This window comes from Sciurus vulgaris (genome assembly GCF_902686455.1).
Source record: "Sciurus vulgaris genome assembly, chromosome: 11".
NCBI classification, from domain to species: domain Eukaryota; kingdom Metazoa; phylum Chordata; class Mammalia; order Rodentia; family Sciuridae; genus Sciurus; species Sciurus vulgaris.
Genome location: NC_136472.1, coordinates 124,359,778 through 124,562,367, shown reverse-complemented (window position 1 = coordinate 124,562,367; position 202,590 = coordinate 124,359,778). Strand labels below are relative to the sequence as shown.

Genomic DNA, 202,590 nt, shown 5'->3' with positions numbered 1-202,590 from the left:
GAATCTGTGGGGAATTGGTTCCAGGATCCCACAAGGCTACCCAAACCAGTAGATGCTCAAGTGCCTTGTATTAAATGACATAGCTTTTGCATACAATCTATGCATATGTCCCATATATTTTAAATCATCTCTAGGTTACTTAAAATACCTAACAAAATGAAAATTTTATGGAAATAGGTATTATACTGTATTATTTAGGGAGTAAAGGCAAGGGGGAAAGCCTATACTTGTTCAGTAAAGAGTCAATTGATTTTTAAAATATTTCCAGTCTGCAGTTGAATCTACAGATGTGAAATCAGTGGATAAAAAGGACTGACTGTACTTTATTATTTTGTAAAAATTTCTCTACTAACCAATGCCTTGACTTAGCAGTGGGCCTTGGCTTGGAGTGGACAAATGCTCCTTTCCTTGGTGGTGTTCTGGACCCTCCTGATCTCCTTTATTCTGAACAAGGGATATGCAACCCAAAGACCTGCCCTTCATACATTACCCATGGATAAAAAAATGTATTCATTGTTGAATTGCATGCAAATATCATTGGTTAAGTAAAATAATGGTAATTTTCAGTGTTATTAAATTTCTAGTGATCATTGACCATTAAAAATATTTGGAAACAACATAAATTGAAAAGATAACTTCTTTTTCATGGGAATCATGGGCTTTGGGAGGTAATTAGGTCATGAGGGTGGAACCCTCCTGAATGGGATTTGTACCTTTATAAAAAGGACCCCAGAGAGTTGCCTTGCCCCTGCCACCATATGAGAACATAATGAGAAGCTGCTATAATCGAAAGTGAACCTTACCAGACACCAAATTCACTGGTGCCTTGATCTTGGACTTGCCAGTCTCCAGAACTGTTAAGCAACACATTTCTCTTGTTTATTAACCACTTAGTCTATGATAGTTTGTTATAGTTGCCTGAGTGGACTAAGAAAACCTCCTATTTCAGGCTGTTGACTAGTCTCCTGAACTGTGAAGAGGATCAGCTTTCCTTAGAATTGCTCATAGGTTTGCTGAGAACTTCTCTGCTTGGCTTTCACTGTTTGTTAGATAACATAAACTTCACGCTACAGGTACAGAATGATTAAGTAGGGAAAATACTGGCTAGCAGCGGAGAGGGCAAAGAGCCTGTTTGCTGGGGCAATGAAGCAGCTGGATGCCTGTGAGCCAGCAAGTAAACTTTAAGCCTGGGCATTATAGGGGACTAAATGTCAGTCCTCCCTCAGTACAAATGCACGTGAGGGCATCCCAGCCCTGTCAGTGAGTGGACTGGCTTCTGAAATGTGGAATAAATTACTGTGGAACATATCAGGATGCAAGATTTGGCTAAAGTTTTAAGACTGTGTATAGGTAATAAACATAAGCCAGTGTTTGAATAGGACATGTAAAGAAAACCTCCTAAAAGGGTAAACTCCTAAAGGTATGAGAATCTGTTCTTGTTAGAGCAGTCAGAAATGTGTGCCTCTGTTTTCCCTAATGAATAGTTTGCAGAGTTTAAAATTGGTGTGAAAATTCCTTGCCTGAGATGGAGATTTGCAAATGAATCCATCTAGACTATTCTTAAACATATCTGGCTTTCATCATTTTTGTGTGTGTGTGTGTGCTTGGGCCACTAATATCAAGTTTTTATTTTCTCCTTTCTTAAAAGGCACTAGAAAATCCATACAAGTACATAAACATACACATTGATACAACATAAAGAAGATAGGAAGAAAACAATGAAATTTTTTTCAATTTATTTTCATATCACCCTTTAAAATATTATGTTTTGTGTTTTATAATACATTACATGTATTATTTGCCCCTCAGTATCTGTGGGGGACTGGTTCCAGGACTCTTTAAGGACATCAAAATCTATGGATGCTTAAGTCCCTTATGTAAAATGGCATAGTGTTTGCATAGAACCTATGTACATCCTCCCCTAAATCTCTAGGTTATTTAAAATACCTATACAATGTAAATTCTTTGTGAACAATTGCTTAGGGAATAATGACAAGAAAAAAGTCTGTACCTGTTCAGTATAGACACAATTTAAATTTTTTTCTGAATATTTTCAATACATGGTTAGTTGAATCTGCAAATGTGGAGGGTTGGTCACCTGTAGTAATAGTGTTACAGTTGTGTATGTTAATGTGCACACATGGAGAATATGTGTTTAACATATTTTTTAATGGTGGGGTGCAAGATGAAAAAATGGAGACCAGTGTTCTGGAAACATCTCTTTTCATTTGGTAGACATGGACCAGCATGTACTCCTTGTTACCTGGGAAGGTCATAGGATGCTAATGCTGTGAATGTCCTTTCAACCTCAAGGACTTTTAGGGTTTCATTCCTTTTCATTGTGTAATAGAAGAAATGAAAACAAACTACGTAGCAGTTAAGCAATTTGAAGCAAGTTTCTTCCCTGGGAAGGAAAAGGACCTTAAAAATCTGCATGGTCCATAAAATCTTGGAATGGGACCAAAAGGAAGCTGGGATCTTATTCTCTTTTGAGAGTGTCAGGAGGTCGACCACCTGGTTTTGAAGTGCTTGGTGGGTGCAACGGAATGAAGCCTAATGGACAAGGTCCATCCTGGATGAATCTGTTTGCTTTGTTCTGGTCCTTGGACACAGATTATCCATGACCTTTGCTTTCCTCTTATAAAACCATTTCAGGTTGAAAGAAGATTTAAAGAGCATTTTAAATGCTGCCAACATTGTCAACAACAATGCAAACTCATATGGATTTCATACCTTCTACTGTATGGCAGTGTGTATGCATTTCAAGAAATTCTTGATGCTCTAAGAGGTAAATAGGAAACTTGCTTTGGGTAAACCATTTGACCAAGGGGTAAATAAGAAAACAGTGTCCTCTATTATGAGAGAAGAAGGCACAATTTATTTAGTCAAATTATTTTACAACATAGTCTTCATTGACAGTTGTCAGCTTAACACTTAATATAGTTTAAAAAAGTCAACGATTACCTGCAAAATTATATATATTTTAATGTCTAAAAAATATATTGCATATATGGAGCAGGAAAATCCCTCGCCTCCACAAGGGAAAGTTTGATTGTTCTTTTCAGAGTTGAGATTATTGTAGTTCTGTTATTTACAAACATTTCCAAAGCATTAAAGATTTAAATGGATTGCCCTTTCTTGCCTGTGCATTTCTGTTAAATAACTGTACCAGTGCTTTTCTTCCCAGTAAATCAGTGACTTAAACGCCCTGTTTTCTTTTCAGCAATAGTCACATTATGCTTTTTTAAAAACCAGCTATAAAAACGTACAAATAGCCCAAATGTACAGATTGACAAAAGATGTACAAATTACATTAAAAAAATAACAATGACTGATTTGATAGTAAAATTGCCTTTGTGACCGAGGTCAACTCGTTTATTTATTCTTTTTAATTTTTTTATCTATTTATTTTTAATACTGTGAGATATAGGAAAATAACTCTGCATAATTTATACAGTAAGTTGCCTTCTGAATGGTTGACCCTGGTCTGATGGTCTGACAAACGCACAGCGCTTGCGAATCTGTTCAAGTCAGAAATCCCTATGACTTTTCAAAGTTCTGGGACCCACTGTCATTAAAAAAATTAGTTATTTAATTCTCTGTCTTTTAGGAATATCTGTATTTGCATTCAAATTTCTTAGTTCATATTCTCGACTATTTCTAGAGACAATGGTCAGTGAGTACATATTGCCCAGCAATGGGGATTTTGCAATGCCCACGGCTTCTTAAATACACACACATACATGTTCCTTTCAAATTCCAGTTGGGTGAAAACATCACTGGCCTAACAGCCAGCGTTCCAGTTGCCATCCACTGAGTTAGGTTTCCCAAAAAAGATTATAAACTTCCTGTGTCTATTTTCACTAAGTCTCAAACCAGAACATGACTGGTTAAGTCCGTGATTTATTATTGTACTGAATCCTACAATGATGAGACCCGTGTGTTGATAAGAAACTGCTTTGGTCATAAAAATATAAAGAAAATTTACAGCTTCTTTCTCAGAACCATGATATAACCATTCCAGTAATCTAAATACTCAACTCATATGGTGATAGGAGATTGAGAATCCAAAATGGCATACTGGCCCATGGAATGTTCCATCTCTTTGTTCAGGTAGAGGAAGCAAAAGTTACTGACATTAAAAAAAAAATGTTTTTAAAGAACAAATACAAAAGTTCTATCCAATGAGAAAGAACATCCAGTTTTGTTTTCTCTTCAAGGTCACATATGCCCTTTAGAGTCCAAAGTGTCCAGGAAGAGTGAGGGTTTGGGGCTTCAGCTAGAAGGCCACTGATGGTTAAGCTTCTAGTAGTAACTGCCTAAGTGTGAAGGCACATGGGTGTTAGGATGGCGGGGGACATTGGGGTTGGGGTAGATCCCACCGGTGGGAGAGGTCCAGTATTGTGACGCCGCTCCAAAGAAGCTGGAAGAAGTGACAGGCATGGAGGATGGGTGGGGAGGGACAAAGTTCACCTTCTGTTGGTGGGCGTGGTAGGAAGGCATGTAGGAGATATCAGAAGGGTACTTGTACATGGACGACTCGGTTGGATGTGGTTGCAGAGCCTGGGCAATGCCGTGGAAGTCAAATTTATAGGCATACCTTTTGCCATGCACTTTGGTCATAATGTTTTTATCGTAGTAATATCGGAGGGCCCGGCTCAGCTTGTCATAATTCATGTTGGGTTTGCTTTTCCGCTCTCCCCAGCGCCTGGCTACCTCATCGGGGTCCGTCATTTTGAACTCCCCATTGGTCCCCTCCCAGGTGATACAGCTGGCGTTGGCACTGTCAGAGAGTAGCTCCAGGAGGAATTGCCACAGTTGGATCTGCCCACTTCCTGCAAGCAGCGAGGTAAACAGGAGAAAAGAGTATCTCAGCCTGGGGAACTCAGAGCCCAGCTCCCTAAATGAAACCTCATTTCCTTTGACATCGAGAACCACCTTGACAAGCCCTTCTTACCATTCTTTTTTGTAAAAGATGCATAACAATTGTACATATTTATGGGGTACAGGGTGATATTTCTTTACATGCAATTTACAATAATTTTGATTATTACAATGTGTAATAATCAAATCAGGGTAAGTAGCATGTCCATCACCTTAAACATTTATCATTGCTTTGTGGTGAGGACATTAAAAATCTTCTAATTAGTTTGAAATAGACAATAGATTATTGTTGTATAGTAGTTGCCACTAAGATGGGCATAATAAGTAAGGTTAGATCTTAAGATAATGCGCCCCAGGCCTGATAATAAAGTCCTGACTTTGCCCCAAACTAGCTATTGTGAACTTAGGCAAATCACTTTCCTATGTCCCTTTAGGCAAGATTTTTGATCCTCTTATCGATAGACTTGAATCACTGTCTTATTTCTACTTAGTGATGAAGTCACCCAAGTTCTTCCCTGTCAGCATGAAAAAGTGTCAAGGTCACAGAACCAGCTGTCATAGGGAGAAGGCACCTCATAAGCTCTATGTTGACCAAACCAGGTTCCCTAGTAGAGTTCTAGTGTTTGGTTCTCAGCTCTAAGTTCTATGCAGAAGAACTTGAGCAAAGGGAAAATGAGTAGGAGATGCTGGGTTGCTTCTTTACCTTGGTCAGGTATGAAAGAAAAGGTACCCTGCAAGGGAAAATCTGTGAGCCTCATGGTTGCAAAGGGTCGGTTAGCTCCCAGTTGCAGTAGTTTTTGTTTAGAAGGACTCACCTGAGGGTTATTCTTAATAATAAACCCTTGACACAATGTTAAATGTACTTTATCTGCAACTTTTCAGGAACTTAGCTCTTTCAGAAGGTCAGATAATTCTACAACACTTTCTAAAATCAAAACTGAAACACTAACTGGGTACAGTGGCCCATGCCTGTAACCCCAACCATTTGGAGGCTGAGGCAGAATTACAATTTTGAGACCAGCCTGGGCAACTTAGTGAGACCCTATCTCAAAATAAAAAATAAAAAGGGCTGGGGATATAGCTCAATGGTAGAGCACCCTTGGGTTGAATCCTCAGTACCATAAAAAACAAAAACAAAAGCAAAAACAAACACATCAAAACTCTTTTGGAATATTAATCACTTGGGTCTTGCATGGGTGGGATAAATGAGAGCTCATAGGAGTTCTTTCCTTTCTTTTTCCCCCTTTTTCCCTACTGAAACATCTACCTATGCCATTTTCTACTAATCTGAACCTCAGCAGAGATGTTGGTACCCCATGGAACATGTGTTGAGCAGTTCAAGGGAAGAAGTACATACAGGCACACCCCACTCAGGTGTCTGCCCTTAGGACAGAGGTCTCCATGACCACCCAAAGCTTGGAGACATTCTGGAACAAAAGATTTGCAGGCCAGTGTAAACTCACCAGGGTTGGCTAGACGGCTGCTGGTGGGGCCCAGGATCTGATATGGATCTAAGGAAACAAAAAAGGAATTTGGCTTCACTGTTAATAAAAATGTAACAATAGCATCAATGATAACAAAATTCCAATGGTTCATATTTTTATTTCTATATTATAGGAAAGTCTGACTTCGGAAAACTTCATTGCTTTTATTTAAAGACTTCCAAGATCTTGATCACAGTATGGTTGAAACATCATGGAATAGTGATGGCATCATTTTTTCATATTTCGTTTCTAAAATTTATAGATCATACTGTCATTACCCAAAATGAAGTCATGGAAATGTTTGGAAAAAAGCTGATTAATATTCAACCATACAGTGAATAAACTGAAAGATCAGTTATTCAATGGGCTTGAAGAAGGCATGTTGATAACTGGTCTTTAATAGTTCCACCTAATACTAAAAACATTACTGATGGAGCATAAAAACCACATGCCTGGAAACCAAGCCATTTGAGTTGTAGCCCCAACCTTGTTATAAACTAAATAATTTGTTGGACAATTCTGGGTATCAGTTTTCTCATCTGCAAAATGAGTAGGTTGGGCTTCTGGCCTCAGTTCTTGTCTAGGACAACACTCTGTGATTTTCGACTTGGAAAGGTCAACACTAACCAGAATTTGTATTTTAGCTCTAAAATCACTGTTCTTAAAATCTCGGTTTACTTACAACTTATGTGATTATTTAGTCATAAAAACGTCTTTGCAGTATTGGTTTAGGTGAGATTTTTATTTTTATTTTTTTCAGTCGAGGAAATCATGGAAGAGAGCTGGGTCTCAACTTGGCCATGTTAACTTTTCTGCAGAATTCTTCTATTTTTACAATTATAATTGCATTTTAAACAAATAAGTAAGACTTTTAGGTTTCGACTTAGAACAAGGAATTAACCTGAAGTCCATTTAGTCCACTTTTTTTCGATCACACCTTCAGTATGATAAATAAAATATTTTTGGTAGCTGGTGTCTAATATTGTTGTTGCTAGAATTTGTTTGAACTTCTCTACATCTGATTTGAGTTTCATAGCAGGTTTTGTCATTACCTTCCTGTGCAATTTTCTCTTGTTCTGTCTTTGGTGGAGATGGAGAATGGTATCTGATCATCTCAAAGCAAATGGCTTGTTCAGAACTTAATCTCAGTTGTGTCATGTAAAAATGACAGGGTGAAGCTGGAGCCTGGGCTTGGACAAAACAGCTGTCTTCAGATCCATGAAGGACTTTCATATAGGACCTTGCTCCAGAGGGCAAACTAGGAATTTGGAGGGGAAGGAATTGGGAGGACTTTGGCTCAGAGAGTGGAATTGAGCTGAACTGAGTAGTCAACTCCCTGTTCTTATGTACGTATTGAATTAGAGATGAGGTAAGCATAGGACCAAGATATTATAGAAGTATCAGAGGCCTGAGTCCCTAAGTTCTATTCCCATACTAAGAGTCTCTAAGTCCATGGTTTAAAAGTTCCTATGTCTTAATTGTTAAGTAGATCCATCACAGGATGAGGGTATTTTTGGAGAGTATGGTTTGGTGACACATAAAAGGCTCAGACAAGGATGTAGGATGCTGGGTGATAACACTAGTTCTTTCATACACCAGCTGTGTAGTTTTTAACAAATTACTTTACCTCTCTGAGCATCAGCTTTTTTCTTGTGCCAAGTTAGGCAATGGAACATTTAATCTTCAAGTTCCCTTCATCTCTACTAGTCTGTCTGATTTTAATACTGGTTACTTAATTCACAGATGCATTACAGGGAACCAAATACAGACTCTCTTAGAAAGAAGAAAGACACAACATACGTAGTAGTTATCTTTCCACATACATGGGGGATTGGTTCCAGTTGCCACGCCTACTCCCCTGCATCAAAGATACCAAACTCCGCGGTTTGCTCAAGTCCCCTGTGAAATGTAGTGTAGTATTTGCATATGACTTACGCTATCATCCCATATATTTTAAATCATCTCCAGATTACTTATAATGCTTAGTACAATGTAGATGTTATGTAAGTTGCTGTTATACTCTACTATTTAGGCAATAATGACAAGAAAAACATCAGCACATCTACAGACTTTTTTTCTGAACATTTTTTGTTTTGAGGTTGATTGAATCCCTGGATGCAGAACCCACAGATGTGGAGGGCCAACTGCATATTGTCTAAATCCTCCATCCATCAGTTGACAACATGGAATCCGTAAGAAGGAAAGGAGAGATTGTACATCTAAGTCAGGTACCTGGTTGGGGCCGTTGTTCAGTGTTCTTACTCATCGTCTGTGCTCCTGCAAGGGGAGGACCTGTGCAGAGGAGAGGAAAAATGGTAAGTGGGACATTCTCCATGAGGAAGAGAAACATCTTGTCAGAAGCCAGGAGGAGGATGCATGTGCTTCCATTCACTCACTCTCTATTGACTCATCTTCATTCATCTTATAAATATTTATCAAGGATCACTATGTACTGGCACTGTTCTCCACTCAGGAGATTCAGCAGTGAAAGAGCAATTCCTGTAGAACTTACATTTTAACAGGGAGACAATGCTACTCTGGACACACACACACACACACACACACACACACACACACACACACACAAATCAGTAAACCAATACATAAATAATTAAAAAGTAGCTGGGAATGGGATTATAGGCATGTGCCACCATGCCCAAATCCTAGCAACTCTGGAGACTGAGGCAGGAGGATCACCAGTTCTAGGCCAGCCTCAGCAGCTTAGCAAGGCCCTAAGAAATTTAGCAAGACCTAGTTTCAAAAAAATAAAAAAATTAAAAAAGGACTGGGATATTGCTCAGTGGTTAGGTGCCCCTGGGTTCAATCCCTGGTACCAAAAACAGTAAACCAATGGTATATAGTACGTCTGTTGGCACTGGGGTGATGGAGCTCATTTTAAAACTAGGACATTGAGAGAGGTCTTCAATGAGAAGATGACATCTGAGCAAAGGTCACCTGCATCCCATGATTCCATGTTTTGTGAGTTCCCCTCTGGTAGTTCTGACCTACACCCACCGCATTCCTACCCTCACTTCTCCATTCTGGATCTCCGTTTTTTCTTGAGTGGTCTCTGGCTAACCTGAGTGGCATCCTTACCACCCTTTAACCTTCCCTTACACCCGTCATCCTTTACTGTTCAGAACCACAGTGACTCCTGGTTGCCTAAGAATTAAGTCTATCTTCATAGCATCACTCACAATCCCCTTCTTACCTTTCCAGACTTCTTTTCCATCCCACACACTGAACTCCAGGAATTCAGGGTTCTTACCAGATTGTTAGACATGCCAACTTCAATGCCTCCCTCCTATACCCACCCTCTACTGAATTGCCTGTCCACCTCATCTCCCCAGGTGCAAACCCTGCCTCTCCTTTCAGAGCTAACTCAAATGGTAGCAGGTCCATAACGTCTTCCTGGATACCATCCAGATGAAGAGTGTATGTGTGTATGATTTCTGCTCTGCCTAAAGGACCCATCCTTGTCTGGTTCATCCTTGTGAGTCCCATAAAGCCAAGTGCTGGGTGCAGAGTAAGCAATTAATGAATACACATAGCTGAAAGGGATCTTGGTTATTGCTTGGGCATTCATTTGTAATTGTAGGTGCTTTCTTCAAAGAAATGGCTTCACCACCTATTCATCTGCTTGATATTTTGCTTTCTAGAGACGGCAAGATTGACATACTCAGGAGCATGAATAGTTCAGGAGTTTATGAATCACTATCTTTCCTAATTCCCTTAATGGGAGATATTGGGTAGACTTTAATTATCACCACCTCACCAGCTGATGGACAAATTGATGACTCTGACCCTTACCATCTCCTCACCAGGTCATCCTCCATCTCAGTTATTTGCAAAATGAGAATAGGAACATTGATATGGCTAAGCCTCATCAATTGGAGGAACAAAGTCATAGAGGTTCATTATCCTGACATTACAGAATCCAAACCCAATAACCTTTCATTCCTACAGAAAGTTGTCCCAAGAAAGTTTCAAACTTCAAAAATCCTAAAACAAACAGCAAAACAAACCTCAAAACAACAACAACAAAAAAATCCCATATTATCTTTCAGGAAGTGGATATCATGGATATGTTCTAAATTGAAAGTTATTTTTTTTTCTTTTAGTGCTGGGATTGAACCCTGGGCCTTGTGTGTGCTTCATCACTGAGTTACACCCCAGTCCTTGGAAATTAATGTTTCTATCTACTCATAACACATGGAAACAAATGCTAGCTCCTATTGTTTATCTCATGACCTATTCTCCACCCCTGTCTTCAGAAAAATGTTTTCCTCTCCAAGTATGTTATGACATTTACTTACTTTTGTTGAGGCCAGAATTCATGTTATTGCCCCATCCTCCTCTCCTGACTGAGTCATAAGAAGGATCTGATGAAAAATAATAAATAGGGATATGTTAGCTTTGCTTGCTTTGCAAAAAGGTTGCATGAAGATTATCTCTTAGTGATCAGAAGAAATTAGTTTAGTTCAGTAATAGTTTTTTTAAGCAACACTAAATTCCTGAAGTGTACCCTTCCCCTGGGGTTGGAGGTGGGCTGGTGGAAGAAATGTGAACACCAATTTTCAGAAGGTCTCAGTCTTATTTGGAAGCTGAATATATGTGGATAACCCTAAATATGAAGTTGGAGGAATAGTTCAAGTTCTATCCCTGTCTTATTTGTTGTGATTAATGAATCATAAGACTGCTTATGAGCCTTAATTGTCTTTAATATGAAAATAAAATTTTACCTTATGGGGTTGTACTAATGACCAAATGAGATTACATATGAAAAGCACCTTATACAATTTTCTACAAATATAAACTAACAAGGGGTTAGAAAGAAAATGCATCCATAGTTGTATAGCAAAGTCCCTTGAGCAGCTCTGAAGAGATGGGGAATATCCAGAAGAAAAGTTCCATGGGATTAATGTCTCAAAGTCCAAGCCCTTGGTGTCCCTGGGAGACCACCACCAGCTTCTTATTTCAGTACACCAATGTTGTGGGACGATACTTACAGGTGTGAGCACATTCAAGGTTGTCTTAGGTCTTTCAGACTTTTCTGCTGGTAGTGGAGGGGGGTGGGCCAGAAGTGTGGTTCCTGCCTGGAAATGACTAGCAGCTTGCTTCTGGGCTATACTGGAGAAAATTCCTTGGAACCTGAACTTTGGTGATCCCCAATCTTTCTTGAAAGAGTCCAAATATCTCCATAACTGTGCTCAAAAATTGCTTAACTATCTGGCTGGATATTTTCGTCATTTCCTTTCTCATGGTGTGAGTCTCATTGAGACATGGAGCAGGAATAGCAGGAGGGCTTAAGGATACAGAATTATGACTTTCAAAGTCTTTCCACGAACAACAAAGAAACCATAAAAACCATCCAAACAAATGGAGCACAAACCTCATCAAACAGCAGTCTGACAGGGTGAAACACAAACCATCCCTTTCGACCCCTTCTGAGCCTCTCCAACAAATTAGAATAAGAACTGGGAATACGGATGGATGCATCCGATTGCCTGTTCTCACTGTTACTGGCTAAGAAGAACCAAAAGACAGGGACAATTTTCTTGTGGAAAAATCCACGTGCAGATGCACATTCTTCATGGCTCTGGAAAAGTCAGTTCAGTTTTTAAATTACAGTCTTTAGCAATTGGCATGAAAAGCAAAACAGAAAGTGAGGGGGATGGGGATGGAGAGGAAGGCCAGGGAAGCGGACGGACAAAGGAACAAAATTTAACTCCTTTAAGTCATCCGTTATTATTTCCATTTGACTTTTAAAAATTTCTTTTGTGATTCCTCCTGAAAATAGATTCTTCTTGTTTAAAAACAAACCAAGAAAATGGAAAGCCATCTTGAGCTTGGAGTGAAATTTCTGTGGGCATTTCCTGAAGGGGTCTGCAGAGGTCTGTCAGTGGTGGGATTAAAAAACGGGAAACGTGAGAGCCATCCAAGATTTGTCTTTGGGTGGGGAAAGGAGGAGGCTGTTCTTTTGGCCTCCAGGCATTTATTTGGGACCAACTCCTCTGTATTGTGCTCAGCCTTAGAGTAGATGTGAAAGAATATGAAGCAAATTTCCTGGCCTTGCACTTAGATGAGAGACAATCACCAAGATGGTGAGGAAATGTGTACCACGCTAAAGGGATGATGGACATTTCAAGGGCTGCTGGAGGTTAAGAAGGGAGATGCAAAGGGTCCTTCAGGGGGATGATGGACTTGAATGAGACCTTTCTGGAGAGCACAGTGTGAGCAAAGCAGCAGCAGGAATTTGTAGGGGTGGGTAGTGTGATGTCAAGGGCATGACCAAAGAGGAGGGATATGGAGGGAGAGGAGAGCAAGGAGAAAGAACCAGTCAAGGCCAAGTTCAGTAAACTAAGCAAGCTTTGTTAATTTGGTGATTCAGACAGTGGAAGTCAAAGAGGGAGGGGATTTAGGAATGCAGTGGCACCTGGGAATCGGAGTGCAATGGGGAATCAGGTGGTGTATAGGATGCCTGATGGAAGGCCATTCTGTAGGAACGCTACAGAAAGTGAAATTGAAAGTGACACATTTCAAGCAAAAGAAAGAAAGAAACAAATCCCACTAAGTTCCAGGAATCTGTGTGTGTCATCTTAAGTCCTGACTTGGTTTCTGACTTACGGAAACTTACTGCATTGATAAAAATCTGTTTCAAAATTTTCTACTCAATCACTAGTCTACTTAAGGCTTCAATCCTATCTGAAAACTGTGCTAAAAACATTCAGAACTTTATTTTTTGAGCCCAAATTATGGCTCATCATGGCTATAGTTGCCATTGACTTCTTATTAGATTTTCTTCCTATTCTTTTATCTAGCTGCAGAGACAGAGCAGACCGGGAAAATTCTAGAATGTACGAATGCATTCCCTCTTACCAACAGTGGGTAGATGATCAATGGATTCTTCTCTAATTCTAAGACACCAACCACAGTTCAAATATGGCGCTTATCAGCAAAGTGTCTTGGGAGTCTCATCTTTTCTGTCTTAGCCTTAAGGAGGGATGCCAAAATTTATGGCGGGTACTCTCGCAGGCCTATCTCAGCAAAAGCCTAGAAATCCCAACAAACCGTAAAGTCCTCCCAAAAGTTAAAAAAATAAAAAGGAGGGGGGAGGGAATGACACATATAGAGAGGCCACCCAGCAATCCAGCCTGAACTGTGTTCTCACTGTGAAGTTGATAAAGCAATAAACAGTCACAGGCCATGTGGTCTGCGCCTCTTCAGCCAGCGAACAAGTGGAGTTGTATGTGGAGTCACCGCAACAAAGATCACAGGCCTCCCTCCCTTTTGCTTTTTCATTCCTCTCCATTTCCATGGAAAATCCTACCAAAATCCACAAAGGACAGCCAGAGCCCATTTACTAAGGATTTTAACCACTGTTCTCTGGAAGTGCTGGGGTTCTTGGGGACATCCACTCAATGAAAGACTGAAATTAACACCAATATTTTGGGAGCAATTCCTGCTACAAAGACAAAAGCACAAAGATGGAGAAGGCTGAGGCTGAACGCTAAGGTCTGGCATCCTGCTTCAGAGATATGAAGAACGGACATAGCATGAGATGAAATGAGGTAGCCAAGTGAACACTCTACCAAGTGCCTAGTGTGAAGGTGGCCTCCTAGCAGTCAGCAATCAATATGAGGCTCTGCACCATTAGTATATATCTAAAAAACATTCACATCCAGAAACATGTCAGCCAGTCTGCCAAATACCAAATCTCCCCCTTTCCTTTCTCCTCCTTACTCTTCTTTTCTTATTTTTCCAGATATAGCCTAACTTAACCAGTAATCAATTCATACTAGCTGTCTGTGGTTTGTATTCCCCACCCGAAAGTCAGGTCTCCAAGGGCAGGGAGCTTGGTTGTGTTCTCTGACTCACACGGTAAGCATACGCTATTGGTTGAGTGAACGAGTGAAGTAGGTCAACATTTTCTCCTCGCTAAATGTACATCATTCCTTTCATTGTTTATTAGCTAAAGAGAATCCAGGATTCCTCTCTTGACTTCTTCCTACCCAACTAAGTCTTCAGGTGACTTAATCTGGGTGATAAGGGATATAGACTGTCAACCCTGTGTACCCTCTGTCTGTGCTGAACAGCCATCCACATCCTTTGAGGCAGAGACTAAAAGCTTATCTCCACAGGGAAGTCAAGGATTGGGTGCCACTGATTGAAGTGGCCTGCATTTCATTTCATATACAGTCATGCATCACATAACCATGTCTCAGTCAACAGCAGATGGCATACAAAAAAATGGTCCCATAAGGTTATATTGCGTAGCAATGTTGTGGTTCTCTTAGTTTGTCTATATACACTCTGTGATGTTCTTACAGGATGAAATCACCTAACCATGCATTTATCAGAACCTATTCCATTTTTTAAATTGATGGCATTATAATTATACATAATAGTGAGATTTATTGTGATATATTTTTATAGTCATGTAGCATAATTTGATTGCTCTCATTCCCCTTCTCTTCTCCTCCCTCGATCCACTTGCTCTTATTATGCTTTTAATTAGTGCATTATAATTATATATAAAATCAGGATTCATTGTGGTATATTCATACATGGATGTAGATTTTGTTCCCCAGTCCTTTCTCATGTCCTCCTTCTTCTCCCTCTCAATCCCCTTCCCTATTCTCTATTAGTTTCCCTTCTATTTTCATGAGATCCCTTTCTTATTCCTCTCTCTCTTTCTCTCTCTCTCTCTCTCTTTCTCTCTCTCTCTCTCTCTCTCTCTCTCTCTCTCTCTCTCTCTCTCTCTCTCTCATATGAGAGAAAACATTAAACCCTTGACTTTCTGAGTATGGCTTATTTTGCTTAGCATGATATGGTGTGTTCCATTGTTAAGCAGTGCAATGTCATTGCTAAAATGAGGGTTTGTTGTATTGTTTTTCCTACTTCATGTTACACAGGTGCTTAGCAGTGTGATCAGTTCTGGTGCCAGACACACAAACAGAAATATGACTATAACCAGCATGGGAAAGGTGGACAAGGGACTCAGCAGCTCAGTTTCCTGAGCAAACCCTCCCCTCTCGAGCCTGACACCATCTGCATCAGCTCCTTGGGCACCCAGAGTTCTCCAGTGGGGTGTACCAGCTCTACCAAACAGCCTGAGTGTGAACTATGGTGGTCCTGAACGTGGTGTATGCAGTCTACATTCTGAAAACTGACTTTTGAGAAGAGAAACTTCAGGCCAAAGACACAGTATGCAAAAATGTGCCTGTTGTAACCAACACGTGAGTTGACAATCTCAGAACTTCCTTGTGGTGGCAGATGCTTTATCAGCAGAAAATCACACCCTGGTTCTGACAAACTCACTTTTTACTTTAGTGAAGGCTGACACTCCCTGTCTTTATGGTACCAAGATAACAAATCCTATTGTGATTCCTTTTCAGAGGAGTCACCAAAGAGCTTTGCCTGGCATTTCTGGTTTCAGGCAGTCCTGAGATCAGATTTTGCCAAAACCCAAAGACCTGAACCTGGTTCTGGAGAATCAGGGCACTGCCAGCCATTGCGGATAATTCAGCCTCCCATATACGATGGCCTAAATAGTTTCTTCATTATGCAATGCTCGGTGTGGCTGAATTTGACACTAAATGCCCTTTAGATTCCAGGAGAGCCTCCCTGGATAGAGAAATATGAGCTTGGAGACTGTCTTCCTGCAAGTCCCTGTTGGAAAGGGAAGGATTTTGCTGGATGTGACCCTGGATGTGACCCTGGCATAGACATACCAGTGCTAAGTCACTTTCTGTGTGAAGCCTTTAAACCTGTCCTGGAAATATGGCCAAATGTCTCAGGAGACATTTCTTTCTGCCTCGATGCCTACAGTGAGCTGTCTGCTGGCCCAGATGTGCCAGCCAACGTGTGGTTCTTCACTTCGTTATGACCTCACCCCGCAGGCAATGAAGCAGGGACACCAGCAGCACACAGGAGCCTCACTCTTCGTCCCCTACAACGTAAGGCTTCATTTTCAATGACTTGGTGGAAAAAGATGCATTTTCCCTGAAACTTCTCATTGAATTTCTGGTTGCTGCTGAGAAGCCTGGCAACATTGAATCCTGTTTATTCTCGGCAAGCCCTGCTTCTGAATACAGGCCTTTCAGCGCAGGAATGGGCAAACCACTTGTGCTCCAAGCAGAGCAAGGACCTCTAATTGCCAGATCCAGATGTCCTTTCTTGAGAAAGTGAGGTTGCCAAAGGAAAATAATCCAGTGAATTGGGGTCCTGAGACCCCAAGCCCTCTACTTCCAACCAAGAGCCAAGCCCACTATAAGGAAAATACATCACTCAGCCTCTGACAAAGAACCATGTAGGTGAGAAATGGTCTTTGTTGTTGAATAATCAGACAGATTAGGACACATACTAGTGGAGGATAGACAAGGTGACCCCCTAAACTACATCTCCATCTGATGTCCTGTGCTTCGAATAGGCTCTGACTTTGAAGGGGAGCAAGCTGTACTAGCCGCCAATCCAATTTGGGTGCTTTGTTCTGAGCTGTCCTTACACTATGTCCCTCCTGTGAAAATCTGTTGTGCTTCATGAACCTTCCAAGCCCACGACTTGGGGCTGGCTTCCTGCCTGTGATGGTCTGTGCTACAGCCCCTGCCCTTAGCCCTGTCAGTGGCCACACCAGTCCTGACATTTTCTTGTCTTACCTACTGGCCTGGCCTCCCATTTCAAAAATAGTACAAAGACAAGTAAAGCTTAAGCGGGACTTAGGGCTCCACCATGGAGGCTATCTCTTCTCTCTGGTGGGCTTCAGGATTATCTCAGTGACTACAACCAGCCCTGACATCAATTAGCACTGGGTTCCAGTCCCAGCCCTGCCATTATTCAGCTGAGTGATCTTGATCACGTTGCTCTGTCTTTTGGAATCTCAAGTTCTGCTTCTCTAAAAAGCATGAATAAGAAATGCTTTATAGAGTTGCCATGAAGACCAGACAAGCATTTGATAAATGGTAACCTAAAAATTCACACCATATATATGTATCATATTCCATCTTATTTGTATCTCTAAAGTGTTTATCTTGGTGAAATGAGGTTAAAAATCTCCTCCCGGGAGGCCTTGAAAAGGAAGAGAAGCCCAAGGATCCTAATGGGAAAGGGATAGTTCCATTCCTGTGCCTCTGGATCAGTGACTCCCAAACATGAATAAAATGTGGCATGAGGCCCAGGTATTATCCAGCCTCTTCCTTCCTCCCTATCAGCTCCTTGAGACCCTGCCCAGGAGGCCCTGAAGCTTAGGTCTGGGACCTCACCTTATTTCAGTTCATTCTAATGGGGTCACCCCAGCCTTTGCTTCAGTGGCATCTTATGTCCCGAAGAATCACAGAGGAACTTGGCTTCCACTGAGACCTCAGGAGGAAGAAGCTATCCAGGCAGCTTTTTCCCTTTCCGTGAGCTTGGAACTCAAAGAAGAAAGAAAGAAAGAAAGAAAGAAAGAAAAAAAAAAAAAAAGAGAAACCATCCTGGATCATATTTCCTTCACTCACAGATCTTGTCCTGGAATCCAACATCCCCTTAGTCTCAGAACTGGCCTGCTGCGTGGAGTATAATGGTGGTAGTGTTTAAGACATTACATGTGCAGACAGGAAAAAAATAGACATATGAGCAAAATGCTTGAAAGAAATGGATGGTTTTTAAATAAGAAAAGTTTGGAAAGGTAAGTGGCGTGCGTGCCAGGCCCAGCCTTGCTGCTGTCATGTGAGGCGCCCTGCTGAGGCTGGGTCCTTCTTTCACCGTCTCTCCCGTGGGCTCTGTGTCCAAATGACACAGATGTCCAAATGAGCTACTTATTTTGATAAGACCTCAAAGTGGGGTTTGGGGACCAGCCTTATGTGGAAAAGCGATTCATACTGACTAGATGAATTGGGTGTTTGCCAAAACTCCCTTCCACTCTGCGCCATGTAGATTCAACTAAATTGCATACTTCTTTGGTCAGATTCGCTTCAGGTTTAAGAGAATTCCAGGTTGCAAAAAGAAAAACACAACAGTTCACTTAGCTAACCCGGCTTGAGAATAAATGAGAGGTTCAATCTCTTCTACCCTGCAGACAGCCCTGATCCGACCTTCTCAGGCTGAAATTCACAGCCAGGTGGCCTCCTGCTCCTCCATGTAGGATCCAATTCAGTGTCTGCCTACCAATTCAGCTTTTCCATCCTTGTCTACATGTCACCGCTCCCTAGTGAGTCGTCCTATGTCTATTGCCCTTGTCTTGCTAGTCTTCTAGTGGCATTCTTTATGTACTTGTCTCCGTCACTAGGCAATAATCTTTTGGAAGAGAAGGACAGTATCTTAATCACATTTGTTTTACCCCAAAACTAGTTCTTGCCCTCCCCCAACACCAGCTTGTTGGACTTAATTGATATATCCTATCAGGAATTCATTCATTATCCATTCAGTTTTGTTGAATGCCTGTTATGGTGCCAGACATCTTTATGTGCTGAGAATACAATGAGGGCTAGACAAACATCCTTCCTCTGTGGAGCTTACACTTAAAACATCAGTAAACGACATCGTAGATTAAAAGGTGATGAATGCGACAGAGAGGAGAAAAACCAGGAGAGGGGTGTAGGCCACAATAGCGTGGGAGGGTCTAACTAAAAATGTATAATTAGAGCAAAAACTTGATCTGTCTAACATGATGAAAAAGACTTCTAAGGCTCCATGATTTTCTGTTGAAACATGCCTGAATGGCCCTATGTTGATCTCACAATCCTGGAAAGTCAATTCCTTTATATTAGTTCTTCATGTAGTGAGAATTTCTTTATGTTGGAGGGTAGCTGAGAAGCTGCTCATAGCATCTCTTTGATGTTTTGATGAGGAATGGAGAAAGGTGAGTTGGGCCCAGCCCATTGCTTAATAGAACAATAGTTCTTCCAGTTTTTGCATATTTTTAAGCAGGGTGACTTTCCAGTCTGTGGTCTTAGACTCACATTGATTTAGAATTGCCATTACAATCAAGAAACTTAAAACCTAACATGTCCTAGGATTTGCCTTTTGACTGATGGCTGAAGTGGTTCACAGGAAAGAACAAGTCTCTGGGGTCAGTGTGGGGGAAGTGGACAGGTGAGTTCATCCCTAAAGAACATTCTGACTTTTTCTGTGACCTGGAAGGTGAGCATGAAATAAATCAGGTCCAGAGCCCTGCATCTGTGTATCAGATAGAGGCACAGTAGTTAAGATAAAATGAACCATCCATTCTTGGTAGGTGAAATGTGGTCTCACTTATTATATCATAGAATTGGAGACTCTGTTTCAGACTGCAAGGACCTCAGACATTATCTGAACCAGACATGCAAATTAGCACAGGCCTGGAGGCCCAAAGACTGAGAAAAAGCACATGTGGTCATGTAAGAATTTTAATAGAAATTGAAAATATGAGTCACAGCATCAAAACTGTGTTTCTCTAAATTCCTCTATGATATTGGGCAGGACTGAAAAGTATTTTGCAGGTAGGTCAAAGATTTTTTAGGTTCAAAGATTTTTCAAAATTATATCAACAGTGATTTTCAACTCTTTGGAAGAGTGGTACCTGTCTTATCAAGAGCAGAATTATTTGTGCTGTTATTAAGAGCTATGAAAAGATCATTTCTCTAATTCAGTCTGGAGAAACAGCTAATTGCAAAGGGAGAAACTCTAGATTGGGGGTCAGAACTCAGTCTGCCTTTGTCTCTGTCAGTTATGTTCTGTGTGAATTTAGGCAAGTGATTTAACCTTTCTGCATTTCAGTTAGCATATCCTTAAAAACTAGGTAAAAGGTAGGAAAACAATTGATTATTCCTAAATTTAACAGTTTGTAAAAGGAAACAGCGCATTTAGTGTTTACAGGGATCTTTAGAGAATAAATAAGGTGTGCTTGTGAGAGCACTTTATATATTTCAAAATATCCTGTGGAATTGCTACAATAGTAGTTACATACTCTTCTTCTCCAGAATTTCCTTCACAGGAGATAAGAAGGTAATCTTTCTTATGCCAACCAAAGCTAATATCATCTCATTCTTTCTTTAGTGGAGAAGAAGACTGAGTAAATATTTAATTAAATTGACAAAGACTAGATTTTTTGTTTCTTCCCAGTAACTCCATCAACTGTCAATGGTATTTACAGGATATCTACAGAGCTGGAAGAAAGAGTACAGGACAAAACTCTCAATTAGAGATTATAAGGTAATCTGTAATTAGGTTCATAAATAGCTATGGATGTGGGGAGTTCAGTGAAGAGACTATAGTCTGAGAAATAAGGAAAATAGAGCTGGAGGCTGAAGGAATGAATCAGGCATTGAAAGGGATGTTGGATTTTGACAAAGTAATTGTCCCACTTAATGTTATCATAGTCTCTTTAGATTATGCCTGACAAAAATTCAAACGTTACTAAAGAGACATCCTCTTGTGTGGGAGCTTATTGATCCCAAAGACCAGAGAGGGATAGACCATTCCCATCCCTGGTTAGTGTAGCCCCAGGATTTCTTTCTCCAAGACTTTATCTTCTCTCACAGGGATATTTCATAATAAGTGAGCTTCCTACCGTCTTAGATTGTGACTTCTTTGAAGAAAGGAAGTTGTTACATCTATGAAAAGAGCTTAGGAAAGGTTTTGAAATGAAAATAGCAAATGATGTTATGTATACCTTGACTTTTCACTAGAAAACCCTGAACCCAGGTACTTCTGACTGGTCTGAGAGAAGCTCCTCTGTCTCTTTTTCCCCAGATAGATAGTTGGTAGATCAAGAGACAAACAGACAGATAGATACGTAGATGGTTGATGGATAAATGATAGCTAGCTAGTTAGCTAGCTAGAAATTGGTTTATGAACATGGGACTACACAAACTTTTCAGAAATATAGGCATCCCTTTATACCCTCAGGAGTTGCTTCCAAGACCCCTCTTAAACATCTAAGTCCACAAATGCTCAAGTCTGATATAAAAGGGTGTAGTATTTGCACATATTCTATGTACATTTTCTCATGTATCTTAAGTCATCTCTGGATTTTTCATATACCTAATACAATGTAAATAGCTATCATACTATATTGCTTAGGGAATAATTACAAAGAAAAAGTCTGTATCTGTTCAGTACAGATGTACTTTTTCTACCAAATACTTTCAGTCAACGGTTGGTTTAATCTGTGCACGTGGAACCCTTGCATATGAAGGGCTGCCTGTACTTTCCAGTAACCATTGCCCACAAACAACCTCCCTATCATGGGATTTCTAGATCAGTACACAGGCAGAACATGTTTAGGATATTCTTTGAAGAGGTGGCCACCAGGGGGTTATCAGGAACACTTGTGGACCCATCCTTTTTCCCCAGGTATTTTGGACCCCTGTTCCTTAACACAGCCACTAGGGGCCACTTTTAGTACAAAGTCAGACCACGAGGCAGTGCTGACGCAGCTAAGTTAACTAAGGCCAATTTCATTTTGAGTCTTAACTTTGTCATCTGGACTGGGAAGAAAGCCCAAGTCAAAGTGAAACCTGGTAGACATGGCAGAACTTAAATAGTCATTGGCCAGAGTCTAGAGATGAATTAGGAATGCGAAACCTGGAAGGTCTACTTAGCACGTGTGAACCACCACTGAAAAACGAGTCTATCAGCGCATTAGAGCTCCAGCCTGCTGAGCACCACAGTCTGAGGGCCCCTGCCTCTCCGTGTGGGGGGTGTAGTCCTGGGGCTGCATCTGGTTGGAAGCCTGCTCAGGGGGCCAAGTAACCCACAACTACTTTTCCACCACCTCGAACCTTTCCCTCACCCCTTCAAAGCTCACATAAAACCACATTCTTTTACTAAAATGCATCGGGGCTCATACATTTATCGTCATTGTCATTGATGTTGCAGAGCAAATGGGTACCTGTGAGGTCCTTTATTTCTCCAGTGAGCATCTAAGAACCCTTTTGGTAGGCATAAAGACCAAAGAGAAGCCTAAGGAGAGAGGAAGGTCTACATGGGGACTTTTGAGTAGCCAGGAATGTTGCCAGGGACCTGATGCCTTCTGGTACATGGGGGAGAAGAAATAGATCTACGGTGGCAGGAGGGTGCTGATGTGAGCTAGTCTTCTCCATTAAGTGCTGATTAAAGCCCTGGCTCTCAATGATGCAGTGGAGAACATTCAGAAACTGCAGAAGTTGCTTATTCTAAGAACACAGGTGCTCGGCTCCAATGCTGTGCCTGCTCTTTCACCTACCAGGTACACTGCAGAATTCATGCAGGAAGGTGGGTGAGGCAGCGTAGGTGCCTGCAACATCCTGGCAAGTGTCTTTAAGATGCATCCCCAAGTGACTCTGATTTCCTTTCTTTCTCCTCCTTGAGAACCACAGGGCTATGAAGCTTACAAGGACAGAGGGTTGCTTGCCTGGAATTCGAGGGACAGGGTACAACTTGATTTATCAAACTACTATCTACCCTCAGCCCTCATTTTTCAAAAGAAATGGATTGCAAAGCACCTTGGGGAAGGGGCTGATGGCACTGTAAGTAAGGCAACACCATCTGACTGGAGCTTTAAAGGTGTGTGTGGCTTCCTAGAATAAGGAAGGTGTGAGGTGTGAAGGTGAGGCAGGGGAGGAAGGGTATACTAGGCAAAGGGAGAATGCTGAAGTAGTCCAAATCATACTTACAGATAGACTACAGGAATCGATTCATATTTGAAGGGCAAATCTTTTGGTCAGAATTTAAACAGGCAAAAAAAAAAAAAAATCCTATTGGGCAAAGCTGTGGCATCTCTAAGCTTCGGGTCATCTAACTGGTTCTGACACATATGCCTTTACAGGTCCTGCAGAGCTGCCTCTGCATATGAACAGACTGGAAGGGTGAGTGTGCAAGTCCCTCCCAGCCTGGTGACAGAGTTGGCAGGGCCTGGTGTGGCCCCAGTCCCAGGCAGAGCAGGGTCCTCTTTGAACTCTAGCAGTCACCTCTCATTGTGCCTGTCTGACCCCCATAACTTCTGCTTTGTTGTGGATGTGAGTGTACATTTGAGTTTCTGCTACAATAAAATGTGTAGTGACATGTTTATTCAAAATTATCATCTGTCACTCTATGCAGAGGCTGAGGGCACTGGTCATTGGAGGGTATTTTTGTCTGTGTATGTTTCAAAGGAATTCTCAAAGGAATGAGATGTATACACGCAACACCCCAACAAAATTCCTCTTCTGCTGGAATAGGCCTGCCTCTAACGAGGCAATGGCTAATACTGAAAGTCTTTTGCCTCATTATCCTGGAACAAATTTACACTTGTCTTAGAAAACATGCTAACTGTTTCCAATAATTTAGAGAAAGTGTGTCCCCGTCACCATATAACCACACGTGTGCAATAACAGTGCACACAGCACACCCACGGAAAGGAATAACACTTCTTTTACTTAGAGAAAGGAAGGATAATGGTTACTTAGAAAGTGTCCCAGACAAGCTGTCAAATTGAATTCAGAGAGCTGGAGTCTGACTCCGGGACAGGGCTGGCTGGATAAATTCCCTTGGGATTGGGGTTTCCTGCCTGCTAGGGCTTAGAGACAAGGATTCTTTGTTTCCAGTCTCTCTCTTTCTCCCTCTCCTTCTCTCTCTCTCTCTCTCTCTCTCTCTCTCTCTCTCTCTCTCTCTCTCTTTTCTCTGCAATCTCTCTTTCTGGTGATTAAAAAAACAACAACTAATAAACCAAAAAAAGAAGAAAGAAAACACACACACACACACACACACACGCACACACACACACACACACACACCTCTCCAAAGAGAGTTAGATAGAAAGCAGACAAAACATTAGCTCTGGAATTCCAAAGGAAAACAATTTTTAAAACTAAAATGGAGAGAGCAAACTACTGTCTATTCCATAATCATAAATCTTGCCTTTGGACCACAGGAACAACTCACACACAGACACACACACACACACACACGCACACACACACATATCCAGCAACCATCCCTGCTATTGCTAAAAATGGATTAGGGGTATTTAATCATAAAGGAAAAACATATAATGACAAAATTCTTAGCAGGCTCTCCAGTGAGGTCTCCATACCTCACAGTTTAAGTGCATGCTGGTGATGTAGACGGAGCCTGTACAGTCACACAACCTGCTACACAGGAGATGTTGTTTACTCCCTGAAAAGAACAGGAGATTACCTCACAGTATTACAGGGCTTTTCCTCTGGGTGCACATGTTCCATGCTGATCTCCCCATTGCTGAGCTACACAGGCCACACACTCACATACACACATACGTACACACATAACCATGTCTGCCCTGAGCTCTAGACTCACTGCCTTCCCACGCACACACAAATGCACTCTATGCTGCCGAATGCTGTCCTCCCAAAGTGCTGAAGCTGAAAACACGTTGCCCTCTCTCACTGTGTCATCTTTAAGGCACATAGAGAAACCAAGATTCTCTGCTCGTTCCGTGTTCGCCCATCAAACCAAAACTTCTCAAGACGTTCTTAAAACTATGGAAAATTTCAAAGATACCTAAAAGTAGAAAAGGCTAATAAAGCTCTGAGGGCCCTTCACCTTGCCTGAACAATTACAAACTCACCACCAATCTTACTGCAGCTCCGCTGCCCACTCTGGTCTTGATGATTTTGAGGGAAATCTCTGGTTCCTGGCTCATTTGCTGAGCTTCTTGTCTCACAATGTGACAGCTAACCTCACTCCATCTCCCAGTTCCTAGGGAGTTTCTGTTGTTTAGGTCCTCCAGGCGCTCTTCCTCAGGCCCAGGTCACTCGTGGGCCTCACTGGTTCCCACAGGGACTCATCTGGGCTCTCTTCTTCAAGATCCAACATGAAAATGACAAAGTCACCCATATGTGATGCCCACATATGCACCCAGTCCCACACCTGCTGGTTTCTTTGGTGTCCACCCTTTCCTTTGTTTATCCATCTCTAGCTCTACCACACTACATTTCTCTAGAGATCTCCATCTTTCACCATGACCCCCAAACCACCGAGGATCCCTCCCCTGGAAACAAAAGTGCGGGGAGAATGGAAAAATTTGGTGATATATCATCCATATTCTAACACACAGTATTTCTTTCCTTCCTTCCCTATCTGTTTGACTGGAGCCCCTTGAGGATCAGTACGGGGCTCACTATATTTTCAGGGTTCAGCCTGGTGTTCTGTACTAAGTAGATTCTTAATATAAGAAGAATGGCTGACTGACTGAATAAATGAATGAATGAGGTAGAGGAGGGCATGACTCCCAGAATTTAGGTCTGCTCCTGACTAAGGTATACCAGAGATCTACAATACCTGTCACTGTCTAAATATATTTATAGAAATTGAATATCCTTTATCTGAAATGCTTGGGTCCAGAAGTGATTCAGATTCCTGAGTTTTTGAGATCAGACATGCATGACTTACATATAATTGTTTTACTCCCTGTGGGACCTCAGCTGAATCCCCACTTTCTCTGGTCTTAGATCTCTTCTGTCATATAAAAGGTTTGGAGAAGCATGTTTTAGTAGATGTTCAACTTTAGCACTTACTGGTTTTTTCTCCCTTCAGTATCCTCAGAGGACTTCTCGCCTGTAGTATGCATTTTTATATTTGATTCATGCAGTTTTGTTATTCCTATTTCATAGGCGTTTCTCCCTAATAAGTTTTTAAACAACCCTGTTGTTTCACATATGACTTAGTATCCTGCATGGCCCTTCATGACCCATTTATGGTCCTTCACAATGTTAGCAGCTGGTAAACCATCAAACATATTATATATTTGCAATAATAATGTTAGTTACTATTATAAGTTTTACTCTAGATAATAGCACCTTATTATAATTTTTGTTGAGTGTGTCAGATATCATGCTGATTTATAAGAACCACATCATCCTTGAAGGGGTCCTACAATTATCCTCATTTTATAAATGGGGAAACTGAGGCAGAAAAATATAAGGGCCTGGGCCTGGGTCACAGTCTGAGCCCAGAGCCCAAGTTCTTAATATGCTGTAATATTGAAATATGAGATGAACACCTGCCCTTGGTAAATTGGGGCATTAATTAAAGAATGTTTAAGATGCTGTCAGATGCCTGAATTAAATATGTCGAGATAATAATGTGGGAATCAGCCTGGAGGGAGAAAAGAACACCCAAGACCTGGGGTAACTTTTAAGAAATGGGAATAATAACAGCAGCAGCTTTATAGTACTTGCCATCTCATGGATGGCAGAGGGGCTAGGCACCAATGAGTTAATAGACAAGAAAACATCCTGCAATCAATAAAGGGCCGCAAAAGCGGGGCTGTTAGTATGTGCACAGCCCCTGCCATCAAAGAACTCTTTTTAAGAGAAGCAGGCTCTTGTTAGTCTGGTCTTCAGTGCAGGTTAGATTCACTATAGAGAACACAGAGAGGTAGTTCCTGCCCCTCTTCCCAGCCTCCTCCGTCTCCTTTCCATCCTTAGCACATAGAGACAGACTTTATATCCATTAGCTAAGGCAATTGCTGGTGATGGTGATTCTGCAGGCAGACGATCTACCCTCAGTGGGCCGTGGTTTTTGGTTTTTGACTCAGAAGCAGGTTCTGAAAGGCTCCCAGGCTGGGGCTAGCAGCTCAGTGCACCGCTGGTCCTTGGCGGGTTTATGAGTTCCAGGAGTTAATAAACAAAGAGCTCAATATCCTCTGTCTTCTGGGGAGTCAGAGGTATTTAAACAGATTCGGCATGAGGAGCTAAGGAAATGAGGGCTTAGGCGTGCACAGCAGCCCTGAAGAAGACATCTGCTGATTCTTGCCTACTGCTACTCCAGCCGAGCAACCGCAAAGGCCCCCAGGCTGGGTTTCCCCAGAAAAACAGAGCTCTGACCTGCAATCAGAGCAGACACGCTCAGCTCTGCATCCTGGAAAACCTGAGAGAAGCAAGTGCAGATTCAGTAGCTCTGGGGCCTTGAATACTCAGATAGATCCGTTAATTTCTAGAACCTCAGTGACCTGTAAAATCAAGTAAGCAATGCAATATCTCCTTTTTAAAGGACCAAATAGGGGTATAGCAGAAGGGGATTTCTGAGAAGTGAAGTGCTATATGAATACAAAGTGTCAAAATTGATAATAAGTACATCATCATCAATGACAGCGGTGGAAAAACTAAGCATGCTCAAGTGGTCCCTTCACCCCTGCCATGTCTTTATCAATATATCCATAGGTCCTTGGTTAGGGATGATGTGAGGACAGACAAGGTCAAGATCAATATCCCAGTGTATCTCCAAAAACACCTGGGGTGGTTCTGAGATGAATCTGTCTCCTTACCCTCTTTCTGGTGTGTCCGTGTGCTATAAAGCTGGGCTGCAAGGCAGGAGTAACCTGGAGAACTTTAAAAAACAAATTCCAAGGCCTCAGAGGCACCCTTAGAGATTAGAATTAATTGGTCATGTTTGGGCCTGGTTTCATTATTTTTTACTTTTTATTTTTTTGCTTTAGCAAAATATACATGATCTAAATTTTATGATTTCCATCACTTTTAGGTGTACAGTTCAGCAGTATTCTCCTTCCCTGCAACCTCTGGTAACCTCCGTGTACTTTCCATCATTTTGAATGTGACCGTTCTAAGCATCTCCTATGAGTGTAGTTATATAATCAATATATGTCCTAGGACTCAGTATTCGCTGAAGATCTCCAAGTGTTTGTGCAGTCAATATATGAAATACATTGTGCACTGATCAGATCAGGGTAATTGGCACATCCATCACCTCAAACATTTACCATTATTTGTATTGGGAATATTCCAAATCCTCTCTACTAGCTATTTTGAAATATTCAGTCAATTGATTACAACCCTAGTTAGCCTACTGTGCCATACAGCATAAAAAGCTATTCCTCCTCTCCAACCACACCCCACACGCATCAGCAATCCTCTCTCCATCTTTTCTCCCCACACCTTTCCTGGTCTCTCTGTCTCTCGTAGCCACTATTCTGCTTCACTTCTGTGAGATCAACATTTAGGGACTGAGGGACTTTTAATTCTGTCATCAGAATTTGAGCCCTGCCATTGAATAAGCTATGAGTCTCTTGATATCACAACACCTCACTTTCCTTGCCTACAAAATGGAGATGATAATAACTAACTCACAGGGATGATGGAAAGCTCAAAAGAAAAGCACACAAAAGTGTCTGCTGTTTTCCAAAGTCCTGTAGAAGTGACCGTATGCCTACTCTGGCAAATGGGCAACGGTCACTTCCATCCTCATTTATTTATTTCTTTAAGTTCATTAACTTGGATGACCAAAGATGGGGAGAGCACCTCTATTCTAACTGGGTCTGATCCATAGCCCCAGAATATTTAATGCAAGATAATACAGATTGCTATAAGTTAATTTTTTAAACCAAGTCTTAAATTTCACAAGTAACCCTTAGAGATTGCAGCTATGTTTTAAAAAGGCAAGCTAGAAGAGTGATTATGCCATTTTAAAGTAAAAAGTCATTCTAATTTGATAAGCTCTTTGAAGACACATTAATAGACATTGTTTCCTCAACTTCTTTGCTTTGGCCTGATCCCAGCACCTGCCCTTTGTGGAGTGCACGTGTGTGCATGCACCCCCCAACGCCCCATGGCTCTGGTGCTTTTGCTGAACTTCTTTGGGGCTATGTATGTGTATTATTCAAAGAAGATGGAGCCAAGGTTGCAGGATGGCTCCTCTTTCTTTTTCCATTTAATATTTAAAAAAATAAACATAGCTATTAGAGAAGAGAGATGGAGAGGTGGTGGGGGGAGGGTGAAAGGGAGGGAGAGAGGAGCCGGGTAAGCTTTGTCTTGCTAATGCACTTTGTTTTGTGGCTTGCTGGGTCGTTCAGACAGATTCAGACCATCTCTCCAGGGGGGAGGCGATAGCGGAGCAGGGCGGCTCAAGTGGAGAGCTTTATAGGGGACAAAAGATGCACCTGCAAAGCCCAGACTTAATCGACTCTAGAGGCCAGGGCTGATGCTGGGAGATAAATGCCCAGCACCACCTGAATGAGGCCCTGGCTGCATGCGTCTGCCTGGATACTCCAGTTAATTCATTTCAGAAGAGGGGTTGCTACCCAGCAAGAGTGGGCTGTTCCTGCAGTCAGCCTGAATAAGGCAGAATGTGCTCCCCAAATACAAAAGGGCTCAGGGACAGACAGGGATGCACTGTTGCAGGTAGAGAAGAAGGCTGAGCGTTGACACCCTAGAGAGGAAGAAGTGGGTTAACAACACATATCAACTAACCTAACCCAGTTTCCAAACTAGAACCTGTATTTTAAGCCCAGTATTACTAAATCCCCCACTGGCTCTGCCTGCCCCAGAGCCTCACTAGTACATTCTGAGGTGATCAGTTGCCTGTAGGTTGTAACCTTGAACCTTCACTTAGCAATTGGAAAGTTTAATTTTCCTTCACTCCCTCCCTCCTTCCTTTCTTCATCCTTTCCTTCATTCCCTTCTCCCCTCCCTCCTTCCTCCTCTTCCTTCCAATAGTTCCTTTCCTTTGTCTCTCTCCCTCCAAATCTGCAAATGAAATAAAACTTAATAAGTAAATGAAACTCACTAAGAGCTCCCACATCAGGCTAGGCTCCTACTGACTTAGTTCAACCCCTGCACTTGACAGGCAACTGAGGTTCAGGGGGCAGAGTGGTTTTCCTAAAGGAAGTCAATGCTTCCCTGACCTCAAATGTATTTGCCACAAAAATGAATGTTCTCTCTTATAGACATTTGAAACATGTTGTTAAAATAGGTCATCAAGTCAAGTTTGGCTTAGGATGTAGAATGCATCAATACAACTTCAGTTTTCGTGGCGAGATTCAGTAGATCTGATTTGGAAAGGCAGAAGCAGGACTGGCCCGGGGTGGGGTAGGAGAGAAGGGAACAGTTGAAAAACACCAATGTTTAAAAGCAGATTCATTATATTCTGTATTTCTTCCACTAAATAAATGTTCTGATCATTGTCAAATTATGAATTGTTAACAATGAACACCAAGTCCTGTGCGATTGGAGATGAAAGTCTTGAGCAAGACATGGGGGCTGTTCGGGTCTCTGTTTCCTCCTTTCCCCATGAAGATTTTGAACTGTGGTCTCTTCCCTCAGAAGAGCCTTGTGCATCTCTGAAACATTGTGCGGTTCTGCCCAATATGCCACACACATTGAAACCTGCCTTTCTTCTATTTGACGACAGGTATGAGTTAAAGAGAAAATAGGGGAGGAGAGAGAATGTGGCTGCCATACTCCTGTCGTTCTGAAAATTCCCACTCAAGAGCCTTTCCTCTGAGGAATTTTTCTTTTACCATAGGAAGATTTTTTTCTTACTCTTTCTCCAGTTTCTAATAACTCTTTGTTCACATTTTTTCCCCTCCATTAATCAGGAACCATGAATTATTCACTTGTTTCAGTGACTAAAATTTAACACAGTATCTGGACCAATCCTCACGACATCATTTGATGAAGATGCTGAGAAATGCTATCGTGATGTGTGCTAAAATCCTTGTTGGCAAAAATCATTTGCTGAGACAGATTTCTTTCTCTCTCAACCAAACCAAACAAAATCAAACCAAACCAGACTAGATCAAATCCTCAAATCACCATTCGAACCATGAATTTATACTGCTAAAATTTTGTGAGGGAAAAAAACCTTAAAAGATGGGTATGCTAAAATCCTTGAAATCTTTATTTCATTATCTTCAGAAAAGAAAACCCCCAACTTTCAGCTTTGAAAGTAAGAAGTATTCATTTCATTCCAAGGACAACACATTTTCTTTATGGAAGAGTAACTTCAAGTTTTATCTTTCTGATATAATTACAAGATATTTAGAACCTTCTTCAAAGTAGCTTCGCAGTTGGTGGCATGAGCGAGGAAAGTTTTGGTTTCTTGTCTTGCATGCTAGGAAAGACTGAGTGGAACAAGGAAGTTGGTGTGCAGACCTGAAGTATTCCACCCAAACTTAACAGTGTGGGCCTGGACATCTGGCACTGAAGAAAATTCTAATTGCTTGAGAGAACAGACTCACCTTCTTTGACACTCAGTCGTGAGGACTGGTCTGTGTGGGAGGTTGTGTTATAGGCCAACAGTGAACCTGAAAAGCAAAGAAAAAAGACATAGATGATACCATAGCTTGAATCTAGTTCAGCTCCCAGTGTGGGAACTATTGGGAGTTGGCAGAACCTAATTGAAGAGGCGGGGCCGTGGGAGAGGTTGTGAAGTCTCTGGGGGGTGTGCCCTTGAAGGTGACACTGGGACTCTTGTCCTCCTATTTCTCTTCTTTGTTCCCATTCATGAAGGAAGCCTGTATTCCTGCCATGATGTTCATCCACAGGCCCAAAGCAACAGGACCAATGGATCACAGACTGATATTGTAAGCAAACCTGATATTGTAAGCAAAAATAACCTTTTCTCTTTATCAGTTGATTATCTCAGGTATTTGTTACAGCAAAGAAAAGCTGACTAATACAGGTTAAAACCAAATCATTGCTCTGTGATTCAGAGTAGGAGATGGCATGAAAAGGGAGGAGATTACACTTTGATGCATACCTATTCTGCACCAGGACCTGTCAGGGCATTTTAAAGGGATGTCAGTTTTTGTTGCTACATGTAAAATACGTTCTACCTTCTTTCCTAAAACTAGATTTATTCTTTTGTTGAAAGTGGACAGAGGACTTCCAGAGAGCAAGAATAAGCTCAAGTGACCCATATGCTTAGAGCCAATCATGCAGGAGTATGACAGCTTATGAAATTTGGGCCAAAGTAAGTCAAAACAGATTACTTTTTGGGGAAATAAGTCTATGCCCTCCTGAGTTGACCATGTTCATACCCTGAAGTTTCTTGGGCACCATATCATGACCACGTCATGGAAGAAACAGGATTGAGAATCATTCTACCCAGGTCTGTGCTGGATCTATTACCAACTCACTGACTGATGGTGGGTAAGTGACTTCACATGTCCAGATGTTGATTTATTTCTTCATCAGAAAAATGAAGAGGTTGCACTAGAGCAGGGGTTGGCAAACTTTTTATATAAAGACCATTTAGAAAATATTTTAGGCTTTATAGACTAAATGTAGTCTCCTTTGTGCATTCTTCTTAGTTTTTGTTTTGTTTTATCTGAAGGCCAGATTTTTGATCTACAGCTTGTAGTTTGCCACACCCTGGAGGAGAAACTGGTACTGGTCCTTCCTGACATATCCTCTGGGTTTCTGTACATGCAGGTCCTTTTACAGGTGGGAACCAGGTGCTTGAATATTAGTTATTGGTGGAGAAGACTCTGGGACTTGGGAATGGGGGTAGGATGGTGGTAATATAAGCAGGAACTTCTGCCTCCCTTTTCCTATGTCTAAGGGTACATAACTAAACATGAGAATCCAGGCACTGAGCTTCCTGTCATCCCAGGGTACTGATACACAGTCTTTTAAGATGACACTTTGATGCATACTTATTCAATACCAGGTCCAGCTGAGGCATCTAGAAGGGATGTCAGTTTTTGTTGCTACATGTAAAATACATCTCCCTTCTTTCCTAAAATGAGATTTATTCTCTTGTTTCAATGGAAGGCAAGAGTTTTATTTTATACAATTTAAGCATTTGGGGAATTCTTGTCAGGATTCTCCTGGAGAAATTTTAAGAAGCCATCAGAACTAACACTAGGATCTGCTTTTACAAAGGATACCATAAGCTCGACACATGTGTTTGAGGCTGAGAAAGTTTTTCTGAACAACCCTTTCCTCTGCTGCTGTGGCTGAGGGGACTGACTGGGTGCCAGGCTGAGAACGGGCTGTTAGACACACCTATTTTTAGTTCTGTCATGGAGGGGAAGCAGAAGCAGAGTTGCTGCCTCGCCCAGCTGTGGGCGTTTGGTTGTGTGCCTCAGAGAAGTTGTGAGCCTTACCAGATCAGACCACGAGGAACAGGATTTTATAAGAATCTTCTAGCTGCTTAGGACATATAACTTTTAGCTTGGGTGACTTTTCCTTCTAGTCCTGAAACAGTTCTTGACTCAAACCAGGAGTGGGGCAGGGGTATGGAGACTGCTATATGCCAAAGTGCAGGTATGTGGAGACGGTTTTATAAATGACACTGTCACCCAAATGCAACACCAACAACCGGCTATGGTTTGGTGATTCCGTTCTCAAGAATATCAAAGACAAAATGGGGATAGGACAACTTCATTTTGGGGAGGTCATTATGCAAATGAGTTTAAAATTAGACCTGCTTCTTATCACTGATTAGCTTTATGACCTCCATCAATTTATCTCATCTCTCTGAGCCACAGACCCCTCAACTGTACAAAAGATTAACAACCTTCCTAATAGGGATGTTTTGAGGATTAAGTAAAATCCTGTGTGTGAAGTGCTCAGAATAGATCCTGGTTCATAGTAAGTGTTCAATAAATGCTAGTTATTGTCATTACTATTTTTATTTCCCGTCTTCCAAGACACCACAATTACATACAATAAAACCCTTTATACCAGAACTTGTTGAGCCTTGGTCTTACCCTCTGAAATTAGAGTTATGAATGGGTTCTGCTGCAATAAGAAATAATCCTCTGTGACTGGAAGGAGGTTAAGCAATGGAATCAAACGTTCCAAGGGAATTCAAAAGAATTTCAGGAATAAAAGAATGTCTGCATCTCTGTCCCCGACATTCTCTCCCTCAGGCTGAAACCTCACTGCTGGAGCAAATAAAGAAAAATGATGGTCTCTGAGGAGCAAAATGCCTGAGTCATTAGTGCAAAGTTAGCCGAGAGCACGAATCTTAGATAAACCACATTTATTAAATTTCCCCCCCTGGTGAAAGTACTTCCTTGGGCACACGTGAATTCCACAGGAAAATCCCAGAAAGCCAAGAGAAAGGGTCGTGTAACCTTTCCAAAGCTTGCATGAAATACATATTTCATGGCAACCTAGGAAAAGGGTTTTGCCCCAAAGATTGTTCTTGGTTCAAGTTTCATTCCTGAACAGGGGCAGGCCAGGGGCTTCTGGTCTCTCTCCAAAGGGACACACATTCCTTTCTCTCTCTAATTTTTTTTTTTTTTTTTTTTTCCTATCAGAGCCTCAAGATACAGAGGATGGCACAGACACTCTTAAGGGAACTTGTTCTGATGCAGGAAAGTCCTTCCTAGTCTGGCCCCCTTCCTAGTTGCTTTGAATTTGTTTCTCCTGCTTTGAGGATCTCTTTGGGCTGACCTGGAGTCAGCCTAGCATACTGTTCACCTCCTAAGGTTTCCTGACCCTCACTTCTCAGAGTCAACAGGTTAGAATAGGAAAGACAGAAACCAATGCTTTTGGACCCTGTATGGTGTGCCAGACACTTTTCTTTTCTCTCACTTAGTCTTTGCATGAGTCATGCAAAAGCCAGTATCACATTGATCCCTCTTTTACAGACGAGGAGATCAACATTCAAAAAAGTCAAGTTTTTTGCCCAGGATCACATAGCCAGAAGTTGTAGAAAGCAGGATCCCCATCTTGTTCTCTCTACAAATCCTCAGTCTACCAGCTCCTGCAGCCTTCAGGCTAAATCAAAGAAACAGGCAAAACTCACATATGCTGTTGAAAGGCAGGGTGGTGGTTACCTTTGGGGAGGAGAGTTAGTAGTGATAGAGAGACAGAGTAGGGTCTTCTTTTCTACTCCATGACCTGGGGTGGGTGGTACTTAGACAAGGAGTGAAAGCATTTTGTGATAATTCCCCCAAATGTGCCCTCGTTTTATTTGCAATATTCTGTATGTTATACTTCAATTAGAACATTTGTTTACTTGGTTATGAGTATGTATGTGTACACATGCACATATGTGTATGTGTGTAGATATATACACATGTATATATTTATTTATTCAGGACACATTTTGCTCTCAAAAGCACAAAGCAACTGCTGCTGATTGGAATGGCCTTCCCAAAGCAAGAGCATGAGGAAAAGGTAATTTTCCATTTGGGGGTCCATCTGTCCCTGGATACAGAATCTGGGATCTGAAAGGAGATAGGAATGGGCACTGTGAAGCTTTGCAGGTGTGGGGCAGCCCTCCCGCCCCTGGGGGCCGGGCTGCTTCAGTTCCATATTCCCTTTGCCTAAACCACTTTTCATCTGGGACACCTGGAGCATGGGAGACACCTGGAGCAGCGTCCCAATGCCAAAGCCTTTGTCTGGGCTTCCCTGTTGCCATAGAATCCACCGGCGCCCCTCATAGTCAGCCCATCGAGTGGAGTCTCCCTTTTCTGTGCAATGCAGTCAATGGCTCTGGCTGCGTGAGGGTGGGAGGGGATGGAGAGGGCGGGGTAGGGCAGTCGGACTCTGCTCTAGACCACAGGCCTGCCCAAGTGTTGAGTCCAGGGTGATCTGGCCTTTTGTCCTGCTGGAATCCTGTTCTTTCCTGGTCAAACTTGGACCTGGAAGGGATAATTCTTCACCAGCACGATTGCCCCAGGCCATCACCTTTGCCCGACCATCTGAGGTTGCAGGTGGGAATACTACAAAACGCAAAATGTGTTTTCCATTAAGTTTAAATTAAAAATGGGAGTCAAGATAGATACCTTTCCTGTGGTCTCCCTGTCACACAATATATTTCATTCTCTTAAGCCGCCACTGTTTGAAAACACAGTTTCTTAGGTCAGACCCAGATAGACATATAAACCTAATTCGTTTGTTAAATGAAAACCCAACCCAAACCAAACAAAAGAAATCTTTTTCCTTCTGCTTCTGGCTGTCCCCTCCACCTAGGAGCTGTTGGACTCTGGGGCATCCCCCAACTCCCCCCAGTGGTCCTGAAGCTGAACTGCCAGGTCCCAGCCTTGTCAAGGGGCCCAATCTCATTTCCCACAGCCTGCCTTTTGCAAACACAGCCTCTGGCCCCAGGGTGTGTCTGGGAGAGATTCTGGTGGGGCTGCCAATCAAGTACAGAGCTTGGGGTTCTGTGGGGAAGAGAGAAGGGTTGGTGGGGGATAGATTTGGCTTAATCTGCCTCATTCCATGAGGCCACAGGAAAGTTTTTTTGGAAAGCACTTATCTCTTGGTACAAATAAAAACAGAAAACACTGTGGGGTAAGTGGCCTGGCCCTTGCTGTGGAAGCCCTGGAAGAGTAAGGCTAACTCTCACACTGGGAAGAGGAGGCAAGCGTGGTGCAGGTTGACTTGCTGCCGACCCTGGGTCCAGGCATCTCCCACCAAGATAGATTTGTCATCTGCAGTAACATGAGACTGGGGGGCAGGTCACAGGCTGGGAATTCAGAGGCCTGAATCTTAGAGGCCAGGACAGGGACTTTTCACTGCTTAATGCCTTTGAACCAATTTCTAGATTGCCAGACCTCAGTTGCTTTGGCTTTGAAATGGGGATTATAAGAGTGGTCCACTTGGTGTCCACTAGGGGGCACCCTGTCTATGTAAAGTGAATGACACCTGGGCAGATGCTGGCCTGTCCAGGAGATTTTAGACTAACCCCAAGAACTGGAGGCATCCTAACCAGACCCAGTCCTCTCAGTCCTCGAATTTCAAGTGTGGGGGTGTTACAAAGTCACTTTTCTGGGACAGTCAAAATGCCCAAATGTGAAGACAGGCACCTCCAGGTAGTTTGGATAAATCCTAGCCTGAGGGACTTGGAACATTGCTATTTCTTCCTCACCCTGGAAAATTCATCTTTAAATTCAAAATCGGGCATTTAAAACTTAAAAGTAGAGCTCCCCTCCCCAGACGACCAGAATAAACAGTCAAGCACCTTTGTGAAAGTATAAATTTGATGCCAGATCTTCTTATCCTGCAAGATGTCCCTTTTTTTTAGTACAATCCAGAAAGATTAGATCTGAGTTTTGACCTATGACAATCCACACATGGGTTCTGGTCCCCAGTTTTCCTCTCATGGCTATCCTTTACCATTCTGCACTTCTTCCATCTGCATCCAGGATCTCCACTATCTTCCTTCCATTTCTTGCTAAAGCGTAAATGTTTGCATTCAGTCCCCCTCTCCAACAAAAGGGCAAGATGAAAGACACAGGAATTAGCTCCCCTTCCCCTTGTCTCAATTCAGTTGACTTAACCTTTTCCTCAAGGACTGGCCTCCCTCCTAAGCACAAATCATCCACTGGAAGTCAGTCTGGAAAAACTATAAAGTGTTTGAAGACAGGTTGGTCAGCCTGAGGGAGTTTGCAGCACTCCAGAGAGCTGACTGTCACTGGCACATGGCCTCCTGCATATGTCCTAGCAGCCAACCACCATCCAACTAGAGGGACCCAGAAAGACACCAATGAGGAAGAAACATGAATGAGGAAGATTCAAGTTAGATTCCTTAACAGGCTCTTATAACACTATGTTGGGGCAAGCTTTCTTTTTTTTAGACTTGATATAACTGTCTTTGCTTTGGCAGCAGACATGGCTTTTATGTCGATGCACAGGTCACCTTATAGTGAGCTCTCTCACTCCAGCTCATATCATAAGCACTGCTTGAGTTTTTTTCACGATAATGCCAGAGCAACTTTCCCATCATGCACTGCTGTTCCAACCATCCTCCAGGTTCTGGAAATCTGTCCTGTGCTTCTCAAGGTCTTCCATAGCCAAACTTGATTCCATCTCCTCTCAACTTTGAAAGTTGCTCTATTATTAATCCCCTTTCTAGAAATGTTGTATTTTGATAGCTTTGGGGGCTTCTTCTTTGATGCACATGTGTTCTTAGAAGAAATCCCTTTTTCATGCCATGTTTTAGCCTCCAAATTTCGAGCTCTGTGCCCCCACTTTATTCACTACTGGCTTACTATTCACCCTTGCCTCTGCCCTCCTCCAAGTAGAAAGTCTCCTGAGGGTCACCAGTGCCTCCCCCTCACATTCTTGGGCCTTCTGAGCCACAGGTGTTTGTCTTACTTTAGTGCCTGTGACTTAGGTTCTTGGTGATAGGAAGTACTAAGGGGATTTGGGCTGTTTATAGACCAGTCAGAAAACCAGACTTATGGGTTCCATGGCCTGAGTGGGCTTCCCCTTTACTGACACTGAATGTACTTGGACACACTCCCAACAAAGTTCTTTCTAATAGAGCTGAAAATTACTAGGCCCTTTATATTATACATAAATATGATGCTATATATCATAACATATCATATCATATCAGTCATAAGTGATATCATGTGACCTATGTGATATAAATATCACACTGCTGTCATCTCTTCTCCCACAAAGAAGGGAAAGCGTCAGGAATCCCAAACTCCTGCCACAGCTGATGCCAGGAGGGGCAGAAAGACAGACTTGCCTGGTGCTTTGCTTTGCTGGCCTCTTCTTCTCCTGCTCACCTTCTGTATGCCCACCTCCACCCCTGCCCTGTGTAAATCATTGCACAACTCTGTTCAAAGACCCTTTCCCCCGTCATTCCATGAACACTTAAAGTCTGAGAAATATAGATCCTTAGAAAGAGGCTAATCATCCAAAGCTTAGAGAAACTGGGTGGAAAATGGCCCCTTTTCTGAAACTGCTGCTTCTTGGACTGACCTCATATTGCAGCAAGACTCAGACATGAGGTCATTGCTCTGGTGCTAACATACACTGCGTCATCCACTCTCACCCACTGGTTCCCAGACGCCTGGGAGAGGTGACCGGATAGCCCGCAGGGATAGAACGGGTGGAAACTTCCAAAGACATTAAAAAAAAATTTTCCAGCTAGTGTGTGTTGCCCACCCCCCGCACAGCGCACTGTTGTGCTGTTGCCCTGAGACAGCAGATCACAAGGGGAGCGGGGAAAAGACCCAATGAGCAAGGGAAAGCAAATAAGGCACAAACCAACTCAGAGGCCACCAGATCAGGAAAGACCTCAGCTTTTGAAGGTCAACAAACACTTTCCCAAAGCTTAAGTCTTTCAGAGTCCCAGCCAACGCTGCATCCCGAGTCTGCCCGCTGCCTTTGGATGGGACTGGCCATATGGGCACAATGGGCACACATTGTCTGCCCCAGGCTTCAACTCCCTCATCCTAGTGCCATCACGTCAGGCCACAGAAAAACCCCAAAGGAATTGGGAGTGACACTGCTGTGTCACCTGGTAAAGAGTTAAGGCTGAGATTTTCAGAGCAGGTCCCATTCTCTGCTCTGTCTTTAGTCCACATCAAATGAAATTCACGTCAAACTGATGGACACTTGGTTCTGGGGAGCCTCATATAGGATAAGCCCTTCATTTCTTAAGCTCTCCTTATGCAAAGCTCTTTTTGTTCTCTAGGCTGTACCAGGGGAAAGCTTCCTAGCACCTGGTGGCATGAGCTACTCCCACTGGTTAGCAAATAAGTGTGTAAGAAGCAGCCTGTAAGGCAGGGTCAGCGAGCAGCAGAGTGACCCCAGGATAAGAGGAAGTTACTATGCCAGTTTTTAAAACTTTAAATCCCAAATGCGTGAACCCAGTTTCCTGTGGGAGCTTTAAATCCTTTCTTAGGAAAATGTCAGCCAGACCATCCATCTCTACATAATTATGAGCAGAAGTAGCTTCCAGGATGAGGATCTCATAGGACCAGGGTAACTAGCCTCTGTTGATGCCCCAACCCTGAGTCACAGCACCCTACTTTTTCTGCATTGCCTGTTTTGCTTCCATTGATACCTCAGGATTGTGTCTGCTCCTTGCAGGAGCCCACATGACCTTGGAGGGTTACAGCCCCAAAGGTGCTGCTCCCTGGCCTCTGCCCCAGATGACTAACACAAAGGACAGTGACCTCCTTTCCTGACCTGTGGGAAACCCACTGACCCCAGCAGAGCTTCCTCCCAGACCTGGGCCTTTGGCACTTACTTTCCCTGAGGTAACTGAGGTGTGACAAAAGCACTTCCGTGTTGTAGAGCGAGGTGGCTCGGAGGAAGTCCTCCTTGTTCATTTTACACAGTTCCTTGCCGTCCATGTTCTGGAAGAAGGAGGTGTCAATCTCCATCAAGCCATACTCCTTTATTGCCCACTCCAGCCACTGCCGAACATGCTCCTGTGTCCACAGCGTGGGGTCTGCAGAGGAGAGGAGAGGAGGGGTCAGCAGGGAAGTCTGCTCACACAGTCTCGAAGTCCCCCCTTCTCTTTCTTCCCTCTCCTCCCTCCTTCTTCTCTCTCTTCTCTCTTCCCTCTTTTTCAATCTTCCTCTCTTCCCTCTCCTATCTTCTCTCATTTCTCTCCCTCTCTCTCTCCCTTTCTTTCCTCTTTCCCCTTTTCTCTCTCCATCTCTTTCTCCTCTCGCTCTCTCCCTTTCTTTCTCCTTTTCCTCTCTCTTTTCTGTCCCTCTCCTCTTCTTCCCTCCCTCCTGTTCCCCCTTATATATCTTTCTCTGCTTTCTTCCCTCTTTCTTTCTCCTTCTCCCCTCTTTTTCTCCCCCTTTCCCTTCTTCATTTCTCTCCCTCCTTTTCCCTTTCCTTCCCCCTTCCTCTCTCTCCCTTTGCCAGTTCCCTTTTAGATGACCCCCCTCAGAGCAGCCCATGTGACTCCATGGCATCTGGTGCTGCTTGAACCACTTAGCTCTCTGGGAAGGCTCTTAGCTGCCCCCTGACAGGACACTCCTTAAAGATCTTGGAGGGCAATTGAAACCTTTGCCTGAGAAATACTGGCATCAAAATGAAAATAGACACATTTGCATGGATCCAGGGACCAGTGTCTCTGGAAAGGAGAACCATCTGTATTCTTAAGAATATTAATGATTTTGAGAAAGAACACCAATCCCTCAGATGGCTATAGAAAAGAATTATCCATGTATGCACTTTTATTGCAATCCCATCTGCGTGGTTGGAAGACCCAGTGGTGTTAGTGTTTGACATAAATCCAATCTGGGTTTTCCCCTTTTGGGGACAGCTGCGTTGAAATGTCTACTAGATCATTCCTCAAACATTTCTAGGATATTTAAGTGCTCAAAGATTGGAAATGGTGTTAAAGACAGGAAACTTTTAGCTGTGAGTGAACATGAACCATGTAGGGACAATGGCCGTGCCCACAAGTCTTCAGCCAGGGGTGTGTGGGATGCACTTTCAGGTTCCATACTGGATAGGACTCTTATTCCTCATCCCTCATCCCATCCGGAACCCATCTCTTCACTTGGCAACCAATTGTTATTAGGTCCAACAAACACCTTAAATATGCTCATCACAGAAGAATGACTATGTAGCTCTTAGCCTGCCCCCACCCAATACCTATCCTCATGAAACAGTAGCAAAGCAATAACTAAGCAGTGGATTTTGTGGTGGTAAGCTCAAGGGTCCTGAGTGGCAGGGAAGAGTGTGAATTTGGAGAGTCCTAGCAGGTTTCTGGAGGAGGAGAGACCTGAATTTTATTACAAGGCAGTGGGTCACCCCTTGCTTCTACATAGCCTGTTTTATTTAGCATGCTTATTTGGCAGGGATATCTGTGCTTCCTCACAATCAATTCACACACTCATCCTACAGTGTTTGTGAAGGCTCTTGGCAAAGATGGGAACTGGGTTTGATGTGTGCTGGGGAAGAAGGCAAAGTCCTATTGCCTCACCAGAGGACATCGCCCAGAACTTTATGGGAATCTTCTACTGACTGCACTCTTTTGACAGGGTTCTCCATTTCACCTTGGTTTTTATATGAAAGAATCTGGGTGGCAGGGACTGAGTGTGCTTTGCAACGTGCCCAGCACCAGACATGCCTGGGAGCAGTGCTGGAGGAGGAGGAGCTGGCAAAAGACAGCTGTAATGGGAATACTGTTAAGAGGAGAATTTGGGGATGCAGGTCACAGGGTGCTGCTAGGGTGCATGTCACACTAACAATCCAGGACCCTGTAAGCAGTGACAGCACAGCTTGCGAGATGCATCAGCTCCTTCAAATGCCCAATTTTTACTTATCAAAGAAATCCAGCAAAATGGGTTATCCTCATTCTACAGAAGGAAAGTGGAATCTTAGAAGTTCAAGTCTCTTGCCCAAAGACCCATGGCTGGTAAGAATCTGAGTTGGTGTTCCAATTGAAGTCTTCACAGAGCTTCACTTAGTTGAAGAGGAAGCTCTCCTCAAAGACCCCTCCCCTCTTGCCTCCTCACGGTCCTCAATGACTCACCTGTAAGTTACAAAGCCCTTGTGCCAAAGAGCAGAGCTCCTCTAAAGCTTCATTGTACAAGTACGCATTTGTCTCTTTCAGATAAATTTCTTGCTTTCTTTACTTTTACTCTCCAGCAGCAATTAGGCACGGATCATTGGTAAATGGAAATACGTTTGCACCATTTCAGGATTCTAAAGAAAAATGTCCTGGAGGGAGTTGGATTTTGTAGCACATTATTTCATCCTTCACTTCTCCCAATTTCTCACTTTTAGTATCCAAGGCCTCAAATTCAATTTTATAACCTATATTTTATTTATTTTATTATTTCCTCCCTTGCTTTGGACTCTATCACAATATTATTTCTCTCCCTCTACAGCACAATGAATTATAAATCTTCCACTCTGGATCATGCTAAACTCTTCCAAATGTATTTTCCTGGATGATTTAGTCCTAGTTTCTTCCCATTTGAACATGGAGCTGGTGATTAACTAGGGCGCTCGTTTATACTTGTCTTAAAATCCCGTCATAAATTCAATTGGTTGTTCCACTAATGCTTTATTGCCTTGATTTGTGGACTTGCCCAAATGAGACTTTCCCTCATGTCCAGGAGGCTGACCAGAAGGAAGCCAAAATGTCTGAGGATAATTCTTAAAGATCTAGTTGGTGGCCAAATAATGAAGCAAATCCTTAGGTCATGAATTCCTTAGGCGAAGTGCTTTGAAAATGGTTTGATATGAATTACACTATTTTCATCATTACTGTTAGAGTTCACTTGGCCCATTGAAGTCCAACATTGTGCTATTCCCTTTGAAAGCATGTTAATACCAGCTAGGATGAAAGGGTCAATCCATAAGTCTGACCATTTGTATCCTCTTTCCATAGCCTGCCTGAAATGTCTACCAAAATGAGATGGGGCCAACAAGTTGGTTCAGAGACAATCTGATTCCCTCATGCTTTAGTCCCTCAAGATTTTCTTTTTGTGCTAGTTGGTACTAGACTGAAGCAGGAGAGATTGATTCCCAGTGAGCAAAGTCCTGGAAGGCTCTGCTTTGCCTTGGGAAGTGCTGAGAGTTCCCGCCAGTTAGTTTTAACAACACAGTTTCATTGTCTGTGAGTAGCGAGAAGATGCACCTGGGCTAATCATCACCAGCTGGTGCCCTGAGGGAGGTTGGGGACCAAACATATTAAATGACATAAGAAATGTACATAGGGCTGGGGAGATAGCTCAGTTGGTAGAGTGCTTGCCTTGCAAGAACAAGGCCCTGGGTTCAATCCCCAGCACTGCAAAAAAAAAAAAAAAAAAAAAAAAAAAAAAAGTAGATAAAGCAAATTACATAGTGCCTGGCACTTGGAAAGCACTCCAGATGTGAAGTTCTTCTTCCTCTTCTTTTGTTAGCTCATACACTTGTGGAAGAAGGGACTTGAGCAGTTTTTAAATGTTGTAGGATACAGAACAATTCCCACAAACCCCTTCTCTCCTGCTTCAGTCTTCCCTACTTTCCACTTTTGTCCCCACTGAGTTTAGCCCAGAACACATGGATGGGCTGTGGTCCCAGAAGATGGTGAGGTACAGCCTTTCTTAGAAGGAGGGACCCATCACAAAATCATGCCTCTACACCAACGAAATTTTAGGACTACCTCAGAGAGATGTCTAATCCTCTGTATCAAGACGCAACTGCATTTTCACTGTTACAAATGGAGGGAGTTAGCCTCTTTGGTGGAGTTATTTTGGTAAGGTTAGTTTCAGTCCCTCCCTGTAATTCACTCTGTTTAAGATCTGGACATTCTTGCTCCTACTACCTGGCACCCGTTCTACACGTGGCAGTTTTCAAACTCCCTTTGTGTCCGGGTGGCAGATCTTGCTGCTGCAAGCCCAGGCAGAGTGTCCGGCCAATGGACTGAAGAATTGAACAATGGTTTTATTTTCTGTAACCAACAGCACCAATACCTAGGAAAAAGAGGCTATTTTTACATAATGACATAACTTGTGGCACACGTGTGAAGGCACTCCATTTGTTAAATATAGTTATTTCTATTTTAAAACTGAAAGAGCTGGCTGTAATTTTGGAAAGGTGGAACCCAGCAGATGCCAGGAAGTACATGCCTGAAGGGAAGGGCAGGCATCAGTAACTGCCTTCCTCCTTAAAGACAGGGATGGCCAGGTCTGAGTGTTCATGGGACTTCTTTTGGGATGAGGTGGCTTTGCCTCTGAGTCTCAGCAGGTCTCATCCTAGGGGACCAGGCCACTGGTGTAAAGGATGTGGTGTGCTCTGTTTGAGAGTGGAGCTTCTGAAATCAACACTTCAGTGTTCTGTTGAAATTTGGGACCCTATCTTGAATGGCAGCTAGGGAGTCAGGGAAGATGAACAGCTTTCCTAATTTTGCATTTCCATGGAGACTAGGGTACCAGGTAAGGTTTCAATGCCCCCTGGAGCAGGCCTACCCTTCCACTACAGCCCCCAAAGAGTGGCAAAGTGAATGCTGGCCAGGCAGCCTGGTTCCCAAGGTACCTGCGGGCACAATGACTCTCCTCTCGTTGGTGGTCATGTTGGGAGGAGGGGGGCCGTTCTTCTCGTCCATGTAGCTGTTGTAGTTCATAGGGTTGGACTCGCCTCCGCCTACAAGCTTGCTACATTTGCTAACGCTGCAGTCGACCGGAGACTCCCTAGAGTGAGAGGAGACAAAGCCCAGAGGAAGTCATTCCCGATGGGGGCAGCGTGCCCTAGCCTCAGAAGGACAGGCCATCACTCAGATACCCCTGGAGCCACTTCCAGTCCACCTTAGTGCAATGATGATGGTGGAGACGAGGAAGCTCTACTGCCCTCCTCCACAGTGCCACCAGAGCTTTCTGCAAATCCCAATCCTATAATTAGGGTTCTTAAAAATGTTTGGCAGCTCCTGAGTGAACTGCTCTGTATGGCCTTGCGGCCCTCCCAACCTAACTGCAGCTTGCAGTTTTCACCTAATTTCCAGGCAACCTTTCCTCTTTCCAGTCCCTGCTCCCAGTCACTCCTTCTCCACAGTCCCATAGCTCTCTGTCTGCGCTGGTCATAGGACTTGTCACACTGTGTGATTGTTAACTTGGCATCAACCTTCCTCCTGCCATATTATTTCTTGAGGTGACGTCATTACATTCTTTATTTAATCTAGTAGCCCACATGGTGCCTTACAGGGAGGCAAGTGATAAATGTTTTCTCCGTGAGCTATTTTTATTACACATACATCATTTTAACGCATCTGTCACATTCTGTTATATTTGAATTTCCCAATAACCCTCCAAGATAGGTACAGCAAGGTTACTATCTCCTTCTTACAGTTAAGGAAATGGAGAGGTGGGGGTGACTGGCCCAGAGTCACAAAGATAGTAAATGTGGATGCAGGCTAGGGATGTTGCTCAGTGGTAGAGTGCTGGCCTAGTGTGCTTAAGGGACTGGGTTCAATTCCCAGTACTTAAAAAAAGGGTGGGGAATGTAGGCTGGGAGTGTGGCTCAGTGGCAGAGTGCTTAGCTAGCATGTACAAGGCCTTGGGTTCAATCCCCAGCAACACACGCGTGTGCGCGCGCGCACACACACACACACACACACACACACACACACACAACTTAAAGGATGCAGGACTCAGTGTTAAGTTTCTCTACCAAAACCCATGTGTCAAAGAGCTGATTGATATGTGAAGGAGGAATAGAATCCAGGAACTACAACTTGATAGAGGTTGTGGCCCAGATAGAGTTTTGCAGCCCTGACCACCAAGTTCACAGAGGATGCAATCTGAAAATGCACAAGAGAGAAAGCACATCACCCAACTTGGTCATGATCCAATTAACACCTGGTATTTTGCAGCATAGTGATAGAGCAACCCTCTGGAAAGCTGGGCTGACACACCCCCTGTGGCCACCTGGTGCCCCAGAGCCAGTAGGCAAAACACTCCAGTTATCCCCCAGTCCGTTGTGGTGGACCTCCCAGCATGTCTGGGGAGGGGCCATCTTGCCATGTCTAGTTCCGACTCAGATCCTCTGGCAGCAGGACCAGAAGAGACCCCTGGAAGTCCAAGCAGGGGCTGCAGGCACAGTTAGACCAAGCAGCAAGCATCGGCTCTGACAGCCTGGGAGACAGCCAGTTCTCTGAGAGCTCCAAACCAGGCCTTCAGACCAAGGAGGTCAGATAAGGTTCAGATTACAGCTTTCCAGCTCCGTGCTGCTAACCTCTCCAGACATTCCAAAGGGCTGGCTGCTGCCCTCTGTCACTCTGCCGTGGGCAGGAAGGGACCACTGAGAGGCCTTAAGGGGCAGTGCTGTGCCAGATAGGGACCCACCCATCCCCACAGCCGAGGGGAGCAGTTCCCAGCCCAGAAAGAAAGGGAACAGTCCAGGGCTTCCAGAGACTTGGGCAGGGCGGGGGAGGCCTGAGCACATTCAATAAAGAAAATTAAATGAATTTGTTTCTTAATCTGAAAGGAAAAAAATATTGAAGATCACTTATCATAGCTGGGAGATAAATGCTCCACTGAGATATTAGAAGTCAGACGGTAATTTTTTCCTGATGTCTTACAGAGGGAACATGGGCTGAAAATGAAAATAAGATGTATAACTTACACATGTTAGAATTTAAGGTTTTACTATTCGCCTACTGTTTTTCCAGGCAGAGAACCAAGAACCAGCCGTCAGAGTCCCAGATCGTTGAAGGTTTAATGTCCCCATGGCAGTCGGAGGGGAGGCAGTAGCACATCAGGGCTTTTCACCAGCGCTTGGCCCTCTGGCTTCTGCTGTTGAAGGACTTGGCCTGAGATGAAGCAGTCCCAGTCAACCCTGGTGCCGCGTCTGAGCTGAGCTGGCCTGAGCACGCGGTCCCTCCACCCTCCCCATGGTTAACCACATGTGCGCATGCACCCACGCACACACACGCAGAGACACTCCAACATACACACACCTAAACACACAACACACATACACAGTGCAAACATGCACACACTGTACCCTATGTGCACACACAAACTCCACTACATGACATACACACACAATGCAAAAATGCATTCTGACACACACTCCACCACATAAACACACATTCAAATAAATATGTACACACATACTCCACATCACTCACTCTACCACACCCATGCACATATACCTCATACAATGCAAACATGCACATACTACCATGTATGTGTGAATATGCACACACAAAACACACACCCACAAAACAAACACAATGCAGATGTGCACATAGTCCACCTCCACCACACATGACACGCACAACACACAAACACTGCAACATTTACACTTTAACATGTATTACACACTCCATCGCACATAAACAATGCAAACATGCATTCATGTGCCTACATATTCCACCACATACACACACATATGCACATGTATATACTCCACCATACAGTACATAATGCACATATATGTGCACCCTCCACAAAACATGCACACATGCATTCACACATACACACATACAGCACACACTCACTCTGTCCCATAATACAAACACACACACAGTACTATCTTCATGCATAGAACACATAAGACATTTGTGCACACACATAACATACATAATACATACACATACACTCACATGTGTACACAAGTGACACCACGTATGTGCATGCACAAGTGCACAACTCACACACACCACATAATATGGTAAGTTTTCTCAGATCCTTGTCAGTTCTGAAACCATCCAAGTGCCAGAGAAGTAAGGAGGATTAAATTGGCCTGAAACCAAGAGAGCAAGGTTTTCATTGGCTGGGGGATCTCTGTGGGAGAGGGTGGAGTTGACAGGACACACACTTCCCCTGGAGGGTGCCCAGAGCCAGACTCCATGGGCAGGGGGTAGCAGAAGGGGAGGTGCTTATTCCATAGGCTTCTCCCTTTATGAATATGGGGAGATAAATTTTGAAAAATTCTTCTCCACATCAGCTGGGCCTCTAAGGATTTCTGAACTTAAAACTGAGCTCTTGCCATGTAGAGAAATTAGAACTTCAAGAACCACCAAAAGAAAGTGATTGTTAATGGCTTATGGCCACACACAGTGGGTACGAATGGCAGGGTTGGTCCCTGAAGCTAGGAATAGAGGAAAATAAGTATGAAAAGATGAGACATTTGGTAAAATCTAACTAATTCAGGACCTTGGAAGGAAAGGAGTAACAAGCATCACTTGAGAAGTGGGTGCAGATGAGGAATGGGGTTCTCTTTCTTGGACAGCCATTGGGGCTGTCTGGCAAGTGGAAACTCCTTGTTCACTAGCCCATAGAAGTTCTGGCTCTGCTTTCCTCCTCCCTCCCTCCTCCAGCACTGGGTACACCTGCTTCTTAGCCAGGCAAATGATCTGTCTGCAGGAGCAATTTCTGGAACAAGGCCCTGTCCTTGGTCCCAGTTCTCTGTGCTAGGTCCTGAAAAGGGTAACCTTATGGAGAAGCCCGGACACCCACCCACCCTTGCCCATTGCCCTTTCCTGGCTGGCCCTCCTCCAACTGCTCAGGGCAAGAAAGAAGGAAAGCCATACCTTTCCCGCTCGCCTGCCAGACTTCCCTCCATTCTCTGTGCCTCCGCCAGACAGTGTGGCCATGGGGCTCAACAGCTACTGCTAAGGGTGGGTACAGGTGAAGCCCAGCATAAAGACTGCTCTTTAATGAGGCAGCTGGCGCCTGTGAAGAGGGCGGGATGAAAACAAGAGGGAGGAAAGGAGGGGGAGCACAGACGGGGGAAGAGGCTTTGCCATTCAGCCTGCCTGCATTGCTGCTAATTTGTATTGAGAACTACACTTGCAGCTAGTAAGGGGTTGGGGCCCACAAGCAGCTGACAGTAGTAGGACAGGTGACAAGAAGGACAGGGGCTGCCACAATAGAGCAGGGAGGACGTGGTGGCTCTGAGAGTATAACCCAGAGTCTCTCCATCTCAGGGCAGCCGGAAGCCATGGCTCAGCAGGCCACAACTAAACTGACCAGGGCTCTGTAGCCCTTACCGTTTGTCACAGTCACTGGACATAAACTCTTTACTCCTCTGCTTTTATTTTTTGTGTGTTCAATGAACACTGCTTTTAACAGATTATTAAAGATTTTCAAAAGTGCCTTGCAAACTGTTAAGCTTTAAGACAAGGATTAAAATCTTGGAAGTTTGGATGAAAGGACGTTTCAAAGACTCCTCCCAAAAGTTACCCCTTTAAACTACACATTCAACTTAGAATGACTGAACTCAAGTTATAACATCAGGCCCACAAATCTGCAGCCAAGGCAGACTGTGAAGCGACTCATTTCCACACACTGCAGAGGCTGATAACATTTCCAGAAACTTGAGGATGGCTCCCCATCCAGGTTATGTGTGGCAAGGTTCAGAACATGGGAATTTGGGAAGGTGCTAAAGAGAGGCATTCTGAGAGGCACAAATTATAGGGTGCAGGAATCTTATATTTCTGAGTGTGGAATCTGAGTCTCTGGGTGTTTGACGCATCCTGATACTGTTGGCCAGTACAAGGAGTATCAGGGCAGGCTGACACTCAGGTCAGGTTGTGAATGCCAGGCTCCTAAGGCAAGTAAGCCCTTGCTTCTCTTCTATAAAACATAATTCTTTCTTTCCATGGGATGTTTTCCCCAATCTCTGTGGTTGAGACAGGATGCAGCTGAGAGTTATTTACAGACCACAACTTGGATCAAGTTGCTGAAGTCTTTATCCAACATCGTACCTATGGACCAAGGGTAACCTATCCTACCAGATTCAGCCACGACGTAAAGACAGGAAGCGCGTGCGAGAGAGAGAGAGAGAGAGAGAGAGAGAGAGAGAGAGAGAGACAGAGAGAGAGACAGAGAGAGAGAGAGAGAGAGAGAGAGAGAGAGAGAACAGACCTCCCATGGACTGGGCAACCCAGACCTGCTCTAAGCATCTCAGACCTTAGGCTCTCCACTTGACCCTTTGCTCCTGGACCAGATGGCTTGCTGCTGGGATGGAAAGCAAAAGGGCATTGCAGCATCAGGCATACAGACTACCTCCTTCCTAAGAGAGACACAAATATCTATGAGGCCTCTAATATACATGAAGGAGTAACTCAGAAACCCATGTTTATCAAAGATCATGGAGGGAATGCACTCTGAATCACAGGGCAGACCAAAACATTCTGACCCAACACTGTCCAGTCAGAGCAGATTGTGAGTCACACATATGAGCCACACAGATCATTTTAAACTTTCTAATCATCACCTTTTAAAATTAAAAAAATAAGTGAAATGAATTTTAACAATATATTAACTCAATACAGTCAAATGATTATTTTAGTGTAATCAATAATCTACAAGATGTTTTACATTTTTTTCCCTCATACTAAGTCTCTTAATCCCAGTGTGTAATTTGTAGAGAACATCTCAATTTTGGATTAGCCATATTTCCAGTGCTCAGTTGCAATACAGGGCTAGTGGCTATTGCACTGGACAGCAGAGGTCCACCCATGAGCCAAGCTATCCCAAGTTGTGAACGTTGCTTTGGTTTTCTCATCTGAAGTTAGAAACATGTACAACAACCTCACCTATCTTCTGTGTTATGGTGAATTAGTCCACCAAAAACAGTGAAATCACATGTAAGTGACAGAGTACCATTACCAGTAATACTCAGAGAATAGGAGCAGCTCATCTCATGTGGGATGAGAGATGTAAATAGTCTGATATCTATTTCTTCATGTTATTTCTTTTTGCACAATTAAATAATGAGCTCTGACATGGCTTTACCTTTTCTTTCTAAAAATCCTTTCTCCTTGCTTCCGCCGTATGACTCACATGTGAGTGCTTAAATATTTATGAGGTGCTGGCCACTTCTGTGCCTAACTTGCTTGGCTCTGAGAGTTCACCGGATCACCTTTGTGTCCCCAGGCTGGGTGAGAATACTTCCAAACCTACTTGGTCCCTTGCTGATGTTCTGCATCAGGACAGATAAATCTTAAGAAGAGGCTGCTTTGTGCAACCAAAGTCAGGTAAATATCCAGGTGGCTCATGGAGGTATTTGTACAGACTTCCTCCAGCTGGATTCTGGTGACCAGAGTTGGGTACCAGCTGGTGAATGGGTTCTAAACATCCATTTCCTTGGGGGCCCCTCTTTGCCCAGGATTAGTATCCTTGAGTGCTTGAGGTTTCTCTAGTAGCAAGGGAGGGAGCAGTGGGCTCATAAATACAGCCTTTGAGCACCAACCCAGAGTCAACATGATAGGGGTTTAGTCAGTAGAGCTGCGTTTCTGCCCTGGCTTATTTACTATTTGTAGGTTGAGTGTCCTTATTTCAAAAATCCCAAATCCTAAATGTCCCCAGTTCCCAAACTTTTGAGCACTAACATGACGCCACAAGTGGAAATCTCCACATCTCATATGACAATCTCATATGACAGGTCACAGTCAAAATGCAAAAGCACCAAAAATATTGTATAAAATTACCTCCAGGCCATGTGTATAAGGTGTATATGAAACAGAAATAAATTTTGTGTTTAGACTGGAACCCATCCCAACATATCTTGTTATGTATATATGTATATTCCAAAATCTGAAAAAAAAACAAAAAAACAAAAAAACAAACAAACAAAAAAACCCTGAAATCTGAAACACTTCTGGTCCCAAACATTTCAGATAAGAGAAACTCAACCTGTACCTGCATAAACTTAAATAAACAACTTCACCTTTGAGTCTGCTTCACCCTGCATTCATTTAATCATGTATTTAAACAAATATTGATGCCATCATGTGTCAGGCACTGCTCGGTGAACAAAAGGCCTGCCAGTGTCTTAGTGCAGGAGGTGATGAGAACTAATTCAAGCAGGTTAAAAGGAGATGACGGGGTGCTACTTCAGATCAGGTGGTCAGAGAAGGCCTCTGAAGAGGCAGCATCTAGGGAGACCTGGAACTTATAAAGGAGTCACATGACTAGATAGGATAGGAATATTCCAGGAAGAAGGAATTCCAGAGTCCAGAGACTCAGGCAGAAGTGTGCCTGGGGGTGCAGGAGCTGCTAGTGTCTGCCGGCTGGTGTGGAGGGAGGAATGAGCTAGAGAGGGACTGGAGAAGATGTGGGAGGGACGATTGGGCCATGCTAAAGGATTTGGGTTTTGTCATAAGCCATAAAAGGGTTTTGAGCAAGAGGGTTAAATATTTTGAAAGGATGACTGGCTGTTTGCTGTCTGGAGAATAGACTCAGGAAGGTAAGAGGAAGAACAGAGGACTGGATGCTCTCGCAGCAGCCCAGGAGAGGCACTGCTGGCTTGGAAGGGGTGCAGTGGAGGTGGGCAGTGGTCAGATTCAGGTGCCACAGACCAAAGAATCTCCAGAGGTGGGATCTGGATTTTCAACAAGCATTGGAAGCTCCATGTGGTCAGAACAGTTTGGCAGCCATTGTTGATCAGGTCTCCTTACTAGCAGGTATTGGCAGAAATGAGACTTTCGTACAAAAACATGCTGTACAGGCAGAGAGGAAGAAGCACAAGATGCCCAAGACCCCAGAAAGCCAGCATTAGCTTTGCCTCTTCCAGATCCTTTGCCTCTTCTAGATCCTTAAACAAGGGGTTTTCCCTCAGAGTCCAATGGGCCTTTCTTGGTAGTAATGGAGTTACAATATCTGCCTCCTAGGAGGGGTGGGGTGCGAAGGAATAAGAGAATATGGCAAAATGTTTGGCCAACTCTGCCCTGTGACTATTAGGAACTACAGCATGGTAATTTTTCCCTCTGCCAAGAGAAACACATTTGAGGGGTTCCTGTCCCAGAATCTCTGAGCTTTACTAAAATCCTAGAATATGAGATCCCAGTCACTGGTTTTAGTTAGTGGATTGAAATGTGGGAGGGCTAGGGCTTCAGGTCTGAGACAGGAGCTCTCCCTCCCTTCCCCTCTCTTTTCTCTTCTTTCCCTGGATCTGTTTCCTCCATGACTCATCCACTTGCACTGTTAAAGCTCCTAAAAGATGACACCCAAACCTACATTCCAACCCCCAAATATTGTTAGAACTTTGATTTCCAAAACCTAGTAGACATTTTTATCTGAATGTTGTAGTAATTGCTCACAATGCATCTCAAAGGGAACACTGATGTTCCTCCCCAAAGCATTTCTTCTCCCCACCTTCCTATGTCTGCGAACAGCATCATCCTTCAAAAAAGTCGAGGCTCCAGACATCTCTGATTCTTTCCTCTCACTTGCTTTAATATTTACTTACATAAGCCCTGTTAATTATGTCTTTGATATATACCTTTATGTATCTATTCTTCTTGATATTTTTAATTATTAGCATCACACTAGTTCAGAACTTTATTATTTCCTATCTGAGATATTTGAGTAACTTTTTCACTTATCTGACTTTCTTGTCCCCACCCACTGTGCACCATGATTGTCAGCTCGCTAGTCTCTGATGATGCTCAGTGTCACGAATGGCCTATTTTCTTAGTTTGCCAGTCAGGACCCTTTCTTCCTTTTTTTTATTTTTATCTCCTTGTTCTTTAGCCCAAGTGGGTTTGTAAGGAATTATCAGATAATTAAAGAGACTAATATTTTCTCTCTTTCAAGACTTTCAGCATGATTGCTATCACTATTGAGCATTTTCTGAGTCCTAGGCACTACCCTGGGTCCTTTCCTCGTTGTACCACAGTTAACAAGCTCATGAAGAAAGGCTGAGAAGACTTCTAGACTCTGTTTCAGAAATGAGAAAGCTAGTATTCTGAGGAAGTTAGACTGTTTGTCCCAAATGGTGAGGCAGAACCTGAAACCCAGGTTACCTATTCACAAGGCTGGGCCCTTTCCTTGCTCCTCTGATTTTTCTCTCCCTGGATTCTCCTGTCTCCATTTCTACAAAGTTTCATCCACCCTGGACATTTTTCCTAGTATCCTTCATAACATACCATCCAGCTGCAGCACTTTCTCCCTGGCACAGGCAGCGCGATGTGAGCATTGTCTTCTTACCAGTTCTCCCCCTTACTAGAATGCTTTTGTCTTTGCTCTGGTGAGACTCACCAAGAGACATTAAGTATCTTCAACAGGAGAGAAGGTAGTATCTTATTGCTAATTTTTTCTCCAAAGGGGCCAGACCTGTGCTTGGTTGACACAAAATTGGTATTCCATGAGTATCTGCACAGGGTCCTGACTATCACCTGGCCTCTATGGGATGCATCTGAACTCAGAGATCCAGGTGAGTTTTCTGACCTACTTCAACTCCAGAACTTCTGCAGCCCATCTTGCCTCAGCTCTCTGGGGACTGACACAAGCTCCCCGGCCAAGCACCAAAGCCTCATCTGCTGCAAATGCCCTATGTGCCAGCAGCTGCTTAGTGAAGATCTGCATGACTGGGTCACCTGGAGCTTCTCCCAGCTCCATGCAGATCTGGTGGACTTACCTGGATCCATTCATGTGGTCATATTCCCGCTTGACGTTGACCCTCACAGGTTGATTGATCCATTCCTGTTGCGGTGGAAGGGGGTTGATTTTGTGGGGCTGCCCGTAGTCAGGACTCCCCGAAGCGGTCATGTCGGCCTTGGGGAGATGGGCCGCCGCTCCGTATGCTGAGTCAAAGAGTGACTGGTCGTCGCTCACCACCGACAGAGCCTCCTGCAAGGCCAGAGAAGAGACAAAGCCCAGTGTCACTCTTTACCCGGGAGCGTGGCTCTCTCACTTTGAGCTGGCAGGGTGACCCAGTGCTACCTGGGAGGGCTTGCCCGGAAGTCCCCACTGCGCCATGGTTGATTGACTCACACCCTCAGGGGCACGTTTACCCATATGCAAACTTGAGTTCTCTGTTAGTTACCCTGGAGTTGGAATGGAAGATCCTTAGAAGTGGGCTCATTTGTTGGGGCTATAAGCTGGGAACCCCAAAAAGGTGAGTGGGGTTGTGGGAAGCCAGAAACAGTGGTTACACCACATGGAATGTAGTGTTGGGGTGGGGCTTGACTATGGGATCCTTTCAGACATAAGCACTAGTGCCTGGTATTAGCTGTGCAGAGTAGTCAAGCTATGAGGGGGAAACGAGAATGAGAATTTATTTTACATCTGAGGCCAGTGAGACCTAATGAAAGAGGTCATCTAGCTCAAGGTCATACAAGAAAAGAGTGGCACTTAGGACTGTTACTGGTTCAGTTTCAGGTTCCTTATCTGTAAACAGGAATAAGACTAGCTTTTTCACCGAGTTTCAGGCTCGTTCAATGAGAAGATCTGGAATAGCTTAACTAAATGCCCAGGAGTTCGCTGAAATCTCTGCAGCATGTGCTGGTGCATCCTAATTTAATTTTTGATGATTCAGCCTGACAAAGAAGATGGGAGTAAGCACAGATATATGGAGGGACAGTCAGGGCTGCAAGTCACCCTGTTTCTATGGCCTAGCCACCCACACTCTCCCTGAAGCAGGTTCAGCTTTTGGAGGTCATGGGTTGAAAAAACCTTGCACTTTCCAAAGATTTCCACTAACCTAAGGATGAAGACAGGAATCTCTCATTATTCCAAGTCACATTAAGCCACAGGGATTCTGGAGCAGAGCATTCACCATTGTTAGGTTATTACATCAAATTAAGTTTACCATTTTTCAGAAAAAATGGTTTATAATATATATAACCTATTTGTGTATACTATATGATTATGAAGAAGAAGATTATGAAATAATCCATGACGAGTGCTTACAACAATCTTTGGCACATAGTAAGTGAAAATAAATGTTAGCAATGATGATTATTAGTGTTGAAAGATTCCCTTAGGCTATCCTTTATGTGCTGAATTATGCTCCTAAAAATTCATATGTCGCTGTCTTAATCCCTAGTACTTCAGATTGAAACTATATTTGGGATAAGACGTTCAAAAAGGTGAATAGGTTGAAATGAAGCCATTCGGTGGTAAAAGGAGATCTGGACACACAAAGAAATAGCAGGGATGTGTGCACACAGAGAGGCGAGTGAGCTAGTTTTCTGTAAACCAGGGCAACAAGTTCACAGGAAATCAATCCTGCTGGCACCCTAATCTTAGGCTTCCAGCCTTCAGATCTGTGAGCAAATAAATCTCTGTTGTTTAAGTCACTTAGTCTTTACTATGTTGCCATGGCAGCCCTAGAAAACATATACACTGCTTTTACTTAAAAATATAGTAATAAATGAATAGCACCTTTTAAGTCTGAGATTTGTCCACATTTCTTGTGGAATTCACATTCCTGCCTTGAAGGTGTCCTCCAGAACAAATGCCTTCCAGATGGCTGAATATCCCTTCTTTCAGACCTGAGATCTGCTGGAACCCTTCATTTTCCTCCTAATGTCCTTATCTAATGTTTAGAGGAAAGCTGTGCCTTTCAGGATCACTTTTCTTTTGGTTATTGCATTCACTGTCCATTTTAGTTAGGGGTCAACCTTACATCCACATCCCAAACAAATTTTGAACTGTTACCTGGGTACAAGGCATTATAGTTCCAAGTTGAAAAGTGTGACGTTATAACTTCTCAGAGGGCTGACCCTGAAAATTTGAAATTCCTGGGTTCTGCACAACAGGACCAGAAGACTCATGACCACCTAGGACCCACAAGTGCAATTTTGATGATAATGGTGAGGAATGATTCTCACAGTTCTGTTATGAAAGGCGAGAACATTTAGCAATCAGATGTTGTCCTTTGCTGTGGAGAGTGGCCTATGCTCTGGGTTTATCATGCATGAATCGTGGGGTTTCCAGTAAAATAATTTCTCTTACCTCACTCCTCTGACTGTGGGGAGAATGTAATGGAATAGCAGAGGCAAAGAGGCCCAGGAGGCAGACCAGGAGGAATGATCTGCTGAAAGGTAAAAGGATCCTACCGTCATTACCACAAGAGGGTAGGCCAAAAAGCAAGAGAAGGCAGAATTGCCAAGTCCAAGGGTGTGACATACCAATGGCAAAACCAAGATTTGCAGCAAAGAGCTTACAATAGAGAACAGATAAGGGGAAACTGGGGTCTGGGAGGTAGACCTTGGAGAGACTGCTTAAGGAAGTAAGCAACGCACAGTGAGAAAAAAATATATCATGGGACAGAGTGTAGGTGCAAAGCTTGTTCAAACTCATCTCAGAATTGAAGTCTCCTTTAGAATGTAGTTCACAATCAAAGGAAACTTTAGTCAAGGGGCAATGTCAGAGGAAGAGAGTGATCCACTCAGAATGACCCTAATTCTGTCCAGTCCATGTTCCTGGCCAGGCACAGGCCCCTCCTCAGCTTTCCTCTTGCAGACTCCTCCTTGCTGCACACTTATATACTCTTCCCTCATCTGATCCCTAGTGCACAGTGCCGGGTCAGCTCTAGCTCCTTTGAAAGTTGTGAATACTGCTGTGATCCAGCCACGATGCTTGCTCAAACCTCTCCAAGACTCACTTGATACCTACCACGGCAAACCTGCCCTTTCCCACCAACTCAGCTTTGCCTTACCATCTGCCTACCCTTATGTTGCATGACCTTCCCTTTGCCACGACTTCTGGCTAATTCTAACTCTTCTCACCTGCTTCGCTAAACAAAACCTACTCATATGTACTTTTGGGTCGTGGAATTTATCCTTTGGCTGTGGTATCCTTTCTTTGCCCTTTCACCTGGATGCAGTCAGTCCTTGCCATTCTGTGAATTACGTGGGTCTTCCTCAGTCCCTGAAACCGTCTCTGAAAATACTTTGACTCTTGTGACCTTTTAAAAGCCTGGTGAAAATACTGCTTTGAGCATATGCACATGTGTGTGGGCATTACACACACACACACCCACACAATGGAGAGAAAAGAAATGATCGATGATGGAAACTGGAAAGAGGGAGAAGACCAAGGCAGGGTTCCCTGTCTGGTTTACTGCTCTGAATTTGAAAATCCAATCTAGTGAGGGGAAGTTGGTGAGGGTGACAAAATAGGAATTAAAGACTTGGGGAGATGGGATCCCAAACAAGCTGACTTTGGACCCAGGAAAAAATTAAGAGTTGGGGAAATTATTCTTGCTGCCTTTGCAGGTAAATTGCACCCTTCTGCCATTCAAACCTGAGCCCATGTTCTTAGCAATCACATTGTCATTTTTAGGTTGGGCAGTGGCAGTGAGATTCTCCAAACTGCTTTGGGGATAGTAGGCATCAATGATGGGGACAGGGGTGGAGCAGGTGGAACAGGGGAATTGCTGAGGGTGATGTCAGCTGGCCGCTGTGTCACGACTGAGGACTCAAAGTCACCAGGGTAATTTGATGTGGGTGCAGGCACTGGGGGCAGCTGTCATCAGGCGAGAAGCCACGTGCTGAGGCACTTCCAATGCAATAGTTGCTGCTTGTTACACATGTGAAGCCGTGGCTACTTTATGCGTCTTTTAAAGCTCTTTACTTAAACTCTTCCATGTTTATAAAGTTTAAACTCGACACTCTGACTTGTACCTAAAACTCTTTACAGAAATGAGCACCCTGCTGATGTTCAAGAACTTTCCACTAAGTTGTCAATAAACATTTAACACTGGCACAATAGTCTGGATGCAGGACGAACATTTACATACAAATTCACAAACCATTTTCAGAGAGAGTAAATTCCTTTAGTTTTTAATGAGTTTGCTTCTCCTATGGACTTGGGGCACTGAGGATCTAATTCATAAAAGGAAAGTTATGAGTCCATTTTGCTTTAGATCATACTACATAAAAACTGACTTCAAAGTGAGAAAGGCAGGAGGAGTGGCTCCCTGTCCCTGTGTGCACCAGCTCTGGAGTTTCTTCTAGCCTCAGTAGTTGTCATTATGAACTAGTTCAGTAATTTGGATCCATAGAAGCACCTTTCCATTGCTGAATGCTGGCAAGGCTGGGACTATAGGTCAGATGCTCTGGTCCCTCAGCTGCTGAGCCCTAGACCAAAAGGATGGATGTGGTCTCTGCTCCCAGCAGGGAAGTATGCCCATGCATTAGTATTCCATGGCACCCCTTTCCCAGAGGGCTCCAGCAAGGGGGAGTTGCTTGGGATGGCAATTTTGAGTTCTGAGCCAAAGCAAATGATCTATATTTGGTCCACAGAAATGCTTCCATCACATAATCTCCTGCTGGCACGTGAGCCACAGGGTATATGTGGCTAATGACATATATGTCTGGGTGAGGACACTCCTTATTACCCAATTTGGGAAAGATGCCTTTAGCATATCAACTTATCACTTATAATACACCTATGTCATCATTACAGAAAACAAATAAAAGTAGTGGACAATTAGCAAACACCTATTAAGTGTAAAACACTGTTTGCATTAATTTAATACTCCTCGCAATTGTATGAGAGGTATACTTTTATCACCTCAGTTATTTTTTAAGGATGAGAAAATATATTCCCAGGGAAGTGAAATAATTGCTCATTCACACTGGAAATGAGTGTGATCTGGGATTCAAGTCCAAGTCTGCTGCCATCATTTACTGGTTCTTTCCTAGGAACTTTCTGTCCTCCCAATTGGATCATAAGCTCTTTAGGGGTAACTGTCCAGACTTGGGGGTCCTATTGCCTGATTCCAGGAAGGTCCTTGTATGCTCTCAAAAATCTCCCCTTTACTTAAACTAGCTCCAGTTTGACTAAGACCCACATTGCCCTTCATGGACGCATGTGCATCCTTCAAGACTAGACACAAATGTTGGAGAGGTCCTCTGACACCTTCAGACAGAGTAAACCATTTCCTGCCATGATTCCTGTACCACCAAGGTCATTTCACACCTTACTGCCACAGTGATATACGATCACTGCTCTTGGGCCCATGAGCATTATTTATTTTCTGATTATTACACTTGAGCCCTTAGGTTACATAATAATGTCCTGCTTGAACTTCCTTTCCTAGTGCCTAGAATGGTGCCTGGTATCCAACAGGTGCTAAATAAATATTTCCAAATGAATGAGTCAGTTGAGGCTGAATTCATGAATGGAAAATTGCTTGATTATTATTCACTGACTCATTCAACTATGCAGGTTTCAAATCATTTTAAACTGCATGTAAGAATCGGGATGTGAGCAAAAGAGTAGCTGTTCCTTGCCTTGTCAACAAGGAGGCCCCAGCACCTAGTATAAGACCTGCCAGACGCTCAGTAAGTGTGTGTTGCATAACTGAGTTAGTTAGTAGGCATTTAAAGAAAGATAAATAGAAGGTGTTTGGAATGCAAAACAATGATTCGTAAGTCTCCTGTAACTTCTTGTCCATGGATGGTAATTTTCTAAATACTATGCACACATCTTACTTTATTATTTGCATTCTCTTTTAAATAAAGCCCATGGAAGGAATTCAAGTTGTCATTCAGAGTTGTGGACATCTGGTGTCCCTATCACTGCTCTCCTGAACAAGGCAGATGGTCCCCTGAAGTTCTGCTCCTTGTTCTTCTTCTTGCTTTTGACATCTTGGAAAGATTTCATCTCTCTGATAGCACCTTTCTTTCCTTGCAGAGGAAGATGTCTGTCTCTCTCACTCTGCACTTCTTCCCTCTCACTGGTCTGGTGCTTGCCATTCCCATGTTCCACCTTTCACCATTAATTTTGACCAGAACACCCTGGTAAATTATTTGTGTGGGCTCTGGCTGAGGTAGAGAGAAGAAGAAAGTACCAGTCCATTAATCCCAGTAACAGATATTTACTGAATACTCACTATGTCTTGCATATTCAGGAGCCACTGGAAATAAATACTCTTGTGTTTCATGATTGGAAAAAAAAAAAAAAAAAAGATCAGCTTTCAAAAGGTTCAGAATTAGTGGGTTTGGTGATAAGAGGTAGAATCTGAAATATGAACCTGCTGACCTCCTAAACCAGGCCTATTTCTCCATCCTGCATTTCCGTTTTTCCTTTCAAACCATGAATGTTGTTCATGGCTCAGCCCTCTCCATTGCTCATAGTCATACAAATGAGAGAGGGAAGCATCTATTGCCAAGGCAATGAAAATTGTAGGTGGCCAGCACCTGCTTACATTGCTGTTTACACAACATGTGCTCAATAAATATCAGAAGAACGCTCTGTGTCTGATTATGAATTCAACAACAAAATCTTTCACTTATTTTGGAATTTAATTATATAAGTGTGTTTGTGTATATACATGTATACACATATATATGTCTTTTAATACTCCCAGAGTTATCTTCTGTTATTTGATTTCTTCAGGTTAAGTCAAATGCAACTTTCCATGTGCGTGTCAGTTGAGTGATGGAGGATGTGGTCAGGGCTTTGCCACAGGATGGCCTGGCTGATTATGAATGATGAGCCAGAAAGCTCGCCAAGCAGCTTAGCTAAAGCCTCCCCATTCTATTCACAATACACAAAAGAAATCTTCATCATCTCAAGAAGGACACAAATAGGATTTGCAGGTTCAGGTGAAATGGTTAGAGGAGAAAAAGTCCCAGGTACCCTGATGAAGGGGAAACTTCCCTTTGTTCATCTTTATACTTAGGTTGAATTTTTATTTCCAATACAGGGAATGACTCAAGACATGGGGCCTAAGAAGGACTCATTTCTCATGGTATCTTCTCCTTTTATTCCCTTCTGCCCTGACCTGAATCTCAACAGAAGGGTTTTCTGTGACTGAGGAGCTTTGCTGGAGGCAGTGGGTGAAAGGAATGTCAAAAACAACCAGACCAAGTTCCCTGCTGCTGCCCTTGCTCAGTGGGTCCACGTAGCTGCTCCCAGTACAGGGCTCTGGAAAGCTAATCTCTGGCATATCCGTTACCCAGGTCACCACAGGGAGCACAAGGGCTTTGGCTCTTTATTACATTCTTTGCATAATGACATGAAGTCCCTTGTCTTGCCAGCCCCAAAGCATACAAAATGCAGACAAGATTCTTGGGAGCAAAGCCCCGTCTTCTCTGCTTTGGGAATCCAGCAGACCGTGCAGCAGGAGGAATGTCCAATCTAGAGTGGGGGAGTCACTCCAAGGCACATCTCAAGTTCCAAGAGAGGGTGTCTGCTTTTAGCTAGGTCTAGCCTTTTGCTTCTTCACCCTCAGTTACCAGCTACGTGCCCATTTCTTGCCCATTACTGCCATTCTCTAGAGGGCAGATGGAAAAATGGAAGAGAAAGTAGTTTTTGTGGAAAGTTGGATAAACAATAAAGTGGGAAACATCACCCAGATATCAAGTATTAAGTGGAAATGCCTCTGCACAGGGCATGGTTGTCTTTTCCCCAATGGCCATTGCAATATTTCTCATCTTTGTTTCTCCTTATCAAGAGACAGGGTTCATTTCCTTCCCCTTGAACCCAGACAAGAGTTTTTGATTAATTCTACAAATAGAACATTATAGAAGTGGCCTTGCCTAACTTCCAAGGTTAGATGGTAAAAGGCAATACTATTCCCACCTGCTTATCATTGTCTCATTCTCTTGGGGGCCTTGGAAGTGAGCCACCATGCTGTAAGGAAGCCCAAACTTGCCCAAGCAGAAGAACGGTATGGAGAAGTTCACTCAGAGAGGCGCTGAGGCCACCAGGCAAAACCCAGCACCAACTTTCTGACTCGTGAGTGATGTACCTCCAGATGAAGGTTGATATAACTCATGAGCATCAGAGTTGGTTTATGCCACTAGTCATTTCTTTGTAGAACATATGCTATGAAAAACCAGTCACCACAGACCCCATATTCAAAGAACACAGAGGTGACAGAGTATTCTCTCACTGGATTGTTTGACACTGGCAGGAATCAGTACCATGGCTGGCTAGTGGAGAAACTGAGACACAAAGCATAACCATATTAGTTTCATACAGTGAAAGAGTCTCAATCTCAGCCTGACTTCCTCAGATAACCATGTAGTGGAATTATGTTCTGATAAACAACAACAAGACAAACAACATCAAGCAAAAATCAAACAAGGACCATGTTTGTAAATTAGAAAGAATAAGTAGAACAAGTATTATTTGCTAAGATGAAGTTTCCAAGGAACTTTTACAATCATGACCTCATTCAACCTTCTAAGATATGAGTTAGGATGTTCACATTATTGAAAAGAAAACCAAGACTTTAGGAGGCTAAATACTTGCCCTAGATCTCTCAACAAGGGAGTCTCCACACTGGTTGCCTGACTGCAAGGCTTATACTATTTCCCACGACCATTTCCAGTTTGCCAGTTCTAATACTAGGCTGCATGAACCACAACCCAATCTGCCACGGAGCTCAGAATACCTGGCCAATTTCTAAAGTCATCTTATTGAACATCATCTCCCCTTTTAAATGCTCTCTCCCTCTCTGCTATGGCTTGAATGTGTCCTCCACAGTTCTTGGGCTGGGAACTTAACTCCCAGTATAACAGTGTTGAAAGGTGGGAACATTAAGAGGTGATTGAGTCAGAAAGGCTCTGTCTCATGAATGGATGGATGTCTTTATTGCAGGTGAGGGTTTGTTATGAAAGCATTCATTCCCCTCTCACTCACAACTTCTCTCTCTCTCTCTCTCTCTCTCTCTCTCTCTCTCTCATGTACTCTCCTGCCCTTTTGCCATCCACCATGGAATGCCACAGCAAAAAAAAAAAAAAAAAAAAAAAATAAATAAAATAAATAAATAAATAATAATAATAATAAAGAAGTAAAAAAATTAAATTAAATTTTAAAAAGCCCTCACCAGATGTAGTCCCTTGATTTTGGAGTTCCAAACCTCCAGAACCATGAACATTTCTGTTCATTATAATGACCCAACCTGTGGTGTTCTGTTACAGCAACACAAAATAGACTACCACACCCTCCTTGCCATTTTAATCTCCACTTACTGGGGAAAGAGCTTCTGCAGTGAATGACCCACATAAACACAGCCAATCAAGTTTCCAGATAATAGGCTTAGAATCCTTTGCAGATGAAAGTACTTTATTTAATGGGGTTTAATAAATTAAGGGAATGAGCCTAAATGAGTTCAGAGAACAGGATCTCTGAGTTCTTTAAGGGCATGCCACGTAACAGAGTCCAGAGCCATGGCCTTCTGTTAATCACAGACTCCCACTAGATGCTTCTCCTGATCTCCCATGGGTGAGTTGTACCTTTGCCTGTTGCCTTTGAGCTTTCGTCTTTGACCCTAACCACATTTAAAGGGCATCTCTAAAGATCAAAGCTAAGTTCTCCTCCCACAGAGAATGATTTTTATTGCTGAAAAGAAAAAAGTGCTGATTGTGGAAACTTACAGGAAGGGGGATAGGAAACTTGTGCGAACCCCAAGAAGAGAGAATTTTGCAGTACATTTTGCTTTCTGTTTCTTTACAATGGGTCTGACCACTGAGCAGGCTGCCATCTCTTGATGACAATGAAAATAGTAAAGGGGTGGGCAATGGTTTGTTGTGCATGGCTTGTCACACATGACCATCTGAGGAAGAAACTCCTCTCAGATAACAAAGTAGGGGTGACTTAAGGTGGGACCTAATGTTGTGGAAGGGACAAGGCAGGGAGAGGGTGGCATGCTGAGCTTACTGTGGTTAAGGAGTCTCAGTGTTCTCTTCTGTTTGGTCTTATCAATCCAGATGAGCAGGAAGGGTTAAATAATATCCTCACTGGCTCACAGGGTGATAATAATAAGGAAACTCCAACCATCTCAACAAAACCCAGATGCCATGGGTAGAATCAGGGTGGCTTTAGTCTCAGAAGGCTACCAAGATGCCCCAGAAGAAGTGTTCCCTGTGTTATTTTGCTTTGGGACTCTTGTTATTTCTGATTTCACTGAAGTGGTTGTACCAGTCATTAAAAATAGCTGAATACTGCCTGCCATGGCCTGGGTGCTTGTCCCCTCCAAAACTCATGTTGAAACTGAATCCCCAAAGTAATATGTAAATAATATTTGGAAAGGAGGCCTTTGGGAAGTAATTTGGAGTATATGAGGTCATGAGGGTGGTGCCCCATGATTGCGTTAGTGGCTTCATAAGAAGAGGAAGAGAGACCCAAGTTCGTTATGTGAGGTCCCGCACCATCTGGGGACTACACAGAGTCCCCACCAGCAAGAAGTCCTCATCAGCACATGCAAGTGCCGTGCTTTAGACTTCCTAGCCTCCAGAATTGTGACCCAAATAAACCTCTATTCTTTATAAATTACCCAGACTTTCATTTTCAGTTATGGCAACAGAAAATAGACTGAGACATTGTCACAGATAGAGCTAAATTGCTCCTTTGCGAGCCCCCACCTCTCCCACTTCTCTCCTAGGACAACTGGAGGGCCAACAATTGGCAAAGTAGTCCTCCAGCACCCTGTGCCTTCATGGGTGTGTGCCCTGGTGCCTGTGCCATGTGAGTCGCTATAGGTTTGAATGTATCCCTTACCTGGAGAATGTTTTTCGGATACCAGCAACAGTGCTGAGGATGGGGGAAGACAGGCTAGGCTCAGTCTCTTCCAGGCACAGGAACATAGTTAAGGTTAAGGTTAAATTAAGGCAGGGATCAAGGAAGCAAATCACTTCATTGCTTCTTCATTTTATAGGTTGCTGCTTTTAAATCTTGTTATAACAAAAGGTAACAGCTACCATTTGGGTCAACGCAAAGTTTTGATGGTTCTGGGACTATGGGCAAGTTACCTAGCCTCATGATTTCTGGACGGTTTTAACTGTTTCCTTCTGAAGGTTTCATGCTCTTCAATGATGAAAAAGGCTCAGACTTCCCTGACCACAGAGGGCCAAACACTTGGAAGAAGTGTCCTCTGGCGGGGTGACTTCAGTGCTTCCTCATAGCATATCCCACTGCAGGGATAATAAAGCATGGCAGAGAGGGTAAAGATCCTGAGCCTTCCTATTGCTTGAGAGAATGGGCTCTAAGAAGTTCCCTTGAGACCTGGTCTTTATGGGTCTGACCTGAAGGGACAAGAGAGAACTCAGAGTGACAAGGGAAGGGTGTGAGTGAGGGCTTTTAGGTCAGAAAGGATGTCTCTCGCAGGGAACAAACAGACATGTCCACCAGGGGTGAAGACAGCACTTTATGCTGTTTTTCCTGAGCACTGGGAGAGAAGGAAGCATAGGTGGCATGTGCCCTTGGGTGTTTCTTTGACTCCTGTGGACATGGGAACTTTCCTGTTCTTTTTCTCAAAGACCGTTTCTGATGCTTCAGGCTCCCTGCAGAGAGGAACCACGTCAAGCTCACTTGTCGTTTTCATCCCCAGTTGCCTGTCCACTTCCTGGTACCTAGTAACTGCACAATAATTGTTTTTAATGACTAAAAACCTTAAAGCATGATGGGAAATGCAGAGACCCTCTCTCCCCCACAAACACCCCACTTTAGCCAAACTTCCCATTCTCTCTCTGCTTTAAGTCATTTCAATGAAGTCGGAACTTTACCCCCTCTCCACCCTAGGTTTGTCTTTTTTTTTTTTAACCAGCCATATTCAGCGACTTTATCATTTAAATTTAAACATGGAGCCAATGATAACTCTTTCTAAACAACCACTTGAGATCCTATTCAGAGAAGATATGATTTTATGCAACAATTTCCTCAGGTGACAGTTGCCATGGCAACTGGAGCCCTCAGAATCATAAAAACTCCAGAGCAAACATGCACACAAGGGAAACCCTCTGCTCCCATCTTTCCAGAAGCCCCCAAGGAGCAGCATGGCAGAAGAATGAAAGGAAAACCAGTCTCACAGTGCAGGGTGGTCTGCCTCACATGTACACAGTGGGGAGTGTCTGAGGCATTTGGTGTGGCTGGCACCAGCGAGGGAGAATGCCACTTCAACCTGATGGGCAGAGCAGGCACAGTAGAAGAGACTCCATTTTATTTCATTTCCTCCCAGGCCGTGGGGAAAGGGGGAACCTCTCAATCCTCTCAGCTCTTCATGGCTGCTTCCTTTCCATGATTCATGGCTGAGGAGGCAGGCTTGGTGACCTCATGCCCATCAAAATGGGAGGCAGCCCTGCCTTGAGTCTGAGGGTGCAGTATTTCCAAGTTGCACATCTGGATGAACCATTCTATCCAAGGTGTTTAGTTGTTCTGTGGCCCCAGGACATATGGTTACCATATTGTTGCAGAGACATGTGGCAAAACCTTGTGGATAGGAGTAATGGAAGGAGGTGGTGCCTTCTGAGGTCCATTTTTGGGGCTGGCTCAGCAACTTTGGGCCCTGTCTCTGCCTGACTTCTGTGCTTTGTTTGTTCTGGTCCTCCTTCCCTTCAGCATCCTTTGTTCATTTCCCCATCTGTCTTCTTCACTTACTTCCATCTCATGCTCCTGTTCCTTCTCTCTCTCTCTCTCAGTCTTTCTCAGGCATTCTAATGTCCTGTTTTTAACAGTTTCCCTTCTCATTATATCAGATCTCCCACCCCTTTCTTGCCATCATTTCATACCTTTAGACACATATTTGAGATACTGACATGCATTTCAAGATGGCTGTTTGGGTGTCTGCAAGTACTGATGTGAAAATCAGCTCTCCTTTCCCTTTGTGAGATCCAGTTTCCCCCATAGGATGCCTTCTGCATCCCCTTTGCCTAATCAGTCTCATTCATTCCCCAGACTGTCTCCAGGTCAAGTCATGCTACCTCCTCCAGGAAGCCTGCCTGCCCTCTCTGAGCCTCTCATTCTGCTGAAGTATTCTGCGTGTTCTACCTCCAGCACTGCTATGGCACTATGGAGTTGACAAACGTCAACTCCAGTGATCCCAGATGTCCATGTCATGTTGTTTTCATTCTGTGTAACTCTTGTCTTACCTTGTAGTTGTCCATAGGTTTATTTTCTGTCTCTCCAACCTGAGGCATTGTAAGTGCCTTTAGGATGGATTTCATTTGTGTTTTTCTGTAGACCTTATTACCACTTACTACCTGTGTGCCTTGGCCTCCACATGCATAAAATGGGCACAATGACAGAGCCTCCTTCAGAGGTTGATGTGAGGGTAGTGTGAGTTACACATGTAAAGGGTCCTCCATTGTGTCAGCTTATGAGAGAAAAGGGTGTACTGTCATCTGAGACATTGCCCATGGAGTCAAACTGTCAGAATCTGAATTCTACATTTACCATTTGTTAGTTCTGTGACCTTAGGAAAGTTCTTTAATCTCTCGTGCCTCAATTTCCTTTTTGGTAAAAAAGGAAAATAGGGATAATAGTACTATTCTAACTCATGCTTTCACATAGTAAGCCTTTCCTAAACATAATCTTTTTATTTTAATCTATAGAGTTCTAATATAGGAAAGACTTATTCTCTCTCTGGACTTGTTTCCTTGCCTATAACATAAAAGGACTGAGCTGGATAAACTGCAAGATTCCTTCCAGGGTTTTGACCTTAAAGTCTGCTGGTAGAATGATTCTATGATCCCATTTGCCTAGAACAGTGCTACTTTATGCCTACCATCCCCAAAAGTACTTATTAGTGCCTCCTTTGACTTCAGAATTACCCCAGTGTGAATGATGCATTATACGGCCACCCTGTCTATGAGCAAACTTGGATATCTCAGTGTGCCTTAGTTTTGTGGGTCCATCAGCTGTCATACTTGATCTCCTTTCCAGGGAGGAGGTGAGGGGAACCGAGGACAGCCTGGTCTATACACAAGAAGCCACGCATCCTCTCATCATGGAGCTCAGACTCCATCTCCGGTACACAGCTGGTCTCTCAGCTGGCAGTCATCCTCAAAGCTGTTGCCCACTGAGTTGGCCTTCGTTCTTGTTTGACTTAAGTGCCAAACCTTGGCAGTCTGGCACAGGGGCCTCCTGTCTCTTGACATCCATCTATAGGAAAAGTAGATATTTTGTGAACAAGTCCTGCCAGGGTCCTCCAATGAAAACATCTCAGTGGGATTACATGGAGATATTTTCTTTGTCAATCTCAATAAAACTATTTGTGCAGAAAACCCTGCTGAAACCCACTGACAGTTCCTAGGGGCTTGGGACTGGTTTAGTTACTTCATAAAGGGCACTTAGTGTTCTACTCTTGGAAGCTTCTAGAGGTACTGGCTTTGCCCAGCAGGATCCATTCCTGTCTGTCTCAAGGACTTTTCATGGTGGCAGGGAAAGTCAATTCCTGACATTCTAAAAATTAACATGGAATTAGAAACTAACCTACCAGGTGGAGATGCCCTAAGGAGGTGCTCCGAACCTCATCAAAAAACTTGTTAGCATTTTTCCCTGCTCTGTTCTATTTACTTTATGATCCATTGTTGAAGGCCGTCAAGTTCTTATATTACTACTTCTACTTGGTTTTCTGCATGATTGAGATTTTTCCCGTTCATTTTGGGGCTAATGATTTTCATGAGAAGACAAACGTCCATGGTGGCAACCTTTCTAATCCTGTTCCTCTCGAGAAATAGTGGAAGCAAATTTCCCACGGAGGACCTTGAGATTGCCTTCCTTCTTCTAATCCTGAACCGAGAAATGTCCCAGGTCTAACATTAGCCTGGATGGCTTCTAAAACACATTAAACGTTCTAGAAAAGACCAACAAATACATAATCTTCAGCGATAATCTTACAATAAAATTAAAATTAAAAAACAAAAATAATTTACCCAAATCCCTTTTTTTTTCCCATAGAAAAAAGTTAAATCCTTTAATTTGGTCTTCTAGACCAGTGCTGCCAGGTGGAAATTTCTGTAATGATGAAACTATTCTAAAAATCTGTACTGTCATGCAGAAGCTAGTAGCTATGTATAACAATTGAGCATTTGAAATATAGCTGATGTGACTGAGGAACTGAATCTTAAATCTCATTTAATTTTAGTTCATTTAAACAGCCCCATATTATGAGTGGCTACCATATTGAACAGCACAGGTTCTAGACACTCATGCTGGGAGGCCAGACTATGTGCTACTGAAAACGTACAAAAGTCACTGCATATTTCTTAAACATGTGCATTAAAGACAGAGATTGTGAAACATATTTGTTTTGCAAAAAAGCACTTATCATTGGTGCAGTCATTCACTTAACAAATATTTATTGAAAACCTATTACGTGCCAGGCACATAAAAGTCACAAATTCGTCAATTTAAAAAAATGGCACTACAGAATTTTAATGTCATCTGTTGATTATAGTTGTTTCTCCCTATCCCCTGTGAAATTCTACATCTGTGGATTCAAAAATATTTGAAATATTTTTGAAAAATATCGTGTCTTGAACATGTACAGACTTTTCTTGTCATTGTTTCTTGTATTGTATAATGTAACAACTACTTAGGTAGCTTTTATATTGTACCTATAATATATTTTATATTGTAGGTTATAAGTAACCTAGAGATAATTTAAAGTACGTAGGAGGATGTGAGTGAGCTATATGCAAATACTTTGTCATTTTATATAAGGGACTTGATTATCCACTGATTTTGGTCTCCAGGAGGGGTTCTAGAACCAATTGCCCACAGATACTAATGAATGTCTACCCTATGAAATTAAGAGAACTGTAGGAATTTTTCCTACTAATGTGGTTATGTGTCTGCAGTGAACTAGATAGGTGACAGGTGTGTGGGTTATTTTGTGAGTATAGATGGTTGTTCTGGACAAGTAAGTGACCTTGGAAATATGTTATGTAAACTGTTATGGTTTAGATATGAGGTGTCCCCTAGAAGCTCATGTGTAAGACAATGCAAGAAAATTTAGAGATGAAGTGTGGGTTATGAGAGCCTTAATGTAATCAGTGCATTAATCCCCTGATAGGATTTAACTGGATGGTAACTATAGGCAGGTAGGGTGTGCCTGGAGGAGGTGGGTGGTGGGTTCCTGGGGGGGTACCTTTTGAGTATATATTTTGTTCTTGCTGAACAGTGCTCTCTCTCTCTCTCTCTCTCTCTCTCTCTCTCTCTCTCTCTCTCTCTCTCTCTCTCTCTCGCGCGCGCGCGCGCGCGCGCGCGCTCTCACTCTGTCTCTGTCTCTGTCTCTCTCTTTCTGCTTCCTGGTGCCATGTTCCCAGGTGCTTTCCTCTGCCACACTCTTCTGCCATGATGTTTGGCCTCATATCAGACCCCAATCAATAGAGCCACCTGTCTATGGACTAAGACTTCTGAAACTGAACCCCAGTTAAACTTTTCCTCCTCTATTCTTGTCAAGTTTTTTGGTCTTAGCAGTGAAAAAACTGACTAATACATAAACACAGGCTGTACTCACAGGTTGGAAGGTGACAATAGGAAAGGAGAAAAGAGCCTGAATTAAATGTGGTGGGAATTATGTGATCTGTGGGAATTCAATTAAATAAAAACAAGATCCTCAAAAACAATCTGGAAAGCATAAGGCATTTACAAATCGAAGCAGTGCATTGTTATGTCCCATAAGCTCCTTTTCATAAAAAAAAATATTTTTAGTTGTAGGTTGACACAATACCTTTATTTATTTATTTACTTTAATGTGGTGCTGAGGATTGAACCCAGCGTCTCACACGTGTGAGGCAAGCGCTCTACCACTGAGCCTCAACTCCAGCCCTCCCATAAGTTCTTAAAACTGTCTGGAGCAATGGTTTCTCCAGGCACCCCATGCAACATGGTGTCTTAGAATGAATCAAGCAACTGACCCCACACCTCACAAGAAGGTGGCAAGACACGACATAGAGAGATGGCACAACCGACAGCCAAGGAGGGGAATTTTAGAGGTGAAGGCAGTGAACCGAAGAGACATGCTAACACTTCATTGACCAAGGGACTTTCCTGGTCACAAAGAGCCAGCAAGGATCTTGGGTGAACATGCCATGCCATCTTCTACCGAGCACATATCAGGAAGAAGGGGATTGCTGTGGCTTAAATATGTACTTCCAAAGTTCATGTGTTGGCAGCTTAATGCCCAGATTCATACATTAATGGTATTTGGAAATGGATCCTTTGGGAAGTAACTAGGATTAGATGAGCTCATGAGGATGGGGCCCCCAGGTTGGCATCGGTGGCTTTCTAAGAAGAGGAAGAGAGACCTGAAACAGCACACTTGCTCTCTCACCACGTGAGGCCCTAAGCCAAGTAGTGACACGGCAAGAAAACCCTCACCAGATGCTGAGCAGATTCTGGTACCATGATTTTAAATATTCCAGTTTGAAGAGCTGTAAGAAAGAAATCTATACTTTTATAAATGACCCAATCTATGGCAATAGGCTATAGCAACAGAAAACAGTCACAACAACAGAAAGCCGATCAAAACAGGGACTGAATCTCATCACCATCAAAGGCCTATTGCTGAGGCACTGTCTCCATTGAGCACGAAGTTGTGGTTCCCACTGCGAGGCCCTAAAACAGTTCTTAGCTCTGGAGTGATGTGGAAGGGCCGTGGTAAGATCCTGCAGTTAGATGCCTGATGGGCTGGTGACTCAGGGTCCAGAGCCTGAGTCTGAGTGGGTGAAGTGAATTTTAAACCAGGGTTTATAGATAGGAGGCTTTTGGCCCCTTAACACATCACTGGTGTTCTCAAAGGTGAAGCCCTTAGGACAACAGCACTTTTAACTTGTTCAGCCTGGGAATTCTGGCATGCTACCTATGCCTGGTAGTGCTTCCCTTTTCCCCTCTGGTTAACAACAACATTGGCAGGAACAGGCTCTCAGCTGTTGTACGTTCTCTCCTTCCTCTCTCTTCCTCCACCATCTTTTCTGATCGCCCAGTTCCAACCCCTCTGAGATGGTGGCTCAGACATGACCTAAGAAACCACTCACCACCCCCAGCTTAAGGAGTGACCTTTGACCCTTGTGATGCTTCAGTCTACCCACCTCTCTGAAGGAAGGACGATATCATGCTAATCCACTCCAGATATCAACCGTGGACATTGTCTTATCTAATTAAGAAAGATCTGATCTGAACCATTTACACTTGTAACCCTAAGGGATTACTGGATGATAGTTTTGGAGGACCTACTCCTCTCTCCCAGCAGATTTACCTTCCTAATTACTTTTAATTTAAGCTAATGTTAAAATATTTACCTTCTTTATGCATTCACAAAACTAACTGGGGTAGGTGGGAGAAGAGGGGGACAGAGCATTTGGGGAGCATGACCAGGCCAGTCTAGGAGAAATGAGGTTGACCATATTTATGCAGTCTGTCTTTGACAATGCAATACTGTTCAAGAATTTCCCTGATCCAATTTCCAGACTCCGAAGACTATGACTTCCATAACCACCAAATAAAGTAAGGGCCAAGAGAGGAATCAAATAGAAAAGGTATGTCTTCAGACACCATTATTTGTTGTAGTAATAGATTCACTCTTTCAGGCCTACCTGAGTCCCTCAGGAGTTTTGTGGAACACACCTTTTAGTCTGGAGACAATCTGATCGCTCCCCACTGATGCACACACATGTACACATTCTCGAATAGAGATGGTCCTGGACACAACATACACAATCCATACACCTTCATAGAAATTATGCTCAGAGTCTAGAATTTTGATCTTTCCCAGGCTAGTGATATGTGGCATAACCTTTTTCAAGGTGCTGGGCAGCAGCTGTGAGCCACAACTCCCATCAGTCATGCAATCCCAAAGGGAACAACTGAGAGCAGACAGTGCATTGTATGGCTAAGCTAGAATGCTTGGTAGGTTAGTGTGTTAAATGCATTTTCAGCTTACAGTGGGTTTATCTGTATACAACCCTACCATAAGTTGAGGGGCATCTGTATGAATCCATTTCAAAAGCTTCTTTTCCAAACTCCACTATGGGTCAGAGGGTTTCTTAGAAGACTTGCTCTCTGCACTTCTGGGGAACAGACAAGGGGTAAATGCCAGTGACAAGGAGGTATCTATTCCCTTCTACTATCAGGCAAGTGAATCAAGGCCCATGAGTCCCTCACACATGGGAATGAGAGGCCCAGCCAGAGGGTCTGGCCAGACCTGATGCGGCTCAGACATGGCCCTTTGCTCTTGCAGCAAGAGGAAAATCCTGTCAAAATGGCTTAACGATCTTCTAATATTTCCATGCAATTAAGGCCACATCTGTCTCCCAGGCCCCCGCACTCCTTTGCTAGTGCACAGACATGAACCAAACGTCTGTCTTGTCGATCTGGAAGGTAACAAAGAGCTCCATTCATAACTGTAGGCACTTTCGCCATTTTTTTTTTTCAAAGTAAAATAGAGTTTTCACTTTGAGAATAACCTGTGTGGCAAGAAAGTGAAGGATTTTTCCCCCCTAATAAATCAAATTCAGCAGCCTAATAAAATACTGGCCTCCCCTCCCCCTCCTCTCTTCTCCCTCCCTTCCCCTGTCCCACTCTGCCAACAAGCTTGGGGATAAAGTAGTGGGTGAAATCAAAGGAGGCAGGAAAACTGGGAGCAGGTCAGACACTAGGATGGGTAGGGGTAGGGGATGAGGGGTGGAGGGGGGGGGCAGTGGCCGATAGGCAGTCTGTCTACCCTTCCCCTTCTTTACCCACTTTCTCAGCCTTTCTGGACTTGTTTCAAACTACTTCTTTTCTGCTCCAGCTCTCCCTACTCCATTGCCCATCCTCAAACATCCAGCTAGCCTTCCTGTTTCCTTCCTTTGCAAGCACTTCTGGATCACACCTGGCTGAAACCTGGTGGGGTGCTTGCTTCTCCCCAGAGCAAGGTTGAGAGATCTCCCCCTGTCTTTGAAGCCTCCAGAGAGTGAGTTTGCAGGAGATAAGTGCTGATAAACATCAGGCTTGGTGCTTATCCGGCAGCAAGCACAATCTTTTGAGGTTCTCTCTGCACTCACAGACTCTAATCAGAAAACAGAAAGGAAAATGCAAAACCAAGCAGTATGTGCTGCTGCTTTTTCTTCTTTTTTGTGTTGTTTCAGTTTACACGCTGGAAAGCTCAACGCAGATACTGTGATACAGGGGACTCCAGAGAAGAAACGCAGCCCTGGGGCTTTGCTTTGTTCAATTTTTTTTTTTTTTTTTTTTTTTTTTTTTTGGTTCTGACATCAATAGAGAAAATCTTTTCAGTCCTGGATGTGAAAAAAAAAAAAAAAATGAGCTGAACATTGAAAACAATTACTATCTGCATATAGCATTTTTTTTTTCTTTTGTCCAAAGTGCTTTTATAGCCATTGTGTTATCTAGCCCTCTTGACAACTTAGGACAACTAAGTAGAGAGGACAGATGATTTTCAAGTAAAGAAACTGTTGCCAGAGTTAGGGTAAACGTTGTGCCCAGTGTCACAGTGGAAGAGTAAAAGCCAGACCTTTCTGGTTATAAAGCTTAGTTCTGTTCATTCTATCCCATGCAGAGACTCAGCAACTAGAAGATAAGCAGAAAACAAAATGACCTTGAACTTGGGTGTCCCACCTGGAAGCATTTGGAAAGACTGGGCAGCAATGGATGAAGGCGGGTGGAGGGGACCTGAACTTTACATCACTTGAGTAATGAGGAAAATCTGGGGCTTTGGCTGCCTTATATTTTTCAATACATTAGTTATGTGTTATTTTTTAGGAAGGGATATTAGCAAGAAGCAGATGTTGAAGATATGGGCAGAGGGTCTAGAGTTCTGTTTTCTGCTCTACTTGAGTAACTTTTAGGTCTTGGGCAAGGATGATTTCTCCAGCTTTCAATTTTCCTTTCTATAAAATCACAGTGATGACATCTGAGGCAGGAGGATGGAGGGAAAATCAGGGTAACATGGAGAGTGTTTGCTCCCCCTGAGTATTTCTCCAAAAATTATATGACAGTAATGATGACATTAAGGTGGTCGTTGCCATAATTTAAGACTAAGGTGAAAAGCACAATGATAGAACTTGGATACACTTGTTCAAACTTCCATCTTCAAAATCCAATGGTACTGATATGGGAGTCTAATGAGGGGAATTACTGATGGCCATTTATGTCCATAAAGATAACAGGCTACTTTCACAAAAGTGTTAACGAAGCAACCCTGCCTCTGATTGCCGATCCCTTCAGGGTTTCCTGTATACAATAAGCCTGGGTGTCCAACTGCATTTGGATAAAAAGTAAGCCTTCCACAAAAACATCACAAGAAATGTAGCAAAATCACTGGAACTCAGCCTAAAAGAAAGGTTGCAGAGGGAAAAAAGTGATTTATCATTTGAATGAGCAGACTTAGGCACCCACCTCCATAGACCTTTGATGGCCAATTCTAGCAGAGAAGTGAGATGTGGGGCACTATGAGACTATCGGGCTTTCCTTGATCTCTACTTGAAACTTTTAAAAGAACATATTCGTGTGTTACTTATTTCATTCAAAATCAATTTTAGAAGAAGAGGAATGTTCACAGATGTGTTCATGTTTTAGAGACAAGGCTGGACTAGCTTCTCACCAATAGCTAATTCAAGTTCTGGGACTCACTGACCTGAGAGAGGAGTGTCGTGTTACGGAGAGCTTGTCTGGAGACAGGTGAAGCAGGCCTCCTGTATGCCTATCTTCGAGCCTCATGTATGCAAATCTTACTGTGTGCTTCATATTTTGCTTTTTCAGCTCCGGTGAAGGTGACTGTGATAATAATCCTTCGTGGTGAGTCAAAGATTGTGCCCATTTCAGAGATGAGAGGAGGAAGCTGAGCTGACATCCAGGCCCGCTCTGCCTCTCTCTGTCAGGCAAGATTTTTCAGGTTCCCACTCAGTGCGCATCATCATCTCCACACTGAATTCAACGAATTCAGTTTGAAAAGATTCCTCAGAGGTCCGTGCCCATTTACCAGTTAAATTTACTGCAGAAACAGGCCTCTTGAGAGTCAAAAACTACCCGTATTCTTTTATATAAACCTATACCTTTTGAAAATGTCTGGTTGGAGTTTGGGGACGGAAGTTTGACATTGTCATTTGATCACTAGTTGTGCTTCCTTTAGGGCACAAACTGGGGACTGTTCTAGGGTGCTGAGTCAGAGACCCCAGTGACAAGGGGTCTTTGTCTGGTTCATGGTCCTTTACACACAGCTGCATATACACAGATAACCCCAAATTACACTGCATTTTGAAAACTACTGAAAATTGTGTTATAAAAATTTAACTTATGCAAATATTATTATAGCAGAATGTATGCACACAAAGCAGTAGCTCTCCCTTTTTTCTAGAATCCGAAAAATAGTTTTCTATTCATCACATAAACAGTGTTTGCTGAACATTTGCCCCAGGAAACCAGTAAACAACAGAATTTTCTGGTATGCTGTTAGTTATAGGCTTCTGTTTTGAGATATTTCAGAGATAGTGGACATTTTTATCTGTACCTGGCATATTTTGGGTGTGAAATGGGCGTGTCTCCAGAAATCTCTCCAAGTTCCTATATTCTTAACCAAAGTTGCTCAAGTGACAAACTGACTCAGGATATCTATCAAGCCATCAATAAGAATTTCAAATGTGACAAACCTGCTACATGACCTCAAGGGTTTGAGAAGCTAGCATGCTCATACCACCTTTCGAAGTTGTAGCTTATCAATTCACATTTCCCCTTCCTTTGGAAGTTTCCTATGTGTAAGATTCCAGAGTGTAAGAATTACTACCAGCTCTTTTCTTTCCAAGAGTTCTAATTATCAGGCAAATATTAAAAAATGTGTACAGCTCATCAGAATGGAAAACAAAGAATAATGTACTGAAGCTGGGTAGGGGTGGGAGAGCTGGGGCCTTGGGAGGTGGTTACATGTTCGGCTCTAGTAGCTTGCATTTCCTGTTTAGTAGGGTTGAGTGAAGGGTTTAAGCAGCAGTCTCAATGCTACACTGATACAAGGCCTCAGTGAGGTTGCCCTGGGAAACTTTGCAAAGGATGATCAGTTTGGCTTCTGGATGTCATGCAGAGGTTAAGAATCGAGAAATTTTAGAAACAACCACACCCAAATCCTAACTACTTCTTTCAATTGTCCCTTGTCCTGTTCTTTCAAAGTTCCCTTTGATATTGCATTAAACAATCTTGCATGAGACTCCTAAAGAGAAATTTGAAAAACATCTCATACTTAATATTATTTCATTTGCAAGAATCATGAGTGTTCAAGGGGATTCAGCATCTAAAGGTGAGAGAAGGCTCAGAAAGGTCTAGGAAATTCATATGAACTTCACAGTTCTTCTCTGAGTTTATATGCTGGCTTCATTTAGCAACCTAGGAACTGAATCCCAATGTGTTAAAGTTACCTTGTGTTTACCTGTCTTACCTAGACACTGACATCATGGATAATCATGATGCTTCATCATAGATTTGTCTTTCAAGGGATGGCACCAACTAGAATAGTCACAAAATTCTGAATTGGGGGTTTGCTCCCCCAAAATTTAAACCAAATGGTATCTTAGGAAGTACATTACTTTCTTAGATGTCTCCAAGTCTTAGAAAAAATTGCACCCTAAACCTTTTAATAAAATGATAACCCCAAATATCTCTAGGTTATTAGGAAATTAAGCACACGGGGAGAGCCTAAACTAAATTCTGGGCTCATATAACTTCTATTTGCAGTTCAGCTTCTGCTTCTGTTTCTTTCTAATTGAAAAGTCAGAAGATGCATTTTCTAGAATTATTTCCTTCTATTCAGTTATGATAGCAATACTAATAAGTGAAATCTGTAGACTATTTCATAGTTTAAGGCTGATCTTAACAGGAGCCTCCCACATCTGTAATATCATTTAATCACCCAATAAACTGGAGAAATAGGTAAGGCTATTCCCCTCCCCAACTTTGCTGATAAAGAAGCAAAATTTTGGGGCTGGGGCGATAGCTCAGTTGGTAGAGTGCTTGCCTTGCAAGCACAAGGCCCTGGGTTCAATCCCCAGCACCGAAAAAAAAAAAAGAAAAAAAAAAAAAAGAAGCAAAATTTTGGAAAAGCTAAGGACCACATTCAGGGTCACAGAGTTGGTGATGGAGAGTGGGAGCCCAGGTCTCCAGATTCGAGATACCAGGCCCTCTCCACGGGGGACGCATTTTCTCTGATGCATTTTTGGCCCACAAACACTGTGGCTATGGGTACATTTATTTTTCCATATTGATGCTACTTTTCTTTTCCTTTTGATCTTGCTCCTTTGGTTAGATTGTAGGCAGTATTACGGCAAGATCTTTATCTCTCTGTTACTTACCGTTTGAACTTGCAGCGGGCTCATTAGGGGTCCAGGGACTTTTGCTGATTGATGGCATGCACTGGACATGAGCCTGCTGGCTTTGACATTTTCAAACTGCACACTTCCTTCAGTGACAGCATGCCCAAGCAACAGGCCTCACAGCCATTTTCTAAAAAACCAGGAAACGAAACTGGCCACCAAGAGCAGTGACCGCCAGTCAGGGCACTAGTGCAAACCAAGCAAAACACACCACGGTGCAGGCAGCCTGGGTCACAAGGATGAACCTATTTGATTTGCAGTTATCTTTGAAGAAATGTGTGTTCCTTCCTCTCACCCTGGTTTCAGTCAAAATCATCCTGCACTTTTAAACAGGTTAAATTATGTATCTAGGTATGCATTTGTACAAAAAATTCAAACTTAGACCCATCTTCTGCTATAATCTTGGTCTCTGCACACATACCTTTTCTAAATGTTTTAGAGGAATGTTCCGAGGAGGGCAAGGCTGGGCTGTTTAATGTGCAGGGCACTTTTTTTTTCTCTCACATTTCCTTTCTATATCTCTCCTCCACTCCCCTTCGCCCCTGGCCGTAGTGTGCCTTTTAACCAAGTCAAATCTCTGGCAATAGTATTAAGAATTTTTGTGGTGTGTGGCTGCAAAGGTATTTTCTGTCTGCTGTTTGGAGCTCTGGGGAGTCTGCCACTGCACAGGTAGCAGTAATCTGAACCCCTGCATCTCAGCTGCAAACCCTGGTCACGATCATGTGCTCTGTCACCCTTCTCACTGTGCCGATTGCAAACCAGATAGGAGAAGCACGTGGGGGCTGACTCCTCTCTAAAATGAGCCAATTTCGCTAGACTTTTTTTCATTCTGATAGGTTGAGAGAAAGAGAGAGAGAGAGAGAGAGAGAGAGAGAGAGAGAGAGAGAGAGAGAGAGAGAAGGGGGGAAGGGAGAGAGAATTCTTTGCATATTAATGCATCAAGATGTATCTTCTGTATCTTGTTCCATTTGAAAGAAAGGGATGTGGCCAAAGAGATCAGGTTAATTAGGAAAAGACAGATGGGCAAATACAGAACACTGGATTCTGTATTTGCACAGCTTTGGGAATTCTCGACATGCAGCATTTATAATTTATACCACACATGATGTTCCTGCCAACTGAGTTCAAATGTATTCTTTGTAACTTGAAGTGTGACATCCACCAGATTCTAGCCTCTGGTTGAATTTGCTGTTTGTGATTTACTTTGCATATTGCTGTTATTATTATTTTTTAAGCTGCTCTGAACCAATAACTTGGCTGTGTTCACTCAGTGTAAACAGAGTTAAAATGAATGAGGAAAAGTCAAGACAGTTCTACAGCTGGAAATGCATAGAATGACTCAGGTGCTCTTTGGAACAATAGTCCTACTTGATTTTCTCAAAGTTTGGGTCCTGAGCTTGCTCCATCCAATTCACCTGAAGCATTGATTTAAAATACAGATTCCTGGGACCATTCCAGACTGAATGAATCAGAATCTCAGGAGCCGAAGCCAAAGAATCAATGTTCTTTAGGCTCCCAAGTGAGTCTTACAGATGCAAGTTTCAGAACAACTGTATTAGTAACTGTGAGAAAACTATTTCATAATCAAATGTTTGGAAAATGCTGCAGACTACATGGCTCCTCCCCTTCCCTTGGAGCTTCAAAATATACATTAGCATATTCAAGGCTCTGATAAATCCTGAAGCAAAGAGACTTTTTATGTTTGTTTGAATTTTAAATTTCCCAGACTCATTTGAACACAGATTCCTGTTTTCTAAAGTGCCTTTGAACACCTCTCAGACACATTTTGGAAGCAATGAAATGTCATCACAGAACCATTATTATACAGTCATTGAAAGACTGTATCTGCCCAAGTCCTTTTTTTATTCTTTCTTTCCTCTCTTTTTGCCCTAAACCTTTGCCATAAACCTACCAAACTATTGGAAGAAGAAAGCATAGTTCCCTGGTCAAATGCAAGCCCAAGAGATCATCTACTTTTCTTTTTTCTTTTTTAGTATCTGGTAGGTTCTGAGAATCATAACATGCTCTGGTTATGCGTTGGAAGCAATGAAGCATCTTCCCTCCTCCCATCTTAATGTAAATGTCCTATTTTAGAGGGGCTTTCCTGAGTCCTCTGACCTAAATTATATCCAATCTTTCATTCTTTCTTGGAACACTCTGCTTTTTCTTTATAATACTGACCACTTTTATAATTATATATTTATTGGTACAAAAATGTGCTCAGGGTCTCTCTCCCATTAGACTAAACTGTATGAAGGTAGGGGTTCATTGATTCTGTCCACCTTTTAGCACAACACCTGGTCAACAGTAAGTATCCCACAACACTTTGTCCCGTGAATGAATTACAAAGTTTTTATTTAGCAACTCACATAGAACACCAGACTCTCTACACATCAGAATTTCCTGAAGAGCTTTTTAAAAATACATGCTTCTGCCCCAGATCTCCAAAATGAGGAGGAGAGGTGGAGAGACTGGGAATAGTCACTGGTTGAGTGGATGGAGAAAGGAGGGTACTAGTGAATTTTATTCTGGCCTGCTATTGGTTTTTGGACAAATGCCTACATGTTTTGGTGCCTTAATGTCACTGTTTGGTAAAGTGGGGTACCCATTTGCCGCCTAGTTTTTTCACTCCAAAATTGCACTGTGAAATGTCTACTTAAGCATTTTGAAATCCTAAGATGAGAGGCGATACTGAAGTTCGAATCATGGTTACTATTTCTAGCGTGATGGGTTTCCAGCCACATGGCTATGAGCTCTGGGTTTTGCCAAGTGATTTTTCATACAATTTCACTACGGAAGTTTTTTTTTTTTTTTTTCCTTGAGACTGCCCCTTAAACAGAAAAAAAAAAAAAAAGACTGCTCAATTTGTTAACCGCCCTTTTATACTTGACCTCTTGTTTGCGGCACAGAAGTTGCACAAGCAGGCCGTTAGACACGCATGCTGCCTTGCCTGTGTTTTTTACACCAACATCTACTGCAGCCAGGTGACCTGTGCCCAAAGAAAGGAGATGACAGCATCCTCACCTTGCCCACTGCCACATTCAGGCCTCAAGGGCTCCCTCCCCTTGGGCAGCAGCAGGGTTAGTCCGGCTGGGTTTGTAAGCAGCACAGGAAGCAGAGGGCATGGGCTAATGTACATGACACCATGTGGCTTATGGTCACAGCCTCACCCCTACCTTCAAGCCTGCTCAAGCTGCGAAAGCAACAGGAAATGGCCAAGTATATATAGCCACATTGTGTTTATCCAAAGGTGCTGTTTTGCACAGATTATCGTGAGCTTTTTACATTGGGAGGGGACACAGCATGTGCCTTTTCCTCAGGGCCTCCAGAGGTACTTGTAAAATGAATCACTCCCATTGAGAAAAAAGAGGGATGTTAGGCCTTTTTGGTTTCTTCATTTTCAAGGTGAATAGACTTTCTTTTCCAAAGGATTTCCGGATACATTCAGCAAAGCCTCAGAGAGGATAGGAAATGGCAATGGAAAAAAGCAGGATTTCCAGGAGGCTCTCAAGACAACCCACCTGGGGAAATCATTTATTCCACAGATTTGAGTTTCCTGCTCCAAAATTCATTAATTAGGTTCTGCTTCCCTCTATTACATTTCCCTGGCAAATAACTAAATACATCCCTTCATGGTATATCTATCACACAGTCCTTGTTGTAGCTCCCCCAAGATCCTACAAGAGACAGTGGCAACAGAAAAGTCATAGGTGTCAGGACCTTGTTCTCAAAGGGAGTCATCAAAAGAAAAGAAAAACATGTCGACCGGATTGGGTCCACCCTGAACACAGAGTCCTCCTCCTTCACCACTTTGGAAGTGATTTTCTTGGCACTTCAGTATTTATCAGTGTCCTAGAATCAAATGCACCTTCTTAATGCTGGGCCTGGGCTTTAGCCATGCTGGTTCTCTTTACCCAGCCCCTATTAAATAAGCATGGAAATAAATCAATCTTTTGAACAGTGGAGCTATGGAAAAACCAGTGGTTTATATGCTTTGGTCTTCATGTGCATGCTGGGTAATCTGGGACAAGTTAGAGGACCTCCTTGGGAGTTAGTTTTCATCTGTAAAATGGGGACAATGGAGTTGTGAGGACTGAGAGAATATAAATGGAGTTCATAGCACAGTTCCCACCTAACAAATGCCCAATATAAGACAGTCATAGTCAAGGAAGTAATAATATGAAAATTATTAAGAGGGACTTAAAAGCAGAAAGAATCCTGTGGGTATAAACCCCTGAATTCAAGATTTTCAGCTCTTCTGTGTCCTAAAACTTCTCATGCTTGATTGGCTGGCTCACTCAACACATATAAGCCATATTCTGCTGTGGGAAATGCTTTGTAGTCAACACACTTCCTTCAGAGCATTCTCTAACCTGGTACCTTTTAATAAATTGGATACCTAAAATGTTTGGTTCTTCCCATTCTGAAAAGACATTATAAAAGTCATTTTAAAAAGAATAGGCATGACTTTAGCACAAATATTATGGGGAACAAGTTTAGAAATTTTCCCATCTTCCCAGTCCCACCAGTCAATGCCTGGGGCACATTTTTCCAGGCTGGTTCCCAAGAGTCCAGCAAAGCAAAGATGAATGTTTCTGGCTTCCACCCTTAAAAAAAGGGAGGAGGAGGAGGAGGAGGAGGAGGAGAAAAAGAAAGAAAGAGAAAGAAGAGAAAGAAAGAAAGAAAGAAAGAAAGAAAGAAAGAAAGGTAGGTAAGGATCTCTGTTGAGTGCATTTTATACCTGGTATGAGAAGGTCAAAGGGAGTAAAGGGCACCCAGGTTATCCTGAGCTCTGTATGCATTCTAGGGTCTGTGTGGTAGACTGGCAGGTTTCACATGAAGCCTTGTATACCTCACAGACCTCAACCTTGATCCTCCCCCGCACCTCCCCATACTTGTACGGAGTCCCAAGCCATTGTTTGGTCTCATCACTGAAAGCTGTGCACACAGTGGCAGAAGGGTCTGAAGCCTGTGGCTGCATGTGCCTGAGATTAAGATTTTATCTGATCTTTGACAACTTGCAGAGGAAATCCTGCTCCAAAGCTCAGAGCCTGGAGAGAAGACTTGCCAGCAGTTCTTCCCTCCCACCTGTGAGATAAATCAGGACACCTGAAACGTGAACGTGGGTTCATTGTTTATAAATATAATAAGCTCACTTCCTGTCTCCTATTAATCAATCCCTCCTGTACCTTTTTTTCTTTGAAACACAGAACATAACAAAGTCTCCTGGCAGAGCTGGTTGGGAGTCCTAGTGTTGTCCTTACATGCACCCGGTGGCAAGCAGAGGAACCCGGCAGACAAAGTCCCCTGAAGAGAAAACTCAAATTGCTGTCTGATCTTTAGGATTCATGCAGAAGCTCAGCAGGTTCTCTACCAACCAGGACAAGCATGAGCAGTTGTGTCCTGTGTAGATCCAAAGAGGTCTCCACTCATTGAGTGAAAGAACATGAAGCAGAAGTGTGTATTCTCTGGAGGTTGCATAAAGTTGTCAGTTCCCCTCATTTCCCTCACCCATCGCCCAGTTAGGGGACTAAATGAGTGTTGTTAGTTTTAGGTGGCTCATCATATCCCTCAATTTGGTGTAGACAATGATGATTTACTTGTTAGTCAGATAAAGTTGGTGGTGACTGCTAGGGTAAATGAAGAGTAGAAACAAGCTATTTGTGTACCCAAAGCAAGAAATTCCAATACAGAATTTTCTGGGGAATTTGTCCTGACTCTGCTCCCTTTACTGCTAAGCCAGAGAAGATCTGATCTACCAGTTGGCCCACAAATATGCCCAGGGATCTGCTAGGTGTTCATGGACAATGTGTAAGGAACAGAAGGCACAGAACTTGTTCAAGATAGCTTATTTTCATAGGGTCCAGAGCAATCGCAGAAGAAGTAATGTGAGAAAAAAAAAATCTGCAAGTCAATACACAGGAGCATTGCCCAGCAGCAGGCAAGAGAGGGGGATGTTTCTCTAGATGTGACACAACAGAAAGGTCTTCATTCTGGCCTCAGCAGCACCCTGACCTATACAGCAAGGGGGTAAGATCTTTTTGGCTGTGGCATTCCATAATTCTGTGACAACCCCTGCCAGACAATTTATTAAGGATGAAGCCCAGTTCTCCCTGATGCTACCCTAAAGGGAAACTGGAAGTGTACACCTGTGCCCAACTGTGGCTGCGTCATGGTTGCTCCACTTGCGGGGGTAAATGGGTGGCAGCAGTGTTAGCTCCCTGGAATGAGTGTGGTGACAGATTGTGAGACTCCACTGCATTTTGGGCTGCTCCTTCTGTTTTCTCTCAAAACAGAGCTACTTTGCTAAAGATGCACTGGAAAGGGCCACATTTTCGTTTTGCCTTGTATTCTTTCAGCTTGTAAGGCAAATAAACTTGCTAGTCAGTATGGAACTGGCCTGAGGGGAAGTGGGTCCTGGGAGGAGAGCTTTACTTCTGCCCGGCATAGGACTCAGAGAAGGGAGCAGGAATGTCTAATTTTCCCTCCCTTTCAACTCCTTGCCTTTCTACAGAAACAAACAAGAAGTGAAGTGAGACTGGGTCTAGAGGACAGGCCCGCTTTGCTCTGAGAGAAGCTGCAACCAGCCCCTGGAGTGGGTCGCTGGAAGAGGGGTATGCTGGAGCTGCCTCTTAGGGATTCCTGGGAGCTGATGGGGTACACCTCGTCCCAACTCCACATCCAGGGACATCAGGTAGGCTGAAATTGGCCTCAGTGGGACTATTTACAGCATGGAAATAGGTGAACATTATACAAACCTAGAGAGCAAGTTGGTGAACATTTAGCAGCACATACAGCTGGAGGTCCCTGCTTCTTACTCAAACAGGACTCAAACCAGATACCAGGGGCTCAGCTACAGCGGGTTCAGATTTTGAAGCTGATCCACCAGCCCTATTGACAACCACAACTAGAGATCTAGAGCTTGAGCTGTATTCAGAAGTCTTAGCTGACATCATCACATGGAAATGTTGAGACTGGGCCTGACATGCTGAGCTCAGCATCCAGCTCCTTATACTCTTCCTCTTGAGGACTTGAAGCAGTTTGCCATGACTGCTTTTCTAATCCATGAGCTATAAAATATATACTATTAGCCACCGTGGATTTAGAAGCTACTATTTGCCAGGTACAGAACTAACTATTTTGTGTATGTTGTATCATCTAATTTCATTCTCAACATGGCCTTATGAAATAATTTCCTCATTTTATAGTTCAGAAGGGTGAGGTCTAGGAGGTTATCCAGCTCATAAATGGCAGAGTTAATAGCTGAATTTAGATCTGTCTGACTCCAAAGTGTGTTCCTTCAAAATCTATTTTCTTTCCACTGTACAACACGCCTATCATTAATATTGAACGCTATTCTTCTTCCTTGAGAATATATTCCAATGACATTAACTCTGGGCAGGACCATCAAGCATAGCACAGCTCCCTGGGCCACCATGCAATCAGCATTACCCTTTCCAAAGACAAGCCACCTCCCCCACAGTACACACTTCCTCTTCCCCCTCTTCTGCCCCAGCGTGTCCCTCCCCTCCTTCAACCTCTACTCAAAACTTACTTCCTCCTTGAAGCTTGCTCTCATTAACCCCACCCAGTGTTGATCACTTCACAGTCTTTACTTCTCCTCAAATATTCATGCTCAGATTCATTCTAGATTTCTTTTGTTTTGACAACTGGAGTCCAGTTGGGTCTTATTGACTAAACTGTAACTTCATGTCAAGTATCATAAGACACGTGGTCTACAGTGGCTCCTTGACCATGTCTGTGGGCCTATGAATGACTTGCCCTTCCTGTGCAGAGCAGGGCAGTCTCCTGACTATCTGGTCAAAATAACTCAAATGTCTACCTTGTTCTGGCCAAAAATGCCATTGACATGGAGCTTAGGCAGGAGGACAGGAGAAACAGCCCAGGGCAGTTAGTGTCCCTCACTCTCCTTTCCAGCTTTCGTATTTCATGGGACTTCTGAAGACATTCCTTGTCCAACTTGCAGCCAGACAGGAACCTGATTCTTCCCAAGAGGGTCTTCCCTTCTTCCCTACCATATCCTCCTCTTTCCCATTTAGATGGAGTTGTAGGTTGAAACTAGCAAAGGAGTGGGAGTTTGGAGTTGAGTGTGTGTCTTTCTGTTGAATCAGGGGTGTTCTGTTGTGTGAAATATAAGTGGGCATAAGTGAGCAATGGTTGGGGTTGCGGGGGGCGGGGGGTGACCAGGAGTGAAGCAACAGCTATGTCAGGCATGCTTCAAGAGCTCCCAGTGGACTTAGAAGGGAGGCTGGACCTTGGGTCTGCTGGAAGAAGATACCAGTAATGTGATAGTCACAGCTGGTCTGATTTGCATTTGGGAAGCTGACTGTTTCAGAGAGCTTGGTGATATTGGAGCCATTCCTGAGAGGGCCCCTCCTAGCCTGTTGGGGCCCTCCCTCCTTCCAGCTCCCTTCTCTGCCTCATCCTTGGCCCCTATTCCCTGTGCCTAGGATAGTGAGCATTCCTTTCCACCAGAAAGACCCAGCTATTTCTGCCTCTGAACATTAACAGGTTTTCCTCCTGTATGGACTGCCACTTTTAGACTGGTGCACGGTTTTCACAAGACGGGGTTTTGTGGTTTGGTTTTTTTTTTTCCTTCATAAGTTTGCAGCTGCTAGTTTTGAAACCACCAGCCCTGAGGCACCTCAGAGAGAGAGAGAGAGAGAGAGAGAGAGAATGAATAAAAGAAAGGGATGACAAGATGTCTTTCTGCTCATCATTTATTATATCCCAAAGCTCTCTGTGGCTGCCTCCTTCTTGCTTTGTCCCCACCTCCTAGGCTTCAGTTGGCAAAAGGCTCCTAGACACATTTAAGGGCCTGTTGGGCATTTGCGTCAGACTGACTTTGAAGCGGGAACCTTCACATGCCTATGCCCATGGCTGCCTGAGGGTGACAGGTGAAGTGTGAAGGGTCAAGACTGTGTAGTGATCTGAAGTGGCCCTCAGCTTCCTATGTGCTGCTTGAATGTGTGTGCCTGTGCAGATATAACCAACATGTACATGTGGGGGACAAGGCAGGGTGAGGAGGAGGGAGGCACTCCAAGATCCTGATTGAGTTTGTGCTTTGCATAGGGATTGGGCTCAAGCCCATCCAGTGGGTCATTTTGCATATACAACCATAAGTGTGGAGATGAACACAGATTCAAGGCAAGAAGAAGAGCCAGCATGTACTGAAGCCAGAAAAAAAGAGTCACATTCAGGTACTCCCTTCCCCCTCCCACATCACCTGACATTTGTGGTGGTTAATTATAGTTCTTATTGTAAGCAAGAGCACACCTAGAGTAGGCACCTGGAGTCATACGCTGGGCAGAGTATGGGAGACTAGCAGGAGGGTGAGCTAGCAAATCGGTTTGGGGTGGCATGTGTGTGTGTCAGCTGTTCACTGGCTTTCTGATTTCCATGGTCCTTTGTGCCTAGTAAAAGCACTTTTGCTGGTGGGAAGAGGGAGAATCATAGTGATATTAACAAGGAAAGGAAAGAAGAAATAGCTGGGCCTCCAAATTAAGCCTGTGTTGACCTAGAGGGTAGGAACAAAACTAGGCTGTTGGGAATCTCTACGTCTGTAAACCTTTGTGCCTCTCCTAGAACCACAAATCCATTCTCCTCTTATACCCAAATTATTTGCATCCATCTTTCTTCTCACTATTTCTCCCCACTCACTCCTTCCCAAATTTATTGGGGGTCTCCTGAGGGCTTGTAATAGGATTTTTTTTTTTTTTAATAGCTCACGCAACTGTCCAACACGGTCAATGTTCTGCATGTAGTGGTTGTTCTAGAAGCACTTATTTAGTGGAATCAATGTTTGCTGTCATACTCTACAAAAACATGCAGATTTTGCTGTCATCAACAACAAAATTCAAGAAAATTCAAATTCTCTATAGTCGGGTATAAAAGATTCTTTAGAGTCAGGCTTCAAGCTGTTTTCCCAACCTCGCACCTTCATTCCTATGTGAATCCTCTTGTTCTTGCTAGTTCCTTTCCTGGAGTACCTTTAAAAACTAAACCCCATTGGTCCCTTCTCTGTGGGCCCATCTGTGACTCCTTTGGCCCTTCCTAGTGGAGACAGTCCTTCCGTTGGGTGTCCTCTTATGATACTTCACATGGGCCATTATGAAAGCTCTCCCTGCTTTTAGCTTTAGTTCTCATTTATGCCTGTTTCCTTCAGAGAACCGTGATTTCATCAAAGACAGGTTCCTAACCTGATGCACAATTGCGTTTTTAATGCTTCTCACTGCCAGAAATCCCTGATGAAATTAATGAGGGAGTAAATGGGTTCCATTGATCTATTCTTAGAATCTCAAGCACAGAATTCCTGTACCTCTCCTCTTTCTTTATCTTTTTATCTTCTTTCCCACACGTGGCTACCTCCTGGAGCTCAGCAAACATATGAAGCTAGGAATGCACTTTTTTTATTTCCATTTCTGAAGTATTTCCATCCTTGTGCCCAAGTTCTGTAAGACTACCCCCAGCAATTCCTGCTCACCATGCTCCTGGGCTTCCAATGCTTACAAGACAGTGATTCATGACCTGCAAAGATGAGCCTTCCTATGTCATAGGGCACCTCCTTCATGAAGTCCTCCCACCTGAGTCCAAGCACATAGGGATTTTCCTTTTCTTCTGAAATTCTTTGTCTGATCCTATTTACACTCCCCAAACCCTGCTTGCTCCTCTGTTCTTTTTCATTATTGCATTGCTGTTTTGTACCTGTATACAGTTGCCATGGTGGTATGGACTAAATGTTTGTGATCCACTAAAATTCATATTAAATCCTAACCCCTGACATGAGGGTATTAGGAGGTGGAACTTTGGGGAGCTGATCTGGACATGGGGTAGAATTCACACAAATGGGATTAGTGGCCTTATTAAATGATCCCAGAGAGCTAACTCACCCTCTTTCTACCATGTGAAGACACAGGTAAAAGTCAGCAGTCCATAATCTAGAAGAAACCAGGAACTGCTTCATGCTGGGACCCTGATTTTAGACTCTCAACCTCCAGAACTGTGAAAAATAAAATTTTGTTGCTTATAAGCAAACAAGACTATGACATTTTGCTATTACAGCTGAACTGACAAAGACTTGGATATTTTTCTTCCTGATTTCTTGGAGATTCCCTGAGTTCACAGTTTCCAGGGCTTAACAGAGGGTCAGAATGCAAAATCATTGACTGCATAGATATTCCTACATTACCATTGTGCATGCTTATGTCCATCCCTCATCCCCCAGCAATGAGTTTTCCCAAAGACCCTGGACCTCAACTAATTAGCGCCTGCTCTAGCAATATTAATTAGTAATTCTCAGTGATTGTGGTTCTTGTTAATGAAATAAATCTCTAATAGTTTACACATTTTTACTGCATAATTGCACTTTCTTGTGGATGCCATACAAAGCCCTTGACTTAAATATTGTTAAATGGTAAAATTCTGCCTTGAAGACGGAGCTGCATTCCCTGGAAGGGAAAGGCACATCCCTGTAGAATTTGCTGGCACCTGGGTGGCAAGAGTAAATCACCAACATGAGGACCAACTCTGGCTAAGGAAGCCAGGTGGTGATTTTGGTGTCCACAGTCACCAGGCTGTTCCTCTGCCCATCTGAGAATTCTCTTCCTGCCCTCCCTTCTCTGGGTCAGGCCTGTCTGAGAAGCATCCCTGACCTAAATCAGCTTCTCCTCTGTTTCTTCCCTTCCCTTACTCCATACCCTGCCAAAATTTGCCAGGTTTCCTATATTTCCAAGACCTTGCTAGACTAATCTTATACAGTAGGTATCATAACATTGTATGTCAGATAGCAAATAATTAAATTGTGTTGGGGTAACTCTTCTGTTTTTGACATGAGCTCTTGAATGTTCAAAGGAGTGAGCACATAGTGAGGATTTTAGGCAGATGATAGGAACTGGTGATGGAGACACTTTGGGGTATGGATCTTTTGGAGTGTCCCCACACTGCTTGGCTTGCCCACATCTAAGGCGAACTGTGGATAGAGGAAAGTTTTCCTCCTTCTATCCATGGGATGAAGATGAAGCTTCTGACTCCAAAACCCCTTTGAAAGTGGGGAAGGGGCTTTTCCTTAGGCAGAAAGGGAAGGGAAGGCAGGTCCCCCCAGTTAATACCTGAACTGATTCATTTGGCTTGGTTTGGAAAGTCACTCAGTTGCTTTTATTCCCAAATCCGACCTTCCAGAAAGTTTAGAGCTGGCAAGTTTCAGATTCATTTGCGTCAACATGTTGTTTAGTTAATGCAGCTGAGCATCTAAGACCATTTTCTTAGAAACAGGAAATCCCAGTGTGCCAAGAGTAAACAGATTCCAACCCCCAAAGGTTTGAGTTCATTTAGGAATTCCCTGACCACAAGGGTCTGCAGGGCCCTGTGCTTGAGGCATACTCTGCAGCCCATAATTGATCTTGTTATAAAGAGATGGTCTCTCTGTAGCTCAGTGGCTGAACTATGAGCTTGAATCACACTGGGGGCTGGTCACAATTTCAAACATACAGCAAAGAGTATCCAGGGATTTTATGACATGGCGGGCATTTCTCCTGTGATCTCCACCATAGACTCTTCCATTCTAGCATTCTAGTTGTTTCTCTTTTCCTTCTTAAATCTTTCATGAGAGTAGGGACCTTGTCTGTCTTATTCTTTATTCTATCCCCACACCTTAAAGCAGTGTCTAGAATAGGAGGCACTAAGTACAAAGTAGGGAATTAATGAATGACTGAATAAATGGCACCCTGAGAACCAAGGCAGCAGCAGACGGTTTGAATGAAGGGTTTGACTGTTGCAGCTCTCCGAGAGGCATTCTATAGGGGCGGGCCTGACATAGAGACTAGTCTTGGGGGGCTCACAGAGAATTATCCCTCACAGACTTGTCAGCCTCCAGTTGGCAAGGGTATGGATACAGGAGATTCCAGCCTCCCCAGAGTGGTTGAGCAAGCTCAGGTTAGATGGGGCTAAAAGAGAAGAAAACCAACCATTTCCTGGGCAGGACTTGCCTGGGTGGAGGGGGAAGGGCAGGAGGTGGTCAGAGGGGGCTTCTGCTGCAGAGAGGTCCAGCTCGTTCACCAGACAAAGAGCCCTCAGAAAGCTACCTTCCAACCTCTGCCACACACAGAGAAGGCAGAGAGGGCCTGGCCTCTTTCTGACAAGGAGCCTGCCTGACCCTGCTGCTGGGAGGGAAAGAAGAGTGGCAGACAGCTGCCAGGAGATGCGGGAGTCACTGAGCAGGGACTGTGGAGCTGACACAGAAAGAAGAGAGGCGACTCTTCTGTTATTAGGAGCTGCTTTCCACATACGTGTAAATCAAACAGCCTATGCAAAAATAGGCCTCCTGGTAGCAGGAAATTCAAAGTTGTGGGTGTCTTTGTGCCATCGGATCAGTCCTAGGTTTGCCTGCAATCTGCTCTCAGACGGGCTTCCATCTGGGCTGCATTAAGAGGCACAAGGAGGTGAGTGGAGGCCTGGCCCTGCCTCTCCCAGGGTTTCTGGTTTTATGATTCAAGGGGGTCTTTGTGACTTCTATAACATCGCCTTTTTAGCATTTCATGTGGGCTCATTTCTAAAGCCTACACTGAATGTTGTATTAAAATTAAAAAAGAAAGAAGTCTAGCTCTGTTACAAAATGCCATACCCAGGCCCAGAAGCGAGGGTAACATATAATTCGAAAGCGCACATGGGGATGTGCCTCAATCGTACAGTGTTTGCCTGGCAGAGCAAGGCCCTGGGTTCCATCCTCATCACTGCAAACAAACAAACAAACAAACAAAACAAAAACCCCCAGAACTTCGCTTATTCATTTAATGTTTTATTGAACACCCATTAGAAGTAATAATGTAGAATAATATTTAGTGCAATAGGAAACTATCCATAGTTTTCTATTAAGAAAATATAAGGAGGTTACAAAACACTATGATTCTAGTTATATTAAAATAAGACATATATGTCCATGTTTTTTCATTCAAAATACTGAAAGGAAATATGCCAAAATATTAATGGGCTGTTTTCTGGGTTGCAAGACCATGAGTGCTTTTGCATTTTGTTTTCTGCATTTTTCAAATTGTATGCAAAATTTGATACATGCATGAGGTAGTACTTTGGAAATCACTATTAAAAAATAAAACTCTAAAAAATAAACAACACATTTAATGAGTAGAAGAACAAAGTAAGCCAGAAATAGCAAAGAGGTAGCAACTCTCACGGGGTAAGCTTACCAAGGGAGCCATTCTTGGCAGCTTCAGCTAGGATTTCATTGTACCTCACCTTCCCTGTCCTCAGCTCTCTCTCCTCTCCTTTCTTGCTCTGCATAGCTCTTGTTCATGTTAGTTGATGACTATGTGGCACTCCTTCAGAACACCTAGCTGCCCAACATTGCTCTCTCGAAACAAATGCCAACATGATAAATACAGCTCAGCTTCCACAGTTTCCTCTCACTTGTCACTAGAGACCTCCCGAGATCTCCTGCATCTCAGAGCTCATCCTCTGCAAAGTAGAAGCCTTGCTGTCTTTGTGTACAGCACCATTTGACAGCTAATTAGATAGATGTCATTGATTTTCAAATGCCATTGGCTGCCTGAGACTCCTAGGGGAAATTATTCAAGCTACAGATAAATAATAAATATACACACACACATATATATATTTAGCATGTATGTACATAGATGTGCATGTATATGTGTGTATACATATGCAAGCTCATATGCATCTCATTATATGAGAAAAGGAGAGAGAAATACTCATGTGCAGCCGCCCCCACATCATTTTGTCCTCATGACATCATGAACGGATATATTTTCTTTATATAATTATGAGAAACTGAGACTCTGAGACGTTAAGTCATATGGCCGGAAGTGGCAGGACTAGAATTTGAACACAGTCCACCTGTGTCCAAAGCCTGGACTCTACAAAAGTGTCCTTCTCCCTCCCCTTTTGCAATCCAGGCAGGCTGCTGTGGCCATAGTGAGTTCCAAAGCTCCATAATTACTAGTTTCAACTTGGCCTCCAAATAACCATGACAAAATTTGTGGAAATGTTCACAACAGCTCTCTACTTCCAGGTTCTGAGACCAGAAACGGAAGTTTCAAAATACCGAAAGTTCGTTTATGTTGAACATACTGCTTAGGCTAAAAGCAGGAAGTCCAAGAAAGCCTGATCTCATGAGATTTTTCAGCCCAATTTGGATCCACATCTGCACTTCTGGATTTTCCACTGAGTCGAACCTCAGCTGTTCTGCTGGTCTCACTGAGTCTCCACCTCTGGGGCGCAGGGTACAGACAAATAACACAATCTGTTCTTACTCACTGAGATATATCCAGTTGCAAGGTAGTGAATTGGAATAGGCATCATAGAGGTACAATTGGAATTTGAAAACTATGGACGTTTCTTTTAGTAAGGTTAAAAAAAATAAAAAATAAAATTAAAAAACCCTAATCCAAACAAACAAAAACTCTAAACAATAAGTCAGTGGAATAATGGCCTCTGTTCTTGTCTCCAGGTGCAGGAAACTAGTGGAAGGGAATCTTGCCACCTACTCCTTCCCGCCGCAGCCCTGCTCCCCATTCATCAGACCTCAGCCAGCAGAGGGGAGAAGGCCACAGCGTTCAACAATGGACTTGGGCTGCCAGCTTTTGGGGGTGTCTCAGAATGTAAGGGAGAATCATGTCTGAACCCCCACTTCTACAGCTTGAGAAACTTGGAAAGCAAAGACCCTCATGTTGTAGACGGGTAAACTGAACTAGGAAAAGCTGAAGGAACTGGGATGAGAATGCAAATCCATGGCATCGGGCGGCCTCCTTCCCCAGTCATGACAGCTGCCCTGCCTGCCTCTCAGTTTTCAAATGAATTACTTGACAAGATGGAGTTTCTAAATGACAAAATAGAAAAGTATTAGCTGTTGCATTTCTACATATTCCAGCATGGCTGGTGCTAGCTTTAATTTGGGTCCCTCTATTCCAGCATGGCTGGTGCTAGCTTTAATTTGGGTCCCTCTATTCCAGCATGGCTGGTGCTAGCTTTAATTTGGGTCCCTCTCCATTGCAAATGTAGAGTTTTCTAGGGATGCCAATATTTTGAGACCATCCTGCCAGGAGCCCTCTGAGGCTTCCAGAGCCCTCACCTGCCTTCCAGATACCCAGCACCATCTTAGAGGTCCCTACCTCTAGAGGACTTTTGGCTAACAAGCATGTGCCTTGTGGATTGGGCTTGAACTAAGACTTATTCTTTGGAAGCACAATTTTGAATCAGCCACACCCAACTGAAACCATCCAGGAGAGGTAATAGATTGCATCCTAGTGCCACCCTCATCTCATTTGAGGAGCTCAAGCACACACATGGGTTACAGTCTCCCTTTTCCCTCCTGTTCAGACTGAGTAAGAAGGGGATCTATAGCATGACGCATTTAGCAGCTGTATGTGTTGAGTCAATGGCTTAACCTGTCTGAGCTTGTTTCTCATCAAAAAATAGTAATTGCAGCTGGGCATGGTGGGGCATACCTGTAATCCCAGCAACTTGGAGGCTGAGGCAGGAGGATCACAAGTTCGAGGCCAGCCTGGGCAACTTAGCAAGACCCTCTCTCAAAATAAAAAAACAAGAAGGAGTGGGGATGTAGTTCAATGACAAAATGCCCCTGGGTTCAACCCCCCAATATACCCCCAACACACACACACACATGGTAATGGCAGTATAAGTCTCCTGGGTTGGCAAAAGAACTAAAGAGGATATTTATAAACTGCCCTGCATGTTCATGCTGCCCTCCCTTATTGTCTCACTCTGCCCTTTGGGGGTAAACCCTAGGGGCCTAAATCTAAATGCCCTGGAAACTGCATCTCCTGAGCTCCAGAAGAAACTGAAAGAACAAGTCCTCAAATTTTGCAGTACACTTATATATATATATATTTTTTTTTTTTTTTTTTGAGGAATTCCTTGTACTCAGCAATTATTACATAAATGCCACCTTACAGCACCACTGTTCTGATCTGCTTTCCCTCTTGAAGAATCCTTCTGGGAATCTCCTCTACCTTTTCCCTGGTCCAGAGATGCTTCCTTAGCTATATCCCAGTGTGCGTTCCTTTTGGGTACTCTGGGTTAGGGTGCACTTGGAGCAGAGGTGAAGAGGGTAATCTACCCCTTTGCTCCAAGTTGCAGTGGGAGGAATGGGGCCTTTCATGTGGCAGGATCGGCATTCTCTTTGGAGTAGTTCGTTCCCCGGAAGCCAAGTGGATGGGCAGAGGCTGAAGCTGCCTCCGCTGCTTCCTCCCCACCTTGGAAAATTACACAGAGCGCTGCATTGCTTTGCCCGCTGGCTGCGGGGCAGATGCCCTTGCTGCCTGCTGAAGCTGTCCTACCTCCTTAGGATGAAAAACAACAGTGCGCCCATGCCCACAGTGAGCACTTACCCTGTCCTCTCTCCTCCCTGCCCTGGAAAAAGTACAGGATCGTAAACAAGTCATTAGATTCAAGATCCTGCCCAATTTAGACTCTTTGTCTCCGTTTTCTCCAGAGTAAACTCGTGGTCACACCCACCCAAACCCAGCAAAGCCCAGAAGGAATGCAGGGCCCTGTGGCCAGGCTAACCACAACTGACCCTGAGATGCCCAGGGCTGTTCACTCTCCTGGGCTGGGAGAGCAGAGCAAGCAGCCCACAGCACCCTGCGCTCACTAGGCTGGTGAGATGGTGGGTTCAAGTCCCCCACATGGATTTTTTTTTTTTTTTTGAAATGCCTCCCCAAATTATCAAAAGTCAAAAATCCACCTCCTTTGAAGTCTGGCAAAAAAAAAAAAAAAAAAACAAAACAAAACAAAACAAAAAACGAAAAACTAAGATCGGCTTCTCTTTTATTCCTGTACTTCCCGCCCAGGCAGTCTTCTAGAAAACAGAGGTTGGAGAAAATGAAAGTCAATGCCAAATACTAACCAGACAGAAGAATAACTGTTTTTCCCCACTGCCCCCCACCCCCAGCTCTGGCATCATGGGCTGGGGAAGTGGGCCCCTCTCCTGCTGTTGAAGATCTGTTTATTTTGCACTCCATAAAGGGAAACCAGGCCCTTTTCTGACATTTTGGCTTGGAGGGGGTGGGGAGAGAAGGAGGTCCCCAATTTAAACTCAAAACCAGATCAACTTCTCTAAATCTCCTGGTGCTTGTTCTATGATTCCTAAACGGGTCACAATCAGGCTTTGTATTTACCTGACCAAGGTGACTCCATTTATAACAGGCTGGCTCCTGACCCCTACAAATGGGATAAACTGTGATGACCCCTTATTGACTTCCAACCACACAAATGCTCCCTAGATGAAATTAGGGACAGATACACTCACAAGCAGCCTGGTGGCTCTTTCTATTCCCTTGCTGTAGAACCAGCCAGTCTTGCCCCTCCTCCCACCAGCAGGAAAATCTATGCCTATGTCCCAGCCCTTTCTCTCCTGAGTGGATGGTGCTTCCTTTAAACAATAAAACAGAGAATTTCCTTTGTCCTGGATATGTGCCACTTGTCATCCATGTTATCCTTATCAGCAGACCACAGTGCAGCCAGGCAAGGCCCCAGCATGCTCAGGACACATGGGGTATCATTGCAAAATGCTTTCCTCACTTTTTTTCTCTGCCTTGAATTCAAAGTATGACCTTTATGGGTGGAATTCAATCAGGTCATCTCTCAGATTCCCCAGTGGGAAAATAAAAGTGGCATAGGCAAAGACTATTGTTTCAATTCCAAGAAGGTAGAAATGTTATATTCTCTCTATTTCATGTGACAAAATGAGGTAAGATGGGGAACAGGGAAAGCAGTGAAAAAAAGACTTAAAAATTGTTTTAAGACCTGTGACATAGCCCAGGTTCTGGCATCCTTACTGCACTTACATAGTAGACTCACCAAATGTCTCTGATTCTTCAACTTCATTCCTTTGCATCAGCTTTCGCTACTTTAAATGAGATTCATTTTCTAATTGGACAGCTTTGAAAATAGATTTTTTTCCTTCTTTAAGCAACAGGAGAGCACTACAGTTAGGGAAAGGGGTAAAGGCATGTGGAAACACCATAAGGTCAAAGGAACTGCAAAAATAAACTTCTGCTAATGTTAACACTCTTGTATTTCAGGGCAGGAGTAATTAATTGTATATGTTTAGTCACTTAGCAACCTGGAGCTCTTATTCTGAAAAGCTCAAACTATTTCACATATGTTGTGAGTAAAGCCTTTGGTATCAGGCAGACCCTACTAGCTCCAACCTTTTGGCAAGTCACTTGAGTTTTGTATGCTTCTGTTCCTCTCATTGGGAAAGTGGGTATAATAATAGATGCATTCCATAGCAGGAATGAAGTGCTAAAATGCCTCAAAATGTTCAGTACCATGCTGGGCTCATCATTAACTATTCAACAAACATCTTTCTCCTCCTCTTCATTATTACTGGTATTTCTGATCCTTCCTCCCAAAGTTGTTTTAAAGTAAAAATTGGGTAAAGGGTATAGCAATTCCAGAAAAGATCTCAAAAGCTGATCCCAGTACTTAACCTCTTTAGATCAGAGAGTTTCCTCTGTAATTCTAGCAAACACCAGATAGAGATAGAGTGCCTGTTCAGTAGGTTTTTTTTTTTTTTTCTTTTTTGATCTTGCAAAATGCTTTTACCGCCATCTTTATTACAACATCTCTTCGAGGTAAAATTATCATTGGCAGAATCTCCCCTGATCTGCAGTTGAGGAAACTGAAGCCTGGGGAGACTCAGGCCTTTGCTTAAGGTCAGATATCAGTTTATGTCAAAGAGAGAGCACATCTTCCAGAGTACTAGTTGCCCAAGAGCTGCCAGACTTTGCCAGTGAGGAATGATAAGTTGAAACCAGGCTGGAATTTTCAAAGGTGGAAGTCCACTTTCCAGGATCCTTGTGCCTTGAAATTTCTGGATGCGCTGTGTTACCAGGGCTATTAACTGGTATTCTAAGCACGTGCTCTCTGTGCTAAGGAAAACATTGAACCTGATAATGCCTTCAAAGGTAACTGTCCTTTCACAGTGTTCTTTTTTTTTTCTTTTTCTTTTTTTGTTCTCATTAATTATACATGACAGTAGAATGCATTTTGACATATCATACATAGATGGAGTATAATATCTCCTTTTTCTGGTTGTACATGATGTAGATTCACACCAGTCATGTAGTCACATATGCACACAGGGCAATAATGTCAGATCCATTCTACTGTCTTTCCTACCCCCATAACCCCTCCCCTCCCTTCACTCCCCTCTGCCTAATCCAAAGTACCTTTATTCTTCCCTGGACCCACCCCTGCCTTATTGTAAGTTAGCATCTGCATATCAGAGAAAATATCCAACCTTTGGTTTTGGGGAATTGGCTTACTTCGCTTAGCATGATATTCTTCAGCTCCATCTATTTACAGGCAAATGCCATAATTTCATTTTTATCTAAGGCTGAGTAATAGTCCATTGTGTATATATACACCACATTTTTAATCCATTCATCACTTGAGGGGCACCTAGATTGGTTCCACAGTTCAGCTGTTGAGAGTTGAGCTGCTATAAACATTAATGTGGTTGTATCACTGTAGTATGCATTATACTCTATTTGACTTACTGAAGAGAGGGGTTAGGAGAACAGCTTATGGCCACACAATTCATGTCTTGAAAGACCATGGTGGGAATGATAAGCTTTTGATACCTAATTTAGCAAGGCCACAGAGAGGCTGCATAGGCGAGCAGTCATTACCAAAGACTTATTTAAGGCCTAATGTCTTTTCTACTTACTCCTGTTTATGGTTCAGGGTTCAGTCCAAATGTCACTTCCATAGGGAAGCCGTTGACCTCTGAGCCTAGGTTAGGTCCCCATGTTGGACTCTCCGAGGCACCTCATACTTCCCCTTTCACAGAACTCTTTGGACTAATACCTACTTGATCTGCTTAACTCTAATGTCTGTCAAACTAGGAACCACTTCTATCTTTTTAAATTACTGTATGCCAGCACCTGTCACAAAGAGGCTGCTCAAATGAATGCATGAATACGAGGTTGCAGATGTAGCTCAGTGGTAGAGTACTTGCCTAGTATGCATAGAGGTCTTCGGTTCAATTCCCAGCACCACAAAACAAACAGAAATATGTGTCAGGTGCTGAGGACACAAAAACAAACTGGCAGGGTCTCTGCCCTCAAGGAGCTCAGAGCAACCATAAAAACCTATACTTAGATCTTAAAAATGATGTAACTAAATCACCTTGTTCACATAATTGGATTCTATACATACTCTTCACCTATTGCAAGATGTGATCTGATAAGAACAAAGGTGAGCTATTTCAAGGTGAAGAAAAATTTTCCTCAAAATGTACAAGCTCTGGAACTCTGGAATTCATGATGAGTTCTACATACCATCAAGACAAGACTAATAGACTGTCATTGGGCATTCATTGGGGTCTGCGGGCAGATTTGTACTTTATCCATTCTGGAGAGTTGGTATGGTTGAGAATCAGGACCACAATGGTTCATTTCCCCTAAAATTATTACAAAGAATATCTCTCAGAGAACTCTGACTCATTTTCTCAGAGGAGTCTGTCTGTCTCCATTGTAAGCAATTCAACTCATGATTTCACACCACAGATTCAGGATTGACCTTCACTGTGACATGTACCTGAAGATTTCCGAAGCAAAATCCACCATAGGTCTTCTTTTTAGAAAGACCTCAGGAATGAGGTTGGATCACCCCAGAGGGCAGGCATAATTATTCCTCATGGTAATTCTAAAGCCAGGTAGGTACCGCATGCCGTACGTTTCTATTATCCATGGGAGAGAGCACAAAAGCAAGAGATGAATTGTCTCATGTCTTGGGATTGCAAGAATGTAGCTATTTGGAACTGAGCATATCACAAAACAGTATAAACCTAGAGAACACTGGGGAAAATGAGTTTTCAATATCACTGCTCCAGCTAGTTATTTGCTAAATTAAGTTGCTTTTTTCACATTTATACTTAAGGAAAAATCTTAGAGTTATAAAGATGTGGGAACTAGAAAAGCAAACCATCTGTTAATAGTATGAAGCCCTACATACGTAATAAGAAATCATATTTTCATGGTGGCATAAAGCAAAAAGCAATAGAGCTGAAAACAACTTTAGAGAGAATTTAGTATAATGCCAGAATTTTACAAATGAAGAACCCAATGTGACCATATTATATAGCATTTCTCCTAGTCCAGGATTATTTCTCAATAAAAGTGTATATATAAAAAGTCCACGTATCTTTCTTTGACAAACCCAATTATACATTCAGTCACAATTTGTGAATATCCCTTTGGTAAATTCTAAAAGTCGCATTTTATAGAAGAAAAATTAAATATTATATTCTTAAAGATTAGCATAGAATCAGTGATAACATAAACTAACTAGATGGTAACCTTAAGCTCCAGTCTCAGGTCAAGACAGGTGATATATTGGCAGGGCTGAACACTCATTTCTCATTTTGCTTTACTTTAGTGTTCATCATAAGAGTAAATGGAAGTGTTAGTCTCCATGTTGACAGCAGACACATAGCTGACTCATATAAAAATAATCCATTTAAATATACCCTTCCAACTCAATTCACATCTGTTTTTGACCAGAATTATATACACTTGCTCTGTTCATTATGATAGCCACTAGCCATATGAGGCTATAAATTCAGATTAATTAAAATTAAATTATTCAATTCAATTAAAAATTTACTTCCTCTTCACACTAGCCACATTTCGAGTGCTCAGTCACCATTCAAAAAATTAAGTTAGTGGACAACATAGCAGACAGTTTACAACAGGACATTTCCATCTTTGCAGAAAATTCTCTTGGACCACCCTAAAAATGACAATTTTCTTAGTCTTCCACTTTCCTTGGTCTTTCAGATACAGTTAAGAAAACTGAAAACTACTGATGATATTTTCCAAATCACTTCTCCTAAAAATTGTGCAAGAGGTACATCTCTTGTGAGGCTTCCTATTCATGGATACCTTCAAAAGAGAGATGTTGGAACCTTCTACAGTTCAGGAAAATATTATTGCTTTCCCAAAAGATTAAAAAGTTATGTAGTAGCTATTTTCAGATCTGTAAATGTCTGAGAAAGATATAGGACACAGTATAGATGGTAGAAACTTTATATAATCTAATCTTACAAAAACAGATGCCATTATCAGACAAATGAATTTCCTATAAGACTACCTTTATTTTCAGTGTGGGAATTTCCTGCAAGACTGCCTTTACTTTGTAATGCAATTTGAAATACATATTTGTGACGCTCTATAACCTGTGTACCTTCACTCTCTTGTTGGTGTTAAGAAAGTACAGAATGCTTTTTCAGTGCAGTATCTAGGTCTTGTTGCTTATCTTTTTCATGGATCAAGAAGCAGTGGGCTTATCTTTCTAGACCTCCCTAAGAGCTACAGATTTGTAGTGTTTGAGTAGCTCAATGTCCAGCACCATGGGCTTTGAAATCCCAATTCTCTTTGCTTAGAATAAAATACTAATACATAGTTCAACACATTCAGAAGGAAGATTTAAGGAGAAGTTCTTGATCTCAATCCTAAATATCCAGATGAACATTTGAAATGAAAACAACCAACTTCTTTTTCCTTTTTCCATCTCTCTGCTACTCAGCTACTTCGAGGTGGAGTATGGGCAAATGTTGTTCTTCTTCACTTCACTTCTGATCACATGAGCACACTTGGTGGCTTAGTATATCTCCAAAGACAGAGATACAACCTTTCTTGAGATACTGATGATGGATGATGAGAAAAAAGACAGAGGTCGCCTTGCTTGGACTCACTAAGTGCCACCATGATTCCTGACATTCGGGCTAGCAGAGGACCATTTCTCAAGGCATATTGCTTCTTTTGTTCTATTGCCCCCTCACTCACAATTTAATCAGCTAAACCAACTGGTAGGATCAGCACTTAATATAGACCCAACCCAAACAAATTCACATCCATTGATCAGGGAAGCTCAGTTCTAGCGTCCTTTGTAGGTTGGGAAACATTTTTCTGGAAGGAGATGGTAAAGCAGAGAGTATAGAGGGGCTGAAATTGATCCCATTTTGGCCTGGTCTTGTATTCCTTCAACCCATTACATGAAGACATTGAGGAGAGAGTGGAAGAGGTAGCACAGGTGAACGAGGGGAGTTCTGGCCAGTCAGATGGCATTTATAAACTATTCCCCAGGGAATGTGGTAAAAGAGGGTATGTTTTGTAGTCAAGGATGCTCTTGGCTCTATGAAGGCAGAGACAAAATAGATAAATAAATAAGTGGAGCTGAGAAGCTTAGGTTGGACAAGAGAATCTGTTTTTCTGGTGTTTTCTGTTTGACATAAGTCTCTTTATCAGCAGCACAAGCCTGGAATTCCTGAAGTCACACTCACATCCTGCCATCATTTTTTACGTAAAACTCCCATTGATTGGGATGGGAGTTTCATGACCAGAACAATAGCCGGATAGGAGGAAGGGAAAGGAGAAATGTGGGATGTTTGATTTGTACTTGTGCTTTGGTAGGGATGATGTATATATGGGCAGAGAGATACAAATAAGCAGCTAATTGACAAATTCAAGCATCTCTGGAAGTCTCACAGACCCAAAAAAATGTAACCCAATGAATTCAATTTATATAACATTTATTATTATTCATGTTCAAGCAATGACCTGAATTAACAGAATAAGATAATAATAACTAGCATTTTCATAGCATTTTGTGACTACAAAGTACCTTTACTTCCATTTTTTTTGAGTCTTACAATTAGAAAGGAAATAGAAAACTTAATTTTACTTATTATAATTACTATTCGTATTTATAGAGAGGAAAGGTGATCAGAGAAGTTCCTATCTGGCCCAAGATCACACAGCTAAAAAGTGGGATTCAACCTAGATTTTTAAACTTTGAACTGCATGTGGCTTTTACAGAATTATTCTGCTACCATTATAGTCATCTGGAAAAACACTCCAGTGACTCCCTGCCAGCTTTTCTAAGACTTTGTGACAGTTTTCTTAGGGAGGAAGTACCTTGTAGCACACTGTATTGTGTACATACAAGATTGCACTTTGAACTTTGACCAAATATTGCTAACCAACCCCTGACAACAAAAGAGAAGGTGTGGGCACTCTCTTCGGTAAAAAGTTCAAACAAGGCTCAGAATCCGAAACATGGCATGATTTACAGTTGGCAGCATGGACAACCATCTGATGAGCTACACAGTAATTAACAAATTGTAGTAATTAATACTTTTCTTCACCAAACACAAAGCAATTCAATACTCTAGATATTAACAAAATCCACTGGAGAAGAGGATTATACTATTAGTCTTAATTCTTCTGGGAGAAAAGTTGAGGTTAAGAAAGTGAAAACAACATGCACAATGTCACCCAGTCAGCCTTCAGCAAGACCAGGCACAGAATTCAGATAACCCAAACTTGGAGTCTGTTCAGCACTTTGGTGGGACTGGTGCATAGACTATGGAAATTTCCAGGGGAGGTAGTACAGAGGGGTACCCCAATAGGTTGGTCATCAGAGCTTTTCAATGACTGTAAGGAGGAGATGGAGAATAAGGCTTGGTGTCATTACAGATAACCCTCTCTAATCAGAAGGGAGTTGGGAGCAGCATGATATCTAGAACGTGTCAATCCACCTGCTCCATTTGGTGGAGAATAACCACTCGATGGAATGCACGTGGATGCTATCTGACTATATGTTAAATGACTTAATGTTAGAGGGACTCTAACATTTCTTGCAGCAATCTCTGTTCCCTTCCCATAGGATCTGAGCTCAGAGTCCCCCACAAACCCCAGGTGATGGCACCCATATTTCCACAGTACACCTTAACTGAGGTCTTTGTCTCTGTCTCCTCCCTTGTAAGTGTGCTTGAATTGTGCACGCTAATAAAACATTCTCTCCTGTTTCCAATTATTTTTAACAATTAAGCATGCAAATATCTGAACAACATTTATTAAACTTCTGTGGACATTTAGGAGGAAAGAAAAGATGAACCAACAAGAATCAGGATCATCAAAGAGTTCTTACAAAACCAGTATTTTGAGCCTCTAATTGCAAGTGAATCAGAAACAGGCGTGTGAAATTTCCCATGAAATACACACAGGGTTTAAAAATTTTTTTAAAAGGGAACTTTGAGAAGAGAAGAGTCTGGGTCAGACTCAGTCCACACTAATGGGAAGAAAATGAGTAATTTCAAAGAGCTCTAAGCCCAGCCCCATTGCCAGTGCATGCCTCATCTACAAAATCTTCTGGGGGCAAAGTCTGGGAAGGCAGAGATGGGTGGTCATGGTAATTTCTTTACCACACTATACACCCAGAAAGCATGCAGAGATCCACAAATATCCAGAAGAAATTGGTTAGAAGCCTGGAACAGCAAATTTACATGGCTGGATATCTTCCCCAAGGTACCCTAGAAAACTGTCTGCATGCCCATTTCCTAAAATGACATTTCCAGAAATGTCCCCCAATGCTTTTTTCCTCCCCTTTGCTAGAAAAACATAGAAAGTACAGGTGATTTTCAAATCACTGACCTCTAGAGAAGTCCTATGTTGCACTAAAAACCCTATTATTTTATTTATGTGTGTATTTGCAGGGCTGGGGATAGAACCCAGGTCTCATGCACACTAGTAAGTGCTCTACCACTAAGCTACATACCCACCCTCTAAAGCCTATGTTTGAGCAAGACTACTTATGTTCTTATTATGGAGAAGGACAAGGTCAGATCAGTATGGTTCAGTATAGACCTCAGTAATGGCCTGCAGGTGGGGGCATTTCCTGGGACAGTACATTGATCTTTGCTCAAGGACCAGACCTGGGTACAGGACTGGTGGCAGAGTACAGTGTTAGGAAAAGAAAGATCTCACACCCATGCATATGAGCCTTAAGCACCACAGAAGCTGCTTATGTGAGGTGGAGTATGCCAGTCATGCCCATGCCTATCCTCAATACTTCCCTCATGCCAGATCACTTCTGAGTTATTTTTCTCTCTGAGAATACCCTGTCAACCTATTTCCTTCTAGAGATGACAATATTGAGGATTGGCTTAGCAGAAATCAGTAGGAAATAAACCATGATGAATTAGTGCTCTTGGAGATATCTCTTGACACAGAGCTACACTAGAGTTTTAATTTTTTCCCATTCCAAATCTGTGAAGCTTGTAGAGAGAAAAGCCTACTGTAGTAACATTCAGATGGCTATATGATTTCTTAGCTGCCTAGGTGGTCCCTATGGAAAGAGTCCTCCTCAGTTCCCTAGGTGTGTTGGGACAATGGTCAGGAAACAGGACCAGTGAGTAAGCAGAACTTGAGTCCTGTGGGTCCAATGAGCCTTGGTATCTTTGCTCTGGAAAAACACCCTTATTGTGGAATGTGTTACTTAGGAGCATGAATCCTTGGTTTCTTCTACTGTCTCTTACCCAGGTCTCATCTTTGGATACACTGTATCAAAACCTTAGTTACCTTTTCTATATAATGGTCCTTACTTTCTAACAGTATTGGTGAATGGTACCATAAATGGGCACAATATCATAGTTGCTTTGGAAGATAAGACAGAGGTACAAGCAGCTCTCTTAATAGTGTTCCTGTGCTATCTTGGGTCATGCCCGAAGGGTCTCTTACTAAGAATATGTAGAGCAGACAGTGAGGCCAAGTGGCATGGAATGACATGGGACACTCCAGGCAAAATTGGAAAGCAATAACCTTATCCCAACACCTGGAATATCTTCTTCTACTGACTTTGATGACATTTTGGATACATATTGAAGCTTCTTTTCCTCTATGTGTGTTCCTAGAGTTATAATGCCAAACACAGATAGGTTGAAGTCTCTAAATGAGAGAGGAGGGTGTTTTTAAATTTTGTTTTCTTTTAAAATTATCTGTCATGCTAAATTAGGATAATAAAAGATTAAGCTGCATATAGAAAGTTATTCCCAAATAACTCTTGAAGGTGTATGTGTGTGGGGGGTGGGAGAGCTCATTCACTATTAATAAGGTGAATGGGTTAATTTTCCCTCTTTGAATGAAATCAAACTACAACTTGGATGAGTTCAAGTGGCTCATTGACCCCTGATAATTGTGCACGGGCTTCATCATGATGCTGCACAGGATGCTGTGAAAAAATGTAAAGGCAGGCATTTGGCTATGCATTGAGAATGAAAATTTTTAAATAATAGGTTCTTCGGAGCTAAATTATGTTTGCTCCCAAGGATCCTTGGAGCTATAGTTTTCTTTGTTCTGCTAAAGGAAAAAGGAAATATATCAGGAAGCTGAGCCAGTCCGCAGGAAGTCTCACTTGGGCTGATAAAAGGAACTGATGTGAGGTGGCTTTGGATGCAGTTATAAGTCAATCAGCCTTGAAATAACAAGAAATGCTATTCAGGAGAAACTGGAGCCTGAATTCAGCCTTGCTTGATGATTTCCTTTTAACCTTGCAGAACATTCCCTTCTTTGTGTTTCTTATAACCTCCCAAATCTGTTATTTTTTAAAAAAATTGTGTGTAATTTTATGAGTAGAGGAGTAAAAGAGAAAGAAAAAAGAGCAAGAGTTAGAGGAAGGGAGACAAAGGAAGAAAAGGCAGGGAAGTAAAAGAAGCAGCATGGTCAGGTCAAAGACTATGCTATTCTCTGTTGAGTTACAAAACACTTCTAATCACATCTTTAGCTTATTTGGCAAAACTGAACTTGTTAGTGTCACAGTTTCTTGCAGCTCAATAAAACAAGTGAAGTTCTCTTACCTGGACTTCTTGAGTAATAAATACTAGAGTACTGAGCAATTTAATGACCAACCAGTGCAGACTATGAATGGGGGTCACTAGACCAAAAGACAAAACAAACAACAACACTTATGTGGTCCTCAACAGATGGACGTATATGTGTCAATCTGGTGATGTAGCACCGTGGCTAAACTCTATGAACTTTGGAGGTAAACAGAATTAGGTTGGAATTACTGATTTTCCACTTTTTTGCCTAATGTATGTCCTTGGGTAAGTTACCAAATGTCTCCAAACTGAAGTACATTGTGTTGTTACAAGGGTTAAATGTGGGTATGTCCTAGAGGTTAGAATATTAGCACTAAAGCCAGGTAAATAAGTTGTTCTTTTCATCTTATGACTGTGATCACTCTTCCTCATTTTCATTCTCCCTTAGATGAAAGGTGTGACTTTTACTCTACTGGGGAAAGAAAGGTCTTAGCTGGGGCTGGGGTGGGGATTGGGGCCCATGCACATGATGGGCGATAGAGTTTCAAACTGAACTGGTGCCTTTTGGGGTTGACTGTGTTTGCCCATAGCACAGCACCACTTCCTGTTTTAAGAAGAAGAAAAAAGTCTTCCAGAAAACTCATTAAGAGGTTCAACATTCTTTTTGGACATCAAATAAGTCCTCAAAATATTGTTTTTTTTTTTAAGAGTTAAGTGTAAATGAATCAAAACCAGACAAATTCAATTTCCCTTCAATTAAACAGGATTTTTTTTTAAAGTCCAGGGGAAAGGCGCTTGGGGCCAAATGTGTTTGGGTTTTAAATAAGACCCATTTTGGAAAAGAGTCTAAGACCCCAGAGTAGATTCTGGCCCTATTCTTAGTTTGCACTAACATGAAGGGATTGGCACACCTCCAATGTCACTTGGCAATGAAGAAAATCAGCTCCCAGAAATTCTCAAAGTACCTCCTAAGAGTCCCAGCCTTGAATTAGCCTTGAAGGTCATGCCACAAAGCGAAACATAGCCATGAGATTGAAGAAGAGCCACATAGGACCAGATAGAACACCTATGAGAGGCTCATGCATCCATACCTCAAAGTGAGATGCAAGAATAAGAAGGATGTGTAGGTTCTGTCATATGGACAGGAGAGCCGAAAGGAAATTTCAAAATCATACCTTCATTTTATGCACAAGAAAATGTTTAACAGAAGCAATTTTACATGAGTAGTGAAGAAGTAAAGTGATTTCCTAAGATCCCACAGTTAGTCCCAGGTAGAGCTGGGGCTACAACTCAGGTGTCAAATACTCACTAGATTATTTCTCCCTCTTTTAACTACACAACAGGATCCAAAAGTCACTATGATCAACACATTTGGGATAGAACGAATTTTCAGTCTATTTCTATTAGTCACCCTTTATTTTTTACATCTTTGTATTTTTAGTTGTTAAAGTAATATGTATCAATGATTAAGAACATAAAATACTCCACAAACTTATAATGTGCAAAGTCTACTTGTCCATGTCCAGAAGCAACTATTTTTAATTGTTTCTTATATATCCTTCTAGAAATTACCAGCACATAATCTTACATGTGTGTTTAAATTTTTTTTTGCATAAATGGGACCATATATTTTAGAACTTGCCTTTTTTCCATGTAATAATATACCTTTGAGAACTTTAAAAATCAGTGTATATGGCAATTGATTTTATTCTGTTTCATACTGGCAAAGTATTTTCTTGTATGAATTTTCCATCTTTCATTAACTAGTCCCCTAGTGATAGATATTTAATTATTTCCAATTTTTGCCATTACAAATAATGCTACAATAAACATCTTGTACATATATCTTTGGTATCTGAATGAACATGTCTTTAAGATAAATTTTTAGAATTTGCATGATTATCAAATTTGCATAAATATTTACCTTCCCAAATAGATGTTGCTCTCTGGAAGATTGTACCGAGAGGGTAAGCCATGTCCCCTCATGCTTTCTAACATTGGGCACTGTCCAGTTGTTTTAATCTCTGCTCTCTTCCTAGGTCACAAGTGTATGCATTTTTTAAATTCATTTTTTTTATTTGTTCTAATTTGTTGTACATGACAGTAGAATGCATTTATAGATTTTGATAGATCATACATAAATGGAGTGTAATCTCTCATTTTTCTGATTATACTTATTGTAAGATCACATCAGTCATGCAGTCATACATGTACATGAGGTAATAATGTCTGTTTCACTCTACTATCATTCCTTCCCCCATACCCCTTCCCCTCCCTTCACTCCCCTCTACCTAATATAAAGTGACTCTATTCTTCCCTATCCACCCCCCCACCCCCCACCCCGGGCTTATTGTGAATTAGTATCCGCATATCAGGGAAAACATTTGACTTTTGGTTCTTTGAGTTTGGCTTATTTCAACAAGTGTATGAATTTTATTATTTGAATGTCTTTATGCATGAGCTTGAGATTCTTTTCATATGTTTGTTGTTCATTTGTGTTTATTTTTCTAGCATAACTATAAGCATTTTAGCCTATTTTCTATCAAGTGGTCTTTTTCTTACTGATTTGTAAGTAGTTTCTTTGTTTAAGACATTAAGTATAAGAAAGAGTCTTTCACAGTTTCTCATTTATCTTTTCTCTTTGTTTATTTTTGCAGTGCTTGGGATCAAATGCAGGGCTTCAGGCAAGCATTCTACCATGGGCTACATCTCTAGTCCTATCTTTCCATTTTACTTAGGGTATTTTTTCTCCATGTTAATATATAAATAAAGGAACTTAAGCTGAGAAAGGGAGAAGCCAGGAAGTCCTACCTTTCTACAAAGGTCCATACAATGAACCAGTATCATCAGTGACAAAGGAGCAACGTTTTAACTGGGTTTTGCAACCTTTCGGGAAATGTGCCTAAATGTCCTTAAAAGCCACAAATAAAACTGCCCCAATGGGCAGTGCTTCTTTTGGAATCACCAATAGTCAGAGCTTAAAATCAGGAGTCGGAAGAAGCTCTACCCTCTAAAAGAGACACCCTGTGCTCACTCATTTACGTGGATACATTCTAATGAACACTACATCTGGCAGTCTGATTCAGTTTTTGGATGAATGAATAAATGAATGACTATGAATTAAGTGATAAATGTCAAAAGACAAAATGACTTTGCAGGCTAAATCTAAATATATTCTTTTATACAGATTATTATAGCTTATAACTTAAAGACAACTCACAAGTGGAATAATTTTACAATATTAACTTGTTTGTTTTCACATTTTTGCCATGAGAGTTTTTAAAAATTGTTCACTTTCAGACTCCTTCCCACATAAAATCAATGAACACTCATGTATTCAGAACCAATGACTCTGCTACTGGAATGTTAGATTCCAGTAGACATGTGAAACCCACACATGTCTAGAAATTCAAGGTTAAAGCTCCCCTGGCAACTGTAATTCTGGCCTCTCACATGTGTGCACTGAGATATGACATAAAGGCTTTCATTACTTTGGACACATAGCACTGGTTGGGTAAATGGGCCTGCTCTTGGGAAAGAATTTCAGTTTTCAAGTCGGCATTCTCCTTGAGGTGGTTTGAAAAATTTCATACTCTGGGATTTTGTTCATACGCTAAGTGGCAGATACATTGTTCCCAGAAGATGGGAAATATCTTAAATATTTCAGTGTTTTGTTTAATTTTTATAGGTATGAGAAATTTTGATACTGCTTTAAAGTTGGCCTGAAGTATCTGAAAATGTATCTACACCCTAACTCCTGAACTTGGAATGATAGTGATGAGACTCTAAGTTTTTGGTTTGATTGGGTGAAAAGTCAGTTTCTCTTTTTTATTTCCTTTCTTTATTCCTTATGTTTTTTCAAAAAAAATTTTTTTTGAGAAAGCATCTCACTAAGTTGTCGAGGCTGGCCTTGAACTTGCAATCCTCCTACCTCAGACTCCCAAATTGCTAGGATAACAGGTGTGCGCCACTGCACCCAGCAAAGTGTCAATATTTCTGACTGAGGCAATGGGCCCAACCAACCCATGAGAGAAGGTCAGACCTGTCTAAATTTCCATAGAAATTTGATTTGAGTTTCAGGGAAACAACCTTCCTTTTTGTCTCTATTATCTGCTGATTCGTTATCAAAAGTAACTAAAGTTGTAACCTAGGACTAAGTACCTCATTGAAAAGACAGCTCAAGGGCTGGGGGTGTAGTTCAGCAGTAGAATGCTTACCTAGCTTGTGTAAGCCCTGAGTTTGACCCCCGAGAACCAAAACAAACAAACAAGAACAAAATAAATCAAGCTGGATAAGATACCCAGATAACTGGGAAAGAAGGCATATTTGAATGGACAAAAAGGATAACCATAGTTTTATTAGATCTGGTGAAATGGGATTTCTCTTCCCTCCCCGGATGTCATATTTAATAAACAGGTGTCTTATAAGAGCACTGACAGCATTTCTGGTTGTCTGAACCTTTCACTGGTTTTCTGATCCCGATGGCTATTCGCTTCTCATGCAGATTAGTAATGGAGTAATGGAGCCACCCCCATTCCTATTTCCTAAAGGGTAGGACAGAGTAGGAAAGATTCAGGTACTTGTACAGCTATGTAGATAGACCATGCCTCTATCCAGAATGTTTTGATTCATTCATTTTAAATATTTCACAAGGTCCAAATCATTAGTTACGGTTTCTAAGGTCCTGTGTAATCTAGTTCCACCCGTCTTTCCAATCTCACTCTCCTTCACTTCTATCCCACCCAAAGTATTTCACTCTTCTTAGAAAGCACTTGACCATCTTTCTGTGTAAGTCCTATATATACCTCAAAGCCCAAGCTTCAGACCCACCTATACCAAGAGGCGCGTGACTGGTTTGTGAGAACTCTGCTACCTCTGTCACTCAAATCTTGGGCAAGTTGCCTCACACTTCCTAAACTGTCACTTCTTCCATATAAAAGGGAGATGTGGTGATATGACCTCCCTCAGGGCTGTTGCAGGGGTATGCACCAGTGCACACGAAAGTGCTCTGCAAACAGTAAGGAACTACATGAAGAACTGTTACCATTAGGTTTCCCCCTGTCTCTTCAGCTGTAATTGCAATTTACTTCCTCAGGATTATCTAACACCACTGCACCCTGTGGGCACACATGCACAGCTTATCCACTGGGCTAATCCTTTGATTGCTAGCATCCTCCCCTCATAGAATGCAGTCACCTAGTTTAGTCTCTGGATAAGAGTCATGCAATTGCATTAATATGGTTGGTCAGTTTATGATGCCCGTGAGGCTGGTTACAGATGCCTCTAAGACCAGCTCACTTTGCTTAACAGAAAAGGATTATTTCATAGATAGACTCTTTCCACCAAACTTCAAAGATATCAGCCCTACAGGTGACACCATGGGGATCTGTAATTGCCTCAGGGAAACCACCTCAACAGGATACTGGTGAGTCCATCAGGTCAGTTGCAGAATTAAAACATGCAAAGAGTGATATCATTTAATAATCCATCCTTTTGATGAATCAATACATAAATGGGATGAACACTATAGATATAAAATCATTAAAGCAACAGAAAATGAAACAGGGTGTAGTCTTCTGCAGAGGAAGAGACACCTGCATAGCTTTGAGATTACTAAAAAGGTTAGAAGGGCTGGTTGAAGGTTTTATGAGATTGTGTTGTGTGTGTGTGTGTGTGTGTGTGTGTGTGTATGTGTGTGTATAATGGCTAATGTCCTTTAGCCTACTCAATTTTTTACAAAACAATAAGAAAAAGATAGACATAGAAAGACTGTTTTAAGTTCAGGCTTCCAAAAGAATTGGAATGAGAATAGGAATTATTATCAAATTTGTATAAACATTTACTTTTTCAAATAGATGTTGCCCTATGGCAATTCATGTTATCCAAAACAAACATTTTTCTGTACCTGTATTATTCAGCTAAGAAAACAGTAGATTTTCCATTCTAACTCAAGATAGATGGTCCCTGATCTGAAAACTTCAAGCTTCATATTTAGCAAGTCTTTAATCTGGGGATATTTTATGAAATTTGAGGTAGGATATATGCCCCATCCACTAGAAATCCCATGTGGTAGCTCATTAATATTAACATTTTCCAAACTTTGGGGGTGGGCATTGGGTTATGATGTTTCTAGAAAGAAAAAAAGAAAAAAAGGCTTAAATCAGTCACCTTTTTAAACCATGGTTTTAAAAAAAATGGTTCAAATAAGCCTCCTTTTAAAACTAATGACAAGGGGCTGGGGATATAGCTCAGTTGGTAGAGTGTTTGCCTTGCAAGTGCAAGGCCCTGGGTTCAAATCCCCAGCACTGTGAAAATAAATAAATAAAAATAAAACCAATGACAAGTAACTGTTCATCCCGGAGGGAGACGTTGAAATCCCATATTTTATTTAATGTGATTGTTATTGAAGGCCTTCTTACTGCACAGTCTGGAAAATGAATCCATAATACATTCTAATACATCCAAATATATTTTATTTAAAATTCAAATATTCAATTATTAAGAGTTTTTTATAAAAAGGATTTGGTCTACCTGCCTATGATGGGTAGAGGGGTCTATTGATTTTTTAAATAAAATACTATATTTTTGGTTGTTTCCTGGTAATGGAGACTTTTTTTGCTTTCCAAAATAAAAGAAGGATTTATTTTGGAAAACAGTTGTGTAAATTGTATCTGAATTTGGAATTTTTTTAAATCATGAAGATAATTTGAGATTATACTAATGCATTTTTTCATTAAATAACAGAAACATCTTTAGTTCCAAGTACCAGATTCCTCATGATTTCTCTTTTAAATTCTCCCTCTGTCTCTCACATACATCCTTGCCTCTAGAATTCTATAATTCACAATAATATAACAAAAGTAAATGATATCATCATGGTATAATGGGAAGGACACTGTCCAGTGGGTTAGGAGACCTGAAACCCACCCTTTCTCTGTAAGAAGTTAACTTTTATGAATTTGGACATTTCATTTAACACCCTGGGGTCTGAGTTTTCAGGGCTATATATGCCCTGAAGTTCTAATGTTGGAAACCTATGAACTTGAATTAGAATAATAAAGGGGAGTAGAAGGAAGCTTTTTAGTAGAAATTATTCACACAAAAAACAGGATTCACCATTTGGTAATTATGTTTGGGGATGGGTCATAGGAACAGAGAAACTGGCCAAGTCTTGCCTAGAGTTCTCTCCAATCTAGATGATATGAAGGTTAAAAGGTGGGGGGGGGGGGGGGGGAAAGGCAGTAGCCCCTCCTCAAGGACAGGAGCAGGTCTGTTCCCATGCATTCCTCCTTTTGTCTGCTTCTTCCCCAGAACTCTTTCCTTAAATCTCCCTGCCATGAGAGTGGCAGCCAGCCCTGCCAAGGCTGTCTGAGGCAGACTTCTCTGGTTTATACAGCCCACTGATGACCCCAGCCTTTCTGGCCTAATTTACTCTCCCATCATTTACTGGTTGTGTGGTGGTATGACTTTCTGAGATAAAAGATGAGAACAGATAATACCTCTGCTCAGCTGTGACTTTGTTATAGGCAATCTCCTTGACCATCCTGGCTGGTACCATTCCATCATTTTCTATGCCCCTAACCTGTTTTATGGCTCTCCAGAAGATGTATCACTTCCAGACATAAATCTCTTTCTTCCTGTATGTATTCATTACCTCCACTTGGGTGTAAATTCATAGACAATTTTGATCCACAATACCTAAAGCAAACCTTGGAACCTAAGAGTCACATCAAAAATATCTGTTGATTAATGAAACATTATGATTAATCCAGATCTGTGATATAATCATTCTGACCAATAGATCTCCACAAACCATAATTCAAAGGAGAAGTTGAACTAATGTGTGTCCAGCTAAGGTATCAGATTTTATTTCATCCTTACTGTCTTACTCAAGGAGGCACTTTTGCCCCATTTTATAGATGAGAAAACTGAAACGCATGGAGCTAAGTTCCTTGATATAAAGCACCTAGCCACTAAGTGGTAGAACTGAGACAGAACTCAGTTTTTAAACTCCAAGTCTACTCTTCCTTTCCCTGCTTCCCAATTTCATTCACCATGGCTGCCTCTCTGATGGCACCATACGCATTTAAGATTCCATAGATGACATTAATTGGATTCAACTAAAGCCTGCCTAGAACTAAGAGGCAGTTTTGAAAACCAGGTCATTTCTTCAAGCAGCAAGCAGTGTCACGTGCTTTTCAATACTGATAATATCACTGTGGGGAACAGGGGTGGGGTAGGGTGTTGTTTAGTATGACAGGTTAGCTTGACAGTGGCAAAAGAAGAGTAACAAAATTTGGTGTTCCCAATATGATGTTCAGTGCCCTCCCAGGAGATATTCTTGAAAGACAAGTGAATATAATTCCAAAGGATTTACAACAAGAGAAATGTGATGGGAATTTATAATCCCATGGAGTTGTGCAAATTATGCACAAAATAAGGGGTTTCTATGAAGAAATCCAGACTTTCCTGGCATCCTGGACCAAATACCTCCTGAGTGTTGAGACCCACAGGCATTTTTAAACATACACATGCCTTGTGTTTGAGGAAGAAATATGCAGGTGCATAAAGTCCCATCCCAGAATTACTCAAAGCTGATTTTCCCAGGTCACTCAAACTGTGAATCCACATGCTGGATTAGTGTCTACAAATTAGATCTGGTCTGTAGTGTTTTCAGACCTGTTAGTACAGCATAGAATTTAGTGCACATACAGATAAGTATTCTAGTATATGAGCAAAATATTTTAGGCATAGAAAAGCTTGGAAAGATCCTATTGCAGAGGTAATGCAGTTCTACTGTTTTGTTTTTACAACCCTTGTGAAGCTCAAAGAGGTTTAACAGATTGTGCATTCTCACAATAAGACCAGAAATTGGTTGACTTCCCTCCCAGATCACTCTTTTCCAAGCACAGTACTGAACCATTGTGGGAGGGGGATCTAGAAACCCAAAGATCCAAAGGTCACATGTGAACAGGAACCTGTGGCTTCCACATAACCAAAATATCAGACTACACACTAAGAACTCAATCCTTCTGAACCTTGGAGACTGAAGATAGCTGGAAAAGTCATTGCTATGTGGGTTGCTCTGTAGCCAGGTAAACTGGGTAAGAGTGGTCATGGAGAGGGTTTGGCGCGGCTCAGGAGACTCCACCATCTATCCTAAAAGAGACCTTCACTCCCATCTTTGGCATGAAATACCAGGTTCCTGGTCTAGGGCAGTTCTCACTGCCAGCCATGCCAATCCCTATGTATGTATCTAAAGAGGTTAGCACATCCTGGGTACACAGACCACAGCTTCCTCCCTCTGCTCATGGCCTGTGCTTAGAGTTTTGAACACTGTGAAGATATTGCTTCACTTCTCCTTAGGGTGTCCACATCAAGACCCTGGAGCCATCTTATACTCTTCTGTATCAGAGGAGGGTTGTGGAGGTAAGTGGTTTAGTGTTTTGATTGACAGGGTGGGGGGATGTCTAGAATGAAACATCTCATTACAGAATTCAGGGATTCTGACACTTGCATGCATACACCAAAAGGAAACAGAGAAACAGGCATACAAATGACCCAGTGACCCATGCTCCCAGCTCTCTACAGCAATCTCTCTTACCCACTCATTTTTAGTTTGAGGAACCCAGAGACTCTTAAGGACTCCGTTTAACCCATTACAATCAGTTATCTCATCTACAGATTTTCATGTTCCTTTGGTCGGTTGGTATCTTTTACCTAAGTCAGCATATTTCAAACTTTCAGAAAAAAAACCTAGAAAAATTAAACCACGACGACCCCACCCAGATGATAAAAATCTCTTGAATTCTCTAAGCCCAACATCTTAGCCTCCTCTCACTCAGCCCTGAGCAGAGTTTGATTCCTTTGGCGGGCTCTGCCAGTCCCCACCTCACCAGCCTAATAGTTTTTCCAGACAAACGCCTGCAGCCTCGAAGCTAACTTCTGGTTCCATTCATTTCCCTAGGTCCTCTAAGGCCAGTCACGTTAGGGGGTGTCCCTCCTCTCTGCTCCTGGCCCCACTTCCCCCTTTCGGAGGGAGCAAGCGGTGAACCCTCCTAAAGTCTGACACTGCACCCAGACCCTCACCGGTTCCTCAGGGCTGCACTTTGCAACCTAGACCCAGGCGTGGCGGCGCTGATGGGGTTGGGATTGACAAGGTAGGCGCCAGGACCGCAGGCTCAGAACCGGCCACCACCGCAGGGGGATGTCTCCGAAGGGCGCGGGACTCTCGCAGAGAAGACAGCTACCGGAACCCGTCCCCCGAAACTGACGCATGCCGGGGCGCGAAGGACTAAGGCACTGGGTACAGAGGAGCTGAACGGACCGAGTTGAAGATAGAGATTCCTTGCCGAAGAAGCGGCGAGGCCGGACCGTTAGTCCGGGAGAGCCGGCTCTGTTGAGGGCAGAGAACTGGGCAACAAGTAGCAAGAGGGAAGGGAAACCAGCCCACGCTGACATGTAAACAGGGGCTTCCATCTGGAAGAGCCCGCTCAGGCAGACCCTCGGACACACTCCCGTGCACCCATATCCGCCTGATACTAATACACTTAGTCTCTCCGGGCCCATCAGGCAGGGACCCAAGCCCGAGATCGCTGCTGCCACTGCCCCTGCCCCCGCCGCTTTCGGCCTCTGGCGAGAGGAAGCTGGCCGCCAGAGCCCTGCGCGGCAACCCGGGCGCCCTAGTTGCCGGGTGGAAATGGTAGACCAGGTCTCCTGCCCCTGACTCTGATTCGCGCCCAGGGTCTCCAGCTTTTAAGTCGCCAGTTCCTGCAGACCCGCTGGCAGCGTGGCAGGAGGGGGCCGGGCTCCCCTTTAGCAGAGGGGATGTGGGGGAGATCGCCCTCAGTGGGGAGCCTGGCCGGCCTCCCCGAAAGTGGGACTGGCCATCTGAGTAGTGGAGGAGACCGCGCGAAGCGGGGGCGCGGAAGGAAGGGAGAGAGGCCACGTCTTCCGGGACCCCGGCGCCCGGCGCCCAGCCTGCTTGCCGCCCCGCCGCCCTGCTGGGCCCCACCGCCCGGTTCCCCACTGCCCCGCCGCTTACCTTAATAGTCCCGTCCATTTGGCCAAGTCTGCAGCCGAGCCCCCCAATATTCCACACATTGACCCGGTTACAGCCTGACCTCGTAGCCCCTTCAGATTAGCCCGGCGCGGCCTCCCTGGCGCCCTGGGCCCTCCCTGAGTGCCCCCTGTGAGCGCCCTGCCCTCGCTCCCCTGTGCACGTTTGTTGTTGTAGCGGAGCGAAAAAGAGACAGTTAACCGGATGAAACTTTTTTTCAGCTAATTTTGGGAAGTGACTTCACTTTGCGAACGGGGAGGAAGTCCTATCTCTCTCTCTCTCTCTCTCTCTCTCTCTCTCTCTCTCTCTCTCTCTCTCTCTCTCTCTCTCGCCTCGCGCTCTCCTCTCTCTTCTCTCCCCTCTGCTCTGCCTTGTCTTCCCTCCCCCACACCCCCTCTTCCTCTCTTCGGCTAGTCCTGCTTTTCGCATCACACACTATATAAATATACGCGGAGATGCCCAGATCATGCATGCACTACGCACACAGGATACTTGCTCCTGGGAGATAAGAGCTAGCTGGGAACAATGACGGGGTCCACGCCCAGCGTCCGCGCCCTGATTCCCGCAGTCTGCAACCAGCCCCCATCACCTTCCCCCAAAATCCAAAACCAAACGCCTTTGGCTTCTTTCCTTTTTCCGGGGCCTTTGGCCAAAGGTGGCCCTCCTGACTCATTCACTTTCCGTTTCTTCCCACAGATAGGTTCATTAATGCTTTTTCCAGCCGGAGTCAAACTTTTTGGGAGTGGGAGGACGGCCGGAGAGTTTTCTAGGGCAGACATAACCTGGTGTCTACTGACGAGAAGTTTCGGACGCAGACCGAGGCAAACCAACCACTGGAAAGTGCATCCAAAGAGAATTTTCCCATTCGGGCCCTCTGATGCTGAGATGAGGCGGACTCCCGCAGCGGCTCACCCACTTATCCACGCAGATTCGGGGCGGTTTCAGGCTGACCTGAACCGTCAGGGGCGCAACTGGACTCCGGGTGCATTGTTAGGAAAGGGGCGCCCTCCCGGCGGCGCGCCTGGACTCTCGGCTCCCGGCGTCCGAGAAAGACTGGGACCTGCGGTACCCTAGTCAAGCTACCCAGGTCTTCTTGGGTTAAACTCTTCGCGCTTAACCGAACCCGACAGCCCAAGCCTTGGCACCCAAGCCGGAGTCATTCTTGCATTTCTACCCTGTGCGCCCAAGAAACTGACACTACGGCGGACATACACTCCACGTTGGTCAGCAGGTCCCCGGAGCGCAGCACGCAACAGCGCCACATAGACCCAGACCCCGGAGTGAGACAAGGGGGCCCGCGCTCCAGACTGTCAGCCCCATCCAGCCGGGAGACCAGCCTCTCCTCGGCCCACTTGTCCAGCCAGGCTCACCCAGAGACCTCCCGGTTCCCCAGCTGGGCCGCTCCGCGCTCTAGTTGGGGCGGTCTCAGTAGTCTGGGCGTTCTCGGCCTGACTCCCTCTCCCCAATCTCCAAAACAGGTTACCTTGTCCACGCTCTGCAGACCACGCTTGTGACTGTCTCACTTTTATTTGAGTCCGCCCGGGGAAAGAGGAAAAAAAAAAAAAAAAAATCCAGAGAAGATCCGAGTGAAACGGAAAGAAAAAAAATTTCAAAAGGGTGTCCACAGCGGAGAAAAAGGTGACATTAATTCTTTATTTCTTCAGGAGCAATTGAGCCTGAGAGCTCGCTCGCCCGCCTCCCTCCCTCCCCCCTCCCCCTCTCGAAATTAGTCTCATCAATTCAGCTCCAATTTTGGGTTCGAATACAGACACGGGTCTGAACGTGACCAGACCTGGAGTGGCGGGTGCAGCCTGCCAGCAATTGAGACTCGGTGTGCTTGGGGGGGTGGGGTGGGGTGGTTGGTGGGATGGGGGCCGGGCCGACTCCCCACCCCCGTCTGCTTCTCAATCCAGGGGTCTGCTCCGGGGCTCCCCTGGGACCGCCACATCTGGTTACCGCTAGCGGGGTCAGTCTCCCCCTTTGCCTGGGGCCACCAGTTCTGGAGTTCAATTAAAAGAAATCAGGCTTAACCCTTTCCTCCCCGCCGCCCGGCTGCCCGCCCTCTCGCTCTTCCCTTCAGCGTTTCCACATGCTTTCCAGAAAGGAAAGAGGTTAAAGGGAAAGGAAGAATGAATTACATCCTTTCAAACCCCAAATTGTTTCCTTTTCAGCCCAGACTTCACCGACCTTCAAACGACAACAGGGCTTTCAGGAGGGTGCGGGGAGACAGCTTCCCACCCGGACCTCACCAGAAACCCGCGCACCCCAGCCACATTGCTCCTCTTTCAGCTAGAAAGGACTCCAACTTCACCACCAAGAGGCCCCCTTCCTGATGCTGGGCAATCACAGAGGCCGTTAATGGCCACCCCACACGTGGTGGCTTGCCCCCCCCCCCCAACACACACACTCCTCCTCAAGGCACTCTGTGGCAAACACAATCGCTAGGTTTTTCTTTCCAACTCCTGTTGGTCTGGCCATTCACAGTCCTGTTCACTGTAGTGATCAGTAGTCACTCCAACAGTACACCCCACAACTCCATTTAGCACCAGTTGCTTCTCCTGTTGGAAGCTTTTGATATCAAAGTAGATTAAAATGAAGACTTGGTCCACCCCTCTGAGCTGTAGAATACAATAGCATTTTCTGCTTCTGCCTATAAACCCAAAGCTCTGGCAATTTCACAATGTTGGAAGCGGGGTGTGGAGCCTGGCATAGACATCAACCTATGCATAGACATAGGCATCCCTGCTTTGTGACTCCCAGATTGGCACTAGTGCAGCTGCCTTTTGCTGTTTGCTAGCCCCTCCATGAGAAGCTACTGCCCATTCAGAGGGTCTTTTTCCAGAAAGACCCCTGCCAGTTCTGAGCAGATTTCTAAGGGAATATCAGATTCCTTCCATCCTGTGCTGACGTGCTGGTGGGCAAGTTTGCCTCACTTATGTAACTCTGGGCTTGATGCTCCACTCCACTGCTGTTCCTTCTTTTTTAAATCCTGAAGGGGGGGGGGGAGCCCTAACCAAACACAACAGTAAACAAGTCTGCCCTGTTTAATGTGGTTACCACCAGACATCTGGAAAGATGGTTTGATCCTGGCAGCGCACATTGTTTTCACGAACAGCCAAAGAGCATATTTTGAATGTTTGCATTGAAACAAATTGATAGAGAGCCTGCGGTGCGGCCCACTACAAATAAAAGCTATCTTGTGTTTTGGGGGTGGGGCGGGGCTTTCTGCTACTCTGGCCTCTCCCTTGCCTTCTGTCTTCTCATCCTCTTCCCTCTCCCCATCCCTCTTTTTCTCCTCTTCCTTCTCACCCTTGTCTACCAGCCTCGTTTAGGAATGGTCACCCCTGCCCACACTCTTGTGCACACCCTCTTTCCTGGCTCACCAGGGACTGTTTGGCCTCACTCTTTCCCAGACTGGGCAGGGCTGGTGACCAGGATCTGGTATGGGTACCATCAGTGCCCATTCCGCCAGCCCATTCCTGGCTTTCAAGTCAGGTAAAGCTCAAAGCCAAGGAAACTAAGGTCAAGCTTTTTTTTTTTTTTTTTTTTTTTTTTTTTTTTTTTACAAGATACCAACTGGAGACCCCCCACCCAAAAAAAAAAAAAAAAAAAAAAAGCCCACCACATAGAAAGAATGCACATTTGGGCAAAAATTTAGGAAATAGTTGGATTTGGATCATTTTCATTGAAACGTCGGTAAGACCACTTGCCTCGCACCATTCGCACTTGACAATATTTTCAAAGATGCGGAAGTCCTGCTTCCCCCGGGAGGGGACCGGCAGGGCGAAACGTGTCTTGGCTCGCTCAATGTCAGCCCTTTTGACCGGGTCAAGACTTTCCAGACGCAGGCTTCCCGGGCTCCTTCGGTTCCAGTCTGGGTTGGGGGAGGGAGGACGTGACAACCAATGGCTGGTCCCTGGGGTGCCTCCGGACTCGGGGGACAGTTCAGTCACTTGAAACGCCAAAAAAAGTCCAGGCCTGGCAGAGCGTCTCGGGCGGCTCCCTCCTTCTCGGTCCTCTGTCTTCCCCCGCCGGGCTGGTCCAGAGCGGCCACAGCGGGTATCCGGGCTGGCAAAGCGCGAGGCGAGGGAGGGAGCAGCGGGGCGAGCCAGGGTGGGGGGGAGGGGTGGGCGGGCGAGCGCCAAAACTCCAGACTGCACAACTGCAGCTTCAAGTGTCTGGCCTCTCGCTCGAGGCCATAATTAATTTGAGATTTATTTTTATTGGAGAACTCGAGTCTCGTCTGACCTTAGCCAAACAAGGCAGCTCGAGCCGCCCCTGGATGCGCTTGAATGCCGGGGAATATTTCTGCAGGAAGGCTCTGCAGGCGCGCCTGCTTTGAATTTGTTTCTCAGACTTCATCTACTCACAGATTGAACGAAGATTTAAAGCCTCTGCTCACCCTGCCTGCTCCCCACGCTCGTTCTTGCCTTAGCGCCGAGCGGGTTCAGAATGCTACGTGGGAGGCCGCAGCGGCTGAAGGGCCTCGGGCTGGCAGGCCCAGGAGGGGGAGGGAGGGTCTTTGCGCCCCGGACCCCAGACGCTCCCGGGCTGGGCCCCCAGACCACGCGGCGTCGATGAAGAAACCTCAGGGGAGTCCGAGATTGACCAGAGAGCGCAGGCTGACAAGAGGTGGAGACCAGCCAGGTGTCAGGACCCTCACCCAGTGGTGGCGCCGAGATGCGGACGTGGGAGGTGGGGGGTGGGTTCAGTTTCTCCAATCTCCATCAGTCCCCTCCTCCCTGTCAGTCGTCCCAAACACTGTTCATTCCAAGACCAGTGTCCTTGAAACCCTGCTTCGGGACCTGCGGGCGTTTTGGCTTCGAACATGGGGCTAGCAGCCTTCCTTCATCTGGGGGTAGGGAGCAGAGGAAGGCATCTCCTCCAGATGCTACGCTGGCAGAATCCATAGGCTGGTAGGTGGAGGAGTGAGAGCAAGGAGTCTAGGAGATGAGCAAAGAAGGAAAGAGTGGGACCCTACCAGTCAGGCGTGGGGCTGGAGAGGAGCTCTCAGAGCTGTGCTCCACAGGCTGGAAGAAAGGCGTGCTTTGCTTACTGCTGCTGTCACAGACACTTGTTAGGGTTATCCCACTAGGTATCCTGGTTCCTCTTCCTGTCACCCTAGGAATGCTGTGATGGAATGTTCTGGTTGAATGACCAGGCTACCTGGGTTTGAATTCTACCCATATACTTAAAGGGCTCTGTGACCTTGAACAAGTTTCTTCTCTGTGCCATGGTCCTTATCTATATACAAGGGTTTTGTAATTGAACCCACCTTAAAGGGCTTCTATAAAGATGAAATAAGTTATCTAGAACTTGCCTGGCAGCACAGCTTTACCCTTATTGTCTCTGTTTTGGCTTTGCCCCTTATAAGCTCTGTCACATTAACCTCTCAGTGCCTTCTCATCTGCAAAATAGGAGACCACCTGTTGGGCTCCTTATTTTAAAAAAAGTTGGTACAAATACAATGTTTAGAATCCTGCCTGGCGGGGATAAGGGTATGTGAGAGGTAGGGATCAATATTATCACTGCTGAGTGTCCCTGTCCTCAGTTCCTCTCTCATTTTTCTTCAGTCCTTCCAGTCCCATTCCCACCTTAAGCTCTTCCCCTGTGTGTACCCTTGAGTGCTCTGGTGCCCTGAAGGGCCCAGGTCATCTTCCAGATTGCTGGAGTGGGCACCCTTGACCCTCAGGGGCCCCAGCCCGGCTCCAGACTCCTAGGCCCCAGGTGCCTGGGCCCGCTGTGTTTGTCAACAACCCCTGAGACGGATATTGGACTGGGAACTGCAGGGGCTTGGCAGCCTTGGACTGTTTGTACCCCTCTGGCAAATGGTCGGTGGAGGGAACCCGCGGAACAGACCCAAGATTGTCCCTGCCACGCAGACCTTTCAGCGTCATCAATGCGCCCCTTTGTGCAACAATACAAACTTTGTGGCTGCTGAAAAATCTATTTTTCCCCCTTGAAAGGAGCTCCTGCGGCGAGCTGCTTTTCTGGCGGCCCATGTCTCCCAGACTGCGGCCCCTACCCCCCAAGGTTGGTCTGCTCAGTTCTCCTGTTCCCCTGAACCAGTTCACTTTCTCCCTGACCCTTAACCTGGGTCAGGCTCCTGGACTTCCGCTTGCCCCTGTGGGGTTCGTCTTCCCCGAGATTCTGGGTTGCGGGCGTGTGTGGAAGGTCATTTATAATCCCAGGGAAGAGTTTGAAGCTAAAGCTCCTTGGGCTGGGTTCTAGTTGGGAGTGGTGGGGGTAGGAGGGACCGCAGTGTCCTGAACATCTTAGGAAAATCCAAGACAGTGAACTCTGTATGTTTTAGTCCAATCTTAAGAGTGTGCTCAAGTACCTACTGGGAGCCATTCATCCGTCCCTCCATTCGCTCGCTAATCGTTGATACAGGGACTCGTTTATTTTTCTTTCATTCATTCATTCATTCGCTCCATCATCATTGATTAAATACCCTTTCCCTTTCAAGTCTCCAGGATCCCGCTTTCCCGAAGTGACCGTAGGTAGTCTCCTTCAGATCTCAGGTGGGGAGCAAAGATTCTCGCATATTTCTACAAGTTTCCCCTTTAGAGAGATCTGGGGAGGGTTGGACACAATTGACTCCCTGGACAAGACCTAAGAGTCCTTACCCTAACCAGGTGCTAGCAAACAAGCCCATGCACAGCGGAAGCTCAAGGGGACTCTAGGGAGCTCAGCTGAGTGGCCCGCGGGTGATGGTGGGGCACTAGGGGGCGAGGCTTCAAGATCAAGGGCGGGGCAGGGAGCTGAAGGAGATCTGGGTACGTTTGCAGCACCTGTCTTTTCTCCTCCGGTCTAAGGCAAGCTCAGGTATTCCGGGGCTCTGGGGTCCTACCCAGAAGGGATAAGGTCGCGATTCAGCTGGGTGAGGACCTTGCAGCCCTAAAGACGTTGCCACTGTCCCTACTCTGGGCAGGGCCGCCCGGTGCGCACTCTCCTCCCAGCTCAGTCAGTGGGTTTTCATTAAACGTGTAACCCAGATGTCCCAGCTTCGGTTTGTTTACATTCTTGGGAACTGTTGTGGAAAGTTAGGAAAAAAATCCTTCGATGTGCTGTCAAATATAGCAATCAGCGCTTTCGGGGTGGGAGCTGGCCAAGGAAGGTGGGCTTCCCGGCCGAGCCATTGTTCAAACCATTGGAAATGCTTTGCACCCGCCCACTTGCACACACGCCCACCTGCACACATACACTCACACGGGCGCGCACTCACACATATATTTTCACATCTGCACACTTGTCCTCCATACAAACATGTACACACCCTTAATACGGGGAACCTGCTGTGCACCACGTGTGCAGAGCACACATCCTTTGGGACCTGATGCAGATGTGTGTCCAGGTCTTACAGCACAGTCTTCACTAGGCTCACCCTATTCCCAGTCTCCCAAACAGGAATTGCCAAGGATAAGTCCTTGAACCGAGTCCCTAGGGCATCCCTCACTCTCTTTTTCCTGGGAAAAGGCTGAATGTACCATAGGCCTAGGGTGAGGGGTGGAGGAGAGTTGGGGGATCATTACCTGTTTAAAGATGCTGTCATGTCTTACCTTGACGTAAGACGATGTGTCAGGTACTGTCTGAAACATCCTGGGTTGGTGAAGTAGGGTCGGGAAGGCGCAAGAACCAACCTGGGTGGGAGAAACGTTAGTCAGAGAGTGGAGCAAGGGATCAAGCTTATGCAAGCCAAAGACTTTGGGAGTTGGAAGGCTCAGGTTCACCTGATCCAGGCAGGGAGGGTCCCAGCAAACTCCCTGTGCTTCTGCAGAATGCCTTTGGCTTCGGGAGAGGGATATTCTGAGAACCGAGAGTGAGCTCACACCTCTGGGTCTTTCCTACTGTCCCCTACTGCAATCAGAGACACCAGCCTTTCCCAGGGTTTGTGGATTTCTTCCCCCTGGGGTGATTGAGGTTTGTCCTGACTAAAGGAGAGAAAGTAGCCAGGACAGAGGTAAGTTTCACCTTCCATGCAGCCGGAGGCCCCAGGGAGCAAATAATTACAGAGATGCCAATACTTGTGCCCTCCCAGGGCACAGGCTAACTACTCCATTCTTCCCTTCTGGTGGATGGATCAGTTAGAAAGGAAGACTGGCTCAAGGTTCAGAGGTCTGTGGAGACCCTTTCCCAGGAACCAACCCTCCTTCTTCTGAAAGAAAACAGGCTTGTGGGTAGAGACAATGACAGTGAATATCTTGTCCCCATTTTTAGTGGCAAAGGACGTGGGTGTTTTAGTCTTAATATTTGGACTGGAGGGAGAAAAAAACCACCTTAGGATGCCAAGCGCCTCAGCATGAGTGGATCTGTCCCTGCCTTAGCCAGGTCTGACGGCTCTCTGTTTCTTCCTTCTTTTTAGCCATCTTTAACGTGGCAGCGCACAGCTTCTCCGGCAGCCAATGTGTTTCTGATAAAGCACTTTTCTCCCTGCTAACAAATTCCAGCCTTTTTTTTTTTTTTTTTTTTTTTTTTCGGGCTTCTGAAGCCACAACAGACATGCACAAGTTCAGGGACAAAGTCCGTTTCTCCAGCTAATAGATTCCCTGCTTCCACATTCTCAGGCCCTTTCTCAGAGTCTCCCCATTTTCTTTGCAAGAAAAAAAAAAATAACCAAAAAAAACCAAAAAACGACAAAATGAGAAGAGCCCCAGAAAGCCCCTCATTTTCCAACTACAACCAGTGCAGGCAGCCAGGCGGAGAGAGGTGCCTTGACCCCCCACACCTTCATCGCCAAGGGAGGGAGTATCAGAGGAAAAGGAACACTCACCTTAGACACCCTTTCCCGCTAAGCCAGCAGGAGCGCAACTTCTGCAGCTCCAGGGTGTTCTTGTTGTCCGTGCTTATTGTCTCTGCCCAGAGCTCCCCAAACCTTGGCAGTGCAGAATTAAACCTGCTGACTGCCTTTCTTTCTAGCACATGCAGATAGGCAGTCTTAGCTCTGGCACATCGTGAGGGGCTGCAGGAACTGCGGGAAAGCCACAGCTTTCCTCTTCGTTGCCTCCCACTGGCTCTCTAGGACCCACTCCCTCTTCCTCTCTCTTTTCCCCTCTTGTAATTTGATTTCCGTTTTCTTATCAATATTTCAACTACTGTCTGATGAATTGTTCTAATAGGACAGCCACCCATCTGCCCCCAGCCGCTTTTCCTAAGTGACTAGGAAACTTCAAGGAATGCTAGAAACCACACACATATCACACATATAAAGACATCAGCTTTGTGAAGCCAAACAGAGACATGAGACCCAAGCTTTTTTCAAATCAATTCTTCATTTTCTGAAGTTTTCAAGTTATTGCTATGCAAATGATCATTCCTCAGACTTAGACGATATTAGTGAAGTCTACATTCACTTTTCAAGCACCTATGTTTTCCTACCTAAAGGTTGTTCTTTTCTCTTATTTGATTTTGATCCCCTGAAGAATATACCTCCTTTTGATCCACATTTTAAAAGGCAGCATCTAGATGAACAAAGTGGATTGTAAATATCATAGGAATACCTTTAATAATGGAATTTTGAGTTTTTAAAAAAGTTTTTTAAAGCATTCTTGCTAAGGTGTTGTTTTGGGGTCCTCACATTTGTCTTTTCTTGAGATTTAAAATGTTGCCCATTTCTTCACTTTCCCTTGTAGACCCAGTTTTGAATGAGACTCACACTTTGGAGTTCACAGCTCACACCTCCCTTTTGGTTGACCAGTCTCTGGGTCATCCACACAACACACCCACAATTGCTATTGAGTTACTTCTGTGTTTTCCAGTGGGCAGTTTTCACACTCTTGCATTCTCCCCTCTGAGTCTCTTGTGACAAGGAATTGCTCAGGAGGTTTCTGCCTGAAACACCCTCAGGGACCAGAGTAGTAGGTCTTAGAAGGTCTAAGTTAACTCCAGTTAATTGGAGGGGAAGAGGCAGAGGTGACAGAGCAGAGATGGGAGTGTGTCGGCTTTTAAAAATAAACCCAACAACCTTATGCACCCCCATGCTTTTTCCTCCTCTTTCCTCATTGGGTACCCATATCCCTGACTGCTTTGGTTCTGGACCCTTCAAGAAAAATTGGTTTCCTTCCTACCCTCCACCGCCCCCCACCCTTTCCCTAACTGGTTTTGGAAAATTCTGACCAAAAGGCAATTGCGAGGATTCCATTTCAGGAGAAAGCACACTTATCACCCAGATCTGCCCACGTGGGGGGTACAAGGACTGGCGGCAGGGTTATTCATTATTTCCTTCTCAACAATATCCCGATTTTTCTCTCCTGTCCCTCCCCCAAACCTCCACATATTGAAACATTTTGCTGCTTAATAAGAGCAGCCAGGAGAGCTATGAGGTGAAAGGCCAGCCTGGGACCGTGACTGGGGCTGCCTGGGCTCAGCACTGCCGGCCAGGCAGCCCCTGCCCTGCACATTCCTGAACATTGCTTAGGAAAACAAGACAGGGCTTAGGGAGGGGAAGGAGCAGAAGGACAGGAGCCATTGCCCCCAGAATTTTGTTCTTGGGATTCCTGGGGAGATGTCTTCCCTCCCAAAGGAACAAACACACTCTTCCAAACAATAGCAAATAAAACAGTAAGTGCTTCCATGCCAGATAATACATCTACACTGATGCATTCTAGAGATAGGTTTTCTGTAGGTTGATAGACAGGTTGGAGATTTGAAAATGAGGGCTTCCACCATAATAGAAAAAGTGAGAACTAAACAAATCGCCTAATACTTCATCATCCTTGGTTTCTACTTTCTTCCTTCCTTCTTCCCTCAGTCCCTCTCCCTCTCCTTCTGTTCTTCTTCCCTCCTTCCTTCCTTAAAGAGGATTTCTAAAGGACCTCCCTCTAGTTTCCCTCTTCCTTTTTCCGTTTTCACAATTGCTATGACATCTTTATTTGTAGATGCATCTCTTTAATGTCTGTCTCCCCTGGTTAGCTTGTAAGCTCCCGAAGGCAAGTGCACAGAGTTCGTTTTGCTTATGACTGGATGGATACCCAGAGTCCAAACTGATATTAGCAGACAGAGAAGTGGAACAGTTATTTAACTACTCTACTCCTTTCTGATCAGTGACTAGAGAAGAATATAAAATAAAACAAATCATCACACTGAGGTTAAGGAAATACCGACAGGAGCATTTCACCTGATACTGATTCATTTTCTGTTGCAGTCAGCGCTCAGTGTGTTTCATTTGTGCACAGGGGGTTTCACCGGGTAGCCTGAGATCAACCTCACTCCCAAGTGCCCTGAGTGTGATCAGCTGATGGAGGTAGCCCATTGTCTTAGGTTCTGTACCAACTCTTTCTCTCTGTGTGTATGTGTCTTCTTTCCTACGACTCCCTGTGATTTCCTTCCAACAGGTAGATAAATGCCAAAAGTCTTGGTAGTCCTGGAAAAACAGATGAGCACCCAGTGAACTGAGAACTAACCTGGAGTCCCTTTCAGATCATGTTCCAGAAATGGACATATACCTGGATGACTGCTTTGTGTATGTGTGTGCATGTGTGTACACATATGCATGTATGCATGTGGATAGTGGTTGTAACATGCTTACTGGGAGCTCCAACTACCCAGTCCAAGCTTAGGCTGGGTGGAGTAGGACACAGGCTATCTCATTCTAAGGAGGTTATGGCCAACTCCCTTTGTCACCTGGAATCTTCAATTCACCAGAAGAAAATTGCTAAAATTGGTAACAGCTGCCATAAGTCAGGAGCAAACTCGAGGAGGGGTGAGCTGAGAGAACTCATTAAAGACAACTTATCCCTCCAACCCCTTCCAAAAGGAGAGTGGGAGGTCAAGTTCCTATTCTGCAGTTATGTTCCCTGACTAGCCTCTCCCAAGTTACTTCCCTGGGTCACAAATTTGCAGTTGGGAGCCTGGGTAGCAGGAAACCCTGTTGTGGAGATCAGAAGAGCAGGAGATTTAAGTTTAGAGGAGCAGAAGAAGATACCTGGATGGTATTCCCCTGGGTCATCCTGGGGCTCTATGATTCTGAATGAGACAAATTAGGACTTGGCTTCCTTATCTGGCAGATGAGGGGGCTACAGTTAGATCATTATGAGAGACCTTCCACTTTTAACATGCTATGATTCTATGGGATTATTTGGCCTGAGAAAGAATGTGAATGAAAGGCAAATCTGTGATTTAGGGGTTAGGAAATTTGGGTTCCAGTCGGGGCTCTGCTGCTTACTGGTGTTTCGGGTGAATGGTATCCCCTCAAAATTATGATGTTGAAGCCCTTACCCTCAGTAATTCAGGAGGTGATAGTACTTAGAGATAGCCCTTTAAAGAAGTAAAATGAAGTCAAATGGGTGGACCCTAATCCAAGATGACTGGTGTCCTTATAAGAAGAGATGAGGACACAAGCAGGTGGTAGCACAGAGAGAAGATCTTCATCTTCTACCCAAGGAGAGGTACCTCAGAAGACAATAAACCTGTTGACTCCTTGATCTTGAACTTTTACCCTCCAGCACTATGAGAAAACATTTCTGTTTAAGCCTTCCAATCTATACTATTTTATATGGTAGATACAGCAAACTACTACAACTGGAAAATAATATTTTACCATAGATTTGGCTTTGCCAAGCAAGTGAAAGGGAGTTGACAATGTTGAGCAAGTTTACTCAACTCTTCTAGAACCTGCTGTGATGGTCAATTTCAATTTAGTAAGTGTCTTTCTTTTTTTTTTTTCTTTCTGTGCATGTTCTTATCTTTGGGGTTCCTTCCACTTCAGATAAAGTTTACAGACACATTAAGTTCAGCCTCCTTTGTGGATTTTCTATTCTTTTTTCTTTTAAAGATGGGGAAAGAGGGACATCACTTCCTGCTCTTTAAATAAGCAATTTCAGATTTTAAAGGGTGGCCAACAAGGAGACTTATGTCTCATTTTCTGGGTTCTCTTGTAGCCCATGACAGGCTGAAAACCTAGATTGAGCTCCTGAATATTTTAGGGACAGGGAAAGGGTGGGAAATCTGGGGAGAGAGATAAGTCCAGGAAATAGAGGCAGTGACCAGAGCAGGGTTCATGGAAAGAAGAGTGGTTAGATAGGGGACTCTTTGGATTACAGGATATGTGTGACCTGGCTGGACTTTGATTCCTATCATTTAACACACACACATGCCGATACATATTCTCAGTGTCTCAGAGGGTCTTAGGACGAGTAGCAGGAGATACAAAACAAGGGGGGATGCTGGGGCAAATGATCTGCAATACAAACAGGTGCAGCAGAAGGGGACTCCCCAGGGCTCACAGATTTACCCCTCACCTCTACCTACAGATCAAACATATGCCAAGTTTCCTAGTGTTGAGGATGAAGAGGTGGTGTTACTACAAGAATAAATGAGTGAGGCTTTAAATCGAAAAAAACAAAAAACAAAAAACGAGGATTTCTTAGACCAAAGATTTTGTCTACTGTATATTAATTTCTTCAACTCTCTTAGCAAATTTTTCTTTTCAGGTTCATATCTTCATGGATGTCAATTAATTAATTTTATTTTGTTAGATAATCCCTGACACCAATACTGGTTTCAATTTTCACAACCCTAAGGGCCATGTTATTAGTCTCATCTATGTGTATATTTTTTCAGGTTAGTAGGAGATATTCTCCATCCTATTTTGTTTAAAACTGTGGAGCTATGAACTGGGGGTGTAGCTCAGTGGTAAAGTGCTTGCCTAGCATGTGTGAAGCCCCTAGGCTCCATCCCTAGGACAGCAAAAACAAACAAAAAATAAACAAAAACAAAAAACCAGCCAAACAAACCCTGTGGAAATAATTTTTTGCAATAATTCTAGAATAATTCCTGAGAGAGTGCTGCTTTATCTGACTGAATAAAGAAATCCATTCATTCATTCATATGTGTGTGTGTGTGTGTGTGGAGGAAAGGGTAGTGGAAGGACCTGAGCAATATCACTTTGCTATCTCTGAGAAGGCAAAGGTTGTAAAGACTATGTTTTCTATCAATCTGACCTTAGTCAACCCTGAAAAGAAAAAAACAAAATTAAAAAAAACAAAACAAAACTGTCAGGCTTAGAGCTTGCAGGAGTCATGAGCATCTTTGAAGAATTCAGAACTTAACTGCATAGAGTAGAACAAGTGACCCACCCATTGCGATTCCGAGGTACAAGATGATTGTGTAAGTTGAAAATAAAACAACCCCAAAACCTTTGGGACACATGCCACAGAAATACAAAGCATACTTACTCTAGCCACCAGAGACAATAGAGAACAATGCTGTTAAAAGCACAGATGCTGTATTCTTTGCTCTTTGTCTTTGCTTCCTGACCCCAATTAAAAAAAGAAAATAGAAAATAAAACATGGACAGAAGTCAAACTGGGTCAATGTCATAATGAAGGTTTTTTGGGGAGTATATTTTTTAAATGGGCTTGGTAGGAATTGCCCTGGAAGTGCAGGGCAATATGTGTATGAGGAGAAGGTATACATAATATCTCTGTTAGTAGTGTCTGAGAATATTCTTGGGCAGACTAAGATTCATTTGGCCAAGTGCTTCCTACTTCTAGAGGAAAAAGATGCTATGTAAATATTTGTCTGACCAAATACTGGTCTGGTGTGTTATTATTAATATTATGGTAACCCTCAGCTTTGATGGACAGGGGACAGTGGGGTCCCAGAGACATCATGGCCACTATTACTTCACTGTGTCTCACAGCTGAGCACAAAACAATGTGCCCTACTTAACACAATAAACACTGGGGATTCACAGCCTTGAGAGTCCTTCTGAGGGAACCTGGTTTTCCTAGATAAGAGATCAAATGTGAAGAGTGTTTTCATTTTCTTAGTGTATGTTTTTAAATCAGACTTTGAGAACTAAGACATCTCCTAGAATTTTTTGACTGAGAGAAAGGTGGGGGGGGGTGCATAGATATCCGAAGCCCTTTTTTTTTTTCTTTTAAAAAGATCAGACATATGGGTGACACATAGATGAACTATTTGGGTCTGCAATTCTCATTGCTTCCAAGTGATTAGAAATGTGGAGATAGAAAGAGAGGGATTAGCTTTCACTCTCTGCACAGCCTGGAGGCGACTTCTTTGGGTGATGATTTTAGGGGTTCTACTTTGCAAAAAAAAAAAAAAAAATCGTCTGAAAGTAAAGGACTGGAGTGGAATGGACTGTGAAAAAATAGTGCTCCTCTTCAAGTATTTAATGTCTGTCCAGCCCTTACTATACTCTTTCCCAAGCTCTGACCAGAGAGTGAGTGTGATGACCCAAGCATGCTTGACTTAAACTAGAGCTTTATTAACTGAGCTGGCCACCTCTGTGGGCTCTTAATGTTTTGAGATCCCTATCCTTTTGTATTCTACCAAATGTTTTATCTTAATGGCAATAAAAGTAAAACAACCTACTGAAAACTTTACAGGTCAGCAGAGTTAAGTGTGTACCATGACTTCAACTTGCAGTCTGGGGAGACATATACCCCAATATTTTTTTCATGTCTCCCTCTAAGCCCCAGATGATTCTGGTGTTCAGTCAAGCAGTGAATGGGGTTCTCTTAATTTTTTAAGGAAGGAAAACCTCTCGTGGTGAAGACCAAGCAAGGTGTTTGGAGTTGTTTCCTTGAAAGGACCAGCAAGGGTGGATGGTGATCTTATTTTTCAGTTGGGCGGCCCTTTCGATTTAGAACCAAAGTAAATTTTGGCCTGGATCTTTAGAAGAGAAACTGGTCCTGGCTGTGAGGCCCAGAACCCAGTGAGATGATAAGCACTTGCAATCTTGAACGCTTATCTCCTCCTGTATCTGGCTTTCTTGCATTTATAAAGTAAATCGGGAAATCTCACCACAACAGGCTTTCCTGTGAGGAGGCTGGCATTTCCTGCCGGCCCCTGGGGACAGGAATGGAGGGAACACATGGCTGACACTCTCATTTCAACTCCTTTGCAACTGCTGTGGCAGGAAAAGTGGAACCCACCAAGATCAACAATGGTGTGAGCTAGAGCTCGGAAGGTGGTTATTTTCATACAGCTCTCTAACACATGAAATAAGAAAAAAAAAAAAAACCACACAGTTACTTGCTTGAATGCACACACACACACACACACACACACACACTTGCACTTTTGGCATATGTGTTGTGTGGGGAGGCAGCCGATATTGATACCCCTGCTATGCTTTTGAAAAATGACCATTAAATTGGTGACATTAAAATCATTTTAATGCACTAGAGAAATAATTACATAAATTCCATGGTTTAGCTTTTAAAAATCTTCATAAATAAGTAATGCTTTTGTAAAGGGAATTGCCCCTTCCCACCTCTCACGTTTATCTTTAAAATAAATTTTGTCTGAGATTTAATATATGTGCTATTGAAAAGGCCACCCATGCTAATAAAAGAGCAAGCATATTACTTCTGTCAAAGAAAGATATGAGTGTGCATAGAAAACCTGATATTGTTTTACTATTATAGCATTCATGTGATATATTTTATGTAGTGCTTAGAATCATATGTGACTGGAACAGACCCAAGAGAAATTCATGCTCAATTTCCAAATGAGCAGAATACCAAACCAAAATCCCTTTTTCTTCATGGAAAAAATTTAAATGTTATTTCCTTAAAAGACATGATGATTGTTGATACCATCTTTGACTTGGTGATAACTCAGTCTCGTGAAAAACTTGAGTCTGAGCAACATTAGGTGATTTATCAAATCTTGCAGGGCAAGCCACAGAGCAGGGATGGGCTTCTCAGGTCATCTAGTTTCAAATCTTATGTTTCCTGGTTGAGTTTCTGTCAACGAGTTCTATGACACAGATGAACTTTCCGTTTCCTTTGGGAGGTAGTGAAGGTCGTGCACTGGTGATACCCATTCACTGATTTTTACTACTCTGTTCTCTCCACGTTCAAAACATCCACTATTGCCTTCTATTTCCCTTCATTTGGCGCCAGGAGGAAGAGCTGCAAAGAAAGGACAGAGTTCACACCTCCACCCAGCTTCTCTTTAGGTTTATCATATAGCCATGGTACTCTGATCAAAACTTAGCACTAGTACAATGCTATTAGCTAGACTAGTGACTATTCAGAGTGACTATTATTTTTTTCCTAAAATTCCCTTATTCTATTCCAAAGTCTAATCCAGAAACCCACATTGCATTTAATGGTTAGACATCCTTAGTTTCCTCCTCTGTAAAATTCCTCAGACTTTTCTTCTCTTTCATGACCTGACATTTTTGGAGAGCATTGGTGAGCACAGTAAGAGATATTCTGTGTAATACCTCAGAGGGTATTTGAGTTCATCCAAAGCTTACATGCGATTAAAGTGAGGTTATAAATTTGGGGAAGAGTGCCCGGAGGGGTGATGTGCCTTTTGTAGCATATCATGCCAGGGGATGTGACGTTGATCTGTCTTATTACTGGTTGTATTAATCAGCTTCTCTTTAGTACAATAAAAGACCCAAGGCAATTAAACTAAAAAGAGAAAAGATTGATTTAGTTATGGTTCTGAAGTTTCCAGTTCAAGACCAGGCAGTCTCATCACCTTGGACCTCTGAGGTGGGTACCAAATGGCCACGCAGGAATTGTGTGTAGAATGAAATCACACATCATGAGCAGGAAGTAGAGATAGACAGAACTGAGAGACTGGGATCCCATAATCCCCTGTGAGAGCACAATGTTTTAAGGGCATCCCATAAGACCCTGCCACTAAAGGTCCACAGTACCTCTGGATGGGACCAGGTCTTTGACTTTTGGGGGACACTACCTGTATCAAACCACAAGACTGGTTATGTTAACTTTGGTTGTTTAGTCAAAGTGCTCCTGCCAAGCTTCTCCATTGTAAAGTTAGCATTTGTAATTATCAAGTATTTTATGGGAAGATACTTTGAGGCTATACACATATTCCATTTCTCCTTGCTCTTTCATTTGCTCACTGATTTCAGCATTCATTGATGGATTTCAAGTTGAGCAATAATTACTATGGATGTGTTGAGGGGGCTTTCACTCATTCCTTCTATATTTACTGGTTAAATTCTTTCGTAAGGAAAATTTGCCCTTTCTCATTTGTTGATTGATTGGTCAATTCCTTCTTTTATTCATCGACTTATATTGGTATGGACTCATGGATGTTCATTTTATTCTTTGGACTGTAAACCAGTACTATCATTGTTTATTCTGTTGCTTATGTTATTCTGACTTGCCTTTAGGAGCTCTTTCAGGTTAATTTCTGCATCCTTTTGATATTTTTAAATAATGTTGTTGAACTTTTTTATTCTTTTTGAATTTTTCCCTTCAGCACCTCCTTACTTTCTGCCTCACAGGATACTTCTGGATCATCTTGTGTTTTCCTTACCCCAGCCCCAGGATTAACAGCTTCTCCAAGAATCCTTGGTTCCTTTTATTGAAGAATGATATCTAGAAGCCAAATTTGGGACTTAGGTGTGCTCATTGTCATGTGGGCAGCTTCTCAGCTCTCTCAGCAGACAGCAAGGAACTGTGTGTATGTATACTAACAAACACACCCATGTCCATTATTTTTCCTATTCCTTTCTGTTTGTATCTTAGCATGCCATAACAAAATACCACAGACTGGGTAGCTTAAGCAACAGATTTCTTTCTCACAGTTTTGCAGGCTGGAAGTCCAAGATCAAGGTGTTGGCTGGGTTGTTTTCTCCTTGGGTCTCTCTCTTGCAGGTGGCTGTCTTCTTTCTGTGTCCTCATGTGGCCTTTCCTCTTTGCACTACATTCCTGGTGTTTCTGCCTCTTCTTATGAGGACACTAGTCATATTAGATTCTGACCCACTCCAAAGACCTTATTTAACCATAATTAAAGAGTCTAATGCCAAACACAGTCTCATGAGGATTAGAACTTCAACATGTGAATGGGGAGGGGCACAATTCAGTATATGTGAATCTGTATGTATAAATTCAAAATGAGTTAATGCTGATAACTCCAATGCCAATCTAGTAATACAGGGTTGATTCTAAAATTTCATTTTTGCTTATTTGTAAGAAACCTGACACTTATCTATAATATATTTACTTATTTGTTCATCCATAGTATACCTGTAAAATAGTCTCAAAATTGCTAAGGCATACTCTTTGGAGAGAAAGATTCACCCCACTGTAGTGCATTGTCTATGCATGGTTCTTTTGGTCTTTAGACCTACAGTGTCTGATCAATGCACTGCTTTCCAATGTTATTTATACCATCTCCTTTCTTCCTCATGTCATTCATAGTTTATTCACTTATAATACAGTTTGTCTCAGTTTTCATAGGATTCATCCCATCTTGGGTTTTCTTGAAATCTGGGTTGATTTTTTAAAAATTTACATATAGTAACATTTGCTCTCTGTGGTGTGCAGTTCTACAGATTTCGACAAATGCAGAGCATCACCATAGTATCATACAGTGTTCCAACACCTTCCAAACTCTCTTGCACTGCCTCCTTATCCTACCTCCAGACCCTGGCAAACATTGATTTGTTTTCTGTTTTCATAGTTTTGCCTATTTTACAATGTCATTTAAATGGATTCATATAATATGAAGGCTTTAAGTTCTGACTTCTTTCACTTAGCAAAATATGCTAAAGATTCACACCTGTTGTGTGAATTCACAACATTCCTTTTTATTACTGAGTAGTATTCCATTATATAGATATGCTACATTTTGTTTATTCATTTGCCTGTTGAAGGACATCTAGGCTTCTTCCAATTTCAAGTGAACTTGAATAAAAATGTAAATATTTGCTCACAGGTCTTTTGGTAGTATGGAAGCTGTCAATTTGCTAGGGATAAATACTTGGACATAAGATATTAAACTTTGCAGCAAGTGACTATTTAATCTTTTTTAGTTTTTTTATTTTTACAGACTGAATTTTGATTCCTTGTACACTTGAATATTTAATCTTATGGTAAATTACCAAACTGATTTCAGAAGTACTGTAATTTTTATACTTTTGTTTAAGTGTTAATTTTAGGTCTTAAAATTCACCAGCACTTGATTTTAGTTTGAATTTCCCTAAATGATTTATGATATAGAACATATGTGTACTTATCATCCAGGTATCTTCTCTGGTACTTATTCAGGTCTTTCATCCAGTATTTATTTTATTTTCACTTTCACATTTTTGAGTTTTGAGAGTTTTAAAAATACTTTGTGTAAACAAATCCTTTATCAGATTTATGTTTCAAAATATTTTCTACCATTTTGGTTTTTTTAAAAAAATGTTTTGGTGCTGATGATTTAACCCAAGAGCTGCTGGACTACATCACCAGCCCTTTTTTATTTTTTTATTTTAATACAGGGTTTCCCTCAGTTGCTTAGGGCCTCACTAATTTGATGAGGCTGGCCTTGAACTTGAACTTGCAATCTCCTTGTCTTGTTCTTCTGGGTTACTGGAATTACAGGTATGAGCCAACACATCTGGCTATTGTTTGATTCTCTTAACAGCCATTCATTCTCAGAGTAAAAGTTTACATTTTTGATAAGATGCAATTACTTATGTGTTTTTCTTAATTTTGCAAATCTTGCTTTTGTTATCATATTTTAAAATGCTTTGTCATACCCAAGGTAATGCAAATATTTTTCTATGTTTTCTTCTAGAAGATTAATAATTTTAAATTTTATAGTTAAGCCTGTTAATTATTTCAAATTGGTTTTTGTATAAGGTGTGAGATATATACAGTGGTTCATTATTTAATTACAAATAATTTTGTAGATATCCAACTGTTCTAGCAACGTTTGTTGAAGGGACCATCTTTTTTTTCATGGTAATTATTTTTTATTTGTTCTTCTTAGATATACATTACAGTAGCATGTATTTTGACATATTCTACATAAATAGAGTATAACTTCCCTGTATTCCTGTGGTTGTACATGATGTGGAGTTTCACTGGTCATATAGGAGCGTAGGAAAGTTATGTCCAATTCATTCTACTCTCTTTCCTGTTCCCACCCACCTTCCCTTCAGTCCCCTTTGTCTAATCCTCTGAACTTCTATTCTGGCCTCCCGCTACTCCCTTATTGTGTGTTGGCATCCATATGAGAGAGAACATTCCGCCTTTGCATGTTTGGGATTGGCTTATTTCACTTGGTATGCTAGTCTCCAGTTCCATCCATTCATGGGCAAATGCCATAATTTTATTTGAAGAGACCATCTTTTCTCCATTGAACTGCATTTGTGCTTTTGTCAAAAATCAGTAGATCTTAAGGGTCCACTGTGGTTATTTATTCTTTTCCCCTCATCTATACGTTCATTCTTTTGCTAATACAGAGTGTCTTGATTATAGTAATTCTATATTATCTTAAATCAGTGTAAATGGGAAGTGTGAATCCTCTGACTTTATTCTTTTGCAAAATTTGTTTTAGCTACTCTACAACTATTCTGTTCTTTAGCTGTACCACATAAAACTTAGTCATCTTGTTGAGATTTTTGAAAGTTTTCTGGGTTTGTGATTGGGTTGTGTTGAACCTATAAATAAATTCAAGTAGAAATGATATCTGAACAATATTTAGAAATATAAAAATTGAAGTGCATCTTTTAAATAAGTTATACATACAACATTACCAAAAGCTGGACTGCAAATATCAGTATTTGGTGTCAGACCAATGGTTCAGCACTGAAATAAAAATATGAACATAAATTTCCCATGGATTATTAAGGGACTAAGTATGTCAGTTTTCCAAAGTGAGACCTGAGCAACCATGCAGTGCTGTACAGACACAGACTTTTTGCCTATGTTTTTATTATTTTTGTTGCTAAAAAGTATCTCTCATCTTTTTTTTCCACTAGGAAAATCCCCAAGAAAGAGATATTTTTAGAAATTTGAACATGTATTGTCAGGCATGGTGGCACAGACCTGTAATCACAGGGACTCAGGAAGCTGAGGCAGGAGGATCCCAAGTTCAAAGCCAGCCTCAGCAATTTAGCAAGACCCTATCTCAAAATAAAAAAATAAAAAAAAGTCTGGGAATGTGACTCGATGATTAAGGGGTGTGATCTCTGGTTACCCTCTCCCCAGTTTTTGAACATATATTAAGTTCTAAAAAATATTATTGACTTTAGTAATTGCTGGTAAACTAACAGTGAGGAAATATAGTGTGGTACTTAAGATTCCAGCCTGGGGTCAGACAGTTCTCAGTTTGTTTAATGGCTGTGCTACATACTGGCTCGAACATACATACATATATACTTGATCAGTTATTTAACATTCCCAAGTCTCAATTTCCCATCATTAAAGTAGGAATAGATAACAACAGCTACCTTCAAGGGCTCTGATAAAGATTAAGTTATATTATGTGTTAAAACACTTAGTACAATGCCAGGTTTAAATTTTAATAATATTAACTGTATTAATAAGTTAATAACTTCATTAAAATTAAATGTTCAAAATATATATATTTTACTTAATTGATGAAATGTGGTAATATCAAACTCTAAAGTGTCCAGGAGTTCCATTTGCCAAAATATACCCATTTGAAAATGTAATAACATCACTGGAAATAGTCTAATAAAACAATTGCTAAATTACTTGTATTTTAATCAACACACATATAGAGGATGTGTTCATAAATTGCCATTTACCAGAAAAACCAAAGATGTATGTGATTGATTGCTGACTCACTTTAAGCAGAACTAGGCAGCATGATAAGCTAAGAGTGTTCATGAACTATTTATTAATGCAAGAAAGTTTTCAGTTATGAGCACACAGGCACACACTCACACTGTGTGGGGTTGAAAAGTCCTTAGGAATTCATCCAGTCCAGCTTATAAACAATCCTACTTAGTTACTTCAAATAAGCTTTTGCATTTTCATTATTTTTGCATGACTGGAAAAATTGCCTCTATTGAACCCAAATCTTTATCATTCTGATGCATCAGTGTCATCTGTATGGCATCCATATGCATGTAGTTGCTGGCACAAGTTGTCTCCACCACCATGTGCATAGGATCCTGTCTTTACTTGCAGACCTATAATAGGTCAGATTGGTGAAAACTGAGGATAAAACTGAAGTGATTGGCATTTAGAGTTTTTTACGTGGTAAGGAGCAAGGGGGGCAACATACAGCCTGATTCTCAGACCAGAGTTTGTGTATGACTCAACCCTACCGGGTCAGTTTTGCAGGAAACTCAGGGCAGTTCCTCGGAGATGTCAGTGCAACAGCAGCTGGCAGAGATGCAGTCCGGGGCTGGGAAGCAGTTCAGGGAACTAGATGGGCCATCTGAGCCTTAGAGGATTTGCACAGGTGCACACTGGGCTGGGGACTTTTGGATCTGGAAGAGTTAGAAACACCCTGGGCTCTCCATGGTTGGTAAGTTTGAGTCTCTCTTCTCCGATTCCATTTCCTGCCTCTAACTGCCACAGCTTGATCGTTGAGACTTAGCCACCCGTGACTGTTGAGGGAAATAGAGGGAAAATTGAGCTGCTGCATTCATCTCCTCTCCTGGCACAAGGGCAGGGCCGGAGATAACTGAGCCCCCACCAGAGCCCGTCACTCACTGTCACCCTCTGTTTCAAAATCATTCTGCTGGGACCCAGGGGCAGGGATTCTGCAAGTCTTCCAGGGGAGCTCTTTCTGCCCTTAATTTTTTTTTCTTTGAGTTAGGGTTGGGGAACTTGGGGTTTTGGGGTAGAGAAAGAGGAAAGCAATGCCCAATAAAGGGACAATAAGTTCTAGGGAGGTAGTAAATGAGTGAATATTGAGAAATAGAGATGAACGATGATGGAAGTTGAGTCTTTGCCCCAAGGGGTGTGGTGTGCAAGGGGTTGTCATATCTAGACATTCACCTCTGTTTCTTGATCACTGAGAACTTATGCAAGTCATTTGATCCCTACCTGGCCTCACTTTTTCTGGTCTTTCAAATGGGGATGTGATCCACTGTGGAAAATGTGGCAAGACAGCCATGGATGGCAAAGATCCTAAGTAGCACATCACAGATCCATGTGCAGAGAACCATGCCTTAAAACTTGATTTTAAAAGTTCACTGATGGCTAAAAATACCCTGTTGACACAGGCCTGTCTGCACCCTCTGATTTTTCATTTTACGTGCAAAAATTTATGTTTTTCCATTTTCGTTGGCTGGGGTTCTGTTATTTGAAGGTAAGGTGTGGGAAGTCCTTCAGAGGTTCAATGGGAGACAGGGAATCGGATATAGTTTTTCTCTCTGGAAAGAACTTTCATCAAGATTAAAAAAAAAAAAATGTTTAGGCTCCGCTTGCTACTGTAACCTCTAGTCCCCTGCCAAATGGCAACACAACAAAGACAGCCTCCTTTTCAAGTTTCTGGTTAATAAAACAACACAACGCAAGACAAATAAACAGAAACAGAAGGCTTGAGTTTGAATAACTTATGTGCACATGTGTGGAGCAAGGAGGAGCTGCTCTACTTGGACAAGCATATGTCAGTGGACATCTTCCATTGACCATCTTACCTAAGACATGGTTCTGGGACCCCAAATTCAAGACCCATAGTGTAGCTGTGCACACAAATGAAACAGTGGACCAGAAAAAAAATTTCACAAACACATAGCATCTTTTTTCCCCTGTCCCCCACCTTTAGAATCTGTGTTCACAGATATTGGAGTTGATGCCTGAATTTTTAGAGGCTATGGCTACAGTCATGCTGGTTGAATCACTAGTTCAGAATAAAAGGTGTGGATGTGACTGGAGGGGTATTGGTGACATGGCATTTGGGAGAGTTAGGATACAATGTAGGGACAGACAACTTATTTAATAATGGGGTTAGCCATCTTGGGTGTGTTAGTTACCTTTGTGTTTCTGTGATTAAAATGCATGATGAGAACAACTTAGAGGAGGGAAAGTTTATTTTGGCTCACAGTTCCAGAGGTTTAGTCCACGGCCAGCTGAGTCCATTGCTCTGGGCCCGAGGTGAGGCAGAACATCATGGTGGAAGGGCATGGTAGAGGAGCATTGCTCCATTTGTGGCAGCTGGGAAACAGAGAAAGGAAAAGGAGAAGGGCCGCAGGGAAGAGGTGCCCTTCCAGAATATGCTGCCAGTGATCCACCCTCTCCAGTCACATTCCACCTGCCTATAGTAACCCCCCAGTCAGTCCATTCGAACTAGGATGGAGTGATTAGGATATGATTCTTATAAGTCAATCATTTTACCTCTGAATATTCCTGCATTAACACAGGAATTTTGGGGAGACAACTTATATTCAAACAATAACATTGGGCTTCTGCTCTTCTACTTTGTGATATTTGTTTTTAGAACTCACCTGTGAGCGGGGTGGGAACCTGGGGCCCCTTGCTAGGGGTAGGGTAGAAGAGGGTAGTGCGTGTGAAGTTGTTAGTTGCATGCAGCACCACAGTTAAAGCATTGTGAAGGGACCTAGAAAGTCATGGGGGTTCCTGTAGCTGCCCTGTCCCCCACTTTGTTGTGGCTCTGGGAGGGGAGTTGATCAGGAGGTTAGTGTAGCAGTAAAATCCCACTTCTTTGTTGCATGTTTCTCTCTCCTCTTTTGTTCATTGACTGTAAGAATGCATTTGCACCTCTGGGTTCCACCAGATTCCCTCTCTCCACCTTCTCCCAGGACATTCGGAGAAGTGGCTTTCATCACAGGAGTGAGGATGAGTTCCAAGCCCATGAGGAAAGCATTTCCTAGTAGTCACTTCTCTTAGGCATGTAGGGAAAGACTTTCTTTGCTCTTCATCTCTGTTCTCAGGGGACATCTTCAGGCCATTACGAGGTAGTATCTGTGGATCAGCTGCCGCTAAATCCTGAAAACAAAGAGTAAATCCAACACTTGAAGAACTGCTAAAGATTTATGATGATTCAGAAGAGAAACTGTTCATAAAAAGAGGGTGAGCCAACTTCCCTGAAATGTGTTAAATAATAAACCAAGGGCGCAGCTGCTTTTTGTAACATGGAGCAAATTAAATGGCAAAAACCACTGTGAAGCCCTGTGAAGCCCTTGGTGGGATGTTTGAGCATTTGGAATTCAACTGTGTGCAAATTTCATCTTTTTGAGAATTTTGAACATCACATTTCTTCATTCAGAACTCTTCCTTCTCCTGTTTCTGATCAATTTCTCTAGGATCTCTTATAGGGTATATGGTTCCCTGGTTCTTTCTTAAACCTCTCTTATTTTCTTATTGAGGACTCTACCAGACTCATCTACAACTTATTTTTATTTTATTTATGTTAACTTATTTTAATTTTTTTGGATGACTGCCCCAAAGAATATAGACGCTGGAGAATATCCTCAATAAGAGACTTCAAAGTCTTAAATATTTTATGGGTTTGATGGCTGTCTACCAACAGGGCGTCGATTCCCTCTTCCTTCCTTTCTGAGACCACCTTGGCCTGGTGTGTACCTCTTCCCCATACCACCTGTTCTCTGGCACTGTTGAACCATGCTTCATTCCTGGGGTGGGTTAGGATTTGATACCTAGATCAGAGCAAGCCCAACCTCCCAGAAAACATTTGACTCTGAGGTGGTCATGTGACCTTACATTGTGGCGAAGATTGCAAACCTTCTTTCTCACTTTTTGTTTTGTTTTTATTAATTATATCTCTTTATTTTGCAGTTTTAACCATTGCTTCATCTATGCGTTAACAAATATGATATGTTGTAAGCTTCACTTTTAATAAGAATGGTAAGTGGTCATTCTCTCTCTCTTTCTCTCTCTCTCTCTCTAGCTCAGTTTCTGCTGGTAGATGTTTTTATCATCACAAAGAATCGACCCTGAGAACAGAGCTGATGCCCAGAGGAAGGCTGATTGAAAGTCTCAGTGAAATGCAGAGACCTGACTGCACGCTCTTCTTAGCTGCCTGACCTCTGGATGTTCGGTTCCATGAGCAAATCAAATTCCTCATTGTTTAAGCTTTTGAGTGCTGAAATCATCGTGATTGAGGGTTTAGATTCTCAGCATGGTATAAAGTGGGTCTGGTGAACGAGAACTCACAGGACCTCAGGCCTAGACTGGAGTCTCAGGCTACCAGATACTAAGTATGTGGCTGCTCCATCTTTGCAGTTTGATTTCCAGTAAAGGGTCGTGATGAAACACAAAGCTGTGTGAGGATCAGATACATCAAAGCTACAAAACACGTGGCACAGCATGTTTTTATTATCATCCTTTGTTGGCTCCATCCACCCATCCATTATCAAGAAAATAACAATAGAGGATGACTTTATTGAGGGATCGTCACATGTCAGGTACTGTACTGAGTGCTTGAATGACTTGGTTCCTTTAATTGGCATTGCAGTCCTATAAAGTCTGCTATTATATCCCCATTTTACAGATGAAGAAAAAAATTAGAAAACTAATAAAGTTTTTTAGTCTAATATAGCTGTTAAGTGGTAGAGTTTACTAATAAATATTTGAGGATAATGTTAATAGCCCAAGTGTGTGTTCAGAGAAATTGTCCATTCCACAAAAATTGCCAGTAGCCTCAAATTCCATATTAGATTTTGCTCTCATTTTCAGTGTTTTACACTCACACCATCATTATTTAGCTTCCTTTTATTGCTCCCTGAGTCCTTAAGCTCGCACAAACTTCCCCTCACAATTAACTACTGTTCTGAAACTTTATTGCACTAGGAAAAGAAATAGTGTGTGCTGGTGTTGGTTTACACCACACCTTTAAAAGGGTGTGTTTGTGTGTGGGGGGCTATTAATGGAAGTGGTGGGTGCTTCAAATATTTTGAAACTGTTAAAATATATGTACTTATTGGGATGATGTCTGAAAGTGTGGCTTACTGGTCACCAGTTGTAGCTGGAAGGGATCTGATGTTTTGCCCTGGGATGTTGAAGGTAGGTACAGATTCAGTGTGATTAGCAAGGGTCTTCTAACCATCTAGACCAATAGTTCTTAATTAGAGGTAGTTTTTTAATTTGATGTTTTTATCAGCACATTACAGTTATACATAATATTGAGGTTCATTTTGATATAATCATACATGCATGGAAATACAGTTTGTTTCATTTCTGTCCTGAGTACTTCCTCTTTCCCTTCCCTCTGTTCTCTTCCTCTACTTTGCTGGTCTTTCTTCTATTTATTTATTGATTTTTAAATTGGAGCTTTACAGATAACCATAAAGATGAAATTCACTTTGATATATTCACATGTGTACATAGCATAACTTGGTCAATTTCATTCCCCAGTTCCTCCCTTTCCCCATTCCTCCTCCCTCCACATCACCATCCCCTTCCTAGATCCATTCTTCCGCTTCCCTCCTCATTTTACCCAAGTTTCTGCATATGAGAGAAAATATTCAACCGTTGGCTTTATGAGTCTGGTTTATTTTATTTAGCATGAGGGTCTCCTGGAGGTAGCTTTGCTTCTCCACATTTTAATTGCCACAACTGGGAGGTGGCAATGTCCATCTAGAGGGGAGACACTGGGGATGCTGCTGAACATCTGTGAATATATAGGATAATTATAGGAGAATATATAGGATATATAGGAGAATATTTAAGATAATTCTTTGCTGCCTAGCAAAATTTAGCTAGGCAGCAAAGAATTATGCAGCCCAAAGTCAACAGTGCTGAGGCTGAGAAACCCTGATCTCAACAGACCAAGGACCAGTGCTGATTTTTCCTTTCTATCCCATTACTACTTGGTTAGGGGTAAGTAAGCCATCCTGATGTAGGGGGGGATGTGGGAGTGTCCTGGAATGTTCACAATTGGTGCTCTTATTGGAACTCAGTCAAATCCTGGAATCTGACCAGGTCCTTCTATTGGAGGAGACATGAGTCTCTTGCAAGATGCAGGGCTCCTACCCGACAGAGTTGGGCTCAGCTGATACACACTCCTTGCATAGAGTAGGGTGGTCTTCTGTCCCTAGTGTGGTTAGCTGTGGCTGAGGCATTGCTGTTTTGGAGGACTCCTCCTTCTCCTCCCTATACCCTCAGTTTCTTTCTATAGTCTTGGCTCCTGAGAGTTCCAAGGTCCCAGTCAGAGCATCTTTAGTGCTCTATTGCCAACCCAGGGTACCATCCTCACACCTCTACAGGGTAGGATTTGGTGTCCCTTTCTTCTCATTCCTCCTCTCACCTGTGGTCTGCCATATACACTAGGCCTATCACACACTTAGGGTTTTCCCTTCTGATTCCCAGGAGCTGAGGTTAGAACTTTAAAAGAATAGGATATTAAAGCTTCTTTCCTTTTAGTCCTTTTGCCATAGAAGTCAGTTTTCCATGGGGTCATGAGGATGTCTCTGAATGCTGTGGGCACAGTTAGGACATGCAACAAACAAAGAAAAAGGCCACAAAGATGAATATGTCAAGATCTTACTTGGCTACATCAGAGATTTCGTTGGTTTCCTCCCCCTACCCTTTGGAGTTAGGAAGGAGGCCGTGGTGGTAGAGGATAGTTTTATAGGTTCAGCCAGATGTGAGGGACATCTGGTGACTAGATGTTTGTTTTTAAGCATTTCTAACTGTTATGCTCATAGGATGGGGATGGGGAGTTGAAAGGTGGCTGCTCTGGCTACTCTGAGATAGCATTTGCTTTGAGAATAAAGATTGGGGCCAGAGTAGGGGGGTGAGTGTTGGACCTGGCAGAAAGCAACCTTTTCCTCTTCGTGCCTGCACATATTAGCTGAATCTCTACTTTTCTCTAATGTAATAATCCATAATGAGTCTAGCTGTACTTTACAGAATACTTATTATGTGACAGGCACTGTTTTAGGCTCTGTCCTTATGTTATCTTGTTCACATTCAGTTCTCTTATACTAGAATCTATAATGCTCTGAAGAGATGCTTCCTAATGGCTTCTAGAATGGATTTTATTATTCCCCTCTATTATTGGAGCAGATATCATGCTTTAGACTTAAACATATTGTTGTCACATTTTTACTGGTACCAAGCCTGGAATAGTATTTGTTTGTTTGCTTGTTTTCCATGTGGTGTTAGTGGACTATCTTAAGTTATGCACATTCATAAGTCCAATTATTTTGGAGAAGTTGCTGGGTTAATGGGATTATTTGTGACTGTGAAAACCTTCTTGGAAAATGAACTTCCCCACTCTGAGGTCACACAGAGGGGCTTTTTTTCCTAAGCTCCAGGCTCCTACCAAGTGAACCCATTTGACATCATTGAAGAAAGGGTCAGATTTTGCTGGAGGAAGATGCTCTTGAACTTGAGTCTTTGTCTCTTTGAGGGCAACCTGGTACATCAGAAAATTGCACTCAGTGCTCAAAACTTGTACCTCAGAGAAGGAAAACCTGGATTAGAATATAGTGAATTTGCAGATTTGAAGGCTGACGGAACAAGAAGATCATGAACAGAATTCTGCCCCTTCTAAAACACTGTGTCCAGTACCCAGAGTCCACATGTGAAAAGATTTTAGGTAGCTTTTAGCTCTTGTTCCAGTGACCCACTAATTTAGGTTCCTAACTTAGGGAGATTCTCTAAAGTCTGCTAGAGGTTGACAGTGGCAGCAGGGAGAGGGTTCTGAGGTTAATAGGAAGGAAGCAAAGATGGAAGACATATGTTGCAAGGAAGAGAATCCCTTCTCTTTCAAAGAGAAGAATAGTGGATTGAATACAAATAAAAGAGATGGTAGATAAAAGCTTCAGGAGGTAGTGAAGAGATCTTGACTTGTAGCCGCAGTAGCAACATAATTGGGGTCTAGAAGAACTGTAGATCCATAATAAAATGCTCTGATCAGTGATCCAGAGTATGGCGGCCTTGCAGGTACCCAACCCCTTTCCCAACCATTTACTGAAGCCATCTGGAATTGTTAGCACAGAACTGGATAGGATGGGGCGGGGCGGGGGGGAACAGGCCTGTTAATTGTCGACCAAATGAGTAAGCCTGTACCCTGCCCTGTAGGGCTGTCCCATACAATCTGCTCCAAGAGGACCTGTCTCAATATTTGAACATTTGAGACTTATCATGGCTTAGAACATTTATAGGGGGGTTGACCACTGCTTTTGGAGCGGGTGGGCTTACTCTGCTCAGGTGGGCATCAGCAGGCTGTGGTGTCTTGTTTTCTTAAACTGGTGGGAGGAATTTGATTGGACAGAAGGGTGCTCAGCTTCAGGGAGTAGGGAGGGCAGTAATAAGACACAGAGTGAAAGACAGAATGTATTCTGGAAGTTTCTCTGCACAATGATGGCTGCTCTGCTTTTGGGAAAGGCAGCTTGTCTTTTTTTTTTTTTTTAAACTCTAACAAAGAGTTTTGAAAAAGTTTATAAAGCAATTCTGAAGACCAAAGAGACCCTAAATATCTTCCATTTTCCTTCTCCTGGTTTTGAGTGCCCCCTATATTCAGTGATGAGCAGCCAGAGATACTGAGGATTGGCTATAAATTAGGATCTCTCCCTTTTTGTTATATCCTATGAAGGGGAAAGGGTTTTTGAAATTTGGAAATCTCAGAAATTAAAAAAGAATATTTTGTGAATGGATCCTTATAATAAACAAAGAAAGCAGAACAATTGCCTTCTATGATATCAACTTTCAAGTCCAGTTTAAATATTACTACCACTAGGGATCAACCAAATACTTTCAACTCTATAAAGTTTCCATTATTTCATTTAGTCAGAGAAATCTGCCAGCTAATATTTTACTAAGCCTGAAAAAAAGTTTAACTAGCCCTTTCCATATCTATCAAGTTCAAAGAGATGGTATAGTTCATGTATCAAGACTCCATAAAGTTTAGCCCTAGAAACAAGGATTATATTTCCAATATTTATTAAAAATTTTTTCTTTGTATATTGACTGGCTTGTTTTAGTCCGTGTGCATATGTTTTTATCTCATGGTGAGCTGAATTCATATGCTCTGTCTAGATGACTCTAGCATCTTTCTGTTCCTGAAGATCACTTAAGATGAAAGGCATTAAAATAAGGTAGACTGGAGGTATCGAAGCATCTGTTTAATACAACCCCCCTCCATAACGCTCATTTCTGGTGCTGGGCATCAAAGAAAAAAAAAATGAAAAGTCGGCACTGTTCTCTTAAAAATACGTCAAGGGCCCCCAACTCTTTAACAACACAGGAAATGTCAAATATTATATGGATATAAATAACTCAGTAAAACAGGGTTACAAGAACATCTGGCTTTGCACAGTTCCGCGCACTCGGCTGGCGCAGAGATATTTCAGTAATACTATCCAGTCTTTGGGTTGTGTGAGACTATGGGGCACAGAAGGGAATTTGAGTGTCGAGTGAAAAATGTGCTTGTAAAAAGGTCTGAGTTGTTATCTGTCTAATCCGTCCTAATCTGTTCAGTCATTTGCTCTGGGGGCTCTTAAGAGTGGAATACTGACCCCCTCTGGACGCTAGTCTCTTAGAGAGATACCCCTGGGGCCCCAGGGTTAGGGATGGAGGGCAGAAGGTTAACGACCCTCAAGGAACAAGCTGCTCCAATGATAACTTGAGAGATCATTTTTAAAAGGGACATCTCAATTTTCCAAGGAGCTTGCAGTTTTGCTTCAGTTCTAACATCATGGTGGCACTCGTCAGGGAAGATGGTGACATGCCTCCCCTTTGTCCTTGCCCACCTTGCCTCTCACCCGCTCAGCTCATTCCTGGTTCTCCTCTTCTCTTTATCACATTGCATTTCTTTGTTGGAGATTTCACTTTATTTTAAAGGTTTGATTCCTTTGGGCTTTGGGCAAGCCACCGTTTGGGGGAAGGCAATTTATGCAATTGACACTATTTGGTGTTCATTTCACTTATACACGTTTTTAAAAGAAAGTAAAACCTCCAAAACAAAAATACACACACACACACACAAATTCACATAAGGCACTTGAGGTTTATGGTTTTCCTCTATGTCTAAATTACAATGTTCAGCATTATTAAGAATAATAAACAGCAACATCATCCATGTTGAAACAAGGCGGAAAAAAATATAAATGAGAGCTGTATCTTAGATTCCTTTGAGCTCATTCCCAAATGACTCCACTAATTTACTTTGTGCATACTAGTAACTACTGTGAGCCAAGCACTGTGATGGGTTAAAAACTCAAGGCCTTACCTTGCCCTTAAGGTACTCACAGTCCCATGAGAGGAGGTAACTGGGGGAAATAGTTACAATATTATTCATAGCAAGGTGGTGCAATATGGTACCACAGGATACAATAGGACACAATTCATTCTAAAATAAAGTGGACATATGAAAGAAAATAGATGCCAGATAAAAATAACTTGCTTAAACACCTCCTGCCAATCTTTGGAATATCTAGTTACATTTGTATTTTTCTATCCCTTCAACAGTCTTTCTGTCAGTCATTTGATCCTTGGTTAAAACCAAGTCAAAGTAGGGAGCAGCAGATCAAGAACCAAGTAGCCCTGCTCCCAAGCTCTGCAGCAGGAAGTGGGGATGAAACTGATTTCTTTCTGAAGCAGGTGGGAAAATTGTGTGTGCTGAAAGAAATCCCTCTATTTGGCTTGTGATCAGGAAGTGTTGTGTGTGTGATAATTTTTTTGCAGATTTGGAGACCGTAGAGTACTTCCCTTGTGGCATATCTTTTTGTACTTTTTCTCCAATGACCATGTTCTATTCATTAGTTAATTGGTTAATTCAACCATTATGTATCTACATTCTGAGATAAACATCTCTCTGTCTTTCTCTGGGATTGGCACTTTCTAAGCATGCACTCTGCTCTACCCACAAGCTACTCCCCCATCACAAACTACTATGTATCTATCAAGATCTGTGCTAGATGTCTGTTCTTGCTTTCAAGGAAGTCAGTAAGGTGGGGAAAGCCTTACAGTTAAAACACAGCACAATAAGTGTTTGGAGATCTGTGATAGACGTCAGAGGAAGATAAAGATTTGGTTAGAATTTTAAAAACCCAAGTAGATGACTTGGAAGTTACATATGGATCAGAGTAATTCTCACACAGGATATTCAGAAGCTCAATGGCATATTTCATCCAAACTTACCCTGATTGGTTACATGCCTTGTATACATTAATAGTACCATTTTCTCCATTCCCTTTCGCTGTGTGCTCTGTAGACTTAAAAGGAATTATCAATTGTCTGAATTAAGGAGTCTCTACCCAGACCATGTGATTGGCTCCCCAGGCCCTTAAGAAAGTTCTTAAGTTTGTGTCTTCTTGGCTGGATCCCAGTCCAACAAAACAGCCCAGCCCCTGACAAACACCCTGTTGAGCATCACCTGGCAATCTGCTCTTCTGCTGGTTTTTAAAACTCACTCTTGTCTTTCTCTTCCCATTCCATTCCAGGGATTTGACAGAACAAACTGCACCCGGACACCATTGAGATTGTGACACAGGCCAGTACACTTCAGGAAATTCAAACTGACAGAATCTCCTGCCTTCTGCTATTGCAAAAGTGGCTTAGTGGAGCAAGACGCCAGCTCAGAGCCATGGGCTGCAGCTCAAGGTCCCTGACCCTCTCTGCAGAGATGGGAGTGCCTGGAGGGCTGAGGGTTTTGGCAGGGTTGAGGTAAACACTCAGGTTGAGGCATTTTTCATCTGTTTAACCAGATCTCATTATATTGTCAAACAAGACTGCAGTGCTCACAAGAAACAGCCATGGTATTCCTGTTGAGAGTTGGGGTGAGAAGTAAGAATATGTGTGTGTGTGTGTGTGTGTGTGTGTGTGAGTGTGTTTCTTTTTTTTTTCTTTTTTCCATTGAGTTAAATTTTCTTAATCCCGGAATGCTAGGCAAAGTTTTCATTGAGAGAGAAGAAGGAGGCAGGGATGGCAAGCTCATGGAGGCCTTGAAGAAAGCCAATTGCTCTTTCTACAATGCTGCCCTGCCTGTAATGGGGAGAAAAGAGGGATTCAAAATAACATCACCCACATCCTGTGCAGAGGACTCCTCCAGTTGGCTACAAAACTTAATTCCTAATCCTATACTCCCTGTCACTCTGTCACTTCTCTTCTCTTGACTCTGGGAAAATGCCACTTGGTTGTTTGTAATTTATTCTCTTTTTCTCTCTCTCTCCCTCCCCACCCCTTCTCTCTTTTCAGTACTGGGGACTGAACCCAGAGATGCTCTATCACTGAGCCACATTGCCAGCACTTTTTATTTTGAGACAGGGTCTTCATAAGTTGCAAAGACTGGTCTCTGGCTTGCCATCCTCCTGCCTCAGCCTCCAGAGCAGCTGGGTATGTGCCATCATGTCTGGCTGTTGTTTTCTAAATAATTCTCTTATCTTTTCAAGGTTGAGTTGAGTTTGACATCAGTTGCTTGAGTCTGAGGAAACTCAAAAGCCATTAGTTGGAATTGTGTAGCAATGGTGGTGAGGTATGTAAAAATTCTTGGAGATAGTCCTATAAAAGGGTCTTACTGAAAGAGAATATTTTCTAAAATGAAAATCCAAAGCAAATGTCTGGTCAATGAATTTTTTTAAAAAAACCATTTACTTCTATCCTAATCTTATTTTATGTTTATAGAGTACATTTCCCACATATTGTTTTAATTCTCAAACTCTATGATGTAGCTGTAATTTTAAAAAAGTTATTCTTTTTTGTTTTTTTTTTAATATTTATTGAGTTGCTGCCTTGTGAGGGTGTACTTGCCATGCTCATTTTCCACATTTGCAATGACAAATTTTCACCTCCCCTGCTTCCCTTGAGGCTTCTGCACCCCTACTTCACCTCCTGCCTGAAGGATGCATTTGTGTCCTACCAGACTAAGAAAATAAAAGCCAACACATAGAAGTAATTTTAACTTCCTGCCACCAACTCGGCCAGTCCATCTTAAGTCTGTCTCCATATTACCCTTCTTCTTTCCTATGACTGTGGACCCAGGTCTCCTAGGTAGCAATTTTACAGAGCAAAGACATGCAGAATGACAGGGAGACTGTCTTATAATGGGTGAAAGGCAGTGGCAAAATTTGATATCAGGTCTCCTGATTTTTTTTAATCCCAATGCCATTTTCACTGAATCGTAGTACCTATCAGTTTTTCATGTAGGTAAGCAACATTTTATTTAGAATGTCAATATCATATCTGTCCAAAATCTGTGCTCCCTGCACCCATTTCCAATAGCCTGGAACCTTAATGAGGAGATCCATAGGGTTCTAGGGAAGCTGAAACCCTGTCAGCTCTCACTGTGGCGGATTGACCTAGCGGCATCAGCCTGCTACAGTGAGTGGTTCAGAAGTGGACCTGTGTCCTAAGCTGGCCCAATCACAATGAGCAGGATTCTTTTCTCCATCTTATGGTATGGTGTAAGGATAGGAAGTCTGGAAGTACTGCAGCCACTTTGCCATTATAAGGGAAGTCAACCTGAGTTTGCAAACACAGAAATTGACTGAATATAGGAGATTTTCAGAAAAATTTTCAGGAATATAGGAAATTTTCAGATTTAACAGCCTTCTTGGTGAAAGTTGTCATATAGTCCTGTTACTGTTTTAACTACTTTGAATTTTTTCTGTACTCTACAACAAAGAAAAACTGACAAAACTTTTTTTTAAATATTTTTTTAGTTGTCAATGGATCTTTTACTTATTTATTTATGTCTGCATTTTTTTATTTATTTATATGCAGTGCGGAGGATCAAACCCAGAGATTCACATGTGCCAGGCAAGCGCTCTACCACAGAGCCACATCTTCAGCCTCTGAAAAAACTTTTTTCTGATTGAAAGATTAATAATTTTCTTATAAATAACAGAAAATTTTGAAAAATATAAAGAAGAAAATGAGAATCATTCATAATTCTACTACCTAGAATGACTACTATTAATACTTTTGAGATCCACATGCAGTTTTTCTTGAGGAAGAGGTAGAAATTAAGATTTGTCTTGTCAAAGCTTTATTTTTACTGAATAGTTTATAATATTAAATTTTATGTGTCCTTTGTAATTATTGAAAAAGTCTTTTAAAATGACATCATGTTTTAACCATTTAATATATTTATTTTCAAAGCTGCTGTGATTCAACTTAATGTTCAATTTTATGTTTTGTGCATTCCTTTATAATTTATTATAATTTCATTTTTTATCACTTGTGCCTATATAAAATAGTTTTAGAGTTTAGTTATTAAACATTTATTGAGCACTTACTATATGCAAGTGCTAGGGTCTAGGGATGATGGGTCCTGGCCCTCATGGGGTTTATGGTCTAGAGAGGCAGACATTTAGTTGGAAATCCACAAATATGAATGTATTATTACAAAATGATGCTTATTTTAAAGGACAGAAAATGTGTATAAGGTAAGGATAGTGTAGAATTTTTCTAGACCATCTCAGGCTGTGGGTAGATGGGATGGAGGGGTGTAAGGTGAAGAAGTGATACTTGAATGGACCAGGCAGAGAGGAAGCTTTAGCTGGGGTGAGGGAGGGGGCGCGGGATGGGGAGACCCTTCTCTGCAAGGAACGGGGAAGGCCGTGATCAAGATGTAGCTCTGCATGTCTAAGGACCTGCAAGTTCACTGTGATTTTGGAAAGCAGAGAAGGAGTAGAGATGGTGGTGTTGCTGGAGGGGACGGAACCAGAACAGGAGGGACTTTAGAGGCCACACTAAGAACTTTGGGAACTTGAGAAAAATGAGAAGGCATTAGAAAGCTTTGGTCTGGGGGTGGGAGGGCAGAAAGCATAGGTCTGGTTTGCCATGTGCACTTGAGATGAGGCTGGTGGGAGGATGGAGAGGCTGTGGCAGCCTGGTTTGGATTGATGGCAATGGAAGCGAGGGAGTGAAGGAGAAGGAGATAATGAGGACATGCTGTGAACAGGACTCAGTGGTGGACAGGCTGTGGAAGTAAACGAGAGAGAGAGAGAGAGAGAGAGAGAGAGAGAGAGAGGTCCAGAGTCACTTTGTGGTCTGACTCTGTGCCTGTGGATGCATAGTGCTGCATTGGATCAGGAGTACAGGGTGGGTTTGGGGAGTCCCAGGTGCCAGGAGATGTCATGAGGATATGGAATATGTGACCTGGAGCTCCCTGAAAAGGTCCAAGCTGGAGAAATACATTTGGAAATCATGAAAGACCAGATGAAAGTGCAGTCATAGCTTGAGGAAGATCACCCTTCATGAAGAAGACTAAAAGTGAGATTCCCATTCGCAAGAGGCCTAAACCCTGGTCTTCAGGAGAATCAACTTTCAAAGGCAGTATGGGGAGGTAACTCTCCTAAGGATGCTGTGCAGGAGGAATAGAGAAGCAATGCAAAAAGTCAAACTGCTGTCACAGCATCCTAATGGAGTGTGTCAAGAAAAGAAAGGTCATAATAAATACGCAGTACCATTGGGGCCATCTAAGGTAAAGATGAAAAACGTCTGTTGGCTTTTGTGGCATGTGGACATTCAGCCCAGCCAGAATGATTTCAGAAATGTGATGGGGCAGAACCAAATTTTGTGACTTAAGGTGGGGTTGGGAGAAAAGCTTCTAAGAATTTTGTTGAGAGAGGGATCAGAATTAGGGCTAAAAGTGGCTCTCAACTTTGTACACAAGAATAATGTGAGGTGCCTTGAAAATATTCCCATGCCAAGGCCATTCTCCAGACCAATGAGATCAGAGTTTCTCAGAGTTGGACTCAAGCACTCAGTTATTTTATAAAGCTCCCAGGTGATTCCAATATGTAACCAAGACAGACAATCACCAAGTTAGAAAGAGATGTGGGACTGAAAGTATATAGAGTCATCCCTCTCTATCTCAGGGGGTTGGTCTTTGCAGATACCAAGACCTGCAGATGCTAAAGTCCCTCATATAAAATGACCTAGTATTGCTTATAACCTACACACATTCTGCTTTATACTTTAAATCATCTCTAGATTACTTATAATGCCTAATGCAATGTAAATGTTGTGTAAATAGGTGTTACATTGTACTGTTTAGCGAATAATGACAAGGAACAAAGGTCTGTACATTTTCAGAACAAATGAGATTTTTTGAAGAATATTTTCATTATGTGGTTGATTGGATCTGCAGATGTAAAAGCCAAGGATGCTGAGGGCTGACCATATATTTTAAGGACTGGAGAGGTTTGAACAAGCTTAAATGTTGTCAGGAGGGATCTAGATGAAAGGATAGAGAAGGAATAGTAGATTTTGTGAAGTTCTAAGAAGACAGAATTCAAAACTTCGCTGGAGAGAGAGAGAAGACTCAGAGAGGAGTGGCTTGGAAGGAAAACCCTTTGCCTTTAACTGCACTATTAGTAACCTTGACATTAAAAAAAAATTATTTAAATCTATATTTCTTTAATTACTCAAAATGAAGAATAAAGTTGCTACTTGAAGTATTTTCCATAGAAATTAATGCATTTAAACTATTTTATTTCCCCATGAGTTTTTAATCCAGATCATGGTTGCAAAATACTTACTTTTTACACTCTGGATTATCTATTTTAAAATCACTCTGACATTTGCAGTTAACTTTGGAAACATGGTTTAAGAGGTTATTCAGGTGTAATGCTGCATGAAACTCTTTTAAATGCTGCCCATCAGGATGATGTCACCATGCTAACTCCATCCCTGGGTCATAAAATTCCTCCATCATTTGGTGTGGGTGTTCAAAAAAGTTTCATGGCATTCTATTTAATGAACTCTTGCATAGTCAAGAAGGTTTTCTTATTGCCTTTACAAATGAAAGACAGCATAAATAAACATGTAATTGTTTGCTTCAACCTTCTCCGTAAGCACCTGGTCAGTCTTACTTCCTATTCCATTGTAGGTATCAAGATCTTCCCATCTCAGACTTGTGGGCAGTTCTCCCTGTTATCCTTATGCTCACATTGGATTTCCAGAATGTGGCTTTTTGTTGCTGATTGTTCCCGGGGCATGGTGAACATTTTTAGTCTCAAGGACGTTTTTTTTTCTCCTCAAAGAAGTGTTCTTTGGTTATGCTTCTGATCATGACATTGATTTAAGTAGCTTTGTTTTATTCTTTAGGAGCATCACACTTAGACAAGACCTTAATTTTCAGTCCTCTGGTCTACCATCTTCTTTGTTTTTCATTGGCACCCATGTTATTCTGGAAGAATTTTTAAAATTTATTCTCAAATTACAGATTGACTTTTCTGCACTTTTAATTCTACTCAGTCTTGCCTTCCATGTTATTCAGGTATTATATTGTTCATTCCCTGTAACCTCTGTTAGTCATCTCCTTTTCATCTTCTTGTATTGTCTCTCTCTTCAGTTACCCATTTTTCCAACCCTTCCTCTTTCCTTTCCTTCCATCTGGTCATCTCTCCTTCCCTTTTTACCTCCTTCTATCCCTCCCTTCCTTTTTTCCATACATCCTTCCTTCTCTAGGTTATATCATATCTCATTCTCTTCCTAGGCTTTTTGTAACTATTTCAAGAAGAGCACATCTTCTTGATTCTATTGAACTTGTCATTTTTAGAGCTGATATTTTCCAGACACTTTAAGATGATGTCTATTTCTTTCATTCTGTTACTTTTTTCAGAAGATGCATGACTAACTAAACAAAATGTTGGCCAATATACACAGTGTGTGGGTTGCCTGTGCCTACTCCCTGCACTCTTGGGCATAGGTTGAATCCCCTTTTTATTTCATCAGGCATACATTAGGTTCATTTACATTAGGGGCTGAGCTCAATTCCCAAGGTCTAGCTTTTCCTCATGTAGCTTTGTCTGCTGGCATGAGAGTGCATCTTTATGCTTCATCTTTGATGTTTAAACCTCCTGGGAGGCAGTGCACCCTTCTGTCCAGTTTTATTCTTGGGTTTTCAAGTGGCACACTGGAGATGGAACTGCCTGAGCAGTTAGCAGAAGGATGGGTAACTGGACCCAGCCTTGCACTCCTGACGCAGAGCAGAGGGGGAGCTGAGAGCAGGCTTGCTTTGCTCTCTGTACCTTTGACTGTTTCTGTCATTCAAGTTCTATCAGATTAATGTCAGTGGGAAGTCTTTTCACATTCTGCCAATACTCTTAATTACGTTTTTGGTCTTGTGAATTTTTATCTTTTCCTATCTTAGCAAGCATGTTAATAAAATGGCAGGCAGAGTCTAAAGAGCTAAAATTGAAGCCAGTTAACACTTCTTGTTTTTATTTTAAAATTCGAGTGGTAATGCTTTAGAAGTAAATCTTAATTAAAGTGAAAGGTTTTGGCAAAGATGAGGAAATGGCAAGAGTCATTTTACTGAAAGTTCTCCTGCCCACCAGCAGTATTGGGACTGGGGAATGAACCTGGAGTCTTGTGCACTCTACCACTGAGCTATATCCCAAGCCCAGGAGAGAGGGATAGCTTACTGATATGCAGCAGGTGGTTTGTGCATGGACATGAACTTCTGCCTGTGGAGTGAACATTTATTTATGTAGCACTCAGAAGGGCTTTTAAAATTCAGCACTCTCTCCCACCTTGAGACTGCATAGATTCTCCTCCTTTTGGGGATTCTGGGATTCCCTACATCTCCTAGAACTGTACCATTCCTTCTAAAAGAATGATTAAATTTGCTTAAAAATTAGTGCTCCAAAGTCTATGTGAAATTGTGACATAAGAAATAAATATTTAAACTTTATCCCTAGTTCCAGGCAGGGGTGAAAGGAGCACATTTTGTTATTCATAATAAGTTTGTTTTCATTCATACCTGAGTTTATACTCATGAGGTGACTTTTGGTAGATGGAGGCTGGTTGCCAGAGTAACCAACTGTGTGATTAAAGAAGAGTAGGGAGAAATGTCTCATCCTATTGGGAAATGGAGAACAGTCAAGAAAAGAACATGTTGGCAGTGGAAAAAGTTGGTCTTTAGTTTTCAGACAATGAAAACAGAGAATTATGCAGAATAAGGACACTTGGCAAAGGAAGGTAACCCTTAGGAAGGGAAATTCCAGTAGAACTCTGAATTGTTATGAAGGGAAAAGGCAATGAATAGCTACTTGATCAAATAAGGAAAAAAAAAAAAAAAAAGGAAAAAAAAGGAAAATCAGCAATAAACTGGAGCGAAGTCATAGCACCAGTGAATCTGAGATGCAAGTTCACTCACATGAAGTGCTTAGAGCATGGAGCGATAGGTGTTCCTCCTGCTCCTCCTCCTGCTCCTCCTTCTCTCCTTGTCACTGCAATAAATATGAATGGACTGAATTGTTGTACTAAAACACAGAGACTCTTGGACTGGAATTTTAAAAATAATTCAGTTATATACTGTTCCTCAGAAAAATACTTGGAGTGAAAATGATCAGCTTAAAGTAAAGGCAGAAGAGGCATTACAACAAGTAAATGCCAACAGAAGAAAGTCTTATAAAAAAGTCTTATAAAAGATTAACTTGAGAGGCATGAAAAAAGATAAAAGAAGTACAGTTACGTGAAATTGAAAAGAATAATTTATAAGCATATATAAGATATGAATGAGTTTGTATCAAACCATACATATAAATCAAAAATTTAAAAATTTGATAAAAATAATAAGAGACAACTACAAAGTGTGTTTCTCAGAACTCCAATATCACACAGGCAAAAGCAAGTAAGGTTATAATGAATTGAATGATATAATAAATAAGTGAGATTTAATTTTATATATATATATTTTCATATATTAAGTTTACATGTATAAAGGTATACAAGTTTCAACTATATATATTTTCATATCCTTTGATTAAAAAAATACACATTTTCCCATGCCAAAGGAACATTTACAAAAATATATCTTATACTTGAAAGGCTTAACATATTAAAAAGGTAATTTTTTGGCTTTCAGGTTATATAGAGATTACAATTTAAGTAAAAATAGGTAATAAGACATATCCAGAGTAATTTCTTGCTGGGAAATTAATTTTTGAGATTAGTCCTGCATTAAAAGAGGAAATAAAAAGTGAGATTGCCAAGTCTCTAGAAAGAAAAAGGTATTATTTCCTCTCCCACACCTACATGCATTTGTGAATGGCACCATGCAGGCCCCAGGGAAGTCATTCTCTACTCTGCATACATGGATGCAAGAGATACTTGCTGAAGAAGTGTAATTTCCCAGGTGCACCCACTGTTCATTTTCTTGCTTGTCTTAGTGTTTTGACATGTGGTTCTGGAGAAACTCACATATTAGAATGGTGTTTGCAACAACAGTTTTTGCAACAGTTGCACATGGTGCCTGAAAAGCATTTTGCAATATTGAATAATTCATACTACTCTTATATTTGTGTGCATGAAAGTCTAGACATCACATGGATGAAGTGTGATAATTATTCTTTACACTTGCAGTTAGAAAAACATCAATGCTAGAATTCTGGTGAGTTTTCTTTTGGTAAATTATTTTAAAATATTTAAATTTTCAAAAAAGATACAATTTCAGTTATAAATGAGTTTTGATTTAGAATTTGATATTTATTATTTATAACTTGTACTTGGCCTTTTAATATTCATAGATAATTTCAAATATTTTGGAAGAAGAAGAATCCTGAAAACTTACATGAACAATGATTTTTACTTTGCCCTTTCTAATGTTTGTTTAGTTTAAGTTTTTGATAAAACGTTGAATTTTGAATGCAATTACATTTTCTTTTTAAGTTAGTACTGTCAATAGAACATAAATTCTGTGGAAAACCTGGCTATAACAATATAATTAGTGATTGGGCTAAAATGTGGGCATGTGAAATGAACCTTAAGGAATAAATATACATATAATGTTCTCACCCAAACATTGTTGTTCCATTGAGAGAAAAATTCAGTAGTCTTTGATTTTTTTTCTTTGCTGTAAATATGATAAAGACCATGCCTTCTGTGTTTTTTTTTTTAAACTGGTTCTTTTTAGTTGTACATGACAGCAAAATCCATTTTGATATGATTACACAAGCATAGAATATATCTTATTGTAGTTAGGATCCCATTCTTATAGATGTAAATGGTGGTGGGATTCACCATGCTGTTTTCACAGATTTTTAAAATTGTGTCATTATAAAGATTTATTTATCATCTTGGGAGGATAGAACATATTTATTTACCAATTTGTTAGCTTGAGTTAAACTTTAAATGTTTAGACATATGTGGTTTTGGTTTCCAATTTTATTCTTGACCTGGATCCTGCAAATGTTAAGGACATGTCTGTCACCCAGACCTGAGATACCTCCATGTTGTTAGTGTAGTGCTAGCAGGAAACTGCATCAGGGAACATTTTATAATTTGAAAATCAATTCAGAATTTCCATATCCAGTGGTTATAATATACACTTGAATTCCTAAAGTGGCAGAATCATCTTGTCTGTAACATGGGAATTACATTTATACTGCAGATTGAGTATCCCCCATCCAAAATGCTTGGAACTGGAATGTTTCAGACTTTGGAGTTTGTAATATTTGTCTATACATAATGAAATATCTTAGGGCTGGGACCCAAGACTAAACAGAAAATTCATTTATGCTTTATATGCATCTTATATACATAGCTTGAAGATATTATACTACAGTATTTTAAATGATTTTGTGCATTGAAACCCAGTTCCAAAGTGTGAAATTTTTCACTTGTAGTGTCATTTTAACTCTTTTGGAGCATTTTGACTTTGGGTTAGGGAGGTTCAATCCGTATTCATTTTTTTTTTTTTTTTTTTTTTTTTTTTTTCCATTTGGGGAGATGGTTGGGGTTGTAGAGTAACTTTGTAACAAGTCAGTCCATAGAGCCTGTTTCACTAGTACATCACAAAGCATGCTCTTTTCAATATTCAAGGAGATTGACAAAGAATAACTTGGGATGAATGTTTTGGGGGTAGCCCCGATCTGGGTTAGCACAGGTGTCTCTTTAAATTCCTTAAGGAGTGTCATGTCTTCCTTGTCTTTCTATACCTCCAGATCTGGAACAGGAGGTGTAAAAGAAGTATTTGTTGAACTGGAAGTTTCTAAAAGGACAGCATTGTGCTTGTTGCTGTGCAAGAGGCAACATTGTACAGTGCTGGCTTTGCTGGCTTTGCTGTCAGACTGCAGGTCCTGAGCCTGTTTGTGATACTTTTTCTCCTGGGTGCCCTTGGGCAAGAACTCCATTTCTTTGTGTCTCACTTCTCTTGTCTGTAAAATACTGGTGCAAACCTCAGAGGGTTGTTGTAAAGACTAATGAGTTAATACACTGAAAGTGCTCAGATCAGCTCTTGGCTACAGCAGACACTCCATACATTTGCTCACACCTTGGGGTCCATGCTTGATTCACTTCAACAAATGTTCATTGACTGCCTTAAGTTGCTGGAAGGCAAATGAATGTCTACGTGTGCCCCAGATGTCTTGCTAGCTATGGATACCGGAGTTCACAGGGCCTAGCCTCTGCCTTATCCATGTACATGCAGTAAGGAATTTTGGATAAGAAATTAGGTGATTACAGAACAGTTTATTTTACAAAATGCTCCCAGGAGCTACAGGTGGCATATAGGAGAAACTCCTGCCCACCTATCCCAGTCTTGGACAGTGAGAGATTATTTCCTAACAGTAGAATGAAAATGTTAGGTTTTTAAGGAAAGACCATGGGGAAGGGACTTACACATCTAGATGACTATCTACTGCTCCTCTTTGTGGTGACAATAGTGGTATCAGGAAAGACCCCAGCCTATGGCGTCACCACCCATGCTAGTCTTCCATATTCTTTACGATCTAAGAATCCTTTGGCGTTCCTGTTTGTCTTAGCTTATGCACAACCAAGCACCATCTCTGGGTTTATAGGGTGTGGGTTTATCTCCTTCAACAGTCCTTCCTCTCCTAAAGCCTTCCTCACAAGCTTCCTGTTTCCATCAGAACCAAAATATCCTGTAAAGGCTTTCATTCGGCTCATGGTTTAAGCATGTGCAAGAGAAGAGACAAATCGCATGGAAGACTCCCCAAAGGACTTCTTTTTTCCTCCCTTTCTTTTCTTGCTTCCTTCCTTTATTTTCCCTTATCTCTCTGCTCCATTCCCCACTTGCCCCAAATTCACAGACTTCCTTAGTAGATTCCAAACCAGGATTTCAGAAATCTTGAGGCATCCCGGCTTTCTGTAAGGGGCAGAGACTCTTACAGGTCTACTTTAGTTTTGGATAAAGTTGTTATTTTGGTGAAAAGATACAAGTAGTATAAAATCTGGGGGTAATTAAAAGAGCTACAAAATTTGCCTGCTGTCTTACAAATATAATTGAGATCTATTTTGGCAGAAACTGACATTTCACAATAAGTTACTTATTGAGGTTAGGGTAATAAAGAATTTGCTGAAATCTTAAATGTGAAATGAGAGGGGATAATTATTGATTATTGATTCTATTGTGTGAATTAGCATCTCTGTCTCCATCCAACCCCCTCACACAACAAGGATCTTGAAGGCACGGGACCCAGGACATGTAATTTTTGTAGGTATTAAGGGATCTGAAGAATGAGAAAAGATGATTTCAGAAATATTGTTAACAGGAAATTATGCTCCAGAACCCCCTGTCTGTCTTTCTGCCTATCTATCTACCCATCTATCTATTATCTCTCCATCTATTTATTTAATGCAATGAATCATGATGCTATTTCTACATCCTGGGTATTTATGGATGAACTTGCATTCATTGCCCACCTGGAGCTCCGCAGACAGGGCAGGCCTGAGCCCATAGTTAAACACAGTAAAAAGTGTTTAAAGATCTGGAGACACACTGAACCCTTCTTGGTGATTGCCACAAGATATTGAGCTAAGCGGGAACTTGAAGGGGAAATCAACACTTTCCAAATGGATTTAGTAGGAAATAAATTTGGCCAAAACTGTAGGAGAGGATGAGATGACCTGAGAAAAGAAAGTATCTCCCTGTGTGGGAGCTGCAGGGAACAGTGAGAGATACTGCACAAGAAAGCTAAGGAGTCTTGTCACTGTCCCAGCATGGTGGAGCCACTGAAGGGGCTGAGGCAGAAAACACAGGAAGAAACAGTAAACATCTAACTGTAGAAATCAGATCAACAAGAAATCAGATCAACTCATGGTTTTCTTACACATGCATATCGAAAATTTTAAGGATGAAGAAATGAGAAGGAATACTTAAAAACCTGGAGTATTGAAGAGGGAAGAAGCACGTTTTATAGGAGTTCTGGATTTTCCTTTAAGCTGGGCATTTTGAGAGGATAGAAACCTACTGAGAACCTCTAATTCCAGCTAATGATTGTGTCAACACAGTAACCAAACAGGGAAAATATAACAAATAGGGGACACAGGGTAAGTAAAGCCGAAGTCCAATAATTCCATTTCAATTTTCTTGTATGGTTTTTGACAATGATTGAATTAAGTACAAATTGCCAAGCTTCCTTTCTCCTCGGACTGCTTGTACCACTCTTGGTCTCTTTGAGATTCGTTTTTCTATAACAGAGAAGGAAGAAGAGAGTGCTTATTGATTCTCTGAGGCTGGTGCTCAGTGCTGGAGGGCACAGACCGTGGTCTGCATGCAGCTTATTATCAGTTCCACTTCCATTAAAAAAATCATAACTTTTTACAGGAGAACTCCAGATGATCTTTTCTAGGCTCACATGAAGGATGCGTGAATGTGGCCCAAGTGTGTTATTTTCCTGACTTAGCAAGCTAGCCCTGCTCCCCATGGGTCCTCCAGAATGCTGCTGTAAAGACTGGAGGTAATGGAAAAATAATCCAGAGAGAAGGGAGGAAAAAAGCAGAGGTATTTCTGGTCATCGGCTTCTGTTGCTTTTGGCACTTCAAAAGTGAGATTCCCTGGCTGCCTGTGGCTGTCTCAAATGGGAGGGGAGGCCAAGTGCAGGGGACATTCAGGAGCCCTTTCAGGTTCTTCGGCAGTTCCTGTTAAGCTTTGTTATTTGTTTATTTTTACATTTCAGTGGTTTCTAATTCATGGACACAGGTGGGGAGAAAGGGAAAGGAAGGAGTAGTCACTTAGATGTGGCTTCTAGGTCTCTCAGGACAGTTTTTCCCTGTGATGGAGGAATTGGATGCTGCAGTTACAGTATGTGGCCACTGGGCGGCAGACTCTCAGTGCGATCTGACGCAGAGGTGGCTTATTTGTCATCTGAATCTTACAGAAGATGGCCTGGGGTCCAATATCAAACCAAAAACTTCCAGGAACTATGGACCTTATATGTGTTACAAGGTCTGGTTTGGCTTTCGGTACTCGAAGTTAATTCTAGAGTCTAACCTGATGCTGTTTCAGGTTTTCCCAGCACTGATCACTAGTGAAGGATGAAAAATGGAGCAGGATTGTGAGGGACTGTCAACTCTTCTCCTGGTAAAGCCAGATGGATTTGTCTGATGCGGATTCTATTCACTGTCTTAGATTGCGTTCTGTTGTCTTTTCTTCATGTTATTAAAACACTGTCTGTGTTAGCCTGGTGACTTCCAAATTTGAGTGGCATGTTTGTTTTATTTGTTCTGCAGCATGTAGCACTGATGAGCTGGGTGTGGTCATCAGGCAGGGCAGCAGGTGGAGATGACCTGACCCTGTAAACAGAGAGCAAGCCCCTCCTGGTGTTTGATGCCCCAGGTTTCTTGTTGTCAAACTCAGGTCCTGGCCTGGCACCACTCCTCCCAACAGAGACGGAGTTTCCAGAGCCAATTCCAAGAGACTGAAATTCCAGGAGGATGTAGAGAAGTGGGGCATTTAACCTGAGAGAGAACAGAGGCAGGCACTCTGTGAAGTGTTTGTGGAGTTGGGGGCACTTGTCTAATCAGCCTTTTTGTTTCTCGAAAGCCAATCCAAATTTTTTTCTGATTCCTAGGTCAGTTTTAGTACCAAAATAATTTGTGTCAAAAGTTCAGGTCAGTTACATTCAGCCATGCTGCATACACCCGTGACACTTGGTCACTGCAAGAATAACACCCCTTCCCTTCCCCTCTGCAGATTTCCTTTTCCCTCTTGTCCTTTCGACGTCTTGCTTCCCTTGGCTTCATATTTGGCTCTTTTCCTTCCTATTTTCCCTCCCCAACTCCTGCCACTGTGGCCTTAGGACCTATATAGCTTGGATCTTGATGTTTTCCAAAGGCCCATGTGGTAAAGGCATGGTTGCCAGACCATGATGCTATAGGTAGGTGATGGAACCCTCAAGAGATGAGGCCTCATGGAAGCAAGTCAGGTTATTGGAGGTGTGCCCTGAAGGGGACATTGGAACCCTAGTCCCATCCTGTCTCTCTTTCTGCTTCCCTGCTGCCGTGAGCTGCTGCTCTAGCACGTTTCATGCCGTGGTATTCTGACTCATGGCTACTTGGAAACAATGGAGTCAACAAAACATGGACTGAAACTATGAGCCAAAAGTATATCTTTTCTCCTTTAAGTTGATTTTCTCAGGTATTTTGTCACAGTAACCAAAGGCTAACTAACACAGGATCCTCAGTCACACTTTCCATTATTCTCTACTATCATAAAGACTACTTGTGGTGGCTAATTTCATGTGTCAACTTGGTTAGGCTATGGTGCACAGTCTTATGGTTAAATTCCTTTCTAGATATTGATTTGAAGGTATTTTTAGATGCAATTAATACTTAAATCAGTAGACTTCAAGTAAAGCAGATGACCCTTTATAAACTATCTGTGGAGTGGGGAGACTTGTCCAATCTGTAGGCCTGGACTTGAGAAGGGCTGAGGTCCCAGAGGAGAAAGGTTTTTTCAGAACGACTTTGGAGTCAAAACTGCAACATTAACTTTTCTCTGGGTCTCAGCCTAAGGTCCTGTCTTGAAGATTTCAGACTAACCAGCCCCCAAGATCATGAGTCAATTCCTTAATTCTGTTCCCCATCCCATCCTACTAGTTCTGTTTCTCTGGAAAGTTCTGTGTAATACACCACTCTCTCTGTTCGATGCCCTGATGAAAGCTTATGCTCCCTAGAGCCCCTTTGACTGGAAGCTATTTTTTTTTTTTTTCTGATCTCAATGCACCAGGTCCCAAATGGAATGTTCTCTTAGTACTTACCCCTGCTTCCAGATGTCTTGTATTTTTATAAAAGCTCCCCTTCATTTGACCCCTCCAATAAACAACCCATATTTGTTGCAGGCTGTTTCTCCTCATTAGGTCAGAATTTGTACCTATCTCAGAATCATCTTCCCTGTTGCCTGTTGTAGCCCTAGTAGAACTTTATATGTAGGTACATGGCTTGTCCTAACAGCCCTCCCGCCATCTTGACCTCCTGCTCCTCTCCTCTCCAGCTTAACCTCAATCTTGGCATCATTGAGACTCTTCCCCAGGAAAACCAATGTTCTCTTCACTAACTAGTCTTTTGCTCTTCTCAGTATTCTTAAGTCCTTCATCAAACCAAGTGGTCTTTGATCTCGCACACATCTCTGGTCCCTTGGTTTCTCCACATCCTTCTTGGCTACCACCCTCTTTCCAAGTCTCCCTTCCCTCCATGCTACACCCTATGGTTGATCCTCTGGACCAAACATCCATCAATAGCTTCCTTGGTTTCCTTGTGACACTTCCTCTCTCACTGAGTTGTACTCTTCAGCAGGGCAGAGGTGACATTGATTGTGTTCACCTTGTATATTTACAGTAGTACAATGCAAATATATATGTATATGCAGGTATACCAAAAGATACATACAAATATGTATATATATATACAAATATATTTAATGAAATGTGTATGTATACATATCTACATACTTGTATATACAAATATATGTACATATATATATTTGCTTAATGATTAAATTGCACACATGCCCAGCAAAACCCCAACTCTGGCTCTGGCTGTTCTTCAAGTCATTACCTTTGATCTTACACCCTGGGAAGCACAGCAGTGATAAAAGGAATCGTACAACAATGTTGACTATTTTTAACTGTGATTTTTTTAACTACATTTTTTTTTTTTTTTTTTTTTGTACTGGGGATTGAAACCAGGAGTGCTTAATCCCTTAACAATCTCTCCAACCTTTTTATTTTTTATATTGAGACAGGGTCTCTCTAAGTTGCTTAGGGCCTTGCTACGTTGCTGAGGCTGGCCTTAAACTCGTGATCCTCCTGCCTCAACCTCCCAAGTTACAGGTGTGCACCGCCATCCTTGGTTTAAATTACAGTTTTATAAGTAAAATTCATGGTCTGCTAACTCAGAACTCAGCTTATCCTCAACTCTTTCACTTGTCGTCGGTCAGGCCCTTCTTCCATCACGCCGCATGCCTGGTTCAAACCTTCTTCCTCCGTCACTTCCAGTTTCCTTTTAATATTTCAGCCCTGTTTCTTACAGGACTTATTCACAGTTTATGGGGAAGAGTAAACCTACCAGGACTCATCTTTCCCCTGTGTTCCCTTGGCTGCTTCTGAACTTCTGCACAGCTTTCTACAACTCCCCTTGCCTCCTTCCCACTCAACTCCTAACAAGTAGACATGCCACCTGTTCCCAGCCAACAAGAACCTCTGAGGATGGACCCTTCTACTCAGGGAGCCCCATTTCCTGCTCTTTTCCAAAAAGACGTCTGTCTGTCCCTGGGCAACCAGGGTTATGAGAGAGAGGGGCGTGGGGACCCAGGAAGGATCATGTTTCCCGACTTGGAGCCCCTGTATGGTAATAGGAGCTTGTGAGGCCACCCCCTCCCCACGCCATGCCTCCACTGAGCTTGTGAGAGAGCAAGAGGAGCTGAAGGGCCTGAGGGGTGAGGGGCCCACTTTGGTGAGGCTCTAGGCTTTGGGTGGTTCCCGGGGTCTCTTGAGCAGTTTGACAGTCGCAGAAATTTACGGGACAATGGTGCTTCTACCTGGCCAAGCAGAGCAATCGCTGCTTTTGGTCCTTTATACTAAGTGACTTCTGACTTTTCTCTGTGCTCAGCCTGTGCAGGTAGCAGGAGGTTGAGCCCAAAGCCCAGGACAGCTCCCAGATGTCCCTACAGGACTAGGGACTTGTCAGAGCCCCTTATGTCAAGGCCTTGTTTGGGCTGGGGTTCAGGATTTCATTTTGGGACCTTTGTTTTAGTGGACATTTTAAAAGTCACAAAAATGTTAAGTAAATGTGAACTTGGGACACTTGTCATTTTCTGCCAGATCCAGCTGTTACTTTTCCATCATAAGGGTCACCTGGGCTGGTCTGATGCAATTTACCTACCTTCATGTGTTCTTAAGGAGAGTTTGGCAATGCCTTTCTTCACATTTTTGGTTTTGTCTGTTTTGTTGTAAACCAGTCCTGAGTTGGATTCTAATGGCCTCAGTGGGGGAAGATGGTAGTAGAGATATTTCTTTGTGGCTGATTTTGAGCTTTTGATGAAAAATTCGTACAGGCTCAATTCATAATAGCCAACCTATGGAACCAACCTAGATGCCCTTCAACCGATGATTGGCTAAAGAAAAAGTGGTATATATATACACAATGGAATATTACACAGTCATAAAGGAGAATGAAATTATGGCATTTGTTGGTGAATGGATGGAACTGGAGGATATCATGCTAAGTGAAATAAGCCAGTCCCCCCAAACCAAAGATCAAATGTTCTATCAGATATGTGGATACTAACCTATAACAAAGGAGGGTAGGGGAGGGAAAGTATAGAAGTTCATTGGATTAAACAAAGGGGGATGAAGGGAAGGGGAGGATGGGAATAGGAAAGGCAGTAGAATGATCACACATAACTTCCTATGCTCATATATGAATACACGACCAGTGTAACTCCATATCATGTACAACCACAAGAATGGGATACTAATTAGAATAAGTTATATTCCATGCATGTATAATATGTCAAATACACTCTACTGTCATGTATATCTAAAAAGAACAAAATTTTAAAAAGAAATTCATACAGGCTTCAATGGAATTCACACAGGCTTCAGGTCATACTTGTATCCTATTGTCCCCAGGGGCAAGAGGTGATGATATTTAGACAGAAAAACTGAGACTCACTGGTTTCTTGGGAAGTTCCACCCTGTCCCTTGTCCCTGAATCATTACAGCCCCAGATTAGGGATGCACATCCAGGAGGAGTCCAGAAACTCTTATTCTCTAAAAAACAAAGAGATTGCTCATTGCTCATAGAAGGAACCACCAATCAGCAGCAGGGCAGAAAGGTCCCTTTCCAGCTTTAGTCCCAACACCTGTGCTGCATGCCCCCTCCTCCCTGCTGCCCCCATCCTGGAAAGGCTCCTATGCCCTCCTGCACAGGCGTCCATCCCTAGGTCTCTGCACTTCCCAGCTTTCTCTCTACTCACTGGGGGAGATCAGTTCAGAGAGCTCCTCTTCTGGAAAGGCTCTGGATAAATCTCAGAGGGGCGTCATTGCCCTGCAGTGTTGTAGAGTCCCTTGGGCCCTGTAGAGCTCTCCTGCAGCCAGCTCTGAGCTCCTCATGGAAAGGGACTGTACCTGCCTATCCTCCCCCGCAGGTCCCTGTTTGGGCCCAGGCGCCCAGTGGGAACTCGGGAAGAGCTCGCTGAATGGCTGGCGCAGTGGTCTAGGGTATGCATGAGGGTGCAGGGGAGACTAGATAGGGTTGCCCGCGCTGCGTGGCTTTTGTTCTCTGCCTCTTTCCCAGCCTCAACCAAGCCGTTCCCAATTCGCTGCATTGCACCACCAGCGTCTGGCCAGAAGGGGTCTCTGCAGCGCAGATCTCGAGTTTTGGTTCTCAAGTCTACATACAGCCACAGGGAGTGGCTAGGAAGGCGCCTCCTCAAGAAGTCAGGCTGCCCTGAAAATCCAGCTGGTGCTCAGTTACCGCTGAAGAGAAGCACTCAGACCTCTCTTTCCGAGGAGAAATTCCCTTTAAATTTGGCCTCCCTGTGAAAGGTGTGTTTCAAGACCCCTCTGTCCCCATAGAAGACAGCTTCTTGTTTCTCCTCTCCCATTCCAAATTCATTGGCCCTTTTCTTTAAAATATAATATGCAGAGAAGAACTTTCTTTGTATAACAGTGTGTGTGTGTGCGTGTGTGTGTGTGTGTGTGTGTAAAGAGAAGAACTTCCTGAATTGAGTGTTTCTCCTATGGCCACAAGTGAATATCAACAATAAGAACACTAAGAATTCAAAAGGAAAAGGAGAGAGGGAAAAAAAGAATTGGTAGTCAGAGTTTATTGATTTTTTTCCCCTAAGTAATTTTTATATGACCTACCAGTTGTCCAAATACTATGTACCAGTTTCTTTACCCATTAATGAGGCACTTCTTGTTCAAACCACTTCCCCCTCACCCCACGTCTGACATCTATCAGGATGACTATTATAAAAATAATGGAGGGGATGTGGAGAAACAAATCTTGGCATATTTGATGGGAATGCAAAATGGTACAGCTACTATGGAAAACAGTATCGGGGTCCTCAAAAAAATTAAAACCCAAACTCTCATGTAGTGCAGCAATTCTACATGTAGGTCTTTATCTGAAAGAATTAAAATCAGGGACTTGAAAAAATATTATCACTCTCCCGTTCATTGAAGCACTATCGACAATAGCTAAGATGCAGAAACAACCTAAACATCTTTCAACAGATGAATGGATAAAGAAAATGTGGTATATTCATCTTTAAAAAAAGAAGGAAATCTTGGCATATATGACAACATGAGTGAACCTAGAGGGCATTGTGCTAAGTTAAAGAAGCCCGTCACTCATGAGTTCATTGATTTTGTTAACGTGTAGTGAGTTCCTCTTAGTCATCTCCTGTAAATGATTCCCCGATCCATGGTAACTTTTATGTATGTGGTCTACCAAGAAAGAGAACCTAAGTATTAACTCCTGTTTGTTGAGCGCTTATTCTGTGCCAGGACCATGGCTAGGCAGTTGACATTTTTCATTCCAATCCTTTAGTGGCCCTGTCTGGGAAGTATGGAAGGCAGTGTGCTGTGTGGTTGGGTCCAGGCTTCAGGCCATACCACCTAGGTTCAAACCTGGTTTTGGCAATTACCAGCTGTGGAGCTTCCTAACTCACTCTTGGTCTCAGTTTTCTCACTTGTACAAAGTGGATAATAATAGCATGCATATCAGAGGGGTTTGGAGGACTAAGTGGTCTAACATGCTAAGAACTAAGAACAGAGGCTGCAAGATAGTATGCAATCACAAAAGTATTGTAATCTATCCTCCATATCTGCTGGTTCTGCATGCTCAGATTCAACCAGCCTTGGCTCATAGATGATGGGATGGTTGCAGCTACACTGAACACGTACAGATTTTTCATCTTGTTATTATTCCCTGAACGATACAGTATAAACTATTTACTTACCATTTGCATTGTATAGGTATTATAACTAATCTAAAGATGATTTAAAGATGAGTGTATGTGCCTAGGTTATATGTGAATGTCATATTTTATACAAGGGACTTGGGCACCTGTAGCTTTTGGTACCTGCAGGAGGTCCTGGTACCAATCCCATGAACATAACAAAAGATGATTGATTGTATTTTTGTTCTATGATATACAGAAAAGGAAATTGAACCGGAGAGTTTAAAAAGTAACACATCTGTGCTGGAGTTGAATCCAATTCCTGTTTTATACCAAAGCACAGTCTCTTCTCAGATATATGGGCACGTACATAAACAGGTTGATTGTGTGGAAACTGGGTTAGTAACACAGCTACTTGGTTTTTCTACACACTGACCTTGCATCAGGCCTAGATACTGACTTGTACTGACTGATCAGACTGGAGGGCTTGAGGCATCTCAGCATATCCTTTTGTTCCCCACCCTTCCAAGGTTGGCCTTCAGAGGGCGCCATTGAGCTATATTCGCCAAGTTCCAGGCCAAAGGACCCCACAAGTACAATTTGAAATTACTCATGATGAAAAGAAAAACTCAGAGGCTGAAATCCAAACTGCTAAGACTTTTATCTTTATTACAAAACAGCTCTTACAAACAAAATTGCTCCACTGCAAGAATGAGAGGATTTTTCAGAAGTCAAGGTTATTGAAGCTCATGTTCTTTCTTTTCTTTGCTCATCATACTTTAAAAAGAAAGCTACCTTAAAACAAAACAAAGAAGCAACAAAGACACACACAACTCTGGAGAGGGTATCAGTGTCAGAATTTGCAGCCTTAACCTTGTCAGGAGAGGGGTTGTACAGCCTGTCTCCAAAACAGAATAAAACAAATGTTTAACTCTGGTTAATGCTGACAGGAATCTAATATTGTCAGAGAGCATGGAAGGCCTGGAAAAGAATTAGGACTAATTTTTTTATTTACTTCTTTGCCAAATCTGAGGTTCCAAACTGGGTCACGTCCCTAGCAGCTTTCAACCAGGAAAGGCTACTGTCATTGAACACCAATAGTGCCCACCTGGGGTGTTGTCCTGTCCACTTCCAGACCCCTGGGCTAGCCCTTAACTGCACCCACGGGCAGCCTCGTTGAGTTTTGGATTGGACTAGAAACCACCAGAGCTCTTGGAGAGTGGTCAAAGGCTCGCAGTTACCCTTTTGCCCATGCACAGGACATAACAGCATGATCACAGTATATCTCTGTCTCTTTTCTCAGGCACAAACTAAATGTGAAAGACAGCCAGTCCTGCTGGAAAGAGAATACTTCCAGGGGGTGTAGCACAGTGGCACAATGCTTGTCTAGCATGTAGAAGGCCCTGGGCTCGATCCTCAGCACCACAAAAAGAAATCAACAAAATAAGTAAAAAGAGAGAGAGAGAGACCTGGCCTTCTGGCTGGGGATGTAGCTCAGTAGTAAGATGCTTGCCTAATGTAAGCAAGGCCCTGGTTCAATCCCCAGCACTGAAAAAAAAAAAAAAAAAAAAAAAAAAAAATCTTTTAAATTAAGAGATAGAGAATGCTCCCAATTCTGTGACTTTTAGACGTCATCTGACAAATGTTTTCAGACCATCTCTAAATGAAAGAACCATCAATCACATTAGCCTGTTTCAGTTCTTCCTCACAAAATCTTGTGAGCTTCCCTGTTTTCCAGGGTGGGGAGGGTAAAGTGACTTACTTGTGGCACTTCTATTGGAGTGACTATGTTGAGATTCTAACTCTGTAAATAAATCAAAAGTTTCAACTTTTGCTGAGCAGCAGGCAGGATCAAGGATCAGATTCACTCAGCTTCTCCTCACCGTTGCAGGGCTTCCCAGGGCTGTGCAGATAAGAGAGTTTTTTGCTCTTCACCTCAACTGTGCCTCCTCCCACTCTCCCAAGTTCAGCCTTATCAAAAAGCCCTCACTGCTGGCAAATAGATCAGGGCCAACCTGGTAGGACATGAGGTGTATCAGCAGGCCTCCCCACATCTCCTGCAGGGTCCCCCATTCTGCTCTTCGCCTTCCTGGCTTTACATTCAGCTGTTCTAAATTCTAGCCTGAATTCTGCTCTGTAAAATGCAGACACTTCCAGGAGGGATGGTTGGTTTAGTTTCTAATATCTTCAGGTGATCTAGTTAATATTCCTTTCTTGACTAAGAAAAGAAAAGAAAAAAGCAAGAAACAAAAGGAGAAAAGTCAGGAAGCAAAAGAAGTGATGAGGGGTTGTCTTCCAATTTGACTTAGGGCAGACATATCCTGAGACCACACACCATGAAATGAGGTGTGTCCCCATATAGCATCTCCTGATGCCCACTTCAAAAAACAACCCAGTCTCCCCTCCCAGGCCTACCTGCCTAATCTGAATATTATTACCTGTCCTGCACACACTTTGATGGCATAAATGTGAAATGTGATCTAACAGCGAAGGCTGCTTTCTGCCATGGAGTGTGGGTAATCTTTAGCACTCTTTAGTAGCAAAGAAAGAATGAGATTCTACTATAGAAAATACCTAATTCTGTTTTCAGGGGGTCACTTGCAAAAATATTCTTAAAATGGATTTTAAAAAAAAAAAAACCCTAACCATTTAACCTATTAAGAAAAAACAAACAAACAAAAAAGCCAAGTCCATCAGCTTTTTCTAAGAAGATGAACAGAGTTAATAGTTTCCAGGCTTGGGTTGGGGTTTTTCACTCTTTTGTTTGTTTCTGAGATGTTTTTGAATCTTACCTTTAACAAGAAATTTCACACCTCCCTCTGAATTGTCGTAACCTTGAATGCTGAGCTCAACCTTATTTGAGGCTTGGAGGGAACTGCTTCAGGATCTCTCAACACATGCAATCGTGAGAACTGAAGTCCTGGAGAATCTTCAAGTTGCAAATACCTTGCAGCTCCCTTAGTGTCCCTGCTTCAGAGAGACCACTTCTTAAAGGCCTCAGAAGTGTGTTCATGTGGGACACATCTGAGCAATGTCTGGGGTCATTGGCAACCCCAAACACATGCCTGGCCTGAGGGACCTGGTATATTTCTTCCCCTCCCCAGGCAGGAGGCAGCTGGATTCTAACTTACTTCAAACAGGTCACACTCAGTGACTGGGAGCACATATGGGGCATTGCAATGTCAAGCAGCACTCTTTCCTCGGTACTGTCCCTGCGTGTTTCCTCAGTGTTTCAGCCAGGGTGATCCTGATAAGAACTCTGTAGCCAACAGAGAATTCTTTGCTCATGACCTGCTTGCAGTGGTGGCTCCTGAGCTCACTGGGGGGTACAGGAGCTAGGAGATGTGGAGGAGTTGAACAGTTGATGGGGCAGCCTCCCCATCATTCCTCTCTCTCTTTCTTCCACTTTTTTCCTACTGTTCCCCTGTGGGTTACTTTCCTTGTTTGTCATTTTCCCCATAGGTGATAAAATCTACTGCACCCTCACATTTCCAACAAGGCCGAAAAGGGCTGGCATGCTCCTTCTGATGGCCATTCCTTGCAAGACAGAGGGGAAGACTGTTTCCCAAATTAGCAAGAGAAGCTGGATTTCCTTTGAACTCTGGGATGAACTAGCCTAAAGATCTGGCTGGGCTCTCAGGCTGCCTTGAGTCCCAGGGCATGTGGGGGGTTGGAGCCATGAGTGGCTAGCTCCCACTGTGGCACCAGTATGGCCAGCCAGGGTGGGCTGTGGGACAGAGTGGGGGGTCAGGGGTCTGGCCCTCAGAGCCTTGGCCACCAACTCCACCCACTTAACAATTCATGGCATCTAATTGCTCTTTCCTTTTCATTTTATTTAGTAACTGAGTTCAGCCCAGGAAACTCTGGCTTCCAATCCTTGAGTGTTTTGACTCAGGCACCGTAAACTGTCTGATTTCTTGGACAAACACAATCTTGAGGAATTTTTCTCTTTACACAATGGCCGGGCTCTGTGAATGTCATGGTTCTCCATTCAGGGCTCAGTCACTTATTTTCCCCTTCCTACAGACGTCAAACTACTTAAAATAAATATTCCCTTTGGTTTGGGGGCCCTTTCCTTTGCATTACTCACCTTTATCTCTGGAATTAAAAGGCATCTGTCAGCAGAGATAGTGTTTGTACCTGCTCCTGCACAGAGAGGGAGAAATAGACTGGGCCATGTGACCTAAATTACATCTTAGTTCAACTTCAGGTTTAAAGATTTCACTCCTTGGCCATATGGTGCCATAGGCCTGTTTGGAGTGACCACGGACTGCCTTCCTGCTCCAACACCCCCTCCTCAGAGTTTCCAGGCAACCACCTGAGTCCTCTTCCAGAAGCAAACCTGATCACATCTCACCTGCCTCTGCTGGAAACCTGAGGACTCTGCGATAGAGCCCCACTGCTCTGTCAGGCAAGCAGAACCTTTCCCCATGTGGCTATACCCCTCCCACCTTGTTCTTCTCATTCCTTGTTTCTTCTCTGCCTCACCCTAACGTGAGGTGCTGCCTTGGCATACGTGAGTCCTTCTTCCTGGGATGTCTGTGCCCTTCCTTATTGAATTTGGACTCATACATAAAGACCCACTCCAGATTTTACTGTGTGAGGCCTTCCTGTACAGAAAGGGCCTCGCCTCTGTTGGAGGTGGTTGTGGGGGTTCTCTCTTACAAGAACTCACTGCATTATACTGTGACCAGCAACTCTTCATTCATCCAAAGAGCATCTAGCTTATTCCTCATTATTTATTTATTTATTTGGTATTGAGGTTTGAACTCAGGGGCACTCAACCACTGAGCCCCCCCAGCCCTATTTTGTATTTTATTTAGAGACAGAGTCTCACTGAGTTGCTTAGTACCTTGCTTTTGCTGAGGTCGGCTTTGAACTCTTGATCCTCCTACCTCAGCCTCCTGAGCCATTAAGAAGCTAACTATGCTTAATTCTTCTTTTCCTTCTTCTGCTTTTTTGTCCTCCTCTTTTTTGATAGCTAATTATATAATCTTTGAGAAATCTTCTGGGCATGGTGTGGTGCCTGGTATTCTTTAAAAAAATGTTTCACATGCTAATTTTTTGTATTATCAAATATCTGTAATATTTAGGCATAGACTACATATTTTGTGTTTGTTATTTTGTTTAAATATCTCATTTAAAACCTTGTGAGTTAGATTTTATTTCTCATTTTTTTTCCATGAAAAAGACTAAGTTTTGTGAACTTAAATAAATGATATCGCTAATAAGTGAGGATGACACATAATGGGGGGGAGGGAAGGGTTAGCGTTAGGGTTAGAGTTAGGGTTAGGGAGGGGGGCAAGTATGGAGGAAGGAAGTACTGTATAGAGGGTAAAGAGGGGTGGGAGGGGTGGGGGGAAGGGAAAAAATAACAGAATGAATCAAACAACATTACTCTATGTAAATTTATGATTACACAAATGGTATGCCTTTACGCCATGTACAAACAGAGAAACAACATGTATCCCATTTGTTTACAATAAAAAAAAAATAAGAAAAAAATAAATAAATAAATAAATGCTGCAAGGTTCCACTGTTAGCAATGGTAGAATTCATGCACAGGTCAAAGAGACCTCAGATCCTTGTATTGTTGGACATAGCAATTGTGTGGATACCCTGCAAATGGGAGCAGGGCCAAGAGGACTTGGCCCCCCAGAGGCTTGCTGTGAGAGCTGCCTTTCAGTGCCTTCATCTTCCCCTTAGGAATGGAAATGGACACATCAATATGTGGTTCTCAGGATAATCACTAAGGGCCACAGTTTCATAATAACCTGCTTGTGTATTTTAGGCATTCCAAAGAAATAAGACAAATTTATTGTGCTTATCGAAGAAATTATCCCTGGGGACAATCAGCTGCAGTGAACCTGAGTTGCTAGGAAAAACCAGGAGGATTTTATCTTCAGACTCCCGATAGGAGCAAACCTGTTTGGCAGACTCAGGTGTAAGAATGCTTAGGAACCATGGCAATACCAGCTAACACTGAATGGAAATAGCTTAGTGTGAGAAAAATCTCTGCAAATAAAGTGTTTGAGAAAGATGGAAGTTGGCGGGGAGGCAAAGGTGACAGCAACACAGCATGTCCCAGAGTTCGGATTTTTTAAGTTTTGAAATGTTTGCATGTACATAATAAATGACATAAGTTTGGGATGGGCCCCAAGTCTAAACACAAAATTTATTTATTTCATATATACACAGCCTGAAAGTATTTTATGCATTATTTTAAATAATTTTGTGCATAAACAAAGTTTCATGGTGTGGAAATTTCCCCTTGGTGCTCGAAATTTTTTGAATTTTGGAGCATTTCAGATTTTAGATATTTGGATTGGGATGTTTAATCTATAATACATAGACTCACTCTTTTAACCACTCTTAATTGAATGATTTACTACATTTTAGGAGTAAGATGGGCAAAGACCAACAGACAAGCAAAATGGCAAGTGATGGAAGTTGGTGTTATTCCGAAAAAGAAAGTCTGCAGGGTAAAAGGGTGCATGGGGAACTTGATGGAGTGTGTGTGCTGCTTTGTGTGGAGTGGTCCCGGGGCAGGGGGCATTCCTGATATGAAGCCAGACCCCAGCTCATACCTGGCTGGTGCTCATGGTGGCTGCAACCCCACTCCCATTATTGAAGTAGAAGACACGTGAGCCTAGAAGCTTGATTCTATTTATGGAAACATACAGACTGGTGATTTGAAATTTTCTGGGTCTTGCCCAGAAAACCCACTTATTGCACCTTATTGCCATGGAAACTCTAATGATAGCCACATACTGTAGAATCCTATCTCACTATTAAGTGGGGAATAGGCAGCAAGAAAGCCAGCCCTTGGTCAGCATGCATCTCTCTTTTAGTACTGGGTTCTTTGTTTCCTACTGAAAAACAGTGACTGAAACTGATCACCCTGACAGCTCACTAGATGCCTGTCCCTCTCTCTTCAGGCCCCAGCCAGTCTCTGCGTTGCTATCTTCCTCCTCTCCTAAGTACATGGGCTCATCTGATTGTACCTCTTCTTGTTTGAGAAGTTATCCTATCTCACCAAGTTTGCCCAGTTACACTGAAATCGAGATAGTCCTGTTGTGTCAAAACTGACTGGTACCCAGAATGCATCTCTGAACTCCTACCCGCCTCTTTTCTTCAAAAACAGGAAGTTGCCCCAGGCCAGTGTTAATCAGCCCCAATACCCCAAGGTTTAGATTTCATCAGAGCCCAGAAAGTTAGTCTAAAATATGGCAAGTTAGGTCTCTCCACTACCTGTTTCTTCCAGATTTCTCCCTCTGCCCTGATCCTCATCCTTGGATTCAGACTCAGGCTTCGTGGGTGAGACCTTCAAGAAAGACAATGGTGGGTTCGGAGACTCACCTTCTCAAAGACTTCAGGGGCTATTCTGCAGGTGGGCAGTCATTGTGGTGATTGGAACAAAGAATATGGCATCAGATTTCTTCCTTTCTTTCTTTTTTTGACACAGCATCTTGTTATGTTGGCCAGGCTGGCCTTGAACTTGTGCACCCAAGCAGTCTTCCCACCTCAGTCTCCCAAGTGCTGGGCCTACAGGTGTGCGCTACTAGGAATCCTTTGTTTGTTATGTGACTTGGTTGATTGTATTGCCTCAGACCACAAGTGATCCATTCATGTCTTTTGTCACTATAGTGGAAATACTTATAAAAATAACTGTCGTGTTATAGGAGGAAAGATTTTGACTTTATCTTAAGTGTTATTCTTGGGTAGATGGAAACATAGATGCAAGGACTCAGGTGCTGGTGATCAGGACAGGAGGAAAGGCCTGTGCCTCTCAGTAGTACCCTTCACTGTGCTCTCAGCCATCCTTGGTGAGACCTGGCCTGGGCCCATGGGTCTGATGGTGCAGCCAAGAGAGCTGACTGGCATAACTCTTTCCCCTTGTCTGTTGTCTAGGCCATATTCCCTTCCCCTTCCCTTCTAATCTCTATCCACTCTGATTTCTCTTCCTCATCTAAATCTGGATTCCTTTCTATATAAATACGAGACTTTTTCTGTTGATTGATGGAATGAATAATGAATGAACACATTTCCTACTCCATCATTGATATCGTCACTATCCCCTCAATCCCATTTGATTATCAACTGCTGAAAAATATTAGAACATGGAAAGGAATCCAAAACTGAATTGCGTTTTGGGGGCAAAAGAAGAAGGAGTTTGAGACAAGGGTCAACAAATTCAAGATAGGGATGTAGTAGGAGGGATTCATACTGCTCTCCCTCTGAAATTCTATTCTTTCTTTTCCTCAGGTACCTCACAGAGGTATCTTGGGGACCTGACTTTCTTCTCCCAGCTCTTTGCTGCCATCTCATCTGTCCCAAGCCCATCTCTGGGATAGGATGCTGAGTGTGTACTTTCTTGGAAATAAGCATGTGGCGTTTCCTGAGGCAACGTCTCCAGGTTGCTTTAGGCTTGCAAGGCCTTGTGGCCTACAGAAGAGATGACAGATTGGGTCATGCAGCTCCCTCCATGAGAGAAGTTAAGAAAGTTTATAACTTTGTCTTGGGACATTTGCTGAAGTCATGTTTTAAGAGACACATCACATCTGATGCACCATGAACCAACCACCAAGCTGTCAGATGCATAGGTTCTCAGGCCCTGAGACCCTATGGGAAATTGTCTATAGGGCTCCACAGCCTGGGAAACTGGCCTAGAGATTTTATAGAGTGACTAATATCCTACAGGGATCAGTCCAGTCCCAGGGCTTGCAATAGGGTCAGCAGGCCAGCCCCTTTTTGAGCAGCACCCCTGGGATTGTTCATGTCCATCTGGAAGAAACTAGTCTCTGAGTTTGATTCAGGACTTCTTTCTCATTCTCACCTCTCACCCCAGCCCTGTGATTTACACATTTTAAATGTTCTGTTGGGAAATCCCACAGCATTCAACAGGCAAGTAGTGATACTCAAATATTCATGTTGTAGTCAAAGGTATGTGGTGGGGGAGGAGGGGAGCAGAGTTGCTGCAGAGAAAAGGGGAGAAAGGGAGAGGGAGAGGGAGAGGGAGAGAAGTGGACTGAGAATCTGTGTTGCTAAAATTTAAAACTGTGATAATATTTTTATTTTAATAATCCTGCCACATCTGACTCTATGTGACAACTTTCAACTTAATTCACCATTTATAATTTAGTTATAGGATTAGGTGAAACAGTGTCATAGACACAAACTATCTTTCTCCCCATTTAGGTCATTGGGGGCAAGGGATGGTCTAAGTTTAGATGTTTAACTAGTTGTTCCTGATCTGGGGCTTCTTCCCTATTGTCTGATGGTACCAGCTGTGGGCATCTGCTTGACCATTTTTGTCCATAGGGTGAAGGATCTCCAAATCCCTAATCACTCTGAGCTCCTGAGGCACTAGATTTTACCTGGAGTCCCTGATGTGGATTCAGTTGTTCTTCTACATTGAGAACAGATGAAGACTGGAGTTGGAAGAGGTCCAGGGAGGAAGTGTGGTGAAGTGAACATGCCCTAAATTTGGATAACCCCAAAATATTTTACATCCTAACTTACTGAGTGACTCTATCAACCATTTGAGGTTCATTTGTACCTGTGGGAATCTCCGTGTCTCTGAGGATCTCATATGTTGCACTGCACACAGTAATTGCTCTATAAATAAAGTCCTTATTCTTTTCTAGAATAGTCATCTTATTTTACACAGATGAGACTGGAATGCAGGTGGGATTCTCCCGTACACCAGGGATTTGGTTAATACTCCTTGAGGAGAATTAAGTGATTTGTTCAAGGTGACAAACCCAGAACCCAGGTCTCTGGGCTCGAATTCAGGGCTCTTTAGAATCAGTTTCAGCTTGTGTCTTCTCTGAATAGATTTCCTCTCTGTTCTCAATCACAGAAGCACCAAAGGCACTACGAACCCACTCAGCTGAGGATGTGATATGGATACCAGTGAGTTTAGCTCTCCTTGCTTCCCAGGGACCAGCTGGAGCAGCTGGCTTCTCTAACTAAAGCCCCCTGGCTTGTAGCAGCTGGAGGCTGAACTGGGGATGGGAAAGAAGGCAAAAAGTCCATGCAGAGGAGGAACTGGCAGGTAAAGCTCTCTCCCATGCAAGCCTGGCTAGAAGTTGATAAGCCATCTTCAGAGATGTACAGGGAGCTGTCTGCCACTGCTTCCTTACAAAATCATGACTCAGGAATATCGTTCACATCCTCAGGATGGCACAAGAGTTAAAAATAAATCCTGAAATGCAGTCCAAAGAGACCCTGGTGAGAGGGAGGAGCAGGCATGGAGGGGAGCTGGAGAGGGCCAAGAACAAGGAGCCTGGAGATGAGGGATGCTCTGGGGAAGGAAGGAGAGAAAAAGCAAGGAGGGTGCATATGGACAAGAGGTGCACAAAAGGAGAGGGAGAAATGGAATTAGAGCCTGAATCAGGAGAGAGTCTATCCAAGGTGAAAAGTTCTAGGAAGGAGAAGATGTTAACTGCATACAAACCTGGAATTAACACATTTGTTGATTTCAAATGGTGAAACCCAGACTGGTTGCTTTACTCAAGATGGCAGGCTACTCTTCTCCTGTCCCTAACTGAGAGTGTCCCCACTCTTGGCATTGTGTTCTCTACCTTCTTCAGAGATGCCATAAATGTCTTTAGTTATCACTTCTCAGCTGGAGACCACAAATCTCCATCACCTCTCTCATCTCTGGCCTGAAGTTGGGTCATTATTTTCAGTTGCCTGTAGCATTGGTTTTACTCCATACTGCTGAGAGTCCTCAAGATTGGAGGGTTAGGAGGCACTACTGAGGGGTAGTGCTCATGGCACCCCTTGTTTTAAGTAGTGTGTCTTCTTTTTAATTCATTTTATGCTTTAGGTTTTCTCCTAAGATATTATTTGAGAAAAGAGGTTATTTTATTTATTTATTTTTTGTGGCAGTGAATGACTTATAGATTGGAATCATCTGGTAAAATTTAAAATGTCCCAAATTTAATGTATTTCCCCTCCCCATCTGTTTCCCTGCCCTCTGCCTTTTCCTCCTTCCTCAGATACTGCATCTGTTCTCCAGTGCCTCAGACACAAGAGCATGATTTCCACCCACACACCTAACTCCTGGAAAAGGCTTCTTAGACTTGGCACTTCGTCTTCCTACCAGCTGTGAATCCCTTGGTCCCTTCCTGCTTGGGCCTAGGTGTCTGACCAGCTTCTCTCTCCTTCTCCTTTCTAGCTGTGCACCTCTGTCTAAGCTCCCTTTACTACTTGCACTGCTTTGCTGCAAAATCCCCCAGTGCTCCTCTCAATGCCTGTCCTGGAAATCCTCTGACCAGAATGTTCTGTGTCCTGGCCTGGCACCCTGCAGGGTTGGCTCATCCCTCCACCTGTCTGGGATGCAGACCTCCTTCAGTCCTGTCTTGACCATCCTTTGGTTTTCCTTACGTCCAACCTTCTATACTTCCTTCTCCAAGACCCCCCTAATTATTTAACCCTTTCTTCTTCCTGAGTGCTTGCCATCTTTACAGTCTGTGAAGTACAGCCTAACATTTGTTGCACACAGGTTACTGGATGCCTGACTTGGCGCCTGGCCCCTACCTTCTGCAAAAGCTGGGAACTCTCAGCTTCTGGTTCTGTATGCTCTTCTCCCTTTAGTGCCCCAACTTTCCCTAGTCACAATGGACCTCTCAGGGCAGGCTTACTTGTTCTTGGGATCACTTGTTCTTGCAAGTCCCAGATGGGTGTAGGCCTTGACTTCATATGTATGGATGCATGTGAAGTTGCTTTAGACTTCTCAGTTTCCAGGTCCATGACTCCACAAACAAGAAGGTCTAAGCTCCCCAAGTCTTTGTGTTTGCTCATCCTCTGTGGTGCTCCCTTTGCACATTTGTATTAGTCAGGGTTCTCTAGAGGAACTGAATCAACAGGAAGTATGATTCTAAAAAGGGGATTTATTAGATTGGTTTACAGGACCAGAAGCTGGGTAGTCCACAATGGCTGTCTGCGACTGGAGAGCTGGAAGAACCAGCAGCTGTGTAGTCCAAGAGGTGGAAGCCCCAGAATAAGGAGTATCAACAGTGCTACCCTAGTCCAAGACCAAGACTTCTGGAAACTACCTGGAGAATCACTGGAAGAGTCTGCTTTGGAAGAGTGAAGAAATGAGAATCCGATATCTTCAGACGATTGAAGCAGCAATCAAGAAACCTTTTGAGAGTCAAGCTTGCATCTGTATCTGCATCTGCTTTCTTGTTCTTCCAACTTTCATTCCTCCAAGCCACTATCCTATTGGGCGGTGCTACCCATGCTTAGGGAGGGTCTCCACTTTAGTTTACTATCCCACATTCCAATCATTCCTAGACGTGCCCTCCTTGACACACCCAGAAGCTTCTTAATCGCGGGCATCTCTTAATCCAATCAAGTTGACAATTCAAATTCAAATTAACCATTACAACATTCTTATTCACTATTCTGTAGTCTTTGTCCTTTGGACAGGCCAGTCTTCTTTCAACCAAGCCCTTTGCATATGATCCTTCTTTCCGCCATCTTGGACTGATTTGCTTTTAGTAATCCACCTTCAATTCAAAATTTACTTCCTAAGGGATGCTTTCCCTCACTGCCCAGGCTGTGTCAATACCGCTCTTTTATGTTCTCAAAACATCCTATGGTTTACTTTAACAGTCACAATCTCATGTTTACTTCCTGAAGACCCATTCTCTAGTAGAGCATATGCTTAACTGGGACAGGAGCCTAGTTCTTTTACACTGCTTTCTGCCCTGTTCCTGCCATTGAGCACCATAGATAGTCTGATTTGGAATGGAATATAGATTCATTAAAAAACTACAGTAAAAATACTTTGGATTTGACTTGGGAATAAAGGGTCAGCTGCTACTAGACCCAAGGATCTTGTCTTCCAGACTCACTGCTGGAGGCTTGACTTTGCTTTTGACTGCAGTCTTTTGGTGCTGAGCCAAGGGCCAGCTTGGTAAACACATTTCTATCCTTTTGCATTTTCTCTTATTACTTGCAATAAAAAAGTAATCTCTGGCTAAAATTCTCACTTCCTTCAATATCCCTGGCAGAGCCTCTTCCCCAACCCCACCTCCTATCTTCCCCAACCCCTACCTCTCCATCACTGGAACAAAATGGAGGAGGAGATAAACACAAAAATGAGGCAGGGCCAACTTTGTGAGTCTCATTTCTGGGCTAGCTTGAGAGGAGGTGGGGACAGATCTGGAGGTAGAGCTAGAAATCAGGAGAAGAGTGAAGAAGTCTCCCTAATGGGATCTCAGAGCCCAGCGGGATGGGATGGGACCCTAAGAGACCTATAGAGAGCAGTCATGTTGGGCCACAAAGTCCTACTTGTGTATCCATCCATCCATCCATCCATCCATCCATCCATCCATCCATCCATCCCCCAGAGTCCATCACAGTCCTCTTGTCACAGAGCTCACAGTCTTGTGGAGACTCAGGCACCAAAGAGGTCAGTGAACCATGGATTACAAATGGACTGTTTGACCATGAATGGGAGCAACCAGGGTCCTGACTAGAGAACCATGATACCTCCATCTTGGACCAGAAAGTTGAGTATAGGAGCAAGGGCAGGTTCTCAGACTGGTCTTCCTTCCCAGCTCTATTCTCCTGGCTATTCTGCCTTCCAGTGACCTTCCTTTAAACATCTCCCTTTGTTCATGACCCTGTTTTCTGTGTTCTAATTTCCTGCCCTGTTGGTTCTTGCCTACCTTTGGTTTCTGTCCATCCCAAAGTTTGAGACCCTAGAGACTTGCCTTTTCTTTAAACTTGGGTGTTTATAGTGGAAGCCCTTGAGTCCCAGATTTTGGGTCACCTCCCAATCACCAGATCCCATGGATCTGGAGGGTCAGAGGAGACATTAAAAGTAGGCATGCTGGTCCCTTGAGCTTTTGCTTCTCTCTCTTTTCCAGTTCCTCCCTCCCTCATTCACCATCAATTGGTGTTTTTCTCTCTTCTGCATCTTTTCTCACCTCTTGGTGTTTCCATCCCTCTGCCTTATGGAGGACGAGTGATCTGAAGATAGAAAGGAGAACCCTGCTCCTGGGGCAGCCCATCCTTTCCCCAGGCATATGGACAGACTGTTTCAATTGTCGCCTTTCTGATATGGGCCAGGTTGATTTGCGGCAGCCCTGTGACCATCACTTCATCCTTTCCCACTTCTGTCCTATGCTTCTTTGTTCTGTCAGACTCATGGGAGAAGGAAGTAGGCAATTTACTTTTCCCTTTCTTGCAAAATGAGAATGCCAAGTAGAAAGAACCTTGAAACATTTGGGCTGTGCTTTCTGGTACACAGTATATAGTTTTTTAGATTCTGTCTCCCTTTCTTTCTAGGAGTAAAACATTTTGGAAGGAAAATGCATTTAATGTTTTCATACTCTCTTTCTCCTCACTCATCAGGAAAGTTCAGCTCACTGGCTGCCTGTCTTAGTGAGCCTAGGGATGCTAGGCTTAGGCTGGATTCAAATCACAGCGCAGCTATTCATCTGCTGTACAACTTTGGGTAAGTTACTTCATCATTCTGAAACTTTTTTTCTCATTTATCCAATAGAGGCAAAATAATAATTACTTCCTAGATTGTTCATGTATGAAAATTGAATTGATTAAAGTATTTGAAGAGGCAGGCACAGTGCCTGGTGTATCCTTCTCATTTCAATTATCCAGCGGCTCCTAAGTCCCTCATGTTCGTTTTTGCAAACTGTACTGGGACTGGATCCTGCGTTTGGGTGGGCTGGGTAGATCTTTTTACAGACAAGGTTCTAGTCCTTGTGAGGGGCCTGGGTCTGTGCTGGGGAGTGGGAGTGCTGGCAGCCAGGGCCTCTCCCCAGGAGATGGAGCACACATTAAAGGCCATTACAGCTCAGGAACTGGGCCCGCTGCGCAGAGCATCTGGATGCTCTTAGATCTCTGTCTGGACCCTTCTGCTTGTCTTATAGGATCACTTATCAGTGGCAGGCAGGCCAGGCCTTTGGCTTTCCTCCCTGGGGCCCAGCCTGGCCTTCCTATGCATAAACAGTGTCAAGCAGGGGGCAGGTGGGGCAGCTGCTCCAGGACCTGCGGGACGAGGCTCCCCTGCAGGATCTTCCTTCCTCACCCACCCTCGCCGCACATGCTGCCATCTTAGTGTAAATGTGGGGACTCCTGTCTGGGCCTTCGTGTCTTTTACTAGACTCCCCACGTGTTTAGATGAGACATGCATAGAAATCAGAAGAAATTTCGAAATTGTTCAGAAAGTGAGCATGTGGAGGAAGCCTCCCGTCACCTCCGTTCTTTTCAAAATCCTCCAGACATTGAACCCCTTCCCTCAGGATCTGGTTCCACTTTCTGATGTTAGACTGCTGCTTATATTCTTGGCATTGACGTCTTGGTGAATCTGCTGGTGCAGGCTGGCTGGCCTCCCTGGACACAGCGCCCCAGGTGTTATAGTTCTGCCCCAAGGAGGGATTCCAGTAGGGATCTCAGGCTGGGGACAGGAGGGCACTGCCAACACCAGAAAGCTTTCTAGGGGGCACCTCAGATCACTCTGGAGGAAGAAACTGAACACCTGGTCCTGATTTATTTTTCCACTCTGGCAGCTGTGTGACACCACAGTCCTTGGCCTTCCTGTGCTTCCTCACTGGGTCTCGGGATGCCACACATGCTGGGCTTCCCTCCAGCTTCTGCTTGTTCCTTGTCTTCTTTTCAACCTCTTCCCTTTGTCCCCTTCTCGGTCCTCTGCTCTTTCTCATTCACTTCCTGGTGGTTCCAGCCAGGCTCAGGACTTCAGAAAGCATCTCTGGGCTGGGAACCCCACCTTGGCGACTCCAGCCCCACTCCCTTTGGCTGCACGCGCCCTTACGGAGCTCACACAGCGGACACCTCGGAATTCACATGGCCTCCACTGAGAGCCTGCTCTCTGCCACACGCCGCCTGGTTCTGTTCTTATCCTCCTCCGTGATTTCATTTCCACATTGCTGGTTTCTGAGGCTGAATATGGAGTTGTGCCAGGCTTCTCTATGTTTCTCGAAACCCCCGTCCAACGTGTTAACAAATCCTACTCTACTCTTAGATTCTATGCAGTGTGTCCACCTGCTTCTTCTTCTGGTCTGAGCCACCTTCCTGTCTCATTTGGACTTCTGCAATGACTGCCTCCCCAGCCTCCCTGACTCCTGCTTGATTTCCTGTCACAGAAGAGGCCACAGTGGACAGATCATGGTTTTCTACTTCCCTCACCTCCTTCAAGATTCTTCTCTAAGGTCTCAAATGCCCCCTCCCCACACCCACACAGCCTGCCCTGACGGTTCTGTGTGGAAGAACAAGAGACTGGCTGTGTCCTCTCCTTTCTATACCCTCTCATCTCTGCTGCCCTACCCTCTCTTTTCCCCATAATACTTTAATTATTTCATTTATTTATTTTTCTAGTACTGGGGGTTAAGTCCAGGCGTACTGTACCACTGAGCTACATTGCCAGTGCTTTTTATTTTTTATTTTGAAACAGGGTCTCCCTAAGTTGCCCAGGCTGGTCTCAAACTTGGGATCCTACTGCCTTAGCCTCATGAGTCACTGGGCTTACAGGCAGACTCTTTGTTTATTGGCTTTGTTCTCCTCCCAGACTATAAGCCCTGGCAGGAAACTTTTGCCTTTTCATCCCAGAACCTGGTGACACATGACAGGTGCTTTGAGATGAACACAGCATTGTTGCCGTTGGAGTCTGCCCCTTCTCACCCTTAGGCTGAGGCCTGAATGTCATTTCCCACAGGGACCAGCCCAAGTAGACCAGGCTCCTTGCCCCTCATTACTGTTCTCTTCCAGGGTCCTTCAGAGGTCATTGTCAAAACTCAGCAAATGCATATTTGCTTGAGTACTCAGGTTTACCATCTGTCTACTTCCTGGGCTACATCCCCATCCATAGTGTGTTGCTTTATTCCTTAGGGTTTTTCTAGTACCTGGCATAGGTATACTGGGAATAGGCTAAGTAAATGTTGGTTGAATAAATAGGAAAACACTTTTGGTATACTGTCTTGTTTGATGCTCACAGTCATACTGTGAAATAAATTTCATCACAGTGTCTACCTCTTTGAAGCAATTTGAGGCTCAGAGAGGTTGAATAATTTACTCACAGACTCGGAGCATGTGGGAAAGCCAACCTGGAGTCAGGTCTATCTGACTGAGTGTGTGTGGGTGTGGGTGCATGCACATGAGAATCTTTTTCTGTGGAGTTGCACTGTGCAGGCAGCTGCTTCTCTTCTCTGGAGGACTGTCCAAGGCTACTTTATCTCGTTACTCCTAGACCCAAATCCAAACAAGTTAAATGCTTCCACAGAGGACTCTGTTAGGCTTCCTTACTGGCATGAAACCCACCCTGGGAGCCTGGGTATGGTGTCTGGGAAAGACTGACAGGCAGGCCTTTGAGTGGGACAGGGACGTAGGAGATGTGAGTATCACTGGAGTTATTCGTTATTGCATCCCAACTTGGCACATACACACACACACTCATACATACATACTCACTTAATTTGCAACAGGCAATCCCAAGCAGCTCATTCAGTGCTGTTGCTGTTCTATCAAATAAGTATAGATCTATAAATAGGTCTTGTGATTTACTTCAAAAAGTGACTAGCGTGCAGAAACGATTTCACAAACAAGCTAAAATGTTGGCTGACTTTGTGTCATTTGCTCGGATGTTGCATGTGTCTCTGGGATTGTCTATTTTCAGGCAGATCTGCCCCATCTTTCCCTGGTAGGAGCAGTGATTTTTGGAGGGTTTTCTAGTTGTGTTGGGATGCTTTCTTCTTTTGAACTAGCTTTTGGTTTCATTTTTTGGGTAAAATATTAGTCTGTATGTTTTCTTAAAAAAATCAGACTCATTTCCGAGTGTTACTAATACAAACTGGGATCTATTGGGAAAGAGAGAGAAAGAAAAGGAGAAAGAGATGGTGAGAGGAGGGGAAGAATGGAGGGAAAAAGGGGGAGGGGAGAAAAAAGAAAATGAGGTGAATTCTCCCTGGGGAACCGTAGTTTGGCAATGTCTAAGGTAAGTCCACAAGGACAAGAACACACCTGTTCCCACTTCTCATTCTGCTCTCGCAACTACAGACTTGGTACCACACACTCAGGTTCAAGGGGCCAGTCTTCATTGTCTCATGATCCAATCACAAATTATCATGGGCATGAAACATGGAAACCAGTTTCTCCCCCAAACTGCAAGGGCTGCTCTGGCTCTGTACAAACTAGAGAGAGCATGTGGAAGCCTCTAGACCTAGATCTGGGGGAAAGACTGTGCTCATCAAGTCTTCCCTCTGTCAGCCTTGCACTTCTGGCTTCCCTCATCCCCACCTGTGCACACCTGGGCTTACAGGTGGTCCTAGGGTCCACCTTCATTCTGTGTCAGTCCTGACAATGGCACCTAGGATGCTGTGACTTTGACCCATTTGCCCATTTTAAAATAGTGTTGTCTTAGACATTATTACCCTATGTACATGTATGATTACATGAATGGTGTGGATCCACATTGTGCACAACCATAGAAATGAAAAGTTGTACCCTATTTGTGAACAATGAATCAAAATGCCCTCTGTAAAAACAAAAATAAAAGTATAAGGAGGGAGGGAAGATGCTGTTGTCTTGAGGCCAAAAGCATGGGCCATGAGACCAGTAGGTACATGCAATGGATAAAATTTGTGCTCAGTAATCTCAGTTACACATCCCTTCACCTGCTATACTGGTCTCTTGGGACTGAAAGGTCACCTTGGTTTTTTTTGGCCTAATCCTCAAGTTCACTGAACAGACTGAAATCCTGGCCTAGAGGGAGAAACCATTTCCCCAAGGGTGCCAGATCCAGTTTCATGTGCTCCCCCACCATCCCTAACTGGATCTTTTACAACTGGACAAATGTCTCAACTCCAGCACTGCTGTCAAGTGCCCCAGGATGGCTCCTTGAACATCCTTAGCACTTGGCTGTGCTTGGTACCTGATCACCCTGCTGCTGAGCAGAACCTGCCTCTGGCCCTGGCTCTGGGTGACATCCCAGTTTGCATCCTGCCTTCTGTCATCTTCCTCTTGCCAGCAGTTTGTGCACCAATGCTCGTTCACATTACAGCAACTCACAGGTGAGACAACAGAGTCAGAGAGGCAAAAATGTCTGGCCAAGGATGCCTGACTGGTTGTATGCATGGTTGGTTCAGAACCTACCAGAACTTTAAACCCTATGCCTGTGAGTTTTTCCCCGGGATTAGTACAGGTGGCTGCAAACTCCCACATTCTGTGGCACATGAACAAATAGGAGCCCAGCGCATATCACAGACATCACTTATAACCACACAACCAGATATCAGCCCGCCCCCACACTTGGCTCCACATGTGTGGCAGTCCCAGCCAGCCCAGGATGAGGCATTTACCGGTCTTTGGTCCCTGCCAACCCTGAGCTGCACAAACCACACGGCCCCACGCTGCAGGTGGTAATTTGCATGGGGTGGCATAGCCTCTCCCAGGAGGTTCGGTCTATCTAAGTTTCTTTTCTGTACAGCATCTCTAAAAAGAGAGAAAAACAAGACACTAGTCACTGTGCTTCGACTCAGACTTAGGTGTTTCAAAGCCTCCTGTGTCTATTTCTGGCCCATTGTCATCCGGGTCTGGGAGGAAGGCCTGGTGGCAGTTCTTTGCTTGAAAGATAGAAACAGAACATTGTTTCTGCCGGCTTTGATTTAATGGCCAAAAACAGTTATAGGAAACTGTTGAGCAGATGTTCTATAAAACTCAGAAAAGATTGGGTCTTTGAGAAGGGCTATTTTTAGACAAATGCTTCCTACCACGGAGAGGTTCGGTGCTCACAAAAGGGACAGAAATCTAAAGAGATTGAGAGAGAGAGAGAGAGAGAGAGAGAGAGAGAGAGAGAGAGAGACACACTTGGAGGGAGCTTTGAACATTTTGATGACCACATCTTACTTTTCCTTCCATTTTTAATATTTTTAATATCAATTAAATATATCTGGGCACCTACAGAGGATGGGGTATGAATTACAGGCGAGGAAGAGGAGTTTTGTCTTAGATTTTCCTTTCTAAAGTGAGGATTTGCCAAGTGTTAGAACATCTATATTTTGTCTCATTCTCCTCCTTCTGCTTAGTGTTCCAGAGTGTTCCAGCAGCAGGAAAAGTCTGGTTTTCTTTGGCTTCTTTGCTTTCTTGCTTCCCTTTGCCTGAACTAATCTTTTCTCATCTCGTCCATCCCTGCCTTCCTTGACCTCTGCCTCTTTTGCCATAAGCCTTCATTTTGTTCTGGGGCAGGCACCTCCTCCTCCAGGAAGCCTTCCCTGAGTTCTCTGTGATGAACTTATGTCATCCTTCATTACACTTCCGACTCAATCTGCTCACTGCTTCTGCTTCCTTTCTGTTTCAGATTCACTCTTAGGCTGGAAGCTCTATGAGGTTGCAGACTCTATCCTAATGACCTTTCTGCAGTCACCACTTAGCACTTAGCACTGGTTAGCACAATAATAAATGCATAGAATGAAAGTTTATTGAATGAATGGATGGATAGAACAAAAAAGAGAGTGAGCAATTAAGGAGGTTTTTATCCTGCTGATAAAGTTTCACTTCACCTACAGGAACAAGAATCAATCCTTTTTGTTTCTGCTGTTCAAATCAAACCCAGATCTGTTACTACCATAAGATAATAAAAATAATTCTCATACTCTGAGGTGGTTAGTAGTGTTTTCAGGAAACTGAGGCTTTGGTACAATCAGTTAAAGAGCTGACATGTGAAAGCATTCAGATTTCTTTCAATTTCAAGTCTTTTGTTTTCTTCACTCTATTAGGGAGAATAATTTTCTTTGGGGCAGAACTCCAAGACAGCACTGGATGTGTGTCTCCAGGAAGAGACCCCATGAAGGGACAAGGTACAGAAAAGGGAGGTGGGGAAATCTCAGAGAACACCCTTACTGCTGCTTCTGGGGCCATATCCAGCTGGACTGAGGACAATCCAGGCCAGTCCAGGTGAAGACCACAGATGACCTTCCATGTTCTCTCTCATTCTCAGGCCTTTGACCAGTGTCTAAAAGACAGGTGAAGAGCAAAGGCCAACACCTCCAACTTTCTGGCAAGGCCTGGACACCGGTCCCCAGAACACCAGTTCTCTTCATTTACTCTCTCCTTCCCATGGTCTCCCTGGCTGGCCCAGGCCCTTTGCAGAGAAACTGGTTGAGTGTTAGGTAAGTTCTGGTATCTGGAAAAAGAATCATTGAGGGTGCACAAGGGCCAATGGCCACATCACCGTGCTCTGGGCGAGAGCTTCAGAGTTTCCTGGAAGCTGGACCTGGGCAGGACTTTCTTTTCATGGCCTTTTAATGAATGTTTCCACCTCCTTTTATTTTCTTAGACTAATCCCCTCCTTTTTCTGAACACTTACTTTGTTGTAGTTACTGTGCTAAGTGCACTAGAAAATCATGGTTCTTATCTTTGTTTATGATTCTTTTTTTAAAAAACACCTAGTATTAAACACATTTCCATGCTATGAGGATCATTGTCTTCTTAATGTTTTCAATAATTCTAAGTGCTGAGTTCTGTTCTCACCTTTGTTCTACAGATGAGGAAACCTGATGGGTGAGAAGGATTAAGTAACTTACTCAGAGTCCTGCAACAGCTGATTAAAAAGTAACTGGAGTTCAAGCTCAGGTTTGGCTGACGCCAGAGGCCACATTTTTAAAGACTTCACTATCTATCGTAATTTCCAGTGTTTTTCTTTTTCTTTTTTTGTGCTGCTAGGAATGGAACCCAAGGCCTTGCTCATACCAAGCAAATGCTCTACCCCTGAGCCACACCCCATGCTTTTCCAGTGGTTTTTGACTAAGGTCCTTGTGAAGATTTTTCTCCATGGAATATTTCCTTTCTGATCTTTGCACATTCTCTCAGATGATTTTTCTTCCCAAAGTTCTTTGCTCTTTTTCCAGGACTCTTCATTAGATTTCTTATTCTGAAATTATTAAGGTCTGCAGGGAAAAGGGAGACATTTGCTGCTAAAGTAAAGCATCCTGAAAGTGAAAGAACTGCTGACAAGTGTGGAATGTCAAGAGCCTTCCTGGAAACATGCAAACAGCATGCACAGTGCCTCCTACCCCTTTATCTGCAGTTTCAACATCCTCAGTTGCAGTTGCCCATGGTCAAAATATTAAATGGAAAATTCCAGAAATCAAAAATCCACAAGTTTTTAATAATTTATATTGCAGTTTAAATGATCACAATTGTTCTATTTTATTATTAGTTTCTGTTGTTAATCTCTTCTTGTGCTCAATTAAAAAATTGAATCTTAGCATAGATATGTATGTAAAGAAAAAAGCATACTATATGCAGAGTTTTTTACTATCTGTGATATAAGGTGTACTCTGTGGATAAGGGGGAACTACTCTATTAGAAATAGCTAGCCAAGTATTTTTTTTCCAGTCTTTTTCTTAGGGCTATCACTAAGCTACTTTGTTTTCTTTTTTACTTGTCTTCTGTCTTTGAGCCACCAATACAGAGATCAGAAAATATCTGGTGAGCATTTCTGCATCAGTCAGGCTAGGCTAGGTTATGCTGTGCTAACAAAAGTCAAACTTCAGTGTCTTGAAGCAACATTCACTCATGTTCAACCATCACTGTGACTGGCAGGGGGCTTCATTCTATGGTGTCTGAAGCATTCTGACTCCAGGCTAATAAACAGCTGTTACCTGACACATGCTAGAAAGAGAAACAGAATGACCAAAGCTCTTCAGTGGTCCTTTGCCAGAAGTGACCCTGCTGGAATTTCATCAGTTCTGTGTCCATTCCCAATTTCAGAACAAGGAAGTAGGATCGTACTGTGTGTCTTGATTGAGGATAACTGTTAATCAAAGTGAACAACTTTTGATGTGTTTAACATTGGGTTAGGTTTTATCAAAAACAACAACAACAATGAAATAAACATGAGTCTGAACCTTGCTATAAAGGAGATTTTTCTGTGGTTAGGGAAGGGGGACTCTTCCCACCTCAAATGCCTAAAACACATTATGAGTTGTTCTAAAGTAATGCACATTGCCAAGTCACTAGAGGGGGACAGGAGGATTTCAGGTAAGCTGTTTGCAAGCCCTGAGAAGGCAAACAGGAGAATCTGACCTAAAAAATGCCCTAGCTAGTATAATGTTTACTGCAAAAGAGCAATTATATACATTTCAGGGTGAGTGGATCTTTAGAGTTGATTGGAGTTAGTTTCCTTAACCCTTTCTCATCTAACTCTTTACTTGCCTCCTCTAAAAATTCACATCACTTTACTTGTTCTTCTCATAAGTTACAAGCTCTTTAAGGAGAGGATGATACTTTATCTTTTATTTTTGTTTCTTATCAAATATCTGGAACAAAGAAGGGCTCATTACATGTTTGGATGAGTTAATCCTGCTAAGTTATCTGAAAACAGGTTTCATTGAAAGCATGAGGGCCACCCATGGAGGCACTGGCCCTGTCATCTGGGCACGCAGGACTCAGCATTTCTGTTCTTTCCCCTCCAGACCAGCTTACTCTGACTCAGTCCCACAGTACAACTTCTCTTCCTCAAACAGCTTCTTATATACATTTTTTGCCTGGCCATCCCAGAAAGGAAACATCCTAGTTTTCTAAAACAGAAATTATGTAGAACAAATGTGCTTTCCTGCTAAGACCAGGGTCAACATGACCAAGGATGATAAAGCTCTGAGTTTTAATTCTGGAAGGATTCTATAGGGGTCTTCTGGTCCAAACTTGCCGATTCCTTTGTGGAAAGTGGGTCTTGAACAGCATAGGTGACACTCTTAGGGCTTTATGGAATTCACTGGGAGAGCTGGGCTAGAATCCAGGTGCTTTGACTCACAGGTCACTGCTCTTTATACTCTGGATTTATAGGCACATGTTGCTGTTTAGACTTGTCGGTAAACTTTACATTGACCTTGTATTTCTCTTTGTATCAGGACAATGTTTAAAGCAAGACAGATACAACTAAAGGAAACCAAAATATTGTGGTTTCTATGGCAAGAGGAGAATAATCCTGAAGCCAACATAAATAAGAGCAATCATGGAAACCTCAGTTCATCACGAACTTAACCTCCATGAATGACATCTGAGCTACAAGGGTGGAGCTTGAAACCCCAGGTGGAGCTGAGCAATAATTCAGACTGGCATGAATGGGCAGCCTCTGAGTCTCAGGAGAGACCACCATCATCATTTTGTGAAAAACAGGTGGGATTTGAAAGCAGATGTGGCTCGACTCCTAATTGTACCTGATTTTGGAGGTTTCGTTGTGTTACCTGTAAAATAGGTTGAGAATCCTGCCCAGCCCAACTCGCATGATTATCCCGCACATCATATATGACAAGGATAATGAAGATGCTCGGTGAACTGTGCATTAGTCGTTGCTAGATCCTGATTCTTGAAACATGGCATCTAAGAAAGAGATTATTTCCTCTCCTGAGCCTGAGAAAGGAATGGAAAGAAAATGGAGTTATCCAAGTTTATCAACTATGACATGAGCATGCTTCTTAGTTCAACCATCATTTAGGATTTTGATGGGAAAGATGTGAAAGAGAAAAAGTGGAAAGCAGAGAGGGGCATAGAAGACACATGAGGGCCAGTTGAGGCTCAGAGAGGGTGGGAAAGGCAACAACCACCTTTCAGAAATAGGGATAAGGTTAAAATTATCCAATGAATAAGAGCAAAGCTTTTGCCACTCATTTCTCTTCTCTGAAAGCATTGATTCTCCAAAAATAAACCAAGAACAGAAAGGCGTCGTGGGACTGTAGTCAAGAGATAAGCTTACAAGTCAGACTCTATGAAGTTGAATTCAGTTTTTCACTTACTTGTGTCACCTTCAGCAAATTATTAACTTTAATTTTAATTTATTTTTATTGTAAACAAATGGGATACATGTTGTTTCTGCTTGTACATGGAGTAACAGCATACCATTTGCGTAATCATACATTTACATAGGGTAATGGTGTTTGATTCATTCTGTTATTTTTTCCTTCCCCCACCCCTCCCACCCCTTTTCCCTCTATACAGTCCCTCCTTCCTCCATTCTTGCCCCCCTCCCACCCCTCATTATGTGTCATCATCCACTTATCAGCGAGATCATTCATCCTTTGTTTTTCTGAGATTGGCTTATCTCACTTAGCATGATATTCTCCAATTTCATCCATTTGCCTGCAAATGCCATAATTTTATTATTCTTTATAGTTGAGTAATATTCCATTGTGTGTGTGTGTATATATATATAACAGTTTCTTTATCCATTCATCAATTGAAGGACATCTAGATTGGTTCCACAATCTGGCTATTGTGAATTGAACAGCTATGAACATTGATGTGGCTATATCTCTGTAGTGTGCTGATTTTAAGTCCTTTGGATATAGGCCAAGGAGTGGGATAGCTGGGTCAAATGATGGGTCCATTCCAAGTTTTCTAAGGAATCTCCACACTGCTTTCCAGAGTGGCTGCACTAATTTGCAGCCCCACCAGCAATGTATGAGTGTACCTTTTTCCCCACATCCTCTCCAACACCTATTGTTGCTTGTATTCTTGATAATTGCCATTCTAATTGGGGTGAGATGGAACCTTAGTGTAGTTTTGATTTGCATTTCTCTTATTACTAAAGATGGTGAACATTTTTTCATATGTTTGTTGATTGCTTGCAGATCTTCTTCTGTGAAGTGTCTGTTCATATCCTTAGCCCATTTGTTGATTGGGTTATTTGTATTCTTCATGTAGAGTGTTTTGAGTTCTTTATATATTCTGGAAATTAGTGCTCTATCCACCTTCAGCAAATTATTTAACCACTGGTAGACTCACTTTTTCCTTTCAGCAAAATGGAAATAATAATGCTGCCTCTTTTAGAGTTTATTGAACAAAATAACACATATCAAATAGTTAGCCCAGTTCTTGATAAGCAGTAAGTGTCCAGTAAGTGTTAGCTCTTTGTGTTATTGACAATGCAGTCATTAGTAGGGAAATGCCTTTGGAATTTGATCTGAAATGGCATTCAGTGGGGCTCCCTCTATACAGATGAACCTGGGAATTCTTGTACACGGTCTCCTTCCCCTCTTCCTATAAACTTGGGCTTCTTTTCAGTCAGTCTTAATTAATTGAACATTTCATTGAGTATGTCTGCAGTGATGGCCACAATCAAAGGCAAATTTGCCCATGAGGAACTCAGTGAATTAGTACCAATTTAAGAATGTCACAAGCTGATGTAATTTCTTTACTTTTGATGGCCCTGTGGATTGTGAAATCAGGAATAGGTAATCCTCTCCTGCTCCTATGAGGTTGTCACAGTTACACACTTCGGCTTCCTGATAGTCAATGAAGTTCCAACACAGCCTTCTATGGTAATGCAAGCTTCACTTCCACAACGCCTCCACTACATTGTTATAACTGGTATCATAATCAGCTGAGACCCTATTTCCTGTTTTCTGAAGCCATGTTTGCTGTAACCTAGGATAAATAAACTCCAAAGCAGGCATTAGACCAGGAAGCATTTTTTGGTCCTATATCCTGCCCTGGCAGGGAGATAGGACCAGATGAGCTAATGGGTCTTTCCATCCTAAATGCTGTGACAGCTGCCATAGTAATAATGGAAGGAGCATCAGAACAGTGAGTGGAAGATTAGAAGGTCCAGTGGACTAGGTTGAATTTTTGTTTTTTATCAGCACAGGGAAATGAGACATCAAGGTAGCCATCAATATTCTGAAAGAATATTAAAAGTAGAACAAAATTTGGACTCACTTGATCTAAGATGTGTAATAGTCTCATGACCAAAGGGATAGGTAACAACAGCAATAAAAACCAAACCAACAGATAATAATAAAAATAATATTAAAATAAACCCCATTGGAATTATATTTTAGATCTGGAGGGAAAATAGTCCACCACTTCCTTTGATTTGGTGGCAGAGATGTAGTGGGATAGAGTGTCTGACTGGCAGTAAAGGACAATTGAATCTTTCCAAAAACAGTAACTGACACATTCAGTATTAGGAAGTCAAAAGGGATCCAATCATCTAGCTCTGTGTGGGTCGGAGTCTAGTGGAGTTAGGCCTATAGACCACAAGTCTCTGTGGCCCTAACAAGTTCCCCTAGACCTTAACTTCCAGTCAAGTGGCTAGAATTCCCATGGTCTGGTCAGAGAGTGAAATCTACTGGCAATGTGGTCTAAAGCAAGAAGGCCAAGGAATACAATCAAGTCCTATCTGTGCAAATTGGCTATCATCCAAATCAATTCTTGAGTTTTCAATTTCAACATTTATTAAATGGAGAAAATACAATTTTTCCTAAAATTTCCCTGTAGGACAAATGTGCTGAAAGTGTGAGCTTTTGGGATTTAAAAAGGAATCATCTAATATGTGTGAAATGATTTACCTCCCTGCCTTTCAACCTTAGCATCATGTCCCCAGTCAAACTCTTTTCTTGCCTAGACTGCAGAATTTCTCTGGCTGCTTTCTCAAGCTATGTTTTGGCTACAGGGTGACTGGGAAGGACAGGTTTGGCATTGAGAAGGTATCTAGCCCAATGTGGGTGGCATTGAAGAGAGCCAGGAGAATTATTACTGTCTTTGGCTGCCTTTCTCTGTTCCCAGGTCCCTCCATGGGACCATTTTCCTACCTCCTTTCCAGTGTTTTGGGGGAATATAGAGGTACTGTACAGAGGTTGCCCCTTTCATGGAGTGGATCACAGGGAGTCCATTTGTGTGGTCACCTTTCTTACTTCTTCTGGCATAGTGGGAGGAGAATGGGCCTTGGGCAGATATTAAAGCCATTTCTATAAAATCGATGCTGCAAGTCAATGAGAAGCCTGAACTCAGCCTTCCAGGCAGGATTTGCCAAAGAACAAAGATCTGATTCATACTAACTCATTGACTGCCTTTTTGTAATTTCCCCCCCTTAATATTATAAATGCAGGCAACCAGGAATGCAGGCTTCCCAGATGAGGATTTGCACAAATCATTTTTGTTTTCCATTTTCTGTGTATTTCCTGCCCACCCCCATCGCCAACCCAATGCACCCCACGAACACACCATCACTGTGGGGAGAGGAACTGGAGCTGCCTTTGTTTGGAAGAGAAGGAAGCCAAGCATGCAAGAAGAGAGGGTTTTGGAGGATGACTTCCACCACCCTCCCAGAGCCTAATGGAATAGGAGGGTGGTTACCTGGAACCAGGCAACACATTTTTGAGATAGTGAAGATAGATTGGCCCTGCAGACCTCTGGGAAGGAAGCTGCCCATCCTGCATCTGGTTCTTCCTGGGTGTTTTTCAAGGTGTACTGCAAACTGAGTGAGTGGTTGGCTGCAAACTGTTCAATAAGTCAGCAGTTTCCTCAGAAGATGTTCATGTAGAAATTTGATTCTGCCAAGGGAAGCATTAGGGCTGCTGACTAAAAATCATACAGAGTTGTTTAAACAACATTTGGCACATTCATTTGCATGCCATAAATGCATAAAACTGTGCAGCTCTTTTCTATGGTTGCTGGCTTATGTAGACTGAAGGTAGCCATTGGCAAAGTTTCCTACAGCTTAGGTTTGAATGTCTCACGTCCCTGGGACTCTGAGTAAAGGAGTAAACCATAATGGGCAAGAACTCTGCTGAAGGATGGGAAGATTGAGGCACAGACATTTATGAAAAGATTTTTCTGGAATTGGTCTCTTTTGATTCTCATAGCCTCCCTGTAAACTGCACCAAAAAATTAAAAGCCTGATTTTCATTTTGAGAATTGGAGTGGTCAGGTTTATCTTATCCTGACATATCAAGCATCATAGGAAATATCGTATGGGCCAGCACCTTCTAATACAAATGATCTCTTCTGTTAAAAAGCAGAGATTTCAAAAAAGAAATGTTTTGAAAGTCATGTGATGGTGAAAAGTCAAGTAGAACAGAATATTATCAAGAAAGTATACATTCCCATCCCCACAGCAGACCCCACTCTCAGGAGCTAACCACTTAAATCATGTCTATTTTTTATTTTTACTTTTTTGTAGCTATTTCCATATTTTATATAATATATTTCATCTACTTTTTGTTTTAATCATTTTAAACTGTACCAATTGACTATCAATTCAAAACAAAAAAATATGTTGTTTAATTACACTACACCCAATTCAACTCATCAATTCGTAGTCATTAAGT

The 202,590-nt window shown here is 42.8% G+C and overlaps 1 protein-coding gene and 2 long non-coding RNA genes across 6 annotated transcripts; 2 read left to right on the top strand and 1 right to left on the bottom strand.

Annotated features, from left to right (window-relative positions):
- Window positions 1-2,855: 2,855 nt before the first annotated feature.
- On the bottom strand, window positions 2,856-127,634 carry FLI1 (Fli-1 proto-oncogene, ETS transcription factor). Of its 4 annotated transcripts, XM_079104131.1 has the most exons (10): window positions 127,512-127,634; window positions 126,301-126,381; window positions 54,593-54,804; window positions 44,762-44,916; window positions 40,017-40,220; window positions 31,300-31,365; window positions 10,685-10,750; window positions 8,601-8,660; window positions 6,348-6,395; window positions 2,856-4,835 (listed from the first exon to the last, which is right to left on the bottom strand). In XM_079104131.1, exons 2-10 carry the CDS (start codon window positions 126,337-126,339, stop codon window positions 4,306-4,308), a joined length of 1,380 nt encoding a protein of 459 aa, XP_078960257.1. In that variant the 5' UTR covers window positions 126,340-126,381; window positions 127,512-127,634; the 3' UTR covers window positions 2,856-4,305. The 4 variants fall into 4 exon arrangements, with proteins under 4 accessions (XP_078960257.1, XP_078960259.1, XP_078960258.1 ...); XM_079104133.1 differs by lacking the exons at window positions 126,301-126,381; window positions 127,512-127,634 and adding an exon at window positions 120,222-120,366; XM_079104132.1 differs by lacking the exons at window positions 126,301-126,381; window positions 127,512-127,634 and adding an exon at window positions 118,724-119,045.
- LOC306640162 lies at window positions 120,289-167,248 on the top strand. The gene is made up of 5 exons (XR_013757764.1): window positions 120,289-120,376; window positions 152,826-152,985; window positions 153,090-153,168; window positions 153,774-153,856; window positions 165,431-167,248. It is a non-coding gene; the product is annotated as an uncharacterized lncRNA (long non-coding RNA).
- Window positions 141,115-145,631, top strand: LOC306640163. Its single transcript, XR_013757765.1, has 3 exons — window positions 141,115-141,973; window positions 144,348-144,486; window positions 145,330-145,631. It is a non-coding gene; the product is annotated as an uncharacterized lncRNA (long non-coding RNA).
- Window positions 167,249-202,590: the final 35,342 nt, after the last annotated feature.

What these genes read in the sequence shown, in the direction of transcription:
- FLI1 (XM_079104131.1), bottom strand. Translation starts at nt 126,339, where the DNA reads ATGTTTCAGACAGTACCTGACACATCGTCTTACGTCAAG. An exon ending in ACACATCGTCTTACGTCAAG is followed by an intron (nt 54,805 to 126,300) that starts GTAAGACATGAC and finishes CTGGCCTTGCAG; the next exon opens with GAGGCTCTGTCGGTGGTGAG. An exon ending in GACCACATGAATGGATCCAG is followed by an intron (nt 44,917 to 54,592) that starts GTAAGTCCACCA and finishes CTCTCACTCTAG; the next exon opens with GGAGTCTCCGGTCGACTGCA.